General features: G+C 41.5%; 1 protein-coding gene across 1 annotated transcript; it reads right to left on the bottom strand.

Moving 5' to 3' along the window:
• Positions 1-15,519: 15,519 nt before the first annotated feature.
• hmcn2 (hemicentin 2) lies at positions 15,520-240,216 on the bottom strand. Its single transcript, XM_028808536.2, is given in 84 exon segments — positions 15,520-16,512; positions 18,936-19,062; positions 19,646-19,765; positions 21,832-22,146; positions 23,166-23,294; positions 24,647-24,724; positions 24,727-24,771; positions 32,621-32,740; positions 32,845-32,950; positions 32,952-32,980; positions 36,179-36,298; positions 36,445-36,504; positions 36,715-36,955; positions 42,785-42,906; positions 49,576-49,713; positions 49,937-50,089; positions 53,357-53,527; positions 54,006-54,087; positions 55,543-55,733; positions 55,846-55,980; positions 60,318-60,531; positions 65,763-65,953; positions 72,886-73,155; positions 74,645-74,779; positions 76,113-76,247; positions 76,376-76,483; positions 87,140-87,304; positions 88,899-89,020; positions 91,397-91,553; positions 91,757-91,884; positions 94,737-94,881; positions 100,354-100,495; positions 100,787-100,923; positions 105,052-105,133; positions 105,491-105,663; positions 106,440-106,718; positions 106,818-106,915; positions 114,968-115,151; positions 115,395-115,519; positions 115,825-115,984; positions 122,434-122,574; positions 125,934-126,065; positions 132,684-132,765; positions 133,026-133,219; positions 135,256-135,369; positions 137,163-137,324; positions 138,567-138,663; positions 139,289-139,476; positions 139,834-139,947; positions 145,676-145,891; positions 146,435-146,585; positions 147,819-147,964; positions 148,938-149,216; positions 149,313-149,470; positions 149,891-150,017; positions 153,899-154,046; positions 154,583-154,713; positions 156,571-156,762; positions 157,924-158,007; positions 160,034-160,300; positions 160,446-160,573; positions 163,975-164,134; positions 168,131-168,290; positions 170,444-170,556; positions 173,486-173,630; positions 177,628-177,755; positions 177,835-177,930; positions 178,195-178,377; positions 180,151-180,309; positions 182,293-182,406; positions 183,872-183,999; positions 186,552-186,693; positions 188,552-188,645; positions 188,647-188,825; positions 188,930-189,051; positions 192,203-192,347; positions 192,441-192,704; positions 196,893-197,013; positions 199,331-199,437; positions 199,541-199,712; positions 217,460-217,582; positions 221,291-221,449; positions 224,523-224,593; positions 239,825-240,216. Coding segments are annotated over 84 exon segments (12,609 nt in total). The 5' UTR covers positions 240,093-240,216; the 3' UTR covers positions 15,520-16,139.
• Between the last annotated feature and the right edge of the window lie 8,451 nt (positions 240,217-248,667).

Here is a 248,667-nt window from a genome sequence, read left to right as displayed (position 1 = left end):
ACTGATAAACGATAAAGTTGTCGATGTTTTAAGAGCCTCAAGCTGTTTCCCGTCCCACGGCTCCCCCTTCTGTCTGCAGGTTGTGAAGTAATCAGATACATCGGGCCTTCCCTTCCCAGGCTGTAAACCAATTTAGTCGGCGGGGCAGCAGATGTCACTGAGCCTTGATTACTGCTACACTTCAGGAGAACAAGATGGTTTGATGTTCAAACTGCCTGGGCAAGCGTCCTGTACTTCATCTTGTTTGGCTCAAGCAAAATATAATGGAAATACAGACAGAGAATTGCAGATTCTGCACACCGGGACAGCCACCTTAGTCTTTGTCAATGGGTGGGCTTCTCCGGCAGCGTCTTAAAGGGGTAGGAAATTCTTTGTGAGTTGTGGTGATTGTCCTTCGGAGACCCCTGATATTGTATATGGTGTAGCACGAGGGTCTCTTTTCCATCAGCAATGCTTCCCTTCGGTCAGATTATCTCAAAGCACAAGGTGAGCCACCGCAGCCACGCAGATGACACACAGCTTTATGTATCGACAACGCCTGATGACCCTGATGCTCGCTTGGCACCATCTGGACAAGTAGAAACTTTCTCGGACTAAATAAAGAAAAACCAGGAATCTTATAAATATGGAAATAGTGAGGATGTTAGAAATAACGTTGATCCCATTGTTTTGTCTCAGTATAGCTCTCTATTACTCGACCTTCCCCTTTTCTATTCTTTATCGTGTAGCCTTTGTCAGAAGGCCTCAAATCTCAGTACCTTTCACACCTGCGCCCAAACCGTTTGCCAGCTTGGCAGTCTGGCTGAGAGAGTCCTTTGCCAAACTGGTTTGAGGCACTTCACCCGACCTGTCATAAAATTACAAAGACTGTCCTAAAGTGGGGGGGGGACGGGGGGACTTTATCACACAAATAAACACGCAAAAATATTTATTAGCTAATATGTACCCCTTAGGGGTGTAAAAGTCAACGCAGAGGTAAAGCGTTAAGGGCAAAATCCAAATCATGTTCTGTGGTATCATCAACTGTTGGATTCTGCTCTGTACAGTTAGGTCCAAAAATATTTGGACAGAGACAACTTTTTTCTCATTTTGGTTCTGTACATTACCACAATGAATTTTAAATGAAACAACTCAGATGCAGTTGAAGTGCAGACTTTCAGCTTTAATTCAGTGGGGTGAACAAAACGATTGCATAAAAATGTGAGGCAACTAAAGCATTTTTTGAACACAATCCCTTCATTTCAGGGGCTCAAAAGTAATTGGACAAATGACTCTTTGGCTATTTCATGGGCAGGTGTGTTCAAGTCCGTCGTTATGTCATTATCAATTAAGCAGATAAAAGGCCTGGAGTTGATCTGAGGTGTGGTGCTTGCATGTGGAAGATTTTGCTGTGAACAGACAACATGCGGTCAAAGGAGCTCTCCATGCAGGTGAAAGAAGCCATCCTTAAGCTGCGAAAACAGAAAAAACCCATCCGAGAAATTACTATAATATTACGAGTGGCAAAATCTACAGTTTGGTACATCCTGAGAAAGAAAGCAAGCATTGGTGAACTCAGCAACGCAAAAAGACCTGGACGGCCACGGAAGACAACAGTGGTGGATGATCGCAGAATCATTTCCATGGTGAAGAGAAACCCCTTCACAACAGCCCACCAAGTGAACAACACTCTCCAGGGCGGTAGGCGTATCGATATCCAAGTCTACCAGAAAGAGAAGACTGCATGAAAGTAAATACAGAGGGTGCACTGCAAGGTGAAAGCCACTCATAAGCCTCAAGAATAGAAAGGCTAGATTGGACTTTGCTAAAGAACATCTAAAAAAGCCAGCACAGTTCTGGAAGAACATTCTTTGGACAGATGAAACCAAGATCAACCTCTACCAGAATGATGGCAAGAAAAAAGTATGGAGAAGGCGTGGAACAGCTCATTATCCAAAGCATAGCACATCATCTGTAAAACACGGTGGAGGGAGGCAGTGTGATGACTTGGGCGTGCATGGCTGCCAGTGGCACTGGGACACTAGTGTTTATTGATGATGTGACACAGGACAGAAGCAGCCGAATGAATTCTGAGGTGTTCAGAGACATACTGCCTGCTCAAATCCTGCTAAATGACATCAAATTGATTCATGATACAGATGGACAATGACCCAAAACATACAGCCAAAGCAACCCAGGAGTTTATTAAAGCAAAGAAGAGGAAAATTCTTGAATGGCCAAGTCAGTCACCTGATCTTAACCCAACTGAGTGTGCATTTCACTTGTTGAAGACTAAACTTCAGACAGAAAGGCCCACAAACAAACAGCAACTGAAAGGCCTGGCAGAGCATTAAAAAGGAGGAAACCCAACATCTGGTGATGTCCAGGAGTTCAAGACTTCAGGCTGTCATTGCCAGCAAAGGGTTTTCAACCAAGTATTAGAAATGAACATTTGATTTCCAGTTTTTTAATTTGTCCAATTACTTTTGAGCCCCTGAAATGAAGGGATTGTGTTCTTAAAATGCTTTAGTTGCCTCACATTTTTATGCAATCGTTTTGTTCACCCCACTGAATTAAAGCTGAAAGTCTGCACTTCAACTACATTGGAGTTGTTTCATTTAAAATTCATTGTGGTAACGTACAGAACCAAAATTAGAAAAAAGTTGTCTCTGTCCAAATATTTATGGACCTAACTGAATATATACTGTATATATAAATACATCTCTCTATTATAAAAGAAAATCTTGAGATGAGATGAGACTTTTGCCAAGAGAGTTTTTCAAGTCCCGCACTCCTCTCCACCATTTCTGGTTATCGTCTCATGCCTGCGGCCCTCTCACCTCTCATTTCGTGTGAATGCTTTTGTCAGACACAGTTCCCGCGCTCTCAACTTTTATAAATTTTTATGTTTTTCCTCACTTTAAGTTCCCAAAGAAAGAAGACTTATTATGTCCCAGGGAAGAATTTCATCTCGAAGGGTTATCATCAGAAGAAATGAGCAATCCTAGCACCAAGAAACGATGATTGGGACAAATAATGCTGTAGTATATTTAAGTATATATGACAATTGCTCACTCGGACAATTTGTTTTGGGGGCCCCCAAGAAGGCGGGGGCCCTAAGCTATAGCTTGTGTAGCTTATACGTAAATCCTGCACTGAGGACGTGTCGTGATGTTACTGCGTCATTTATGTCTGAGTGATGGGCTGTGCAATGGGAGAAGATTAGTTGTATTCAAAATTGGTCAAACAATTCAAACATGTAAAATGTTAACAGGCGACAAGAAAGGTAATGTAGTCCATCATCAGGGGATAACATGAGACACCAAAGGAGATCCTGATTTGCCTTTTGTATTAAAACGTTTACAGTTTCCCGTTAGAACAGATTTTGCAAAGACAATTAACAAATCACAGGGACAAACATTATAAAAAGTCGTTTTATTTATTAGAGAGAAAGAAACGAAATTCACTCACAGGGCAGTTATATGTTGAGTTGTCACGATGTAACTCCAAACACGGAATCAAAATTCAATGCGATATTGACGAAAAGTTAATTCCAAATGTTGCTTTTACTGAAGTTTTACAGTAAAAGTGTAAGTTTAAAATGTATTTGCGTGTTAATTTCAAAGCCAAACAGAACGAAAACGTATAACGCAACACGTCTTCAATTTATTACGTTTTAATATTTTTTACTATGGTTAATTACTCGCTGTAATGTAAAATAGTTAGTTCTATTATGCCTATGTAACAATTCCTATGAAAATAACAATCTGTTTAAATTGTACATCCGCATCCCCACACACGAGCGGCAGAACCGTGAAGTGGTTAAGGCGTAGCGCCCACCCAGGGGTTGGCGAGTGAAGCGAGCAGCGGGCAGAGCCCCCTAGTTGCTCAAAAAAATTGAAGGAGCACTTAAATCACACATTGGATGAATGAAATATTCAAGTGGAAAATCTTTAGTGAGTAATTCTGTTTAATTTATTGAGAACAAAATGACTTAACGACAGTCAATGGACACCCAGTGGACACTGAGGGCTGACTGAACATCTCACCGAAAATCAAAGTCAAAAACCGAAATCCCCGGCTAATCCAACTTGTGTGACTCAATGTGCCTCTGTAGTGTGTATGGCCCCCACGTGCCGGTATGTGCCCCCAATAATGTGAGGTCCTGCTCCTGATGAGACAGTGGATGGTGTCATGAAGGATCTCCTGCCAGAGCTGATCAGGGCGTCAGTGAGCTCCTGGACGGTCTGTGGAGGTACTTGGCGGTGTCAGACGCACAGACACACAACGTTCCAGAGGTTCTCAGTTGGGTTCAGAACTGGGGAGTGAGTGGGCCAGTCAATGGCATCAATGCCTTCATCATCCAGGCACTGCCACACACTTGGGCCACATGAGGCTGGGCACGGTCCTGTACCAGGAGGAACCCCAGGGCCCACTGCACCCGCGTAAGGCCTGACAATGGCTTGGAGGATTTCATCAGCAGTCAGGGTACTATAGGCTAGCATGTGGGGACCATCACTGACCCACCGCCATACCGATCACACTGGATGCTGTCACATTCTGCATAACGTTCACCACGGCGTCTCCAGACTCTTTCATGTGTGTCACATGTGCTCAGTGTGAACCTGCTCTCATCTGTGAAGAGAACGGGGTGCCAATGGCGGAGCTGCCAATTGTGGTATTCTATGCCAATCAAGCTGCACGGTGATAGGCTGTGAGCACAGGTGCCACTAGTGGATGTCAGGCCCTCATGCCACCCTCATGGAGTCTGTCTGTGACAGTTTGGTCAGAGACCTGCACACCAGTAGCCAGTAAGAGGTCATTTTGTGAGGCTCTGGCTGTGGTCCTCCTCCTCCACAAAGGAGCAGATGCCAGTCCTGCTGCTGCGCTGTTGCCCTTCTACAGCCCTGTCCAGCTCTCCTGGTATCTCCTCCATGCTCTTGACGCTGTAATGGGAGACGCAGCAGACCTTCATATGATATGTATGGATGTGCCATCCTGGAGGAGCTGGACTACTTGTGCCACCTGAATGGGCTGCAGGTACCACCTCATGATACCAGTAGTGATGAGGACACAAGCAAAACACAAAACGAGAGAAGAATCAGTCAGGAAGGATCAGGAGAGAGCAACTGTCTGTGGCCACCATTCTCTGTTATGGGGGTGTCTTGCTGTTGCTTCTCCAGTGCGCCTGTTGTCACTCTCATTGGCACCAAAGCAGATGACGTTGATTCACAGTTGCTTCTGCTTCCTAACTGGACAGATTGACATCCCAGAAACTTCACTGACTTGGTGTTAGACTGGGATGATTACGTGTCCCCTTCACTTTTTTTCAACAGTAAATAATATAAACTGCTCAAAAAAATGAAAGGACCCCTTTTTAATGAGAGTTTAGCATCAAGTCAATGAAACTTATGGGCTGTTGATCTGGTCGGTTAAGTAGCAGAGGGGCTTGTTCATCAGTTTCAGCTGCTTTGGTGCACTAGAGGGGCAACAATGAGACGACCCCCAAAACAGGAATGAATGGTTTAACAGCTGGAGGCCACTGACATTTTTCCCTCCTCGTCTGTTTTGTAACTCGTTTTGCATTTGGCTACGGTCAGTGTCACTAATGGTAGCATAAGGCCATACCTGGACCCTACAGAGTTTGGTTGCACAGGTAGTCCAACTTCTCCAGGATGGTACATCAATATGTGCCATTGCCAGAAGGTTTGCTGCGTCTCCCAGCACAGTCTCAAGGGCATGGAGGAGATTCCAGGAGACAGGCAGTAACTCTTGGAGAGCTGGACAGGGCCCCTCGTAGAAGGTCCTTAACCCATCAACAGGACCCACCGGTATCTGCTCCTTTGGCCAAGGAGGAACAGGACTAGCACTGCCAGAGCCTACAAAATGACCTCTAGCAGGCAGGCCACTGGTGTGAATGTCTCTGATCAAACAATCAGAAACTTCAGACTTCATGAGGGTGGCCTGAGGGCCCGACGTCCTCTACTGGGCACCATGGAGCTCGATTGGCATTTGCCACAGACTACCAGAATTGGCAGATCCACCACTGGTGCCCTGTGCTTTTCACAGATGAGAGCAGGTTCACCCTGAGCACATGTGACAAACATGAAAGGGTCTGGAGAAGCCTTGGAGAACGTTGTGCTGCCTGTAACATCTGTTCAGCATGACCAGTTTGGTGGTGGGTCAGTGTTGGTCTGGGGAGGCATATCCATGGAGGGACGTACAGACCTCTACAGGCTAGACAACGGCACCTTAACTGCCATTAGGTATCGGGATGAAATCTTTATAATAGTAATTCTTATATATATTCTTATAATAGAGGATGCCATCATCTACATGCTACACCGATCCCTCTCCCACTTGGACAGAGGCAGTGGTGCAGTAAGAGTTATGTTTCTGGACTTCTCTAGCACCTTCAACACCATCCATCCTCTGCTCCTTAGGGACAAGCTGGCAGAGATGGGAGTAGATTCATACCTGGTGGCATGGATCGTAGACTATCTTACAAACAGACCTCAATATGTGCGTCTCGGGAACTGCACGTCTGACATTGGGGTCAGCAACACAGGAGCGCCGCAGGGGACTGTACTTTCTCCGGTCCTCCTCAGCCTATATACATCGGACTTCCAATACAACTCGGAGTCCTGCCACGTGCAAACGTTCAATGATGACACTGCTATCGTGGGCTGCATCAGGAGTGGGCAGGAGGAGGAGTATAGGAACCTAATCAAGGACTTTGTTAAATGGTGCGACTCAAACCACCTACACCTGAACACCAGCAAAACCAAAGAGTTGGTGGTGGATTTTAGGAGGCCCAGGCCCCTCCTGGACCCTGTGATCATCAGAGGTGACTGTGTGCAGAGGGTGCAGACCTATAAATACCTGGGAGTGCAGCTGGACGATAAACTGGACTGGACTGCCAATACTGATGCTCTGTGCAAGAGAGGACAGAGCCAACTATACTTCCTTAGAAGACTGGCGTCCTTCAACATCTGCAATAAGATGCTGCAGACGATCTATCAGACGGTTGTGGTGAGCGCCCTCTTCTACGTGGTGGTGTGCTGGGGAGGCAGCATAAACAAGAAGGACGCCTCACGCTTGAACAAACTGGTGAGGAAGGCAGGCTCTATTGTAGGCACGGAGCTGAACAGTTTGACATCTGTGGCAGAGCGACGGGCGCTGAGCAGGCTCCTGTCAATCATGGAGAATCCACTGCATCCACTAAACAGGATCATCTCCAGACAGAGGAGCAGCTTCAGCGACAGACTGCTGTCACTGTCCTGCTCCACTGACAGACTGAGGAGATCGTTCCTCCACCTAACTATGTGACTCTTCAATTCTACCTGGGGGGGTAAACATTAACATTATTCAAAGTTATTGACCGTTATTCCTGCATTGTTTATCACTCTTTAATTTAATATTGTTTCTTTATTAATATGCTGCTGCTGGAGTATGTGAATTTCCCCTTGGGATTAATAAAGTATCTATCTATCTATCTATCTATCTATCTATCTATCTATCTATCTATCTATCTATCTATCTATCTATCTATCTATCTTTGCATTTATATAGCACTTTCCTCACAAAATCCTTGGACCCATTGTCAGACCCTATTCTGGTGCAGGGGGTCCTGGGCTCCTCCGGCCTCATGTGGTGAGAGTATGCAGGGAGTTCCTGGAGGATGAAGGGATTGACACCATTGACTGGCCCCCACGCTCACTCGCCTGACAATCAGTCCAATAGAACACCTCTAGGTGGGACATTATGTGTCAGTCCATCTGATGCCTCAGACTGTCCAGGAGCTCAGTGATGCCCTGGTCCAGATCTGGGAGGAGATCCCCCAGGACATCTCAGAAAGACCATGACCCCCCCCCCCCACGACATTGTCAGGCATGCATACAAGCACATGGTGGGGGGGTCATACAAACTACTGAGTATGATTTGGAGTTGCTGCAATGAAATTTCGGCCCAATGGACTCGCCTGCCTGCCGCTGTATCATTCTTACCCTTTGATTTTCGGGGTGTCTTTGAATTCAGCCCTCTGTTGGTTGGTCATTTTCATTTCCATCCTTTCGTTCCTAACAAATTACCAGTCCATATCAGTAGAGATAGCTGACAGGATTTGTTTTCCCATTGAGATCTGAGTGTTCCTTTCATTTTTTGCCCCACTGTATATAGAGATATACATTATATTCCCACTGCTGACTCATCCTAAGTGAGTCCCTTCATCTGTCACTTTGTCCACTGTCCTCTTATGCTTTGCAAATTCCTTTGCATTAAAGGCCTGAACTACATGAAGTAAATCATCAGGTCCAGTAAACCCACTAAGTATACTGGGCCACTGGCCCACCGGTCAGTTTCTCCTTAAGGATGTGTGACCTCAGCCTGGCCTGCCGTATAACCGGACGCTGCTGAGAGTCACCGAGGACTGCAGAAGGCTGAGTGATGCCAGCTGTTCATCTTGGCCGCTCAGTTTATTTCATTCGCTAGAGAGGTGTGACCTCTGCGTTGACCGCTCCTTCACGGGACACAGCTGTGGGATGACTCGAATGACTCCAGTCGGGTACTTTCTGTTTCTGGTGTTTCTGTCTACATATTGAATTGGGCTCTTAGCCCCTGACATCTGCCGCCCCCTCAGTGCTTTTCTCCATTATATTTCGATATGTGCACTTTTGGCACATTTATGCTGAGGCTGGCCGAGGACTCTGTGCTTGGTAGTCAGCATGTTGTTCATGGGCCTCATGTTTCTGGCAAGTGTTGCCTGCTGTGTGGTCACAGCGATGGAAAGACTTCTAAAAAGAGCCTGGGGCACCATCTGCATGGCAGCTGCGAGGAATCAAATGGGCAGAGGTCAGGTCCCTGAGAGCACAGCTGTTGACCTCTAGGATACGGCCTGAGAACTCAGCGGTATGGAGTGACAGTCCTGGGTGTGGACCCACTTACGATGGCGCTGTGGTGTCTCAAAGCTCCAGGTTCAAATCCTGGCCTGGTCACGGTGTGTGTTGAGCTAACACCTTCTCTCTGTACTGTGTGTGGTTATTCCCAAACACCAAAGACGTTCAGGGTATGTTGACTGGTGACATTGTGTGCATCCTGCCCAGGGAAGGTTTCTGCCCTGCTGCCAGGTGGTGGTCCAACACCACGTGACTCCAGACCAGCTTTACTTACTCAATGCAATCTCTAACATCCAAGTGAAAGATATCACAGCTGCAGTTCAGAAGAATTTAAAAACAATACAAAACAAGAAATACTGAGAAGACTAAAGGATCACCCCCCCACCCCCCCCCTCCTAAACTCGGTCCGGTGTCAGTGCCCACCATCTCCATTGCAGACCCTGGTTAATGGCTTCCTTCCACCTGTGATCAGTTGTAATCAGTGTGATTAGTGAAGCTCTTCCTGGTCCATTCATCCCCTTGCTTGGTGGTGCAACTGACAGCACACAACTGACTCTGGGTAGACAGCCACTTTCAAAAGATCTCAGGGATGGAGTTGTGGACAGACATAAGGCAGGAGATGATGACAAAAACATCTCAAAGGCTTTATCAATCCCAATGAGCTCAGTAAAGTCCATCATAAAGAAGTGTTTGGTACAACTGGGACCCTCCCTGGATCCTCCAAACTGGATGGAAGAGCGAGGAGGAAACTGGTAAGAGAGGCCAATGGCCACTTTGAAGGAGTTGCAGGATTTGATGGCACAGAGTGGTCATTGTGTGCAGGTGACAAGCGCTCTACAATGGTGGGTTGTTCGGGAGGGTCGCACTTCTCAAGAAAGGCCACACTAAGGCTCGTTTGAGCTTCACCAGAATGCACCTTGAAGATTCTGATGCCAAGTGGAAAAAGGTCTTATGGTCAGATGAGACCAAAATCCAACTATTTGGCCTCAATACCAAACAGTCCACCAGTGCAGCTCACCATCCACAACACACCATAGTTACAGTAAAGCATGAAGGGGTCCAGCATCCTGTTGTGGGGGGCCTGGGGCTCTCATTAAGGTGGAAGGAATACTGGAGGGGGCAAAATCCTGTCAAAGTCTTGAGGAAAACCTGCTACCCTCTGCCAGAAGGTTGAAGATGGGCAGAATGTTCACCTTTCAACGCAAAATTGACCACACAGTGGCTGAAGGAGAAAAAAGTGAATGTCCTGGTGTGGCCAGTCAGAGCCCAGAACTAAATCACACTGAAAATCTGTGGAAAGATCTGAAGATAGCAGACCACCAACGCTCACCATCCAATGTGACCGAACTTGAACAGTTAAACTGTAAACAAGAGTGGGGGGCAAATATCACACAATCAAGGTGGGCAAAGCTGATAGAGAAGAATCACCACAGACTCAAGGCTGTCATTAAAGCAAAAGATGGGCCATGAAAATGACTTCAACACTGGGGGGCTGATCCTTTATTAATCTCAGTACGTCTTGTTTTTGATTTGTTATCATTTTGCTGAACTGTAGCTGTGATGTCTTTCACTTGGATGTTATCGGCTGCATTGAGTAAGTAAAGCAGGGAAGAAATATTAGTTTGTGTTTTCATTTAAGGCTGTAAAGCAAAAAAAATAGGAATATTTCGAAGGGGGGGGTTCATTTCTATACCCACTGTACATATCTTCCTAGTGTCATCTGGCTAGGACCGCAGCACTGCATCGTTCCCCATCACTTTGTGTTTGTTTTTGTTCTTCCATCAAAGAGACGGCATAAGGAATTACATTGAGGTGCCATGATAAAGGGGCAGGACGAAGGTCAGGTCTGCTAAAGGTCCAGGAGAGAAACTGATGGCTCGGCTGGGGTGTCCTCTTTGGATTTACTTGTTTTCTTTTTTGTGATTTGTTCTGCTTTACAACACAATAAAGTGTACAGTAAGTAAAGGAAATGCTGGGATGCTTTCTGAATCCACGGCCTGCTTAACCTCAATGCTATGACTCCATTGGTCTTTAATACCTTAACACATTTATTTAGCATTTATTTCATGTTCTTTGTGGTTTTTGAAGGGTTTAGAAAATGCAGAATTCATATTCATGGTTTACTTTGAGCAAAAGTCAATTGTTAAAAATTTTAAAAACATTTAATTTCTTATCACAGCACCATCATAAATGATGCATCCGGCGCCGCCGTGAGTGGCAGCCTTTTCAGCAGCTCCGTGTATGACTGTATATGTATGTGTACTTTTCTACTTTTATTTTTCTATTTTTATTTATTGATCACTCCTACCACTTTATTTTATGTGGATTCCTTCCCTGGACACACTTACTTTTACAACGTGGGCATGGATTTTAACACGCCGAGACTCGCCTATTCAAGTATTCAACTTCGGGCGCTGAGAACAAATGCCAGTGCCGGTGTGGTTCCAAATTTACCTGACGAGGTAAGAAGGCGGTATCGTGGCAGCAGAGCCGGCACGAAGCTAAAAAAGAAGCGGCTTGCGAGAAAGTGGCGTTTCAAGACTTCGGTGCCTTCTGTTATTCTGGGGAATGTGAACTCAATCTCAAATAAGATCGACGAACTGGCTGCGCTGGTGAAAAATGTCAGGACCTACAGAGAATGCAGTTTGTTGTGTTTCTGCGAAACGTGGCTAAATAACACCATCCCAGATGCCAACGTGGAGCTACCCGGGTTTAGCACAGTTAGAGCGGACAGAGATGCAAGTACCTGTGGGAAGCACAAAGGAGGAGGACTCGCTCTCTATGTTAATACACGGTGGTGTCACTCTGGACATGTTAACATCAAAATCTCCACTTGCTGCAGGGACATCGAACTGTTGGCCGTAAGTCTGCGTCCCTACTATTTGCCCAGAGAGTTTGGACATGTCATTGTTGTTATTGTATACATTCCTCCTCGGGCAGACGTGGAGTCAGCGAGTGACATCATCCATTCTGCTGTTGCTAAGTTACAAACGCAGCACCCTGAGGCGCTTGTGCTAATCGCTGGAGACTTTAACCATGTGACGCTGGACAAAACATTGCCTGCATTCTCCCAGTATGTGGACTGTAACACCCGGGGAAATAAGACTATTGATTTACTGTATGCAAACGTTAAAGACACATACAGCACCACCCCGCTGCCTGCGCTTGGGAAAGCAGATCATAACCTGGTTCTGCTTCAGCCTCACTATAAACCAAAAGTGAGAGTCCTACCTGTAACCACACGATCATTCAGGAAGTGGACCCCGGAGGCTGAGAATACTCTGAGAGAACTTTTTGGAACTACAGACTGGGATATCCTGCAGGGATCTCATAATGAGAACATTGAGGAAGTTGTTGACTGCACTACTGATTACATCAACTTCTGTATGGACATTGTAGTTCCAGTAAGAACAGTACGCTGCTATGCTAACAACAAGCCATGGATTACAAGTGACATCAAGGGCCTTTTGAATCAGAAGAAAAGGGCTTTTAAAGACGGTGATCAGCATGAGCTCAAGCGCGTGCAGAAGGAACTCCGAGTCCAACTCAGGGCGGCGAAGGAGCAGTACAGGAGAAAGCTGGAGCAGAAGTTGCAGAATAACAGCATGAAGGAAGTGTGGGATGGGATGAAGATCATCACTGGCTGCAGCTCGAAGCGGGGTACCACCATTGAGAGAGACGTGAAGAGAGCAAACCAAATGAACAACTTTTTTAACAGGTTTGACCACCCTAACCCACTCTCACCTCGGAGTACTGCACCCTCCACACATCCTTCTGCTGATACCAGCATAGGAAAAACATCCCCACCCATAATAACAACAGCGCAAGTGAGCAGAGAGCTGAGGAGACTTCGTGCCAGCAAAGCAGCGGGTCCAGATGGAGTATCGCCACGACTGCTGAAGGCCTGTGCATCGGAGCTGGGGGGTCCTCTACAGCGCATCTTCAACCTGAGCCTGGAACAGGGGAGAGTCCCGAGGCTTTGGAAAACATCTTGTATCACCCCAGTCCCAAAGGTATCATGTCCTAGTGAGCTGAATGACTTTCAGCCTGTTGCTCTGACATCACATGTGATGAAGACCATGGAGAGGCTGCTGCTTCACCACCTTAGGCCACAGGTTCAACACGCCCTTGACCCTCTGCAGTTTGCATATCAGGAGAAGGTGGGAGCGGAAGACGCCATCATCTATATGCTACACCGATCCCTCTCTCACTTGGACAAAGGCAGTGGTGCTGTAAGAATTATGTTTCTAGACTTCTCTAGCGCCTTCAACACAATCCAACCTCTGCTCCTTAGGGACAAGCTGACAGAGATGGGATTAGGTTCATACCTAGTGGCATGGATCGTGGACTATCTTAAAGACAGACCTCAGTATGTGCGTCTTGGGAACTGCACATCTGACATTGTGGTCAGCAACACAGGAGCGCCACAAGGGACTGTACTTTCTCCGGTCCTGTTCAGCCTATATACATCGGACTTCCAATACAACTCGGAGTCCTGCCATGTGCAAAAGTTCGCTGATGACACTGCTATCGTGGGCTGTATCAGGAATGGGCTGGAGGAGGAGTATAGGGACCTAATCAATGACTTTGTTAAATGGTCCGACTCAAACCACCTACACCTGAACACCAGCAAAACCAAGGAGCTGGTGGTGGATTTTAGGAGGCCCAGACCCCTCATAGACCCAGTGATCATCAAAGGTGACTGTGTGCAGATGGTGCAGACCTATAAATATCTGGGAGTGCAGCTGGATGATAAATTAGACTGGACTGCCAATACTGATGCGCTGTGCAAGAAAGGACAGAGCCGGTTATACTACCTTAGAAGGCTGGCGTCCTTCAACATCTGCAATAAGATGCTGCAGATGTTCTATCAAACAGTTGTGGCGAGCGCCCTCTTCTACGTGGTGGTGTGCTGGGGAGGCAGCATTAAGAGGAAAGACGCCTCACGCCTGGACAAACTGGTGAGGAAGGCAGGCTCTATTGTTGGCATGGAGCTGGACAGTTTAACATCTGTGGCAGAGCGAAGGGCGCTCAGCAGGCTCCTATCAATTATGGAGAATCTACTGCATCCACTTAATAGTATCATCTCCAGACAGAAGAGCAGCTTCAGTGACAGCAGCTCCACAGACAGATTGAGGAGATCGTTCCTCCCCCAAACTATGTGACTCTTTAATTCCACCAGGGGGGGTAAACGTTAATATTTAACATTATACATAGTTATTGTCTGTTTTTTTCACCTGTATTATTATCATTCTTTAATTTAATATTATTTATTGTATCAGTATGCTGCTGCTGAAGAATGTGAATTTCCCATTGGGATTAATAAAGCATCCATCTATCTATCTATCTATCTATCTATCTATCTATCTATCTATCTATCTATCTATCTATCTATCTATCTATCTATCTATCTAGGCCTGTGCATGGTCTCTAGCTGTGTTGCTATGCAGAACAACTGGTGGCCGCCATTTTGTTTCAGCCAGGGTGCTTTCCCCGACTATAGCCATTTCTGCGTGTTATTATTTTTCTGATGTTTATTTTTGTATTTTTTAGTACTATTATCCATCCATCCATCCATTTTTCAACATGTTGAATCTGAACACAGGGTCACGGGGGTCTGCTGGAGCCAATCCCAGCCAACACAGGGCACAAGGCAGGAACCAATCCCGAACAGGGTGCCAACCCACCGGAGGACACACACACACACACTAGGGCCAATTTAGAATCACCAATCCACCTAACCTGCATGTCTTTGGACTGTGGGAGAAAACCCACGCAGACACGGGGAGAACATGCAAACTCCACACAGGGAGGACCCGGAAAGCGAACCTGGGTCTCTTAACTGCGAGGCAGCAGCGCTAGCACTGCGCCACCGTGCCGCCTAGTACTATTATGTTTATTTATTATTATGTTTTTTCTTTTGTACTTTGTGTGTGGAACCCCAAATAGGCGGGGCCTCCATGATGTCAACACTGAAGGACCGCCCACAACTTTTACATGTGACCTGGGCAGCAGTGCATTGATCGGAGTTCTGAAATGCATTTTTGTAAGCACCGATTTTTCTGTTCTTGATTGTTTTTCGTCTCTGTCTTGTGGGTTCTGTTTCTTGGATTGTGATTTGGGACTTGTCAGTTTTGGGTTGCCTTTTTAGGTAAAACCATCCATCCATCCATCCATTTTCCAACTCGCTGAATCCAAACACGGGGTCACGGGGGTCTGCTGGAGCCAATCCCAGCCAACACAGGGCACAAGGCAGGAACCAATCCCAGGCAGGGTGCCAACCCACAGCAGGACACACACAAACACACCCACACACGAAGCACACACTAGGGCCAATTTAGAATCGCCAATGCGCCTAACCTGCACGTCTTCGGACTGTGGGAGGAAACCCACGCAGACACGGGGAGAACATGCAAACTCCATGCAGGGAGGACCCGGGAAGCGAACCCAGGTGTCCTAACTGCAAAGCAGCAGCACTATCACTGCGCCACCGTGCCGCCCTAGGCAAAACCTTTTTTCCTCAATTTGCATTTTTCTACCATTTTTGTTTATTACCTCAGTTTAGGTTGGTTCAAGCCGAAGCTTTAAAATCCATAAAGCAGGTTTTGAGAGTTGAAATACAAAGGGGAAATTTAATGGTCGTCGTACAAAAAAAATGGGAGCTCGGACGGTTCAGAGTGGTGGCATCTTGGATAACTTGCAGAATCAGATAATAGAAATAAAAATCAAAATGACAATGAGGGCAGAGTTAGATTACATTATATTAAGGTATTAATCAATATTCACTGATGTAAAAAACAAAAGAAACCTGATAGAAAAAGACACAAAAGGAATTCTATACATATAATTAACCGTGAGTTTAAAAAATAACTTTACAAATAATTCCACATTCCTTACGTGCTCAGTAATCAAAAACATAAAAATACAAACTTTGTGTAAAAAAAAAAAACAAAAGTTTAATTTAAATCCTGAAATGCAGACGGCCATGTGAGGTGCCACTCGCCCCTCTGTCGGCTCTAACAGCCCTCGCTTTACCATCTGTGCTTACAAAATGGGGCAGAAGTTTATTATGTGGGTGGCACCATGCCAGCTGTAGTCTGCTCCATTGTGGAGGTCACCAATGCCACACAGGGTGGCACTAAACCCTGAGCCACGCTGGCCACCCTGAGGTCATGCATACTTTGTTTTAGTGGAACTGAGTGTCAGTTAATGATGTGGGACAGCACTAGGCACTGATCTGGGTGGCAGTGGGCACCCATCCCCTGTTTAGTAAGGGTAATGAGAAATCGCAATGTATATGACAAAAACACTCTGGTATTTGACCTGGCCACCATCACTGTGTGTCGTAGCCTGGACCCGGAGCTGAGCCAGGCCAGCGGTCTGAAGAAGGCGTAGAGTGTAGATGATTCCTCGGCCGGCCTCGTCTCGGATTCCAAACAATGCTCCTCCAACCCCGTGACCATCCTGCTCCAAGATCTGAAACGTTGTGCGCTCCTGCAGCAGCCCCGCTTCAGAAAAAGCAGAAAGCCGGATGACGTTGTGATTGGCCGGAACACCAAGGGGCAAGGTCAGCAGCTTGTACTGAAGGGTCGTCGGCCCATCTTTGGCACAGTCCAGGGTGCAAGGTCTGAAGCAGGTCCTGTCAGAAAAGCAGAGCGTTACACTGGCACTCCTGAAGGGTGGTCAGCATGCAGCTATTAAAAGGAGTGTGTCTTGGCTGATGTAACAATAGAACAAAGCCAAGGCAGGTACTAAGTCACTTAATGGTAACTAGAGTTGTAGGCCACTTAATGCCATGCTTGGTTCTAAGATACGTACCAGTTTACTGCCAAGCCAAATTCTTGGCCATGTAATTCCAGGCTGGCACTTTAGCCAAGTAATGCCTTCCCATTTTATAAATTCCTTATTGCCATAACTCTAGCTCAGTTACATATGGCCAAAGCGGGCACTAAATCACTTAATATGATATAAGCTATCTAATGTGTCCCCTACGCCACTAAATGCCATCCCCGCTTCAAAGTTGCTTGCTGCCATCTTGCTATTAAGCTAAGTTCTAAGCCATCTACTGTCACTCAGGAGCCTTCATTTCATAATGCCATCTCATGTTCTGGGTTTGCTTCCCGGGTCCTCCCTGAATGGAGTTTGCATGTTCTCCCCGTGTCTACGTAGGTTTCCTCCGGGTGCTCCGGTTTCCTCCCGCAGTCCAAAGACATGCAGGTTAGGTGCATTGGTGATTCTAAATTGTCCCTAGTGTGTGCTTGGTGTGGGTGTGTGTGCGTGCTCTGCGGTGGGCTGGCACCCTGCCTGGGGTTTGTTTCCTGCCTTGTGCCCTGTGTTGGCTGGGATTGGCTCCAGCAGACCCCCGTGACCCTGTAGTTAGGATATAGCGGATTGGATAATGGATGGATGGATGGATCTCATGTTCTAAGTTCCTTATTTCTACAATTTGGATTCCAAGTGTTGTCGTAATTCTAAAATGCTTAATGTCACCCAGAGTTCTAGAACACTGAATGCCATCTCCTGTTCTAATCAATTACGGGCAACATCTAGCCAGGTCAAGGTCTAATCCATTTAGTGGCAGCCGGGAATCTAAACCACATAATGACATCCATTGTTGTAAGTTCATTATTCCTACAGTATACTAGGGGGCTTCGCCCCCTGCTCGCTTCGCTCGCCAACCTCCATGTTTGGTTTTCCGGATACAAATTTTTAAGATTTTTTTTTCTTTGAATTGTTGCTATTTCATTAGTTTTACTTTTATTTCAGAACTTATGTAAAAACAATATTTGGAATATTTGGAGTCCCAATACGCTGAATCTTTTTCTTTCGTTTTGAACCCGTGCCTGCTTTGCTTCCGCAGGTTCAGATGCGCGTTGTAGGCGCCTATGTTCAATGTATTTGTCCATGCTGGCGCATTTTTGTAGCTCTGTTAGACGAGTTGTTTGGTTTTGGAGCTGAGACAGTTTTGCTTCCACGGTTTCAGACGTGCGTTGTAGGCGCCTACGTTTAATTTCTTTATCCATGCGGGCTCGTGTTTGCAGCTCCGTTAGTCGAACTGGATCGTTTTGGAGCCGTGACCGTGACTCCATTAGTTATCCGTTGTTCACCGTTAGTATATGGATAATTGCACTTACTGTTATACTGTTAATACTGAGTGTTTTCTGTGGTTGTACTGTTAATGATGCATCACTGTAATGTGATTTACATATGCTATATGGTTTGGACATGTGAGGATGCCGTACGTTTAATATGGAGAGTTCGTTGTAGGTGCCTGCGTTCATTGATTCTATCCAGGCGGGCTCATGGTTTACCATTCTCAGTTACCTTCACGCGCCTTCCGTACTATCTTTGTGGACCTGTGGGGCCTCCGTAGGTGTGTTAGAAGCGCGTGGACCACGCTGTGTAGTGTGGCCGTTTAGTTCAGAAGCGCGTTGTAGGCGCATGCGCCTTTCATACTTTCACGTGCCTTCCGTACTATCTTTGTGTACCTGTGGGGCCTCCGTAGCCTCTTCCGTTTGACTCTGGGGTGCAGCGCAGAATCCGCTTTTTTATGTGGCTGTGTCGTTAGTCGTTAGCGATGGGCGCGTTGTTGCTTCATTTCTCATTCACGTTAGGTTGAGCTCTTTCGTTTTTGGGCCGTGACTCCTTCGTTTTCGCGCTTGCAGTTTATGAGATGCGCGCTTTCGGCGCCTGCGCACTATGTCTCATGGTCCCATCGCCGTGTATCTGTGTCCATGCCTTCCGGTTTACCATTCTCGGTTAGTAATATGGATGGCCCTAAGTTACTTATTGCTTTATGCTGCTTAGTACTTACTGCCAACCTAGAGACTTCTCTTTTTAGATGTTATCCTGTACATTTGATTACAGTACATATTACAGTTTAGACAGCTGCAAAGTGCAAAGGGAGTGGCATCTAAGAAGCCCTCCATTATTAGAGCCCAGGATATTCAGCAAGTCATCTTGGATTGACACTTTTAACTGCTCACACTACATGGGCATGAGAATGAGGGCTGCCTGGCAGGAGGTGTGTTAGAACTAATGACTGCTATAATAGTTCCTCACCCAGGACTGGAGCCCTTCTGGTAGGTGGCAGGACATGGAGTGTCTAGACATTGGTAGCTCCCTCGTGTGTTGAAGCACATCTGATTGGGACCGCACCTTACATTCTGCTCCAGACATTCATCAATATCTGTCAAAAAAGTGAAAAAGCTGTTTCAACAACAATTCTGTACTAAGAAAATAAAAGAAGGCACCATAAGACACGTCAAGTGACTAAACGTCAAGCATTTATAGTAGGTGAAGGTTGAGAACTCCTCCAAAACAAAGCATGCATTTATTTTTCACTCAGGATATCTGCACCCAACTTCAGGAAAAATGGACAGGAGACAATAGTCATAAGGCCCAAAACTCACAGTCTGTCAGATTTTATCATTTTCATCTACTCTTTAAATTTAGATTCATAATAATGAAAAATAGCCCAAGGATAAACATTGGATTCACCTTTAGTGACCACTGCAGTTTGTCCCCTACCTATGGACAGATCCTGACCTTCTGAGCTCACAAATGACACACAGAGGATTTGTTTGGGGTCATAATGTGATTCAGTTGGGACATACGGTAACTGTGTTATCTCAGGACTCAGTGTAGTTAGTGCCTTTCTATATTGAACATCCTTCAAAAGCCCTTTACAAGCGCCACGCGCCAGAATTTACACATTTCTAAAATCACAGCTAGAAGGTGTAGTTGACTGACAATAAACCAACTCTGCTTACCTTTGCAATTCCTGCCGTTGGGGAGAAGTTGGTATCCTGGTGGGCATAGGCACTGGTAACTGCCCTGTGTATTCCTGCACTCATGTTGGCAAGGTTTCCTTTGTAGGCACTCGTCCACATCTATAAAATAAACAACCAGGACTTCAAGAGTTCATCCCAACCAGTAGATTTTACACAATTAAAACAGCGAGATTTTTCTTTGATGAAATGGATCAGGAGATGAAATGTAGTGAAAAACTCAAGCTGATGTTATTAAAAAAACTCTAATCAACCTGTTGTCAAGTTTAAAAACGATAATCCAAAATAAAAGCAAGTCTCTTAACCAGGAGTAGAATTTAACAAGAATCACACAAACATTTAACCTACTCTCAGACTTTCATTTTAGCCATTCATTTATTTATGTAATTATTGAGCTTCTATGACAAGACAGATTCATCCTAAAGTTCACAGACGACACCGCAGTGATTGGACGCATCACTGGAGGGGATGACGTGGCCTACAAGAGGGAGGTGGACAGTCTGGCGTCATGGTGTGAGGACAACAAACTCACCCTCAACACAGGCAAGACGAAGGAGATCATAGTGGACATGAGGAAGGAGAGGAGACCTCATTGGCAACTGTTCATCCGAGGGCTTGAAGTGGAGAGGGTGAGCAGCATTAAATACCTGGGCGTCTACATCAGTGAGGACCTCACTTGGACACTTAACACCACACAGCTGGTCAAGAGGGCCCAACAGTGGCTGTACTTTCTGAGGAGGTTGAGGAAGTTTGGTATGTCGACTAAGATCCTCGGCAACTTTTACGGCTGCATTGTTGAGAGCATCTTGACCAGCTGCATCACCGTGTGGCACGACAACACTACTGCTATGGACCGCAAACGCCTGAAGAAAGTGGTAAAGACTGCTGAGAAGATCACCAAGACCCCACTGTCCTCTCTGCAGAGAGGCTACAACTGCAGAGTCCAAAGGAGAACTGTCTTGATCCTCAGGGACCCCACCCACCTCCCAACATAAACTATTCACACTGCTACCCTCAGGCAGGAGGTACAGAGTATGAAATGCAGGACGTCCAGGCTAAAGAACTCTCTTTCCCAAGGCCATTAGACTCCTAAAAAACTGACTGGAGTTTATAACCGTGGGCCACCTCATTCTATTGACCTCACACAACTGTATTTGACTTGTCCATCACTTCTATTCTGGTTTTATACTTTATGCTGCCTCTACTTATTATCTATCTGCTACTTATTATTTATGTTTATCTTTATACGTTAGTTTTGTCATTTGGTGTGGACAACAAAGAAAGAATTTAATTGTACAGGGACAATAAACTTTAAACTTGAACTTAACCCAGGGGACAAATCAAGTTCATTTGTTCTATCTCTCTATCTGTTATATAGTGCCTTTCATATCTATCTAACTATCTATCGATCTATTATATAGTGCCTTTCACATCTATCCATCCATCCATTATCCAACCTGCTATATCCAAACACAGGGTCATGAGGGTCTGCTGGAGCCAATCCCAGCCAACACAGGGCACAAGGCAGGAACAAATCCCCGGGCAGGGCCCCCGCCCACCGCAGGGTACACATACATGGAACAATCTATTACTGTATATAGCACCATTCACATCCATCTATGTATCTATCATATAGTGCCTTTCATATCTATCTATCTATCTATCTATCTATCTATCTATCTATCTATCTATCTATCTATCTACTGACATTTACCAATGATTGATGGTTGTTAATGTAATGAGTCATGTTAGTTGAGTTACGTTCTTTCAGGGGTAGTGAATCTTTTTGAAATGATGCTGCATATTACTCTACAGCCAAGCTTTTAAACTGAACCTAGAATTTTTGGTGATTTTGATAGACTTAAATTTAAAAAGAATTAATGACAGGTTTAAGACTTTCTGGTTTTGATTTCCTGACTTTGAATCTTAATTGGTGTTTTGAACTTTGACACATTCATTTTTGTTATTGCTTTCACTCTTAGCTTTTTAGTTTTGTTCTGTGGTTATTTTTCCACCATTTAAATATTTGGACTTTCCATTTTTCAATCCTGGAGGAAATTTGGTTTCAAGCCATCAGCAGTCTTTTCCCACACCTGGTCCACTTCCTTAAGCAGATACTGTAGTCATAAGACAAAAATGGAAAGGCATGTTTGGTGCGTCCCACTTACCCACACAGACTCCACCTCTCTCTGTGTACCCCGATGGACATGTCCTCCTTCTGCCTTCTAGCAAATCCTGACCGTTTGGCTGAAACAACAAACTGGTGAACAAGGGGCCTCCATGAGAAGATACCAGCTGGGGTCGCAGCCTGGTCAGCACCCCCGTACTGCTGTTTGAGCCTGCTGGCACCCTCTCCAGTCCGACACACGAGCGTCCATCTCCCAGCAGGGCAGTGCCTGGTGGACAGAGACATCTGTAGCTGCCAGGAATGTTATGGCACTGGTGGGCGCATGGCTTTGGTAGCTGCTGGCACTCATCAATATCTGAAAGAAAGAAAAACGTTGATATTGTCTGATATTCCGGAAGTGGCAGGTGCCAAGTCTGCACCCAAAGGAAGTTCTACGAAGTCCCGAAGGTGTGCCCTGCCAGATGGATTTAGACAACATCCACATTAGTACATTTATGTTCAAAAACTCATACATTAGTCTCGTTTTCCTCTAATGTCCACAATATCCCAGGGTGTTTAACTTCCAGGAATGGAGGCTGTTGGAAACATTCTACAGAACCGCATACATCGGAGAACACCAGGTTGGCATTGCAATGAGGAAGAGTAAAAAAAAAACGCTGATTTTTGAAAATGTGAATTGTAATTGCACCTGATTTTCTCATTCTTGTTATGTAGCCCTTCCCTCTTTGGATTCTGCTTATTGCAACATCTCATTCCCTGCTTGGTCACCCTTCACAGACGTAAACCATAATACAACACAGCGGACATAAAGGAGTTGCTTTCCATGGTTGTGTTGATGACTAGTATGCATCTAAATGGTGTTTTCTACATTTTGATTGTAGCATACATGCCTGACATGTAAATAATTAACTGGTTACTACAGTTTTGTGATGAATTCCATGGCTGTCGGCATTACCATCCCTTCAAGGATTTTTCCAAGGATGCGTGGATGCCCAGTGTTGACGAACATCTACCTCATATGGGTTTTGAATCATTTAATGTGGGCTGAGTTACTTTCGTAAAAGGACAAGGAAACGCTAGAGGGGATGAAGGTTGTTTTTGTTTTAAAACACCATTTTTAAATGAACACATAGTAGTGTGGATGTAACCTCAGAAGAAGTGAATGGATCAGTGGACAAAGTGCAGATAACCAAAGTGAGAGTAGCAGAAATACGATTAGAATACTGCCATCTAGTGCCCAATAGTGCAATCACATGCACTGTAACACTGCACTCATTAGTGTGGGCCCCGTTGACCAACCCCTAGTGGCTTCAACACCAAGGACCACTGCTTCCATCAGTGCCCGTCATAAAAGTGAGTCCAATAGGATCTTACCAAGGCATGGTCGCCCTGCGCCCTGTGATCTGTACCCTCGTGGGCAGGTGCAGCGGTATCCTCCAATGCTATTCTCACAGACCTGATTGTAGCGGCAGTGATGGCTGCCATCCTTGCATTCATCGATATCTGGAACACAAAACACAGGGAAGAATTCCTTAGATATATATGCTGATGACAAGTACTCACACATGGGATTTGGTTTGGTTGGTGATCTTTCCAGTTTATTTTAGCATATCGACCCATCACAACAGACACAGACCTGAGGGTTGACCCGTCTACCTTATGTCTATAACATCTGATAATAAGAGACTCTGAGGAATGTAAAGTGGGGTATACTGTGTGGGAGATGGCTGGCAGTTCAACCTGGCCGGGACACCCCTGGAATAGAAGGATGGGGGAAGGCGGCTACTTGTCGACACTGCCTCCCCCAAAAAGCTGGATGGCCGCTTCCCTGGAGCGTAGCGGTGCCCGGACTTGGAGTTTGGATTCTCAGCCCTGTTGGGTGCCGTGGGTGCCGCCAGGGTGAGCTGTCGAAGGACCTGGGGAGTCCTGCTTTCCCTATAGCCCGGATGTACTAGTGGATCAGGAAGACGGAAGCCCCGAAGTACTTCTGGGCTGATTAAAAGAACTTGAATTCTCCAACTGATCCGAAAGTGCTGGCAAGTCACGTGGGAGTTAGAACAGAAGCAGTTCCGGGTCAGGACCTATATAAAGGACTGCTGAAAACCCAGCAGGTGAGCCAGAGTCGGGTGGAGGTGGATGAAGCTTTCTGGGAGGTGTGGAGGAGAAAGAGAATTGTATTGTGTTGATCATTGAATTGTATATTGGTGGCTGTGGTGCTTCTGTTAATAAGAGGAAAAGCAATTAAACGTTTCTTGTTGCTTTTACTTTGTGTCCTAAGTGTCTGTCTGTTGGGGTTAAAGGGGCAACAGCAACCCCTAGCATCTTATAACTGTATTAAATATTCCCGTACTCAGCTAGTATCACCATGATTACTGTCGCTTAAGGAGCTCTGTTACACATTATCGGAGAACAAGCTCGCCTGAAGATGCCAAGGGTGAAGATCTGGAGCAAAGATAAAAATAAGGTGGAAAGGACTCAGAACTGGCTTGCCTCCACAAATGTGGACTGTTAACACACACAAACACATGGAGAAAAAACCTGCATTAGTGTGTCTCTGCACACGTATACGTGCAAGTTAGTATGTAAGTCGCCCCACTGCAATTGAACAACACAACATAATAACAGAAGACAGAGAGGGACGAATTAACTATCAAAAAGAACTACAAGAAGATAATTAATACATAATAATTAGCAGAAAATAAAATACAAAAAAAAAAGAAACACAAAAAACCAAAATTCCTGGATGAGAGCCACAGCATTAGGAATCATCATTAGGAAAACAGAATCCAGAGACATGTGTGGCCTTCAGTAACAAATTAGAATATTTGGCTGCGTCAGCAGATGTGGAGACTTACCTACGCAGGCTCCATTTTCAGCTGGTGTCATGCCAGCCGTGCAGCTGTCTAGGCACTGGTAGCCACCCTCTGTGTTCTGCAGCGCTTGTGAGCTGGGCAATTGTTCATCGTGCACTCATCGATATCTGAAATGGGGAAAAGATTAAAAAAATATATATATATCAGGACTCATCATCTCAAAATAATTCTTCAAAGCTGATACTGTCCCGTTTAAGCATGGACCCCTGGATAACAAAAAAATCAAATACACTTTTAACAATACAGCGTGTGGAAACCTGGTTGTTTCATGCAATTAGTCGGCACACAAACGTTTGTTTTAACTACCGTATGTACTTGCGTATAAGTCAGGTCTCGAAACCTGAAAAATTGATCATAAAATCAGACCCCGACTTATACGCTCGTTCAAAAACGCGACACTTGATTTTTTTTTTTTTTACATCTTCTTGCCTCCTCCAATCTCTCACCAGTTTCTCAGACGCATCGAATTTTGTTGCAGCAGCGCAGTTACCAATTTCTTTTGCCACTTCAAGGACTTTTAATCTAAAACCAGCTTTATATTTGCTTCTGATCGAATGCTCCATCGTAGATAAGGGATGCTCTTATGATAAAGTGTATCAGGGTGTGAGATACAAAAATACACAAATCAGTGCAAATGTCGCTTCGGAATAGTCGACTATTACTGTGTGGGCACGTAGGCACAATGCATAGAAATAAAAAGGCTGTGTGCTCCGTGGTCGCTCTCTCAGGATATCATAATCTCTTGGAGTGAGTTTTCTGTATTCAGTTTATACAACCGACATTATAAAATACCAGAAATTATATGGTAGAATCAACTTATCCACGGGAGAGCTTAAATGCGAGTATATACGGTAGTGGGAGGGTGGTCCCTCTTTGTGGTTTCCATGTGTAAACATTTGATTGTTTCAACAAGGTTGGGCGCATGGAGTCTTAATCGTTACACCGAGTATGGGCCCCTTGCCCAACAAGGGCCACTGGGCACCCACCCAGAATGTCCCGATAGTAGATCTGCCCTGGTCCCATTGATTTTTACCTTCCTGGAGACACATCACATGACTATACAGTCACCCAGCCAACCACTTCATTCATTTGTCAAAAGGGAAGGCTGAGGACTATTCCAGAAGAACTGGATGCAAAACCAGAACCAGTAATGGAAAGTCTGTGCATAACTCATACCAGTAGGGGAGCAAAAACGGAGAAGTAGGAGACAATAACAATGCAGCCGAGGGGAGACTGTGTGAGGTTTAGATTTTCTGTCCCCCTTTCTTACTTCTTTTCACTTCCATTTACGATAAGTCTTAAAGGAAAATGGTATCCTGCTATCCTCTCTAAGCTCTTTTCATCCAATCCTTTGTGTTTAGTGTCTCCAGATTTAAAGCCAGTAGTGGTCCTGACTGCAACTACACATAAGATGTCTGATACTCTGGTAAGAAATCTTTTTCTTTTGATTTTTTCGATATATCGTTTTTAAAGATATATAACCTGTAACTAATGAACTGGACCATCTAGGAAAGGGGTATCCAACTCGGATCTTGAGAGCTGCAGGTTTTCATTCTGGCCACTTTCTCTATTAATCATTAATTACTAATGATAATGGCATACACTCCATTGCTTTGATTAATAATAGTAATAATAATAATAATAATAATTTTTATTTATGTAGCGCCTTTCATACACTCAAGGACACTTTACAATTCAATAAACATACTAACAAGACAGTAGAAATTACATACAAGAAAATGAATAATACTCATTGAAGAGATGTGTTTTTAACAGGAGTTTGGAAATGAATAATAGATTTTTCATCACGAAGGCTGAGAGGAAGAGCATTCCAAATTTTAGGGGCTATTACACTGAAAGCCTCTGCCACCCATAGTTCCTAACCTGTATTTATGTACAGTGAGTGAGTGAGCGTCCGATGATCTTAATGCACGGGCAGGAGTGTAAGGAAGCAGCAGCTCAGACAGATAATGAGGGGCTAAACCATGAAGGGCTTTAAATGTGAGAAGAATAAGTTTATATTTGATTCTTGAAGAAACTGGTAACCAATGCAAATCACAGAGGACAGGAGTGATGTGAGCAGATTTTTTTAGTGTGTATAGTAAACGAGCAGCAGAATTCTGAACATACTGTAATCTATTGATATATTTAGTCGGGAGGCCATAAAACAATGCATTGCAATAGTCCAGACGGGTGGTGATGAAAGCGTGAATGAGTGTTTCAGTATTCTTCACACTGAGGAAAGAATGCAGATGAGCAAAGTTATGAAGATGAAGAAAAGCTGTCTGTACGATTGAGCGAATGTGTAGTTGGAAAGTAAGGAGCTGATCAAAGATGACACCCAAATTATGGACTGATGCTGAGGGTTCAACCAGGATCCCATCAACGTCAATTTTTAGCCCACGAAGGCTAGAGAGGACAGATTTGGTACCAACTAATAAGATTTCTGTTTTTATCAGGATTGAGTTGTACAAAATTATCTGTCATCCAATGATTGATTTTAATTGGCTTTCATTTTAACTGTTTCTTTTCATCTTTAAGGAGTAGCTAATTGACTCCAAGCTAACTTAAATTTCATTTGCACCAGTGTCCTTCATACAATATCTATTTCAATAAAATACTCGAAGTATATAATGAAGGTCTGAGAAGTACTCAGGTTAAGACCAAAGCAACAGAAAGGGTGGTACAGGCAAACCTTGGAGCGGTTCACATGAGTATGAATGTGATCCAACATGGGGACCGATCAAACTACAAAAAACACCGTGCAGTTATTGGTGAAATTATATAATGCTAAGTGGTTGTTGTTGGAAGTGAATTTCATTCACAGCACAGTCGAGGGTTAACATGGAAAGTTAAAAACAATTAGAAGGCAAAAATAAATACGTACAAATATGACACAAATTGCATAAAACAACTTGCACGGATTACCAGTCAATCAGAGCAAGTCTAGAACGTGATACATGCCCCTCACGCGCGCAATCAAAGGAAAAAAAATAGATGAAAATTCACTTGTGATCAGGTCAATCAAACACATACAGAGGAGGGCAGAAACGAAGAGCAGTGGCCTATGGGACCGACAATCAAAACCCTCTAATCTTACACCACAAAAGTGATGCATGAAAGTGGAGGCGTCCACTCAATGAAATCACTTTTTAGGTTCAATGTGGATACAGAGGCACAGTAACTTTGACACATGTAGTAAATGTTAATCAAACAATTATAAAATGAACACTATTAACACATAATTATAAGAGCTACAACATTTGACAGGTGAGACCTAACTTGAGGTTACGTGTATATAGCTGGCACTGGAGAGTTAATCCAAAAATGCAGGCTGCAAGAATTATTATAAGACCAAGAAAATATGAACACATAACTCCAGTTCTTAAATCCTTACACTGGCTCCTGGTTAAGTTTAGGGGCAGATTTCAAAATCCTCCTTTTAACATATAAAGCATTAAATGTCCGAGGTCTGGCTTACTTGTCTGAACTTATCATGACTTACAAACCTGAGCACGCATTAAGATCACAAGATGCCGGTCTGCTTATGATTCCAAGGATTAATAAAATAACAGTGGGGAGGTCAAGCTTTTAGTTACAGGACACCTAAACTGTGGAGTGGTCTGGGCCTGCTACTGTAAGAGATGCCCCTTCGGTCTCAGCTTTTAAATCCCGCTGAAGTCTCACTACAGTACTTCAGTTTAGCACACCCTGACTAAAGCTGCTGATTAACTGTACAGACTGCATCTCTGTTGTTAGTCATTAGCACTAACACATAAGTGACATGATAGTTACAACTGGATACTACCGCTCACCTATTCTGTTTCTCTCTCGGTACTCAAATATGGCACTTGGTGCCATGGCCCACCTGTCAAGTTATTTTGCATGCCTAAGGTAAAGTCATCCTGATGGAGGATCGCAGGAATCGTGCGAAAGGGGGGTCCTTTCGTTGGATTGGCTGGTCCAGCGCTGTTTTCAGCCGTGGAATGGCCAAATTGGGGGAAGCAGCTTGATGGATGAGATCTTATTATGTGATATCATCTATTGTTAAATTCTGCTCTGTACTTCTAAAATTTTTATTTTTATACTGTATTGAAGATTTGTTCTGTTCTGTGTATTGTATTGTATTGTATTGACCCCCTTCTTTTGACACCCACTGCACGCCAAACCTACCTGAAAAGGGGTCTCTCTTTGAACTGCCTTTCCCGAGGTTTCTTCCATTTTTCCCTACAAGTTTTTTTTTGGAGTTTTGTCTTCTTAGAGAGTCAAAGCTGGGGGGCTGTCAAGACGCAGGGCCTGTTAAAGCCCATTGCGACACTTCTTGTGTGATTTTGGGGCTATACAAAATAAATTGTATTGTATTGTATTGTATTGTACTGGAGAGAAAATACGCAACATCACACAGTTAAAAGAAACTCACCATTTGCTATGCCTACCGTCATAAAGTGAAGCACTGCAGCATATGCCCTCGGCAGAGATTGCCTTCCTTCTTTTGTACACTCAGCTATTTGAAAAAATATTCTTTTTATATTACCATGCATAATTAGAGATAAACTGGGTTGAAGTATAAGAGTGAAGATAAAAGACAGTCCCAGTCCAGTGAAACAGCCTGCCGTTAGACAGTCCCAGTCAGTTGAAGGTTGAATACAGACTGTAGTAGAGTGTTCTTGTAAGGGGTCTGTTTTTCTAACTCTGGCCCTATATAGCTTTACATTTTATAGAGAGGGGATCATGACATCTGAGAAAGTATCAAGGAATTCTTGAGAAGAATGTCAGGCTGTCAGTTCAACAATCCAAAGCTTTCAAGTAAGTCCATTAAACAATGTCTTATGAGGAGGAAGTTCCACGTCCTGGAATGACCAAACCGATGCCCTAACAGTCAAGGGCCTTGCTCAAGGGCCCAACAGAGCAGAGTCTCTTTTGGCATCTTTTATAGGATTCGAACCGGCAACCTTCCGATTGCTAGTGCAGATCCCCAACCTCATAGCCACCACTTCATGCAAGACATCTTTCAAACCACACAGAGCTGGTAGTGTTGTGTAAAGAGGAACAGGGAACATCCTTCCAGCAAGATGTCAGAGACTGATAATTTGTCATAAGAAGTGATGTGTTGTAAATATTGCTGCTAAAAGAAGGGCCTCAACCTGTTGACTGAAAAGGGTTCATTTAATTTTTGTACACAAGAGTATCTGAAGATTATTAATCTAATAAAGTTTGATCTTTTTAGGGTTTGGGGAGTCTTTATTTGGTATATTCATTTTATACAGGTTCATAAAATATTTCTAGAATATCTAAAACTTAGGGGGCTCCGCCCCCTGCTCGCTTCGCTCGCCAACCCCTGGTGTTGGGAATGACAAAGAGCATGATGTATGAATGAGATATAGAATAGTGTGACGGTGTAGATGATGCAAATAGAAAGCAAACAATAAAGTGTGTGGGACAGTGTAAAGGTTTATTGGAAAATTTCTTTGTACACGCCGTTTAAGTGTAAAAGGTAATTCCAGCTCAGAACTTGTAAGGTCAATGAAGATGGTTATTGTTGTGATCAGAGTCAAGTTTGTCAGAGCTTAGAAAGAGTTGTGTCTCTCCAGGAAGTAATGGAATGACTTGGGTATTTATGTTTTCCACATTAATATTTTTTGGACATAATATAGTGCGTTGTGTTAAAAGGGGCATCTGGTCTAATGAGATTGCTGTTCCAAATCTCTCTGTAACTAAGTCGTCGCAGATAAAGGCTTGAGGAATTGTAATAATATGTGGCTGAAGTCCATCTGTATTGGTGAGTGTACCATCTCTCAGTTGTAATAAGCAATTGTTACGATCTGGTTCTGGACATCGTATCTTTTTTACTAACTGAATCTTTTGAAAGCAATGCCAATTGTCTGCGTATTTTAAGGTGCACTGAACAATAGCTGAGTGCATGGCATGTGGAAGAATAGCTAATCACTCTTTAAAATCTCCTCCTCATAAAAGTACCTTTCCTCCAAATCGAATATTATTATTCATAAACGTTTGTAGAAGTTTATGAATGGTGTTGAGTAAGTGACTTCATGCCATTGTACATTCATCAATAAACAACATTTTTTGAAGACGGATGTCATGTGCAGTGCCACCGTTAATGTTCATAGTGGATACCGATTTTTAGGATCTAATGCAGTTGATAAAGATTTCACTTTCAGGTACATCGTCAGTTAGAATATTCTGTAGATATTCAGTATATGAATGTAAAGAAGGCAGTCTAATTTGACCCTTTTGACAACAATGTCTAAATGTATTACTTGTATTGCCAGTTGTTTCTTCAGGGAAGTGAACTGAATGACAATGATTGCAAATGTCATTCATTAATCCGAATGAATTTTCCCGGTGTATGTTTTGCTTGTGCCGTTTGAGAGGCGCGTTGTTGCATGTGTAGTATTTGGGACGTGTTGTTTTGGAGCTGTAATCGATTTGCCTGTGCTGTGTGAGAAGACTGTTGTAGCCTTCCTTGCCGTTAACGTATGTCTGAGACGGGAGGTGTTTCGTTTTGAATCCGTGCCTGTTGCGATGCAGCACTTTGATTGATAGTTTGCGTCATGTGGATCTAGGATGTAGATTTGTGCATATTTGCGTTGTTGATTTGTTTCAGGGTGCACTGTTCCAATGCGATGCAGTATTTGTGCACATATGGGAAAGCAGTATGGGCCATTGCCTTTTGGTGGCCTGATATTTACTAAAAGCAAATGAACTATTGTAGGATCTAACGCAGTTCATAAAGTTTTTACTTTTAGGTACATCGTTAGTTAGAAGCTTTAGTTGAGCTTTGCGTTTTTGGAGTCGAGACATTTTTTCTTTTAGAAATATGGATAAGTAATAAGGAGTATTGCACTCACTGTTAATATGGAGCCTTTTCTGCGGTTGAACGGTTAATAGTGCCTTATTGTAATGAGATCCACCTATGCTGCATAGCCGTCTATTTTGTTGTTTCTTTCGTGTTCGTGTGTTTGTTCCTGTTATCCTTTCCTTTTCGTTTTGTACCCGTGACCGTGTATTCATGACTTGTTTCTTTCTCAGCATCCGAAATATGGATAAGTAATAAGGAGGATCGCAGTCACTGTTAATATGTTTCCTTTTCTGCAGTTGAACGGTTAATAGTGCTTTATTGTAAGGAGATCCACCAATGCTGACACCTATGCTGTCTAGTGTGAAGGTGCTGACGTTCACTTTAGAATATGTGGCTTTGGGTGTGACTTCTTATGGATGTGTGTGTGGGGGGGGGGGGGTTGAGGATTGTTGTCGCGCGAGCGTCTTCTTTCTTTTGTGTTCCTGTGTCTTGTTGAATCCCCCTCTTTGTGTGTGTCCCGTCCCTCGCTTGTAGGGTCTGTGGGGTGTTTTTGTGTTCTTTTTTTTGTGTTCCATGGGCTTGTTGAATCCCCCTCTTGGTGTGTGTCCCGTCCGGTGCCTGTAGGGGGGGGGGGGGTGCCTTGCTGTTGTGCGCGAGCCTCTTTTTTTTTTTTTTGGGGTTAGTTTTGTGTGCAATGTGTTTCGTGCTTTTCCTGCGTTTGACTTTGCGCCTCATTTCTCCTTTTTGTATGTGCTCACTCCTTTTTTCTGTGGTCTTGTCCGCCACACTCGCGGCCCCCTCATCCGCCTTTGTCGCCCTCTTTTGTCCGCCTTTCTCCGACTCTCGCGGACTCTTTTTGCGCCTGCGCCTCTCGCAGCCCCTCATCCGCCTCTCTCGCCCTCTTTTGTCCGCCTTTCTTGGCTCCTCAGCCGACTCTCGCGGACTCTTTTTGCGCCTGCGCAGTACGTCTTTTTGCAGCTACGGCCCATGGCCGGATGTGCCTGCGTCCATCATCCGGTTTAGCATTCTCGGTTAGTAATATGGATAACGACCACCTTGAAGGGCTCACAAACTAGAGAAGGTGGTTTTCCTCCATCACCTTGTGCAATTCTTGAAGTTCTCAAGATATTCCTTACCTATGCAGCGTTTGCCAACCAGCTGATACCCAGCATTGCACGCACAGCGAAACGAGCCCAGAGTGTTCAGACATCGCTGGTGGCAGGGAGAAATGGACGACTCCTCACATTCATTGATATCTGAAGTACAGAGAGAGCAACACCAGGTAAGGTGAAGCAGTGTGAGCCTATGGTAACAAAATATCAAATCATAGGAAGGCATGCAGAGAGATCCTTGTACCCACCTTCACAGCTGCTTCCCTGGCTACTGGGTTTGAATCCGGGTCCGCACTGTGCGAGGCAGCGATAGGCCCCTGGGGTGTTGATACACTGCTGGTTGTAGTGGCACACCATGCGAGCCCTGGGAGCACTCATCAATATCTAGAAAGTAAAAGGCAGACTGAACTGTGAGAACCACTCAAAACAATAAGAAAATGGAAATCCAGGATTTTATCTGTCAGTAGAACCATATTTGAGCAAAGAACAGTGGTTAATACATGGGACTGTGGATCCATTATTAGCAGTGACTTAGAGGAGTCATCGGAGAGCGCCACTGTGCTGACAACAGGCGTTTCCCTCAGACTGTGGGTTGCACCAATAAGAAGGAGACACGCATATAATGAGATATATCGCTATATTGCGCTTCGACTTTCGCTGCTTCACTCAATCGCGGATTTTATATGTAAGCATATTTAAATATATATCACGGATTTTTTGCTGGTTCGCGGATTTCTGCGGACAATGGGTCTTTTAATTTCTGGTACATGCTTCCTCAGTTGGTTTGCCCAGTTGATTTCATACAAGGGACGCTATTGGCAGATGGCTGAGAAGCTACCCAACCAGAGCACGTATTACCTATTAAATAAAACTCCTCAAATATATTGTGAGCACGGGGGCTGTTCGCACCCCTAGAAGATACGGCCGCTCCTCAAAAAACACTGAAAGATTACCTTCACATTGCTCTCTTCCTTGCTGGGCTTAAATGTGGCTGCTTTGTCAAGCGATATGCTTCCTGCATGGTGCTTCGCATACTTAAATCTCGAACGGCACGTATTGATTTTTAATTGTTTGTTTTTCTCAGTCTCTCTCTCTCACTCTCTCTGACATTCTCTGCTCCTGACGGAGGGGGTGTGAGCAGGGGGGCTGTTCGCACCACTAGACGATACGGACGCTCCTCTAAAAAAATGCTGAAAGACTACCTTTACATTGCTCCCTTCCTAGCAGCTGCGTTGTCCGGCGGTGCTTCGCATACTTAAAAGCCCAAACAGCCCTATTGATTTCTGATTGTTTGCCTTTATCTCTCTCTCTGACATTTTCTGCTCCTGATGCGCACTCCTTTGAAGAGGAAGATATATTTGCATTCTTTTAATTGTGAGACGGAACTGTCATCTCTGTCTTGTTATGGAGCAACTTTTGAAAAAGAGACAAATGTTTGTTTGCAGTGTTTGAATAACGTTCCTGTCTCTCTACAACCTCCTGTGTTTCTGTGCAAATCTGTGACCCAAGCATGACAATATAAAAATAACCATATAAACATACGGTTTCTACTTCGCGGATTTTCTTATTTCGCAGGTGGCTCTGGAACGCAACCCCCGCGATGGAGGAGGGATTACTGTACACCAAGTGGCCAGTTTTTAATTCTACCATCTAGTAAATTGTTTGGCTTTCAGACAGCAAGAATTCATCTGGCTATAAATTCTGCCTGATGCTAAATGTGTTGTTCACAAACATTGTACAATGCAGAAGTGAATGATTGCATTACACAGATTTCTACAAACTGGACACCTGTACAGTTTTGCTGTCAACAACCCTCACTACCTCATCCTGTAAAACCTTGACAGGGTTGAGATCAATGATTGGGCAGGCCACTGAAGCAATGAAATCGAAACTAAAAATCAATGTCAGTTAAAGTGGAAGATCAGCTTTTGGAAATATGGACTAACCAGTAACGGTGAATCCACTTGACTTGAGCATTCCTAGTTTTCCTCCTCTTTCTCTGTTTGTTTACCATTCCTTTGCTCAGAGGTTGATGGGCTTGCTGCTTCCTGATCAGCTCTTCTTTTCTCCACCCTAGCTGCCCGCTTCTTCTCTTCTTTCGTCGGCATCTTTCCGTGTTAAAACTGATTAAGTTGGTGTTTGTGTTGCAATTACTTAGTACGTTTTCCTTCATTTTTCTCTGAAGCTGACACTTACGTCTTCAATCTGCCTCAAGAATGATTTAAGATATGAAGAGGTAGGGGAAGTGAGGCGAAGGTGGTAGGGATGAGAACAGCGCCGTATGCATGTGCTGCACGGCCGCCCTGCTGGCCGCTGCCGAGAGTTGATTCTACAACTACTACTACTAATACTACTATTACTATTATTACTAAGGTGTAGTGGTGCCAAAGTGATTACCACTGCCTCCTTATGGATGCAGCATCTTGGATAAGAATCCCACACCCATTGCTCTCTGTATGAAATTTCAGCGTTCTCCCATAACCCCAAAGACATGAAGGTTAACTGGTATCTCTAAACTAGCTCTATATGGGCAAATGCAGGTGCATGCCTGACTGTGTTCAGCAATGGAGTGGCTGGGTCCTGGGTGAGGTTATTTGATGACTCTGTCCTGCAAGTGCCCATCATGGCCATCTTCTGGGCTCAGAATAGGTAAGCAATAACACCTAAGTGGGGGAGCTCATCTTCACTCACCGTTTAGAGGGACGTCACCTGGAGGACAATTGACTTCAGTTTCATTTCCTCCATCAAGTCTCTGCCTTATTCAGGAGGCTACGGTAAAGGCCAAGTGTGTGATAAATCGAGGACCTGCATCTCTAGATATCAGAGCTCTGTGAAGAGCCTTTAAAACCTTTGCCACTTTTACTATCTTATTCTGGCTTATGCCAGTATTTTTGCACCCTTGTGCGTCTCTTCATTTAAACCTCTGTCCACTTACTGTATTAAACAGGACTACCTGGTTGATGCCCCAAACTCTTTGGGCTGACTCTTCTCATTTATTTTACAACTTTAAATTTGCCTTGGTGTGACTATGGGTGTTTGTGATGGGCCTTGCAATGAACTGGCCCCTCATCCAGCATGTTTCCTGTGTTGTGCTCTTTGCTGACAGGATGGGCCTCAGCACAGATGTGATCCGGAAATGAATTATTTAGATTTGGGAATGTCCGAATATATGCATTATTATTACTGTTCTCCTAGGGAGGCACGGTAAGGAGGCCTGGGTTCGCTTCTCGGGTCCTCCCTGCGTGGAGTTTGCATGTTCTCCTCGTGTCTGCGTGGGTTTCCTCCCACAGTCCAAAGACATGCGGGTTAGGTGCATTGGCAATCCTAAATTGTCCCTAGTGTGTGCTTGGTGTGTGGGTGTGTGTGTGCCCTGTGGTGGGCTGGCATCCTTCCCAGGGTTTGTTTGCTGCCTTGCGCCCTGTGTTGGCTGGGATTGGCTCCAGCAGACCCCCGTGACCCTGTAGTTAAGATATAGCGGGTTGGATAATGGATGGATTACTGTTCTTCTTGTTTCCTTTAGTATCCATGTTAAAAGGGACATGCTGGCACAGAAGTACTCTGGACAAAAACAACCTTCCCCACCTTCACAATTCCGACCATCGGCTGCGATAAGAAAGCCACTGGGACAGGAGCAGGAAAAGCCACCCATGAAATTGTGGCAGGAGTGTGAACAGGATGACAGGGCGGCACATTCATTTTCATCTGAGCAAGGAGAAGGAGAGAGGGAGAGAGAGAGAGAGAGTGTCATGAGTGCCGAAGAGTACCTGAGGAGTACAGAAGCCAATTATCATCATGAACTTGACCCAGTGGCACATACTCAGTTCTGAACTGGGGAGCAATTTTATTACCTGAACAGTAGGAGGCAGAGTCGAGGACAAAACCATCTGGGCACTGGTCTCCACGGCCATCTGTGGAGACAAAGCACATTAATGTGAACGTTCTAATAGTCAGGTCACTCACATTTAAACCGGGAGAATAGCGATCTGAAGATGTTCCTCACCAGCATACTTCAGACCTGTAAATGTTCACTTTACACCACAAGGCCAGCCTTTACTCATGTAGCACCTGGAATAACCACTAGGAGGATACCCATTTGGGTTTCTAATACTTAAACTGACCTGGAACATGAAGTGAGGTGCTAAACTGAAAATGCACTTCCTGGCTCTGACGGTGATAGCTTGCAGAAATGCTGCGGACTCTCAAAATCTGCAGCAGAGGACCCCGAAGTCCTGCATTTTCCTCAAAGATGATGGAGTGATTGCAGCGCAGGGATAAGAAGCTGCGGTCCAGCAGGAGGCGCTGTGTGGACCAGGCATACAGCTGACCACTTCCAGTCTGGGTGTACGATTCGCTGAATTCCTAGAGGACACACACAAAAAAAAAATTAAAAGTCGAGATCAGGTAACTAAGCAGGGATTTGTTCTGGTTGGTGTGTCAGGAACTTGGGGCAGATGTGATTATCATTCACCCCCCAGTTTTTTCAAGGCGGTGGGGTGGAGCCCAAGGTGGTACTATTTTGGCTTGCCCCCCATTAAACACATTTTTATCCCATTCTATTTGTCAAAATGTCTTTATTTAGCTGTAATATTGACCTCCTTGCACACAACCATATTCCACGAAGCAAGCTTAGAGAGAAAGCCTCTCTTAAATCGGCAAACTGGGTATATTTCAGCATGGTTGGTAACCGAAGCAACTACTGTAAGTGTCACCTCTTAGGCCACTCCATAACAGACTAAAGTTGAAGCTTGGCGTAGTGTTGTAAAGTTATGATGAGATTTCATAAAACTCACAATCAATGGGAAACTCAGCCTTTGATAAAGTGTTTTAGCATATCTAATGTTATAGCATTATTAGTTACACTGTTGTTAAAATTGATTTGATATGGTAATTGGAAAATGGTGAAACATTAAAATCTATACTGTCTATTGAAAAATGACAAGAATTAAAAGTACGTCACATTTAAATTATTATGCTATTGTTGGAGGTATTTCTAGAAGGAGCAAAACATTTCTTTCACCATTTAAAAAATGTACAAAGTCGAAAAAACTACCGTATATATTTGGGTATAAGTCGGGTCTTAAAACCTGAAAAAATCGATCATAAAATCAGACCCTGACTTATATGTCCGTTTATAAATGCGACATTTACATTTTTTTTTACATCTTCTTGCCTCCTCCAATCTCGCGTCAGTTTCTCAGACACATCGAATTTTGTTGCAGCAGCCCAGTTACCAATTTCTTTCACTACTTCAACGACTTTTAATTTAAAACCAGCGTCAGATTTTCTTCTGATCGAGCACTCCATCGTAGATAAGGGATGCTATTACGATAAACTTAGATCAGGGGTGTCAAATTCCAGTCCTGGAGGGCCGCAGTGGCTGCAGGTTTTCATTGTAACCATCTTCTTAATTAGTGACCAATTTTTGCTGCTAATTACTTCTTTTAATTAACTTGACTCAGCCCCTTTAGTTTTTTTCCTTAATTACCAGCCAAACAATAATGAAACAAAACAAGCCGCCACATCACACAATATCTGAAAATAAAGAAAGGTGATGGTCTCAGTAAGGTTAATATCTCAAAACACTTTGACGATGTTCTTATAAAAAACAGAAAATCAACAGTTTTGGAAATGTCTGCTGTTGCAGAATGAGAGCAGCAACAAGCCGTGGAATTAAATAATGGGTTTAATTAACAGCAACCAAGCATCGGCTTCTCATTAAAGAAACTTGTTGGAGTTTGAAGCCCCAGTTTAAGCTGGTCATGTGTTGGCTCGTTTCACATCTCATTTCTGTTTGGCTGTCATTTAATGAGGAAACGAATCAATTCAGAGAATTGAATCCTTCTAACATGGCTGTTAAAATAAAAGGGGAAAAAAGTGAATTAGCAGTGAAAACTGGTCACTGATTAGGAAAAGGGTTAGAATGAAAACCTGCAGCCACTGCGGCCCTCCAGGCCTGGAGTTTGACACCTGTGCCTTAGATTAATTATTATCCTTAGATCTTCAAATGAGTGTCTGCTTATTATTCCAAGAGCTAAACTTAAAAGAAGTGGTGAGGCGGCCTTCTGCTGTTATGCACCTAAAATCTGGAATAGCCTGCCAATAGGAATTCGCCAGGCTAATACAGTGGAGCACTTTAAAACACTGCTAAAAACACATTACTTTAACATGGCTTTCTCATAACTTCAGTTTAGTTTAATCCTGATACTCTGTATATGCATTTAATTATCAATATCATTCCTGATGGCTCTGTAATTCGTACTAACCCCTACTTTCTCTGCTGTTCTTTTTCCAGTTTTCTGTGGTGGCGATCTGCACCACCACCACCTGATCAAAGCACCATGACGTCCCTACATTGATGGATTAAAGGCCAGAAGTCCACATGACCGTCATCATCAAGTTCTTCCATGTGAACCCTGAATACAACAAGGACTGATTGAGGTCATTTATTTTCGGTGGAATGCCTAGAGGGGGCTGGCTGGGTGGTCTCGTGGCCTTGGAACCCCTGCAGATTTTATTTCTTTTTTTCTCCAGCCGCCTGGATTTTTTTTGTTTTTTCTGGCCTCCCTGGTTATTGGACCTTCCTTTTTCTCTATGTTAATTAGTGTTCCATAATTTTAATTATTTATTTTGTCATTTTTCACTTTCTTCATCATGCAAAACACTTTGAGCGACATTATTTGTATGAAAATGTGCTATAGAAATAAATGTTGTTGTTGTTGTTGATAAAGGTGTATGAGGGTGTGAGATACAAAAAACACAAAACAGTGCAAATGTCGCTTCAGAATAGTTTGGGTATCACCGTGTGGTCACGTAGGCACACTACATAGAGATAAAAAGGCTGTGTGCTCCGTGGTGACTCTCTCAGGTGGGTGTTAGCATATCATAATCTCTTGGACCAATAGTGTGAGTTTTCCGCATTCATCTTATACGACCAGCATTATAAAATACCAGAAATTATACGGTAAAATCAAGTCCCGACGTATCCTCTGGAGAACTTATCCGCGAATACATACGGTATGTGAAATGTGTAAGTCTAAGGCAGGGGTGGGCAAATTCATTCCTGGAGGGCCGCAGTGGCTGCAGGTTTTTGTTCCAACCCAATTGCTTAATAAGAAGCCCTTATTGCTCTAGAAACACTTCTGATTCATTTTAGTTGTCTCCCTCGTTAAGATTATGAACCCTTATTACTTATTTAAGTCTTAAACAGCTGCATTCTTGGTTTTTAATTGCTCCTTATTAGCAATAAGATGCAAATGACAAAAGAAACCAGCAGTTATCCATTTTGCTTGTTACCCTTTACACCTGTGTGTATTTATCATGCACTATTTGGTTTAATTAAATACTTGGAAGGAAAGAGAAGAGAAAAAAGTGAAGGATTGAGAATTACCCATCCATTTTACACTTCAAAGTATTTGGATGATATCCTTAGAATGGAAAAAAAAATCTAGGATATGAGAATGACTTGACATAGCAGAGTTAAAGCACAAACAAGCCATGAAATGTAATTATTGGCAAGGATTGTTTTCTAATTAAGCAACTGGGTTGGAACAAAAACCCGCAGCCACTGCGGCCCTCCAGGAATGAATTTGCCCACCCCTGGTCTAAGGTATTGGTTAGCTATGCATGCATTAATAGGAGATAAGAACCATATTAAATGAAACGTACAATGCAGAACTGTTACCATAATGCCTGTATGGTTTCTTATACTGTTTCTAAGCTAAACAAGCATGCAGTGTTGTTGGCTTCCATTTATGATGTCAGAAGCGTGAGCTAAAGCAGCTGGTTTTGGAAACATGATTTCAGCTTTACAAACTTTGGAAAATGACAAAGAGCTTTATAAGATCAGTAAGGAAGCTGATTAGAGAGAAACAACTGAAGAGGACAAGAAAACAGGAGGGGAAAGGTCACACTGAAAATGCTTTGTGTCACTCTAACAAGACAAGAGCCTCCTGGACAGACATGTTGCTGATCTTCATCTGCTTATAGAACTACAGGACAATCCAGGCAGTATGGTGAAATGCTGCACTCTATTTGATTTTGTTTATGACACCAGCTACTTGAAACATGCTTAAAGATTACAATTAACTAAAGCCTACGTTCCTGACTCGTAAGAGGCAGTGAATATTTTTTGCATAAAAATGACCAAGAAATACACATAGTCAGAAATCAAGCCGAGGTCAATACCAAGAGTCAAGCTGATCATTCTGACAAAGCCTAAACACTAATTATAAATTGAAAACCAGAAACTAGAGCAAAAATTTTGATAACAGGGAAGTTTCAATCAAAAGGTAGGATGAAAGAAAGTCACAAAGGCAATTATTTATCCGCAAATTCCGATATGCTTGGATTGACCTTTATACCGTTGACAATATGACATGAGGAATTCTGGGTTACGTTATGAAAGACACAGCTGAATGCAACTGTTTCGAAATGGCAATGCCCATATAAAAATAAAGATGGCATAGCAGCAAAACAATAAAACAGTCAACTTTGAAAAACAGCATTATATACAAAGACTAATGAGAAAATCACATTAAAAAGAATCTGTGCATTTGAGAAGGGGTTTATGTTTTAAGGACGGGTGTCTCCAAATGCTTTTCCACAATAAAGCAGCCATTCATCCATTTCACTCTTTTTTTTTCCAACAAGAGGCAAAATGAAATTATATACTGTACTGGGGGGGTCATGCCCCCTGGTGCCTTAGTTGTTTAACCCCGAGTTGCGGCCAGAATATTAGTAAAATCTATAAATGTACAAAAGAAAAATGATCAAAATCACGAAATTCTATAAATATGTAAAAGAAAAATTAATTATTATTTAACGGAGTAAAAATCATTTAATGAGAATAAAATATTTACTCTCTTACCAATTGGAGTATTCCAGAGGTACACTATGCTCGATGAGTATTTAAAAGAGACTAAAAAAACGATCCATTCATTTTAACTGACAAAGACCACGACTTTCTTGATATTTTAGTTTATAATTTAAAAACGGAATAAGAATCTGAAAATCTAACAACATCACATTAAAGTTCGATAAATTCTGAAAAGAATGATACCAAACGTATATATGTAGGTTTTAAAATAAGCCCGGATTAAAGCGTGACAAAAAAAAGTCACATAAAATCATTGCACTTTTAGGGTAGCGCTGCTGCCTCGCAGACAGGAGACCTGGGTTCGCTTCCCGGGTCCTCCCTGCGTGGAGTCTGCGTGTTCTCCCCATGTCTGCGTGGGTTTCCTCCGGGTGCTCCGGTTTCCTCCCACAGTCCAAAGACATGCAGGTTAGGTGCATTGGTGATTTTAAATTGCCCCTAGTGCGTGCTTGGTGTGTGTGTGTGTGTGTGTGCCCTGCGGTGGGCGGGCTCCCTGCCCAGGGTTTGTTTCCTGCCTTGTGCCCTGTGTTGGCTGGATTGTCTCCAGCAGACCCCCGTGGATAGTTAGGATATAGCAGGTTGGATAATGGATGGATGGATGGATGGATATGGTAAATAGGTTATGAAAGGTGTGTTCCATGAAGTTGAAATCACTAATTATAGAAAGTACCAGCTTGTAAATCAGTAAACCTCTAACACTAATTGGTACCGAGATGTTCAAAGCAATTTAATGTACAGGAAAAAATGCTACACATCAAGATCTTTTAGGATCACCCTGATCTGCTGCTTCTCTTGAACGTCTCATTGAAGTAAGAGTTCAGATACTACGTGCAGCTTTTAAACCGCCAATAAATAACGATCATTCAATTGCACACCTCAATAATTCATTGCATTCAACCTCTTATTTATTCCTATAGTACAGTATATACTGTATTGTTCACTTTTCACTAGCAAGATATTAAAAATACAAAACATTTCGTAATTGAGATCTACTAGTAGAATAGAAACAATAAGTACAAAAATTGGCAAGTATGGTCTGGTACTCATAAAGCTGATTTTCATACAGTGGTTTCTTGTAAGATTTAAATACTTAAGAAGTCAGTTTGCCTTCAACAACCCTGTAGGATCATCCATGATGTGACCAGTCCTTGAAAACCTGATGGATAAGGGAGCTCAGATTGTATGTTGGGTTTATTTATATACCAGCAACAAATACTACTACAGGACAGCACAGACTCTTGGCACTTTTTTCCAAGAAATCTGAAAGAGTAGCAGTATGTATGAATAGAGTAGAGCCATTATGGCAACAGACTAACCTGCAGGGCCAAACTGGCATCATTCAAAGTTTCTGAAACAAACCCATTCAGAACTACATCCACCAGAAGTACTCCGTCTGAATCCAGGCCTCGAGCCACATGCGTCAACTTGAGGATCTCCCCTGTTCAGAAACAATTGCAAAAAAAAAAACAAAAATCAGAGCAGGGCACTTAAGCAACTCCTGTAGGATTATGAATGGTCAGTAGGAGGTGATGTTTAAGTCAAATGCTGTGACAAAAGGAGCCAGCAGTCCGGTAGAGGGATAACAACAGGTCAACAAGCAGGATGATATGGTGGTGTAGTGGTTAGTGTTCCTTGCCTTATAAGGGTGTGGCTACATATCCAGATGCCCACCTCAAGATGACATCCTAGTAAAGCCATTGCTTCCTTACAGTTCTGGAGTCCTGGATTCAAATCCTGGCCCAGTTGCTGCCTCTGTGTAGTTTGCTTGGACTATTCAGGCTTACTTGGATTTACTCCTGGGAGATTTGTAACTCTAACTGGCCAGGTGTAGGAGTGCATGATGGGACCCCTCAGTCGAGTGGTACCTTGTCCAAGTTTGGTTTCAGCTCTGGGCTGCTGGATCTGAAAGTGAATGAGTGACTGATCTTCTGGTGCAGTGTACTACTATTGTGTTGCAGCCAGGGTTTATTTGCTGGTTAGTATGTGTTTTCTTTTTTTATTTACATTTTTTGAAGCATTTTTCATGCTTTTATGTATTTTTTAATAGCATTGTTATTTTTTTACAGTTAAAAATGTATGTAACATGTATTCAAGTGTATTTACATTCCGTGTGTTTTATGGGAGGAACCCCAGGAGGTTGGGCAGCACGGTGGCACAGTGGGTAGCGCTGCTGCCTCACAGTAAGGAGACCTGGGTTCGCTTCCCGTGTCCTCCCTGTGTGGAGTTGGCATGTTCTCCCCGTGTCTGCGTGGGTTTCCTCCCACAGTCCAAAGACATGCAGGTTAGGTGCACTGGTGGTCCTAAATTGTCTTTAGTGTGTGCTTGGTGTGTGGGTGTCCTGCGGTGAGCTGGCGCCTGCCCGGGATTTGTTCCTGCCTTGCACCCAGTGTTGGCTGGGATTGGCTCCAGCAGACCCCCGTGATCCTGTGTTAGGATATAGCGGGTTGGAAAATGACTGACTGACCCCAGGAGGTCTGACATCACTTTATATTGAGGTGAGAGGGATGGTCTCTGCAGTGGTTTATTAGCTTTTTGGAGAGAGCACATTGTAAGTACTGATTTTCTGGTTCTGGATTCTTTTCTTACTGGTGTTTGGATTTTGGTACTGGATTGTATTTTTTGACTTGACTTAAATGAATTAATTAAAAAATCCTTTTTGTGCTTCTTTACATTTATTTTAATAAATTCTCAAACCATGAACACCCTCATCAGACTGGCAGAAGTGCTTCTTACCCTTAATGCTTTCTCTTTTGATAACAACTTTTTCACCAGGTCAATGGAGTTACAATGGGTAACAGAATGGGACCTAGCTATGGCAACACCTTTGTCAGCTGGGTTGAAGAGTATATCTTTCCTTCCTACATAGGTTTTGCACTGGATGTGTACAAAAAAAATATATTGATGATTGCGCTGCTGCCTCGCAGTTGGGAGACCTGGGGACCCGGGTTCGCTTCCCGGGCCCACCCTGCGTGGAGTTTGCATGTTCTCCCCGTGTCTGCGTGGGCTTCCTCCCACAGTCCAAAGACATGCTGGTTAGGTGGATTGGCGATTCTAAATTGGCCCTAGTGTGTGCTTGGTGTGTGGGTGTGTTTGTGTGTGTCCTGCGGTGGGTTGGCACCCTGCCCGGGATTGTTTCCTGCCTTGTGCCCTGTGTTGGCTGGGATTGGCTCCAGCAGACCCCCGTGACCCTGTGTTCGGATTCAGCGGGTTGGAAAATGGATGGATGGATTGTGTTGGTGCCATCTCCTGGTCCAGCTATAGAAATTCATTAATCGTTTAAGTAGATTCTATCCATCTCTCAGGTTTACAGCAACCACAGCTCCATCATTTCTAGATATCAGTCTTTCCATCAGCTTTCCATGACTTCAAACGTCTGTCTATCACAAGAACATTTCACTCATAGTTCAGCTCCTTCCATCCCTGGCATACTAAAATCTCTCTACCCCTTTCACAGTTCCCTAGCTGACTCTGCAGTGGTGAGGTTGACATCTGTAATAAAGCACTCAGTATGAGGGTTTTCTTCATTGACAGAGGATACCCTTCTCATATTGTGTTTAGGGCCGTCAATTAAGCCAGGATTAGACCTTGTAACATCCACTCTAAGAAGAACCACAATAATGAAAGTCATCCTGCTGGTCCTTCCTTTCCAAACTAACATTGTCTTTCTCCCACCAGTCATTAAATGAGCCTTCCCCACTTTCCAGATTGATCCTTCCACAAGAGCTTTTTTATAACCCTCCCTTTATCTCTTTCCATCAACCACCTAACCTACAAAAGTGCTTTGTCCGAATTTCACTTCACAGAGGAGAGTCACATTCCTCATCAGGCACTTTGAACTGTAACTGGAGCTGTTGTGTCATTTGCAAATATGTCACTAAGAATACCATTGTGTCTGGTCCCTATGGTAAATGAAATATCAAACAATGTACCTTTTGCCAGCCTGAAAACCTGACTTACTGCATTTCTTGTAGGAAGTGTCCAATCATCTACAAAGGTGAAGCAGGGGGTCAGTTAACATACCGTTTCAGAGAACACATTTGAAATGTTTAGGTCAAAGGTCTATTGTAGAACACTCCACATACAGTAACTTGAACACAGCCTGACTGATCTTCGTTTGTATTCCTTCACAGGGCTTCAAAGGTACTTTCAAAGATAAGCAGAAGTAGCTCAGCTCATTCTCAGCCTGGGATCATATATTTCTCCAGGTCTTAATGACCGACTAACATTTTAATCTGTCCCTTCTCTAATGGCAGCTTCATTTCACCTACTCTGACCTTTTTTCCCTTCATCAGCATCTGTTCTCCTTCCCCTTCTATATACTCTGTGTTGCCTGTTTTTCCCTTTTCAGTTGCATACCTGATGAAGCCAAACTGTCTCTTCTTTTTAGTATGGAAATAACCTTTAACATTTGTTTTCCTTTGCAGGTGCAAACTGACGCACTAATTCCATAAATAAATTCTTGCCTTCATAAGGATTGCTTTTTGTACTTGTCTTATCAAGTCAGAGGATTTACACTTCCTCTCCATTGAATATCATTTTTGTATCTTTTTAAGGACATTTAAAATATTTTGAACTTTTAAAACCTGTTCAACATTTTGAGCTTGTGCAGTCGAAGAATGTTAATGGTGGCTGGGGGTTGACTGCCTTGGTTGAGGCCTATCTTTGGCAGGCTAGTAAAAGTCCTGGCTTGGTTTGTGGATTCTCTCTTGCACACCTTTTTTGTCATGTTTGTGACACCCATCTATAATAAGTACATTATGAAAAGTATGAAAAGCACACATATACAATCAAGATAAAAAAGGCAATTAATAAGATAACCTAGTGAAACCCACTTAATGTAATCACTTTAGAACACTGGAGACCACAGCCTAGCCCCACAGCATCAGAACCTACCCTGAACTGCATAGGAATCAAATGAAGCAAAATATTACACATGGCAGAAAGAAACAAGTTAGTTAATGTAGGCATGGCGTAACGTTCAGGTGATTTCAGTGACTAACTTAACTTAATTGATATGAAAGTTGGACTATTTCACATTTTTTATTGACTTCATCCAACAGTCAGTTATTACATTTTTGTTTATTAAACTAGGGGGCTCTGCCCCCTGTTCGCTTCGCTTGCCAACCCCCAGGTTTGGTTAACCGAATATATAATTTAAAGAGATTGTTATTTTCATGGGAATTGTTACAAATTCATTATTTTCATTTTTACTTTAAATCTTCAGTAAAAACAATATTTGGAATTACCTTTTCTTCAAGATCGCATTGAATTTTGATTCCATGTTTGGAGTTACATCGTGACAACGCAACGTATTACTGCCCATGAGTGAATATCGTTTCTTTCTCTCTAATAAATAAACTGACTTTTCTGAATGTTTGTCCCTGTGATTTGTTAATTGTCATAGCAAAAGCTACTCGAACAAGAAATTGTAAACGTTTTAATACAAAAGGCATATCAAGATCTCCTTTGGTGTATAATGTTATTCGCGGAATATGTACTTCATTACTTTTCTTGTTGCCTGTTAAAATGAAGTTCTACTTTGTCTTTTATTTTTGACCCCGTTTGGACCTGCGAGGTTTTCAATTCCACTTGGTCCAGGCTGATTATTACTTTCCTTATTTTCAGAATTTGCAGATTATTGTTTTTCTTAAAATTGCTCTTAAAACCTAAAATCTGGAACAGCTTGCCATTAGGAATTCGCCAGGCTAATACAGTGGATCACTTTAAAACACATTACTTTAACATGGCTTTCTCATAGCTTCATCTTAGTTAAATCCTGATGCTCTGTACATTCAATTAATTATCATTATTATTCATGGTGGCTCCAAAATCCGTACTAACCCCTACTTTCTATTCTGTTCTTTTTCCGGTTTTCTGTGGTGGCGACCTGTGCCACCACCACCTAATCAAAGCACCGTGATGTCCTTACATTGATGGATTAAAGGCCAGAAGTCCACATGACCATCATCATCAAATTCTTCCATGTGAACCCTGAATACAATGAGGACTGATTGAGGTCATTCATGTTAGGTAGAATACCTAGATGGGGCTGGGTGGTCTCGTGGCCTGGAAACCCTGCAGATTTTATTTTTTTTCTCCAGCTGTCTGGAGTTTTTTTTGTTTTTTCTGTCCTCCCTGGCAATTGGACCTTACTTTTATTCTATGTTAATCAGTGTTCCCTAATTTTAATTATGTATTTTGTCTTTTTTCTCTTTCTTCATCATGTAAAGCACTTTGAGCTACATTGTTTGTATGAAAATGTGCTATAGAAATAAATGTTGTTGTTCTTTTTTGCATTCTTTTCTGGGTGTCTTTTTGACGCGCTGCTCTTTCTTCTTCGCTTAGTAGTTGACGTGTCATCTTGAACGTATAAAATTATTGTCCTGATAAAATTTATAAGAGCTGAGAGCGCAAGGCAAAAGTGTTCACAACGACTGAGGTTAGATGAACGTGGTCTTGTTTGAAAATGGTTGTAAGTAGAGTGTGACTTGAAAGAATCTCATGTTAAAAGTCTACATCTCGTGGGACTTCATTCCAAAAAGTCTCTTCAAAAAGTTACATCTCATCCCAAGATTTTTTTATTATAATAGAGAGATAGCTTTGTTACAGTGATTCATATTCAAAAGTAATAATGATGTGTTAGCAGACTACATTAAATATATTCTTTATAACTGCACTTTATAGTGGAGTTAAATATGGTGCATAAATAGGCTTTGTGGTGGCTCAATATCTTTTATAGACAGCAGACTGTAATTCAAGTGACGTGAAATGGCATCGATTGATATGTGTTACTGGTGGAGGGTGTGGGACTAATTGTTTCTCAATTTTCTTAAACATTATATTTTTGAAATTATTCCCAATAGTATATTATCCAGTAATTAACAATTGAAAGACATCTATTTGTGAATTTCCCCTTGGGATTAATAAAGTATCTATCTATCTATCTATCTATCTATCTATCTATCTATCTATCTATCTATCTATCTATCTATCTATCTATCTATCTATCTATCTATCTATCTATCTATCTATCTATCTATCTATCTATCTATCTATCTATTAATACAGAATGACCAATACTAGTATAAAATCAGTATCAATATTACCCTATGAAAGGAGAAAGGCAACTGAATTAATTCCCTGTCTAGTTATTAATATTAGTTAAAACACAGTAATTGATTAAAATTATATAAAAAGTAAGAGCTTGAAAAGAAACTGATATATTGTATAATGGCAAGACACATGGTACACGATGGGCAAGAAGATCAAGGGCTGGCCACAATTGTTCGTGTGTATCATGAGGAGGGCTGGGTGCAAGACATGAAGAGCTTAGGACACTGGAGCCTCCCACCTCCCGATGCCACTGCCATTGCTAAACCCGTCCTGTGTTTTTATTATTTAGGGCAGCTGTGCCTTTCCCATGTTATTAATTAATTCAAAAGCCATTTAGCTGCAGGTTGATATCAGTTCTTTACAATAATAATCTGCAGATAATGTTTTTTTCAATCAATTCAGTCTTTTATGTACTTAAGTAATTGCTTTCCCTTTTTTATCACCAGGGAAGTGACTTTTTTGTGCTCTATTAGTTAACTTATCTAAAGCAGCATGAAAATGAATGGTGCTGCTGTGTGAGCTATTTGCATGTGCGCGCTTCTTGGCATTTGACTCACTTGCATCAGGCATCCAAGCAGATGTCAGCAGAGTAAAACAGGAAAATATACAAAATATGCAAATTCAGTCAACTGCTCTCAAGGTCAAACTGCAACAGTAAACTCATTTCTAGTTGAAGGTACACAGAATGTTTTTCCATTTTAAGATGGGCAAGTTTGCCAATTTGCCAATGCTTTTCAATAAGAAATTTAAAAATTTTAAAACTTCACACAATGCTGTCTGTTCAAGATATCTGAACCAGAGCTGAACTAAAATCTCAAGAAATTTATCTGAAGAACTGTGCCACATCTCTACAGAACTGGTCAACAGGGGGCTGAGTTGTTTCATGTGGACAGACAGGCATTGGCTTTTGCAATAGGCGCTTCGCGTATTATATACAAATGCACCTAAAAAAGCAAAACATTAAAAACTGATACAAAGACATGTGCCCACCCACCTGTGCCAAACTCCACCTGAGATTCCTGTCGAAAGAAGCCTTTGGTGAGTGAGAAGCCATTCCTAACATCGCCAGCCTGGAATACTGTAGTCCAGTAGACCGGAGCAAGGACAGTCAGCAAAACCTGCATTAGGGGTCCTGAAAAAGAAAGTGCAAAAGATGAGGAGAAGGCCAGATGGATCACTGTAAAAGGGGTGAAGGTGTGGGGGAGAGGTAGATCTAGCCCTCAGAATGGGCGAATCGCCCAGAGAGTGGCACTCTCAAATTCAAAAATGGCTGAAATTGCATTTCAAAATGGAGGTCTCTGTCTGATTAGATCAGCATCTGCTGAGAGTACAGCTGCTGTGGGCAACATGCTCACCTACAGAGGGTGGGATGTTATTTATGGAGGCCCGCACAGTGCTGATGCCAGCTTCTGGATCCTCTGAGATGTTAGCACTAAGAAATGCCACGCCAAATTCCCTCTCATTGATCATCCCAATCATACTGACGCGAGCTCTTGTAGGGAGAGAGCCTGAAAGGAAAAAAGGAGTCATGCATTACAAACACTAAATTACAAGGTAGTAATTTAACATTTTAAAGTGAAACAAGAACAAGAAGTTAAAGGTTGTTAATAATTGATAACAAAAGGATTTCCCACAAATTTTTATTAAAAACGGTCAAAAGTCTGTGATCTGGAAAAGTTAAAATTCTAAGAGCAAAACACTATTCAAAATCAACAATAACTAAGAAAAGTCACTAAATACTAGACAGGACTGAAGGGCAACTGAAAAACACCCCTGCAAAAAGCAATTAGTGGTGCAGCAAAAAGGCTGTAGCAATAGGTGTCTTAAATAGCCCTCAGGTAACTGCAGCCCTAACCACCACAGCACCTGAGGACTGTACATTTATAAGAGGTTCCATCTTCCTAAAATCAAATACCGTGATTACATTAAGATAGAAAACAAGAGATGATTATCTAAACTAAAACAACAAGCTACCGTTAACAAAAATCAACTAGGTTAGCCACAACTAAGAAAAAATGTTTTGCCTGAAGAGAAACAGCAAATTGAAGGATGGTAATCAGAAAATGATAGCCAAAAGCAAAACTTAGGTCAAAATAGCAAAACTAGAAAAATAAAATGAAATCAAAATACCAAATACCAGCCATTAAGTAAAAGTCATTGTCAAATATTCATTTGTAAAAAATCGGCACCACTTTATAAAGATGAAAGATTTATTTTAGCTCGGAATCCAAAATCATGAAGTAGTGTACTGCCATCTTAACCTTCTTAGTATTAGACCCGAACATCCCTCAGGCTGTATAAACAGTGCCAGAAGTGTTACTCTCAAGTATAATTCTTTTATAATAATTCGTTGCATTTATATAGCGCTTTTCTCACTACTCAAAGCGCTCAGCAATTGCAGGCTAAGGGCCTCGCTCAGGGGCCCAACAGAGCAGAGTCCCTATTGGCATTTACGGGATTCGAACCGGCAACCTTCCGATTACCAGTGCAGATCCCCTAGCCTCAGAGCCACCACTCCGCCTAACAAGTATCACTCGGGCAAAGGTATAGATGCATCTCGCATAAGACCTGAGGTTTGATCAGGCTATAAAAGTGCCAAGAGTGTTAGTGCTGAGCATTACTCAGGCAACAGTCTAGGCAAGTCTTACGAGGTGAGACACACAAAAAACTGATTGGTAAAAAAAAAAAAAATGTATTTTTGAATTCCAGCATTCTAAACATTGCCACCTTCTCTATACTCCCCCTCCTGATCTCTACACCGCTCCATATGTATCTTCCATTGATTGAAACAGTGCTGGAAGTCTTCTTGCTTGAGGCATTTCAACAGGCTTGCCGTTTCTGTCTTCAATTCATCCACTGAAGAAAAATGTGTTCCCTTCAGGTCACTTTTAATTTTCGGGAACAAGTAAAAATCACAGGGAGCTAAATCGGCGAATAGGAAGGATGATTGAGGACAGGAATGTTTTTGTCAGTCAGAAACTGCTTTATGGAAAAAGCATTGTGCGCGGGAGCGTTGTCTTGTCTTGCTGTTCGCTTTTTCCACCTGACATGATCGCGGCAACTCGTGTTGCCATTGTTATGCAAATACTGACTGGGCTATTCACAGGGTATACCTAGCTGGTCGGCGGTTTGAGAGGGTGTGTAGGAGGGGATATAGTGCTATAATTCATGTCCAGCCGACCTCCAGACGGTTTTCCAGGAAAGCCCCAAGTCCAGTCCGGTTATTTTTGTGTCTCACCTCATATGTAAGCTTCAGGCTCAAGCGTTACCTGGGTAATAGTGTAGACACGTCTTCTTCTAGCCTCATAGTGGCTTATTTTTGTGTCTCACCTCATATGTAAGCTTCAGGCTCAAGCGTTACCTGGGTAATAGTGTAGACACGTCTTCTTCTAGCCTCATAATGGCATCTCATAAGAAACTCCTCAAATCAGCAGTGATGATGAAGTGAATCTGTCTTCAGACAGTGAAACTGAAACCGTCAGTGAAACCGACAGTGACACTTGTGTCACTTGCACATGTGCAGTGTGCTGTAATTATTATTATTATTCATCATCATCATCTTCATATCATCTTATACTTTCTACACTTCTGACTTTATACTTTTAGTGTTTTGAACGTTTTACAGTAGAAAGATGTGATTTAATAAAAATGTAGATTTTCAAGCCAAAAAACGCAACACTTTTTAAATGTTCTTTGGAGAAAAAATGTAATGCTAAGGAGGTTAAGAACCCTAGAAAAAGATGACATTTTGGGTGTCATGCTTCAGAAACAGGAACACATTACTCTCACCAAACTGGTCGGCAGCTTCTAAAATAGCACCAACGATAGCCAGCGATAAATAAAATGATGGTGAAAATGAAAATAACAATAAACTGCATTAGAAAAGAAGAATAATGAAAACTACAACACCGAAGACCAAAAATAATTATAAAAATTAAGGAATAATTATCTAAGGAGAAGGAAATAAATAAAATGATTTATAACAAAACTGTTAATTTTACAGTGATCCAAATCTAGCATGTCGACTTCTGGGTGCCACCCGTGTATATAGCTCTGGTATGACAACATCAGTCGCTGACATCATACGACTAGCAGGGGGCATGGCAACTGTAAATAATAAGATTGTATCCATTGTTGTGATTGCCTGAGTATTTTCTGCAATATTTTTGTCTTGATTTTACTACTATGACATTTCAATCATTATTGGTGTCACTAACTTGTTGTATGATGAACATGATGCTGCCATTTTGTTTATGGTTGGTGATCTCATGACCTGAGGGTGTCCATGTGTTGGAGTGCATTATCACCTCCTGCCTATAAAAGATGGTGGCACAATACTGTGCAGATCCATGTCCCAGTACTGCTAGCGACTATACTACCATGCCACCTTGTACTCATTAATCACTAGGTAATTTCATAAATAAGAGCAAAACACATCTGGATTTAACATACCGACTGGTCTTCTAAGGGGCAGCACAGTGGTTATCACTGCTGCCTTACGGAGTTCAGATTCCAGATTGGTTGCTAACGGTAAGGTTCTACTCTGACTTTCCACAGTCACAGGATACTCTAAATTTGCCCTGTTTGAGTGTGTGTGTTCGAGTCATTAGGCCCTTTAATGGACTGGCATTTCATCTAGGGTTACACCCAAAGCAGTCACAATAAGCTGCAACTCCTGCAACCCTAAACTGGACTAAGGAGGTTAGAGAATCTATTTTAAATGATTAGGATGAGAAGATGCATTTGAAAAAACACAGATCCTGTTGAGATCTCACCTGGGCACATTTTGCTCTGACACGTCCGTGTCTCTGTGTCCTTCCCTTCACATGGCCGGCCACCATTGGTTGGAACAGGATTATTGCACAAGCGTGTTCTCTCCTGCACACCCTGTCCACAGGAGGCACTGCATGGGCCCCAGGCTGTCCAGTCAGAGTAGCCACCTGGGACTGCAAGAAGAATGAAGTGATTAAAAAATGCTAAACTAATTCCTTTCCACGTGTTGTATCCATGGCCTGCCTATCTTCACGTGGATTTCACTGCACAATTCAAAGAAATGCTGGCTGGCTGACTCTTGCATTTAAATCGTGCAGTGGAAGTATATGTGGGGTTATGACTGAGTGGCGCAACCTACAGGGCAGATTACTGCTTTGCACCACTGCTGCAACGAAACGCCCCAACTTACAGCTACCTTGAACTGTACAAGTGAGTTAGAAAATGGATGCATGGCAGGAAAAACTACTTATACAGTGTAATAAACTGATGACAACAAATAACCAGAAACATTCGTACATCAATTTACTTCAGTTTTGCATCTTAAATTCTCCTACTTTTTTTTGTGGAGTTACTTATTCAAAGGGCAAATCTACTTGGCGGCCAAATCCTGTCTGAGGCATTAGATGACCAACTAAACCAACTGCCACTTACTCTGAACCTTCAGGATGACTGTCCTCTCTGCCACACCACCCTCATTCTCTGCCACACATTTGTACTCTCCGTCATCTCCACTCTGTGAAGAGAAGGGATTAAAGATATGTAAAGGTAGGTAGGACACCACAGATTGGCTAGACGTGAAAGGCACTATATGATAGATAGACTGACCCTACTTATAGTGAAGGTGACATTCTACATCAGTGATTCAATTTAAATGAAAGGGTAAGGCATCACTCAAAAATGGCTATGTCTCCTTTCATGAAATTTTGTACTTACATTGTTGTGCATGCAATTTAAAATACAGGCTTCACAGAGTTTCAAAAATGTTATAGGGGAGTCATAAAGAGAGGGCCAACTCCACCTAAATCACACATTATCCCAAAACAGCTGAGTGGATGTTCATGAAATTCTGCATGTACAGTACTGTATATTACAGCTAACTCAGCTGAACATAGAGAGATTATATGGGATTTAAAAAATGCTATCATCCATAAAAGCCTAGTACTGTATTGTGAACAACACAAAAACCAGCAGTTTTTCCCAGCTTACATGTTATATCAATGATTCACGTATCCAAAAGGTGCAAGTACAATACGACAGGTGCTGTGGTTAGAACTGCCGACTTATAATGCGGAGGTCGTGAGTTCAAAACCAGCTCCCTGGCAAATTTACCATTTTGAGTAGTGAGCTGCCCTTATTGTTAATATTATACAATAAAAACATACATTTGATTTGTGTCTTGTAACGGCCGCTGTAAATTTATAGTACTTGTAAAAATTAGCATTTTTTTTTCATTTTTACTCTCTCCTGTGGATAAGTCAGGACTTGATTTTACAGTATGACTTCCGGTATTTTATAATGTCGGTCGTATAAGTCGAATGTGGAAAACTCACACTATTGGTCCAAGGGATTACGATATGCTAACGCCCACCTGAGAGAGTCACCACGGGGCACACGGCCTTTTTTTTCTATATGGGTGTGGCAGTGAGCTATATGAGCATGTGCTCCTCACCTCTCTCTTTCTATTGTGCCTACGTGACCACACGGTAATACCCGAACTATTTCAAAGTGATGTTTGCACTACTTTGTGTTTTTTGTGTCTCACACCCTCATACACCTTTATCATAAGAGCATCCCTTATCTACGATGGAGCGTTCAATCAGAAGAAAATATGAAGCTGGTTTTAAATTAAACGTCATTGAAGTGTCGAAACAAATTGGTAACTGTGCTGCTGCAATAAAATTTGATGTGTCTGAGAAACTGATACGAGATTGGAGGAGGCAAGAAGATGTAAAAAAAAAAATCAAGTGTCGCAATTTTGAACGGGCGTATAAGTCAGGGTTTGATTTTATGATCGATTTTTCATTGTTTCAAGACCCGACTCATACATGAATATATGTGGTAGATATGAAAATAGACATATGAGTTTCGCAAAGAACCAACATGGTGTAAAGATGAAAAGCGGTCACTTTCTTCTACTCCAATGTCCACAGTGTTGTCCCCCTCCCTGCTATCCCCTTTGATATCTTACCCCAGTATTATAGATGGTCAGTGATCCATTCTGCAGCTGCCACAGCCTATGGGACATAGACAGCAGATGCCCATCCTTGTGCCAGCGTATTTGTGGAGTTGGATCTCCTCGGACTGCACAATGCAACATTAATGTTCGTCCCTGTGGCTCTGTCTGCAGCACATGAGAGGTCCCTACTATAACTGGAGGCTCTGGGGAGGAACAGTTAAACAGCATTACTGTCATCATGTTGACATTCAAGAATTATTTATTACATTCTAGGCACATGTAGTTTAGGTAGACGTAGAGTTTGGAGCTGCCTACCCCTAATGCGTACAAAGGAGATGGCCTTAATGACTCCGGCGACATTCTCTGCCTTACAGATGTAGGTGCCAGCATCTTCCTTGGAGGCGTTTTCAATAGCCAGGGAGCTATGGCCTCCTTGGTGGGAATCAACGGCTGCAAAAACAAGGAACAGAACAAATCTGAAGAGTGCCACACACAACACGCTGAATAATCTGAGCAATTTATGGTGGAATGGGGCACAGTTGTTTGTGCAGCTGTCTGACACCTTCAGGAATCTGGGTTCAACTGCTGGCCAGATGATAATCTGTATGCAATGTATGTTCTGTCTGGATGCAAATGTTTTTTTCTCTGTATACTCCAGTTTCCAGCCACATCTCAAAAGACATGAAAATTAAATCAGACTGAGTCCCAAAATGAATAATCAAGTCATCATTTCCATCTGCTGGCATCTATTAATCCTTCTTCTCAAGCCATGAAGTACTGACACCCCTTTGACATTTGTGTGACAGTCCATAATAGTCAGAAACCAAACACAAATCTTTCAAATGTCAAAATAATTAGGACAGCTGACAACATATTCACATCTCACTGCCTAAATAACTAAAGAGGACGGTGTTTGTAAAGACCCCAGGGTCCATAGGAGTCAAGCCTCACTAAATATTTTGATAAGGGAGTTGACTTGTGAAAAATTGAAAATGTGTCAATGGTAACATGAGGATTCTTGCGGATTCTGTATTATTTTAATATGGGAACTGTGGTGTTTGGAACTGAGATGAAAAGTAGGTAGTCAGTCAGGAAGAGCAAACCAAATCTTCATTTTGTTAGATCGCAAAGTTCATTATCATTACATCACACTCTGAGAACCCTTAATCCAAGTCAAGGTCATGGGGGGCTTTAGACTGTAATGGTGACATAAAAACATCATGGATAAGGCATCAGTCCTTCACATGGGACCCTCACACCAACAATTTAAATCATCAAATTAACCTAACACAACCACATCTCTGGGAAGGAAAAGCCCGTTCAGACATTTCCGTCATTTCAGTGACTCAGATGGGACTAAAGTTACAGAGGTCCACTGGTAATAAATACTTTAATCAGTGCTTGAACTGGAAAAATTGATCTGGTATTCTTTGGTGTAAGTACTGAGTAATGGATTGTTAGAATGGATTATCCCATCGGCGGTCCGAAGACACAATGACATGCACAATTTATTTTGAAGTGCATTTCCCCCTGGACATGTGAATGGACATCTGTTGTTATAAATAAGGATTGCTAATTTGGTCTGATAGTACACACTGGTACGCATATATTAACTAAATGCCAGTATGGAGTACCAGTATGTACTGACCCACTTCAACCACAGACTTTACCCCCAGCTCCTGGTGTAAAACTAGTGCTGTCCAAATAAGGCTAAATGGTGGCCCACAATGGACTGCCATTCAGTCCAGAATTAGTTCATGCTTTAGATGCTGTATATTCAGATATGGAAAGAAAAATGACTGAGTGAATGAAAGTATATATACATGATGAAATTAATTATTTGTATATATCATACATCCATCCATTTCTTAAAACTAAATGTCTAGTGGAGGGTTGCAAGGACCACTTGATCAGGATATGAACCCAGAACCTTTGAACGTTCCCACCATGCCACTGCCAATATAATTTTTGTTCCTAATACATGTAAACACAATAGAGCATAATACATCATAATACAGAAAACCACAGCAATATAGCAAAAGATAATATAACACATCACCATGCAACATAACACAATATGATTACACACAACTCAACACAACACAATAGCATATCAGAACTCAACATAACACAATACAACACAATAGATCAAAACACATCAGATTACAGTACAGCACAGTATAGTATAAGTACATCACAATGCAACACAGCAAAACACAATACATCACAGCATAGGACAACTCAACATAATAAAAAACAACAACATATCAATGCAACATAAAACATCACAATGAAACAAAGAACAATGCATTGCAACACAACACTGCGCAGCCCATCACAACACAATACAGCACAGCATGACAACAAAACTTGAAACATCCAACATAACAAAACAGCATAACATAACCAACATAACATGACAAATGTAACATAGTAGTTTCCAACCTGATCAGTCCAATTCAGAGTTGAGTGGGGGCTCAGATCCTATGCCAAGTTTAGGAACCAGCTGGGGACAGGGCACCATTAGGTCAGCTTTTTTGGGATAGTTAACTCAGCTTTATTGACAGATCAACTTAACCTCAGCAACCTACTGATTGATTCCTGGGATACCCTGTGTGTGTTTAGGAAGCTGTTATCTAACCATACAAGGGGGCTCCGCCCCCTGCTCGCTTCGCTCGCCTACCCCCGGCGTTGGGTATCCTGAAATACATTAGTCGAGCACGTTCGTTTTGGAGCCGTGCCCGCTTTGCCCGCGGCATTTCAGACGCTGTAGGCGCCTGTGCTCATTGATTTTATCCAGGTGGGCTCGTGTTTGTATATCCGTCAGTCGAGCTTGTTCGTTTTGAACCCGTGCCTGCTGTGCTTCCGCAGTTTCAGACGTGCGTTGTAGGCGCCTGCGTTCATTGATCTTATCCAGGTGGGCTCGTGTTTGTATCGTTGAGCTGTATTGTGTTTGAATTTGGTGTAAAGCGTTCAGCGGTTTGTACAATCCCAAGCAGGACATTATTCCTAACTTCACTCTGCAGTAGTGCCACTCACAATATGGCGGTGATGCCTGCGCCTTCACTCCGTACCATCTTTGTGGACCTGTGAGGCCTCCATAGCCTCTTCCGTTTGAATCTGGGCTGCAGCGCAGAATCCTCTTTTTTGTGTGGCTGTGTCGGTAGTCTTTAGCTATGGGCGCGTTGTTGCTTCATTTCTCATTCACGTCAGTTGGGCTCTTTTGTTTTTGGGCCGTGACTCCTTCGTACGCGGTGGATACGACTTCGCTTGCGGTTTATGAGATGTGCGCTGTACGCGCCTGCGCAGTACGTCTCATGGTCCCATCGCCGTGTACCTGCATCCATGCCATCTGGTTTACCATTCTCGGTTAGTAATATAGATTTAAAGTGAAGTTTTCTAATGGTCCTCATTTCTTTAGCACACACCTTTCAGCACAATTCCATTTTAACTTCCTTCCATAATGCCACCTTTAAAGAGAGCTCACCTGTCCAGCCCTCGTCGAAGACATTGTTAAATTAACATTGATTCTTCTCACTGCGCTGGTAAGGCAGACCCCAAATTTGACCAGTAGACTTTTGGCACACAAGGATTTACCACAGAATGTGGAAGAAAACAATAAGAAAAATACCCTTTCTGAACAGCAAAAACAAAGTCCAGTTGATATAACTGCTTTCAATAGTACAGTAATCAATATTCTAATAAGGAGATTCAGCACAATTCCATTCATAGTTCTCGAGTGGAAGCACTGGCAGTGCTGAACAATCAATCCTGCAACTTACTGTCTCAAGATACTTTATAGAAAAAAAATCCATCAAAATTTTACGTTATGAGTTATACAGACGAAATGAGATGTCAATGACACTGGGAGCAAATGGCAGCTATCACTTTTGGAATAGTCATGTGACTTTACAGAGTAGCTTAACATGATAAGTAACCCCAAAGAACATTATGAAAATAACTATTACTTGCCTCTGTCTTTACATTGAGAGATCACACTGAGGGCGGTGTGGTGGCTGCTCTGGTGAATTTAGATACCACCTTTCCAGAGTAAAGTGCATCACCTGCATTATTATCATTCTTTAATTTAATATTATTTATTGTATCAGTATGCTGCTGCTGAAGAATGTGAATTTCCCATTGGGATTAATAAAGTATCTATCTATCTATCTATTAAAGTGGTTAACCTCACATTGCCAAATTCCAAGGTTTGAATTCAAGCCCAGTCATTATCTATATGAAGCTTGCATATTCCTCCTGTGTCTGTGTCAATTTTCCTATGAATACTTTAATTTGCCTATGATATCCCAAAGATGCCTATTTTAGTAACATGTAACCTTTATATTCCCTAAAGATGCAAATTTTACTAACTTGTAACCTTTATATTATGCTCAATAGGACTGAGTGTAGGTATGTGTGTCAATGAGACTGTACCTAGTTCATCCTAGTGGAGTGCCAGTGCATTGCCCAGGTTATCGCTAGTGTGCCTAGCTATTTGTTCCCAAGTTGTGTCCACCTTTGCTTATGACCCCAAAATAAATCAAATATTGGATAAATGGATGGACCTTTCATGCTGAACGGTAAGTCAAAACACTTTATGATCAAATGACTTTTATATACTGTATATCTATCTTAGAGCCCTTTCAGGTGACAGCTGGTGCATTGTAGCCCAATGCTTTATCACCATGGGGGACATACTGTCTGCCAGACCCCTCTACATTTAGGGCTAAGAGTAAGCATTATTCACTACCAAAACCTCAGCTTCAAGGTTCTGTACTGGGTTGTACCTGGAATGGGCTTGTTATTGACTGTCCAGCTGACAGTTGGAGATGGTGTCCCCCCTGCCAGACATGACAGTGTGAGGCGTTGACCCATGTTCAGCGTGACATCTCCAGGCAGTTCGATGAATGTGGGACGGACGTGAACTGAGAGACGAATGTCCCGTCGCGCTGTTCCTGCCACATTTTCTGCCACACAGGTGTAGAGGCCAGCATCGCCTGCCTGAAGCAACAAAGAAAATAAAAGAAACACCATTAGATAGCAACATAGGGTCATCTAAATCAGGGTTCTGAAGATGACAGACTAGGGTTCTGTCTTCCTGTGTGGACTGGCCAGTGTGTCCATTATCTTCATTGAGCGCAAGCAACTCTGCCCAGGTCACGTGAAGGTCTGGCATCACTTCAAATACTGAAGAGCAGAGCCAGCAAGAATGGTGTAACTGTGTGTGGGTGTAATGGTGTAAGGGTGCATTACACATATCAGCAGATGAGTTAAATGCTAGCCACACTTAGACAGCTGTGTTTGCACTCAAGGGAAGCAAAACTCTTACACCATGTAATCTGATCTGAAGACACTTTCATACCAAACTTTTAAACACTCACCATTGCAAAGAAAACTTCTATTTTAACAATGTAGATCAATGTCCAAAATGGTAGGTAAGGACAATTACAAAATAATTATCTAAAGTCAGGTGCTGCATTGAAAAAGTTAAGGGTATTGTAGGGAAAAATACTATGGCATGCTCCCTTGGGGTGCACTCCATTAGTTTGGTTAATGATGATGCTGAGTTCCATTTACCATGAAAGTTGGATGTCAGAGATGGGAAGGACAACACCCGTGTTGACCATCTTCCAGTAAAACAATCAGAAAACCAATATGGTCACCTCCAGGACTTTCTCTTTTGGAAATACAGGCAACTACTGAACAAGTTGAAAAGAACTTACGCAGTATTTTGTGCATCCAAACACTGAAGCAGCATGTCCACAGATAGAAGCTGAACAGTACTGTGTGTATGACTGATTTAGTGAGACACAGACAGACAGACAGAAGTGTTAATAAACAGTATAATACTGCAGCTTTCACTAACTGTTGATACACGGTGCACCCATCCTTCATTTTGAGGTTGGGGTTGGTGAGGCTCTCCTGACTTTCCGAGTAGGAATTTCGACTTGTGAAGTGGAGGGTGGGGGTTCTTGTTGAAACTTTCTAATTGGAATTCTGAAATTCCAACATCCCAGTTCAAATTGTGGATGTAAAATTAGACACATAGTCTTTTAGGATAAAATGTTTTGATATGCCTTCCATATTAAAATATAGCATTCATCTTAAAGAAATTGCATAAAGGGTTAACAAATGTCAGAAACCAGTTCAGGCACATCAGGAAACCAGATAAAGGTCAAGTGAACAACAAAGACGAAGATTTAATGCACAAAATGTACTGAGAGATGATTAATAAATAAGCAGATGTCCTGTAAACAACAAGAACAAACAGTTGTTACATACAGAAAGCTCAAGGGTGGTGGCTCAACCCAAAGGGTATAAGAAGAACCAGAATATAATAAAAGAGATGTCTCTTGTGGTGGATTGCCGGCTTCCTATTCCGACCCTCACCCCCAGGCTGCCAGGAGGAGCTCTCCCAACAGCATGGACGTGCCCCAAGTTCCAGCAGGGCCTCATGGACTATGTAGTTTTTATACACAGCCCTGCTGGATACCTTGGGGACCACTAGGAGTCGCTGTCGGGAAGCCCGTGGACTCATATGTGCCCTATAACCTGGAAGTACGTTCTGGTCACGTGAGCAGGAGAGATGCCGTGCTTCCAGGTTGTAGATAAGGACTGTTTACCCTGACCCGGAAGGAATAAGGACTTGTGGACTGTTGGGCAGGAAAACCTCCGGGTCAGGGTGTATAAAAGGATTCTGGGAAAGCCCAGACACTGAGCTGAGCTGGGAGGTAGGGTGGCTAAGTGTCTGGGAAAAGGAGGAGAGAGTATTGTGATTAGTGATTGAGTATATGAGTAGTGTGGAGTGGAGGGTGCTTGAAGAATAAGAAGAAGGGTATAAGGGTAAAAGAAGAAAATAAAGAAGTCTTGTACTTTCACCTGGTGTTTGGAGTGGTACCTGAGGGTTCAAGAGGTGGATCGATACCTCTACTGCTACACTCTCTATTATATAAAAAAATCTTGGGTCGAGATGTGACCTTCTCGGAAAGACACTTTGACATCCCGCAAGAACTACCAATTTAAAACAAGATCACGGACATCTAACCTCTGAGTTGTTGGAATGCTTTTGGCAGATACACTTTGTGTGCTCTTAGCTCTTAAAAATTTTATACATTCTAGATGACACATCATTGACTAAGCGAAGAAGAAAGAGCAGCATGTCGCAAAGAGTCCCAAAAGTGTTGGAGAGAAAAGAAGAAAAAAAAGAATGCAAAAAAGAACAATAATAATTCTGAAAATAAGGAAAGTAATAATCAACCTGGACCAAGTGGAATTGAAAACCTCGTAGGTCCAATCGGGGTGAGAAGTAAAAGACTTCATAAAGAGGTTCAAAAATGTTGGCACGACTTGCAGAGCAAGTTAAAGAATATGAAAGTAGTAAAATTTGAAAGTATCAAAAAAAAAAGAAAGTAAAGATTGCATTAGCAAAAACAAACGAAATTATTACTCGCTGAAATAACGGAACAGCAAAAGAAGATTGAATATATGGACATATGTGATATGTCAGAAGTATGTAGGTATTGTAAGGCTTTAAACTTTAACACAGGACTTGTAGATCGTCTAATTCATTTTGCCATCAGGGAATAGTAGTGTTGCCTCCCAATGAAAAGGTGTATCGGCGAGAATTAAAAGATTTGTTGTTTGTTGAAAGTGAAATCCACAAACACTACAGGCAAAATGTCCGCGTCTACAATAATCTTTTCGCGTTCACATCATTCAATGCTCAGAACATAGATTTACACGATTCAGGACCATACGCTGTGAGAATCTGTGGTCCCACAACAATTAAAGCTACAAGTTTAGTTTCAAAGAAACCACAATTCGGTCAGGTGTATATTTATGATCATGGAGAAGCGATGCAACCGAAAGAGTATGTAACAATTCCCATGAAAATAACAATCTCTTTAAATTGTATATCTGGTTAACCAAACCCGGGGGTTGGTGAGCAAAGTAAGTAGGGGGCAGAGCCCCCTAGTTTATTTTATAGAAGTAATTTGGGTGTAAACCAACAAAGTAAAATATATGCATTCACTGACGCTGTATTTAAATTCAATAGTTTATAAAATGAACCTCTGTTTCAATGATCATTCTGACCAGGCTGTAACAGACTGCTGTGATGGATGCTCCCTCTGAGCCATTTGCTGAAGACTAATAAAAGACGCAATGAACATTCTGTGCGATTACTGTCTCAAAAACGTTTACCAGACTTTTCCTAGCAGAAGATTCTTTCTTTAATTAATTTGTTTGATTTGTACCATAAAAAAATACATGCTGCATGAGTCCAGGGCTAATTTCAACATAGTCAAACTATTTAAGATGACAGCATGCAGCAATCTGAGTTTTTGCATTCTAATAAAAATGTTCCCAAATACCTTCAGTAATGGTTATTGTTAGATTTGACTTTTGATTTCTTTCTAATATTTTTGGCTCTCACAGGGCACCCAAAGTGAGTGTCAATGAAAGTATGTATACACACTGTATAAAGGAATTTACAGGACTCTTAAAAGAAATGTAACTAACAAATGGACAGAGGATAATTACAATAAAAGCATTTACTCTTGTCTTTATATATAATACGCTACAGTGGCAGTCTGTTTGTTTGTCCAGGATTTTAAATCACCTGTAGCTCGCAAACCGTTTGACCTATTGACCTGAAATTTGGTACAAATATACTACGTGACGTCTTTGGGGTGATGATTAACCTCCATGGTTATTCCTCTTTTTATTTTTATTTTATTTTATTGTGGAATCAACTCTTGGCAGCAGCCATGGGTACGGGCGCCGCTCTCATCCCTACCACCTTTGCCTTCATTTCCCCTACTTCTTCATATCTTAAATCATTCTTGAGGCAGATTGAAGTTTTAAATGCCAGCTTAAGTGAAAAATGAAAGAAAACGAACTAAGTAATCGCAACACAAACTCTGACTTAATCAGTTTTAATGCGAAAAGATGCCAACGGGAGAAGAGAAGAAGCAGGCCGCTAGGGTGGAGAAAAGAAGAGCTGCTCAGGAGGCAGCAAGCGCATCAACCTCTGAGCAAACGAATGGTAAACGTACAGAGAAAGAGGAGGAAAACTAGGAATGCTCAAGTCAAGTGGATTCACTCCACGTTATCATGCAGTGTGCCATTACTGGTGTACTAATAATTTTTGACCCAAAAACATTTATACATTCTTTTTGCATCGTACCAGTAATTTAACTGTAATGCATGTTTTGTTATCCAAGAAATTTATTGTGCTTTAGTCTAAAACTTTCAGTCAGTTTACAACTTAATGGGAAAAAAAATTGACACTTTAAGATACTGTACAGACACCTGCAAGATCGAATGTTTTGTGCTGAGCCATCGATTACTAGGTCAACTAGCCAATCACGTGTGTAATGTCACATGTCTTGAAATCTCACGTGTAATTTTAACATACAGTACATATGGCTCATCTGAAGGACTAAAAGAGGAACGACATAGAAAGTGATGTCAGAGACTGAGACACATCAGAAAGAGAGACTGACCATTTCATGTGGATCAAATAGAATAATTCAAGCATCACGCCAATGGCTGAATCAAAAATCCATCCAGGACAGACATTTTCTATCTGCACCTTAATTGGAAGAACAAGTGCAGTACAAGTAAGACATTGTTGTTTATTAAGTGGCATATAACCTAAAGTGGTTTGAGCTCTCATGTGCCTTGGTGACACCCATATGTTTGTTAGTGCCGGAGACAGTGAGTCCCTACGTAGAGTACTGAGGAGTGATAGACATTGGATGCATCTCTCATATGTACTTATGTGGAATCCTATGTGGAGTACAGTACTACAGAGTGACTGGCAGTTCATTATTCATTATTCATGCGTAGCTGTGTGAATAGGATCTTTGTGTGGGTGACTGCACATCTGTGTGTGTTAATCCTAAAGTGGGAGGTTAGACCAGCCTAGTATTGAATATGATGAGTCTCACTCATTTTTTGATAATACGGTTTAAAATAGATGATTTCAGAAATCCTCTAGTTCTTTTTTCGAATTTTAAAAACATACAGTGTATTCTGTTTGACATATCTCAACAAAAATTAAACTTTCCTGGCAAATTTCCTAGAAAAATAAGTGAATCAAATTTCAATGAAATTGGGCCACCGGGAGCCGAGTTGCTTCATGCGGACAGACAGACACAGGACTACGGTAGGTGCTTTTGCATGTTGCCTATACTGGTAAAAGGCGGCACCACATCATCATATCTCACCTCAGCATGCTCCACCACCAGCTGGCCGGATCGTAGCCTTGTGAACTTGCCTGGCAGATCGCGCACCACTGAGCCACCTTTTTCCCAAGAGATCCTCATTTCTGGAAAACCCTGAGCGGCACATGGTAAGAGGGCTTGATAGCCTTCAATAACAGACAGCTCAGTTCGGTCAGTCACTATAAGAGGAGGAACTGCAACAAAACATAATAAAAGGGTGAGTAGTCGTATAAATGAATCACTAAGACCAGCGAAAGAACTGACAGTAATGGAAATGCTTATGAATGATCAGAGGACACCTGAGAAACGAAGAGGGGTGGAATAAGACGCAAAAGAAGGCAAAATGGGTACACTGATATGGGTACACTGGGTCACATAATGTATTAAAGTGGTAAACCTTCTCTTTATATTCCACATTTTAAATGATCTTAAAGGCAAAATATGTCATGGGAATAAAAGATGAAAACATGAATAAACGTAGAATGGACCACAGGGTGAAAAAACAATTGTAAACTAAAAGAATCACAATAAATGAATGAGGGAGAAAATGAAAACATTAAGTGAACAATCACAGGTACTTCACAGGTATAAGCTTAGCAACCAGACTATGAGAACCAAAAAAAGGAAATTTCAAAATAAATAAGTGACTAAGCAAGCAAAGACAGCTAAATTGACAACAAAAACGTGTTCGTCAATGTTCAAACCATCTAGTTCATAGTTGTGTAGAAGAGGGACTTATCCCAGCAACACTTTGAGCAAGGCAGGACCTGGGCAGGGTGGGTGCCAGTCTATTTTAGGGCACACTTGTACAATTACACACACCACAACAACAACAACATTTATTTATATAGTACATTTTCATACAAATGATGTAGCTCGAAGTGCTTTACATAATGAAGAAAGAGAAAAAAGACAAAATAAATAAGAAAATGAATAAGACAATAGAATAAGGGAACACAAATTAATATAGAGTAAAAGTAAGGTCCGATGGCCAAGGAGGACAGAAAAAACAAAAAAACTCCAGACTGCTGGAGAAAAAAAATAAAATCTGTAGGGGTTCCGAGGACACGAGACCACCCAGCCCCCTCTAGGCATTTTACTTAACATAAATGACCTCAATCAGTCCTTCTAGTATTCAGGGTTCACATGGAAAAACTTGATGATGACAGTCATGTGGACTTCTGACCTTTAATTCATCAATGTAGGGACATCAAACTAAGCGACTCTTCAATTCCACCCAGGGGGGTAAACGTTAACATTATTCAAAGTTATTGTCTGTTTTTACCTGCATTTTTATTACTCTTTAATTTAATATTGTTTTTTGTATCAGTATGCTGCTGCTGGAGTATGTGAATTTCCCCTTGGGATTAATAAAGTATCTATCTATCTATCTATCTACATCAAGGTGCTTTGATCAGGAACACCACTCATATTCACATTTACAACCTAATGTAACATTCTCCAGTCTTCTTAATCCAATTCAATGGTACAAAGGGACCAGAATCTATCCTAGCATCATTAAGTGCTAGGCAGAAACCAACCCTGGATGAGACACCTGTCCATTGTAGGGAACACACACACACATGCACACAGCATCTTAATAGGCCAATCCGATTACCTAACACATGCAAGTGTTTAGGATGTGAGAGGAATATAGGAGCACATAAAGGAAAATCCCCATGGATATGGAGAGAAGAAGCAAACTCACACAGGCGCCGCCTGAGCTGGGATGCCATGCTTACTGACTTGAGAGGGTATCACCGAATGTAGCATATGTTTTAGTATTTTTATTTCTAGAACTTTAAAAAATGTGTGTGATGGTTTTAGGGCTGATTTCATGAGTTTATATTTGTATACAGTACATACAGTCATATGAAAAAGTTTGGGAACCCCTCTTAATTCTTTGGATTTTTGTTTATCATTGGCTGAGCTTTCAAAATAGCAACTTCCTTTTAATATATGACATGCCTTATGGAAACATCAGTATTTCAGCAGTGACATTAAGTTTATTGGATTAACAGAAAATATGCAACATGCATCACAACAAAATTAGACAGGTGCATAAATTTGGGCACCCAAACAGAGATATGACATCAATACTTAGTTGAGCCTCCTTTTCAAATCTAACAGCCTCTAGACGCTGTCCTCCTATAGCCTTTGATGAGTGTCTGGATTCTGGATGGCGGTATTGTTGACCATTCTTCCATACAAAATCTCTCCAGTTCAGTTCAATTTGATGGCTGCTGAGCATGGACAGCCTGCTTCAAATCATCCCATAGATTTTCGATGATATTCAAGTCAGGGGACTGTGACGGCCATTCCAGAACATTCTACTTCTCCCTCTGCATGAACATCTTTGTAGATTTCAAACTCTTTTTGGGTCATTGTCTTGTTGGAATATCCAACCCTGAGTAACTTCAACTTTGTGACTGATGCTTGAACATTATCCTGAAGAATTTGTTGCTATTGGGTTGAATTCATCCGACCCTCAACTTCAACAAGGGCCCCAATCCCTGAACTAGCCACACAGCCCCACAGCATGATGGAACCTCCACCAATTTTGACAGTAAGTAGCAGGTGTTTTCTTTGGAATGCGCTGTTGTTCTTCCGCCATGCAAAGCACTTTTTGTTATGACCAAATAACTCAATTTTTGTCTCATCAGTAATCAGTATTGAGCAGTGACATGCATTCAAATCGGCAAAATTACAAGGGGACCCACATTTTTGCACAGCCAGTTTTTCACATTTGATTTAATTTCATACAACTAAATACTGCTGCATTAAAAATCTTTGTTCGGAAAACACCCCAGTACTCAGATGTTCTTAGGAAATGAAAGACATACCACTGTTATCTTTTTTGTTGAAAGTCGAGTAAATTATTATGCAGGCTCAGAGGGGTTCCCAAACTTTTTCATATGACTGTATATGTGAGGGGTGCTGGCATTGCTAGGCAATGTATTTGATAAATGGCATAATAATCTCTTATTACTGTACTAAAATAGCACTAAAATGATGATAACCGTAAACATTGCTATTTCCTATAGAAATCCTGTAAAAGAAGAATTTGGTCATTTTTTTTAAGTCAAAGTGATTTCTTCACACTCTTGGTATATATTAATTAGCCACATAAAATGGTTCCCTAAAGTGAAGCGTTTTGTAATGAATTTAAAAAATACCTTGTCTGGTTTTGCAGCTTACAATGGGGCTTAAGGGTATACAGCTCCATAGATGAATAAAAAAGGCTTAAAACTTAAGGAACACTTCCATTTTGAAGCAGCAAAGGTTACGATTTAAGAAAACACCCCTTCTGAGGCATTCCTGTGATAACAAAAAGAAACTGGAAATCATTCTTTTTCTTACTGATTCTTGGTCCTCTTTTCTCGAGGTAAGGATACCTTTTCATGCTTATTGCTCTGCTTGCAATGGCCTTTATGGGCGGAGTTATGACAGCTCAATGCCGATAACCTCCTCACCCAGCCCATCATAGTCTGTGTTGTTATTTTACAAAGCCTGCAGAGCAAGATGCACCTCAAGTGGCACAGTAGTGAAAAGAGCACATACGAGTTTTTCTGTACTTTGTACAAATAACAATAAATCTGAACTGATTACCCTACATTTTATTTTTTAATAAAAGCCTTAGATTTAAAAAAACAAGCAAACTTTTCCATGGTATGTTTTGTGTACAGCCAAAAAAAAAATCAGAAAATGAAAAAGGCAGAGCGTGAAATAGAGCAGACTGAAGCGCCACAAATCAATGATCAAATTTTGTAATGCATGAGTTATTCTTTCTGAGGATATGTTCATAAAAGAACTGAGCACAATATTTTTGAGTGAATACATTCACTGACACTGACACCAATCCATCTGTAAAGGCAAAAGGAGGACATACATTCTCCATGTAGAGCCTGGCGCTGTGAGGCAGGAACAACAGCTCTGCGCCACCACTGTGCATATATTAAAAAAACTGTAACTGAACTTATTAAACATCAAACTGATTAAACTTAGGGGGATTGGCATTGTAAATTGGCCTTAGTTGTGTGTGTGTGTGTGTTTGGCATCATGCTTAGGCAGTGTTCCCGTCATGTGCCCAATAATCTCTGGCATAAGCTCCAACTGCTCTGCGAACCTGCCTTGAATAAGCAGTTTAGGAAGATGAATGAATTGATGAATGGATGCCTATAACATTTGTTTAGTTCTGTAATTCTTGTCACTTGATTTCTTACTCACTAAAGCACACGCATGTATTATAATTCCAGAGGCAGTAGGCAGGATTTTTGCAAAATAAAGATATAAGCTTCCATATAGTGAAAAAGAATAAGGGACAGTAAGCTTATTTTTTTCAGTTATTACTGTCTAGTTTTCTACAGAACAGAGACAGCAATTCACATCTGAGCATCAATATTCCATAACACCAATAACAGCACTCAGTGGTTGTGACTTTCGAAGGTGAATCTACAGTCTCCTTTTAAAATGGCTGAATCTCAAAACATAGGTCTGCTTTTTGTTTTTTTACCTTCTGAAGACGTCATGGATACACTTTTTTGAAGTATGTGTGTGATTATTACACATGAATCAACACTTAATAACATTTTTAGCTTGAAAAAAAAAAGTATTCTGTAAATGTTAAGTTTTTTGTTCGTAATAGGACCTCGGAATCCATAAGTTCCATTATAAAATGCAGGAACAGGCTTAGTTTTATTAAAAATTTTTTAAATATACTTCATTTTAGAATTCCTGGGGCAAATGAATATATACTGTACCATGATCTATCTTACTAAACCACAGTTAATATATGCACGGCGGACGCACCGAGGCGCATGCGCACTGTGGCCTTGGCGCCCACCCCAGAGTCCAGAGTAAAACGCAGCGGCGTCCCAAAACGCAGCGGTGCCAGCCCCAGATTCAAACACAGCGACCAAAACGCGGCGGCTTCCCAGAGTCAGTAGGTGGCACCCAAATAACACAACGTAATGCGCCGTGGCAGAATCACGTCTCCACAAAACGAAACCGCTTTAGTACAGATATGCTTATGTAATTAAATGACATTTCCCCAGACGCACCCACCCTCCATGATATGTCATTCATCCAGACAGAACAGAAACTGATTGCCATTCTTGGATTTCCGATTTGCTAGCGAATCGCGGGCTTACTTGTTGTGAAATAAAACACACTTATCCTTTAAAACAATATGCCTGATTTCAACAACAAGCCATGACTGAGCATTGATTAGAAAGAAATTTGTAATTATTTAAATGAGTACAGGCTCACTGAACCCTCCATGTTCTATACCACTTATACCAGGGGTGGGCAAAGTCAGTCCTGGAGGGCCGCAGTGGCTGCAGGTTTTTTTGCTCCAACCCAGTTGCTTAATTAGAAAACAATCCTTGCCAATAATTCAAATTCATGGCTTGTTTGTGCTTTAACTCTGCCATGTCAGGCCATTCTCATATCCTAGATTTTTTTTTCCTTTCTAAGGATATCCAAATGATTTGAAGTCTACCATGTATGAGTAATACTCAGTCTTTTACTTTTTTCTCTTCACTTTCCTTCCAAGTATGTAAACCAAATAGTGCACGATAAATACACACAGGTGTAAATGGTAACAAGCTAAATGGACAACTACTGGTTTCTTTTGTCATTTTGCATCTTATTACTAATAAGGAGCCATTAAAAACTAAGAAAACAGCAGTTTAAGACTACTATAAGCAATAAGGGCTCAAAATCTTAATGAGCGAGACATCTAAAATGAAGCAGAAGTGTTAATTGAGCAATAAGGGCTTCTTATTAAGCAACTGGGTTGGAACAAAAACCTGCAGCCACTGCGGCCCTCCAGGAACGACTTTGCCCACCCCTGACTTATACAGTGTGAAGTTTCAGGGAGCTGGTGCCTATCATGGAATCACTTGACACAAAGCAGGAATCAAACCACGATGGTGTGCCACCCTATACATGGGCACACTCATTTACAACACTCACACTCCCATTCTAGTTGCCAGTTAGCCTAACATGCTGTTGTGATGTGAGATTTTACATATAACTTGATAAATATTTTGTATGTCTTTATTTGTAATTTAGGCAAAACAATGTAATTTAGTGTTTAACCCCAAACCCCCCCCCCAGAAATGGGTCTGCTTGAATTTTACGACCGGATTTGGGGGATGTGTTTTAAACCTGTTTGCCAAGTGTTTCTTTGCTAAAGTCATTTCTACCCCCGCAAATGGGCTAAGGTGTACTTTAACATATGGTTTGGGGGCAGGTGTTAAGATGTTGTAGTCCCCCATTGGTCTGAGGTATGGCTGTTTGGAATTGGCTTGTGTCAGACGCTTTTAAGTATCATGATGTCCTATTGGCTGTAGGAGTTGGACAAAAAATCTATAAATGTACGTGTTTAACCTCACAATCTCTCTCTTGCTAACCTGTGATGATGTAGAAGTATCTCTCTGTTACTAACCAACATATGATGAAGAAGTATCTCTCTTGCTAACCTGTGATGATGAAGAGAACACAATGAAGAGCACAGCTCAGCAGCCATTTTGAACAGACATGTGGCTGAAAGCTGAGCACCAATGATGCCTTAACTAGAGACATTTAAGTAACTACAAGTCTGTGTGCCGCCTGAACTACATATCACCATTTAATCAGGTTGTATGGTTGCCAATATTCAAATATACTTTGCATTTTGTTATTATTTAAGAATATTATCAATAATACATTATTTTATGTGTAACTTAACTCCTGCTTGTCTTTTTACTACATCTAATTGCCTGAGGTTATAGATATAGAAGGGAAGGTGGGGATAAGTTATATACTATAATACCTTATAAACAATGATAAGTCTGTGAGATTAGGCATTCTGACAAAAGCTACATATTAATAATACAATAGGGGAAAGTAGAGCAATATATTACTCTATCAAGACAAAACACATGCAAACTACAGCAATTTAATAATTATGGGTAATAATTATCTGAGATTTCAAACATTTAGCCTTACAAAATAGTTTCTAGTTTTTTAATATAACATGTTTTACAAAGCAAATCATTAGGCACAATATATTAAGCTGCTTTATAAGGAAAATATATTAGTAACATATCTGAGTGTAAGTGAAGCTTTGCTTTCCACTCACCATGGATGACAAGTCTGATATCAAGGCTGGACATCCCTGCTGCGTTTACTGCTGAGCAGGTATAACGGCCAGCATCTCCCCTCTGTGTCTGTTGGATCCAAATAGTTCCATTGGGCAGCATCTTGAGCCTCCCACCATCTCGGATTGGACGTCCTTCTTTGAGCCAGCTGATTTCTATTTTAGGCTGACCTTCGACCTCACAGACCAAGCTGACTGATTGGTTGAGGACTGCAGTTCTTTCCTGGTTGGGAGCTCTCAGGACTGGTGGCACTGTGAAGGCCATGAGATAAGACATGAAAGAATTATAATAGAAAGAAAAACAGCAAAAACATAATTTTTACACAATACATTACCCCTCATCGAGGACTAGTCAGTGGAGGCCAATAAACCCAAACCAAGAACCAATAACCAGCAGAGAAAGTTAATAATAGAGTGCAGCTATTGCTAGACATTTTAGAATCTCTAAAAAGTTAAACTATGTCATTCACCAGCAACCAAATTCAAATGTTTTAGGCTACACATAAAAAGGTAAAGCTACCAATGGGCACTTGGACTTTGCAATAGCTTGACAGCAGTTTGTAGGGCCTGATTTATCAGCTAGACCAAACACTGGGCCTTCTTAAAGATGATGGTGCTATCTAGTGATTAGGACACTTATGTAGGGGAAGATGAAGATTCAGGAGGGAACTGCTTGCTTCATCACAGTTACAAAACTGTTAATGGATTTCTGAGCAGGTTAAGGAACACCAGCGTCAAAGACAAGGTCGCTCAAGCTTACAAGAGCTTTGAGTATCCAAAGGTCAAAGATCGACCTTTATTCATGTATATGGCATCTTTGTGTTCTTTACAACATCCAAATGTACATTACAAGTACGGATATACAATACAGCTGACATTCTTAAACCCTCTTAATTGAATTCAGGGTCATGGGGGGCTGTAGCCTACCCCTGCAGTACAAGGTTCAGGACAATGTTCCTGGATGAGGTTCCATTCCCATCGCAGGGACCACTCACACCCCTACCCATACTGGACGAACTAGATATATATAAATGCCTAACATGTATGTCTTTGGGAATATGGGAGGAAAAGGCAAAGCAGACAAAGGGAGAAAATACAAATTCCCTCCTGGATTTCAAACCCAGGCTGGCATCTGCAAAGCAGCTGCACTAACTGCTGCACCACCCAACAACTGTTGAAGGGACATTTTACTCAGTTAGAACCAGGAGGTGACATGGCTTGCTCAAGGTCACTCAGTGAGTCAGAGGGGCAGATTGAACCAGCAACTCTGAGGTTTCTCAGCTTTGTAGACCTGTCATCTTGCCTGAAGCCTTATACCCTGGAGAGGTACACAGCAATCAGCTGGCCATCACCTGGATGTGGGCTGAATCAGATGGACCACAACTTTATCTGCACAGGGTAGTATGGATGTTCTGAAAATTCATCTAAGGCAGAGATGTCAAACTCAGTTTTAGTGACAGCTACAAATAACAGTTTATATACCCAATGCAGGGCAGAAAATATCAACAAACAGCTAGTGCTGCTTTTAAGTTATTAGCAGGAAACACCGGTGCCTCTCCACTCATTACAATTGTATGTTATGCCTTATTTCGCTCTTGAACCTCTCTTCTCTCTTTATCGGCGTTTCTGTTCTTGGACAATATATAAGAGGTTAGGAAAACTGCAAGTAGCCATAGAACTGAAATCAGCACAGAATGGAAAAAAAAAATAACAATTGATGTCTAGTGGACACAGTGCTCACCTTGCACAGTAAGTCGCGTCTCACCCAGTGTTTTGCCCGCTTCGTTCTGGGCTATACACAGGTAAGTGCCAGCATCATCTGAAGTAACACGAGAGATCCTGAGGGCTCCATTTGGCAGCACTGCCAATCTGGGACCTAGGAGAACCGTCCAAGGGATTAGCATGTAAAAGGGAGAAGAAGAAGGAAGAACAGAGAGAAGAGCAGACATAATAGAAATGAAGAAGTCGTCTATGATGATGCGGGTTCACTCCATGCTCCCATCTGACTTCTGGGAGCTCTTGAACCCTACACCGTCAGTAATGTCACTGATGAGCTAGACAGTGAGGCACAACAAAGCAAGGGGATGGTGCAAAAGTGCCAAGTGCTTTTATTTAAAATCAACAAACAAAACAGTGTTCAAATAAATAAGTGCAGTGTCTCTCAATTCTTTAAATAATCAATCCAATAAAAACAAGGTGAAATCGTGGAGGTTAAAAACACAATAGAAAAAAATCCTTTAAAAAACAATGAAGTTAAAACAATGGCTGGAAGCAGTCTCTTTAAAAAACACAAAGCATGATTCCTTCTTTTACTGGCAACTCCCTCGCTTCTCCCATCCTGGCTATGCCCCAGGGGAGTCACCCTACATGCAGCTGACCTTCTTCACTCAACTGGTCTGGTGGCCTCCCGATCCCTGGCTTCATTCAGCCCCTTCCAGACCATGACTTGGCTTTCCCCAGCGGCTAGGACGCTCACGCTGGGGATTCTACTCCAAAAATCCGACTCCAGGTGCCTTCGATGCGGCGAGCCAACCTTCTCCCAACAAGTGCTCAGCAGGAGCGACCACTACCATCGGCACTTGGGTGCCGGCCAAACACCCCACTTGGGCTCGCCTCTCTCAGTTGCCTGCACACATCTGTGAGTCTGCACGCGCTCGCTTGTTCGCTCTTCCTCTCTCTCACACACATCGGCTCCTTCACTTTCAGCGGGCTTCTTCCTTAACCTCCATTTCTTTCTTTTTCTTTTCTTTTTTTTTCTTCTCCTAGCCGCCTCTCGCTTCTACTTATTATGGGGACGTGGATCAGATGTGGCAATTAGCAGCTCCCGGCACCAATTATGGATGCGGATGACTCCTCACCTGTGCACTTAAGTCAGGACCATCTGCATCACGCTTCACCCGGAAACCACTCAGCCACACATACCACGCCTCACTAAGCCGTGCGGCGATTATTTAAAAAGTAGCCTTTTGGACGTGAGCTGTGGACCCGCTACACCACATCGCCAAAAAGGAATAAAAGGAGCGGCGAGAGATGGTGCCCATAGAGGAAGTAAACAAAATGTGAAATGGAAATCAGAAAAATAAGCATAATTGAAAAAGGTGAAACGATGAAAACAGGACACAAGTAAAGAATAAAAAAATAAAGGGAAGAGACAAAGCTGAACTGGAGATGGCCAGAGAGTAGCATAGAACTCAGCACCCCATTCTCACCTGATCCAATAGGAATGCCATCTTTCTGCCAGCTAATGGTTGGTCGGGGGAAACCAATAGTTTCACATGGGAGAATGACAACGTGGTTCAAGACTGCCTCAATAGACTCAGCCATTGATCTCAGCGTGGGCGGCTCTGAAAAGAATGTAGCAGAAGTCACATGGAGAAAGACTCGGGCAGATCAACAGCCATGCTGCCCACAAGTCCAATTATATAGCGCTTTTTAATTTTAGGGTAGGCGACTAAGGGGCCACTCAGCCTACCCAAAACACTGAGAGTGATGTGCTTGAAGGCCACTCCTGCAGGATTTCGGGCTGAACAGGTGTATCGGCCCGCATGACTTGGAAGTGCTGCTGTGATCTCGAGAGCTCCTGAAAAGAAAGCAAAAGACAAAAAGGTAAGAGATGTCAGTGTCAGGCCAGAAATCACTCAGGAAAATAAAGAAAGGTGGCAATATAACCTGCAAAACATCCAGGAATAAACAACAAAAAAATCTTGGAAGGAGAGAGACACTTTCACGTCCTGTGAGACGAGATGTGGCACGGCAGCAGCAGCAAGCCAGCAGCTGATCGAGCAAAGAGGAGGTAAAAACAAAACTGTATTTGTTTCCCATTGTATCACCGTTTAAGAGGGGGTTACGGAGGAGCAATCGCATCTCCTTGCGGTGCATTCAGTCCCCCTCTTCACAACGCTAGAGGCAGAGACCCGAAGTGGCTGTTGCGTAGCGCAGGCCTTGGGTTTGTAGTGAGCAAAGTGAGCAGGGGGCAAAGCCCCCTAGTTAATTACAAGAAAAGTGGCAAAATAACAAAAGATCTGAGCCCCTCTGGGCCCACCTAATACAGGTGCTATAATTTGTAGTCTGTGGGGTGGCCAGACCTCTACCAACATGAGACAATAATATGACCATTTACTGACTCTGTGTCTGCAAGTGTTCAAGTGGCTGGGTCTGTTTTATGGTAAATTATTGAGATTTATTGTTTTTATTAAAAATTCCTTTTGTGAACTACTTACTGGTTCATATGTTTGAAACGGCACAGTTCTAATGTAAGCCATGTGGTTTACTGGTTTAACTGTCGAATTTATTTTCACTCTTATTGATTATTACCTCCTTATTAAAATATTGATATCTTTATACTTCCTGCACACAGGACAGATGATCAGTCTCCTGCCTTTAAACAGAAATGTGGTATTGTTTTTCCTGGCTTCTTACCAGGCGCTTCCCCCAATTCTAATCTACAGTATGTCTCTCACAAACTCTTCTGTTGCAGTGTGATGTCTTCCTTACCAACCTGCATTTTATAAATATAAAATAGACAAACAGGGTCTCAGTAAAGACCTCCATTGCCACGAGGGTGTGTGTGGCATAAATGTCATCAGAACTTATAGCTCATGGACTGCAAGCCTTCATAGTTTTGAGATGCGTGGTCCTGTGTGCAACTGTGCGTATTGAATGTGCATGGGCTATACACAGAAAACATGGACTCATTCAAGGTACAGTTGTGTGAAGTGATTCGTCGCTACCCGCACCTATACAATCCAACATTAAAAGAAAACACAGAGATAGCCAAATGTGCACAAATATATGGTAAGGAATTGTCCAGACTCTGGGATAAGATCAACGTTTGTGTGGGCAGAAATGCAAATATTTACAAGATTAATACGTAAAGGCAAATATTTTAATTTCTGCCCGTACAAATGTTCATGATCATCAAATATTTGCAAGATTAATATGCTGTCACACACGTGCGCATGGGAAACAGCTAAAGGGCCTACAAAATAGTAATTATATGCCAGACCAGGGGGCGGCGGAGTGTGCTAACTGTCTCTCTCAGTCTCTTGCAGACCATTCTCAGGAAATCCTACTTGGTTCCGGCGCCAACAATGACGTCACTCCCGGTCAAGAAAACATCACTTCCAGTTCCGGCACCGCCAATGATGTCACTACCAGACAGGAAGATGTCACTTCCGGTCATGAAGACATCACTTCCAGTTCCGGTGCCAATGACGTAATTTCCCGTTTTAGTAGTTAAACCGCCATCTTGTCTCCATACAATACAATACAGTTTATTTTTGTATAGCTCAAAATCACACAGGAAGTGCCGCAATGGACTTTAACAGGCCCTGCCTCTTGACAGCCCCCCAGCCTTGACTCACTAAGAAGACAAGGAAAACCTCCCAAAAAAAAAACCTTGTAGGTAAAAATGACATCAGTTCTGTTCTGGACTCTGTTCTATGCACATCATGCTACTTCAATTCAAACTTTTGCAGCCAGGAAAGACAATATACGGGTGGCTTCCCCAAATCTTTATGATGTCTTTGACTCTTTCTTATCACATTTTAAAGGTAAAGATAAAACTTTGTGGGGGTTCTGCAGCCGTGCAGTGATGCTCAATGAATGCTTGTACTATAAACAGACCAGGGCGAGCATTCTGTAAAATGGCCTCAAGATGTGCCCTCATACTTGGTGATGAGCAAAATAGTTTTGTTTCACCTACGCTGCACAAATACAATGCAAAAAAAAAAAAATCAGTATGTGATTTCACAATTGCAAAAGTCACTAAAAAGACTTTTATGGGTTTTTAAAAGTTTTTTCTCTGCATGGAAAAGAAGGAGTATTGCTTTCTAAAGCCCCACTCACATTTAAGAGTTAAGCTGCATCTTTCTTGCAGCCAGTATAGTCTGCAGCACACTGGTACAGTCAAGTTCATGGCTCTTGTTCACATACCCACACAGGAGCTCAGTGTGTTTGAAAATGCTGCGTGCTTTCTGCACAATGACAGACCAGAACACACCTTTGTGCAGATTGCTTCATTTTCTCTACAGGAACATACACTGCATGGAAATCTCTCCCTTGCTGTTATCTAGCAATTGCACTTTCCTGTTTCTTGATTCCTGTATGTGAAACTGAGAACATCCACGCTCCAAGCACTTTTGAGCTTCAAATGTTGTTTCTGTCTTCCACAAAGCCAAGATTGTCATCATAATAGGCAAAAGGCAAAACAACCACAACACACGTTTCAGCAAAATTTCTACACCAGACAGGAAATGAGTCTGGTGATTTTTTTCCCCCCTTAGAGATATTTGCCCATAACTCGTTTCATGCTTGTAAAGAGTTATGACTCACCAGTAATTTGAAGATGACTGAGATCATGGGCCTCGTGGGATCATGGGTATGTGGCAGATGTGCTTGCTTACCAGGGTTCAACAGACTCCAGCATCCTGGCCCGAGACCCAGAGCTCAAAAAGTGTATTGAGAAAGCTGCTACTGCTGTGGCTAAGCTGTCCAAGTATATGTAATAAAACAGCAAGCCCACCAATATCTCTGTTCAGGGCCTGTGTGATAAGCATCCTCCTCTATAGCAGTGAGACCTGGTCCACCTACTGCATGTACACCAAGAGCACCACCTTAACACCTTCCACTTCCATTTCTGTGCCAGATCCTCTGCATCTTTTGGAAGGATCATGTACCAAATAAGTATGTCCTGGAGGAGGTCACCATGCCAAGCATGTTTGTCCTCCTCATAACCGAGACAGTTATGTTGGCTTGATCATGTTTATTGCATGCAAGACAATCCCACCCATACCCTGTATAGAGACCTTGTTGTGGGTAAGACGCCCGGTGCTGCACTACAAAGATGTCTGAAATTGTGACTTGAAATCTGCTGGCATCAGCGTGGATACATGAGAAAAAATGGAGACTGATCAATGTGCCTGGCGACTTGCTATTTGGACAGACATCATCACCGCAGCAGAAGAGAAAAAACTCGAGAGTGGGCAAAAAGAGGAAATAAAGAATGGTGGCCACCCAATCACAGCCATTACAATTTGTATGGAGTAGCTGTACCTAGGACTGTCACTTGAAGATTTCCTTGTAAAGCCATAGCTGATGCTGCTCTAAAACTAGCTGAGACCTCAACTGGGTACATCCATTGTCTTATCTAGACATATGGAACCAAGAAAAAAAGATATTTAGTTAAACAGTAAACGACGGGCAGATGCAATTGGAAATAGCTCTTGAAAATGCTTCCAGATGGGAAATTAACATCTTTCTTTATGTGTAAGTGGCACAGATGTTCTTGCAAAGCTAACTCACTGTGATTTAAGTTTGAGCAAATCATTTATCTCATCTCGTTGTCTAAAACCACTTTTCTGGTGTGGGTCGGGCCAACAGATCAAGGAGGCCAGCCTAGACTTCCCTGTCCCCAACTTCAGATTTCTTCTTGCAGAATTCCTAGGTGTTCCCAAGCTTGCTGCGAGAAACAGTCCCTACAAGCTTGCCCTGGGTCTGCAGCAAGGTCCCTGCCCAGTAGGAATGCCCGGAGCAGCACTAGAGGGAGCCGACCGGGTGGCATCCTTTCAACATTCCAAAGGCATCTCAACTGGTTCCTCTTGATCCAGAAGAGCAGCAGCTCTACTCTGAGGCTCTCCTGAATCGCACAGCTTCTCACTCTTATCACAAAGCGTCACCCCAGCAAACCTGAGAAGAAACCTCATTTCTTCCACTTGTACTCGCGTTCTCTTTCTTTTGGTCATTACTCACAGCTTATGACCATAAGTGAGGACAGGAATGTAGATTGACTGATAAACCAAGAGGTTTGTCTTTAGACTTTAGGGTCTTTTAAGATTTTAGGGACTTTCAAAACTCGACTTGATGTTTTTTTGGAAGAAATGAGTGGATAGGACTGGTGAGCTTTGTTGGGCTGAATGGCCTGTTCTCGTCTAGATTGTTCTAGACTCAGCTCACACTTCACCACTACGGACCGGTGCAGTGCATGCAGAACAATCTGCTTGTCAATCTCACTTTCACTATTTCTGTCACTCATGAACAAGATCTTGAGACACTTGAACTCCTTCACTAAAGACAGTTGTCCCCACTCAGTCTTTTCCAAGAGAGAACAATGACCTCAGATGTTGAGGTGCTGATCCTCATCCCACGGTGATTCACATTTGGCAGCACATCACCCAAGGGCATGCCGGGGGTCACAGTCCAATGAGGGAAAGAGGATAATGTCATCTGGACAGAGCAAAGATGATACCCCTGTCCTCCCCAACTAGACACCCTCACATCCTTGGCTGAACCTTGACATCCTGTCCATGAAAAACACAAATGAGATACAGCCTTGATGTAGCCAGAAACACGTAGTGAACGAATTCGACACAGCAGCAAGAATAAGCAAATCATTCAGCAAATCATTTCATAATAAACAATGAATTCCATAGTCTATCATGAGATCCATGAATGCTTTTGTTATATCTTGGGCAGACTCAATAATGTGCTCTGGATTCCGGAACACATGAAAAAAGGCATCAAGACCCAGCTTCACAACATCATCCTCAAAACAATTCTGGCATATTTGTTTATTGTCAACCCTGCTGTCCCGGCAGATAATGCAAGCTATTGTTTTTGGATCTTTCTTTGTTGAGCGTCCATTTCCATTCACTTTCTGGGTGAAATGTGATTACAATGAAATGCATTGTATCCTTAAAAAGTTCCCCATGTACCACGACTTATTTAAAACATGCCGGCAGTGGCTTTTATCTGTCACAAATTATGCTTTTTCCCCATACCACACATGGATTGTAGTCGGTCACCTGATATTATTACTAAGAGGTGATTGTTCATAATTTGTTTTCTCTTTAGAATCTGAGATCTTGCAGCATGAATTCAGCACTGAACCCTCACTTGATTAGGATGAATGACATGTCACAACTAAACATCAGCTCTTTTGAATAGTTCACTGTCCTGAACAAATCTGTATACTGTATTGGAAATTTTCCGTGTAACAAAGACTTCATGTGCCAGTATATTTACCATGAAAATGATAAGATTATACCTGTGTAATATTCATCAACTGTGGTATTTATATTGTAAGGCTTGGGTCACACAGTTGCACAGATTCATTCAGGGTTTTCAAGAAACATGAACTTTATTTGTATACAGCATAATAAAGCAGAGGATGTCTGGGGAGAAGAGAGACAAGACAAAAAGACAAAAGGACAGCTGCTGTACAGGCTTTTAAATGTTCGAAGCGCCATGCGAGAAGCAGATCACGCGGCACAGCAGCAGCAGCCAGCAGCTAATCAAGCAAAGAGGAGGTAAAAATAAAACTCTACTGGGGGTCCTCGGGTTACGAAGTTTCAAGTTTACACTCCCATAAAACTTTAAAAAATTGAGATGTGAGTGTCGTACTTACAGACTACGTGGGCGAACTAGTTTGGTTGTGCATGGCACAAGTGTTCTGCTTGTGTTGCTTTGTTTGCTGACATTGTGGCCCTTATCATGGCTCCTAAACGAAAGTCAGAGTCTTCAGATGGTAGTGCTTCGAAGAAGAGGAAACCCATCACGATGGAAGTGAAATTAGACAATGTATAGAGATTAGAAGGAATAAAGGTAAGGAATTTTTTTTACATTCATTTCTTGTCATTTTTTCTGTTACTACAGTACAGTGTACAGAACAGTATATTTATGTCCTTTTCCTTATTCTGTGGCTTAGTTGTGTTTTTATGTTCTAGATTATGACTTTGCAAATGTGTTAGGATGGGTAAGTGACTTACACCAAAATTCGGGTTACATCACTGTTGTAGGAACGGAACTGTGTTGTAACCCGAGGACCCCCTGTATTTGTTTTCCGATTGTGTCACCATTTAAGAGGAGGTCTTCTAGGGGTGCGTTCAGTCCCCCTCTTCACAATATATAAGAAGTTCCTACTTAATGATAAGATTTTGTTGTCAGACTTTTAATCCATCCACATTTTGTGTGGTGGACGGCTGGGGCCCTTGCTCAGTATGCAAGTATGGCCAGAGCATTACCTCTCCCGGAATGTCAGATGTCAGCCCCCCTGGGTTGCAGCGGTGCCTCGGACCCCCGTAGAGCTTCATGGGAGTTGGAGTTTGGTACAGCCCTGTGGGGATTCACGGGCGCCGCCAGGGGGTGCTGCAATTACTTCTGAGCCCTGGACAGCAGTTCTTCCTCCACGCCCAGAAGTGCTGCAAGAAATACATCATCAGACACCTGGAGCACTTCCAGGTGCCCTATATAAGGGGCCAACAGACACTACTCCGGGAGCGAGAGTCAGAAGGAGGAGGACAAAGTTTGCTGCGGAGGAGTGGAGGAGAAATAGAGAAAAGGACTGAGAGAGATAAAAGTAAAGAAGAAAGAGATGTGAGAGAAATGGAAAGGAAAAGTGTGTGTTTGGGCTGTTGGACACTGTAGATAAATACAATCACATGTGTTTTTGGTATTTGCGCCTCTAGTCTCTGTCTGTGTCGAGGTTGGCCTTTACATCTGGTACCTTGACTCAACTCCGTTGGGCCCCTGAGCAAGGCCCTTAACCTGCAGTTGCTCCGTCCTGCGTGTGACGTTAATCTGCATCCAGCCCTGCAAGCAGGTCCTCCAACCTACAGGGCAAACTCGGGGGTTGGTGGCAGGACTGGCACTCCAGTTACTGTAAAAAACCTCACACTGTTCAGTGTGGTGCTGAGGTGTTGCCCGTTGCACGGCTGCAGTCAGATCTCAATCTGGGTGGTTTGCTGTGTGGTGGGTGCGGCAACACGCTGTAAACTGCACACGCTCCCAACCTCTCTCTGTCTTTACAAAACATAGGCTGTTCGATTAGCAATGCCATTCTCTTGCTTTCAGTTGGGGTAAAAAGTGTGGGGCTTACAGTTATGTTAGGCAAATTATCCTAGCCTTTATGAACTAAAGCTCTCCCTTATCACAAAACGAATTGAGCTGCTCATACGTCATCCTATCAAAGACAGAGTTGATATTCGTGTTTATCCAAAAGCACAGCACAATTCGTCACAAGTGGCAGATCCAGGAAATGACGAGCACATAGGGCCCGCACCGGGGTTGGCAAGCAAAACGACCAGAGGGCTGAGCCCCCTAGTATCTAAGAAAACAAGGTGCACCAGGAGATTGAAAGCACTAAAGGGACTGGTAAAATCATAGTCAAAAGCAGTCTGGGATCTCAGAACCAAAATGCTAACTTGATTTTTTTGCTCATTAACTATCCTAATTCTTCAAGGAGTTTCTTTTGACCTCTTTTTCTGAAACTGATCCGATACTAGGTAATAAGTTGCTGTGTGTTGCCATCTCATGTAGTTGGAGCATGATGATCGCCAAGTCACATGACTGGCAACTCCCCAAGCAACAATAAAGAAGATGACTATAGCCATCAAAAACAAACAATTCTCAAAATGGTATTATGGCCAGAACAATAAAACTTAAAAAACAAATGTTAAAAATAGACTGATATCCTCATAAAAAGAAAATATACGAAATTTTGATGGATGATTTATTACACTTTATACTTTTTTGAACTTATGGTTTAGAATTTGTATTGAGCTTTGAGTACTCTTTTGTCTCGCCCTTCATATCCAGATGTTTTAACTGCCCCTTTAAGGGAACACCAGCCTTTTTATACCAGAGGTATAATAATCTTGGTTTCTGGATTTTTCCATCCATCCATCCATCCATTATCCACCGCTTATCTGAGGTCAGGTCGCGGGGGCAGCAGCCTAAGCAGGGAAGCCCAGACCTCCCTCTCCCCAGCCACCTCCTTCAGCTCCTCTGGGAGGACCCCGAGGCGCTCCAGGGCCAGCCGGGAGATATAATCCCTCCAGCGTGTCCTGGGTCTGCCCCGTGGTCTTCTCCCAGTGGGGCATGCCTGGAACACTCCCCCAGGGAGGCATCCAGGGGGCATCCTAACCAGATGCCCGAACCACCTCAACTGACTCCTCTCAATGCAGAGGAGCAGCGACTCTACTCTGAGTCTCTCCCGAAAAACTGAACTCCTCACCCTCTCTCTAAGGGAAAGTCCAGCCACCCTGCGGAGAAAACTCATTTCGGCCACTTGTATCCGCGATCTTGCTCTTTCGGTCACTACCCAAAGTTCGTGGCCATAGGTGAGGGTAAGAACGTAGACCTACTGGTAAATCAACAGCCTCGCCTTTTGGCTCAGCTCTCGCTTCACCACAATGGACTGTTGCAGAGCCCGCATTACTGTGGATGCCGCACCGATCCATCTGTCAACCTCCCGCTCCATTCTTCCCTCACTCGTGAACAAGACCCCGAGATACTTGAACTCCACCACTTGAAGCAGTACTGTGCTCCCAACCCGTAAAGAGCATTCCACCCTTTTCCGGCTGAAACCCATGGCCTTGGATTTAGAGGTGCTGACTCTCATCCCCACTGCTTCGCACTCGGCTGCGAAAGGGCTCCAGTGAGAGCTGGAGGTCACTGTCCGATGAAGCCAACAGAACCACGTCATCCGCAAATAGCAGAGACGAGATTCTGAGGTCACCGAACAAGACCCCCTCTCCTCCTTGGCTGCACCTAGAAATTCTGTCCATATAACTTATGAACAGAATCGGTGACAAAGGGCAGCCCTGGCGGAGTCCAACCTCAACAGGAAACGAATCCGACTTATTACCGGCAATGCGGACCAAGCTCCTGCTCCTCCTGTACAGGGACTGGATGGCTCGTAACAACGAGCCTTGTACCCCGTACTCTTGGAGCACACCCCACAGGATGCTTCGAGGGATACGGTCGAATGCCTTCTCCAAATCCACAAAACACATGTGGACTGGTTGGGCAAAACGCCCATGCCCCCTCCAGGATCCTGGCCAGGGTGTAGAGCTGGTCCAATGTTCCACGGCCGGGACGGAATCCGTATTGTTAAACTTGAATCCGAGATTTGACCATTGACCGAACTCTCTTCTCCAGCACCCCTGAATAGACCTTACCAGGGAGGCTGAGGAGTGTGATCCCATGGATTCTGGATTTTTGGATTTTTGTATTGGGTATTTGTATTTAGACTTTGGTTATCTTTTTGTCACACAAAAGCTCATGAACCACTGGACCTTGAACCTTGATCTTGGTCTTAATCAAGAGCATATGAGGTGATATGCACAATATGACCCAAGAATGCCTTGCTGGTGCCTGCAGCTACCAAGGCCACGTAATTCATCTTTAAGTCAATCTCTTAGCAAGCAGCGGTACAGCTATGTGCCCTGGTTGAAAGGAAAATAACAGAGGCACAGGCACATGATGGTGCTGGCTGGAAAATAACTGCAGCAAGCGTTGCTGACAGTGGCGCATTTTGCACAGGTCAACTGATATTATTCATTGCAAACACTATGACAGAAAGTCATAAACCACCAATGAATTGGAGGAGGGAGCTTCCTCCGCTACACCTGGGGTGGGCAATGTCGGTCCTGGAGAGCCTCAGTGGCTACAGGTTTTCATTGCAACCCAATTGCTCAATTAGAAACCAATCATTGCCAATCTCAGTCCTTATTTAATTTCATGGCATGTTAGTCTGCAATGCAAGGTTCTTATATCGTAGATTTTTTTCCTGTCCAAGGATATCAGGAACCTTAACAAGCGAGACCACTAAAATGTCACTTAAGCAAAAAGTGCTTCATCAGCAATAATTAACTTCTCATTAAGAGACTGGGTTGGAACAAAAACCTTCAGTCACTACGGCTCTCCAGGACCGACATTGCCCATCCCTGAGCTACACCATAGGGCTTTAGGTCTTCCACACAATGAGTGGTACTGCATGGTGTGATCACATAGCATGGCTGTCAGGAAAAGAACCACAGCAACATCTGATGGCAGTGAAGCACATTGCACAGGCCAACAAAAGTAGTGGCAGCCTAATCAGAATGTCATGGAGTGATGTGTTTTATGAGAAGTGCAAAAAAAACACAAATTATGAGGACCAGAGGTCAGAGTGTTCCCTATTTTATCATATTTTCAAGTGCTGTCTTCCTGACTTTTGATTCGGTAGTTATTATTTCTTTTTTTCCTTTCGTCTAGACCTTTTGCGTTTTTAATTCCTGTACTCTTTGCTTTTTGTATTTGACTTCTTCTTTTCTTTTGTTCTTTTTTATTTTGTTCAATAAATGAACATTAATCATTATTACTGAGTTTTGATAATGAATAGCTTTCAGCCAAATGCACAATCACATTCCAGTGGAGCCCAGACCTGATTGCCATTTCCTTTCACCCTTATGCTCACCTGTTGGCAGGACTCTGTAATCGGCTCCTCTGCTTCCCAGCTGGCCTCCTCCCATTGTCCAGGTAACCACAGGCTCTGGCTGACCTGTAGCATAGCAAGGAAGGACAACAGCTGCCATCTTGGTCACAGTGATATCAGGTGAGTCATCTACGATGGTTGGAGGCACTGTTGAGTAGAACCAAAGAGAACAAAACTGATGTACACTTTTAATACAAGTATCTGAGTAAATACATAGTGAGGACAATTGCTGCCCTTTAAAAAACCCACCCATTCATTTCTAATCTATTTATCTAGTTCTGGGTCATACAGCTGGTACCTATTCCAGCAGGACTGGTAAGCAAGGCAGGAAACAACTCTGTACAGGGTACGAGTCCATTTTAGGACTGTTATGGTGTACAAAATCTACAAATTATTATTACATTTTGCTCAATCCCAACAATGAATTCAGATGTAGGAGGCATAAAAAGGCATATCCTCTTTCCTTACACCTCACTTTTATAACAGTTGTTCAGAGCATAGTGCTAAATTGGTGTTATAGCCTGGGAGAGGAAGATTGAGCCATGTCTCAGGCTATTGATTACTTTATGGATGGACATCTGGGACAACAATTTGGTTTACAGCCTGGGAAAGGAGGACATGAGGCAATATCAAAACACTTTATTATCTGGGAAAAGATAGATTAAAGAGTTTGAGCAAAATTCGTCCAACATATTGACAGCCAGCCAATCAGGTGCACGGAACATTCTTGTGTTGTGAAACCACGGCATGAAACTTTATAATAAATATGTCTCATTTGAAAGCAACGAATAAGAAGAGAAACAGCAACGATGGGAGAGCGACGTCAGAGAAGACAACGAAGACACATTAGTTAACAGCATTTTCATGAACGTCAATTGCTAAAGCAAATGCCCCCCTGGGACATTCATCCTTGTCATCTCTACTTTTTTTCGTAAGCTTTTTTTAAAGACTATATATATTCAGACTTTCCTATCAGTACCTATTTTCTATTATTTTTTGTTTCACTAGTATTATTATTATTATTGCAATAAATACCATGCTGCTTTTAACTTTCTATGCGTTTTCTTAATGTCTAGAGTGATTTAAATAATAAGTTAGATTTCTTTTAGCACCTAGTGCAGCTGGAGATTTGCCATACGCTCCGTGCTGCGAGGTTTATTAGGCTGAGAGTTTGAGCAGGGAACGGTACGTAAAGAAGGTATTCTTGGCTGATAAATGGCCTATAGTCAAGAGTGCTGAGTCTTTGTATGTTTAAATGTATTCTTGGAGACCAAAAGTAATATTTAGGTCTGAGATATCACTAAAACATCGTATGTTGTTCATGCTGATAATAAGTAAGTCTCTTGAAGTGCTGAGTGACAGGCCGTGTTATTCCTAAGGCACTTGTGTGGTTTAAAGTGCCAGAGGTTAACCAGCTGTGTGTGTGTCATTCATTGGGCACTGTTGTGGTTGAGTCTGTGTGTATGCGTATAGCTATGTCTGTGTGTGTTCATCTTAAAGTGCAACAGTAGACCAACCCGATAACAAACTTGATGAGTACACTTACCCTTGAGGGAAAACAGGTAAAGGGCAAGTAGAGGGAAATACTACAATAATACAAGGACACACTTAGAAACATGAGCAATGTAACTGGCAAAATGTTGTCTCTTTGGTTAAGGCTGCTGCCCCAAAGCACCAGGAACCAGGGTCCAAATGTCTTTTTCTCCCGTCTAAAATAAAAGCTTGCTGCACTCTGACTCACCCTGCACCGAAACATCAATGGTCCTGTGCTCCTCTCCAGCCTCATTGGTGGCCATGCATTCAAACACCCCTTCATCTTCAATGGTGGGAGAGGTTATTATCAAAGAACCAGAAGCAAGCAATCTGCAAAAAATACACCACATTTGAATGAGATGTCAGTCAGTCAGTCAGTCAGTCAGACATTGTCCAACCCGCTATATCCTAACACAGGGTCACGGGGTGAATGAGATGTACAAATAATAAAACAACAATGTGGATGATAAGGAAGTGAGTAAGATTAGCCAGGAATTCATTAAAACAGCAAAGCCACTGTTCATACTGCAGCTCAGTTCTCTTCATATGACACAAAACATTTTAGAGAAGTGTAAACATCAAAATATTAATTGGAAAAAATCTTTTCAGATCATATTCAGACCACTTTGGTATGTGATGCTGATACAAACATATGCGACTTGTGTTTGACCACTTGAATCAGAAGTGTCTGGAAATTTACTCTAATCAGCTGGACATCATAAAGGTCATTTATTTGCGTCAGCCTCATGTAGTCCACACCTGCAGAGCTCATGGACAAACAAACACGCTGTTCACCTAGCAATGCCAACGAGGTTGGACAGTTTGTGGCAGCCAATACAGACCAATTGCTATGTGTTTACTGGAGGAAATGGCGTTCCTCAAGCAGGTATTTTTTCTGAGGGATACTTGAAGACAAGAATTGATGTAAGCAAACAAACAATCCCCTTGACATTTTGAAATCGTCCAACTATGGATTTGTTATACAACCCTCCACATCTCACTCCCACTAGTTCTGGACTTTTCTCATGTCCACAGGTTTCTACCTACTGATACAGAAGTGATAACTGCACTCAGTGTAAAGTAGCACACAGCAGGAACACTGTTTGGTACTCATGGTGGTCTATTAGGTCACTTCTGTCTGATGAATTTGTGTCAACCAGCGTAAAGATGCAGGCTAGATATCTTTACACGCTCATGACTTTGATCACATGAAAAATTAGCTTGAACAACTGAAGAAAAAGGAGAATAAGAGCAAAAATCATAACTGAGTCACCTTTAGCTATAGTCGGAGTGTAGCCAAAATGTATTGCATGTGTTAAGATTTTGTTAGAATTAAAAAATCTAAAAATTGCAGTCCAGTGACTGCTCACACTGCACAATAAAGTTGGTGCTCAAACTCTACAAGCTGTGATGGATGGCCGGCAGCTCAACCCGGCCGGGATGGCCGTGGAATAAAAGGATGGGGGAAGGCAGAGACTTGCCGATACTGCTTCCCCCAAGACGCTAGATGACAGCTTCCATGGAGTGCAGTGGCACCCTGGATTCCCGCAGGGCATGATGGGACATGGAGTTCGAATACACAGCCCTGCTAGGTGCCGTGGATGCCACCAGGAGGAGCTGTCAAAAGACAAAGGGATTTCGGTTGCCAATATAGCCCGGAAGTGCTCCTAAGTCATGGGGGGCGGAAGGATAGAAGTACTTCCAGGCTGAAGAAAAATGCGATCCTCCATCTGACCTGGAAGTGCTGACAAGTCACATGGACAGAAGAGGATAAGCACTTCCGGGCCATGGACTATATAAAAGGACTAGTGGAGACCCAGCAAGCGAGCTGGAGTTGGGAGGAGAGGAGGAGAATCATTGTGTTTAGTATTGTGTAATTATTATAGTTATGACTTGTTTATGGTGGTGGAGGTGCTTTGGGGCACTTTAAAAATACTTCTGGGTGCTTTTAAACCTGTGTCTGCATCTGTCTGTTGGGATTCACGGGGCAACAGCTCCCTCAAGCGTCCATTTATTGACAAAGCACATTCAGTCCAGCTTAACATACCATGATGTGACGAAAGTTCTTCCAGTCGTATGACATCCCAATTGTAACCTGTAATCGATCACTGCAACCCCACTCATACTGCATGGGAAACAATGACTGGGCCTGAAATTTGGGCTGCCTAAAAAAATGAGTTGGCAACTGAAAATTGTGTCAAAAAGCATACAGTATATGGCCAGCATAAAAGAAGGTAGCAACGAAAAAATTAAACAAAAGGCAGAGGAGTCGTCAAATAACAGGCAATGCGTGAAATACCAGAAGCGGTCAGAGGATCATTTGGAAAAGCGCAAAACATAACTGAACAATTAAGGTTAAAAAATATTAACAAAAGGTCCTAATACTAATGGCAACTCAGAAGTGCTTTTTGTCTTTCACTAATACTAAGTAGAAACGGTAGAGAAATTTAGCAACAAGAACTAATACCCAGATAGCAAAAACTTTGCACAGGATCTTTTATAAGCAGGTTAAGGTAACACAATATGTCACGTGAATGGAATTGTAAAAGAAAATGGAGGTGACCAATCAAAAAACAGAGCACAAAAGGGCACTGTCACAATAATGATAAAATCATGGAAAAAGTCCTAAAACAAAATATGAGTGTACAAAAAAGTTCAGAATAGAGAATTAAACCCTCCAGAAGAAAGATTACAACAGCATGTTACCTGTACTTATTCTGATAAGGGCTAAAATCAAGAGGAATTCCATTTTTCTTCCAGGTCACCTGTGGCCGAGGCATGCCAGTGGCCTCGCAGCTCAGAGGAGACCGCAGGTTAGCAGTTAGGGTGACATTAACAGGCCCGGACAAGATGGATGGGCTAACTGGAAAGAAACAAAAAGATTTTTTAAAAACACCTTCTTGAGGCAGCAGTGTGGAGGCTGATTGGTAGAGGGGTCTATGACTTAAGAAGCTGGAAGTTGCTTCTTGTAAAGAGACTGGTTATAGTGGCAGTCTGACGTCATGAAGAAATGCTGGACCTGCATTGTCCAAACTGGGTGGGTTGAAGTGATCATTTTATAAGTACCATAAACACGAAGATCAACCCCATTATGGGCTGAGCCTGCTGCGTTCGAAGCGGTGCAGTAATATCGGCCCACGTCTAACAGCTGTACTTCCTTGATCCTCAGGGAGCCATCTGACAGGAGTTCGAATCTGGATGGGCAAAAGACAAAAAGATTTGTGCAATAACTCAATCTCCCTTTTAAGCTGTTCTTCACTTCTAGGACTACCAGGAGACATCTGAGCTTTATTATACAATTAATATCTGTTTAGCTGAATTCAGGGTCATGTTTGGGGGGGTGTGAAGCCTATTTCAACAGCACCAGGTGCAAGGCATGAAATAAGCCTGGACTGAACACCAGCACCAACTCACACACATATACACTGACACTGGGCAGTTGAGAATCTCCAAGTAATCTAACATACACACCTTTGGGGTTGTGCACAGAAAACAGGACCACCAGGAAAAAAAATTAAAAACCCACATGGGCATGGGGACGGTGTGCAACCCACACAGATAATGAGAAGATATGGGATTTGAACTCATCATCTCCTTACAGTTACTGAGTATAACAAAAGGATCAGAACTGTACATACTATCATGGAACTGTGATATACGAACAGCACAACAAGCAAATTATTTTTTTTACCCGATATATAAAACGTAAATCAGTTTAAAACTTTACCAGAGAGTTCTAGGCATTGATTATGATGTTTAATAATGTGAGAATATGGTGTTGTATGGCATCAAATGCTGTGCTCAAGTCTGAGTGAACAAGAACAGATCAGTCAGTCAGCCAGTCAGTCATTGTCCAACCCGCTATATCCTAACTACAGGGTCATGGGAGTCTGCTGGAGACAATCCCAGCCAGCACAGGGCGCAAGGCAGGAACAAATCCCTGGGCAGGGCACCAGCCCACCACAGGGCACACACACAGCACACACTAGGGACAATTTAGGATCGCCAATGCACCTAACCTGCATGTCTTTGGACTGTGGGAGGAAACCCACACAGACACGGGGAGAACATGCAAACTCCACGCAGGGAGGACCCGGGAAGCGAACCCAGGTCTCCTTACTGCGAGGCAGCAGCACTACCACAAGAACAGATATACAGTATTGTTTGTGTTGGCATTAACAAATCATTAACCACTTTAACTCTTTGAGGGATGAATATTTTTTCCAAAAAACTCAGTTTTCTGAAAAGCACCCAATGCACTGGTTTCACACATAAATCAACTTAAAACGTCTGTTGCTACATGCTGTGGCTGCTGTTGGTGCCTGTTCGGCATCTTTGGCAGCAGTGGCTGCTCGATGGCCAGCAGGAATGCACGGCAGGCTGGCTACCTCTCTGTCTTCACACAGCAGGTGGGTGACAGTGACAGTCACAATGTGACACAATGTGGTTTGTATCTCTTGTCATCATAAGTGGTGGTCCTCCTAGGCGAATGCTGCTGTAGGCATATCGGCTACACGAACGTGTTCAGCACCACAATTAGGCTGATACTGGTACCTCACTTTCGTTTTCCATCTCCAGATCACTTGCATCAAACTCAGAGTCTGATTCAGCGATATGGGATATAATACGTAAAATGTCCATGGAGTATTTTGCTTTGCACATTTGCTTTAGTCTTGCCAGATGTTGCTGCCATTTTAGAGGTTGTTTGCTCTTCACTACTCATGCACGATGTCAAATCAATAAAGATACAGAACTTTCCTTCAAGCAAAGAAGAGTAGAACTAAAACATAAGTGTGAGTTTTGTCGCAGTTTACAGCTGATTGCCATTCTCTACCCCTAAATTTTGACAAAAGTCAACATCAGCCCTGAAAGAGTTAAGCAGCACAGTTTCTGGACTGTGATTGGTCTAAAATCTGACTAAAACTTATCCTTTTATTTATTTAGTTATTTACATCTTGCCTGAAGAAGGGGCCTGAGTTGCCTCGAAAGCTTGCATATTGTAATCTTTTTAGTTAGCCAATAAAAGGTGTCATTTTGCTTGGCTTTTCTCTCCTTTTATTCAAGTAATTATTTAACTGTGGAAAGACTTAAACATAACTTAATCAATCATTTCACTTAAAAGCCGTAGGGTAAAGTTTACAATCGTTAAAGTTAATTTTTCATAAGCAGTGGTTTAACGGTTTAAAGAATTTGGAAAAAATACCAGTTTCTTATGAGCAGTTCACTGTTTAACTATTTCTAGTATGCTGTCAATCAGTACCCCAGAAACTCCTTTGTGACTGAGTCAAGGAGAAAAGCAGACGGTTTTTAAAAGAGCGATTATTCTGTGAAGTTCAGGTGAACTTATTTTAGTAAAGGAATCTTAATCACTGTAATGAGCATTCTGACATTTAACGGGGTTTGCTTTTGATGTCTCTCTATCATATCAAACTTACTGTACATATCAAACTGTTTATTTTGTTTCTTTAAGGAATGGTGCAAAAGCTGCACTTTTTTGTCTTGAAGTTTTCAGGAGCCATTCTGATGACGGAGCACAGTTTAATAACTGAAAATATTTCCTGTATTTTCATTTATAAATTTAGAAATAGTAGGGTTGTCCTTCTAGTCAGACGGCTGTGCTGTATTTGTGACTTTTAGGTATTTCATAATGGACTGTTAATTTAGTTTCCCCTCATTTTTGCTCAGCCTACTAACAGTCTCTTTTCACTTTACAGAGTGCTTGCCTTTTCCATAGTGGCATATTTACTCACAGTTTTTTCAGGGGCTACTATGTCAACTGCTGCCCTCAGCGTAGCTTTAAAATTGTATACGTTACTGTTTATATTATTTGCTGTATTAGGATAAGGACTAAATTCAGAGTGTCTGTTCAGAATAATTAGCAAAAGCAGGAGCAGCTGCAGCCTAAAAACAAGGCGCTGCTCTTTAGTTCTAGTCACAGATATTCCTACCTCACTTCATTTTCATTTTGTCCTCAAGTGTTAAAACAGACAAGTGATCCTCAGTCTGGTCAATGATAATGTTAATGTTCTTGGTCTTCTGTACTCACCTTGTACCCTCTAGTGAGATGAGGCCACCATCTTTTCTCCAGGTGATGGTGGGAGCAGGCAGTCCCTCTGCCACACAGGGTAACAAGGCTGGCTGACTGACCACAGCTGTGACCAGAGAAGTGCCCGCCTTAATCACTGGGGTGACTGCAGTGTAAAGAAACAGTGTGAGAAGAAACAGCTGAATGGAAGCATTTTATTATTATTATTATTATTTTTTTTTTTCTCAGTGGGCATTGCAAGCATTTTCAGTTGTAGGCCTTACCGTATCACTTGAGAGTTTTGGCTGGAATGAGCTGGCAGACACTGGCACAGTATAACCATATAAAAAGACTCTTTAGTAGTACACAGGTGTGGAAGAAAATTATGAACACAGACACCCACCACTGGAATGCCCCGATTTAAGCAATAAAACACAGGCAGGAGAAAGCGTCAATCATTATTCTTAATCTAAATCTCACAAGAGGTAACAAGTGCATTACATGTTAGCCACATGTTACAAAGAAAAAAGTGTCCTCTGCGCTCTATTTATACAATTCATTGATTTGGTCACTACTCAAAAAAGGAACTCATTACATAATCAGAAAACGTTTAACATGATTGGTCACACATAGTTGCTAATGGGACATGGCAGATGTTGATACCTTAGATGACCACAATTTGATTGATAGTCCCGTTTGCTTAGAATGTACGTCACATTTCAAATGTATTATTTTTATTCTTATTTTAGGAGATATGTGAGTTTCTCCCCGTACATCTTGTTTTCCAAAAAGTAAAGAACAATGGCCTAATTTTTTATGATTCTGCTGGGTACAAAAGCAGGAAACTTAGTACTTATATGTGATAGATGGCCGGGGATCCTGCCCGGATGGGATGCCCTTTTCAAGAGAAGACCGAGGGAATGGGCGTACTACCAGGAGTACCTCCCCTGGGACACGAGAGGGCAGCCCTCTTGGTTTACATCGGGGCCACTGAATTGGAGCTCAGAAGCTCAACCCGGTGGGGGTCTGTGGCCACCACCAGGGGGCTTCCGGACAGCTCCAGTCTGGGCACTTCCGCCACACTTTACCAAAAATAGAATGGGATGTGGGAGGTGTGGGTAGTATTAGTCGTACATACACATATGTAAAATGTAGACCTGCTTACTTTTCCAAGACAACTTTGTGAAGGAAGATGATTAAAATGTAAGCTTATGCTAGAAAGTAGAAACTGTTCTGTACTATAAAATGAAACAATTTCAATTTGTAACAAATTAAAGCGATACTACTAGGATACTACTACTACACAATCGACCCGTTTTACACAAGTTCTCATAAAGTGGTGACGCTCACAAATCCTCACGGTAGTGACACTAATGCACAGTACGCCATACTAAGGAGGAGGTTAGGAGCACTCGCTGATACAGCGCATTGCCGCACCCACCACACGACAAACCAACTCAGGATCCCAGATTAGGACCTGAGTGCAGCCATGCAACGGGTGGCACCTCAGTACCACACTAGTTCAGATGGAGTAGAACCAGAGTGAGGTTTTTTATGGTGGCTGGAGTGCCAATTCTGCCACCAAACTCCAGGTTTTTCCCTGCAGGTTGGAGGGCCTATATGCAGGGCTGGATGCAGATTAATGTCATACCCGGGACAGAGCAATTGCGGGTTAAAGACCTTGCTCAAGGGCCCAACAGAGCAGAGACCCTTTTGGCATTTACGGGATTCGAACCGGCAACCTCACGATTGCCAGTGCAGATCCCTAGCCTTAGAGCCACCACTCCACCCATACTAAGGTACACAAGAAAACAGATTACAGTAAACCCTCCTCTATCGCGGGGGTTGCGTTCCAGACCCCCCCGCGAAAGGTGAAAATCCGCGAAGTAGAAACCATATGTTTATATGGTTATTTTTATATTGTCATGCTTGGGTCACAGATTTGCGCAGAAACACAGGAGGTTGTAGAGAGACAGGAACGTTATTCAAACACTGCAAACAAACATTTGTCTCTTTTTCAAAAGTTTAAACTGTGCTCCATAACAAGACAGAGATGACAGTTCCGTCTCACAATTAAAAGAATGCAAACATATCTTCCTCTTCAAAGGAGTGCGCGTTAGGAGCAGATAATGTCAGAGAGATAGACAGAATAAAGCAAACAATCAGAAATCAATAGGGCTGTTTGGCTTTTAAGTATGTGAAGCACCGCCGGACAACGCAGCTGCTAGGAAGGGAGCAATGTTAAGGTAGCCTTTCAGCATTTTATTAGAGGAGCGTCCGTATCGTTTAGTGGTGCGAACAGCCCCCCTGCTCACAAGCCCTCCGTCAGGAGCACAGAATGTCAGAGAGAGAGAGAGACAGAGAAAAACAAACAATTAAAAATCAATACGTGCCGTTCGAGCTTTTAAGTATGCGAAGCACCATGCAGGAAGCATATCGCTTGACAAAACAGCCACATTTAAGCCCAGCAAGGAAGAGAGCAATGTGAAGGTAATCTTTCAGTGTTTTTTGAGGAGTGGCCGTATCTTCTAGGGGTGCGAACAGCCTCTGTGCTCACAATATAATACATGCTCTGACTGGGTAGCTTCTCAGCCATCTACCAATAGAGTTCCTTGTATGAAATCAACTGGGCAAACCAACTGAGGAAGCATGTACCAGAAATTAAAAGACCCATTGTCCGCAGAAATCCGCGAACCAGCAAAAAATCCGCGATATATATTTAAATATGCTTACATATAAAACCCGCGATAGAGTGAAGCAGCGAAAGTCGAAGCGCGATATAGCGAGGGATTACTGTACTGTTAAAGTTTACAAAAATAGAACTGACTGACAAGTCACAAATCATATTACTTATAATATCACTTCTTCTTCTTCTTCTTCTTTTGGCTGCTCTCATTCTGGGGTTGCCACTGCAGGTACCTTAAAATACTTGTTTGCGTGCCTTTGGTTGCACAAAAGCCTCAACAATGTCTGACACACTCGTTTTCGATTGAGAGTACAGCCAAGCCACTAAGTTTGTCTTGCTAGGTGGTGACGCTGAGGTCGTTTCTGATGAGTTTTATCTTGGAGAACGATCGTTCATACGCAGCAACTGTCACTGGAGTAGTCAGCAGTAACATGTAAGCCATGCAGACGTCACTGGAAATAGACGACAACGCGCAGTGATCTATCAGCAACAGTTCAGCCTACTTCGAAAACAGTCAACTTGGTTGACAGGATCGATTTAAAACATGCACGAAATGACAACAATTGAGTGGACAACGCTGGTGAAATGTCGGTGCTATAGCGTTCAATGAGAAGATCGGTAGCAGCATACAATTTGTCCATTGAGGTCAGAGTTGATGGTAACAAAACATTGAACGTTGAAACCACTGCATTGAGACTGTGAAACTGCTGTTTTAGTTATTAAAAAAAAATAACAAATCTATATGGCCCCAAGTGGGCCCCCCCAAGCTCGTAGGCCCTTGTGCTTTGCACAACCTACACAAACCATTGCTACGCCGGTGTCTGTACCCCCCACTGTGGCATGGGGGTGGCAAGAGCACTGCTTGAAATTCCAAGCTGCCAGAGTTAAACCAGACATAAAATCTACTAATGTACAGGAAGCCATACTAAGGTACACAATAAAACAGATTACTGTACAGATATGTAAGGCAAAGAAAAAGGTCTATTTGTAAACAGAATCCATAGTTGCCACAAATGTTTACTGTACTGCTGGTCAACCATGGACCATTAGGTCCCAAAAAAAAACATACAGTAAAAGGAGCACAGAGCTAAGGGTAGCAGAGGGTCAGAAGCATGTTGACAGCCCTCTATGGTCTTTTAATCTGAGCATATCTGAGCCATCCAAAGAGTCAATATACTGTAAAGAAGTCAACTGAACGGACTGTCAAGAACCAAACATGGATGGCTGGCCCTTCAAAAACATGTCTCATGGCAGTCTAAAGTAGAGTCACTTAGAGGACATCCTCTTAAAGCAGGGGTGGCAAACCCCAGTCCTGGAGGGCTGCAGGTTTTCATTCTAACCCTTTTCATAATCAGTGACCAGTTTTCACTGCTAATTAACTTATTTTTCTCTTCATTTTAGTAGCCCTGTTTTTAAGGATTCAGTGCTGTGAATTAATTATTTTCTTCATTAAATGACAGCCAAATAGAAATCAAATGTGAAACAAGTCAACAATTAACCAGTTAAATTGGGGCTTCAAACTCCAACTAATTTCACTCCAACCAGTTTCTAAATGAGAAGCTGATTCTTGCTGTTAATTAAAGTCGTATTTAATTCAATGGCTTGTTGCTGCTCTCATTCTGACACAGCAGACATTTCCATAACTGTTCATTTTCTGTTTTTTCTAAGAATACTAATCCCGACATGTTTTGGGGATCTGAGAGATCAACCTTACTGAGACCTTCACTTTCTTTATTTTCAGATATTGTGTGATGGGCACAGGTGGGCTGGTCATGTGGCACCTTATTTTGTGTCTCATTATTGTTTGGCAGCTAAGTAAAGAAAAAGAAACAACTAAGGGGTCTGAATCAAGTTAATTAAAATGAAGGCAAAAGAAGTTAATTAGCAGCAAAAACTAATGAAGAAGATGGTTAGAATGAAAACCAGCAGCCACTGCGGCACTCCAGGACTGGAGTTTGCCCCCCCTGTCCTAAGGCAACCCCAGGTCCCCAGTGAGGACAGTCACACAGGAGTAATCTAACACCTAGAAAAGATGGGAATGGCCTCTGCCAGAGTCCAGAGTTGGCAGGTGAGTTGGAATGAAAACAAGCTCACAGTGAGGTGGTGTTGCCAGAGATTTGGAAATGCAGACTGGGATCTGTGACTGAGGATTTGGATGCATTTTGTGATGGCTAAATGAACGAGCCGCCTCATGGTATAGAGAGGTTAAAATCCCACAAAATCAGGAGAAGAAAGTGGCATCCATCACCGAAGTGCACAGCCAAATCGGCCAGGCAACAATGGCATTCACCTCGCTCAAGTGGTGTCTATGGAGGAAGCCCAACATCTCCCTCAAGACTAAAATCCACACTTTTGGACCCTGCTCAAAGAAAACCTGAACAAGCCTAAGGCCTTCCAAACTCAAAGCGGCAGATCCTGGGTGTCTCCTTCCGTGGCCGTCTTCGAAGTGTAATGATACAGAGAACCTGCAATCACCAACCAATGGTTGAAGGGATAATACAATTGAAAAGGTCGAGATGGTTCGGCCACGTCTGCGGAATGAACACCTGCTGGATAACATACAAGCTACTTTGGCGGAAATGTCCTGAGGATTGGAAAGTTCAGAGATGGCGCCTACAAAGATGTGGTCCAAACAAATTGAGAAGAACCTAAGAAACCAGAAACTCAGCCTCAATGATGCCAAAGCCATAGCCATGGACTGAATAGCATGGGAAGGCATTATACGTATAATTCGAAATCCAGCGGCACCCACGGCAATGTAAGGGCTCTGGAGGAAATCCCGTCCTATCACCCAGCTAAGGATCAGAGAAAGAGAGTGAGAGAGAGAATGATGCAGGCAAGACCTTGGCTTACTATTGTTTATTTGCTTGTATTTACTCCCAATGTGCATCCCCCATTGTGGTCTAGATGATCTTGAGGAATGACCCCCTTCTGAGATGCAGGGACACTTACTGTAAACCACAACATGAAAGATCAGACTGCTGCTCCCAGCGATATTGGTGACCACACAGCTATATTCGCCACTGTCTGAGGGGCTGACCTCTTGAATGTCCAGGTACTGGCCTCCTGCCAGGGTCTGAATGCGACTGTCCATCTGTATAGTCAAAGAGAGGGAGAAAACAAGCATGGCGTGACATCACAGGGAGCCACTTGCCTGATGAAACATTTTATCATGTCTCCCTAAGGATGGAACATAAAATAAATGACCAGTTAAAGCCAGATCCTCTGTCTTTCAACATGGAGGTACTCAAGCACTGGTCAGCTTACTCCAGGCTCATTGTATTCAGGAACCCCCTGACAACTGTCCAGCACTTCAATGTAAAAAAAAAAAAAGAGGAGCTCTCCATATGGACCATTATCAGCTGGCTCTCCTGGACACACTTACCAAAATTCGATTGTTGTCCTTATACCATTCAATGGATGGAGGAAGTTCACCATCAGACCGGCATTCTAGAGTAAGTTGTCTGTTGGCCACAACGGTCACAGGCTTCGAATCAGCAGATCCCAGGATATTTGGGGGAACTGAAGATGAAAACAGATACATTTTTCAGTCCCTGGAGTGTGTGTGTGAGCGTGTGTGAATGTGTGGATAGACAAAGATTTAAAAAGTCTACAAAAAACAAAATACAGTATAGGCTTCAGTTGGCAGCATTAGTGATAGTGAAGGAGGTACAATGGCAGGCCTGAAGAGAGTGATCTAAAGAGTAGGAGGCATTCAGCAAAGAGAAGCCCGATGATAAGCCCACCATAAGGAGTCAAGCCGACGGGTATAGTGCAAACACTTTGGAATACAAACTTACAAATCACAAAGATAAGGTGCATAAGAAGGCCTATGATTGCACTTCTGTTTTATTAATATCATCAAATGTTTTTAATAATCCGCCTTGACAAGTTTAAACTTAAGCATTAGTTGTATCCTGAGCTCAGTTCACTTTGCCTTCAATGCCACTAGTGTCTTCATTAATGTAACTCACATACTTTTAAGTCCACAGACTTCTTTGCTATATACTGAGAGCACTTAAACTTTTTCCTTTCCTTTATTTTTATGTCATCTGGCTTTCTGGGAAATCCTTGTCTTATTCTCATTATACAATATACTTAATAGATGTCCATTTTTGATTACAGATAGTCAGTGAGGCAAAGGCCAAATCACATAACGTGACTTTTCCAGCTATCTTCACTCATAGCCTTCATTTACATAATCATAGTGAGTTGCAGGCAGTTGGGGACACGCTATTGTTAAGCCGGTCACCTAATGGGACACGTCCCAGTTGACTAGTCCATAACTCACCCCAACCAAACCAAACAGGTCTGATTTTGTCTTTACTCCTAACGGCGGCACCCTGTGCATGAGAGCTGACAACCAATGAAGCTCATTGAAAAGTGCAATGAATGTCATACTGGGAAGAAGAATAAGAAATGAGTGTATTTAGGATCATTAAAAAAAAAGAAGATAAAAGTTTGTCAGTCTTAATTACCACAACAGAATGAAAAAAAAGGGCTGAAATTGCAGCTGAACTCGCCATACCTGTTACCCCTTCATACAGCACCAGCTTTGTCAGGCAGCACGCTACTGGTAGCACGTAGTCAGTACGTGAGACCTGGCTAGCGATTTTCAGTTATTTAAACTGACACGGTCTGTTGGCGAGATCAGCAACTGCGGTCAATAATTTTGACATTCCCAATGACTAAACTCTGTGTAATGGGACATCAGCTTAAGATAGGATTTTATATGCTTTTTGTATATGTTACTATTAATTTTCTGTTTGTTACTGTTTGAATTATTTTTTGTAGCACAGAAACATAATTTGTACTAAGATTGGTACATTTAACTATGATCTGTGGAAAAATGTGCAAGCTTCTTATTTTACATGCATTTACATTTAAATGTATTGTGCATAGTAACTATTTCAATATTGATTTGTCTTTTATGTAATGTGTTATGCTCAAAATGCATTGGATGGAAAAAGAAAACAAACAATTGCCATGTTTACTTGCTGTGGTAAAAACACCTTTTTGGAAGGAATGTTTCTTGTATGCAGACTTTTTGATTAGCCCACTGGACTGTCACTACAATAAGTACACACAGTATAAAGGCTTTGCCTTATGGTAATCTGTTATTTGGAATATACAGTAATTTTGTCTTTTTTCTTTTCTTTTGGTATATCTACTGGTGTAGCTTTACAAGATATAGATAGATAGATAGATAGATAGATAGATAGATAGATAGATAGATAGATAGATAGATAGATAGATAGATAGATAGATAGATAGATAGATAGATAGATAGATAGATAGATAGATAGATAGATAGATAGATAGATAGATAGATAGATAGATAGATAGATAGATAGATAGATAGATAGATAGATAGAAGCACTATATCTGCACTGGATTTGGCTAAAGATCATGAGCAGTCCCAGTCAGGCATCACACAGACGTACTGCCGTTGGTATAAAGGAGCCCCAGTACTTTTTCCTGACACAATTCTCCTGACTAACTTGTTGGCTGCAGGTCCTTAGTAATCTTATATTATCAAAGATGTTGTACATCCTCTTTAGAATACATTTATTACTGCTTAGAAAGTGCATATATTACACTTTTCTAACTACTTACATTTGATTGTTTTCATAATTTTTGATTTCATTCTTTCTTTGTGGCAAATCATAGTTGTGACTAGATAAGTTTTTGGTTGAGTTATTATTTAATAATAATAATAATAATAATAATAATAATAGCGGCCTGTCGCTCTGATGTCACATGTGATGAAGACCATGGAGCGGCTGCTGCCTCACCACCTGAGGCCACAGGTCCGCCACGCCCTTGACCCTCTGCAGTTTGCATACCAGGAGAAGGTGGGAGCGGAGGATGCCATCATCTACATGCTACACCGATCCCTCTCCCACTTGGACAGAGGCAGTGGTGCTGTAAGAATTATGTTTCTGGACTTCTCTAGCGCCTTCAACACCATCCAACCTCTGCTCCTTAAGGACAAGTTAACCGAGATGGGAGTAGATTCATATCTGGTGGCATGGATCGTGGACTATCTTACAGACAGTCCTCAGTATGTGTGTCTCGGGAACTGCACGTCTGACATTGTGGTCAGCAACACAGGAGCGCCGCAGGGGACTGTACTTTCTCTGGCCCTGTTCAGCCTATATACATCGGACTTCCAATACAACTCTGAGTCCTGCCACATGCAAAAGTTCGCTGACAACATTGCTATCGTGGACTGCATCAGGAGTGGGCAGGAGGAGGAGTATAGGAACCTCATCAAGGATTTTGTTAAATGGTGCGACTCAAACCACCTACACCTGAACACCAGCAAAACCAAGGAGCTGGTGGTGGATTTTAGGAGGACCAGGCCCCTCATGGACCCCGTGATCATCAGAGGTGACTGTGTGCAGAGGGTGCAGACCTATAAATACCAGGGAGTGCAGCTGGATGATAAACTGGACTGGACTGCCAATACTGATGCTCTGTGTAAGAGAGGACAGAGCCGGCTATACTTCCTTAGAAGACTGGCATCCTTCAACATCTGCAATAAGATGCTGCAGATGTTCTATCAGATGGTTGTGGCGAGCGCCCTCTTCTACGCGGTGGTGTGCTGGGGAGGCAGCATTAAGAAGAAGGACGCCTCACGCCTGGACAAACTGGTGAGGAAAGCAGGCTCTATTGTAGGCATGGAGCAGGACAGTTTGACATCCGTGGCAGAGCGACGGGCGCTGAGCAGGCTCCTGTCAATCATGGAGAATCCACTGCATCCACTAAACAGGATCATCTCCAGACAGAGGAGCAGCTTCAGCGACAGACTGCTCTCACTGTCCTGCTCCACTGACAGACTGAGAAGATCGTTCCTCCCCCACACTATGCGACTCTTCAATTCCACCCGGGGAGGGTAAATGTTAACATTATTCAAAGTTATTGTCTGTTTTTACCTGCATTTTTATTACTCTTTAATTTAATATTTTTTTTTGTATCAGTATGCTGCTGCTGGATGGAGTATGTGAATTTCCCCTTGGGATTAATAAAGTATCTATCTATCTATCTATCTATCTATCTATCTATCTATCTATCTATCTATCTATCTATCTAATATAATGACTGTTCTACATCCTTTCCATATAGTGAACAGTAATGGCAGAAAACGTAAGATGCCAAAACCTCTAACACTGTAAACAAATTGTAAAACTCCTAAAACGGTTTGACTTCAGGCAGGAAGTCATGGTAGCCCAGCTAGCCAAAGGGTCCTGTGTTTACTGAATTTAGTTGGGGTCAGGAATCAGGCACAGTGCTTGGGCTGCTCTAGTGTTATCTCGGTAATGTCGAACAGTTTGCATATTAGTGTGTGAAAAGGCCAGAATTTGTATACACACAGTAATGGTAACCCCACCATCCCTTTGTGTTTTTGTGGGAGAAGGCTGGCTTGTCATAGTCCCGACTTTTCAATGAGACACCCACCACCACTGTTTAGTCACTTAATTGTCTTGTGACCATGTTTTGTCGACCCCCCATGGCAGTTGGGAGAGGGGGACATTGCTGCTTACAACTGAAAAATCTGCATAGCAAACACTACAAGTATGGAATGTTGAGGCCTTTGCCCACTTCTGGGGTGGACTCCTTCATCCACTACAATAACTTTATGCTTACCTTGGACATGGACCCAGTGGTTTTTCCCATCTTCTCCTGCAGCACTGCTAGCCAGGCAGGTGTAGAGGCCAGCATCCTTTACCTAAAAAGACATATCTAGCAATTAAAAAAGCCCAGTAACCCAGTAGCATCAGATGTAAGGCAGGCACCTGCACTGGACAAGTCACTAGTTCACTGTTAAGCCCACACTCGCTCACAGTCACAGAGCTAATTTGGAAAGACAAACTAAATTAACACACACATATTTGGGCAACTTGCAGGAAAACAGCAGTAGCTACAGCAATAATCACACAGACACAGGGAGAATGGCCAACGTCTTAATGGACAGAGTGCTAAGCACTGCACTACACTGTATAAGAAAAGAAAAAGGAAGCAATAGCTGAGAGGCATCACCGTGGCACCAATGTGTTACCAAATGACATCAAGGACAAGGACTCACCTGCACCTGTTCAATCCTCAGCAGCCCTCCCTCTCTGTCCAAAGGGCGACCATCCTTCAACCAGGTAATCCTAGGAGGGGGAATCCCAAAAGCAGTGCATTCGAGCTCCAGTGCATTGTTTACTGCCAAGGACACCCTCTCTGGAGAGCCATCAGCAGATATCTTGGGAGGCTCTGTGGACGGAACAAGAGTCCATTAAGAAAGTCAAACTCGGCAGCATCAGATATAAAGAACAAACCCTGGATTGGACGTCAGTGCATTGCAGGGCACATTCTCACACACACACACACACACACACAAACACATGCATATTGACACTGGGTCAGTGTAGAGTGGGCTAATTTACTCAACTTGCCTTTCTCTGAGATTTAGGGGTAAACCTGAGTATCTGTAGAAAACTGATAAGAACGCAGGGAAGGCGTGCAAACTCCACAGACAGAGTAATCCCTAGATTGCTAATTCATAGCACTAACCACAATGGAAGTATAGTGCTTATCAATTAATAACATGAGCCTGCATGTCCAGAGGTGTTGCGCACTATTGACAACCACTTTTTTAACCAATATTCATAAATATGTACTAATTTCTGATATGAATATTCAAACCTTAATAGCTGCATCATTTGGCAGACCAAGTGGACATGGGGTAAGCAGATCGGCTTTTCCTCTATCAGCTATGTGACAGCTGTTCAGTACTGACGAGGGATTCTGGTAAGTATGGTAAACTCTTCCCTGTGGTGCTGTTGGAGTACCATGATGTCCTTGTCACAGTGTCCCTGCTTCATTACCATAAAATAATAATAATAATTCTTTACATTTATACAGCACTTTTCTCACTACTCAAAGCGCTCTCCACACAGGGAGGACCTGGGAAGCAAACCCACAATCTCCTTACTGCAAAGCAGCAGCACTACCACTGCACCACCTGTGAGGAACACAGAAGAGCTCACCCAGCACTGTCAGATTGAAATGCTTGGTGCTGCGTCCGGCCTGGTTGGAAGCCACACAGGTGTACTGGCCCGAGTCTGCTGTAGTAACGTCAGGGAGGTGCAGGCGAGTCTCCAGTCCATCTGAAAGCAAATTACTGTGTAGTGATAGGGATTGACCATCCTTAAACCAGGACAGACGGGGAAGAGGAAACCCTCGGGCTTCACAAGTGAAGGTTACTGCTGAGCCGCGGATCACCGTTACTTGTTCAGAGGGCTCTGTCCTGTCAACACCTGGGGGCTCTGTGGGCAAGAGAAAAAAAGTCACTTAATTTAGACTGTAATATCATGAAAACAACCATTAGATACACCCGGTGGTCAAACTGAACAACTCACACATACCCTGGACCTGCAGGCTGTAACTGCGCTCCGCTGTTCCAGCAGCACTTGTTGCCACACAGGTGTAAATCCCAGAATCGGTGACTTGTGCTTGAGAGATTCTGCAAATGTAATAGGGAAAGGGAGATAGTATAGGACAGGAAGACAGAAAGAGTGCCAAACATCGCTTGAAGTTGATTAACTTGTGGTGCAGTGGTAGTGCTGCTGGTTTGTAGTAAGGAGATCATGGGTTCATACTGTATCTCAGGTCCTCCCTACATGGAGTGCTTTGAGTAGTGAGAAAATATACATATATACTGCTCAAAAAAATGAAAGGAACACTTTGAAATCACATCATCTCAATGGGAAAACAAATCCTGCTGGCTATCTCTACTGATATGGACTGGGTAATGTTTTAGGAATGAATGGATGGCACATCATTTGATGGAAATGAAAATGATCAACCTACAGAGGGCTGAATTCAAAGACACACAGAAAATCAAAGGGAAACAATGACGCGGCAGGCAGGCGAGTCCATTTGGCTGAAGTTTCATTGCAGCAACTCCAAATCATACTCAGTAGTTTGTATGGCCCCCCATGTACTTGTATGCATGCCTGACAACGTCGGGGGGGGCATGCTCTTAATGAGACGACAGATGGTGTCCTGGGGGATCTCCTCCCAGATCTGGACCAGGGCATCACTGAGCTCCTGGACAGTCTGAGGTGCAACTTGGTGGCGTCGGATGGACCGAAACATAATGTCCTAGAGGTGTTCTATTGGATTGATTGTCAGGCGAGGGAGCATGGGGGGCAGTCAATGGTATCAATTCCTTCATCCTCCAGGAACTGCCTGCATACTCTTGCCACATGAGGCCGGGCGTTATCATACACCAGGAGGCACCCAGGACCCACTGCACCAGCATAGGGTCTGACAATGGGTCCAAGGATTTCATCCCGATACCTAATGGCAGTCAAAGTGCCGTTGTCTAGCCTGTAGAGGTCTGTGCCTCTCTCCATGGATAGGCCTCACCAGACCAACACTGACCCACCACCAAACTGGTCATGCTGAACGATGTTACAGGCAGCATAACGTTCTCCACGGCTTCTCCAGACCCTTTCACGTCTGTCACATGTGTTCAGGGTGAACCTGCTCTCATCTGTGAAAAGCACAGGGCGCCTGCCAGTAGTGGAACTGCCAATTCTGGTATTCTGTGGCAAATGCCAATCGAGCTCCATGGTGCCAGGCAGTGAGCACAGAGCCTACTAGAGGACGTCTGTTTCTGATTGTTTTGGGGGTCGTCTGATTGTTACCCCTCTAGTGCACCTCTAGTGCACCCAGAGGTTTCATTGACTTGATGCCATACTCTGATTAAAAAGTGTTCCTTTCATTTTTTGAACTATATATATATATATATATATATATATATCCTCTTTAATAAAACCTGTGTGTGTCCATGTGTCCGTGTCTTCTGGTGAAGTGCGTATGCGCGGGGCACAGTGCGATGCTTCAAAGGCTGCCTGATGCGTCATATAAGACAGAGAGGGCAGGACCTATAAAATATCGCGCGGCCGTTCCAATCGGATTTTGGTAAATGAGGTAAGACCTAAAACATAACACACGAAAAATCCAATCGGGTACTGAGACGTGGAGACCAGCTTCCCCAAAGAGGTGGGATTAGTGTTTGTTGTTGTGCAAAGTGTTCACTCTGAGGATGTCAGATTTGCGATTAAGATGCTTGGCCCGGTAAAGTGTAAAGTGTCAGTCGTTGAAGGGGTTGTCCTAAATATACGAATTTTCATGATATTACAATAGGATGACTTTTAAAAGTAGATTTATTTTCGCACACTTAAAATCCGTTGCTGGGGAGACGCCACACATACAATAATCAGCTGTAAGCCAGCACAGATTAAAATACTTGCTGGGGAACTGCACAATACTTGCTGGAGAGACATTACTGCGAGAGAAAATTAAAAGGCACACAATACAGTGACGCATATTACAGCCACATACAAGCCAGGATTACTGTAACAGAAAACAGACGGTCCCTTGCCATTTAATATAGACTGTTCCTACTAATGTTTATGCACTACTGTTCTAGCGCCCGTTATTGTAACGGGCTTAATGTCTGGTGTGTGTATATTATATATATATATATATACAGTGGTGTGAAAAACTATTTGCCCCCTTCCTGATTTCTTATTCTTTTGCATGTTTGTCACACAAAATGTTTCTGATCATCAAACACATTTAACCATTAGTCAAATATAACACAAGTAAACACAAAATGCAGTTTTTAATTGATGGTTTTTATTATTTAGGGAGAAAAAAAATCCAAACCTACATGGCCCTGTGTGAAAAAGTAATTGCCCCCTTGTTAAAAAATAACCTAACTGTGGTGTATCACACCTGAGTTCAATTTCCGTAGCCACCCCCAGGCCTGATTACTGCCACACCTGTTTCAATCAAGAAATCACTTAAATAGGAGCTGCCTGACACAGAGAAGTAGATCAAAAGCACCTCAAAAGCTAGACATCATGCCAAGATCCAAAGAAATTCAGGAACAAATGAGAACAGAAGTAATTGAGATCTATCAGTCTGGTAAAGGTTATAAAGCCATTTCTAAAGCTTTGGGACTCCAGCGAACCACAGTGAGAGCCATTATCCACAAATGGCAAAAATATGGAACAGTGGTGAACCTTCCCAGGAGTGGCCGGCCGACCAAAATTACCCCAAGAGCGCAGAGACGACTCATCCGAGAGGTCACAAAAGACCCCAGGACAACGTCTAAAGAACTGCAGGCCTCACTTGCCTCAATTAAGGTCAGTGTTCACGACTCCACCATAAGAAAGAGACTGGACAAAAACAGCCTGCATGGCAGATTTCCAAGACGCAAACCACTGTTAAGCAAAAAGAACATTAGGGCTCGTCTCAATTTTGCTAAGAAACATCTCAATGATTGCCAAGACTTTTGGGAAAATACCTTGTGGACTGATGAGTCAAAAGTTGAACTTATTGGAAGGCAAATGTCCCGTTACATCTGGCGTAAAAGGAACACAGCATTTCAGAAAAAGAACATCATACCAACAGTAAAATATGGTGGTGGTAGTGTGATGGTCTGGGGTTGTTTTGCTGCTTCTGGACCTGGAAGGCTTGCTGTGATAGATGGAACCATGAATTCTACTGTCTACCAAAAAATCCTGAAGGAGAATGTCCGGCCATCTGTTCGTCAACTCAAGCTGAAGCGATCTTGGGTGCTGCAACAGGACAATGACCCAGAACACACCAGCAAATCCACCTCTGAATGGCTGAAGAAAAACAAAATGAAGACTTTGGAGTGGCCTAGTCAAAGTCCTGACCTGAATCCAATTGAGATGCTATGGCATGACCTTAAAAAGGCGGTTCATGCTAGAAAACCCTCAAATAAAGCTGAATTACAACAATTTTGCAAAGATGAGTGGGCCAAAATTCCTCCAGAGCGCTGTAAAAGACTCATTGCAAGTTATCGCAAACGCTTGATTGCAGTTATTGCTGCTAAGGATGGCCCAACCAGTTATTAGGTTCAGGGGGCAAATACTTTTTCACACAGGGCCATGTAGGTTTGGATTTTTTTTTCTCCCTAAATAATAAAAACCACCATTTACAAACTGCATTTTGTGTTTACTTGTGTTATATTTGACTAATGGTTAAATGTGTTTGATGATCAGAAACATTTTGTGTGACAAACATGCAAAAGAATAAGAAATCAGGAAGGGGGCAAATAGTTTTTCACACCACTGTATATATATATATATATACACACACACACACACACACACACACATATATATATATATATATATATACTAGGGGGTCCTGCACCCTGCTCGCTTCGCACACCAACCCCCGGGCGGACTTCTACACACTAGCCCATTTGCATCTCTGCCGCTCACGTATGGCTGAGCTGATGTACAATTTAAACAGATTGTTATTTTCTTGGGAACTGTTATCTATGCATAATAAAACCATTTTACATTACAGCGAGTAATTAACCATAGTGAAAATAGTAAAATGTAATAAATTGAAATAAAATTGTTTCATGTTGCGTATACATAACTTTGTTTCTTGGTACAGAAAGAATTATCTGCAACTAAACATCAACAAAAGCAAAGAACTGGTGATTGATTTTCACTGCACCAAAGACCCTCTACGTCTGGTTCCTCTTCAGGGAGGGGATGTGGTGGTGGTCCACTCCTACAAGTACTTAGGGGTCCGCATCAGTGACAGGTTGGACTGGTCTCAGAATACAAAGGAACTACACAAGGAAGGGCAGACCAGACTTTTTTTTTTCTTAGGTAACTATGTCCCTTTAATGTGGGAAGTGACATACTTCACATCTTCTGAAGCTCTGTGATGTCCAGCGAGGTGTGCTAAGCTGGTAAAATCACTTCAAGAAAAGCCGTGCGAATGAACAAGTTAATTAAAAGGGCAGGCTCAGTTATGGGATGCACTCTGGACTCCCTGGAGGTAGTAGCAGAGGAGAAAATGAAGACAAAACCAAGTGCCATTGTGAATAATGCTGTGCATCCTCACTGTGACACACTAAGCATTTGCAGCCAATGAATAATTCAGCAGACGTGTGTCAAGAAACACTATGGGGGCTCCATTACACAAACAGCAATACCCCAGTATAGCGCCTCACTGGGACTGGGACTGACAAGTCAGAAGTTCTCTTTTTAATCTTTCTTTCTTTTTAGTTATTCTGGTGTGTGTTCAGACCATAGTGTGTGTGTAAATATTTATTTATCTACCTTTTCATCTATTAATTTATTTAAAGACATTATGTAAAAAGCTACATATCCCCATAAGGAAAAAATAAAGTTCTATCAAATCTTTTTGCTTATTACTTACTTCTACTTCATGATGTAGATCATTCAATTTTTAATTAACACGATAATCAAGCCTTTTTATTATTTTATTATTTCAGTCAACAATGCATTTATTAACGAATTTATTTATTTTATTTCGCCCAAAATAGTCCTTTATACTGGCACATCGTTTCGACTTCCAGCTTACTTTGGCAACAGTTGAATGGTTGGTTCCTGGCGTCTAATAAAGAACTTAACGACTTTGCGATTTTCACTCTCACACTGAGAACACTTGACAACACCACAAACAAAACTGTCCCACACTTTCTTACCAGACGGCGGCCGTGGTTTCTTCCAAATAACAGCCGGGCACTTTTCCTCTTTTCCCGCCTGCGGACTCGAGAATGTTCCTTCCGCCTTCTGACAGTCTGACACGCCGACCTGAAAAGCGCGCCCCTCGCAGTCTCGTGAGAGTTCGATTTTAAACAGGCGCTGTCGATAACTCGAGTGCCGATTAGCGCGTGTTCGCTTTAGATAGATAGATAGATAGATAGATAGATAGATAGATAGATAGATAGATAGATAGATAGATAGATAGATAATAAGCACCCGCGTTCACTTTCTGTCCGTGTGGTTAATTTCTCCACTTTTATTACCTCGGCTGTAGAACATGTTTTTAACGCGCACCAGCAAGGTAGGCTGCCGGCTGGAGGCGAGTTTTCACTTAAACTTTAAGGCGATCATTTAGTTATGGCGAGAGTCTTCCTTCTAATCGGGATTCATTTTTCTTTGGTACATCTTAACTGAGTATTAACTGTAGGTATCGTTTTCATATAACGCAGTATGTTTTGTGTGAACATTATTTTTTGACCAATACTTAAATAAAACATGCCCCTCCTTTTGGTCATGTAACATACGTGTTGGTTGTAGGTTGTAGATGGCTCTTTGATCACTTTGGCACATTGTGCACATGTTCATTTGGAGCTTGGTAGTCCTCGTCATATTACATTTATGTCAAGCTCTTGACTTGAAGACTAAATGCAACTCAGACTTTACATACAGTAAGTTTCAGTCATGGGGGTGTCAACAAAGTTCTGAAATGGGGGCTTATCCATTGTGTATGTCACAAGCACTGCAATCACCAACACGTGTTGCTCTGTATAAAACAGAGATTGTTTTTTTGAATTTTGATAGATATGGAAAGCACTTTATGGTAGCTAAAGAGATGTGAAAAGCACTGTATCATTATGAGATAGATGTGAAAGTCACTATATAATAGACAGATACATGTGAGCAGCACTATATGGTAAAGGTAGATATGAAAGGCATTATATGATATCCACCCATTCATCCATCCATCTTTCGAAACCCACATATTCAGTAGTGATGGGAAGTTCGGATCATTTTACCGACTCGGACCTTTGAGTCTCGTTCAGCAAAATGAACGAATCTTTTTTCGAGTCATTTCGTTCATTTTAGCAAAATATAATTAAAATGTTACCTGTTACCTCCCTAACACATCTACTGCTTACACAAATGTTGATCACACTACAAACAAGACAAAACTATAATGCTATAAGAAACAGAAAATATTAATTCATTGTTTACCTGGGTCTTTAGTCTATGATTCGCTACTACTGAGCCGGTAAGTGGTCACGTGACAAAAGAACGAACGACTCGAAAGACTCGAGGAATGAACTAATCAATTCTCTTTCCGGCTCAGACTGCTTAGGTTAAGCTTATGGGGCTGTCACGTGATGAACGAACGTCTCAAACCTGAAGACTCGAGAGATGAACTAATCAATTCTCTTTCCGGCTCAGACTGAGTTGGTTAAGCTTATGGGGCTGTCACGTGATGAACGAACGACTCGAAAAACCCGAAGACTCGAAAAAACTATAGAAAGTTTTTTTTTTTGTTCTTTATTTTGCCTTATACAATTTCTTGTATTAGGAATTTGGTAGTTTTCGCATACCCCTTGGGGTCAGAGCGCAGGGTCAGCCATTGTACAGCGCCCCTGGAGCAATTACAGGTTAAGGGCCTTGCTCAAGGGCCCAGCAGAGCAGTGGCCTTTTTGGCAGTGACAGGGATTCGAACAGGCAACCTTCGGGATACCAGCGCAGATTCTTAGCCTCAGAGTCACCAAGTTGCGCAAATGCACATGCGCGACTGAACAAATCACTCCCACGAGACGACTCGTTCTTCCCGAGTCACATTAAAGATTCGTTCAAAATGAACGAACGAATCGTTCAAGAATGACCCATCACTAATATTCAGAGCACAGTCACCAGGTTGATGGAGCCTGTCCTGGCAATCATTGGGCACAAGGCAGGAATCCCCAAACAAGGCACCAACCCATCACAGGGTGAACACACACACACACACACACGCTGGTCAGCAATGCTAGTTCACCTAACCTGCCTGTCTTTGGACTGTGGGAGGAAACATGAGCACCTGGAGGAATAAAAATATGTGAAATTCACTAACTAACAGGCAGATGACAGGTACAAAGAAAAGGCACCATATAACAGATAGATACAGTAGATGTGAAAGCTGTCATATAATGGAAAGAAATATGTGAAATTTCCAAAATAATAGGTACATCAGAGATTAAAATAAAATATAATATTTAATAGGTAGATGTAGATGTAAAATGTACTACATAATAGACAGATTGTTGTGAAATGCAGTATAAAATAGATATTTGCTAAATAACACATTGATCTTACATAGGAAATTGAAAGAAGTCTTCAACACATAGCTAGATAGATTGAAAAAACACTATATATTTTATACATAGCTAGCTAAAAGAAAAGAAGATAGAAAAGGCAATATATAATAAATCGGTAGAAATGGCACTATATATTAGATACATAGATTGAAAATACACTCTGTAAGAGAGAGATGGAAAAGGCACTATATCTTAGATAGATAGATAGATAGACAATGAAAGGCACTATATGATAGATAGATAGATAGATCATGAAAGGCACTATATAATAGATAGATAGATAGATAGATAGATAGATAGATAGATAGATAGATAGATAGATAGATAGATAGATAGATAGATAGATAGATAGATCATGAAAGGCACTATATATAATAGATAGATAGATAGATAGATAGATAGATAGATAGATAGATAGATAGATAGATAGATAGATAGATAGATAGATAGATAGATAGATAGATAGATAGATAGATAGATAGATAATGAAAGGCACTAAGTACTTGATAAATATTCCACGTACAGGTATCCCTTTGCTCAGACATCACCTCTGCTCATCAGACAATATAAAAAAAACAGTAACAATGTAGGGCTACAGACCTTAGCATCTTGCCAGAGGTGAGGACCCGGGTTCGAGGGGACAGCACCAGGGGCATTCCATTCTTTAACCAGCTGAGATGTGGTGGGGGGCTGCCTACAGCCTGGCACTCCAGAGTGATAACTCCACCCTGATTCACAGTCACATTAGATGGGGATGCTGACTTGTTGAGAATTAAGGGAGGTTCTACAATGACAAGAGATACAATGTAAGTTGTGTTCTTCTTCGGCAAGGAAAGCGTAGTTTTTAATCTTTATTTCCACACTTAACGTTTTATTCTCATGAAACAGTGTAGTGTAGGAACTAAAAAAAAATCTAAGGCATTTAAAGATAGATTTTTGATGGTTTTTCACATTTTTCCTATACCTTTCCGCAGGTAGAATGTTAGTACAAAAACAATGATTCTGAGGAAGACACAAAGACATTCACCCATTACAGTTACAGCGTGGACCTTGGTCTCCCGGCCAGCAGCATTTTCAGCCAGGCAGCTGTATGTCCCAGAGTCATGTGGTCGCAGCAAGTGAAAATGGAGTGAACTTCTGTCAGCTGACAGCCTAGATGGAGACAAAGATGCTTACAATTGTGGACAAGGGTTCAGCTATGGTACAAGTTTGTCAGGTAGGAAAGCCTAAGAGCGGGGAGTTTCTGCTGATTAAACAGGAATCATTGCACTTACACTCTCTACATATGTCAGTTGCTAATGGGTATCATTTAGAAAGTGGCAACAAACTGCTTGCAATACTGTATTTCTGGGAGCAGAGCATATTTGAACTAAATCAGCCTTTATTTTTTATGACGCTTTTCACTACAAAGTACCATAACAAGACACACTGCAAATTTAGAAACTTCTTCTACTCACGTCAGATGCTGAGTATCACTGAGGTCAAGTGGCTTCCCATCTTTCAACCAGGTGAGCTCCGGCTTGGGGATGCCAGATGCCACACACTCCAGGGTCAGTTGATTGCCTTTGGATAAGCTGACGTCTGATAACAGACCTGATCCAGTAATGCTGGGGGGAACTGCAATTAAGAAATAAAAGTAGAGAGGCATACCTGAATGTTTGCTCAGTTCTTGGGGCCCATGCTGCAGATGAGCTAAATTTGCAAATAACTGAAGTATAAGATAGAGAGGTAGGAAAATAGAGATGGATATTGTGCATCACTATCTAAATCTGAAGGGCACTCATATAGATAGACAGATAGTTAGATGTGAAAAGTACTATATAATAGATAGACGGGTAGATGTGAAAGGTACTATATAATAGATAGATAGATAGTAGTTTATTTGTCCCAGTTCCTGAAAGCACCTTCATAAGGTGAATTTTCATAATGTAAACACATAATTACAATTGCTTTGGATGGAATGTATGTAATAATAATAATAAGTTACATTTATTGAGCGCCTTTCACAAACCCAAGGTTGCATTACACCCATCCATCCATTATCCAACCCGTTGAATCCGAAAACAGGGTCACGAGGGTATGCTGGAGCCAATCCCAGCCAACACAGGGCACAAGGCAGGAACCAATCCCAGGCAGGGTGCCAACCCACCGCAGGACATACACAAACACACCACACTAGGGCCAATTTAGAATTGCCAATCCACCTAACCTGCATGTCTTTGGACTGTGGGAGGAAACCGGAGCGCCCGGAGGAAACCTACGCAGACACGGGGAGAACATGCAAACTCCATGCAAGGAGAACCCGGGAAGTGAACCCAGGTCCCCAGGTCTCCCAACTGTAATGTTGCTTTACATACAGAGTAAAAAAAAAAAATATACACAGATGATAAAAGTTCATAGAAGAGGAAAGTTTTCAGTTGAGATTTAAAAGTGCAGAAAGAGGAGCAATCTCGGAGAGACTGAGGAAGAGAGTTCCAGAGTTGAGGGGCTATAGCACTGAAGGAGTTGCCTCCCAGGGTAGAGAGTCTTGTGTGTGGGACAGTAAGGAGATGACCGCTCGAGGACCTGAGAGAGCGACAAGGAGTGTAAAGAGCTGAGAGAGGTAGAGGGGGGCAAAGGTTATGTAGGGCTTTGAAGGTGAGAAGCAGAATCTTGAATTTAATCCTTGATGGAACCAGTAACCAGTGAAGCTGGGAGAGAACAGGGGAGATGTGAGCAAAACGCTTTGTGTAGGTGAGGACTCTAGCTGCGGAGTTCTGAATATACTGTGGGTACGGAAAGTATTCAGACCCCCTTCAATTTTTCACTCTTTGTCATATTGCAGCCATTTGCTAAAATTTAAATTAATTTTTTCCCTCATTAATGTACACACAGCACCCCATATTGACAGACAAAAAAAAGAATTTTTGAAATTGTTGCAGATTTATTAAAAAAGAAAAAATGAAATATCACATGGTCCTAAGTATTCAGACCCTTTGCTCAGTATTTAGTAGAAGCACCCTTTTGAGCTAATACAGCCATGAGTCTTCTTGGGAAAGATGCAACAAGTTTTTGACACCTGGATTTGGGGATCCTCTGCCATTCCTCCTTGCAGATCCTCTCCAGTTCTGTCAGGTTGGATGGTAAACATTGGTGGACAGCCATTTTTAGGTCTCTCCAGAGATGCTCAATTGGGTTTAAGTCAGGGCTCTGGCTGGGCCATTCAAGAACAGTCACAGAGTTGTTGTGAAGCCACTCCTTCGTTATTTTAGCTGTGTGCTTAGGGTCATTGTCTTGTTGGAAGGTAAACCTTCGGCCCAGTCTGAGGTCCTTAGCACTCTGGAGAAGGTTTTTGTCCAGGATATCCCTGCACATACCTCAGTGCAAGACACATGACAGCCCGCTAAAAGACACCTGAAGGACTCTGAGATGGTGAGAAATAAGATTCTCTGGTCTGATGAGACCAAGATAGAACTTTTTGGCCTTAATTCTAAGCGGTATGTGTGGAGACAACCAGGCACTGCTCATCACTTGTCCAATACAGTCCCCACAGTGAAGCATGGCGGTGGCAGCATCATGCTGTGGGGGTGTTTTTCAGCTGCAGGGACAGGACGACTGGTTGCAATCGAGGGAAAGATGAATGCGGCCAAGTACAGGGATATCCTGGACAAAAACCTTCTCCAGAGTGCTAAGGACCTCAGACTGGGCCGAAGGTTTACCTTCCAACAAGACAATGACCCTAAGCACACAGCTAAAATAACGAAGGAGTGGCTTCACAACAACTCTGTGACTGTTCTTGAATGGCCCAGCCAGAGCCCTGACTTAAACCCAATTGAGCATCTCTGGAGAGAACTAAAAATGGCTGTCCACCAACGTTTACCCTCCAACCTGACAGAACTGGAGAGGATCTGCAAGGAGGAATGGCAGAGGATCCCCAAATCCAGGTGTCAAAAACTTGTTGCATCTTTCCCAAGAAGACTCATGGCTGTATTAGCTCAAAAGGGTGCTTCTACTAAATACTGAGCAAAGGGTCTGAATACTTAGGACCATGTGATATTTCATTTTTTCTTTTTTAATAAATCTGCAACAATTTCAAAAATTCTTTTTTTTGTCTGTCAATATGGGGTGCTGTGTGTACATTAATGAGGGAAAAAATTAATTTAAATGATTTTAGCAAATGGATGCAATATGACAAAGAGTGAAAAATTGAAGGGGATCTGAATACTTTCCGTACCCACTGTACTGTAGCTTCTGTATAGATTTTGCAGGGAGGCCAATGAAGAGGAAATTACAGTAATCAATATGAGACATTATGAAACAATGAACCAGAATTTGAGCATCATTAAAAGACAGAAATGGACAGAGGCGGGCAATGTTATGGAGATGATAGAATGAAATTTTGGAAAGAGACTTAATGTATAGCTCATAAGTTAAGTGATGAATTAAACAAAACACCAAGATTTCTGACAACAGGAGCAAGTTTGACAAGCGTACCATCAACTGAAACAGAGAAATTGGATGCCTTAGAAAGCTGGGATTTTGAACCTACCAGTAACACTTCAGTTTTATTGGCATTAAGTTTGAGAAAGTTATTTTCCATCCATAGCTTAAGATCAGTGATGTAGTCAGTGAGTGTGCCGGGAGGCGAGTCTGTAGGGGAGTCATGTGTACTAAGATATAACTGTATATCGTCTGCATAACAGTGGATGTTAAGGCCATGTCTGCGAATAATCTGACCCAAAGGAAGGATATAAAGTCGAAAACGTAATGGCCCATAGACTGAACCCTGAGGGATACCACGCGGCACAGGTGAGGTGAAAGATTTATATCGGCCGAGTGTGACAAACTGTTGCCTATTCAAGGGATATGATGTGAGCCATTGAAGAGCTAAGCCATAGATGTCTACAGCAGAGAGATGTGACAGAAGAATTTCATGATTAACAAATGGTCAAATGCTGCACTTAAATCAAGATGAAGGAGAATATTAAGTGAACCATAGTCTGTAGAACAGAGAAGATCATTAACTACATGGAGAAGAGCTGTCTCAGTGCTGTGCTGTGTATGAAAGCCAGACTGGAAAGGCTCATAGAGTGTATTAAAGCATTCCTTAGCCCCATATATCTGCTTAAATAATATCAAAATACATGAAAATGCACACAATTAGTTCAATAATAACACCAGTCATCAAAACCAACCCTATTAAAGCATTTTCTTTCTTTAATTACTGTTTAATAAGGCAGCATTTTATTGATATAGTCAATAAAAATGAAACACTTGGTTTGTGAACATTGTTGGAAAAAATTACTTTTGCCCTGCACAAAGTCAATGTCTTAAACAATATACCAAATTTATGCTTTGCTAGCATAAAATCTGTGGAGGGGTTATAAAGTGAGTTTTAAAGATTTCACCCTAAGTGTACGTCAACTTCTGACTTGAAAGCCACTGTGTAACAGTTAGACATGAAAAGGCACTAGTTGCTGAAGTGTGAACTATATACATCAAGATTTCTAGTTCAGCCACCATTAGTGACACAAGCTGACTCTGTTCCAAAATGGATATACGCTGGACTCCCCACATTAAATGCAGAAAGAAATGCTCTCGAGAGTGATGTGTACACTCCAAGATGGTATGACGAGCACTGGGACATATTTACCCCAAGATGGTAGTGCACAGTGCTCTTCTTAGCATTTTGTGTGAAGTGTGAACGCACAATGTGCATTTCATACAGTCAGCGTTTACAATCCAGAAGGGTATTTTTTAATCCTTGGTGTCCACTCCATCACCCTATATCAGGGGTGGGCAAAGTCATTACTGGAGGGCCGCAGTGGCTGCGGGTTTTTGTTCCTACCCAGTTGCTTAATTAGAAAACAATCCTTGCCAATAATTACATTTAATGGCTTGTTAGTGCTTTAACTCTGCTAAGTCAAGTCATTCTCATATCCTAGATTTTTTATCCATTCTAAGGATGTCATCCAAATACTTTGAAGTGTAAAATGGATGGGTACTTCTCAATCCTTCACTTTTTTCTCTTCTCTTTCCTTCCAAGTATTTAATTAAACCAAATAGTGCACAATAAATACACACAGGTGTAAAGGGTAACAAGCAAAATGGATAACTGCTGGTTTCTTTTGTCATTTGCATCTTATTGCTAATAAGGAGCAATTAAAAACAGAGAATGTAGCTGTTTAAGACTTAAATAAGCAATAAGGGTTCAAAATCTTAATGAGGGAGATAACTAAAATGAAGCAGAAGTGTTTCTAGAGCAATAAGTGCTTCTTATTAAGCAATTGGGTTGGAACAAAAACCTGCAGCCACTGCGGCCCTCCAGGAATGACTTTGCCCACCCCTGCCCTATATTGTGTCCTACCTTTATTTGGAACTCTTCATTTGACAAAGTGTATGCCATACAAGAGAAAGCTCTAGATGGCTCATCAAGATATTCAAGATGGGGTAGTTGGCATTGAATATTTTGTCAAACAGGTTTTGGTTTATTATTCTTTTATTTATGTATGCCCTTAAAGGCACAGTACTGCCAGGTCACCCTTTTATAATAAACTAGCAAAATACCCATGCTTCGCAGCGGCGAAGTACTGCTTTAAAATTTTTATTAAGAAGAAAAGTAAACCTTTTTAAACTGAGGGAAAATATACCAATAATTATTTGTTAAGGATCTCTTTGTATACCACGTTGTCAGTTCAGCCCTCCGGTTGTAATATGACCAAGCTGTGAGCTGAGCTTACTCTATAGTTGGCCATGTGAAAAGCAATCTTGCCTCAAATCAATGCCAACCTTTTGTAGGGTCTGTCCCTGAGACTTATTAATTGTCATTGCGAAGCAGAGCCTTACTGGAAATTGGAGGCATTTGAATTGAAATGGGTTTTATCGATAACTTCACATTCAGCTTTTAAGAGTTTAAACATTCATAAACATCAAAGTGTCCACTACTCAAATCGTCACCTGTGAATCTAAGATGTTTAAGAGGCATTGGCGGTTGTCCAAAGGTGTAAAATATTTGGCCATTTCCGTACACTTGAAAGCGACAACCGAACAATTCAGTGGCAGCCATCAACTCACATGCAGAACCATAGGTGAAGGGCTTAAGCATTTCACTCTTCTAGTGCTCCTGTGTAGTATAATTATCTCCTGTACCGTCATCAGTCCACACCTTGAACCTGTCCCAGTCATTCAATACATAAGACACAATGTTCCTCCGGATATCAAGAGTGCGCCTGATATGGCCGTGCAATATGTAACACAGAGAATGGAAAAGGCAGTCGCCATCTCCGGGCATGGAAACCACTCGGTAAGTGACAGTTCTTTGATCGATGGTGATCACCTCGATAGACATGTTAATGGGGGTACGGTTGGAACGATAAAGGAAATGGGTACCTGAACAATGTAAACTAAGTCTAAAATATATACACAATAACTATAATCGTAATAAACGAACAATAATACAGTGGAGAAGCCATGGATTAAATAAAAAAGGCTGCAGTTATCAGCAGGGAGATGTGAATACTGTGGCGAAGCAAGGAAGGGGATGAAGAGACCGGAGCGACGGACGGCCTTATATAGGCAGGCAGCCAACTACGGGGCTGCAGGCTATGGACGTATATATGTACGTACGTAGGATTCAGTTAGCGTTGGGAACCTGCGTACCAAATTTCTTGAAGATGGGCCCATAAGTAACAAAGACAGTTGGAAAGTTCAATATGGCGGCCGACAATGGCGTCATACCACCGAAATAAGTACATACTTCGGTTTCAGTTAGCGCAGGGAAGCCGCCTACCAAATTTCGTGAAGATGGGGCCATAAATAAGAAAGTTTAACATGGCAGACGTTGTCGACCGTTATGACCGTTACGCGTAGAATTTTGAAATCAAACCTGCTTAACTTTTGTAAGTAAGCTGTAAGGAATGAGCCTGCCAAATTTCAGCCTTCTACCTACACAGGAAGTTGGAGAATTAGTGATGAGTGAGTCAGTGAGGGCTTTGCCTTTTATTAGTATAGATAAAATAAAGAGAATTATGTTTGTTGTCACCAAAGTGCAGCTCAACTGCAGCAATCAGTCTCATCCTTTGTCTCACCTTGCACAGTAAGAGAGTAGAGTGTACGGGCCTCTCCCTCTGCATTTCTTGCCAGGCAGATATAGGTGCCAGCGTCTAAAAGACGCAGAGGGCCAATCTCCACTCTACTGCTACTGCTGCTGACACTTGAGGCTCTGGTCTCTGAGGATTGAAAAACATAGAGAAAGGGTTATTTGCCTGTCAGCCTTTCAATGCTGTCTTGTGTCAATGATTTAAGCTGCTGGTTGTAGTGTAATGGTGTTTTCTTAGCATATATTAAATCACTTTATTCTAACTGAGTGTCATTTGAATGCCAACACATACTTAAGCATTGCTGCTGACTGTGTGCTGTTCTTTATAGCAGGAATCTACTCTTTCTAAAATTGCTAATGTACCATAACGCAAACCTCACATCATCTCAATCTAGTTTCACATGCAGGACAGTGATTTCAGTTTACACTAATGATCCACACCATTCCCAGATATCAGACAATTAGGGTGCCTTCTAGTGAAGCAGAAGAGAAAGTTAGCTCCAAATTTTGTTAAGGAAACCACATGATATTTTTCAGTCACCCTACCAAAATCTTTATAGTGTCAGCACCTTAAAGAGTTCATACCTGAAAGAATTCATGCTGTCCTAGAGGCAAAAGGGATTTCTATTCTACTTCTATTTCTATTCTAGTGAAATTTGAAGTTAACTATTATTTTTCTGTAGGAAACTACTATTTTATCTTTATAAATGTGTTTCTACCTTAATACATTGACTGGCTTTGAGTTTTACTCAGATGTGCCTCATAGTGTTTACAGGCTTTAAAATTACTGCAAAGTGCAATACAGTAACTTATTGTAATGCAGCTGGTCAATCACTGAGGAATTGATCTTGTTAGTCTTCAGTAGGAAACTACTGTTTAAATTATGTAAAAGTGTTATACCTTAATATATTTACAGGGCTTTAAAATATACAGAGTTGTAACAAACTGCAATTACAGGCTGGAAATGCACCACACAGTGATGTAGTGCCATTATGGACAATGCCACACATCCTCTGTCTGACACACTAATACTGAAGGGCTTTCAGCCAATGACTTACTCAGCAGAAGTGTGTCAAGAAACAGGATGAGCTCCTTTATACCAACAGCAACACACCTTTTTAATGCTTCACTGTAACTGTGACTGACGAATATGAAGTTTTCCAATTTCTTTAATTTCCTTTCTTTTTTGTCTCTCTTGTGTATTCAGACTAGTGTGTGTAAATGTATTTAATTATTTAAAGAGCTTCTGTTAAAACCCAAAATTTCCCTGGGGACAAATAAAGTTCTATCTATCTATCTATCTATCTATCTATCTATCTATCTATCTATCTATCTATCTATCTACAAGAGGGCTCTGCCCCCTGCTCGCTTCGCTCGCCTACCCCCGGCGTTTTGAACCCGTGCCCGCCGGGCAGCCACGTGTGAGGATGACGCACGTTTAATACGGAGCGTTCACCCGTGTCACTCTGGGGCCCCCCACTGTTAATACGGAGCTCCGTCCGTACTATTATGCGGTGCATTGTGGACTACTGTGGACCCTGTAGTGTTTCCAGTTTCAGTTTGTATCTCGGTCAGTCGAGCTTTTCTTTTTGAAGCTTTTGAATTCCAGTCTTCATTATCTGTAACCTGCTGTCCATGTGTTTGGCCCCCTCGTTTAACCTGTTTATGACGTTTTACTTTGCTTTCTACTCTGTCTTTGATTTCTGATCTCGCTTTATTCTGCTTTTGTTTCAATGACACCTGGTCCGTCGTGAATATATTTTCCCTTTTTCGAGTAATAATTTTCATTTGTTTGCGATATTGTGATGTTTATCGTACTGTTAATAATGCATCACTGTAATGTGATTCACCTATGCTGTATACTTTGGACGTGTGAGGATGACGTATGTTTAATACGGAGCGTTCGCCCGTGTCACTCTGGGTCTCCCCACTGTTACTACGAAGCTCTTTCCGAACTATTATGCGGTGCATTGTGGAGCACTGCGGACTCTGTAGTGTTTCCCGTTTCACTTTGTATCTCGTTTAGTCGAGCTCTTTCTTTTTGGAGCAGTGCCTGCCTGGTCTCTGGCATTTCAGACGCACGTTGTAGGCGCCTGCGTTCATTAATTATATCCAGGCAGGCGCGTGTTTGTATCTCGGTCACTGGAGCTGTGTCGTGTTGAATCCGTGCCTGCTTTGCCTACGCAGTTTGAGACACGCGTTGTAGGCTTCCACGTTCATTAGATCTGTCCACGCGGGCTCGGTGTCGAAGCTGTGCTAGGTGTGTGGTGTGGACGTTTAAATGTCGTTGTTTCTGACTTTATATTATGTATCTCGGTGTGCATGTGTTTCGTGCCTAGGTTTTTTTGAAGCTGTTGCATTCCAGTTTTCATCATCTGTAACCCGCTCTCCATGTGTTCGTCCCCATTCTTTAATCCCTTTATAAAGTTTTACTTTGTTTCCTACTCTGTGTTTTATTTCTGACCGGGGAGGGGGGCTTTGTTCTGTAACCTGCTCTCCATGTGTTTGTCCCTGTTCTTTAACCTCTTTATGACGTTTTACTTTGTTTCCTACTCTGACGGTTCGTAGTCTCTCCCGTTCACTCTGGGGAGGGGGGGGGGTGCTTTGTGTGGCACTTGCGCACTATGTCTTTTGCGTCCACGGGCAGCTCCCTGCATCCATATCCGGTTTACCATTCTCGTTTAGTAATATGGATCGATCTATCTATCTATCTATCTATCTATCTATCTACAGATTTTATTTTTTTCTCCAGCCTTCTGGAGTTTTTTTTTGTTTTTTCTGTCCACCCTGGCCATCGGACCTTACTCCTTTTTATGTTAACTAAGGTTGTCTTATTTGAATTTCTTATTTGTCTTTTATTCTTCTTTTCTTCATTATGTAAAGCACTTTGAGCTACTTTTTGTATGAAAATGTGCTATATAAATAAATGTTGTTGTTGTTGTTGTTGTATCTATCTATCTATCTATCTATCTATCTATCTATCTATCTATCTATCTATCTATCTATCTATCTATCTGCATTTAAGTATATTTGATTATAACTCAAAGTCCTGTAATTGTATTAAGTTAGAAACACTTCTAAATAGTAGTTTCCTACTTGAACATAACTGTTTAGAGCAATTTCTTATTGAAAGACCTGCTATATCACTCTATGAAGCACAAACCCAAATGGGGCTAATTGGCTAAGTCACCAATTAACGTAGCAGACACATCTTTAGGTATGTCATAGGGAAATTGGAGTGAACAAAAAACCCCTATAGATACAGGGAAAATGTGCAAACGTCACATATATAAGGAACAGGTGCAGGATTTGAACTCTGATCGCAAACTCTATGAAGCATCTGCCCTAATTATTGTGCTCTTCTGTAAAAACATGAAGCATGTAAGCAATTGTACTCCAACCCTTAACTTGTGAAGCACCTCGGGTTTGGTGCGGGTATGAGAATGTTGTGTTCTCTTGAACGTACCTTGCTGCCGCACTTGCACTTACCTATTGACGTGCCATCCTTTAGCCAGCTGATGACTGGTGATGGTATGCCTGTAGCCTCACAGTGAAGGAGGACACTGGAGCCCAAAGTGCCTGTTATATTTTGCTGGAGAGGACCGCTAATAACAGGAGGAACTGTGGATGAGAAAATAGAAAGATAAACAGCATAGTCAGAGAGGGGTAGAAAGATGTCAAACCAAAACAATGATCTTTAAGAAAAGAGGTCAATTTAGGAAACAGTACTCCCTAGGCCAAGGTGGAACGATTTTCAATGGCACTCTGATTGAATTGAAATATAGTAAAATAATATATTTTAATTACACCGCACGCATTCTCGCCATCACCTATGTTTTGCGCATGCGACTTACATGTAAATGGAAACCATGTGTTCAGTGCAGGCCGTGGTTATGTTAAAACAAACCTCTTGTTATTATTAACTAATTTACTGCCCTAAAATGACTCATAAAAGACAAAAACTTGATGTTCACCCTTTTCAAGACTTATTATATTTTAATTACAGCGCATGCGTTCGCGCTCCGCGTCCCCACCTACGTTTTGAGCATGTGACTCAAATGTAAAGGGAAACCATGTGTTGAGTGCAGACTGTGGTTACGTTAAAACAAACCTCTTGTTATTATTAAGTAATTTACTACCCTAAAATGACTCATAAAAGACAAAAACTTGATGTGCACTCTTTTCAAGACTCTTGGACGAATGAATATGAATTTGTACAACAAAAGGTTCATGCTGTGTGTGCGTTATGCTGTCGTACGTCAAGTGTACAAAGACGTTATCAAACTAAACATCAGTCCACGTTTAAAGTTTCTGATGAAAATAGTGAAGCTATAAAAAGGGCTGTTTCTGGTTTTAAGAAACAAACTACTTATTTTATTATAACTTGAACCAAAAATAAAGCCACCGAATGTAGTTATACAATTGCTTCTCATTAATTGATTAATAGCTCTGATTAATAATAAAAAATGATTAATCATATTAGAATTCTTAATAATTTTTTCTTATTCAAATTATCCATCCATCCATTTTCCAACCCACTGAATCCTAACACAGGGTCACAGGGGTCTGTTGGAGCCAATGCCAGCCAACACAGGGTGCAAGGCAGGAACAAATACCGGGCAGGGCGCCAGCCCACCGCAGGACACACACACACACCCACCTAGCACACACTAGGGACAATTTAGGATCGCCAGTGCACCTAACCAGCATGTCTTTGGACTGTGGGAGGAAACCCACGCAGACACGGGGAGAACATGCAAATTCCACGCAGGGAGGACCCGGGAGGCGAACCCAGGCCTCCTTACTGCAAAGCACTTATTCAAACTATGTACTTTGAATTAAAAAAAAAAACTTGTAATTTATAATTTGTAATCCATCCATCCATTTTCCAACCCGCTGAATCCAAACACAGGGTCACTGGGGTCTGCTGGAGCCAATCCCAGCCAACACAGGGCACAAGGCAGGAACCAATCCCGGGCAAGGTGCCAACCCACCGCAGGACACACACAAACACACCCACACTCCAAGCACACACTAGGGCCAATTTAGAATCGCCAGTCCACCTAACCTGCATGTCTTTGGACTGTGGGAGGAAACAGGAGCGCCCGGAGGAAACCCACACAGACATGGGGAGAACATGCAAACTCCACGCAGGGAGGACCCGGGAGGCGAACCCAGGCCTCCTTACTGCAAAGCACTTATTCAAACTATGTACTTTGAATTAAAAAAAAAAAACTTGTAATTTATAATTTGTAATACAATGTTTAATAAATGTTTTGAAAATTAAAATTTCACAAAACATTCTTTTCACATATGATCCTATGTATTTTAAAATATTGAATGACCAATAATATAGGATCCAGTTATAATGGGCGATACTTTTGAAGCCCATTATAACCGGACTAATTTTGATACTATATATATCAAAATTGGTAGAATTTTGTCGGCATGCGGAATAACATTGTGACATAGGTTCGGCACAACACTGCTGAAAGGTTGCCGACCCCTGCGCTACACCAAGAGACCTCAATTATAGTCCTGATGCAGTGGCTGCAAATTTTTGTTCCAACCAGTTTCTTAATTAGAAGCCAGGCCTAGCAGCTAATGAAACTTGGTATTTCATTTTAAGGCATCTTAATGCTTTCATTCTTCCAAGGCAAATCTTTATCATGTTGTAGATTTGTTACTTTCTGAGAACATTATCCATATGTTTTGGGTGCTGCAACAGATGCGTACCTCTTGGTCTTTCCCTTCTCACTCATTTGTTTTAAAACATTAACACAAATCCATCATGATACATCAGGTTAAAAATGGAAACATGCCATGTGTAGAGCTGGTGGCCTTTGTCATTTGCACCTCATTATTAACTGATGACTAGTTAAGAAAACAGGCAATATTTAAAGCCTAAATGCAGTAGCTTAAAACTAAAATAAGAAATTAAAGGTTCTGAATCATAACAAGGGAGTTAACTAAAACTAAGCACAAAAACACAGTGCTTAAGCAGTAAATAAATGTGTTTTAATTAAGAAATCGGTTAAAGGGAAAGCCTGCAGTTACTACAGGAGCCCTTGCCTAGAGGATACGCTGATATACATATCTTGCTTACATTCATTGATTTTTTTCTGAAAACGACTAACCCCCTTGAGGTTTGCAGGGAGCCTAAGCCTACCCTGGCAAAGTCAAGCTCAAGGTAAGGTGCTACCCTGGGCACAGAAGTACATATGACTACACTCACATTTAAAGTTGCTGGTTTCCTAATGTAGAGATCCTTGGAATGCAGTAGAAACTGAAATAAATAGAAGAAACTCACACAGACATGGTGAGAACATTCACACTCCACACAGACTATTTTCAAACATGCAATTCTCAGCCAGGTCACAGGAGCTGTGGGGCAGCAGCGCTAACAACTGTGCCAGTGTGCTGCCCCTGTCATATAATTACTTAGATCTATGGATTGACCTTGCTTTTAGAGGTACTGTACAGGTGTATAATGTAGTAGTTAATAATTTATACATCTCTGTGATCTTCAAGTATAATTGTTATTCATTTACTTATTTTCCATTTGATACAATGTTTAACTTTCAATTAACTCTGCTCATTTTATTAAAACCTCTTTACAGTAAAACATGTAAGTGAATGAAACTCTGAAGGGGTTGGGACGTGTTTGAAAAAATGTATAGAATCCTAACAGACTGGATAAGGTTACATGTGTTTATCAAAATGTGCTAAATATTAGCAGGGTGGAGAAGAGAAACTAAATAATCTTACCAGTTGTGAAAAAACCTGTCTTTACTTGATCGGTTAACTCAGGGACAAAGAACTGTGAAAAAATGTAAACTAAAACTGAAATTCAGAGGCCACTTCTAGCTGAAGAGAGGGCAGCACTTTACTGTTCTTCATGGGCCTTCTCTCAGCTGTACTTTGTGATCGTCAGCATCAACACTAGATTTTTATTTTTCTTTATCTACCACACTTGGAAAGTAAGTGAACTACTAGCTTAAAGATCTGTTTTCCACGGTGAGTGGATATCCCCTGCTGGATTCACAATAGGATAGGGCTGGGCGATTTGGCCTAAAATCAAAATCTCGATTAATTGAACATTTTAACTCGATTACGATTAATGAACGATTATTTTATTTATTTATTTTGCCCTCATAGTTCACTGACAAGTTTTGTACAGTAAATATGCTCACATATTACAAGTGAGAGATTTTTGAATGAAGAGTGCATTACTTGATTTTAAAATAATTGAAGGAAACACACTATCTTCTATCTGTGATTATTTATTGAACATCAATGTTGAACAACTGAAATTAAAGCACACATTGCCTAAAACGAACAGTCACTTTGTTCTTATAAAAAAGTAAAAATAAATAACTTGCACTTTTGGAAACAAAATAAATTATTTTCAATATTTTTCTTATTAAAAGTAGAAAATAAACAGTATCTCTTCTAAATAAAATAACTCTTATATATCCTGTAAATAATATTTTAAACAGTGCATTTCTTGCATCTTCTGTAAACAAATATTTTAATGTTGTAATGAAAATGGAACTCTCTAAACACTGTTGCATGAGGTGATCTTAGCGATCTTGTCATGTCACTATATGAACATGAATTTACTCTAAGTTCTTACTAAGAAACACGAGCATGTTAACCTTTTCTGGTTTCAGGCAGGACCTGAGGCATGTAACAATGTTTCCGCCCAAACTGAAAACCCGCTCTGATGGGGAGCTAGTAGCTGGTATGCAGAGATACTTTTTTGCCACCTTACTTAGAGTGGGAAAGTGTACATGATGCTTCCTCCACCAGTCCAGTGGATTTGCCTCACTATCCAGCATGGGGGACACCAAATAGCTGCTCATCTCTGCTTCTAGCGATTGCTGAAGTGACAGAGTGGGTGTAGCTGAACTTGCTGAAGGTGTTGCCTCACTCCCTTTAAAAAAGCTTCCTAATGACCTCTTTTGCTTTTATGCTATTATATTTAATTAAGCTGACGTGTACTTACCAATTGCAAGGTGTAGGCGGTGTCCAATACACTGCTGCCGTAACCATCCATTAAGCACAGCAGCTTTGACAACATTAGCACCGCTGTCTGTTGTAATGGCTGAAAGTTTTTCATCCGCGGGGTCAACATTCAGAAAGCATATCTTTCAGACCTTGCACAATCATATCTGCCGTGTGATCGGCTGGAAAATATGCCGTCTCAAGGCATCTCTGGCGCAGCTTCCAATCATCGTCAATGTAGTGCAAAGTAAGGCTCAAGAATGGGTCCATCGTCCTACTTGACCAGAGATCAGATGTGGCTGCAAAGTGTTGAACATTTTTCCGTTCAGCAGCTACATTTTTACAACATGTCTTGTACATGTCTGGCAGCGCAGTTTTAGAAAAATGTGATCGCGATGGCACAGCACAGTGTATCTTCTGTCGAGAGTTTTAACGAGGGGTTTAAACCTGCTTCGCTCCACTGTAGCCAAAGGAGTCATATCCTTTGTGATGTAAGAACAAATAGCGTCAGTTATTTCTTTCCATCTTCTTGAACTCTTCTCATACTGTGTGGCATTTGTGAACGCTTGTGTTATCGACATCTGCTTTGCGGAGGCACTTGTTGCTGGGTGCTTGTCAGTCTCATTTTGTTTTTTTTGAGCCATGCACTGTTCATATTCAGTAATGTGATTGTGCTTCAAGTGTTGAAACAAATTGGTGGTGTTACCTTTGGGCGTCGAGACTGTTTTTCTACAGTGTCTACATCTGACTTCATTTTGTTTGATGTCATCCTTACTGAAGCCAAAATGTGTCCAAATGACGGAGACTGCGTTTTTCTTTGGTACAAGCTGCTCTTGTTGCTCAGGTGTGTCAGTGTTTAAGCTCTCCATGCTCGACATGTCGGCGGAATAACGTAACATAATGGAGCGGGGTCACGTGACTCCACACGCGGTAGTGTTTTTAAAGGGAAAGTAATCGAAATAATCGACCTGGAAAAATTTGATCGATTATAGGTTCTGAATGTCGATTTCGATTACTTTTCGATTAATTGCCCAGCCCTACAATAGGAGCACAGTGGGGGACAATGGGTGAACGTAAGAACCAACTCAGTATCATTTCTCTTTAATTTAGATGGTTGTATGTTGCTTATCTATTTGTGGATAATGTTTCTTCTCATGTTATATGCTTTGTTTTGCAACTTATGATACATTACTAGCTGTGCACATTTCTCGCTGTGTGCATTTTCTTCTCTGTGCATTTGTCACAGTACTCTTTTGTACAGTGCACTGTTATCATGTCACCTATGCAAAGAGCTAACATTCAAATTTGACACAAACAGTGACTAGAAACTGAATTCAAACCCATGTGTTCAGCAGTGGCAACCACTTTGCTATTCTGATGGACAATTATTTGAATAATTGTACTGAGTGGCCCTGCCTTTAGCAGTAAAGATTCAGCGGGAGAGGGAGTGCAGTGGGTGGCAGTGGGTAAAATGTGACCCTTCATGTAAAGGGCAACACTCTGGCTTAGGACACACCAACTCCAACTGGGCTAGATTAGAAATGCAGATCAACCTAACAGACTGTTAAAGGAAACAGGAACACCTGGAGAAATGAGAGATTAAATAAAAATGGAGTGCACTCCAGCTAAGAATCTAACAAGGATTCAAATACTGTGACCAGCAGTGCCTCACAGGTCAGATAAAACATTATGAATGCTTTGCTTTTTCAATTGCTTCTTCATTTTGTAAATAACATACTCTAAAGAGGATGCCTCGTAGTAAGGAGACCCGGGTTTGCTTCCCGGGTCCTCCCTGCGTGAAGTTTGCATGTTCTCCCCGTGTCTGCATGGCTTTCCTCCCACAGTCCAAAGACATGCTGGTTAGGTGCATTGGTGATTTTAAATTGTCCCTAGTGTGTGTGCCCTGCAGTGGGCTGGCGCCCTGCCCGGGATTTGTTCCAGCCTTGTGCCCTGTGCTGGCTAGGATTGGCTCCAGCAGACCCCCATGACCCTGTAGTTAGGATATAGCAGGTTGGAGAATGACTGAGTATCTAAAGAAACTCTTAGGACTCCAAATACAGCCCTGAATTTTTAGTTATAATGTTCGTTCAAGAAGGTGACCCTTTAAAAGCAGCCTCCTAAACTTACATTTCACTTTTGTCACTTCTAGAGTAACTTCTGAATCTTTGTGCCCAATAGAGCAGGAAAGTCACTTTAGCTATTTCAATATTTTGTAGTACTAACTCTCCTTACCTGTCACCATGAGCTGAAAGGTCCTCTCTGTTTGTCCAGCAATATTTGAAATTTTGCAAGTGTACATACCACTGTCTGAAACCTGCAAATGAGGGATAAACATTATCAGTAGTGGAAATTGCTGTGCTTTAATCAATGGCATCCCTTACAACGGTTGTTTCCTTACAGAGTTAATGACATTTTAAACACAATGGAAGCCATCAATTGCTGAGGTCAAACTCTTGCTTGGCTAATCAAAACATATTTAGACCTGCATCAGATCTCAGGTTCAATATGCATCTTAGAATGGGAATAAACCCAAATGGGCATCTGACAGGCATTTTCAGTTACAGCACACCGTACCTTCACTCTTTCAATTTCTAATCCATGCTGGTGAATCTGGAGGCCTGCTCCTGTGGAGAGTTGGACCCCATTCCGGTACCAGGTTACTTCAGGCTTAGGCTCCCCCTCAGCATCACAGTAAAAGCTAACCAAGGACCCAGCTCTCAAGGTCATGTCCTGATCAGTACCGGGCTGTTGCTTCAGAGTGGGTGGGTCTGGGAATGAGAGAGGATGAGATAAGGATTGATAAAGAGCTCAACACCGGCAGCAGATGTCCAAAGGGGCATGTCAGTCAGCAGTGGGGCTGTGTTTTTCTTCATTTAATAGGAACATGCCTCACACCATGTACAATTCAATTCAGTTCATTTTGTATAGCACTCTTTACTGGGTGCAAGCACAGACCTCTGTGAATAGTTCTCAGGCAAAATGCAAATACAAGCTTTAGAAATTACTGATTACATAATGAGTACACATAAAGACACAGATTTGTTTGTAAACACATAGGAAAACAAAGTAGTTTGAAACTGATTAGCATTAACAGAATCCAAAGATTTCTGTCCATTAATTAATTGTTGAACTGTGGCCGTTGATGGAAGAGAGGAAAACAAAAACTCCAGTCATCAGACCTCTGGGGGGCCCAGGGTCAGTTATAACAGAGAAAGTCAATGACAAGAGTGAAACGCAGTTCTGGAATCCTAGTCACCCACCCCACCCCAGGTCATTCTACAGGAGAGCCTGTACTGGATCAGAATATTTCCATCTGTTGACTCCAAGGCTCCCAGTATTTCAGATGTCTTTTCCATGGCCAGAAAAAACATCTTGGAAGTAAAGCAGTGGCACTAAGTTCCACCACAGGATACTGAGGAGAGAAACGGGAGGGCAGAACTGCAAATTACAAATGTAAAATGGCCTCTCTTTCCATGTCTGGCTAAAACAGCATGTGGTGTACTTGAAGTTCACCTATCCTGCCTGAAAACCTTCTCCTCTTCTTCACTTCACAACTGCTCATTTAGAAGAGTAGGGAATAGGTCAGGTTGCATTGTTACCACCAGGGTACAGAAGCCCAACTGACATAACCCTCTCAGACTGACCTAATACAACTCGGTGTTATGAATGTCAGACCCAGTCCTGCCAGGACCGAGAACAAGTACAAGGCGGCAGTCATTACCAAACATTATGTTTTATAACATTCTCAAATTTGCCTAACCACATTTGAAGTCACAGGAGATCAGAGTGACAATGACAATGTCAAAACTACACTGGATGCCATTTTCAGAATTGACTAATCCAGTTAAAGATTTTAGTGGATCTGAACCTGTCCCACCAGGAATGGGCACAGGAAAGGAACAAGCCCTGCAGGGGACAGTAGTTGTTTCTAAATGCCTAACATTCTAAAAATCATAGCAGAGTTTGGGAGGGGACCAGAACCTAAACCTGCTGGCACTGAGTGCAAAGTAGGATGCCAATCATTTCTGAATAATAATGAAACATTCTCAGACTGGTTTAATCCAGCTCAGGTTCACAAGAAGGCAGATCAAGCCAGATTCTAGCCTTGTAACATCAGGTGCAAATTAGGAATCAGAAGGGGACATCTTGGGGATGACATGTCAGTGCATCATAGGCCGAGCAAAGCATTTACACACACACACACACTGTGACATGGGGGAAGCTCAACATAAACCCAGGATGCTAGGTACTGTACACAAGGTGCCAGCCACTGTGCCACAACCTCTGTTGAAAGGCCTTGTATTAAAAGTAACGCTCATTTATAAGATGAACGAAGAGAGAGATCATTGTAACAGTTGCTGCTCAGTGTGAAATACTTCAGAGGATTTCCTCTGTCCAGTCTGCATCCAGATGACATGCAAGGTCCCAATGTTCATTCCTTGGGCCCTGCATTTTGCATCTGCAGTTTGACACTTCAGTGCTTTATTAGTATCGATCAGCTCCAGATTCTTAAGCTAACAAGTATCTTTTCAAGACCAACTTGTCACTGACCAGTGAGCAATTCAAGATTGATTCCACTCAGTCCCCAGTCACCTAAACCCTTTGATATCTCGTTTTTTCTAGAACGCCTGCTCTGCCTAGTTAATAAGCTGCATCTGACCCTAACATTTCTACATTCAGACATTCCAAATAGTAGTCAATGAAAGCCAGACATTCCATGTTTTCTAAGAGTAAATCATCTGAAAAAAGGAAAGTTGACATCTGTGTCATATAAAAGTTGCCCTAGTGGTAATGTGTCTCTTACAGTATACGCTCAGATGAATCTGCTTCTTGTCATGTCCAGCGGAATTCTCAGCAGAGCACATATATTCACCCGCATCAGAGAGTTTTGCACGAGGGATCTGAAGCACCCGTCCACCTGAGAAAAAGGCAATAATGACAGCTCAGAGTTACAAAAGAGAGGTAAGCTGTACTGGGGCAGGAAGGAAAAGGCAAAATGGCAGGGCAATAATAATGGGAACAATATAGAAAATAACTAATCTGAACTAATGACCACCATTTAAAGGTGAATACAGATGTTCTTCTATATTACATTTTTTTATATTATTTTATTTTTTAAATCTGAGAACAGGTGAGTTAAGTGAGTCACAGAAGATTACTGAAGTGGTTATATTTATTTTATATATCACCTGTGCCAGTAACTGAAAGGTTGCCAGTTCAAATCATATAAACGCCAGAAGTGACTCTACTCCATTGGGCCCTTGAGCAAAGCCCTTAACCTGCAATTGCTCCATCCTGGGCATGACGTTAACCTGCATCCAGCCCTGCAAGCAGGTCCTCCAATTTACAGGGAAAACCTGGGGGTTGGTGGCAAGATTGGCACTCCAGCCACCATCAAAAACCTCCCACTGTTCCAGTGTGGTGCTGAGGTGACACCCGTTGCACGGCTGCACTTGGGTCCCAATTTCGGTGGTTCATCGTGCGGTGGGTGCGGCAACGAGCTATAACCAGGGCATTCTCCCAACCTCTCTCTATCTTTCTAAATGAAAACCATAACAATGAACTCTAGTTGCACATACGCCACAGACTTTTATTTTGTGTAGCATCTTTCTGTAGTGAACACCATCCACCAGTGCACTGTACATACTCTACCATACTATATAACTTAATTCACTTTTTAAAAATTGGAACACAGGTAGGTTAAGTTGGTCAGTCAATGTCCCAATCACAAAGGTGACTGACGAACTTACCATATATAGTACCTTTCAATAATTAAAACCATTCCAGGGTGTTCTGTAATTTTAGGGCTAAAGGAATTGATTACACACATCTACAGTATTTAGTTTGAGCACAGAGGGGTTAGGTGACTCACTCGGTGTAACACCGGTAGTCAATTAAAGTGATAAGCTTTATTTTATATAGCACTACAGTATTCTGGTAGACACCATCTAAAAGTTTTATAAGCACAGAGCTTAATCACAAATGATTACATACTGTATGTTTATTTAATTGGAGTACAGCCAAGTTAAATGACTCAGTCAATGACAGGAGAGGATTAAAGTGGCATCTTTTATTGTATATTATATAGCACCTTTCTATAGTAAACACCATTGTAAACTGCTTTATTCAGTACATTGCTATATTCAGTTGTTTGCTTTTGTAAAACTGGAGCACAGGTGGATTATGTGGGTCACAGTCATAAGAGTGAATTATATAGTAGCTTCCTGTAATCAGAAACAAGGTTTTCTCTAAGTAGATGGCTTAAGTACTAATGAAAATATAAAGATGACACCCAGGGAGTTACAAGAGAGGACCTTTCAAACATTTTTAAGCCCAATTAATCCTAGGCAGGGTAAGGCCTGAGCCTTTATCAGCAGTATTGGGTTCAAGGCAGAAATTAGTCAGGAATAGAGTGCCAGTCCATCAAAGAGTCAATTTAGAGTAGGAATGAAGGCATCTTATGTTGTTTTCATCGCTCCAATGGAATTACAGTGTGAATACCATTGTAACTAGTGCCCCTGTGTCTTGGAAACATTTTAAGAGAAGTAAGCATTTGTGCCTTTCACTGATAGGTTTCCAAAGAAATAAATCTGAATAAATTACATGCTGATGGTGATAACTTCTAAAGGCCAAGACTATATGATCACACAACAGGGTGGCATAGCAGCTACAGTTTATGTATTGCAGTGTGCACAGCAGAGGAGCACCCACCTGGGAGAACAAGCAGGTCTGAACTAAATTCCAAGAGGTTACCATCTCGGTACCAAGTAATTTCTGGAGCAGGGTATGCCTGGACATCACATGTCAGTGAGGCCATGTGGTCCACAATCACACTGATCTTGTCATGTCTCTCACCCACAATCTTTGGAGGTGCTGAAAGAAAGAAACAGAACCATTAGTAAAGACAATACTGCATTTGAATTGGACGCCATAAAGGACAGAGGCGCTAACCATGACACAGAACTTCTCCTGGTTATGTGTGTGTGTGTGTGTGTGTGTGTGTGTGTGTGTGTATGGTATGTGCTTTAACCAGGTCACCTTGTGTGTTAGGTAAACTAGGGGGCTATGCTCGCCAACCCACTGGCCTGCACTATGCACCAGCCACTTTGTGTCTCTGCCGCTCGCGTATGTGGATTTCACTTTCACCAAACAACAAATCTTTTAATTCTTGCGGATACGCCTCCTCATTGGGAAGAAACACTACTTTTCTCTGATGGCAACACGAATTAGACAATCTACAAGTCTCCGACTTAAAGTTTAAATCTGAACAATATATTCAATCTCTTTTTGCTGTTCTGTTATTTCACCGTGTAATAATTTCCATTTGTTTGCGCTAATGTGATCTTTACTATCATTTTTTGAGACTTTCGATTTTTAGTACTTCCATTATCTCTAACCTGCTCTGCATGTGTATCGCGCCAACGTTTTGAATTCTTTACAACGTTCTACTTTGTCATTTACTCTTTGTCTTTTATTTCTGGCCCCAGGCCTGGTTAAATCTCTTGGCACAAAGTCTCGTCTCGTGAGACTTGAAAGTATCTCTCTGAGAAAGTCGCGTCTCGTCCCAGGCTAAAAAGTCACGTCTCGTCCCAGGATTTTTTTATAAAATGGAGAGAGATTAGCAGCTCTGAATTTACTATGTGTGGCTGTGTGTGTGAGTAGGCCCTGTGATGGAAAGTTTCTATGTATGCACAGTAATTTTAATATTTAATTAAAGCATGTTAGAAATTGGAATTGATAGGTGGATGTTCATATACAGCCATTTCCAGAACCCACATTTGTATTACAGAGTCATGGATTACATAGTGCATATAATACAGTATCTTTCATATGATTTGTATTTCATACATATTACCTATTAAATGTTATGTTTTATATACTCCATATATTAGTATATTACCTCTACTATGCATAATGCTGACAAAGGAGAAATTGACAGTTTCTTGTCAAGTCTTCTCCGTATAGTTCCTTGATCTCAATAAAATAGAAAGTTCCAGTAATCTTCAGAACCCTATCTTATTTCTAACCCTAACAATAACCCTTTCAAAGCCAACAGAAGAGCATGTGCCCATGAAGAAGTGTCATAAGAATAAAAGGGAAATCAGAGACACCCACCTTGGACGCTCACCCGGTAGAGCCTCTCTGCGGACCCTGCTTTGTTCTCTGCTACACAAGTATATCCAGCCATGTCACTGAGCTGCACCATGGACACCTGGAAAGTAATGGAAGAAGGAGGTGGTATGCTTAGTGGTATTTTGCCTTTGGTGCATTTTCTCTGGCTGATGGGAGTTTCAGAATGTGATCAGACCAACCGATGAGCAACAGATCAGCATTACATCAGACCAAGAAATGAATGCTCAGAAGCTCCAGAAATAACTTCCAATTCATTATTCTTCTCAATCTCAATGTCCTATAGCCTCACACTTACCTGATCTTTATTTTTTATTCCATCCATTCATTTTCTAACACTGCCTATTTCATTATTGGATCACAGAGAAGCAGAGCCTATCCCGGCTGCATCAGGTGCAAGGCCGGAAATACCCTGGACAGAACACATACAGTACATGCACACGTATGGGCCAGTTTATTGTCACAAAATATTCTAGCATGTGTATGAGATGTGGGAAGAAAGCCCTTGCAGACTTCAGAGAAATATACAAAATCCACACGACATCACTCGGACACAGGATTTGAACCCAGGGCACTGGATTCATGAGGAAGCCGTGCTAACCACTAGACCACCACACAACTGTGGATCGAGAGTGTTAGTCCCATTTTTAAACTTCAGAAATGAAAACCACTGCCTGCATTTCAGCATTTCTGATCTGTACACTCACCACTAACATCTTCCCTTTCTCAGAGATATGATGGCGCAAGCTGTTGTGGAGGGCACGTCCATCCTTCAGCCAGGATACTGATGGACTCGGATTCCCAGAGACCTCACACCTCAGCTCCAAGGTTCCATTGACCAGCACCTCCACCTCTTCCACAAGATGAAGTGTCTTCCCTTGAATGACAGGAGGCACTGCAGGCAAAAGAGAAAAGCAGGCAGGGTAGCAGCATGTGGTGTTTCAGGATGACCAAATATCAGAGCTGAAATTCCATCACACTACAATCCACCATCTAAACACAGACACTAATACTGATCTACCCTGGGAGAGGTGCTACACCATCATATGGCCACATTCACTAATGCTGAGTCAATGTAGAGTCACTTAACGTTCTGACAGTATGAATGTGGAAACCAGAATTCTTTTTTGGAAACCAACATGAAGAACAGGAGAATATGGAAGCTGCACAAAGAAGTTATTAACATCCATGGGAAGCAAGAAAGAGTGGGTATCCTTGTTTAACCTAGGCTTCCAAGGAACCTGGCACCTACCAAGAACCACCAGCTCGTAGTGCATCCGATCTGCTCCAGCCTCATTCACTGCCTGGCATGTGTACCTTCCAGCATCTTCCTCTCGCACTACTGGGATCTGGAGAACGCTGCCACCTGGCACAAGAGAAATGGTTTTAAGATTAAAAACAGTTAAAAAAGTTAAAAAGCCAGAAAATTACGAACAGAGTCATTAAATGGCATCCAGTGAATGTCTTCAGAGAGCCTTGCCAATGATGTAAGATATAGTGGACCAATGTTGTGTTGGATGAGCAGATTCTGCACTCAAAAAGAGTGACACGTGAACTTAACAGATTTTTTTCTGTTCTGTTGATTAATTGATTTTTCTTGTTCTGGTCATAGGGACACTTATCCAGGCAGAAGTTACCTGTTCAGACATTTTCCCTGTAGGATGGCGGCTTTTTTTTTTTCTAAGGTGGGATGAATGCCTGACAGTTGGATTCTGTTCTCAACGAGTGCTGAAATGATCTGCTGATAACACTATACATAAAATAAGATGGAGGGATTTAAGACCTTCACACACTCATATATGAATCTCAGATTGAGAAAAAAAAGACTGCTAGACTCCTCAAAGTATAGCCCCAACCAGAGAAGAGCTTCACCTCTGTTCTGCTAAGAGCCCTGTGACACTGAATTAACATGTTTGAGAATGTTAGGTAATACTTTTGGAAGTGAATGCCATCCTGTGCTGGGTTTGTTCCTGCCTTGTGCTGGATGCTGCTGTGATAGACTCTGGCACCCCACAATTTTGAATTGGACTAAGCAAATCAAAAAGTACTATTTGTTTAAAAATGACCACCATCTTCTCTAGGGTTGGTTCCTGCCATGTCCTCGAGGCTACATAAATAGGCTTCTGTACCATAAGACCCTGAATTGGATTTAGCAGCTTTAAGAATATTTTTTTCATCTGTGTTGTTATTTTGTGTTTCCTTTTATTGTACTCATGTTGAGGTGATGGCTGAGACTGAAGCCATCCAAAATTAAAATGTGAGTAATCGGCTAAATAGCTTCAGAATCATTTTGCTCTTTTTTGGTAATTCTTTTTTTTGTTGTAGTAAATCATCTAACTGAATATATAAAGTTTGTCTCTGGGGTGAAGGTATTCACAGAAGAAAATATTAGAGCAAATAGTAATGGAAAAATCGAAGAGTGACAGTGTGTGAGGTGGCATACATTATAGGGAAGGGTCATGGGTCTTTTGAAGCCATTCTTCCTGAACAGTTACACACAAGTGAGGTCTTTTGATATTGGGTGACTTCTGAAATACAACATTACTACATGCAGTGCGGTAGGAAGAATCTCGAGACAGTATGAGAAAGTGTGTGAAATTCATTGCAAGGACACTAAGGCATCACGAAACAAGAAAGGAACAAGGGCAGAGGAAAACAAACAAGAAAAGGACTAGGACTGTAAATATGTTATACTTGTACAGTAGGGTGATGGCATGATTGTGACAGTGGACCCAAATTCATCTTGAAAATAATTCTGCCAGTAATTGATATGTATTGATATGTATGCTCCTTAGGGACAAGCTGACAGAGATGGGATTAGATTCATACCTAGTGGCATGGATCGTGGACTATCTTAAAGACAGACCTCAGTATGTGCGTCTTGGGAACTGCACGTCTGACATTGTGGTCAGCAACACAGGAGCGCCACAAGGGACTGTACTTTCTCCGGTCCTGTTCAGCCTATATACATCGGACTTCCAATACAACTCGGAGTCCTGCCATGTGCAAAAGTTCGCTGATGACACTGCTATTGTGGGCTGTATCAGGAATGGGCTGGAGGAGGAGTATAGGAACCTAATCAAGGACTTTGTTAAATGGTGCGACTCAAACCACCTACAACTGAACACCAGCAAAACCAAGGAGCTCGTGGTGGATTTTAGGAGGCCCAGACCCCTCATAGACCCAGTGATCATCAAAGGTGACTGTGTGCAGATGGTGCAGACCTATAAATATCTGGGAGTGCAGCTGGATGATAAATTAGACTGGACTGCCAATACTGATGCACTGTGCAAGAAAGGACAGAGCCGGTTATACTTCCTTAGAAGGCTGGCGTCCTTCAACATCTGCAATAAGATGCTGCAGATGTTCTATCAGACAGTTGTGGCGAGCGCCCTCTTCTACGCAGTGGTGTGCTGGGGAGGCAACATTAAAAGGAAAGACGCCTCACACCTGGACAAACTGGTGAGGAAGGCAGGCTCTATTGTTGGCATGGAGCTGGACAGTTTAACATCTGTGGTAGAGCAAAGGGCGCTCAGCAGGCTTCTATCAATTATGGAGAATCCACTGCATCCACTGAACAGGATCATCTCCAGACAGAAGAGCAGCTTCAGCGACAGACTGCTGTCACTGTCCTGCTCCACTGACAGATTGAGGAGATCATTCCTCCCCCAAACTATGCGACTCTTTAATTCCACCTGGGGGGGTAAACATTAATATTTAACATTATACAAAGTTATTGTTTGTTTTTTCACCTGCATTATTATCATTCTTTAATATTATTTATTGTATCAGTATGCTGCTGCTGAAGAATGTGAATTTCCCATTGGGATTAATAAAGTATCTATCTATCTATCTATCTATCTATCTATCTATCTATCTATCTATCTATCTATCTATCTATCTATCTATCTATCTATCTATCTATCTATCTATCTATCTATCTATCTATCTATCTATCAGTGGTAGCACTGCTGCCTCGCAGTAAGGAGACCCGGGTTCGCTTCTCGGGTCCTCCCTGTGTGGCGTTTGCATGTTCTCCCCATATCTGTGTGGGTTTCCTCCAGGTACTCCAAAGATGTTGCAGGCTAGGTGCATTGGTGATCCTAAATTGTCCCTAGTGTATGCTTGGTGTGTGTGCCCTGTGGTGGGCTGGCACCCTGCCTGGGATTTGTTCCTACCTTGCTCCCTGAGTTGGCTGGGATTGGCTCCAGCAGACCCCCGTGACCCTGTGTTAGGATATGGCAGGTTGGAAAATGACTGACATTTTTGTAAGCCTTATTTCTTAATTGATCAAAGTAAGAATTCTATTTGTTGGCTTCATATAATATGGATTATCTTATAATAACATAAAGGCCGAAAACCTTATTCTGAGTGCACTTTAAATTTGAAAGGCATAATTTACCACAGCATGACATAACATATCATGGCGCCCTGCCCAGGGTTTGTTCCTGGCTGGGATTGGCTCCAGCAGACCCCCGTGACCCTGTAGTTAGGATATAGCAGGTTGGACAATGACTGACTGATATGTATGGATTAAAGTAACTGGAGTGAAGCAGAGACCAGACTGGAAAATCTTGTGTCTTAAGTAATGGATTTGAGAGGTATAAAAAGATACAAACGAACATTCTACAGGCACAATGTTATATTTTGTGAAGGGGCTCTTTGTGAAAAATACTTTATAAAGTAAAGATTAATCAGTCTGAAACAATATTTGAGACTGTGATTGGCCTATGTCAGTGTTTATAAACTGGTGTTTTTTATATGTTCTGTATTGGACACTCAAATAAGAAATTGGTATTGAACCCAGCACTAGCAGCCGGACACTGCCACTCACATACTGCATGCGTCACCTAATATAACACAACACTCCCAGACCTGCTTCATCCAGGAAACAGCCATCTCAGGGTTAACTCATGTATATACGCACATGAGGCCAATTTAGAGTCCCCAATCACAACAGAGGGGATGTTAAGAAAAAAATCCGAGGACCCAGAGAAAAACATACAGAGAGATGGGGAAGGTGCAAACTCTGCACAGGCAATGAGCAGTCGTACGATTTGAACCCAGGACATGAGGCAGCAGTGCTAATTATGGCTCCACTAGGCCACTTTAGTGTCATTAAATCCAATATGCATATCTCTGGGATGTGGGAGGCATAACCAGAGAAAACCCCCATTACAGATTAATGGATATGATAAATGCCCATTTAGTCGTCCGTGGCAGTGTGCGAGTTTTTAAATTAACACAGTGCACTCTGGGTCAACATGGACTTATGTGCACCTAGTGTTGATGAGGGAACTGGCAGAGAGCGCATTCACATGCAGAAGCACAGTTTGGCTTATTTCCTCATTATTGCTCTGGAGTTTGAAATTAAGGCAACCAAGCAGCATACAGGAGAGATCAGAAAAGAAGAACAGAAAGAAAGACTGGGAGGTTAAAGGAAAGAACAGGAATGGAAAAGAAAGGAAGAGAAGTGAGAGTCAGGATCATGGCTAGGCTGGTTCTGCTAGAGGGAGAATAAGGGAAGTTGGGAATGTTGCCAAAGGTGGAGACAGCAGATAGCACTGATGGGAAAGGGTTGTTCCTGCTGAGTGCCTGAGCGATCAACCTTTCTGAGAGATTGCTGTGGATGCCAATCAGGGCCGGATTTTCCTATAGGCTAACTAGGCTTCAGCCTAGGGCCTCAAGATCAAGAGGGGCCTACATTCAAATTGTTAGCAAAATTTTATTAACTCTCATGTAATTTACAAACTTAAAAATGGAAGGTGAAAGGGCCTCATAAGTGGAATAGCCTAGGGCCTCTTTTCATATAAATCCTGCCCTGATGCCAATGGACGGCTGTGGGAGAAAGGAACAAGGCTCTTGGGGGTTCCTGCAGATGCTGAGGGATGACGGCAAGAACTCGAGATAGTTTAAGGGTTGACTGCGTCAGCTGGAGGACATCTCATCTCGCTGAGGAGACCAAAAGTTTTAGAAGGAAGCACAGAGGCTTGTACTCATTTTTAAGGATGGATCCTGCCTGTGTATAAATTTATTTATTTATTTATTTTAACCTCCACTAGAACATTCTTTTTATTGAGATTATGTATTTATTCAATGAAGGACTGCACTACATTTTATTTATTGCTAGATGCTTTTTGTTTTATGAGTATAAGCACATTTGCACCATCCATTCCTGTATGAGTCCTCATTGCCCAGTCCATCCTCGATACATGAGTAGTGATGTTGTGGGTTCAAGAGAAGTACACCAGCTTTGGGCAGCCTGGGAATCACATTAGAACAGTGGTTCTCCATCTGTGGGATGGGCCCCCCTAGGGGGGCGCGAAGTAAAAAAAAAAGGGGGGCGCGAAGATGTGAAAAAAAGAAAACAAGAATCAAAAATATGAAAAATACATCTATTGAAACCAAAACAAATTAACTTAAACTACATTCTGATACTAGAAAAATAAATATAGAGTTACATAAATGTCGATAAAAGTTAAGTAGATATAATAAAATATGCATCTGTGATATATCCATCCATCCATCCATCCATCCATTTTCTAACCCGCTGAATCCAAACACAGGGTCACGGGGGTCTGCTGGAGCCAATCCCAGCCAACACAGGGCACAAGGCAGGGAACCAATCCTGGGCAGGGTGCCAACCCACCGCAGTCCATGATATATCATTAATTATAAAAGAACAAATTGATATTAGTGGGCTCCTTTCAAAAAAATGTTAGGGGGGAGCGATTACAACTGTTATGAAAACTCGGGTCGCAAATACTTAAAGGTTGAGAAACGCTGCATTAGAAAATAAACAAATGCCACACAGTCAGTAACTGGGCCAGGATTCAAACCCGGGCAGCAGATCTGTAAGGCAGCAGTGCTGTGTTATCTTTAAAAGGACTGCATGCTCAAATTTTTAAAAATCACCACCATTTTCTAACCTCGAGAGATATGTGTGAGTCTGATAGTTCAGCCTGGTAGCTTCCTTTAAACACATGCAATTAAATTTGTATGGTTTGGAATGGTGTTAGAATGGTGTCACCATTTTCAGACATTCAGCTTTTGCTCCCCGTAAATTCTAAAACGGGGCCTTTTGTTATAGTCACCTGGGAGAAGGACCACTCCGTCACTGTTGGACAGCTCCTTGCCATTGTGGTACCAGCTGATTTGGGGCAGAGGGATGGCATTGCTCTCACAGGACAATGAGACAGGGTGGCTGAGCACCACCTCCACAAGTTCTGTTTTCTCTTCTCCTGCCATCTCCCGCACATTTGTCTCCCAGGCAGCTGGGCCACCATTCACACGATGGAACACTGGTGGCACTGTAATACAGGAAACCGTCTTACTGCTAAATACTAAGCTAGAGAAAATGGCAATCAGGTTAAAGAAAACAAAGGAAAATGTCTCCAAAGAGATTTCACCACTTTAGAAAATGCCCATTCTGATATCAGTTTAAATGTGCATAACATTTCAAGAAGACCGGAGCACATTTTGCTTATAAATAGTGGTAATGACAGGCTTCATGTTAGATAATTATGACATTTTAAAAGCTGAACTCTTTGCAGGGAAGAAAATCGCTAATGACAATGAACAAATCTGTGTTTTTAAAAGCAAAGTCCTCACCAAGTATCCCTTAACGTTTGTCTCAATCTCTGGATTCTACAGCTCATGCCAAAAAAAATTTTCCCATTTGTATTGGCAGACAATGCGTTTCTGCCAACCATGCTACAGAGTGGGCATGCAGCTGTGAGGAAAAACAACACTTACTTTCTTACATGCAAAGATCTTTTTTTTTGATACTGTATAGAAGGTTCAAAAAAGCCATTTCAGTCTATCCTATAAGAAGGGTAGAGTATAGGGCTAACCTTGAACATAGACAACAAAGTCCTTCTTGTCTTCTCCAGCCTCATTTGATGCCACACAGGTGTACTGTCCTTCATCGGATAGTTGGGAGTTTTGAATTCTTAGTAGCTGGCCTCCATTTTCAATATGAGTCCGATTATCACTCTTCAGAATCTACAAACAAATAAGAAATATAAGAACAGAACAAAAATAATTCACAAAAGCCTACCTCTTAACTTTGATTGATTGACCCATTTGAGATGGTTTATCGAAGTTAACCATTTCAATTCAAACGCCTCCAATTTCCAGTAAGGCTTTGCTTCGCAATGACAATTAATAAGTCTCAGGGACAGACCCTACAAAAGGTTAGTATTGAATTGAAGCAAAATTGCTTTTCACATGGCCTACTATACATTGCATGCTCAAGAGTAAGCTCAGCGCACAGCTTGGTCATATTACAACCGGAGGGCCGAACTGACAACGTGGTATACAAAGAGATCCTTAACAAATAATTATTTGTATATTTTCCCTCAGTTTAACAGTGTTTACTTTTCTTCTTAATAACAATATGAAGGCAGTACTTCGCCGCTGCGAAGCGCGGGTATTTTGCTAGTCTTCTTATATAATATGCTACCGTGGCTGTTCGTTTGTTTGTCCAGGATTTGAAATCACCTGTCGCTCGCAAACTGTTTGAACGATTGGCCTGAAATTTGGTAAATTATATACTACGTGACGTCTACTATCCACTTTCGGGGTGGTGATTGACCTCCAAGGTTATTCCTCTTTTTATTTTTATTTTATTGTATTGTAGAATCAACTCTCTACCTCTCCATATCTTAAATCATTCTTGAGACAGATTGAAGATTTAAGTGCCAGCTTAAGTGAAAAATGAAGGAAAATGAAGTAATTGCAACACAAACACTGACTTAATCAGTTTTAACGCGAAAAGATGCCAACGAAAGAAGAGAAGCGGGCTGCTAGGGTGAAGAAAAGAAGAGCTGCTCAGGAAGCAGTTAGCGCATCAACCTCTGAGCAAACAAATGGTAAACGTACAGAGAAAGAGAATGAAAACTATGAATGCTCAAGTCAAGTGTAACGTGCAGTGCGCTGTTACTGGTAAATAACAAGAACATGGAAGAGGGAGACTGAAAACACAAGAAGATGTACTGAAATCAATTACGTTTATATGAAGAATTATTAGGTGTAGTTCAAGACTTGGGTGTGATTTGGCTGAAGTGGGATCAGGCAACTACCAGATACTTGTAATTGCAAACACACAGTGAGGTAGAGGGAAGCCAGACACAGAAAGAGCATCCAAAGATCAAGGATGTAAAAAAGGTGACAAGAGGACAGTGCTGTACTGTGGGACATGTTCTATCACATACTCTGTTTGACTTGTGCTCTTACCTGGCCATTCTTGAACCAGACCAAGTTGGGTTCAGGTTGGTTTTCAGTCATGCAGGTCAGAGACAGAGTGTGGTTGATTCGCACCTTGATTTCTCTGGAATCCGCACCAACTGTGGTGAGCCGATGCTTCTCAATCTTTGGGGGAACTATTAAAAAAAAGATACAAAATTAAAAAATGTAAACATGGAGTTTAATTCTGTGAATGTGTGAATGACCACTTTCAAGGCAGTCTCCCTTAAGACAAAATAAGTATGTTCTTGACAGAATTATTACTTTACATTTCTGGGGGTTAGAAACTTGATTCCTTGTTAGTAAGTTAATTTTCGCGTTTCAGTCTACTTCCATTAAGAAGTCAGTAAACACATCCTTCCATCCATTTCCTAAATCTTCTTATTCTAATGCAATGTCACCAGGGGCCAGACACTATTCAAAACACGATAGATGTGAGGCAGCAATCAACCCTGGATGGGATGTCAGGGTAGAATAATTTCCAGATCTAAACACATGAAAATCAGGCTAAGTGGCAAATATAAATTGTCCAGCTTCTGGCTATATCCTGTGATGAACTCATGAGGTTGGTTCTGATCATGTGCCCAATGCTGTCAGAAATTACTCTGGCACTGAAAAACGGTGTAAGCAAATGAAAGCCCACATAAATATAGTAAAAACATGCAGACTACACAGATTTTGAGCGTGTGTTCTCATCGATATGGTGAGGACCTAATAAAATGTATGAAATTGTGTGCCTTACCCATTTTGTAGTAGAAGTCGTGGCATGGTAACCAACATCAAGAGTCCAGTTTGTATTTTAAGGGATTCGGGGAGTCTGCCTTAACAGTTGCCCCAGGTAAAGTTCTCTTACAGTTTGTCATACAGTATGCATTATTTTTTATATCATGGAGGTTAGTTAGAGTTGTCTATCTCAAGAAAACCATTTGCCTAAAGTACTTTAGTAAATGTTACAAGTTAAGTTAAAACTACAGAGTTCGATGCCTTAGAGTTCAGTTATTCTGATAACTGGAAGATGGGGTGCCTGCAGTGATACCCTTCAGAACAATGCAATCAGTGGTTGACAGTCTGCCTTTAGAAATCAGGAAGCAAGAACCTCACCGAACTTACCAAGAACCTTCATCAAATAGCTCCTTTCAGCTTTTCCAGCCACACTGACTGCACGACAGGTATAGCGCCCTGCATCGTCCCCTCGCACTCCTCCGATATACAGTGTCCGGCCCCATTCACTGTAGCTCATTCGCTGTCCAGAAATGACAGGTCGGTCATCTTTTAGCCAGGTGATTCGAGGAGGTGGGACGCCTTCTGCATCACAGGAGAGACTTGCCGAGTGGCCCAGTAACACAGACAGCTCCGTCAGTGATGTAGAGTTGTGAATACTGGGAGGAGCTTTTTGAAAAGATTTGGAAATTTCACATTATTATTGTCATATGGCTTCATTAGAAAAGATGAACAGACAAAGAGATAGATATACATGAAATTTACAGTGAATTGTGAGTCTGAAGTCTCTGACTTGTCGTCCTGCTGAGTTGATGGCGACACATTGGTACCGGCCGTGGTCTTTCAGGTTGGCTGATTTTACTTTCATCACCTGGCCCTGTTCTAGAAAGACAACATGAGGGCTCCCTTGAGGAGGAATTGGCCTGAAGGGAAAAAAAAATCAGGATGCAGATATCAATAAAGTGTTAGTGATCAGTGCAATTGCCTTTTAGATTCGGCGTCTGAAGTACGATCCTGTGACGGGTCATTGTCTGTGTGGGCATGGGTTTTCCTCCCAGTTTTCTTCCTATGTCCTTAAAAGACATGCAGGTTAAGTTAAAAGGTGACATTAAGTTGGCCCTGTGTGCATAAGTGAGCTTGGGAATAAACTGGCATCCTTTACATAATTTCTTACTTCTTGCCCATGCTGCCAGGAAATGCTCTGACCCCATATGACCTTTGATAATGTATGAATGTCCTTGTGCAGATCTCAGGCAATTTTGGAGTTGTCAAGAACCACTGCTTCATAACATCTAAATATTCACACATCCTTTCAAAAGGATCAGCAGTCAGAGCACACTCACTCTCCATTCTTGGTCCACTCAATGAGAGGCACTGGATAGCCGGTGACACGACACTGGAATTCCACTTCATGTCCCACTGTAGCTGTGAAGTCCTGTGAATTTGATCCTCCTGAGATAATAGGTGGTTCTGCAGAAACAGAAACACAGAGTTCAGTCAAGCAGTTTGACTTCATGTTATACCTGACTGTCACCTTTCACAGTGCAGCACCGTCATATAGCCTGTTAAGACGTAACCTAAGTGACAAGATTATGAAACAAGATGGAGTCAGTGATGTGCAAAGGAGATGGTGGAAAATTGTTATCAGCAAGTAGGTGGGACATGGAATCCTGATATGGGCTCTTGGCTTACTAAAACTGTCGCTCATAATATTTATTTTATTTTATTTTTATTGTTCACTTTTTGTTGTTAATGCTTTCCTGCTGCCTTTAGTATTCTTTTGCATGTTGCCTCAATTGTCACAACAAGTGATTGAACAACTATCTGGTTCTGTACGGCAGGAGTGCACTGACATATCACCACAGTTCCACTTGATTTAAAATCTTCAGAACCCATCAGGCGGTGCTAACACTGCAGCACCTGACATTCAAGGCCTGTAGTATGAAAAATCATGTAGGACCAGATCATGGCAGAAGACTCTGAGGTGCAACATTTAAAAGTGGAGCGCAGGCTGGCGGGGAGGAGAGGACAGGAGGACAGTGTTTTTTTATTCTAAGTTGCAGCATCACATTCACTTGTAGACTGCCATATGTGCTGCATGTTGTATGTATGACCAGTAGGATTAAAACTTTTGTCTGGGGGATTCTGTTCTTCACAGGAGTGATCATCTTGGTGGCAGCATTGGCAAGTCACATCATGAAGCACTTTTCAAGCATTTAAGGATACAACAACAAACAGATCAACCTAAATGGTAGGATAGAATCATTTCTCTTTCATATTATCTTCACTTTGATTTTGATTTACAATTAGGTATGTGTATTTGTGGTTGTGTTCAGTGTTTCTGTTATTAATGTATTTTGTAAATATTGTGAATAGTTCTGTTATTTTGGATCCTATTTCCCTTCGCCTCTGTGGCATGTGTTACATTCAATTCTTGTTTACCTTATTTGGGAATTTCAGTTATTAGATTAGTGATTTGGAATATAAAGAATTTTTAGGGGCGGCACGGTGGTGCAGTGGTAGTGCTGCTGCCTCGCAGTAAGGAGACCAGGGTTCACTTTCCGGGTCCTCCTTGCATGGAGTTTGTATGTTCTCCCTGTGTTGGCGTAGGTTTCCTCCCACAGTCCAAAGGCTTGCAGGTTAGGTGCATTGGCAATCCTAAATTGTCCCTGGTGTGTGGGTGTGTGAGTGTGTGTGTGTGTGTGTGTGTGTGTGTGTGTGTGTGTGTGCACGCCCTGCGGTGGGCTGGCGCCCTGCCCGGGGTTTGTTTCCTGCCTTCCGTCCGGTGTTGGCTGGGATTGGCTCCAGTAGACCCCTGTGACCCTGTACTTAGGATATAGCAGGTTGGATAAGATAGATAGATAGATAGATAGATAGATAGATAGATAGATAGATAGATAGATAGATAGATAGATACTTTATTAATCCCAAGGGGAAATTTACAATAATAGATAATGGATGGATGGAAGAATTTTTCAGTTTACTTTGTGATATGGCTTCAGAATCATTTTTTTTTTTTTGGATTCTTTTAATGTAAGAATGGAGATAGGCCAGGTATGGTCTATAAACTAGGCAAATTACAGGCCTTAAAGATACTAATAGGGGTTGATGATTTCTGGCACAGCTGTAATATTAAGCTGTGGTGTTCATCTCAGTGGCGTAGCGTAGTGGGGGCAGCAGGGGTGGCCCGCCTCGGGCGGCACTTTTAGGGGGCAGCAAAATTTCACAATAAATAATAATAATATCTTGTGAAAATTTGAACCATACCTAAATAAGGGGGCGGCGGAATTTTCCTCCGCCCCGGGCGGCTGACACCCACACTACGCTACTGATTCATCTTGAACTGAATGAGGTAGAGACATTGTGGGAAAGCTATCCGTGTTATGATTTTGATTGATAGAACTGTAAGGAAGATGATGAGCTTGAAAAATGGCTAGATAATGTCTTAATTTGTTTGTTGGCTATTTACCTAATCAAAATCAATCAAAAACTGCTCAAAATAATTAAGTGGATAGGCCAACAAACAAAAATACATTAAAGACACAAAGGCCAAGTAATACAAAAACCAAGATACAAAATACTGAAATAAAGAAAAGACCAAGCAATAAAAATGACCAAAAATTAGCCAAACAATAGAAAAGCAAAGAATTCTAAAAGAACCCTTCACTAAACTAATCCCAAATTTCATAAAAATCTGAGAAAAGCTCCAATTTTGAAAACTGTTTATTATGTCCCTGAACATTGCCAAACTTTACACCATATGTTTATATTTGTGTTTGTTCATTTTAAGCCACACAGTAATGAAGCCATGCAGTGCCCCTATTTGGCAGCTTGGTTGCTATGGCACCATGGGTGGATGGAGGCATCTAACAATATAACAATCAGGACTAAGATGCGACTCTTCTGAGCACTTATCATCCCAGTCCTCCTCTATGGCTCAGAGACAGACCTCAATGGGATAGAAATATTCCTGATGTGATGCTTGCAGAAAATTCTTGGAATCTTGCTAAAAGACCACCTACGAAATGAAATGATAAGGAACAGATACTTCCAACTACCCCAGTATATGAGAGGAAATTTGGTAAAGAAGATTACCCTAGCTTGGTCACGTGTTCAGAATAGACAAAAACAGACTCCCTTACTGACTGCTACCCAAACACAACCCCCCCACAAACTGGAAGGTACAAAGAAATGCGCCTAAGAAAACTTGGGCACATCAAGTTGAGAAGGACCTCAAACGACATTTACTCAGCCTAATGGAGGTCAAGGCAACAGTACAAGATCAAACCAGCTGGAAGAAAATCATGTGGGATGCCCGAAACCCATTGGCACCTACAGTAGTCTGCCGGCTTTGAGGACAGCCTTGTCCAGATGCCCACTAAAGGATTGATGAATGAATACGTAAAGCATTTGATGTCATTTGAGCATGGTCACACAGTTTTGGTGGTCAAGACAATTTCCCCTCAGGGATTAATAAATTATATCAAATCAAAAATCATAATTAAGAGCAAATCAGAAGCTTAGAAATTGCCTACACTTTATAAAAAGCTTCTTGAGCAATTGAATTTAGGGAATATTTCTTTTACTTTGTTTTTGTAATTTCCAAACTTTTATCCATGCTTACTATTTCATCTGTAAAAGCCATTTGTCCTTAAGAAATATCTCTGCTATTCACTACAAAGAAGTGTTGCTATTATCTTTTCTCGATCCTGACATACGTGACTCTTTGAGTGGGTACAGGATTCAAAGTCAAAACGAACTACGTTAATATTGTAGCCAGAGGTTTTAAAAATGTCTTGTCCAAAGAAGAGGACAAACTCATAAATATTATAAGGACTGGTAGAGAACCTTTAGAGTTGTGCTATTAAACAGTCAAAAAAGTAATCTTGATGTCCGCTACCAGGAAACTTCTACTGTATGTGTGTCAAAACCAAAATGAAAATGAAAACATAAAGTTAAAATATGATACCAGAAGTCCTTACCAATAGCTAAAATTCTTTTCTCTAAGTTAACTATGTTGACAGGCTTGCCAGATTTGTTTTTATCTGAAAGCTTGGACACCATGTGCTTACGTGTCGCCATCCTAAATAAAGTGTGCAAGTCAGTGTCTCGTGTCAAATCAATATCCAAACTCGTGAATAGCCAAAGAGCATGGTTTCCATCAACAGTATGTCTATGACCATAAAAGACAAAACATCAGCACTCATGGCACTAACAAAATAATGATGAAAATTAGTAAGAATCATACAATGATAACAACAAAATGACTCCATAATTTGATAATATTCCCACTTTGCAGGGTGAATTCATAAAATAGCACTAAACCCACCTAAGGAGCATGCTCACCTTACCTTGTACCATTATGTAAAACGTTCGTTCAGCCTCTCCAACCTTGTTTTTGAAATGACAGGAAAATTGCCCAGAATCCTTCATCTGAACTCGGGGGATACGTAGAGTCTGACCTCCATTCTGGATCCAAATCCTGGTAGCTTCTGAAATCTGGTTAACCAACAATGATTCAAATAAAATCATACTGCTGTTAATGTAGTGGAGGCATCCTGTGGCCATCTCACAGGCGGCTTTCATATTTGTCCCCCTTTCATTTAATTTCTGATGCATTTTCCTGCATGCACAAGGCAAGAACTTGAACTTGACAAGACATTTCCACACAGAATTGGTGGAGTCTGGACTCTAGCAAGTAATACTTTCTGAAGGCAGTAAATAAATAATTTGCTGGAGACTATTTCTACAGTCTGAAAAAATGTTAGTGTTGATTGTGAACTGATATCATCCTTAGAAAACAACTTAATAGGTCTAAGGGCATTCTCAATGAATTTTTACTAAAAAATAAAGTTTATGCACTACAGGAGCTACAGTGGATCTAATTTTACTTGGTTTCTCTTGTCCCTGGAACTCCTGTAGGTCAGATCCATAGAGCTCTTTACTTTCTACATTGTCACCCATTTTTCCATGCAGCCTGAAGAGGGCAGCAGAACAACACATTTTATTTTTAAGAAAATCTGCAAAATCTTTACCGGAAGGCCATTCTTGAGCCATGTGACTGATGGAGCTGGGATGGCATAAGCATCACAGGTGAGTGTTAAAGGATGATTCAGGGTCACAGTTCGATTTTGAGGCTGGCCATCCTCCTGGATTTCAGGAGCAGCTGCAATGGAGGAAAAATAAGCTAATTTTAGCAAACTTCATGTTTAACAGAAAATAAACTCGGCAGTCTTCAGAGTGATTTAAGAGCAACAAATGACAGAACACTGAATGACAGCATTTACCGTTCCTTCTGGCACAGTGACACAAAATTAAAAGATGGCCAAGCATGCTTTTGTTTTAGAAGACATCCATTCAATTTAAAAAATGACTGCTTTTAAATGAAATGCGACTAACAGGAAACTATTAAAGGACATGACATGTAGTGCAGCTATGGCCCAAACCCCTTCACAGTGCCAGTCTAGGCCACAAACCCTCCTACCACACCACTGCCTTCACTACACTTTGACCAAATCACACCCTTTCCATGAACGTAACTCAAATTATATTCCTTCTCCTCCCCTTCTATATAAAGACACACCTGTGAGAACACAGTTCAAATAGCTGATCCTGCTCAAAACTGTTGATCATATTTTCTTGCAAAATTGACAGGGGCATTTAGAGATGTATTTAGGACTCGGTAAACAGTCTGAAGCAACAGTGTCTTGCTTTCAAGTGAGTAATGGAGTGGACCTTTGACAAGCTTCCTTTTATGTTAGGTTGTTCATTTGCTATTGTGTTATTTCATTGAAGATAGATAGATAGATAGATAGATAGATAGATAGATAGATAGATAGATAGATAGATAGATAGATAGATAGATAGATAGATAGATAGATAGATAGATAGATAGATAGATAGATAGATAGATAGATAGATAGATAGATAGATAGATAGATAGATAGATAGATACTTTATTAATCCCAAGGGGAAAGTCACATACTCCAGCAGCACCTTACTGATACAAAAAACAATATTAAATTAAAGATTGATAATAATGCAGGTAAAAACAGACAATAACTTTATATAATGTTAACGTTTACCCCCCCCCGGGTAGAACTGAAAAGTCGCATAGTTTGGGGGAGGAACGATCTCCTCAGTCTGTCAGTGGAGCAGGACAGTGACAGCAGTCTGTCGCTGAAGCTGCTCCTCTGTCTAGAGGTAAATGCCAAAAGGGACTCTGCTCTGTTGGGCCCTACAGCAAGGCCCTTAATCTGCAATTGCTGAGCGCTTTGAGTAGTGAGAAAAGCGCTATATAAATGCAAAAAATTATTAATTATTATTATTAGAGATGACACTGTTTAGTGGATGCAGTGGATTTTCCATAATTGATAGGAGCCTGCTGAGCGCCCGTCGCTCTGCCACAGATGTCAAACTGTCTAGCTCCATGCCAACAATAGAGCCTGTCTTCCTCACCAGTTTGTCCAGGCGTGAGGTGTCTTTCTTCTTAATGCTGCCTCCCCAGCACACCACCACGTAGAAGAGGGCGCTCACCACAACCGTCTGATAGAACATCTGCAGCATCTTATTGTAGATGTTGAAGGACGCCAGCTAAGGAAGTATAGTCTGCTCTGTCCTTTCTTACACAGAGCATCAGTATTGGCAGTCCAGTCTAATTTATCATCCAGCTGCACTCCCAGGTATTTATAGGTCTGAACTTGAAGTTTCAGTTTGTTCAATTATGCTAAAGTCTTAAATAAGGACTTTTACCTTCTAGTCAGCACTACCGTCATATATGCAGCCCTCATAACATAACACTGGCACAGCCTCTAGTTAACAGATAAGTAGCAAATATTATGAGCACAGGGGGCATACATCGAAAACAATCAATGAATTAATGGAGTAGTGTCCAAAGGAACTCTACACAGAGCAGCCTGTACTGGCAAACTGGAGAATTTGGGCAGCTCAAGCTTATGCAGAGGCTTAAAGGGCCCTGCAAAACATTAGCATGGACATCTCTGCCTTCTCTCATGCTACTTACCGTTGACCTGTAGTCGGTATCTCTTCTCAGATGAGCCTGCCTCATTTGTTGCAATGCACTTGTAGTCCCCACTCTGTGTTGTCTGGATCGAGCCAATCACCAAGGAGCCGTTCTGCAAGTAGGAGAATCCTGATTGGCTATCAGAGATTTCAAGGCCATTTTTAAACCAGTGGATCTCAGGGGTTGGTGAGCCTGTATAACAAAAGCAAAACATTCCGTGAGTCAGTGAGTTAAAAGAATGAACCTAATGCTGCAGATTTAGGAAAAAATCAGTGTTACTAGATAGCTGTAAGTGAGAGCACATTCATAAAAACATCTTACAATGGTTGTGGTCTGTAGCAGACATTTGTGAGCAATTTCTCAATTCAAAATAAAGCAAATGAAATCAATACATTTGTACCAGATAACAGAGTCATACTGCTGTCAGTTATAGTGATTTATTCAAGGTCACACAAGTAATGGTGGAACCAGAAACCTTGCCAGTTGGTACAGTGCCCGTCACAGCCAAGTCAATGCCAAATTGGCTTACATAATCATGCGACTGTTTGGGAACTCTGGTAGAAAAACTGGCAGTTAAAGCAACTTGCTCAGAATTACACAGGGACAAAGTGGTGAGGATTCAACAAGTGACTTTGTATTTTACAATCCAACACCTTATCCTCTAGGTCAGTCTGTCATGTTTCTGCACTAGAATCTTTTAAAATCTGCTTAAATTCTCAGGAAGATATTGCTGTTTTGTTACACGGTGTGGTGTTCTTGTTCTCTAAAATGTATGGATGTCTGGTGTAGTGACCATCTAGTCATTTGGTTGGCTCAGACATTGTTGGAATTTCACCAAAGGCTGTTGAGGACTCAATGAGTAGGTGGGTGGAATGTTAATTTGGTTATAGGGGACCATTTTCCTTTACTGAACTCTGGAATTTCTGGTCCAAAAGAGCCCATCAAAGGTTAACAGACACTCAGCATTACACATTTTACAGCCCCATTCCTGAAACTGTTAGCTAATTAGAAGGCACGTCTACTCACAAAGGAATGCAGCACTGGCGTCCTAGGCAATGGGCTGTATGAACTAAATGAACATGCTTTTCACGTAACACAGCTAAGACATGGCCACCATGAAGAAAGGTATTCATCAACCCTTCACATCCGTAACACTCAGTCACCACATTACATAAGTAAGTACGTTTTCATCTTTAAATTGCTGTGAGTGTTTAGCATTAGGCTGGCATTTATAAAGAGCTGGTTGCTACCAAGATAGACTCTACCTGCTCCCAATACTTTGCTAATGTTTGGATGTCTTACAAATGAAGCATCATAGAGTCAAAAAAAAAATAGAACATTGTCATTCAGTACCTCGTGCAGGACAAGGCAGTGTCACCATCCGATTAAGAACTTCTTCTACAAGCACATCCTCATGGCTGGCAAAGAATGGAGGCTCTGAAACAACAAAGAGTGTGCCAAGACATCAATGACACAGCAACCGGTTAACCTGCAATTACTGCTGCACATCTGCTCTGCTAATTTCTTATGTTTAATTACAGATGGAGATCGCCTGCAGCTCCACAGCCTCGCTCACTGGAAAGATTTGTGAGGAATTTTGATCCAAGAGATTCTGCCACTGCAGAAGGTCAGATAGCTCAGACTCGCACCCACTGGAAAAGTTAAATTCATATTTAGAAAGTCTTCGAACTTATGCTGGGCAGGATGTTTTCACTGACATGGATGAATAATAGTAGCAAGAGGAAAAATTTAGTTTGCATCCATTTTCATTTCTACTTGAACTAGCCATTGACAGAAGCAGCAATACTATTATTATTGTTATTATTATTATTATTAGTCATCACCATATTAATAATAGTCCTTGGCAGAAATCGTGCCTCAAGCATTGCTTGTTTGGAGTTTGCGTGTTCTCCCTGTCTAAGTGAGTTTTGGTCTGTGTGAGCGGGCGTGTGTGCCTTGCAGTGGCCTGGCAGTGTTGATTCCAGACTTGCACTCAGTGCTATCAGAAACCGTAATGGATGGATGGATGGATGGATGGATAATAATACAATTCAAGGGCTCCGACAACCCAGAAATGGATTTCTCAGGTATGAAAATATTATGTTTTGTCATAGTGCTACCTCTAAACACTTTTGGAATTACATAGTTCTATAAGATGAGTAATGAATTTTGCTTTCTGTTTGATTTTCAGGATTACAACAAATTAAAATAATATCAGTAATAATAATAATACGTATTAAAGCAGTTAACATGTGTGGAAATGACACAGTGACCTCTCTGACCACTTCTGGAACTGCACTGTACCATATGATGTATCATACATTTCACTTTGTCTTATTTGTGTAATATGACACTGTCCTCTGTACAAATATATATTTTATAAATCTAATTTCTTTCTACTCACATGCACAGAGCCAGATTTAGCACAGGGGCTCATCATTTAGAACTGCTAGGCAAAGCGTAAGACAAGACAGATAAGACAGCTGGGGAAACGTGAGAGTCGGACTGATGACCATTGTACAGTATACTATTTCTGTGTGTTAAACACAGCATGAAATGATATTGTCTTTGCCTTGTTTGGAATGGCATGATTCACCTAAGTGGGGGCCTGCACATGAAGAAAGAGTATAAAGCCTTAGAACATTGCCCGGCACACCTTTTGAAGTCGATGGACGGATGGGAGATAACGTCATCCGATCCTGAAAATCCTTCCAACGCAGCGGCAAAAATGGCAGACTGTACACATCGGGCCCCCACTCCCAAAGGCCCTGCCATTGGCTTCCTTCGTCTGTTATGCAGCGTAAGCTGTCATTAAAGAAAGCTAAGTTATTTCTCCTATGTGATTTCTTACTGCTGTATCACTAAGGGAGGGGTATTGCCTTTTAATATCATATCTATATAGATTCGGGTTATGTAACACGCCACAATTACAAAATAACTCATTCCAATAAGGGAGTTAATGCTATTTTTGGCTTTCAAGATTTCCACAGATTAAAGGCATCAAGTCCAAAGTTCTCCCTGCCTTCTATAAACCAAATCTTCCAGGATGGGCACTTGGTCCTTGTCACCTTGAACTGGATAGGTGCATTATAGAATAGATTGATACTTCTATTACTGCTACTGCTATGACTAGTAGTACTGCATATATACTAACACTTCTAATAATAATGCTTTACTGAACACAATTATATTCAAATTCAGGTTGGTCCAGCTACCCTTATTTTTCCTGAAACTCATACACAGAATACCTCATCTCTGATTCTTTTCTCTGTTTCTCAACTTAACACTTCCTCTCACCTCTGCTCAACAGGGGTCACTTCCAGGGTCAATATCAGAGTTTGTTCTGGGGTCAGAGGACATTTCTGTGACCACCAGGCACTTTAGCTTCCTTCATGGCCTTTAGGGAAGCATCTCATTTCCCCTAGCCTATTAGTGTCCTAAATATCATAAATAAGACCCTTACCCAAGACCTCCAGTGTAATTTCTGCCATGTCCTCTCCGCTGTGGCTGACTGCTACACAGCGATATTCTCCTGCATCAGAGGATTTCACACTCCTAATAAAAAGGGACCCTCCATACTGGTCAGTGGATGCTATGTTTTCCAGTGGGTATCCATTCCGAAACCATTTCAGCTCCGGTACAGGATCCCCATGAGCCAAACAGGGCAAAGTAACCAGTTGACCAACAAGAGCTTTGAGAAGACGTGGTCCAGGCAGAATTTTGGGTGGAACTTTAAAAAATAATAAAATAAACAGTGGTAGTTACTTTCACAGTTGTCATCAATCAAATATCTAGAGAAGATGACTCATTTTTAATACAGATTGACTATGGTTCTAGAGGAGTGGCAGCACAGAACAACAGGCCACTTTACTTACTCTGGACCTGCAGCCTGTACAATATCGTGGCATTCCCTGCAATGTTGACAGCAAAACATCTGTAAAGTCCATTGTCGGTCTGCTGAGACCCACTGATCTTCAGTGACCCTCCAGGCAGAACCACAGCCCTGTAAAGAGACAAAAAAGCACATCAGCCTGAATCACTTAATAATAATAATAATAATAATAATTCTTTGCATTTATATAGCGCTTTTCTCACTACTCAAAGCGCTCAGCAATTGTAGGTTAAGGGCCTTGACATGTAAGGGCTCATAAAGTTGACCGACAAGCCTCTCAACACCACACAAAATGGTCACGTCCACCTGAGGAGTGAGCAACAAACTTATGATCCACTGGGCAACTAGTGTTGGTGGTCATCATAGGCAGAATAAAAGCAAAAATTAGGCTTTGTGAAATGATGCTTTACCTCACCTGAGAAATGGATAAGTCAAGAAGTATTCCATGTGAGATAGATAGATAGAAAGATAAATGAAAGGCACTGTATAATAGATAGATAGATAGATATTCATTTTAGCATAGTTAGCAGGATCACAACATTACATACTGTAGATAGATAGTCAATTGAAAGGCACTATACAAGGCACTAAAGCATAGCGAGATATGAAAGGCACTATATGATAGATAGTGCAATGCAGTGAAATGTGCTATTAACAATATAATGTGTTAACATGACAGAGTTGTGATGCATCAAGGTGCAGATTCAAATGACTGCCGAAAAAAATGATGTCTGACACTTTCTTATCTCAGAAATATTCCGTCCGTCTGTTTCTTTAAAGCCTGTATTTGGATTAGGATGTTTTCCAAAAAAGTTGAAGTGGGAAAATGGAAGCAGGTAATGCAGAATGCTTTACCAGCTTGGGTGTCAGTAAATTTCCTGCACTGGCCCTTCACTCACACGAGTCAATTCCCTGTGGCCCTTGTTGAAAAACAGGTTTACATGCTGAATGGGAAAGCAGATGGTGGGAGAATAAAAAGCAAAATCAGCAGGAGGGTGAGCACAAGAACATAAGCATAAGCAGCACTCAGCTAAGTAACCAGACAACATGACAGCACCTATTCAGATAACAGATTACTGTATTTAACTTAGTCAATCAGTCCTTTTTTGGGAAAGCACCTTTCTCAGCGAGCAACATGACAAAGTGCTGCATAATCAATCATTCTTCATTTTACATAGCACCTTTCACAGTGAGCCCAATGTGCTATATAATCAATCTTTACTTTATGTAGCTTCTTATACAGAGAGGTTCATCACTAGATCCTTTATATTTAATTTTAATTAACATAACATTCTAAAACTGGGGACAGGGCCTAGTAAGCAAGCAAGGAAATTGTATTTATAACACATATTTAAAAACAACATTGTGTTAACCAAAGTGCTGTACATTTAAGAGATAAAAGGCAAGGGAATTGACATAAAAGTTAATAATCAGGAGTGGTCTCCCCTCGACTTTCTTGTATACTCAGATATGGGGATGGATATTTGAGGAGTAAACAGTAAGACAATGATTATATTTTTGTATTAAGTACATTAAAGAACCATCAACAACAAATCAAATCAAATTAATAATATATTGAGCAATTATTATAAAAGTAAAGATGAATAAATCAGACTCTGCAGCTGCATGTATAAAAATGTGCCCCTTCCGGTTAGCAGAAATAACTCAAAAGTTGATAGAAATCTACGTTTTGTACCTAATACTTGTATGCAAAATTTGGTTGACCAAATTGAAAGTGTACTCAATTTATCGTGTTTACACACACAAACGCAGACATAATTCCAAAAATGGTATATTCTGACTCAAGGTGGTCTAAAACGTCGAGATTCATCAAAATCTCGAAATCGAAGTTTTGGACGATTCCAATACTTTCCCTATACTTCGTTTATGAGAAAGTAAAAACCATATTATCATTAGCACAGACACATTACGGCAAAAGACAAACAAAAAAACCAAGTATATAAACCTTCATCGACACAGACTTAAAAGCTCATGAAAAAAGGTGAGTTTTGAGTCTACTTTTAATAACAGTTAATAGAAGAAGAAGCTTTAACATTGAGGGTAAGACTGTCCCTCAGTCTTAGGGCAGATACTGTGATCCCCTTTATGTTTTAACTGGGATCGAGGCACATGTAATAATAGCTGAGATGAAGATCTTAATGACGTGATGGTGGAATGGGGGCAAAGCAAGTCAACAATACTATAAGGTGGGGCCAAGCCATTTAAAGTTTTGAAAACAAATGAATCCTAAATTGAACTGAGAGCCACTGAAGGAAAGCTAAAGCTTGAGTGATGTGATTTCTTTCTTTCGTGCCAGTCAGTAATGTCGCAGCATCATTCTGTACCAGTTGCAGATGTAGCAAAGACGACTGACTGACACCCATATGCAAAGAATTAAATAATCTAAAGATATAAATGCCTGGAACACTTTCTCTAAATCATAAAATGATCATATCGGCCACACTTCAGAGATCATTCTATAGTGAAAAAAAATGATCTTGACAATCAAGTTTACTTGTTGTTCAAATTTCAGGTCTGGATCAAAAATCACTTCCCAGATTTATAACCTGTGGTTTCACTTATTATGAGCACTAGAGTACATTGCAATACTTTTAGGTGGACCAAACAAGATCATCTCAGATTTACTTTCATTCAGCCTTGTGAAAATAGTTTGCCAACCAGCCTTTAATCTCCACCAAACAGTCACCACAAGGTCTTCAAAAATTAGGCATTATTACGTTTCGCAGACTTCAAGCTGTATATAATCAGCATAAAAGTGAAAGGAAACATCAGCTTTCCTAATAATCTGATGTAAAGGTCTCATGTAAGTGGAAAAGAGAACAAACCCTAAAACTGAGTCCTGTGAGACTTCACATGAGACAACAGCAGGGACCAACCCTATGTGGGACACCAGTCTATCCAAGGAGGTACTCACATAGGGGCATCATACACACCATTTAGGATGGTGGTGGAAAACCAGTGAACCCAGATGAAAAACCACACAAACAATGGGACTAGACAACGTACAGATTATACACAGACAATGAGCAGGTGTGAGATCAGAATGCAGAATTCATTAGGCAGCAGCAATAACACCCTATCTTGTTATCCTTCCATCCACCCATTATCCAACCCGCTATATCCTGACTACAGGGTCACGGGGGTCTGCTTGAGCCAATCTGTCTTGTCATGCACTTTATTATATTATGTTCTTTTGTAATTTTCTTTGCTTGGTAAAGAGCTTTGTGATACTGCAAAAGGCAATAATTGATTGATTTGTTATTGTGTGTTTTAATTTGTTAGGTCATTTGTTAGCTCATATGATAGATTGGATTTTGAAGATACTTTTGATGGTCCTTACTATGCTAGGCACTATATAAAATAAAGATGTAAAGTGTTAACTAGTTTATCTTACAATAAAATGTCACTGGTTAAGACTGTAAAAAAACTGTAAGTTTGAGAGGCAGGCCAGTACTTATCATTATGCCCAAAAGCCCTGGAGCTGCTCTTACCGTGCTGCAATTGCTGGGAAGGGGTAGGAGTCTTTCTTCCAGGTCACAGTGGGTGTAGGGATTCCCTGGGCCTCACACGGAAGGATCACCTCCGACCCAATAACTGCTGTCACTGTGTGAGGTTCAGGCTGATCATTTGATCCCTTGACTGTGGGCTTGACTAGGGTACAAAAATTAGTGTGTTATGTTAAAGCATCATTGAATTAAACACTAGTCTTCTGTTTCTCTCGTTCTGCTAATCTTGCGTTTCTACACTTTAATAGTCTTCAAAAGATCAAAATCAATTTAAAATAGAAGCTATTACGTGAGGATGAGTAGAACCATTTATGCACCAAACTGAGGCCAATAAATTTTCTTTGTAAGAACCCATGGAACAAGTGTATCAGGCTTATCTCTTGGAGTCTCCGTTGGTTTCTCCTGGCAGTGTGCTGCATCCTCTGGATTCCAATTCTTCCTTCACTCTTCATCATAAAGCTCTTCATGCTTTTTTGACTGAATTTTGTTTTTATTAGGCCTCTAGTTTACTTTTTTCCAAACTTTCATGTGCATATATACCTGACTGATTTTCATTTCTGCTTTAATTTTAAAAATAGCATAATATGACATTATGAATGGTGACCTGGTAGTGCTTATAGAGAGTTGGTATGTTCTCCTCGTGCCTGCAGTGTTCTGTTTTCTTCAGTAATGTCTATGTGTGTGTCATTTTAACTAGTGGCTCTAAAACTTGCCTATGTGAGTGTGTGTGTGTTAGGGTGCCCTACAGTGGACTGGCACACCATCTAGGCTTTGTTTCTGTGTCACACCCAATAATGCCAGGATAGGCTGTGCTTTCCTGTACCCCTAAACTAGATACGAAGTTAGCAAAATGCATGGGGCACTCACTATATTCACTTTCATGTGTCTCCTTGATTCTGTATAAATAATCTTAGAATTCAGTCTGTTCATGAAGTACATCATATCCATGTGCACATGTATTTATCTGTATCACAGAAATGTGTGGATTGTAAGGAACTACAGTATTTAAACTGTAATAATAGTGGCAAAAACAAATGTGCCCACTAAAATCAAAATTTGTAAAGACATCTAAGTATTATGATTCTGGGTTTTGACCTTCTGTGATGCAGTTTTATTCATATTTGATTTATCTATTTTTTTAGTGGCGGCACGGTGGCGCAGTGGGTAGCGCTGCTGCTTCGCAGTTGGGAGACCTGGGGACCTGGGTTCGCCTCCCGGGTCCTCCCTGCGTGGAGTTTGCATGTTCTCCCCGTGTCTGCGTGGGTTTCCTCCGGGCGCTCCGGTTTCCTCCCACAGTCCAAAGACATGCAGGTTAGGTGGATTGGCGATTCTAAATTGGCCCTAGTGTGTGCTTGGTGTTTGTGTGTGTCCTGCGGTGGGTTGGCACCCTGCCCAGGATTGTTTCCTGCCTTGTGCCCTGTGTTGGCTGGGATTGGCTCCAGCAGCCCCCGTGACCCTGTGTTCGGATTCAGCGGGTTGGAAAATGGATGGATGGATGGATTTTTTTAGTTGTTTGTTATTTTAACAGCTCTGATGGTGATTGCACCCTATTGGAAATTTGTATGTTTATTTATTGTGGTTGCCACCATTTTCTGATTGTTTCTCACAGCCATGTGTATGTGTAAATGTCCCAATAGTGGACTGGGGATCCATTTAGTATTTGTTTCTGCCTCACACCTAGTGATGCCAGGATAGGCTCCAAACGCTGGATTAGATTAACACTAGAATTACCAAAGCCGACGAAAAAACTTGTAAACCCGGCCCACCTTAAATCCGTTCGCACCTCTCCATTCAGCGTCCTTTATCTTGTATATGTGTCGATAAGCCCAAGCAGCAAGCAGCCTACACCGCCAAAGAAATGGCAAAAACCTCTCCCAGCTCAAGCCTTATTTATCAGGGAGTGAGGTAGTACCTAGAGCTGTATAGGCTAAAAAATATATCGTTATTGGGAACACATGCATTTCATGTGTATTCCGTATCTACAAAGATCTACGTAAGTGTAGGATGACAGGAAATGCAAGAAATGTTGAACACATACCTAAAAGACAAACTTTTTCATGCTTTAGCACTAACGACAAAATGTATGACTTTATTGTATAATAGGAACAATACGAGCAGCTCACTACTCAAAATGTTTATTTTGGGACGCGGGGAGGCTCGAACCTTTTGAATAGGAGTCAGCAGCTCTTACCGCTGTACTACCAAAGAAGTCACGACAATAAACCACACTAACCCGATTTCTTTTTCTTTGGTTATAGTCTTGAATAAAAGTGTACTTGTTCTGTTATATTTGTACCTTTTGTGAAAGTGCTTATTTGATATTTGGACTTTAGTCTTCACACATTATACACTTCATATCAAAATGTTGTTGTTAGTACTAAAACATGAAAAAAGTTTGTCTTTTAGATATGTGTTCAACGTTTCTTGCATTTTCTGCCATCCTACACTTACATAGGTCTTTGTAGACATGGAGCACACATGAAATGCATGTGTTCCCAATAACAATATATTTTTTTACAGCTCTAGGTACTACCTCACTCCCTGATAAACAAGGCTTCAACTGGGAGAGGTGTTTGCTGTTTCTGCAGAGGTGGGAGGATGGGATAGTAGGCTGCTTGCTGCTTGGGCTTATCGACATATTCATAAGACAAAAGACGCTGAATGGAGAGGTGTGAACGGATTTAAGGTGGGCTTTGGTAATTTTAGTGTTAAGCAGGTTTGAAAAAGTTACATCATTTGCTTCATGATACTTAGCCTTTGGTTAGTAGTCTGAATTTCCATTACCACGTAGCACTAGCTCCACTAGTGAAAAAACAACAGGAGTCTGAGTTTATCCTTTAAGTAGCAAAGGGATTTGGGCACAGATAGCAAACAGTTACAGGTTTAAGTGTCTTCTGCTTCAAAATACATTCGTACCTGTACTTAATAAGTATCTCAGGATTTCTCGTAGGAATCACACTTAAAAGACTTAAGTAGAATGAGAAGAGTGGAACATGGGAACTCCAGGGGTAGGCGTTTACATTTGAGAATGAATGACGTCACGATTTTAAGGCTCCCTGAGCCGCAAAATGGCACTCATGAAGGTAGTTTGTAGTTTACATGATGATCATGATGGTGTTTTGTAATTTTCTGATACTAATGCTAAGGATTCACCACAATAATAATAATAATAATAATGATGATGATAACATTCAAAGAAAGAAGTGAAAGAAAGAAAACCTAATAGTTGCCACTTTGCAACAATATCAAGAATAATGCTGTGATGAGCACCAAGATTTAAAAACTGAGACACACACACACACGAAATGAGAGTAAATCCTGATAACATATTTAACAATGAATAATCCACAGCCATGCTTTCAGAAGAATCACCTATCTGCAGTAATGGCCATCGCCTCATAAAGTAACAGTTACTGAAACCAGCCAAGGCTAATCTGGCACCATTTCTGGAGTCGCCTTCACTCTTCCGGTGTTTCCGGTCATCTCCCAGAGTCATGTCACACTCCATCATCCTCTCTTATCTTCTGTGAGACTCTATTTATCTAATGCCTCCGACATCTTCAATCTGCCTTTATTGAACCTTTCCAGGTTTGTTAAGTGCAATGCGAATGTTCCACAGGTTCATGGAATGCAGGACTCAGAGTACCTGTGTGACATTTTGTTGTCAATCAACCATCCAGCCCCGCCTATCGTCAGGGTAATATGCTGGATACTACATTACAGTTTGAAATCATGCGCACCTTTGTGTTGATACCGTGATATTGCTTGTGAGCCACATGTGCGCGCTCATCCACACTTGGGGCAATGATCCTTATGTGTGTGTCGATTTGCATGCATGCAGCTTGCTTTAACATTACCTGGGCATGGAGTGGGGGGGAAATGCGTAATCTGCATATTACCTCATGTGCTGTATGAAGGCATTCAAAGTTTGGTAGGTAATTCAAGAAAGGGGTTGGTTGTGACATACCTAAATCATCACTTTGGCAAAGCTGCATATGCCCTGTGGCCAAAAAATGTAATGTTACCAACACAAGTGTCTCTGAGATTTTTTAAGCCAGTTAGGACCATTTTCTTACTCTCACACATTTGATAAATTGCAATTCAGGTATGTCCTCTCCTCAACAAGATAAAAGGTTCTCACCATTGACCTGAAGTTCCATCTCCCTACTAGCGTAACCCACCAAGTTGGTGGCATTGCACACAAAAACTCCTGCATCTTCAGGCTTCGGCTCTGGGATAACTAGCGACCCTCGACTGTCCATCAAGTATCGGGTGGTCTGCCTGGGGATAAGTTCTTTTCGCTGTGTGAGACAAAGTCATGGGATTATTCTGCTGATGTGAAGTCAGTAATTCATCTGCTCACTCAGCACATCTGCCTTAGCCTTCATTTTAAAATGACCACCTACGCCTTCTCTACTCTTCCACAAAACATATTTGTGTTTTATGTGTAATTTTTGATTTACTGCTCTGGGTATGCAAACACAGGCAACTTGGCTTCTTGTCTCAAGCTTGAATGTATTCATCTAGCAGACTTACTCTTTTTATCATTTTTACAGATTTTTCTCCGCAAGTCACTAAATTACTTAGTGTATTTACTTTACATTGACTCGTTCTTGATGCACACCGTAAAGAAACACACTGCATATACAAATTGAGTCAAAGACATTTGAGTGACATGCTAAATCAGTAGCTGATTCTGAGGCTGCACTGTAGACTGCGATTTGGCGAGCAATGGGTGACATGAGAAAAATGTGCAACAAAGCCAAGAGAAAGGGCAGTGAAGAGAAAATAGAATCTCTCTAAAGCCCAGTGTGTGTAAAAAGCAACCATATGGTGGCAGTACTTACTACACTTGCCCAGGGAACAGCAGAAGAAGATCCTTTAAGGACCGGGCAGAACTGAGGTCAAGACATTGTGTGAAGTGGCCTAAGGTATGGTATAGGCAATTAATGGGATTAATAGGGCTATCTAAATATGATGAAAAAGAATACTGACACACGCCATAACAAATAAGCAGTACTGAGTGTTGATAGCCAACAGAGTGGGCCATTTTAAATTTTCAAACTTGATGGATACACCATGAGACCTGGCGAGGAGTGAAAGGAGGGATGAAGACAGATCTATCAAAGCACAACTATTTTGTCAGTGAAACACTGGGAGGGTCCATTCTCTCCATGCTGAGCTGAGTTTAAGCAGGGTCTCTTCAGACATATAGAATGAGGGGGGCTTATTCAGACATCTGCTGATTATCACCTATTGCTGATGGGGGCAGGCAAGCCCAGTAAGGGATACCTTAGAGCAAAAACCTTGTTTGAAGTTCATAAATATAAAAGAACAGGTTCAGATATGGAGTGGGGTGAGGAGTCAAAACAAGGTGCACTCACCTAGGGCACTTTGAACTACATTGTTTGTATGAAAATGTGCTATATATTTAAATGTTGTTGTTGTAGAGGTGACTCTTCCTATGAAGTCAGTAGACAGATTGGAAGGGCATGAGGGGGTCATGAGGTTGCTGGAAAGGGGTGTGTGGCTCTCCCGATATCTATGCAAAAGGATGAAGGTCCAAGTCTTTAGAGTCCTGGTGCCTCCTGTCTTGCTATATGGTTGCGAGACATGGACACTATCCAGTGACCTGAGACAAAGACTGGACTCCTTTGGTACTGTGTCTCTCCGGAAAATCCTTGGGTACCGTTGGTTTGACTTTGTGTTGCTCATGGAGTCCCATATGAGGCACATTACCTGCATTGTGAGGGAGTGTCAGTTACGGCACTACGGCCATGTGGCGCATTTCCCAGAGGGTGATCCAGCTCATAAGATCCTCATTTTTAGGGACCCAAGTGGCTGGACCAGGCCAAAGGGTCGTCCACGTAACACCTGGCAGAGGCAGATAGAGGGTCATTTCCGGAGGGTGGGACCGGACCGCGTGTCTGCTTGGGGGGGTTGCCAACCGGGATCACGAGTTGTTTTATCGTGTAGTGGGTGCAGCAATGCACTGTACCAGTGCCTGCTCCCCAACTTGACTTGACTTGACTTGTTGTAGAGGGCTTAGAATCTTGTAGGGTCACCTGCTGACACCAGGCATACCTATGGAATGGAGAACAAATGTTCACCCATTGCCAGGGCTCATTGAGTTTTAAGTCAAGAGCTCAGTCACAGTGAAGAAGGGTAGTGTGAGCACATTGAAAAAGCAAGTGGATAAGCCGGCCCAGCCAGCCACCAGTGAGGGCTCATTTGGAATATCAGGCAAATTTTGCTGTTTGTGTATTACTCCCTGGGTTTATCGCTACCTTACATTTGTTTAATTAAAAAAAAAATAAGTAGTTTGCGTAATTGGGAGTGCTATCCAGTCACTTTAATTCTAGGGTGGAGAGATTTATGGCATAAATTAAAACAGAGATTATCCTCCATTAGTGTGAATTCTACATTTTTTTCTAATAAACAAAGAGAAAATCACCTTGAACCACAGCACTTCTGGCTCTGGTACTCCTTGGGTATCACACGACAATGTGACTGCCATGCCTTCATTGGTGACATAATGTGCAGGACCAGTACTGATGGATGGGGGAACTAGAAAATAAAGAAAAGAAAATTGGATTAAACAGAAGTTTTAAAAAATGTTAAAGTATTTTTTTTATATTTTCTACCAAACTAATGTAACTACTACAGTGGGTTAATATTAAGCAACATAGTGCCTTTGACAGGCTTTGCTAATGAAGCTTAATTTTGGGTTACATGCATGTGCACAGAGCCGATGTCCTCTCCCTGTGTCTTTAAGAGTTTTTCTTCATAGTTTAGTTAGTTAGTTAGTCAAAAGACAGGTGTATTAGGTTAACAGGTGACTGTAAATTGATCAGGAGCATTGTTGTGTCTGAGCTGTTTTAGCACAGTTTTTCCCTTAATAAAAATGTTCTATTCCGGCTATTTAATGTTATGGTTATTTTTGTAAAGTGATCACAAAACCAATTTGAGTTTACGTTTCATGGCTGTGGCCATATTGATTATCCCGATGGGTGTACATTGCTGGTCAAGAGACATTATTCCAAGAATGTGCTTAAGACAGTGTAGCACATACACCAAAGCTTTGGATTGTCTCCCTATTAGGTAAAAAAAAATCCTGGGATGAGACGTAACTTTTTCAGAGAGATACTTTCACGTCCCGCAAGACTTGACTTTGTGCCAAAACATTTAACCAGGCCTGGGGCCGGAAATAAAAGACAAAGAGTAGATGACAAAGTAGTACATCGTAAAAAATTCAAAAGCGTTGGTGCGATACACAAGCAGAGCAGGTTAGAGATAATGGAAGTATGAAAATTCGAAACTTTCAAAACAGTGATAGTAAAGATCGCGTTAGCGCTAACAAGTGGAAAATATTACTCAGTGAAATAACGGAACAGTGAAAAGAGATCGAATATATTGTTGGGATTTAAACTTTAACTGTAGATCGTCTAATTCGTGTTGCCATCAGGGAAAAGTAGTGTTTCTTCCCAATGAAGTGGCGTATCCGTGAGATTTGTTGTTTGGTGAAAGTGAAATTCACATACGCGAGTGGCAGAGACGTGAAGTGGCTAGTGCGTAGCGCAGGCCGGGGAGTTGGCGAGTGAAGCGAGCAGGGGTCGAAGCCCCCTAGTCATCAGTAAAACAAATAAAATTCTAAACATATTTAGGCAAAAGACATCAGATTAGTAGTAGGACCTCAGCTTTGTTGTATGACTTTGAATATCTGGGGTTTGTTTTCGATGTTGACAGTCTCTATGTTGGTGACTTCCCCATCCTTTAATCACACTAGCTAAATGACTTCTCCCTTTTGACTTTTCTGCCTTGGAATTTCTTCATTTCCCAAAGCTGTTTTCTACAGAAAATAGCCTCATGGCTTACCTGCTCCAATCTCAGGTATTAGAACCTTAGGTATTAGAAGGGCTATGTTTGTACTTCTGCGGTGGGTTGGCACCCTGCCTGGGATTGGTTCCTGCCTTGCGCCCTGTGTTGGCTGGGATTGGCTCCAGCAGACCCCTGTGACCCTGTGTTTCGGATTCAGCGGGTTGGAAAATGGATGGATGTTTGCACTTCTGTGGAGCCCTGCTGTGTTTCAGAATTCACATACTGGAGATAATCAAGTAAAGTAAAATTAAATCTGTTGTATGATCCCATTCATGTCACTGCCAAGAAGTGCACTGCAGTTTAAAAAATATGACATGCTGCGTATTTCTGTTGCGATTTTTTTTTTGGATATGCAAAGTCTATTGTATGCATGCCTGTTGTAATTTTCTTTTCATTTTTAGGATATGATCATTTTTATTATCACTGTTATTAGTATTTCATTAATTTGGTAATTTGAGTGATTTTTGTATAGTTGCAGCCAAATTGTTGTGGGTTGCTTGGGTCATCATGGCACGATGTCAGAGGCCATTTCTTATTTGAGACGGCAGCAATCTATGAGTAGTGTCCAAGTGTTTGGATAAACTCATAAACTCTGTGAAGCATTTAACTTAGTCCGAATATTTATAGAGAGTCAAGACTTTGCTTGTCGTTTAGACAATAAATTCTGGCTTCTGTTTGGACTTAGTTATATGGTTTATTTGGATTATTTATTTTCATTTTATTTTATGGTTATATGGTTTTATTTTTCACCTTCTGGCTTTTTGACCTTGGCACGTTTAGACTTTTTTTCCAGTCTTTCATCTCCTGATCCATTATCCCTTTTTAAATCATTGGCAGTACAATTGATGTACATTTTCCTGCTTGTAGATACAACCATAAATCATGCATTCTGAAGGAAAATCTGCATGATTATTAGCACAGAAAATGGGAGAAGCCTATTGCTTTTGAGAAAAATTGGTCCAGCAGAGTAACAGCATTCTTTCTAACGTGTCTCACCTTTTGGTACTGCACATTATCAATACTCATACAAGATGGATTGGTTTGTATACCTGGACAACTTCTAGATTCCTGTATGCCTTTTGGAACTTTATGAACAGCATTAAAGTTTGGCCAATGGCTAAACTTTTGGGACAGAAATGACCTATTTCTCTTTCAGTTCATGGTTATCTCTGCTCAGGAGTGATGTCCCCCACCATCACCTGACTTCCCAGATAACATCAGCAGTATTTCCTGACATAAAAGAGAGCTGAGCGATTGCTTACAGCAAAGTTACTGAATCAAATCAAATCAAATTTTACTTGTCACATATAAATTATACATACAGTTCAATTTTACGGAGGCTCTTCAGCCTATACAGGGAAAATGGTGTCTCAGCATTTCAGGTGAAAAAGTAGATATGTAAAAAATATCTAGAAATGGTCCTCCCACTGTCAACTGGTCCTTACACATCACTTGACTCAGTCACTTCTCCTTCACATCACGTCTCCAGTATGGCCACAACTTGACCACATTATTTTTTGTTCATCTACGAGATGTGGGAGTGTGTTGCCAGAAGAGAAAATTACTTTGAATGCATCATTGAAAGAGGAGATGTAAAAATATTCAATGTTGTCCTTACCATGGATATAAACAATTACAGATAAATCAGTGGAGCCAGCAAGATTGACAGCTGTGCAGACAAATACGCCAGCATCCTCCAGCACTGCCCTCTGGATATGAAGGCTTCCATCACTATGAGTGGAGATCCTTGAGTCCAAGGACACCTGGAAGCAGACAATGAGTAAGTCAAGTGGCACTTAATCCTCATGTCCCGCATAAAAGCCAAGGAGACCAAAATAGTAAATAAGAGAGAACACATACTCATGGTGTAACATTAAGATACATTCTGGGACTTGGTTAACTGTTGAGAGTTGGAATATTTAACATTTTTGTTTATTTACTTCATCACAGAGACAGAAATCACATTTTGGTTTATTAAGTACTAGGCTCATCCGCCTTTTAAGGCGACCGACTTTTATCCTCAATTTGTGTGCGCTCTATGTGTACATCAGGCATGTAAGTGTAGGGAATGAGAACATCAAAGTGCCCATTCATAACATCTCCCGAAAACCTAAGTTTTTGTATCCCCTCAAGTGCCTGTCCAAACTTGGAGTGTAGGACTCCATAATAATATACTTGAAACTCATAGGGGAACAACTCTCCCACTGCCATTAGCTCAGAAATGGTACCATAAGTTTGAGACTGTGACATTTCAGTGAGATACTGAAGCTCATTTGTATAAGAGATTCCTGATGGCATCATTGTAAATGGCTGAAACCTTGACCAATTACTTAAAACATGTCGTACAATGTCAGCCCGAATCTGTACCGCTAAAGACGGAGTTTCATGCACTAAATAAGCTATAGATGAGAATAAGCAAGCACCATCTCCTCTGATATTTACTACGCGGTGAGGCATTTGTACTCCATTAACATTAATCATTTCCAGAGACATAATTTTGTCTATTTTTCCAGCGCATCACGCACAAAAGCAAGGGAACGATGGGAGCACCAGAATTCTGCTCACATCGCATCGCTTCGTACCGCAAGTAGTAAGTTTGTGATAAGCGGATTACCGCTACACTTTGCACTCACGGGACGGAAGGACAATCCCGACTGCTTTTATATTTTTGTAGCAATAAATCATATTCAAGTGTAACAATGATAATAGAATATATACTTATGTATATTAGCAGAGTACATATAACAGCATTTTAATAATAATGTATTATGTATTGTAATAATAATAATAAAGTCAAAAAACTGAGCTGTGTTAGCCATTTGTTTTGTCACCAGGAGTGACTATCGCACATGCAAGAAAGGAAAATACAGCAGGGAAAATAAGTATTGAACGTGTCAACATTATTCTCAGTAAACGTATTTCTAATGGGGCTATTGACATGAAATTTTCACCAGATGTCAGTAACAACCCAAGCAATCCTCACATACAAAGAAATCAAAACAATACTTATTTTTCCACTGTATATAAAATGCACAAGTTGAAATAACTTCTCTTAAGGTAAATTTGAAACTGTAAATTCATCTATAACTGAAGTCACACAGAGTGTTTCTCAGTTTTGAGAGAGACAGCTTTTAAATTGGACAAAACTTTCAAATGACAGTTTTTAAAATTTCACAAATTTGTAAAGCATGCTCTTTTTGAGATACCTCCAAATTAAACATTCTTGACAATTTTCCTTGATAAGTAAGTGTAGAAAATTGAAGAAAATTATTCCACTAGGAGCTGACAAACAGGACTTTACAACTATTGTACTGTGGAGGCTTTTCACATTACATGCAAATGCTCCTAAAAAAGGTTCATTTTTTAAAACAAAACAGTGACACCAGAAAGGGGTAAAACACGGGAAGAATTTGAATCACCAAATAAAAAGGAATAAACAATAAACCTGCTGGATCACTGGGATTGACTTATAGGTCTTGGACCTTTGTCTAAGGAGTGTGGTGGTAATACCCATCACCATACCAGAACAAAACTCTATGGAGTAAGGTCACTGTCAAAAATAACTTGTAATAATCCATCCATCCCGCTATATCCTAACTACAGGGTCACGGGGGTCTGCTGGAGCCAATCCCAGCCAACACAGGGCACAAGGCAGGAAACAAACCCCAGGCAGGGTGCCACCCCACTGCAGGGCACACACACACATCCCCACACACCAAGCACACACTGGGGACCTGCATGTCTTTGGACTGTGGGAGGAAACCCACATGCAAACTCCACGCAGGGAGGACCCGGGAAGTGAACCCAGGTCTCCTAACTGCGAGGTAGCAGTGCTACCACTGCGCCACCATGCCGCCCCAACTTGTAATAATTTACATGTGAAATGTAAATTTGACTTAATTTATTACAAGTTATTTTTGACAGCGATCTCACTCCATAAAGCTTTCCCATACTTCTCCAAATGTTCCTGAACGCATCTGAGTCAAAGTCCCCACTTAGGCAGGAGTCACCAGGCTTAAGCTCCAGTAGGTAGCTCCTAGTACCTTAATAATGGCCTTAAAGGGCCAGAATACCTTGGCAATACCTTAACCATCTGCCTTTTGCAAGAGAACACAGTCCCGAATGATTATATTTAGCATTGTGTAGTCTCTGGCATCTTGGTAAGTGTTCAGCACCTAACTGATATCTAACTGATATAACTGTAAAGTGATGGGTAACAGCCATCCATTATAAGTGTATCCAGCAAACCAAGTGTTCGGACAATTTAGCAGATTTTTGAAAAACAGGAATGCTTGTGTTTTCGTTTTTTTATCAGGTTTGGGTCTTTAACCCTTTTTTATTGGTTTCTTGGACCATTTTAGTTTGTACCTCTGGGATGCCTAGAGTCACGTCTCTGAATGGTCTAATCTCTCCAAGGAATCAATGCTAAGCTGAGCTCTTTTGTTTGCTTTCACACAAAAGGGTTCCATTATTATCAAGTCCACAAACCCCAAGGACTCTGTTAGGTTCCCTCAGGTTCCCTGGTTGTTTCAGGGCTATGGTACATTCACTAACTTTGGAAAGAAGTGGACAATCCCCGTGGCATCTGGTTTTCACCACCCTCTTACAGTGGTCACAGCTGAGATGAGATCAGATGTTTATGAATACTCTTGCTCAATGGAATGGTGCTTTAATAAATCTTTTTTTTTATTGGAGTATGACACATTAGATACGAAATGGGGGCAAAGGACAGTAATGCCGGGGTTGGGATGTGCATTGTGTTGTTGCATAGAATGCTTATAACATTTATAATGTGATTTATTCTTTTTCTCTGTTAGTATAGATGACAATTTGATTTGTAAAGAAGCAAGAATTGTCTGATTATGTTTATGGTCAACATAGTGATCTCATGGTATGGTTTGCTGTTGGCTATTCTGCTGGTCTTTTCTGTGCCACTGTTACACTGTAAAGCACCTTCTGATGCTGCATTGTCTTAATGGTGCAATTTTAAATGAAGATTAATCATAAAAGGATGCGTGTGTAGTGAACTGGTCATTCTGGTACAGACTTATAATCCCTCAGACTGTTTCCTGAAGAGGTATTTGGTTGGCAGAGTTGTATAAAATAAAGACTGATTGATTGATGGATCTTCCTTATCTTGCTCAGATCAGCACCATCACCAAAGTGCATGTAGCCAGCAGTACACCACATTGCCACCCTGCACTTCAGCTTTTCTTCATTTGAAACTGGTGATGTGGGGCTGTGCTGAACGCGCTCCCACCTCTGTCAGCAAGTCTGGTCGATGTGCACCCAGGAATTGTGTTATGACTGACTGAGAAAGCTCCTCTGTGTGGTAATGTAGGTAGGGCTTTATATTCTTGGTAGCTCTTCAGTGGCTCATTTTGTGAATTCTGCAAAATGTAGTTTGATTCATGGAACTGTGTGAAAAAAAACACTTTTCGCTTCTTGTGGACACATCTTTTCGCAGTTGTATGTGATTCAACATTTATTTGCATGTAGTGATAATTTAAGAGTCTCAACCAAGCAATTCATTACATAAAAGCTTTACCGTCACCCTTTAGTGTAGGCGCCACAGCTGCTTAGATATTTGATACATAGAAATGACCTACGTGTGCAGTTTGGTGTAGAGGTAATTTCCCAGTAGGGAACACTATAAGTTAATGGACTGAGCAGCTGTCTTATTTCACATAGCAACTGTACCCAACACAGGGACACAAGAGAAAGGGCAATAGAGAAGGACATGACAATGCTTTCCTTTACCGGCTTTCCATTGTGGGTCCAGTGTCTAATGGGAGGAGGCTTCCCATCCACTAGCATGCAGGGCAGGGTGAAAGGGCTGCCAATCAGGACGCTCACCGCTGGGGCTCCCTCTGACAAAACAGGAGGCTCTTTGGGAAAAGAGGAACAGAATGATCAAAACCAATGAGGACTGTGAAAGTAACGTGCAAGGCTGTGGCAGTCACTCACCAAATCCTGTGACGGAGATTCGGACCTTGGTCTGGACTGACCCCAGGCTGTTTTTAGCTTCACAGATGTAAACACCTCCATCATCAAGCCAAACACCTACAGAAAACGCAATCAGTCAGTCAGCTGGTTTTGATATTTTAAACAGGCAGGCAGTATGGAGTAGTGACTAAAGCAGTGGACTTGACGTTCGGTGCCTGGTTCATCTTCTCAGTAAGTTGATAAATCTGCACGATATGAGCTCTGACATCGCACACAAAAATGTGACATGAAGTTACTGCTTTATTAAGTAAGGAAATGCCAAGTCAGATTATGGGACGGCTTGCCCCTCATGAGGCACAACAGGACCTCTTCTGTACTCACGCTCAATGTAGAGGCTGCCTTTCTCCAGCTGGACTGTGTCTGGTTTGGTGTACACTGGCTGTCCATCTTCCCTGCTCCAAACGACCTGTGGAGATGGGTAGCCTTGGGCAGTACAAGGCAGTGTCAAGTTTTGACCCACATCCACTGTGACATCAGTTGGTGTGTCCAGAAATTTAGGTTTGGCTGAAGGGAGACAAATCAACATATAATTTCCTAAAAGGATAGGTTTATTTTATTTTTAAAAAACATCACTGAGTGCACAACACTGGCCCACAGTCTCTGACACATATGGACAGTTACCATCAAATAAATCAAGTAAGGATTTACAAACAGACAGACCCCTAATTCAGTCTCCAAGATTGAAACGAGATCAGATGCCACATAATGCAATACAGAACCTTTCAATATTGAGATAAAATGGGCTCAGTGTTTGCACTGTGTAAGGCTGCAAGCCCTAAATGGCAACTGCGTGAACAGGTACTGTAATTGTTTACGTGAATATCTGAGCTGTGGCAACCACAACAAAAGTGAACACTTACTTGTACTTTCATCAAAAAGTGACAATTAATGGTGCTTGACTGAAAAACGGCAACCAAATATTAGAGTGCAAGAACTGCATCAAGACCTCACTCCTGTCTATGCTTTTTGTTTTCTTCCTGGTCCTTTAACTTAGATCTTAAATCTTGTTAAGATTTTGAAAGGTTCTCATTCCCAGTTTCTCTTTTGTACTTTTTATTTATTCTATTTTATTTTTTTGTTTTGTTTTTGTCAAAGCAGGTTGGATAGTGACTGACTCCGTTTTATCATTTTTGCTTGTATAATTCTTTTTCATTCGTTAATCATGCTTCTTTACTTGTTTGTGCTTGTTTATTTAATTGTTCCCTGTGTGTTAGTTATATCATTTGGTTTATTGATAGGTGGAGCTGTGAGACCCCTGACTAGGTAACAACTCTCAGGTACCGCAGTTACTTTAGCTGAAATACCTGAGGGCTATTGAAACGTCTCACAGACCCTTTGAAAATTCTGAATTTTGGCTCTGTTTTGGATATTAAGTTTTGAGATCACAGATTTAGATTTAGTTTTGTTAATTAAAGAGTAAATTATGTATTATGTATTTTGACTTTGTCAATTTAGTTTTTGGGTTTTGTTTTTCTTTTTTTTTTTGGATATTGAACTTTGATTTTTTTGGCTTTGTTTTGTTTTTCTTTCAAAATAGTTTCCTACCTGTTCCATTTGTTTTTGCATTTTAAATTTTGAAATTAGATATTTTGTATTTTTTTTTATTTTTGTATTATTAATTTGAATAATAAGTTAACTGCTATATCAAATTCTGATTGTTGCCAGGGTTTTTCTGATGGTTTAAGTTATACCCAAATCATATCACATCCTCACCAATTAGGACTCTGAGGTTGTTTGTTATTTTATTTACTTATTTATTTATCTGTTGTAAAAAGACAACTTCCTTTTGGGAAATGCAATCCACAATCTATCTATTATATAGATAGATAGATAGATATGTGAAAGGCACTATCTATCTATCTATCTATCTATCTATCTATCTATCTATCTATCTATCTATCTATCTATCTATCTATCTATCTATCTATCTATCTATCTATCTATCTATCTATCTATCTATCTATCTATCTATCTATCAAAAACGTCTTGCTGTTGTACCTGAATTCACATCCATTTGTTAGGTCCTTGCATTTTCCTCAAACAGCAGTACTAATCACTGAACCACCTACTTTCTCACAATCTTAACTACCCTTAGCTACCCCAAACCTTGCACATCTTTATAATCAAATCTATTTTTCATTGCAGAAGATGAGCAGCTGATTCATCATCAAATCAAATTTAGACCAAATGACATATTGATTAAAAGAATAGTTGCAGTTTTCAGATAGCTTCTCTCTGCTATGCATTGTTAAGACATACCATTTGAAAGCTACTTACTACCAACATTCAAGGCTACCACAGATGAGGATGTCCCAGCCTGGCTGCTTGCCACACAGCTGTAATCCCCTGCATCTACAGCCTGGACTGTCCTGATGTGCAAAATCCCAGGTTCATCACTCGTTCCTGCGAAGAGTTCACTGTCCAGCAGGTGATCACCTGCAATAGAGAAAGAGAGACAAGAGAACTTCCAGTGGGATGAGTTGAAGTGCTGTCTGATAGAGTGGAGTGTCCACTCCTGAAACACTGAACAATCCTGTACAATGGACTATTTCACATGAAGAATATTTCATTGTATATGACATAGCAGATAAATTGTGAAAAAAGCTGTAAAGATTGAATGCTTTCAAAACTAACAACATGAATATTTTTTTATTATTAATCTATAAAGTGCTGTAAACAAAACAAACATAAATCAACATTTGTTGTGACCACCCTTTGCCTTCTCTTAGCTCCACAGTCATGCAGTTTCTAAAAATACTTGCATGATCAGTTGTTCTAAGCCTCTTGGTGTGTTTGCCACAGCTGCATTGCAGTCTCGGTCCTAGACTGGCTCAGTGATGTAATCAGGGCTCTGTAAGCCATACCGTCAGTGCCAGGATTGCCTGTTCCTCTCATTATGATTTTGACTGTGTGTTTGGGATCATTTTCATGCTGCGTAATAAAGTTTGGAACAACCAAATGCCTTCCTGATGGCATTGTATGATGGATAAGAATCTGCCTGTACTCTTAGGCGGCCATTATCAGATCATCTACTCTGTTTATAGACATGAATCCATAGCACCTGCTGCTATTTTTCTATACCCTAATCCTTGTGTTTTCATGCATAGTTGATTCTTTTTGCTTTGTTTCCATCTTATTGGAATGGCTTTTTGGTCACAACACTTCCACAAAGACCACTTCTGATAAAGACTTCTCTGGAATATAGATGGATGTACCAGAGTCCAGGTGGTTTCTAATAGCTGATAGTGGTGCTGGACATCTGATTTCAAAGGGAAGTAAGGTTGATGTAGCTGTCATCTACTGTCTTCACTTTCCATGGTCAACCACTACATTTCCTGTCCTCAACCTCACTTGTTTTTTGTGCTTCAGCAGAAGAGCTTGGACAGCACATCTAGAAACATCTAGAAACACTTGTCTGCTTGGTGAGACCTTCTGTCTTATTTTCTATGGTCATTTTTGCCGTGTTAAATGTGATCCAGGTTAAACTGACACATTTACTGCAGACTCCCCAGTGCAGTTTTATTCCCACTACAAACCTGTTTCTGTCTCAGTTCCTCAGTTTGGTTCAACTTACACAATATGCCATTGATCATTAGCACTTTAATCAAGCACAGTGCTGTCTGCCCACAAAAATCTCATGTTTTTTTAACTTAAGTGGTCTGTTAGTATTTGAGTTTCTAACTTGAAAGACATTTAGATATCTGATTGTGTTACTTCAATTTTTGCAGACGGAGTGTTAGGAACCCTAAACTATACTACTTTCTACTAGCACACAAATACTGGAAACATAAAAAATGTAATAAAACTGCCTAATACATTTTCACAGTACTGTATAATATATGATAGATAGATAGATAAGAAAGGCACTATATGATAGATAGTGTGTATGATGTGGTCAAGCACCTGTGTTCTAAGGGGAGGGCAGAAGCCCCCTGTGAGCAGTAAATCTAATTTATTTAAATGGTGTTGTAGAAGCAGGTACTGCTCAGTTTATTCATCAGCAGCAAAGCTTTCCCATGGGGGTATAAATGCAGGCAAGAAGCTTGCATATTGCCGAAGCTCTCATACTTTAAAGTATAAATAGGGGCTCGTCATTCAGGAATGTTTGGGATCAAGTGATGGTGGAATGACTCAAGGACTTTCAAGAGATATTATATTGTTTGTAACTCCAGGATGCAGTTTTCAATGTTCTTCCCTGCCAGGTACCCACTGAGCTTAGAGTTAAAAGGTGAGATTTGGCAAAGGCTAACCTGTTAAGTAGAAGCTAAATTGTGGCCCATGTTTTTGACTACACAGAGTTTTCTGTGTGATTTCTGTGTGAGTTCCTGTAAAACATGTGGAATGACTATCTCCTAAAGGTTCATCACATATTATATCCCCATTTCTTATCTTTGTTTATCTTAAAGAATTATTAGTTACCTTTGTACCATCGGACCACTGGAGGTGGCACTCCTGTCGCAGAACATTCCAAGATGGCGTCTTCTCCCACTGCTACCAACACAGAGTGGCTTACCACAGTGACGCGTGGAGCCTCTGCTCAATGAAAATGAAATGTCAGACAAAACGTGTCAGTCTATTGTAAAGCAGACAAGTAAAGCGAGATAATGGGCACAAAGGGAGTATGAGCTGACTCCTCTTACGACTGAGATCTGCCACCTGTTACAATTTCTCTTTGACTAAATATTGAGACCTCCCCACTGTCCTCACCAATTCTCTTTGGTGTTTGCCATGACTGCATTCTTGAACCTAACAACTCCACGAGTTATTTCTTATCACTGCACCAAAAAAATCTCTGTACAGCTGTAACATCTAGAGCACACGTGCAAGACAGTGCCTGACAAATTAGTTAAAGACAGTCAGTTGCTGCTTTTATCTTTTTAAAGTGTAAGAGTCATAAGTCAACACCACAGGCAAGGATGAAAAATTATATTGAGGTCAGTGAGGGATTGAGAGGAAAACAAAAACAGTCCTTGAAAAAAAAACAATGAAAGCTGTGAAATAAAATTCTAAACCACGCTTTTTTGAACACCTTTCACTGTGCCTGTATAGTCAAGGAACACAAATAAAAAAATCTCATGGCTCCTCAGATGTAAAAGACACGGTCCTTATTATACTGCTCATCTGTGTTGTCCACCCAGTCCACTGTACTCTTAACTTATACAGCTGTCCTGCAGCAGCTCTGCTCACCACAAGACAGAGACTGACTGGTCTCCTCTCATTTGGAAACCTTATGCCACTGACCTAGCTGGTGTCGTCATGATCTACACCAGGGGTTCTCATTGTTGGTCCTGGGGACCCCCTGTGGCTGTGGGTTTTTGTACCAACCAGCTTCTGTTTTTAATTGGAATCCTGGGCTAATTAAGTGAACTGTTATTGCCCAGATTCTGTGTTTTGGGAACAAAAGAGAAATTAGAAAACTAAGTTTGGTATAATGAATGCAAAAATAAAATGTACTAAGCAGTTATATGGGAATAATGTATTTTTTTTCTTTTTAACAATATTTTCATCATGAAGTTCATCGTTTTTCCGGATGTTCTAATTGTTTAATTAATCCATTCTTTTCTAATTAGTGGGTCTAACGCTGAAGTAGTTGCAGCCTTTCATGATTCAGTGTCGTTTGCCTGGGTGTCTGCTCTTCTTATTTGTAATTGTCATTATTAAGACACAATGAAGGGAGCAAACAGCTCAGAGAAAGGGCAAAATATAATGAAAGCAACAAAAGTGAGTTAAGCATTTAAATCTATAGCAAAAATGGAAATATTTCTAAATGTCTCATAATAAACGTAAAAATAATGCCTCTGTACTTTCTTAATGTAGAATACGAGAAGAGAAAAAAAATACCAGCTAATTAATTGAGATCAGTGTTAGCAGTTGCCACTGATTATGAATCTAATTAAAGCAAAAACCTGAAGCCACAGTGCCCCCCCCCCAGGACCATCTTTGAGAACCTCTGATATACACCAGTGCCAATTGTTCTACCTGGACACCGTTTGCTCACCATTGTAGATCAGTGTAGCACGCTGCACATCCATGCCAATGTTGTTTATCCCCAGGCAACTGTAGACTCCGGCATCCTCTGGAGCAGCAGGTTTAATTGTCAGGGTACCGTGTTCAGAAACAGATATCCTGAAAGAAGTGACAGGGTTAGTCAGACCAATGTCGTCAGTCCACCTGCTTGTGGCCTACATGACAAACCAGTAACCTCATGGCCCTATTTGTCATAGCTCTAACTTCAGCTCTGTGACCCCTGATTACGATTTTGATTAATTTCTTACAAGGGGGCTCAAATTTCCACCTACTCAAAACACCAAATTGATTGAACTGCTTCTTCATTCTTTATAGCGTCAATCCAGGAGTGCCCAGCAGTGAGATTGGTGTAGAAGACTCATTTACAGCTATACAGTCATATGAAAAAGTTTAGGAACCCCTCTTAATTCTTTGGATTTTTGTTTCTCATTGGCTGACCTTTCAAAGTAGCAACTTCCTTTTAATAGATGCCATGCCTTATGGAAACCGTAGTATTTCAGCAGTGACATTAAGTTTATTGGATTAACAGAAAATATGCCATATGCATCATAACAAAATTAGACAGGTGCATAAATTTGGGCACCCAACAGAGATATGACATTAATACTTAGTTGAGCCTCCTTTTGCAAATCTAACAGCCTCTAGACGCTGTCCTCCTATAGCCTTTGATGAGTGTCTTGATTCTGGATGAAGGTATTTTTGACCATTCTTCCATACAAAATCTCTCCAGTTCAGTTCAATTTGATGGCTGCTGAGCATGGACAGCCTGCTTCAAATCATCCCATAGATTTTCGATGATATTCAAATCAGGGGACTGTGACGGCCATTCCAGAACATTGTACTTCTCCCTCTGCATGAACGCATTTGTAGATTTCAAACTGTGTTTTGGGTCATTGTCTTGTTGGAATATCCAACCCTGCGTAACCTCAACTTTGTGACTGATGCTTGAACATTATCCTGAAGAATTTGTTGATATTGGGTTGAATTCATCCGACCCTCGACTTTAACAAGGGCCCCAGTCTCAGAACTAGCCACACAGCCCCACAGCATGATGGAACCTCCACCAAATTTGACAGTAGGTAGCAGGTGTTTTTCTTGGAATGCGGTGTTCTTCTTCTGCCATGCAAAGCGCTTTTTGTTCGGACCAAATAACTCCATTTTTGTCTCATCAGTCCAAAGCACTTTGTTCCAAAATGAATCTGGCTTGTCTAAATGAGAATTTGCATACAACAAGCGACTCTGTTTGTGGCGTGAGTGCAGAAAGGGCTTCTTTCTCATCACCCTGCCATACAGATGTTCTTTGTGCAAATTGTGCTGAATTGTAGAACGATGTACAGATACACCATCTGCAGCAAGATGTTCTTGCAGGTCTTTGGAGGTTGTCTGTAACCATTCTCACAATCCTGCCCATATGCCGCTTCTGTATTTTTCTTGGCCTGCCAGACATGCTGAGTTTAACAGCAACTGTGCCTGTGGCCTTCCATTTCCTGATTCCATTCCTTACAGTTGAAACTGACAGTTTAAACCTCTGAGATAACTTTTTGTAGCCTTCCCCTAAACCAGGATATTTAACAATCTTTGTTTTCAGATCTTTTGAGAGTTGCTTTGAGGATCCCATGCTGTCACTCTTCAGAGGAGAATCAAAGGGAAGCACAACTTGCAGTTGACCACCTTAAATACCTTTATATCTCATGGTTGGACACACCTGTCTATGAAGTTCAAGGCGTAACGAGCTCATCCAACCAATTTGGTGTTGTAAGTAATCAGCATTGAGCAGTGACAGGCTTTCAAATCAGCAAAATTACAAGGAGACCCACATTTTTGCATAGCCAGTTTTTCACATTTGATTTAATTTCATACAACTAAATACTGCTTCACTAAAAATCTTTGTTTGGAAAACACCCCAGTACTCAGATGTTCCTAGGAAATGAAAGACATAGCACTGTTATCTTTTTTGTTGAAAGTACAGTACATTATTATGCAGCCAGAGAGGGGTTCCCAAACTTTTTCATATGACTGTACATGCGATCATTGTATGGGCATTAATAACTGGGACTGCATATCAAGTAATAAGATTAAATTTTGGTTAGTCATAGCACTAGTTGCTTCCTGACCCTCGACTAAGTCAACCTCACTTCAGAACCAGGCAGATGCTAACTTGCCTCTAATTTCCTTTGATCTGGTCTCAGGCCTACAAGGTTAGCACTCCTACCGAGGTTTCTGTTCATTTTTATTTATTCTTATGTAGTCCCCAACAGACTGGCTGAGGTTGAGGCTGCCAGAGGTGAGAGATGATTACCCATTCAGCAATGATTTTTTGTTCAAACTTTGTTCCATTATGTGGTCACAAGGCAGGAGTCATCCCTAGATGGGAAGCCAGTTTATTCTTGGTCAATCTCACACTCGCCGAGTTAGTCAGTGCATTTGACCTTCATAGGCATTCCTTTGGCATGACAGAGGAAGCCCAAGAGGACATGGAAAACCACCACAGCATTTGAACCTAAGTCTCTAAAGCCGACTGGTAGCCTTTTAAAAGACTGTGCCACCCATAATCAGTGCAAGAAAACTAATCTGATTGCTACAGAAACCGACAAACAGCATAATTGTCAGGCCCAAAATGAGCTGATTTCCACCAGCAGAGCTTTCCATACCTGGAACTTTCCAAAACAATGCTGTTACCAAATCTCCAGGAAAGTTGCGGTGAAGGGTACCCTGATGCCATGCAGGATATCTTAACTACAGCCCCTGGCAAGAAGGTCTGTGTTACTGGTAAGACAGTTACTCGAGGATGTTCTGATGGGCAACAGGAGAAAAAAAGAAGTTAAGAAATTAAGAATGAGAGTCTTAGAATTACTTTTAATATACAGTACACTACTGGTCAAAAGTTTCAGAGCAGTTTTTCTTCAAATGTAATCAGTTGAAATGCAGTGAATGACCTAAAATGGTGAAAAGGTAAGCAGTAAACTTGCAGAGGTTTAAATTTAAAGGTTAAATTAGTAAAAACTTTAAAAAGGAAATTTCAGAATATTACAAATGGGCCTTCTTCAGGGAACAACTAAGAGGTTACAACCTCCAGATGGTCGGCAGCAATTAAGGTAAATGAAGCCTTGCAAGTTGAAGGAAACAATCTGCACAGGTGTCCCAGCTTCTGACGATTACTTAAAAACCATCTGTGTGTCTTAAAGCAGAGTTGGAACAGACTGTTACTACACCCTCTGAAGTACAACTTGGAGAAAATTCCAGTGATAATGGCAAGAAAACGGCAATTAACAAATGAAATGAGATGGAGCATTATTACTATTAGAAGTGCAGGCCTTTCATTTAGAGAAATTGCAAAAAAAATCAAAGCGTCAGTGAGTCCAGTGGTGTCCTACACAATCCAAAGCCAATTGGAAACTCGAAGACACTCTGATAGGAGGAGACCTGACAGACCCAAAGTCACAAGCCAATCAGAAGATGAGTTTCTGAGGGTCTCCAGCTTACCTGATGGGCACCTCACAGCACAACAGCTTCAAGCACAGTTTAACAGTGCAGGTCGACAAAAGCAAATCTCAGTTTGTGCTGTGAAGAGGTAGCTTTGTGCTGCCGGTTTGACAGGCCGAGTGTCAGTAAGAAAGCCTTTCATTAAAGGACAAAACAGGGCCTTGAATTACTGGCTGTGGACTACTGTAGTCCTTATGGACCGATTTCAGTTCATCATGCAGAGTGTTTGTATGCTGTCAAGTTGATGATGGTGATGGTTTCTCAGTGTGTGACACCAACTGTCAAACATGGAGGAGGAAGTGTGATGGTCAGGGTTCTTTTGCTGGAGGCAGAGTTGGTGCCTGGCACAGAGTGACTGGCATTCTGAATCAAAGGGTTACCACAGCATTATGCAGCATTATGCTGTACCTTCTGGTCTGCATCTAGTAGCTCAGGGGTTCATCCTACAACAAGACAATGAACCAAAACATACATCCAGGCTATGTCAGAAGTAGATGTGCATTTCCATAACAACTGAGATGTTCTAAAACCTTTGACCAGTAGTGTTATGTAGTGCCTTTCACAGAGCCCATTCTTTTTATAGCATAACATAATATTCTTAAAACCACATAGTCCACTTTGGAACCAAGGGGGGGGGTGCAGAATCTACCCCTACAGTCTTGGGCACAAGGCCAGAAACAATCCTTATATAGGATGTATCCAGTATTGTCCATCTTTTTTGGACCTGGGAGGTTTGTAGGGGGTCAAAGCCTATCCTAGCATTATTGGGCACAACACAGAAACCCACCATGGACAGGGCATCTGTCCATCTTGTAGTGTATCATGCACCATGACACAGGGCCAGTATGAAACTGCCCATTATCCTAACCTGTATGTCTTTAGGGATGAGGGAGAAACATTGAAACACCTGTGGACACCCACCTGGACACAGGAAAAATGTACAGACTCCACATGGACAACAGCAAGGTGCCGGATTTGAACTCTGGATGCTAAGCCCATGTGACATGAATGCTAACCACTGTGTCAACCTCCAGTCAATTAGTCAATCTTCATTTTATATACAGTAGTTCCTTTCACAGAGTGCGTCATAACAAGGAATTTTACAAAAGCACACAATAAATGCAGTACAAAATAACACAACATGTGTAAGATAAAGAAATGGCTTCACCTGGCACATGCAACCAAACAGCTGCACGACTGCTACCCTTGGTGTTACTTGCCACACAGTCATACTGGCCAGCGTCCTCTTCTGTCACATGGTGGGATCACCAAGGATGAGTTCTGAAGGATCTTCACGCTGTCCTCGTTCCCAGAGATTTTATGTCCTGCTCTCTCCCAAGTTAGATTGTATCGCATGTTGCCTTCCACCCGGCAAGAAAGGACGGCAATCCCACCAGGAAACACTGTCACGTTGTGAGGTGGTAACACAAGTGGCCTTGGTTCTGGGTAAACCGAACAATTTAAAGAGAAAAGAGAGGAAGGCACTAACTGATTTTGCACTGTTCATGAAACAGACAGGTAATGGGGTGGCAAGAAAAGCTCTTACCAATAACAAATAGGTAGGCATTGGCTCGGCCCACTCCTGCATGGCTGCGGGCAATACATTCATAGACACCCTCATCCTTTCCAGATATGTTGCTAATTTCCCAACTGGTGTTGGAAGAAATTCTGCAAGTAAAAAAAGAAATCTTAAATGAATGCATTAGAAGGGGGCATAAAATTGATTTTACTTCGTAATGTCATCCTTTGCGATTGTATTTTGGACTTCCTAACCAACAGACCTCGGCATGTATGGATTAACAGCATCACATCCTTAATGCTGACTCTCTACACAGACACTCCACATCGTAGTGTACTGAGCCCCCTTCTCTAATTCTTATTCTCCTTTGACTGGGTGGACAGACACAACTCCAGCTCCATTGTTAAATTAGCTCATGACACCACCATCATAGGCCTGATCACTAATAATTACAAGATAGCTTACAGAGACGAGAGCTGCCTGCTGGCTCACTGGAGCAAAGGAAAACATTGACACCCTTAATATCAGCAAAACTAAGGAGCTGGTCATCGGCTTCAGAAAGCAGAATGGCACACTGACATTTACATCAGAGGGGATACTGGTGAAAGAGTGAGAAGCTTGACATTTCTTGAGGTAACCATCACTGAAGTTCTGCGGAGGCAACAACACATTCCAGCTCACCAGTGTGTCTTCTTAGACATTTGAGAACAATTGTCATTCCTCCATCTGTTTTTAAAAATTTCTTGCTACATCACATCCTGATACAACACCTGCTCAGCTACAGAGTGTAAAGCACTGTAGAGGGTTGTGAAGGTGGCACAGAAAATGCCCGGCACCCAGCTGCATTTTTGTTCATGACATACACAACACTCCCTGCCTTAGGAAGGCAAACAGTATAATTAAGACCTCAGCCATCTAGCCGAATCATTTTCATAACTCCTCCCTTCAGGGCCATTGGCACTCACACCAGTAGATTTAGGGAAAGCTTCTACCCGCAAGTCTCAATGCTTCTGAACAGTCAATCATAAAAGCAACTATTGCAACAAAAAATCAGTGAATGTGTATACAGGGTATGTATATAAATATAAAATACCTGCATAAACTCACATACTGTATAAATACAGTATATACTATATATATCGCTAGAGGGCAGCTCTCCTGGGTGGATGGATGGACTCCCACAGGGTATGCTAGGAGTTGGAGTTTGGCACAGCCATGTTGGGTTCCATGAGGGCCGCCAGGAGGAGCTGCAGGGCCCTTCACTGGGCTCTCACCACACCTGGGAGTGATTCCAGGTTCGATTAATGAGCCACATGGAACACTCCAAGGTCCATCATAAAAGGAGCTGCCTCACTCCATTCGGGGAGCCGGAGTTGGGAGGACGTGGATGAAGCTTGTCGGGAGAAGAATGAATCCACACAAACACACACATATACACAGACAAACACTCACTGGCCACTTTATTAGGTACACTTGTCCAACTACTTTTTAATGCAAATATCTAATCAGTCAATTACATGGCAGCAACTCAATGCATTTAGGCATGTAGCAGTCTGTTGACCTGCTGATGACCTGCTGAAATTCAGAATGGGGAAGAAAAGGGACTAAAGTGACTTTGAACGTGTCATGGTTGTTGGTGCCAGGTGGGCTGGTCTATTTTAGAAACTGCTGATCTACTGGGATTTTCACACACAACCATCTTTAGGGTTTACAGAGAGTGGTCTGAATACGGGAAAATATCAGTGAGTGGCAGTTCTCTGGGTGAAAATGCCTTGTTGATGCCAGAGGTCAGAGAATAATGGCCACACTAGTTCAAGCTGATATAAAGGCAGCAGTAACTCAAATAAGCACTCATTACAACGAGGTATGCAGAAGAGCATCTCTGACCACACAACACGTCAAACTTTGAATCAGATGGGCAGCTACAGCGGCAGGAGACCACACCGGGAGCCATTCCCGTCAGCTCAGAAAAGACAGCTGAGGCTACAATTTGCATGGGCTCACTAAAACTGGACAACAGAAGATTAGAAAAATGTTTCCTGGTCTGATGAGTCTCGATTTCTGCTGTGACATTCAGATGGTAGAGCCAGAATTTGGCATCAGCAACATGAAAGCATGGATCCATCCTGCCTTGTATCAACAGTTCAGGCTGGTAGTGATGGTGCGGGGGATATTTTCTTGGCACATTTTGGGCCCCTTAGTACTGATTGAGCATCGTTTAAATGCCACAGCCTACCTGAGTATTGTTGCTGACCATGTCCAACCCTTTATGACTGCAATGTACCCATCTTCTAATGGGTACTTATAAAAGGATAATGCGCCATGTCACAAAGCTCAAATCATCTCAAACTGGTGTCTTGAACGTGACAATGAGTTCACTGGACTCAAATGGCCTCCACGGTCACAAGATCTCAATTCAATAGAGCAGTGGTTCCCAAAGTGTGCACAGGAGCCGCGGCTTCCTCATAGGGCACCACAAAATATTACAAAATTTTCATAATTTTATTTCCATTTTCATTTCACTGTGATAAGACACGACATCTGGCGGATCTGATGCAAACCAGTAACTCACTTAATAATAACTGTTTGCGGAAGCCTCTAAAAATGGTTCTAGATGGCACTCTACAATAATTAAGTTTCTCGATTGTTTTAGTAGTTTCTGGAACTTACTCTGTATTTTGTGTTCACATATAAATAACTGTTGGTTTTGTGCGGTCTTAGTGTTGAAATCAACTGTATATTGTTGTGATTAAGTCAAGTGAAGTTTTTGAAGTATTTCTTTTCATATGTATTTTTAAAAAAATTTCTGTGCCTTGACAAAACCCGGATTTAGCAAGGTTGCCAAGAATTGAAAAAGTTTCGGAACCACTGCAATAGTACACTTTTGGGATGTGGTGTAATGGGAGATTCACATCATGGATATGCAGCCGACAAATCTGCAGCTACAGCATGATGCCCTCATGTCAATATGGACCATAATTCATAAGGAATGTTTCTAGCACCTTGTTGAATCTATGCCACAAAGAATTACAGCAGCTCTGAAGGTAACAGAAGGTCCAGCCCGGCACTAGCAAGGTGTACCTAAAAAAGTGGCCGGTGAGGTAGCAGCACACATCCTTTCTGTATGAAATCTGCTTGGTGATGGTGCTCACCATTACATTAGTGTTTAAAATATTCTATTACAAAGCATCCGGTAAGACAGTCAGAACATTGTATGAACATCATTATCTAAAATAAGCATGTGTTGATTATGACAGAAGGTACAAACCTAGACTGTTATTCATCATTAGGCAGACCTACCGAAAAGATCGCTCCTCTCCCAGCTGGGCTCCACTCTTCACGATTCTCACTCGGAATGGCACACTGCTCTCCACCTCACAGGTAACCACAACAGACTGCTCAAAATTTCCAGTGATTCTGCTGGGCATCCTCACAGTCGGAGGATCTGCAGCAAGACATCAATGAGATCCTACTAGATGAAAAAAAAAGGGCGACTGGCTTCCCAAAATCCCCACTTCCCTTTAGCTGAAAGAGGTACCTGCGACTATATTGGTGTATGAGACAGTGGACAATCTCTGAAAGGCATAGCCATCTTTGTCAAGGCCGGTGATTTTCAAGAAGAAACTCTCTCGAGGAGGTCGAAACTCGGGGACCGGCCACAGCCCACGAGCACCAGCATCAATGGGGAGTGGCACGGCAAGTGTCCAGAGTGAATGACCAGCAACAGATAAGAGCTCCATGTGCGTCAGATGACCAGGGAAAGTCAATCCTGTACATTTCAGCAAGACGTGAGTTGGGACCCCTGAAAACAGACAGTTATCATTGATGTGGACACAGTCTAAAGAAGCGGACCTCAAGACTGGGTGATTACAATGAAACGTACATGGGTTAAAAAAATATTTGACATCAATGTGTGGTGTTAATATCTGTAAAGATTAGCATGAGAAAACAGTACAGTAGATGACCATTTAGCAGGACCTACAGCACCAAAGCCTCCACAGGTAGAAGTGAGCTCCTTCCATTCAACAGGCTGGTGGAGGAACATGAAACAGTCATTTCAGCAATATCTATCCATCCATTCATTTTCTGAGCCTGCATTTTTCATTAAAGGTCAGCAAGGATTTGAGGCAAACACCAATGCATGGTTGCATTCATATGCAGTTTCCTAAAGAGGCCAACTTTTGATTTAATGTAAAATGAAAGTGGAGTTCTTGGAAAAAAAACACATAAACCACATGCCTATTCTATTCAGACTGTGACACTGCAGATCAAGAATCCAATCTAACTCTTGGGAGCTATGGGGCAGCAATCAGACCCACTACAGGACCATTTCCAACTGATTCATCAATAATGTGACTCAGTCAGCGAGGCCGGGCCAGGTTGTGCATTGTGTAAAAGAATGAGTGATTGTCTAGTGACCTGGGCTGAAGTTACTTTAATCTTTGAGAAGTTTACTTACTTCAGCAGCAACATTCATGTCTCTGGTGGCTCTTCCTATTAAGTCAATAGACAGATTGGGAGAGCATGGGAGGTTATGAGCTCGCTCGAAAGGGGTGTGTGGCGCTTCTGATATCTCTGTACATGGATGAAGGTCCAAGTCTTTAGAGTCCTGGTGCTTCCTGTCTTGCTATATGGTTGTGTGACATGGACACTATCCAGTGACCTGAGATGAAGACTGGACTCCTTCGGTACCGTGTCTCTTCAGAGAATCTTTTAGGTACTATTATTACTGCAGGTTTGAGTATCGAGTGGGTTTGGGACATGGAGTCCCCGAATGAGGCACATTACCTGCATTGTGAGGGAGCGTCAGTTATGGCACTACTGCCATGTAGTGCGATTCCCTGAGGGTAATCCGGCTCGCAGGACCGACCAAATGGCTGGAGCAGGCCAAAGGGGGTACCCACGTAACACCTGGCTGTGGCAGTTAGATGATCATTTCCGGGGTCTGGGACTGGACTGCATGTCTGCCTGGGAGGTTGCCAGCCAGGGTCCCGAGCTGTTTTGTCATGTGGTGGGTACAGCAATTCACTAACCTTTGTACTCTGATGCATTTGTGTGGCAGGTAGGCTGGAAGAGCTGCAGGAAACCCTGGATTGAACATACCTAGATATACTGGAGCTGCACTACTAAAGGTGATTCTTGTCATGGCTGCATTAGTGTCCTGTCCCTTCTTTGTTTTTTTTTTTTTTGTTCTTTTTTGCTTTCTGTTTCCCTTTACTTATCTTTGCTAAATATGTCCAATTTAGATCTGAACTTGGGAGGACGATAAAAGACCCAAGTTTACTGCACTTTTAGTTGCATTCTTCTTTGTTATAGATTCGTGGCTCTCATGTTTTTAGAGAAATTTATTTTTTTACTAATAGTAGTAATAATTAATTACATCTATATTGTGCTTTTCTTGCTACTCAAAGCACTTTACATAGACAACCACCACTAATATGTAGCTCCCACCTGAATGATGCGACAGCAGCCATTATTATGCCAGTACACTCACCACATGTTAGCTATTAGGTAGTGAAGAGGTGAGACAGAGAGAGAGCCAATTAGAGACAGTGAATGATTAAGGGGCCCAAACTGATGAGACCGTGATGGGCAATTTAGCCAGGACATCGGGAAGCACCCTACCCTTTTCGAAAAATGCCCAAAAATCTTTAATGACCTCAGAGAGTCAGGATCTCAGTTTAACATCTCATCTGAAAGACAACACCATTTTTACAGCACACAGTGTCCCTATCACTGTACTGGGGCATTGGGATCCACACACAGACCAGAGGGTAAGCACCCCCTGCTGGCTTCACCAACACCTCTCCAAGCTTTTCCTAGATGGTCTCCCATCCAAGGCCTAGCCGGGGCCTGAACATGCTTATCTTCAGGTGGAAGACCTCTTCTGAAGTACAGGTGGACGGTTTTGAACAGACGTGCTTATTATTTGAAACACATTTTATATTAAAGATTCTTTTGGGTTTGACCTTTGATTCTGTTGACAGGATTGCATCTTTTGGTCGTACATTTTATTTTACTTCAGCTTTATTTTTGCGTCTGTAGTTCTTGTCTCCTCTAGTAATTACATTATTGTTTATTCATTTTGTTGTTTAGTTTTCTCAGTTTTTGGTGGTTTGGTTTCTTTGTTCTTTTTTGACTCATTATTTAGGTTTTTGCTTTCATGTATTCAATTCAATTCAGTTTTTGTTTTTGTATAGTGTTCCTTATGGATTAACATTAAATTTGCAATTGAAATGTTTCATTAAATAACTAGGCGTATCTTGTTGAATTTAGAAGTGCTGTTTTCAGCTTTGGCCTTTGTGTTCCTGAACTATATTATAACAAAGTGTAAAGGTGTTGTATTGGTGCCAGAAGTAGAATGTAAGGACTCATAGTATGGCAACACAAGAGGATTTAAGGAGTAAAAAGTCAATCAGTTATTGGTTAACGGGCAAATGTTGGCTAATCTACTGTATGAAGAAGCCATCAACTGTTTTCCTGAGCTGTATCAATTGTCTTTTAGTGTTCTAAATGTGTACAGTTCTAATACAAACTATACAAGAAACCCGGGATCACAACTGGACATGTCCATTAGCTCAGTGTTGCCCTGAAGCTGAACTGATAAAAGTGACCTTTGTCGAAATGTCAAAGCAACTGATAATCTGTTACATTGATGTGGGAAGGAATGATAAAAAAGCTGCACAAGTTGATGCACAAATAGTCCAACTGAGTCATCTGTCAACTAACAGACAGCGTCTGGTCAATTTGTCCAACAACAAGGCCACTAACTGCATCCAGAGATACTAAAGTAGAGACGTAAAACGGGAACTGCAAGAGCTGCAGAGTCTACAGGTACATTAACGCAACGCTAACCCTGGAGTTGTACTGGAAACAGTGATGGTTGACCAGATCTGAAAGGAATTGTGAATATGTTACATTGTTATTAAGAGTGGGATGTAAGGAATGCCTATCAATTAACCGGCAGTGGTTGGTTTATGGGTGGCACGGTGGCATAGTGGGTTGTGCTGCTGCCTCGCAGTTAGGAGACCAGGGTTCGCTTCCCGGGTCCTCCCTGCGTGGAGTTTGCATGTTCTCCCCATGTCTTTGTGGGTTTCCTCCCACAGTCCAAAGACATGCAGGTTAGGTGCATTGGCGATCCTAAATTGTGTTTGGTGTGTGTTTGTGTGTGCCCTGTGGTGCGCCCTGCCTGGGGTTTGTTCCTGCCTTGTGCCCTGTGCTGGCTGGGATTGGCTCCAGCAGAACCTCGTGACCCTGTGTTAGGATATAGTGAGTTGGAGAATGAATGACTGACTGACTGGAGAACCACTGACTGCATCCTGAGCTGGAATATTTGTCATTTACCTTAGTATTTAAATCTACTAATGATCCAGCCCAAAGGAGGCATTACCTCAGTGCTGCTCCTAGAGGTTTAGCAATAAAAGTGACTAAAATGATGTTTGCCTGGCCCAGAGCATAAGTGTGACTGTATTCACATACTTTTAAAAAGTGGGATTGTAAGGAGTCATAAGAAGGCCACAGAAAGATAATGGAGACTACTCAGAACTGCATTTTCAAAGTCATCTGAGAAGACACTGACCACCTCCAAAGCTGGAGTAACACTGCCTTACATTAGAAAGCTAATTTACTTGTGCGATGGTGGAGATTTAGGAGGCAAATGAAACTTGAGATACAGCAACTCCTGGAGTTACACCAATAAAACGGACACCTCTCTCAAATCCAAGGTAACATGCTTTATAATCTCAAGCCGACATTATTTAATTCACAGCTTTCCGGGGGCTTTGGGGGGCAGAGCCTATGTCGACAGGACTGGGCATAAGCCAAGAAACAGCACTGGAGAAAGTGTCACACACACAGACACCCATTACTCACATAGGGTCACTTTAGAGTTGTAGCCATCGCACTAAATTTTAGTTAAAATAGATGACATGTGGATGGAATCTGGAACATCAGAAACAATGAAGTCATCTTTATGAGCATAACATATTACCTTGTATTGGTCGTTCCCTAGTCTGGCTGAAATCCTCCACGGGATGACTAGAAAAGCCTGCCCTGAAATCCAAGGCACTCACTCCAGTAATGCGCAAAGAGTGTCGGCCTGTGCAGCGAACCTAAAAGAAAGGAACAGAACTTTGTAGACAGGCACAAATAGACTGTGGTAAAGATTAACGTACCACGCCATAGCATACCATTCTCAAAACCTTGCTTATTCTAAATCGGGGCCTTTCAGCGAAGAGAAAACACCGTAGGCCCTGTTTCTTTCCATTTCACATCCTCATACACAGTGGCGCGCCTTGAACTCAGGGCATCTTAATCACTAAGCAACAATTTACTTAATTGATGTAAAGGGAACATTTTCCCCTCTGCCCAAGGGACTTCTAAATACAGGGTGTCACATTACCCAGTGACAGGCTCTCCCTCTGTCAGCCTCACTACCCCACCTTGCTACACTAGTGCCTTTCCAGAATGATCTTGGATGAAGTCACAAATCCCAGCATTGAGAAATCACACTGAAGTTCACATCCTCAAATGGAGAGGTTGGTTGCAAGCCCAGAAGCTCCACAATCAGTTAGTAAGCAGTAGCTAACCCAGTTAGCCCAGCTAAAGGGAAGCGGACCTCAGAGGCAATTGTGTTGGTCTCATATTACACATCAACACGCTCTCCCTCATTCTCTCTCAGCCTTTCAGCCCCCCACCCCAGTACAAGGTCATAGGGTGCAAGATAAGAAATAACCCTGGACAGGACACTACTCTGCCTCAGGGTCACAGGTTGTCATGTAAAGGTACATCACCAGAAAGTGGGTGATTAGCAGTTAATGAATTGTATTATACAAAATAGACTGTGTGATGGGTTGACTGTAAACAGGTAGTGTGGTGTAGTGGTTAAGGCTTTGGACTTCAGACCCTGAGGTTGTGGGTTCAAATCCCATTACTGACACTGTGTGACCCTGAGCAAGTTACTTGACCTGCCTGTGCTCCAGTTGGAAAACCAAAAGAAATGTAACCAATTGCATCATAAATGTTGTAAGTCGCCTTGAATAAAGGTGTCAGCCAAATGAGTAAATTTAAACTTACTTTGTAAGGTGACCCTGATGGTGCTCACTGTAGAAGGTGCTAAATAAATTAGAATGCTTAATGGTTAACTGCCTATTAACTTTAAGTGGCTGTTTATTTGTCAGCTATGCTGTATAAACAATCCATTTTGAAGGACTGGTTATAAACTTGGCAGTTTGATTCATAAGACACCTTATGGTATATGTGGTAAGGCCAGTAGTAAGACGTCATTAAGGATTATGAGGTTTATGTTTTTTGATTTCTCCAGTGCCTTCAGTACCCATCCATCAGTGTTAAGGGATAAATACAGAGATATGTAGGTGGATGAGTCAATGGAGCCCTGGATAATGGACTATTAGCAGATTGTGAGGGTCAGGGACCATCTCTAATATGGATGTGAGCAACACTGGAGCACCATGAAGGAACAGTCTGTACGCCTCAGATTATAAATATAACAGCAGGTCATGTCACTTTTAGAAATTCTCTGAGGATTCTGCACTAATGGGGGGATTAGACAAAGAAGAGGAGTTAGTTGAAGAACTTTGAGAATTGTCTCTAACTTAACATCAGCAAAATCAAGGAAGTGGTTATTGACTTTCACTGCACCAGAGAGCCTCTCTACCCAGTCACTGTTAGGAAATGGATGTGAAGGTAGTGCAGTGCTATAAGGACTTGGGGGTCCACATCAATGACAAGCTGGACTAGTCCAGGGAAAGTAGAGAAGATAGAGCAGAGCAGACTCTTTTTCCTTAGGAGTCTGCATTACTTTTATGTGGGTAGTGACACCCTTTACATGTTCTGCAACAGTGAGATTTTTTTACTCTGATGTCAGCTGAGCTGCTAACGTCAATTCAACAGAGGCCCACCGAATCAACAAGGTAGTTAAAAAGGCAGGCTCAGTTATGGGATGCATTCTAGACCCCTGGAGCTAGTAGAGGAGGAGAGAATTAAAACAAAACTGAATGCCATTATGAACAATGCTGCACATCCTCTCTGTGACACACTAACACTGAAGACTTTCAGCCAACAAATCATTCAGCAGCAGTGCGTTTAGAAACACGAGGGGGCTCCTTCATACATACAGCAGTATGCCTTTATAGTGTGTCTCTGGAACTGTGACTGCTCTTTTTATCTTTAGCTTAGTCAAAAGTTTTCTTTCTTTTTAATTTTCTTTCATTTTAGTATGTATTTATTTATTTAATGAGCTTTATATAAAAAACAAAAAAAAATTTACCTCTGGGGACAAATAAAGTGTTATCTGTCTATCTAAATAGCCATGTATGGGGCGCACCAAACTGAACTATACATTCATTGTCTATCACCTTCTAGCTTTCTCTCTTTAAACAGCCTCTGGGAGGTCTTTGATCACCGTACTTTTATTGTCCAGGTGCCTGGAAGAGGGTGTTTCACGCTGACCACACGGGCCGAGTTTGGGATATTCAGCAGTTCTGTCAGTCCGAGCTCTTGCCCAACACTTCTACCTATAGTATATGGAAAGAACAGAACTGCAGGTCAGTAAACAACAGAGTCCATGTCGGCAGCAGCTTTGGGCACTGCAGTGATCTTGCTTAGAGTCTGCTTTACCAGTAGAGTCGTAGAGTTCAATCTCAGGACCAGGGCCACTCAGAGAAATGGTGACTTCCTTCAGGCTGGGGTCAAAAGGAACGACCCATTCGTTTTCTTGGCCACTTTCATGGTTTGTGGAGACTAGGTGAACTTTAAGAGCCTGTACAGTCTCTTCTACCCATTTCAGCACCTGGAAAAAAAAGAAATAAAAGAAGTGTGACCCCCAGTCCTACACATCTGTAAGCTTTTTCAGGCAAAGTTTTATTTAGAAAGTGTTGACAGCAGGGTACCAGGTGGCCTGGTTATTAACTGTCTGGAAGCTGAATCAAAGCAGATGCCATCAAGGAAGCATTTGGCTCCTCACCGTCCAGAGAGCATTGGCTGGGGGGCAGTCTTAATGGTTTTAAACTTGAAATCCACAGATTATTAAAAAAGAAAAAAGTACTGGATTTATTATAGAAACCAGTAGCATCACTTGGTAGAATCAATGTTATTTATCACGAATCTTGAGGATAATTCACAGCACAAGCATAACAAAAGAATAGCAAAAGGAACTTTTAGTGAATTCTACCCAAAGGTGTAATCTTATGAAAGATGACATTTTTTTGACAAATGATATTCCAAATGCTTTTCAAGTACCTTCCCAAATACATTTTAGAAAGCTGACCACTTTTATTTCATACCACACCAGTAACAGTCAATACAATCCCACAACACCCTTACCTCATACATATTGTGCCTTTTAAAGTGGATGTCATTGCAGGATGCTTTAACATTGTTTTAAATGACATCTTTACCTATTGGGAGGGTACAGTGATTAGTTCTGCTGCAGCACAGGTCTGTGTCATGGGTATGAAGCTTCTGGGGCTGTTGGTACAGAGTGTGCACATTCTCCTCATGTTTGTGTGGATTTTGGTACTGTATGAGTACCCCAGTGAGTACCCCGGTTTACTACAGAGGTCTAAAACACATGTGTTTTAGATTCACCTTGAGTGTGTGTGTATCTGTGAGTACACCCAGTGCAGGATTAGTTACTACTGCTTTGTGTCCGGTGTTGCTGGGACTGGCTCTGTATCCCTGTGAACTCTGAACTGGATAAAACAGGTGTGAGAATATTAAGTTATGTATTTTCATAGTGAATATATTCAAAAACTGCTTTTACTCTATTTATATAGTGCCTTTCACAGTTAATGTCATTCCAGTGTACTTTAATATTGTTCCAAATGCCACATTTCATAGTGAATACACTCCTAAAGTACTATTACTTCATGTACTATATAGAATGCCTTGTAAAATGAATACCACAGTGATGTTACTGGCACCCTGTCCAGGGTTTTGGTCCTGCTTAGTGCCCCGTGCTAACTGGGATAGTCTCCAGTAGACAGCCATGACCCTGTTCAGGACGAAGCGGGTTGGAAAATGACTGACTGACTATTGCACAATGCAGGCACCATTTTATTGAATATATTCCCTGTCTATGGTAAATTTATTTTACAAAGTGATCTTCATAAGGAATAGTCTCCCAGAAAGCTTTACTTTTATTTTTTTGTATTATACTTCTCATAATAAAAGCAATTTTTTTCTCCCTATTCTCTTTTTTTTTGTCTTCTCCATTTATCTATATTCACTTATTAATTTATCTATTTGCTTATTTTTACTAGGTTTAAGTTTTATTCTGCTGGCCATGCTCTCTTTCTCAGGGGTGGGGGTTGATTTGTTTTCAATCCTATTCTTGTAAAATTGATGTATTTGTATGGAATGTTGTGTGATTTCAATAAAATCAATAAAAAAATAAAAATAAAATAAAATAAAAGCAATGCCAAGAATCTTCCTTAGTGAATGCAATGCTAAGCACATTTTAATGTAAACATTAATCCAAAGAAACTTAATTTCATTTCATAAAGTGTCTTTCATTGGAAATTAATATTATTAATATTGATATTGTACAGGGAATTAAATTCCAGCTGTAATATCATATTAAAGCCTTCCATAATTGAATGTAGTTTCATGCATAAGAATTTTACTGTGTATAGATGATTCATATTTTTGTAGGTCATTGCAAAATAAACAATATAAAAAGTGTATGTTAGTACAGCACCTATACCTATTGTCTCTCTATTATATAAAATAAATCCTGGGACGAGACATGACTTTCTCAGAGAGACACTTTCAAGTCCCGTGAGACAAGTCTTTGTCCCAAGAGATTTAACCAGGCCCGGGGCCAGAAATAAAAGACAAAGAGTAGAAGACAAAGTAGAATGTCGTAAAAAACTCAGAAACGTTGGTGCGATACACATGCAGAGCAGGTTAGAGATAATGGAAGTACGAAAATTCGAAAGTCTCAAAAAATGATAGTAAAGATCACATTAGCGCAAACAAACGGAAATTATTACTCGGTGAAATATCGGAACAGAGAAAAGAGATCAAATATATTGTTGGGATTTAAACTTTAAGTCAGAGACTTGTAGATCGTCTAATTTGTGTTGCCATCAGGGGAAAAAAAGTAGTGTTTCTTCCCAATGAAGAGGCGTATCCGCGAGAATTAAAAGATTTGTTGTTTGGTGAAAGTGAAATCGACATACGTGAGTGGCAGAGACGCAAAGTGCCTGGTGCGTAGTGCGGGCCGGGGGCATTGGCAAGTGAAGTGAGCAGGGGGCAAAGCTCCCTAGTATATAATATCATTCCAATGGGCTTTAATTATACGATTTAGCACAAGTGCTTCTAGGATGGGCTGTGGTCTCCTTAAGCTCTGAATTTGATTAAGTAGTAATTAATTTTGTAATTAATATGTTATTTTTCATAATGTTTACTAAACCAATATACTGCATTGAACGTCTTTCTGTTTGGACAACATTTTAAAGTTACTTAATTGTACTGTATATTGTACCTTTCCAAGTCCAGACGTGGTTTAGTATAATACTACTATACATATTGCTACTGTAAATATGGCTCACAGTAATGCACTTTGGGGCAGTGCTTCACTCTGACAATGGTTTATTATTGCAAGGTGCTGCATGAAGTAAAAGTGGGATGATTCCCTTCACAGAGCTGTCCAACGCGCATGGGAATATAATTCTGCCAAACCATAATAGTTTACATATCAATTTAGAAGGACAGGATTTAGGTCATTTTCGCAGACTCATCTGTAATCTGCTGGAGTGCGAGAGGTCGCGTTTGCTGACGCAGTTTAGGCTTATTTTTGGCCTCTTAAACACTGCAATCAAATCTTCAATTATGAACGGCCCAAAGAATCCCAGGTTTCAGCCAACTCTACTGCCCACACCATCACAATCTTCAAAAATTCATCACCCTTCAAATTTTTTCCCACCGCCACAGCTGCTTTGGAAATGGCCTGGAAAGCCTCCACCTGGATGATTGCCGCAGTTTAAGAGCCGCTGCACCCTCTGTCGAGGTTTCCCTTTGGTGCAGTAAAGTAAACTTGGTGGTTGACAGGTAACAGATCAGATTTAACCCCACAGGCCCACTCCTTTTAGATGACACCCTTTCCTTTTTCTTACTGTACACGACAGCTGGAAGGTCAGCCACACATCAGGCTGCCCTCAGAGAGCAGCGGGTCGAGGTTTTCAATTGACACCTCTGTCTCTTGGGCTGCACCAAGAAGAACCTGAAACTTGACCCAGCAGAAATGAGACAAAACATTCGCCTTGGCAGCTGCTGGTTAAGAAAAACAACTTGTGTCAAATTCCAGTTCAGCTCACCGTGTCCTCACTGTGTATTCAGTAATCACACAAAGAACTGTCCATTTTCTTAACCTTAGTAAATTGTGATGGCAAAGGAGAAAAAGAGGGGGCACAGCAAGGACAGAAAAGAAAGTTTAAACTAGAAGTGGTGACATAGGTTACTATGACGGAGGGTGTTAAGCTTGTGGTTTACATTGTATTGCCAGTCAGTGTTGCAGACTCCAAAAGTTGATTTAATCGCCACTGTAGTCACAAATGTATTTTTAACTGCTTTATTATCAACTATCCAAAGGATATATTTGAACAGGTGTCATGCTAACCCAATTAACTGTCACCACTACTGTGCAGTCTTTTATTTATTTTCTTGCATTTTATAATTAGTGGTTTGGTAACATAGTAGTTATACCTGCAAATTAAATAAGTTCAGATTCTTGACCAGAGTGTCGTCTATGTGGACTTAGCCTCCCCCTCCTTGTGGTTTAATGGGTTTCCTCCTTAAATCACATGTCATGCAGTGAACTTGATGCTTGCCTTCCAAGTACTCAATGGGCCAGCATCTATGTACTTCTATATGGAGACACTCATGAGGTCCGATGCTCCATCTCAACCAATCAGGTTTGTGGATGAATGGCGTGTGTTACTGACACTTCTGCGTGTCATAAAATCTCAGTCCAGATTCTTTTCATTTTGTAACTCCTAGCCGTAGGAGCGATGTGCCCAACTCAATCTGAAGTGCTGTCTCCCTCAATGTGTTCAAGAAGTGCTTGAAGGCCCCCTTGTTTTGTGAATTTCTGTCTAACTTGTATTAGCTGTTAGGTTTTGTAAACTAGGAGTTGTAAGTAGCATGTGTTTTGTTTTCTAAGCTCTTCACTTGTGGTGGTCAATTTTGTACCCTTGTCCTGTAGCACTTGTTCCCAAACAGTCCCCCAGACTGATGTTTATTTGATCATATTGACCTCTTTTGTAAGTCACTTTGGGTAAATAAATGTAAATGTACTCTAAACTGCCATAGAGTGAATGTCAGGCAGTCTTAACCCTATTACAGTTCAAGCACCATTATTAAAATATATGAAGGATGAAATAGTATGGGAGATAGTGTAACCTTTTCAGTTGACAAATTTCGGGTAATAGGCCTACAGTAAGCCTGAAAGTCTTGTCATGCTGTACAGGAGTGCCGTGTATTCTAGGAAAGCTGAAAGGCAAAACAGCATTTTGCTTTAGTTAGACTGGTAGCTTTTAATTTCCATGGGAATCAGCCTTGAGCTTGTATGGTAATGATGTTGTACCATTTTCTGTGTTTTGAGAAACTGTAAAAACGCCTGCTGTTCTGTGAGAGAGTGGTTGCCTTTAATTAGACTTTTTCAAAAAGAATTCCCTCATTTCAGTTGCTGATATGGGCAATTTCATAGAGCTTTTAGTTCAGTTCTGACATTTTTGAATAAACATTTGCAATAAGCCTTTCTCTAATTGACATGTAGTACTAGGGTGTTGTACTGTGTTAGCCATTATGAATGTAGTGAGATTTCAAGCAAACTGACACCTTTTATTGGCTAACTAAAAAGATTACAATATGCAACCTTTGAGGCAACTCAGGCCCCTTCTTCAGGCAAGATGTGATACAGAAACTGGAGTTCTCTGTGTTTACTAGGACAAGTAACGACATTGAAAAACCTTTAAGTGAGACATCTTAAATGTAAAAAATTAATAGACCTCTTCAGGCTAAGATTCTTTTAACAAGAGAAGAGACCAATGTATGGTCAATGTATGGTTATCTTATCCAAAGATCTTGACCATACATTGTTCTTCTCTCTTCTCACTTTTATGGGGCTTTCTCTCTGTTGCTGCTTAGCTGCTGGACACTTGTAAAGCAGCTTTGTCTTCAGTAAGAAATCATTTTCTTTTCATTTTTTAATTAAGTATGTACTGTGTAATCTGTAACTAAGGAACTGAGCCATCTGGGAACTGCCATCTAGTGTAGAACTGAATGAAGACTGCATGAACCCACCTGGATTATATGATTCTTTCTATTGCTTGTATTTGCTGCTATTGGTTTTAAAGAAAATAAATATCATTTCTAAGTGAATACTTAAATAAGTATTTTTGTGTGATCGTTACTAGCGAGCCAAGAAGTGAGATTTTCCTTTCCTCGTCTAGCAGTGATCCCTTAAGGGCACTTGAGTACATTCTTGTGAAGCACTATATTGGTGGTAAAACTGGGCTAAAGTAAATGTTTGGAAGTAAAGATAACCCCAGTGAGCCTGCAGCCTGCCATTAGAGACCCCTAAGAATACAGTAAATATGTGGGATACAGTAAGGACAGTGAAACAGGTGAGAGGTTGCAGTTAACAGTTGTAGAACTGGTTTTTACATTTCTTCCTTTCCCTCATTAAAACAACGGCCTAAGACGTTACTTGGTGCCTTTTGTGTTAGTTGAATCTATTAGCATGATAAAACATGACAACAATGTTTTTTGACAAAATTTTTTTTTTAAAAAACAACACCGTTTAGGGAAACTTCTCTTTGCAGCTTGAATATCATATATATTAATTCTAATATACAAATCAGATTACAAGCTTAAAAAAAAGTTACAGATACTGTAAATGGAGAATGTGCAGTTAGGATGGCATCATCAATGAAGTTCCACTAGGGCCTGTATCAGGAATGCCATTTTTTGAATATCTACAAACAATATAAATTCAAAATAGGGACCTCAGCATTATGAAATGTAAGGATGACGATGAGTATGTTATAAGGAGGTATTAAAAATTATTCACATAAACCTGGGCAACTTTTACACCCCTTACAAACATATGGCCATGCAGTTCAAAGCAGAAAATTATAAACCTAATTGACAATGGATCACACTGAGTTTCTCAAGGAGTAAAAAGAATACAAAGCTTTATGCTTTATGAAACAGGACAAACTTTAAAAATCAATAAACAAACAGGTATCGCTAGCTAAGCGGAGGCAAGGTACACTCCAAAACGAGGCCAGAGGTAGAGCGACTCGAACGGAGGCAGGTGTGTGAGTGAGGAGGGCCCTGCCTGGCTCCCCACTCCTGACGTCACGCACGCTTCCCCATCCCCTCGGCCTGCAGCCTCTTTCTTGGATTAATGTGAAAATATCACTTCTGCAAGCGAACTATGATACTTAATGTGATGAGTGAAGTCGCAAAATGAACCGGAATGTTCAAGCAAATTATAGAAAAAAAAATCTAAATCTGAATCAGTTAAGTAGTTCTCTTGTTCGTTAGCTAAGTGGATTTAAGATAGATAGATAGATAGATAGATAGATAGATAGATAGATAGATAGATAGATAGATAGATAGATAGATAGATAGATAGATAGATAGATAGATAGATAGATAGATAGATAGATAGATAGATAGATGTGAAAGGCACTATATAATAGGCAAGTGTTGCTTCAGTTTGTCCCCCCAAAAGCTGCTGCCCTGCCCAAATTTTTCTGACTCTGCACTAATATATAGGCATACATCCTAACATAACTAAGAAAATACTTCTATCAATTTAACATAACTGATCTAACTACCAAATGTACCAAATAACTTCTTCTTTGTCTTTCGGCTGCTCCCATTAGAGGTCGCCACAGTGGGTCATCTTGCTTCATATCCTTCAGTCCCCTCCATCTTCCACTGTCACACCACCTGCATGTCTTCTCTCACCAAATCCAAAAATCTTCTCTTAGGCCTTCCTCTGTTCCTCTTACCTGGCAGCTCTGTCCTTAACCACTTTCTCCCAATTTACCCAGCGTCTCCCCTCTGCACATGCAGTCTCACCTCTCTGACTTTGTTACTGCTGTTAATTGTGAATTCCATTCTGATGTGCTTTAACAAAATGCTTCCCAAGTGCTTCAGACTAAACACCGCTATTCTTAGTATAAACTATGAAAAACCACTTTACATTTTTTAAATAGTACATTTCATATTTTATATAGGACATTTCAAAGTAAATAAAACAAAAAGACTTTTTAGTAGAGTTCCTATCATATTCAATTCTGTAAAACGGCCAAAAATTTCACATCGATGCTGCAGGGATAGGCTTTGCACTCAACAATCCTAAATTTAATTTAAACAATTTTGAAAATGTTATATGGTGTAATGCTAAGTAACATGTATTATCCTCTTTAATAAAACCCCTGTGTGCGTCCAGTGTCCGTATGTGTGTGTCTTCTGGTGAAGCGCGCATGCGTGGGGCACGGAGCGATGCTTCAAAGCAGATGCTTCAAAGGCTGCCTGACGCGTCACACAAGACAGAGAGGGCGGGACTTATAAAATATCGCGCGGCAGATCCAATCGGATTTTGGTAAATGAGGTAAGACCTAAAACAGAAATCACAAAAAAATCCAATCAGATACTGAGACGCAGAGACCAGCTTCCCCATTGTTGTGCAAGTGTTCACTCTGAAGATGTCAGATAAGCGATTAAGAAGCTTGGCCCAGTAAAGTGTAAAGTGAAAGTAGATTTATTTTCGCACACATTACATCAGTTGCTTGGGAGAATCTGCTGATTGCCCACTGTTGTGACAGAAAATTAAATGCATATTATGGACAGCAAAGCCAGTATTACTGTCAGAGAAGATTACAGGCATTTTACGGAAAAAATTTAATGAGGTAAAAGGTCCCTTGCCATTTAATATAGACTGTTCCTACTAATGTTTATGGACTACTGTTCTAGCGCCCGTTATTGTAATGGGCTTAATGTCTGGTAAGTTAAAATATTAAGTAATGTGCCATAACATGATATGATATGTCATGCTGTGGTAAATTATGCCCTTTAAATTTAAAGTGCACTCAGAATAAGGTTTTCGGCCTTTATGACCATGGGCTGGATTAAACGCATTTGAGAATTTTATGTTATTATAAAATAATCCATATTACATGAAGCCAACAAATAGAATTCTTACTTTGATCAATTAAGAAATAAGAATGACAAAATTGTCATTTTCTAACCCGCTATATCCGAACACAGGGTCACGGGGGTCTGCTGGAGCCAATCCCAGCCAACACAGGGAGCAAGGCAGGAACAAATCCCACTGCAGGACACACACACGCACCAAGCACACACTAGGGACAATTTAGGATCGCCAATGCACCTAACCTGCATGTCTTTGGACTGTGGGAGGAAACCGGAGCACCGGAGGAAACCCACGCAGACACGGGGAGAACATGCAAACTTCACGCAGGGAGGACCCGGGAAGTGAACCCAGGTCTCCTAACTGCGAGGCAGCGGCGCTACCCACTACACCACCATGCCACCCAGACAAAAATGTCCAGCTGTGAAATTAAGACTTCTACTTCTTCTTCTTCTTTATCTGTGTAGTGCACGCCAATGTGCTGAAAAAAGAACAATGGCTAATAAAGTGGAATGGCTTTATAGGAAAAGAAACAGTTAAACATAAACGTAACAGAATGCATAAACACAGGCATATCCTTGCAGTAAAAAGACTACGCTGCATTCCAGTAAGGTCAACACATCTTAATTTAATTGATACTGAGAAGAAAAAACGTTATGGGGACCTAATCCAGATGTTAAGCATTTTTTAAAGGCATCAAAGAAAGTAAATCAGGATTCTTTCATTAAAAGTAGGCTAAGGATGCTGGAGGACAGAACTGGAAAGAGATTGGAAGAATGAAATTACAAAGCAGTTCTTAAAACAAAGGCGAATAAAAGCATAACCTGTAACTGAAACAATTACTTTGCCAATCTTTGAGAAGCAACTAAGAAGGATACAAGGAATGAGCAATAGCTAGTCAATAGCCCCCCTCTCATTTGTAAATTTGTAAGTTTTAATTTAAAGCAAAGAAGAATTTAAGGAGCCCTCCGGACCTATCCTGCCAGACTCTACTCCACTCACCGAGTGGCAACACCCAATGATTAACATCTCATTTTCCAGAAAGCTTTTCCAGATGGTTTACAGAGGCTGAGGGCAGCCGGGGGGGTAAGGGGAAAGTCATCGAAATTCTATTCGGGTTAAGATGCAAAATCGCAGACAGAGCTGTAACGATCAGTGTTCACAGGAGGAGCCCCACAATTAAGTGCAATTACCTCCAGATGGGGTGTAGTTATTTTAAAAAAAGACAGTCAAAACATCTGCCTTGTAGCAATAATTAGAAAAAATGATGAGGAAATCTCCAAAGTATTCTTCAGGCAACCTTTGTGCCATTAAATTAATAAAGATACTTGTTTATTTTGTTTTACGTCCGGTACTCATTAGACAGTACTTCATATCAGTCTTCTTCTGCCCCCTTAAAGCCTGCCATGGCCATGCAGATGCACAGCCTACACCAGTAACTGGATGTGTGCCCATTGTTCAGTCACTTCTGTTAGGGAATGTGCCCTTCAGCAGTTCCAGTTCAGATTCAAAGCATATCCATCAAAACAACAGGGAACTGACATAAGAGGAATGGAGATTAGTTAACCAATGGATAAAAGGACAGGGAGAATCCAAAAAAGGAGAAGAACCCAGGGGGCAAGTTTGTGCATTTGACATATGGACCAGCAATCCTGCTAAGAAATGTAAATGGATGGCAAAAGGCATTCCAGCAGAAAAAAGAGTCGCTATGAAGCATGTCACAGGGCACTTTATAATAAAATGCAATGCAGAGTAAGATACTGTAAGGCATCCAACAAAATAAATAAAGCCTGGTGTGAAATTACAGTGCAAAAGAGAGGGAACTCTGGGAAGGACCAGTAAAAGTACTGGAATCGAATCAAAGCATTAAACTCATGAACAATACAAAACAATACCATAAAATACTGAACAAGCAAATCAATGGACTCACAGCACACTAGTGTAAGAGGTGAAGAGCAAGACAAGTATGACTTCATAAAGGAAAGCACATCATATCACCCTTTGCTTTACAGTCAAAGTAAAAAGAATGTGAACCCTTTGGAATTATCTGGTTTACTGCATGAATTGGTCATAAAAAGTGATCTGATCTTCATCTAAGTCACAGGTACTGATATACACAATGAGCTTAAGCCAATGACACACAACAAAAATTCTACTCTTTCATGTCTTATTTTACAAACACATTCAGCGTTCACAGTGGTAGTGGAAAAAGTAAGTGAACCTTGGGATTTAATAACTGGTTGACCCTCCTTTGGCAGCAGTGACCTCAACCAGGCGCTTCCTGTAACTGCAGATCAGACCTGCACATCGTGGGGGGGTGGGGGGGGGGTGGGGGGGGGGGGGTGGGGGTGGGGGGGGGGGTGGGGGTGGGGGGGGGGGCTACTGGGAATTTGAGCCCATTCTTCCCTGCAGAACTGCATTAACTCTTCCATATTCTTTGGTTGTCTTCTGTGTACGGCTCTCTTCAAGCAATAGGATTGAGATCTGGGCTCTGACTGGGCCACTCCAAAAGGCAGAGTTTGTTCTTATGAAGCCATTGTGCTGTGGATTTGCTGCGATGTTTGGGGCGATTGTCCTGTTGCATCACCCAGCCTCTTCTGACCTTAAGTTGACAGACAGACACCCTAACATTATCCTGGATAATTTGTTCATAAATCTGTGAGTTCATTTTCCCCTCAATGATGGCAAGCTGTCCAGGCCCTGATGCAGCAAAGCAGGCCCAAATTATGATGTTCCCTCCACCATACTTTACTGTAGGGATGATGTTTTGATGTAGATATGCAGTGCCCTTTTTACTCAAAGTGAAGTTCTGCTTGTTCCTCCCAAATAGTTCAATTTTGGTTTCATCACTCCACAAAACATTTTCCCAGTACTGTTGTGGAGTGTCCATGTGCTCTTTCGCAAACATCAGCCGTTCAGCAATGTTCTTTTTTGATAGCAGTGGCTTCCTTCTTGGTGTCCTGCCATGGACTCCTTTCTTGTTCAATGTTTTGCGTATAGTTGACTCATGAACAGAGATGTTGGCCAGTTCTAATGACTTCTTCAAGTCCTTTGCTGTCACTCTAGGGTTCTTCTTTACCTCATTGCTGACTTTGTGTTGTGCTCTTGGGGTCATCTTGGCAGGGCACCCACTTCTAGGCAGAGTAGCCACAATACCAAATTGTCTCCATTTGTAGACAGCTTGCCTAACAGTAGACTAATGAATATCTCAAAACTTTGAGATGACTTTGTAACCTTTTCCAGCCTCATGTAGATTAATAATTCTCGATCGTAGCTCTTCAGACAACTCTTTTGATTCCCATCTGGATATGCTTCTTGTCAAAAGCTCAGACTCAAACTTTATAGTGTTTGTTATCAATCAAAGTCATTCTAGGCCACCCCTCTGAACTCGTTTCATTAAATGGATTCCAGGTGTGCTAAATTCTGACTGCAATGAGCTTTTTAAAAAGTCATTAGCTTAGGGTTCACTTACTTTTTCCAACCTTCAGTTTCACAGTTTGAATGATTTATTCAATATAGTCAAAAATTCTCTGAAAATCTGTGGATCTTTAGTTATAGGAGACTTTGTTTGTTCATTATTGTGACTGACATGAAGATACGACCATGTTTTATATGGGAATTAGACATAAATATAGAGAATTCCTAGAGGTTCACATACTTTTAACTTTGACTGTATATGTCCTTGTCTTTCATAGTGTGTGCTTAAAAGAGTAATTAGCATCACAAGGACAACAGAACATTTCACCACTGGGTAAATACTCTGACTTGCACCTTGACTCCTTTTAGCCACAGGTGACGAGCAGAGATGGAAGTCTGGACACACAGGGCCTGCGCTTTATTAGGAGATCTGTCAATCAGCTTCTGGCCTGTGGCACACTCTACAGTATGAGAGAATGTCAGCTTTCAGTTTATGTATTTTGCTGGCCAATGTAAAATTTAATTCTGTTATCATCCATAAGGACCAGAGTTATGGTCAGAGAGGCTGAGAAAATAACCAGAAAATGGAGAGATCTAAAGGAGGCAGACAGGGACATTGTCAGAAAACAGGCTGCGGTCAAAATACCAAAACAGCAAACACAATTAAAACAACATCATAGTCAAAACATGTGTTAGGTTAGGGTTAGGGTTAGGTTTGGTAGACTTTATTATCCCAAAAGGAAATTTGCAGCAGGAAAGTACAGAAAACATTGTTCCAGAGATCCAATAGATAAACAAAGACACAACAATTGACAACCAATCTTATTGCATAAACACAAACTCAAGATCAATACAAAGAAGAATAATGACTTTCATCAGTACATAAAACAAGAATACGGAATTTAACATTCAGCAGCATCATTCCAAGCAACAGCATTTAAAAAGCTCACAGCTCTAGGAATACAAGAGTTCTTAAACCTGCTGCTCTTTAGCTTTGGAAACCTAAATCTTCAGCCTGATGGCAAGAGCTGGAATTTAGAGAAAAGAGGAATGCATCTGTCTGACTGAACTGAGCTGGCTGTCTGTCTAACCGGTTTACAATACATTTCAGTGATAGAGGTCTGCTGTGAGCCAATCATTTTACTGCTAATTTTTATAATCTTAAGATGGTTTATATTCTTATTACTGAGGTTCCCAAACCAACAGATAGAAGTAAATGTAACAATGGATTCAATAAAGGACTTATAAAAAAGGGCCACTGATGGTTTTGTCCACTTTAAAACAGTTGAGCTTCCTAAGAAAGAGAAATCATGGCTGCCCCTTCTTTATAAACTTGCTCTGTGTTCAGATCAAAGTTTAGTTTGTTGCAGTGATTGTTCCGAGATATTTGTATTGCTCTACCATCTCCACGGTCTCTCCTGTAATTGAAGCTAAGATGGTGGATGGTAGGGAGCACCTGAAATCTACCACCATATCATTTGTCTTATAAATATTCAGTAGTAAATAGGAGCAATCACACCATTGAGCCATTTGTTAGTCATTTAGGTTATGTTTAATTGATAAATGTATTTTCTCAGTTATATTAATATGTTTGCTTTTATATATTGTGGCGGACGGCTGGGACCCATGCCCGGCCGGGATGCTCCTTTGTCACTGGATCCGGGGGAGCAGCCACGGGAGCCACGCTACATCCCTCGGAACCTTTGTTGGCAGCCCCCACTGGGTTGCGTCGGGGCCACTTTCGTTGAACACCAGAGCTCATCCTGGTTGGGTTCTGTGGCCTCCGCCAGGGGGAGCTGCATAGAGCTGCACAGCTTAATGAGCCCGTCTGGGCGGGAGCGCAGCCACACCAGGAAGTGCAGTCGGAAGTAGATCAATGAGCACCTGCAGCACTTCCGGGTGGGCTATAAGAGGAGCTTGCAGCCACTACTCAGGGCTCCAGAGTCGGGAGGAGGAGGAGGAGGATGATGACGACAACAACAACAACAAAGTGCCCTGGGAGGACTGAAGGAAAAGAAGAGTGGTTTGAAGACAGGTGAAGAAAAAATAAAATCTTTTTGTTTATTTTACCCGTGCCTCTGGTGTCAGTTGTGTCGTGTCTGGTCGGGCACATATATAGCGCCTTGTTACAATATTAATGCCTAACCTATGGGAGATTATATTATATTCCCCACAAGCTAAATTGAAATGGAATATTCAGATTATCAATTGTCCCTCTGACTACAGACAAGGCCCAGTTTATGATCTGCCTTGCAGTTGGTAAGACATGGAAGGAAAACAGTTTTCAGACATATCCTGTAACGTACCATATTGACCATACTGAATGTGACGTATGTATAGAATACACTGAATGTAATAAGTAAAGCATATGTAAGTTTGCCATAGAGAAATAACACAGCCTTTAAGTACAGAAAGTAACTGAAGTTCCACAAGAAAAAGCTGAGTTTGTAAAATAACCATTTTTTCCATTTTTGTCTTTTATCCTGTGTGTGTAAAAACCTTTTTCTCTATTTGCGTGTGAACTGTTTTGCTTTGAATTTTCACTAAATCTTTTTAAAACAAATTTTATAGGACTGAGTAATTTGTTTTGTTCCGCATTTGACTCATGCTGGATCCTACCTTGCCAACTCAGTTGCAACTCGATTTTGGGAAACTGAAAAAGATGCAACTGCATCATCATTAAGCAAGCATTCTTCAGACTGACTAGTAGTTGTTGCCCCTAACTATCACTAATGATTAGGGTTTTTCTTTTGTTATTTAGTCCAGCGTTCAAGCACCATAATAAATGCAGTGCACCATCACCTTACATATGCACTGAGTGATGACTTATTTTGTCATATGACCTCCATGTTACACGACAGACAGCAGACATGACCAACACAGACAACATGGCCACAGCCATGCAAAGCATCCAAAAAATAGAATAGAAAACAGTGCTGTGGAAAAGTCAATGAAGTAACAATAAAGTACATAAAAAATTCAAAAGGTCCAAAAATTAAATGATATTGTTTACACCACTGCCAAAACAAGGGTCCATTGCAAGTTGTATGGTACGTAGGAAACCACCAGGGGGCAGTGTCCCCACTGGAGTAGAATCTAACGCTCACAGGTGATTTATTAAGAATAATCTCTATTAAGAAATAATCCATTTTAAATGACTATGGCTTGCATTAGAATGCTGACGGGAAGAGAGCAGGAGCCTCAAAGTCCTTATTTTAAAGAAATATGGAAGCTGATTAGTGCATTGCTATTCTGACACTTTAATCATTCCTAATGTTACAAAGCTCCTTTCTTAATGAAAACCTTCTTGAATTATTCTATGTGAACGTTATGACATCCCGTTGCATTTTATATGACACTTTTTAGAGTGAAGGCTATCTCAAATTCTTCATATAAAAAGCACCATTCAGATAATTCAAATTTTACATGAAGTAACATCTTTCATAATGATCATCATCCAAAGGCGTTTACATGAATTTACAAAGCACCTTAATCGTGTTGTATTTCATGCAATGCCTTTGATATTGAATGCTGTTTCAAAGCTCTTTACACAAAGAGCAAATACAATAAATTATAACATGAAGTAGCAGTCCTGTGCAGAGAATGGAGCCCCACTCTGGTTTTAGCATCAGCAGACATAGTCAGGTGAACAACATAAACTAGTGTTTCATTTTGTTAGTTCTGTTATGTGTGTGCTTACTGGAGAGAAGACAAGCCACATTAATTGGACAAGTGTATTTCAATTATGTAGCTGTATACTGTGGGCTCCTTCATGCTGACAAATGGGGGAATAGCAGAATAATAGTCTGTAGAATGCAAAATTCAGCAGTTGGTGAAGAAGTGGCATATTACTGGTTCTCTGAGTAAAGCACCAAAACCAAGAAACCCTTCCATCAGTACCCACCAACATTATGGATCATATAGAAAGCCATCCCAATAAGTCGACCCAGCAATTGTCACAACAGAAAGGTTTGTGACAAATGTCAAGTCAGCATGTCTATTATGTGCTCATGTGCCACTCGGCACAATGGATGTCACAATAAAGCACTTTATGTGAAAACACCATAGAGGATAAATCACACTATATTCAAATTCTGTTACTGCCAAAAGGGATCCCACTATGTTGGGCCCCTTCAGAAAGGCCCTTAACCTGAAGATTGCCCCAAGTGGAACTGTACAGTAGTTGACCCTATGCTCTGACCTCCAAAACATCTTATGAAAAGACTGAAGTGTGTAAAACAGCTAAATCATCTACTTAGACATCTGTTATCCAATTGACATAATTTGTTTTAGGGTTTTGGGGCCAAAGCCTATTCAGGCAGCATCAGATCATAGGTAGGAATCATCCCTGAACGGGCAACTGGTGCATCGTAAGGGACAGTCATTCATCCACAAACAATCACTCACCGTATGGTCAGCAAGGCTAAGTTGCACATTTTCTTAACGTGGCAGGAAAACCAACATGTTGGAAAAAATAAAACAACACAGAACCCGCGAGAACATAGAAACTCTATATTGACAGAACTTGGGCCAAGATTTGAATCCTGGGTTATAATGCTGTGAGGCATCTAACTCATGCTTTCTTTATTTTCAGTAATGCCTTTAATATTGAATATCATCTCAAAGGGCTTTTCAGTTACACCACAAGACAATTAAATCAGGCTTAATTTTCTACAGTCACCTCCAGCCAGCTAACTTGTGTCTGTATGGGCTTTCCTCCTGGTACTTTGGTTCTCCTCCTATGCTCCAAAGATGTACATGCTGGGTTATTGGGCAATTTCTGGGTGTACGAGTGTAGGCTTTGTGATTGACTGGCAGCCTGTAAGGGATTAGTTCTCATCTTATGCCCAGTGCTGCAAATATAAGCCTTAGCATCCCATGACCTTAAAATGGAATAAAAATGTTTGGGAATATTATCTCAATTCCTAGTGGGCACATTCCAAAAGTGTTTTTGTTTTATGTACATAGGGTCTCCATAGTGATTACTACATTAGAGTACTGCAACATCATTCTGTATCACATCTTTCACACACAGAACTCATTAAGTGTATGTATATAGTGCCTTTCAGAGTGTTATGTTGATTCATTCTTTATTTTAGATATCACCTTTCATACTTAACACCATACCAATGCTTTTTATGAGAAGAACTAACGAAGGAAAAACTTACTTTATATTTCTCAACAAACTCTATTCCATACAGTTTTTTTTTACATTTTCTGTAAATTTCTCATTGAATGCTATATGGATGTGCTTAAATTGAAAAGCAAAAGAGAACAAAAGTTTATTTTAATTTACCAAAATCATGTACATTTCATGGGTGGGACAGCTCATGCAGGACCCCCAATGAGTAAATATTTGGAAATGAAACTTCAGCTTTAAGTGTTATAATCTATAACCGCTAGGAGGCCCCAGTTGGCCCAAATAAATTGTCACGATTAGACTAATTGTCAACTTTAAACTGACTTAATATAAGTAACTGGAGGTGTGTGCATAAATGTCCTTTGCAATGTGTGCCCCTGAATGTGCCCTCACTGGACTAGTGTCCTGTCCAGAGCTGGTTCTCACCTTAAACCTAATGCTGCTTTGAGAGTCATTAGCTTTCTATGACCCTGAACTGAATATATGAGTTAGATAATGGCTTGATGGATCCCAGGAGTGCGCGCTCATACTGCGGCAGAGAACCAAGCCTTACAGTCTCCATTATCGTTAGGCCTTTACTGTCACTTTCTACAAAATGCATTGACAAGAAGCCCATTGACTGATCATGTAACAACAGCAAAACGTTCACAAAATTGGAGAGTTATACTAAGAGAGGAAATGGACAAGGCCATCTGGCATAAAGCTGAATTCACTTGTGGTACTTACCACCACTGATGAGTGGCAAAGGCATGGCCAATTATGGGCACAGCTTTGTCAACATAATAAGAACCCTGCCTTCAAGTCTCACCTCGTTCACTTGCTGCTTATCCAGGTGGAAGATCTGTCCAGAGCTGGTGGCCGCAATCTCTTCATAAGCTCTGTACCCTGGCTGGCTGCGGTCACCACAGTCCCCAGTTAGAACAAATACAACCTGCCAAAGTAACAAAAGATCATTTAAGATAGTGAGGGTGTTGGAGTGAAAATGGAGCAATTCTCACTAGGAAAACAGAAGAAAAACATTTGAAATGGACTGGGGTTGGGGAAGAGATCAAAGAGGCAGTGCAGGACCCAATTTAGAGCAAAGCTCAAGAAGACACAGTGAGCTAAATCATAACTTCTCCAAAAGTCAGAGTGGAAAAGAAACACCAACCAGGGGGCACAGATTCCCATTCAAGTATATTGAAGAACAAGGGGAAAAATGGAATTCCTGGACGAACAGTTGGAGTTGTGAGGAAGTACCAGGAGCAGTGTACCCTCAGGGGCATAGTAAACTCCGGGAAGCCTAAATGAGAGTCTGGACCTTAAAAAGAAAGCTGGTGCCTCTGAATTCAATTAACCACAGTGTGGCCACTGGGCCTTGGAACTTTGTTAGGCAAAGGGCATGGGAGCCTGAGAAGGTTAGCTACTGTGTGAAAATAATGTACTGAATAACAGAGAGGATGACCTTGCCAAATCAATTTTTTAGGTTTTTCTTTGAATAGGTAACTGGAATAGTTGACAAAAACACAGCATATGAAATTTTACTTAGACTTTTAAAAAGTATTTGCTTCACATCACACCAAAGACTAATTCTGAAACTAGAAACAGTAGGCATCCAAGGAAACCTAAAAAAAACTGGATCTCAATTTTGTTAATTCGGAGGAGACAAAGAGCAAAGATAAAACGAGAATGCTGCATGTGGTGTGAGGTCATCAGTAGAGTCTCTCAGGGGTCTTTTCTTGGACCCTCACTACTTTTTCTGATTTATATTAATCACATTGATTCCGGTATAGTCAGTTAACTTGTGAAATTCACAGATGGCGCTGGCAGACACTAAGGAGGCAGCAAAAAGAATTCAAAAGATCTGGACATCCTCCAGAACTGGGCCAACACCTGGAAAGTGACGTTTAATGTAGAAAAGTGCAAAGTGATATGCGTGAATTACAAATATATGATGGGAGATTACTGTCCTAAAGAAAGCGACATCTGAAAAGGATTTAGGAGTTTCTGTTGACATAACATTTTCATTATCTTAGTATCATGCAGAAATAATTACAAAAGGCAAATAAAATGTTAGGTCATATTATAAAAACTGTTGGATATAAATCGGGGAATGTAAAGCTCAGACTAGTAAGAACACTTGTATTTCCTCATTAACAGACCACAAGCCTTGCACATGGGTAAGCACTTCTCTTCATCCATAATATTCAACACTGGGGTACCACAGGGCTGTGTGCTGAGCCCTCTCCTTTATCCCCTCTTCACAAATGGCTGTAAATCTACCTATGATGCTAACATCATAATAAAGTTTGCAGACGACACTACTGTGATAGGCCTGATCTCTAATAATGACAAAGCAGCCTGTAGAGAAGAGGTTGAGAGTCTGGAGAATTGGAGCCAGAACAACAGCCTTGCTCTCAATTCCAAGATAACAAAGGAACTGATTCTGGACTTCAGAAGACTGAACTGCAGTGGTCACCATCTCATCAGCATAAACAGTGAAAGGGTGGACAAAGGCCAGAGTTTCAGATTCTAGGGAGTCCATATCGGTCAGGACCTGTCATGGCTTCACTTTGTAAGGAGCCTGAAGAAAGCACAACTCCACCAACAGCTGCTGGTTAACTTCTACAGGTGCACCATAGAGTCTGTCATCACCTACTGCATTACAGCGTGGTACTCTGGCTGCCCCTCTGAGAACAGGAAGACCCCCCAAGCATATCATCAAGATGGCTCAGCGAATTACTGGTACTCAGCTACCGTCAGAGGAAGATATCTTCACTACCTGCTACAGAAGGAGAGTATAGAACATTTGTAGAGATCCAACCCACCCCAGCCATAGCATTTTCACTCCTCTGCCGTCTGGCAGGTGTTTCAGAGCCCTGCATACCAGCAGTACCAGGCTGAAGATCAGCTTTTACCCCATTCTATAACAGAAACCACCACTGATTGAACTGCAACAACCCCACACAGTCACACACTTATACGAGACCCACGTGGAGCCCATGACCATTGCATCGACATAATTTATTATTTATTTATTTATGCTTACTAGGGGACTTTGCCCCCTGCTTGCTTCGCTTGCCAACCCCCTGGCCAGCCCTACGTACTAGCCTCTTTGCGGTTCTACCACTCACATATAGGGATGTGGATGTACAATTTAAACAGATTTTAATTTTCATTTGAAGTGTTAAATTTGCATCCACACGATGTATAACTGCCGTGATTGCATTTTGTTCCTCTCTCTCTCTATTAAATAAAATTACCTTTTCGAATGTTTGGTTCTGAGATTTGTTAATTGTCTTTGCAAAAGCTTGTCTAACTGGAAACTGTTAATGTTTTAATACGAATGGCATATCAAGACCTTTATTGGATACATCCTTCTTTCAACAGTAATTCGGCCGGTGGAAGACCAGATGGTGTTAACGGTTGTAGATATTCTTTGTGATATTGTAAGTTGTTGTTTTCATCTTCCGCACGATCACCACCAACTGTTTCAGCATAGTCTATTGATACTCATTTAACCATTTTGCCGTGTTACCGATTGATATTTTTGGCATAAATTCGCTTGACTTCATCGGTTCTCTGTGCTAGGATTGCCTATGTACTCATTTTTTCTGTTGATACTCCTTGGTGATTAAGTTCTTCAATAAGATTTGGACATAGTAAGTCTTCTTTAATTAGGAACTTCAAGTGAGAAAAACGTTAAAAGTTACAAGAGCTGAGAGCGCAGGAACTGTGTCTGACAAAAGCATTCATAAGACTGAGAGGTGACAGTACCGTAGTCTTGTTTGAAAATGGTTGCTAGGCGTGACTTTTAAAAATATTATGGCAATATTCTTGTCTCATGGGACTTGAAAAAATCTTTTCCAAAAGTCTTGTCTCCTAAAACGTCTTGTTGCATCGAAAGATTATTTTCTATAACAGAGAGACTTTTACTCTGTGTATATTTGGTACTGTTGAAAGTAATGGTGCTTCTCCTAGTTTAATGTTTACTTTTAAATTTGTGCTTCTTGTAGTTTAATTTCTATTCTTATATACCTTTATCTAAGGTTTCTATATGCTTGCTCCAAGCGATATGTCATTGTATTGTACTGTGACAATAAAAGTATCTTACATCTTATATTATGTGGAGTATTGTGTGCAGTTCTGGTCACCACACTACAAGAAAGACAGAGCAGCACTTGAAGCTTTGCAAAGGAGAACAAGCAGGTACATCTCAGGACGTAAAGACATGTCCTACTGTGACAGTCTCAGCAGAGGAGACCACGTGGGGACCTCATCTAGATCTTCAAAAAAGTGAATCTTGTACAACAGAAGAAATTAAGGGAAAGTGCATTTAGGACTGAACCCAGAAAACACTTCTTTATGTAAAGACTTGTGGGAATCTTAAATAAACTACCAAGACGTGGGGTTGAAGCAGAAACCTTGACAACCTCTAAGAAGGATCTGGATGAGATATCAGGGACAACTTAAGTAACAGCTAAACAAACAAGCCTGATGGAGTGAATAGAGTACTCTCATTTGTCAAATTTAATGTGTTCTTATGTTCTTATAAGAGATGGAGGCATCTAAATAAACCTGTCCCTCTGTGTCATAGGTACTTGGTGAGGTCTGGCCTATTGTGGTTCTGTTCGAGTTCCACAACACTCCCCCTCCTCACCTGAGACTGCTTGAGCTGTACCAGCTGCAGGACATCTTTCTTCAGGCGGTAGTCTTTTGCTCTGGCATCAGTGAACACATAGATGAATGATTCTGGGAGAGAGACCTCCAGGGCTTTCTTAATGGCTCCAATGCTCATCTCAGGGCAGTCGCCACCTCCCTAAAAAGAAGAGAAAGGCTGCTTGTTCAGAATTTAAGTTGTTTCCAGCTGGCTTTGAAGTTTCATTTTGACAAACAAACACAAATCCAGTAGAAGCCCCCCTACCCTCCATGCCCCCACCCTCCACAACAGTTTGGCCTTGGAGGGTCCAGTGGCTCGTCTGCAGCAATCCCTAATGAGGATGACAGACAGAGGTCAGTGACCTGCTCAGAGACTCCTCTCTTATTGTCAGGCCAGCTCCCACCCCTCAGTTCCCATCAAGAGTGATGACTCACTCTCGAAAGCAGACAGACGGCACCTGGCACAAGACTCTTATGGCCTGAACACAGTCAGAATGGCAGAGGTGATGTCACTACTCCTCTCAGTGATCATTACTAAGGAATTTGATATGAGATGTTAAATATTCTAAAGGGAAGGTAAAGTGCATTTAAAATGAAATATTCCAGCATTGTCAGGCCCAGACTTGTGTGCGACTTTCAGAAATATCAAATTAGAATCAGAATCCCAAGTCAGAAAATTATTGTGCCACACTAGAAGAAGGCAGAATTTTTACGGAAAAGGACCAGAAGGTGAGACGTGATCAAAGTTTCTTACTGGAATACCAATTTTATGTTTTATCTAAAACAAAACAAAAAGCCAAAGGTCAGTACACCAAAGCCAGACTGAAGAAAAGGACTCGCTAACTCTCAGAACATTAGAACAATTTGAACGAGAAGAGGCTATTCAGCCCAACAAAGCTCGCCAGTCCTATCCACTTAATTCATCCAAAAATAACCTCAAGTCGAGTTTTAAAAGTCCTTAAAGTCCTACTGTTTACCACGCTACTTGATAGCTAAGTCCAAGTGTCTATGGTTCTTTGTGTAAACAAAAACTTCCTAACATTTGTGTAAAATTTACCCTTAACAAGTTGCCAACTTGTTTTATCCAGTTTCAGATGACCAGGCAGTACATCACACCAACCTTTAAACTGATGCAACTGACGTACCTGCAGATCCTGCAATGAAACTTTGGGGTTCATGGAGACTTCTTTTTGTATCAAATGGTCAGCTCATGGGTCGAATTATGCTGGGTCAGCCAGTGGTGGACAAATTAGTAATCATTTGAGATCATCACTACTTGTAGGTGATTTTATGGAAGAAGATGATCCGCTGTGGCAGCCCCTAACGGGAGCAGCCAAAGGAAGAAGAAGAAGCTACTTGTAGATGATTTTCCTTGTGGTGGAGTGATTGAGTTCAGATTATTTGGTGATCTTTTTAAATCCGTTGCCGGACTCTTAGGCATGAGAAGGCATTAGAGAGCTCTTGAATTTCCCCTTAGGATTAATAAAGTATCTATCTATCTATCTATCTATCTATCTATCTATCTATCTATCTATCTATCTATCTATCTATCTATCTATCTATCTATCTATCTATCTATCTATCTATCTATCTATCTATCTATCTATCCATCCATCCATCCATCCATCCATCCATCCATCCATCCATCTATCTTTCTATCTTTTGATGCTGGCATTGTGACGCCGCACACACACTTCAACAGCAAGCAGAACAGACCCTCAATATCTGTGGGTTAAATCAGACAGGGTCCAAATAGGAGGTTCTAATCATTGGCACCTCATCTGGAACACCTGATTCTGATTTAATTGACTTGAAGAGGTGGTAAATAGAGGGGTGCACTTACGTTTTCCATGTGAAAAAAACACATTTTTGTTCCTTTAGCTTATGAGAATAAATATACCATGTCAGTTGTATGTGCCATTTGTTCAAATGTATCACTTTAATCTGTACGCATTGTTCGGATGAAGATCTACTGTTTGCCTGTGTAAATATTTAGAAAATGTCAACAATATCCATGGGGTGTACTTACATTTTCACATGACTGTATTTTTAAAGGTCTTAAATACACTTCCAGTAATTTCTAAGTAAAAATATAGAACTCAGAATGTATCCAAACTCCAAAAGGAGGAAAAGAAACAGAAAAAGGTCAGAAAAATGTAAGAATAAATTATTATTAGTATTTGGATCCAATAAAGGGAGCAGACTCCCTAGAAATGAATTAGAATATGAATTATGAATTAGAAAGAATATGGTAGAAGAAAGTTACATATTTGAAGCTATTGAAAAATGCAAATATCTGAATTACTTTCACATGTCAGTGTCATTCTGACACATTTTTCTGAATGTAAAATAACTGAAAAATACAAAAATGCCAGCTAATTAAACAATGAGATCAATTGGACAATAAGACTGACCCAGTGATTTGTGTAGATGACTGAAATGTAACATGAAGCCACAGGGGTCCCCCAAGTCTGAACTGGAGAACCCCTGGTCTTGAGCATGGCTAGGGAGGAACAGGGGTCTACAGCATACCAGGCGGGGTATGGGGCTGCCTCATGGGTTAAACTTGTGGAATTAATTTTTTTCCTCTGTTTTATTTATCTTTGTATTGTAGCTTCCTCACTCACCCCAAAGATCCACACATTAGTAGAATTTTGGGCTCTAAATTGGCCACATCTTTGCCTTGCACCCGTATTAGCTTTAATTATTGCACTCAGCACCGATGGTACTGGTGTAGGCACAGACCCCTGCCACCTTCAGTTTCAATAAGCACGTTTGAAAATGTTATGTTATGGTTTTCAATTTTACAGTGTACTGGGATTGGACTGTGACTCCCAGAAGCCCCCGACAAAAGTTAAAGTGGGCTCCGGAACTTGGGTGTGGAAGTACAGCCACGCTTCAAACTACTCAGTCTTGGCAAGAAATAAGAAGAGCAGTCAGTGGGTCATACATGTGTGCTGTCCAGGGCAGTTCCCCACTGTGTCAGGTAGCCACTTAGCCCTTCTTCCCAAAGCCACTTGTATGACTGCCATATCGGCAAGATTTACCTCAGTATGTCAAGGGTGGGTGTGCCTCAGCACTAAGACACATTTAAAACGAATTAGAGAATCCCCGGCTTCCAGAGTGTGGATTCTTTGATCTGGAAGCAGCCAGGTGGCCCAGTGAATACGTTCTCTGCAGACACGCAGCCTTCACTTCCACATACATGAACATGATGTGCGCCCATCACTCACCTGCACAAACAGATCCTTTAGGTCTTTTTGAAACTGAATGGGGTCCATGGTCATCGAAATGGGCCCAATATCTGAAAGTAGCCAAAAGGAGAAAAGAAATGTAAAAAATACAACAGCAATGCATAGGCATGAGAAGTCATACAGAAAAAAAATCCATGTATTTTTGAACACTCGTTTTCTGTTACAATATCACAGGGGTACACAGTGAGCCAACCATAGATGGGATGCCTCTCCGTCATTGTGCTGTCCCTTGGGTTCAAATCCCTCAAAGTACTTTATCAGGATTACACTTAAGGCTTCATTACAGAGAGCATTTCTCAGATTGAGGCATGGTGGAACAGTGGTATGGGTTTGTACATTGTTGTGTCCTGCCACAGAGTGACACTCCACCCTATATTTGGGTTGCACCTTGCACCAAATGCTGCCTAAGAAAAGCACTGTCTTCCAAAAACTAGAAACAAGTGAGGAAATGGATGGGTAGGGTGATATATGAGGTGTCGCCTGGCCAAACCTTTCCACATCAGAGTGAAGTGACATTTAACAGAAAAGACCAGAAAGACAGCCCTCAAAAGGCTGTACCAGTAGGCAGTGGAAGAACTCAGACCACTTCACTTTCTGCACACTTTATTGTGTCGTAGATATAATTTAAATTGGACACATTTGTCATTTTTGCACATTTTTGTGCTGGAGGGTGGCTGAAGATGGAGACATCCACCAGTAAACCTCGTGTGAGGGAGCAAGGGACAGATAGGGCATCTGACAGTGCATTAGGCTACCAGCAGTAGTGACGATAAAATATCAGCTAAAATGCCATACAAAATCATCAAAGATAAAGATCTACCAATATCTTGTCACATAGTCCAAGCACCAAAGGAGAGTTCTTGACTTCAACATCAATTTCTAAACACTGAAAGCAGAAGTAAAAATGAACATTCATAAACTTCCAGATTTTCTTTAATGGGCAAAGTGCTAAACTTTATTGTTGATAAGTCATTGACATGATTCATGATAATGATGAGGACTATAGTGAGATATGCAAGTTCTCACACCTTTTAAACTGTGTAAAGAAAACACAAAGCCATCAAGTTTCAAGACTGAAGTGAAAAAGCTGAGGCTGCACGTGTGCACACCTGAGCCAAAGTATTTGGCAAGAATACTGCAGGGTCCAAGGGTCTGCTCAAGTAACAAGAAAGAGGCTAGCAGCGACAGGCATAAAGGAAATTTCACATCTCTCTATTATATAAAAAAATCTTGCGACAAGACTTTTTTTCCAAGAGATTGTTTTTAGTCCCGCGAGACGAGACTTTGGCCATGAGATTTTTTCAAGTCCCGCACTCCTCTCAACCATATTCACCCACACACACGGTCCTCTCATCTCCCATTCGTATGAATGCTTTTGACAGACACAGTTCCTGCACTCTCAGCGCTTATAAATTTGAATGTTTTCCTCACTTTAAGTTCTTCAATTAAAGAAGACTATCTTATTGAAGAATTTCATCCCGAAGGGTTATCAACAGAAAAAATGAGCGCACAGGCAATCCTAGAAACGATGAAGTCAAAAGAATCAACACCAAAAACGTCGATTGGTTACAGGCCAGATTGGTTAAATGCGTATCAATAGACTGTGCTGAGACAGTTGGTGGTGATGGTGCAGAAGATGAAAACATCAACTTACAATATCACGAAGAATAGCTACAACCGTTAACACCATCCGGTCTCCCACTGGCCGAATTACTGTTGAAAGAAGGATGTATCCAAGAAAGGTAATGTAGTACATCTTCAGGGGATAACATTAGACACTAAACGTATTAAAGCGTATTAAAATGTTTACAGTTTCCCATTAGAACAGATTTTGCAAAGACAATTAACAAATCTCAGAGCCAAACATTCGAAAAAGTCATTTTATTTATTAGAGAGAAAGAAACGATATTCACTCATGGGCAGTTATACGTTGCGTTGTCACGATGTAAGTCCAAAACGGAATCAAAATTTAAAGCGATACTGACAAAAAGTTAATAAAGTTACTGAAGTTTTACAGTAAAAGTGTAAGTTTAAAAAGTATTTGTGTTTTAATTTCAAATCCAAACAGAACCAAATTGTATAAAGCAATGAATAACTCTAACACAACATGAAACATAATTTACTTTCAAATTATTACGTTTTACTATTTTTTACTATGGTTAATTACTCGCTGTAATGTAAAATAGTTAGTTCTATTATGCATATGTAACAATTCCCATGAAATAACAATCTGTTTAAATTGTACATCTGTATCCCAATACGCGAGCGGCAGAACCGCAAAGTGGCTAGCACATAGTGCCAGCCCAGGGGTTGGCAAGCAAAGCGAGCAGGGGGCAAAGCCCCCTAGTACTCCATGAAGAAATACTTTTCTAGCTAAGAAACTGCAGTGAACGTACCCTGGAAAACTGGAAAAAAATGGACTATGACTAAGTTGATTTGCTATAAACAGTTTAGCGATATGTTAAAGTACCGAGGTGTGTTTACTGCTTCTTGTTTAATGTTTGCACAACAGCGTCATCTGCTGGGAGAATGGGAGTTAGTGCCCCACTTGCCCTTAATGCAAAAATGTTGCAGCTACAAGACAAATTAAGTCTTAACTTAATTTTGAAGTTGTTGCTTGAAACTGAGTTTTCAGCATTGCTCATGGCATCTAATGTTTCTTTACTTGTAATGTTGTATGCTTATGAGGACTCTACATGACTTTCAGGGAAGACTGTTGTAACTGACACTGATATAATAATAATAATAGCAATAACTCATTACATTTTTGTAGCACTTTTCTCACTACTCAAAGCACTCTCCATGGAGGGAGGACCCAGGATGTGAACCCACAATCTCCTTACTGCAATTCAGCAATGCTGCCACTAGGAGGCACACAGCCTGATGGGATGGTAGAGAATTCGGATTACCTAAGGGACCTTGACCATGAGACAAAAATGGGAGGGGTTCATGTTACAGGAGCTTAGACCAGAAGAGTTGAAAGTCAGAGAATGTGAAAAAGTTGGCTGTGGAGTTAGATATTAAAAGGGTGGAATTTGAAACTCAGCAAGATACCCGACTTCAGCTTGACATAGAGGCCATGGACATCATCATGATCTTTCCTAATGTCTTTGATGTTAGCAAATACATTTGCTTAATTTATCTTTTTAGAGAATATTATGTTGATAAATATTTTACAGTATTAAAAACTGCATTACACTGGCCAGAAGATGCCAGGACATAAATGCAGTTATGCAGTCGGGTTGAGGGTCAAATTTTATGTCTAAATTGTTTGCTCAAGCTTTACAGCAGATGGAAGTAAAGCATAAAATATCATCCAGAATCTCAAGAGGTTTTTTAAAAAAATCCATCAAACTTTGAAGTGCATGCTGCATTCTTACTATTTTTAAGTTTGAGAAAGGCTGGGGTGAGGATGGGTCCTTTACCGTATTATTTGCTGTCAGAGAAGTTGTTCAGGGCTCTCTTGGGTTTAGCTCTTCAGAACTTGCATTTGGCCATAGAGTAGTGAAGGAAGAGTAAAGAAACAGACGTCTGAAACTTTGTCAGATATTGAACATTTATTGGATTATGTTTGTGACTTATTATATATTCCATATTACAACATTCAGATTTCGATGTTCAGCCAACAACGGGGCATTAATGGGGATCTCCTAATTACCACGGGGTGTTCTGCACACAGGACTCTTAACAGAGCCATACAAGATTAGGGTGTGAGCAGCCCTTATTTAATACAATACATTTTTATAGCTCTCTTTACATAAAAATCATATGGAAACTGCAGCTGCACTTTGATACAGGCTCACTAGTTTAAAGTGTAAAGGCCAAACTTGGAAAATAAAATTTGCTTCCTGTCCTGCACCCTACTGATGTGGATTTCAGGCTCTGACTTGCTGTGTTTATTGGTTTATTTGATTTTACAGAAGTCTCTTTGGGCCAATTGCAACATACGAAAAGTTGCATACTAACAGGAGTTCATGCCATGGTTAGTGTGCAGCTGGGAATTAATCTTGAACTCCACCTTAAGCTCAGTTGCTATGAATTTAGAAACTCAGCTCATTCCGCTGCACAGTACTAAACCCGATCTCAGCTGAAACAAACGCAAAGCAACAGCCGCTGCCATCTACAATTGACGAAAGTAGCAGATTAGCTTAAAGGAATACTCCACCCGAAAATGATGTGCTTTAAATGTTACATTTATGACCAATGCTGGACCAACAGTAAACAATATCATCTCTCTATTATAATAAAAAAAATCTTGGGAAGAGAGACGAGACGTGACTTTCTCAGAGAGACACTTTCACTTCACACGAGACGAGACTCTGTTCTAAGAGATTTAACTAGGACTGCGGCCAGAAATAAAAGACAAAGAGTAGAAGACAAAGTAGAACGTCATAAAGAATTCCAAAACATTGGCGTGGTACACATGCAGAGCAGGTTAGAGATAATGGAAGTATGAAAATTCAAAAGTCGCAAAAAAATGATAGTAAAGATTGCATTAGTGCAAACAAACGAAAATTATCACTCAGTGAAATAACGGAACAGCGAAAAGAGGTCGAATATATTGTTTGGATATAAACTTTAAGTCAGAGACTTGTAGATCGTCTAATACGTGTTGCAATCAAGGAAAAGTAGTGTTTCTTCCCAACGAAGAGGCGTATACGCGACAATTAAAAGATTTGTTGTTTGGTGAAAGTGAAATCGACATATGCGAGCGGCAGAGACACAAAGTTGCTAGCACGTAGCGCAGGCAGGGGGGTTGTACTCGTGTCTCATAATCCATATATCAAGTCATCCTGATGTATGCTCGTAACATGCAAAATACATTTTTTTCTTAAATATTGTTACATAAATACCTCCATAAAATGAACGTACTCTACAAACAAAAAGGCCATTCACACATGAGTTGTGCTTTTGAATTGAAGGTAAGACTCTTGACCAATGAATGAGGAGGAGAGGTGGGCCTTTGAATCAAATCTAATTTATGTGAATCAACAAATGTGATTTTTTATTTTAATAATGAAGTTTAATGTCAATCGGTTTTAATAGAAATGAGATTCTTAGAAGGTTTTTGTTTTCCTACAGGTTTTTTAGAAATTTAGTTTTCAGTTCTGTTAAATTAAAAATTACAGTATTTTGACTGGTTATTAGTTTGTATCTTCTGTAATGATTTTGCAATACAGTAATCCCTCCTCCATCGCGGGGTTGCGTTCCAGAGCCACCCGCGAAATAAGAAAATCCGCGAAGTAGAAACCATATGTTTATATGGTTATTTTTATATTGTCATGCTTGGGTCACAGATTTGCGCAGAAACACAGGAGGTTGTAGAGAGACAGGAACGTTATTCAAACACTGCAAACAAACATTTGTCTCTTTTTCAAAAGTTTAAACTGTGCTCCATGACAAGACAGAGATGACAGTTCTGTCTCACAATTAAAAGAATGCAAACATATCTTCCTCTTCAAAGGAAACAGAGAGGAAAGCAAACAAATCAATAGGGCTGTTTGGCTTGTAAGTATGCGAAGCACCGTGGCACAAAGCTGTTGAAGGTGGCAGCTCACACCCCCTCCGTCAGGAGCAGGGAGAGAGAGAGAGAGAGAGAGAGACAGAGAAAAATCAATACGTGCCCTTTGAGCTTTTAAGTATGCGAAGCACCGTGCAGCATACTTAAAAGCTGCACACAGAAGGTAGCAACGTGAAGATAATCTTTCAGCATTTTTAGACGGGAACGTCCCTATCGTCTAGGTGTGCGAACAGTCCCCCTGCTCACACCCCCTACGTCAGGATCACAGATAGTCAGTGCAAGAGAGAGAGAAAGAAAAGTAAGTTGGGTAGCTTCTCAGCCATCTGCCAATAGTGTCCCTTGTATGAAATCAACTGGGCAAACCAACTTGAGGAAGCATGTACCAGAAATTAAAAGACCCATTGTCCTCAGAAATCCGCGAACCAGCAAAAAATCCGCGATAGAGTGAAGCCGCGAAAGGCGAAGCGCGATATAGCGAGGGATCACTGTAATTATGTGTTCATTTTTAAGTTCGTAGTAAACTCTTAAAGAAAGGAAATAAAAGCCGCAACAATCTGGTCATGTTCTGCTTCAAACTTGTAGCCATGGTTCTCGTTTATTTTGTTACTAATTCCTACCAAATATCTCATTAGTTGATATCTAACTTCATTTGGTATATTTATACATAAATACACTTGTTCAAATAAAAACTAGCATTAACTTGTCAGTTATATATAAACATAAAGCAAATAAAAATATAATTATATATCAATATGGTCTCCGCTTTAACTTACTAATCAGACTCATTGCAAATGAAGCCCCTGTAGCTTATTTGATAAGAGGCTCACATCCCACTAACCAGACATTTATAGACCGAGTCCCACCATTCCAAAGCAAACATAGTGTGCCATTTACTAAGAAGTCCTGAATTTCACAGTGATCCCCAAAATTCAGTCAGCTCCCTCCTTCAGTTCATACCCTACACCACTCTTCTGTATGGCCTGCTGCACAGGCTGTTCTCAAGTGATCCTGCAGAGGCACAGCGGGAAGGAGGAAATATTAACATTCGTTCAATCGGGCAGGCCTGCAGTTGCTTGATAAATGACAGGCACATTTCCTGTCTCTTACAATTGAGACAGAGAAATGTCCAACACAGACCGAGTTTATCCCAGGGGCTGTGGAAACAAAAACAGTGTAACATGGAGCAATCCCAAAGCTACAGTTCCCTAACCTTTGGCTTCAGGTCCATAGGGTCACTGGTTTACATGATAAGGGGGCTTTTGGACTTCCACAAAGGTCTCCTTCTCTCCCAACATACTAACATAGATAGATATGTAAATCACCATATAAATGAAAAGGGCTTCAGAAAATATATTGGTAGATAAGAAAGGAGCTATATGAAAGATAAATATGAAAAGCACAATGAAACTAAATAGATACATGTGAAAGGCACGATAGATAGATAGATAGATAGATAGATAGATAGATAGATAGATAGATAGATAGATAGATAGATAGATAGATAGATAGATAGATAGATAGATAGATAGATAGATAGATAGATAGATAAGCTATTAGGTGGTGATGGGGAGGGAGAAAGAGAGAGATAGCCTATTAGAGACAGGGGATGATTAGAGGGCCTGAGTGACTAGATTGTGGTGGGCAGTTTAGCCAGGACTTTAAGATACACCCTACTCTTTTCGAGAGATACCCAGGGATCTTGATTGACCACAGTAAAACAGGACCTCAATTTTACATCTCATCTGTAGGATGGCACCATTTTTACAGCACAGTGTTCCTGTCACTTTACTGAGTCATTGGGATCCACATTCAGACCACAGGGTAAGCGCCCCCTGTTGGCCTCACCGACACCTCTTCTGGCAGCAACCCAAGCTTTTCCTAGATGGCCTCCCATCCAAGTACTGGCCGGGGCCAAACAAGTTTAGCTTCAGGTGGATGAAGTGTTTGAAGTGCATGTGGTATGGTGACAAATGGCTCTGTCAGTTGCCCTTAATACAGTCCTAATTTGTTGAGGTATGCACTCATGAAGATATCAAAGTAAGATAAAAGATTGCTGCACCAGTGTTTTTTTGTAGACGTCTGTCCTCAACAGCTCATTCCACAGGTGCCAGATTGGAATATTCAAACACTGCCTTCTTTGTATGAATTGACACTGTTTCCCACTCCATTACAGCACCATCCCCAGCCTGCATTGCTGACCGTTTCGTACATTCAGGTCCTCCAATCAGTTTCAGATAGATAGATAGATAGATAGATAGATAGATAGATAGATAGATAGATAGATAGATAGATAGATAGATAGATAGATAGATACTTTATTAATCCCCAAGGGGAAATTCACATACTCCAGCAGTAGCATACTGATAAAAACAATATTAATTAAAGAGCAATAAAAATGCAGTGCAAGTTTAAAAAAAAAGCAAGGTGGAGAGTGCAAGGCGGGTATAACAGACAATAACTTTGTATAATGTTACTGTTTACCCCCCCTGGGTGGAACTGAAGAGTCGCATAGTGTGGGGCAGGAATGATCTCCTCAGTATGTCAGTGGAGCAGGACGGTGACAGCAGTCTGTCGCTGAAGCTGCTCCTCTGTCTGGAGATGATCCTGTTCAGTGGATGCAGTGGATTCTCCATGATTGACAGGAGTCTGCTCAGCGCCCGTCGCTCTGCCATGGATGTCAAGCTGTCCAGCTCCGTGCCTACAATAGAGCCTGCCTTCCTCACCAGTTTGTCCAGGCGTGAGGCGTCCCTCTTCTTTATGCTGCCTCCCCAGCACACCACCGTGTAGAAGTGGGCACTCTCCACAAATTGATGATTGTTTAGCGGGTGGGATGAAGTAACCAGAGTAAGTTTATTGTAGTAATTTAGAATCGAGTGTCTGTGTGTCTTTGCTCTTTTTTATACAGAGCAGCTGAACTCAAAGCTTTAACCTTCCTCGTGCTCACTTGAAACTGGACATACACACACGTGCTGATACCTGCCTGTCTGCACATATTATGAGTCAGTGAGGCGTCATCTAATTGACACAGAATGTGGACTGAAAAAAATGGATGCCTAGAGCAAGGAGATATTTGAAATATCAAAACATGTGTGAGATGATGTAAATGTGTATAAGTACTGATGTCACACAGTACTTGATGTGCTGGCAAAATCAACACATTGATAGCTTTCATGTCTTAATGAATGCCTTTTACTTAAACCCCACTTCTGTTCCTTAATTATCCAAAAATTAAATGCTAAAAGCTGCATATTTTTCCTTGGATTTTTGGAGGAACGTTTGCCATATTTACACCAACCTTTGATATACTGTACATTATTGAGACATTGAACCTTCTAGGTCCTCCACCATGATTGTCCTTTATTTTTATGATCAGGCATGCAGCACAACAGGCTAAATCACAGTGAGCAATGCACTGAGAAGAATATGAGGGGAAAACAAGACATCCTGGGGAGTTAAAGAAGACTCTCAAGTGTCTTTTTTGCGTTGTGGGAGGAAAAGCAACACATACAAAAGATGGCCACGCTGACTCCATATAGTCAGTGAGCAGGGTCTGGTTTGAACCATAAGTGACTAATGACAGTGTGAGATGGTGAGCCCTATGATAGACTGGCACCCCATCCTGTGCTGGCTCCTGCCTTGTGCCTGACCCTAACATGACAGGCTGTGACCTCCAGGGACCTTAAACTGGATTAAGAAGGTTTGAGAATGGTATCTTACAAGTTGTAAATATTTGTCTTACTGGTGTGGTGTAGTGGTTGAGACTTTGGACTTCAGCCCCTGTTGCTAGGGATCTGCACTGGCAATCAGAAAGTTGCCAGTTCGAATCCCGTAAAATGCTAAAAGGTACTCTGCTCTGTTGGGCCCTTGAGCAAGGCCCTTAACCTGCAATTGCTAAGTGCTTTGAGTAGTGAGAAAAGCGCTATATAAATGCAAAGAATTATTATTATAATTATTATTAAATCCCACTGCTGCTGCTGTGTGGCCATGAGAAAGTCAGTTCACCTGCCTGTGCTCCAATTGGGGAACAAAAACAAAAGAAATGTAACCAGTTATATCTCTCAAATGTTGTAAGTTGCTTTGGGTGAAGGGATCAGCCAAATAAAAAGATAAGTCAATGTGGAGACACTTGTGGGATTCCTGGCATCTATCTTCTCAACCGCTCAGGTCTGCTGATGAATGGTGTCTGGTGATGCCAACTCTGCATGTCATCAAATCTCAATCCAGACTCTTTTCACGTGTAACTGTTAGGTCAGGGGTGCCCAACTCTGGTCCTGGAGGGTCATCGTGGCTGCAGGTTTTCATTCTACCCATTTTCTTAATTAGTGACCTGTTTTTGCTGCTAATTAACTCCTTTCTCTTTCATGTTAGTTGTCTTTTTTAAGATTTGTTCCCCTAAATTTCTTCATTGTTCCTCTGAATTGCTTCATTTCTTTCCTTTAACGGCACCCAAACAGAAATGAAATGTGAAGTGAGTGAGCTAACAGAAGACCAACTAAGTCAGGGCCTCAAACTCAACCAGTTGCTTAATTAGGCTCTGAGTCTTGTCGTTAATTAAACTTGTTCTTTAGACCCATGGCTTGTTGGTGCTCTCATTGTGTAATAGCAGACATTTCTGACATTGCTGATTTTCTCTTTTCTAAGAGCACTGGTCAAATGTTTAGGGGACCTGAGAAGATCAACATTCCTGAGACCTCCATCTTTCTTTATTTTTAGATATTGTATGATGGACACAGTTTGCCTGTCATGTTTTGGCTCATTTTGTAGCTCATTATTGTTTGGCTTCTAATTAAGCATAAATAAACAATTAAGGGGTTTGAGTCTTCAAGAGCCAGGTCAGTTAACATGAATTCAAAAGAAGTTAATTAGCAGCAAAAACAGGTCACTAATTAAGAAAAGGGTTAGAATGAAAACCTGCAGCCACTGCGGCCCTCCAGGACCAAAGTTGGGGACCCCTGTCCTAGCTGGTGGAACTGGCTGCCCACCTTAATCCAAACTGCTGAGTCCATCAGTGTGTTTATGAAACATTTGAAGACTCCCTTGTACTGTGAGTTTCCACCTAACTGATAATCGCTTAATAAGTTCCCGTGACTAAGAAAGTGTAACTACAGTTAAAAATAGCAGTGCCACAGGGGAAACATTTTTGGTTCTTAAAACGATCATCCATATGAAGTTTCCAAAAAGAACCTTTTATTCATTTAGATTCATGACAGACTGCACAATTAGATTATAAAAGAGTTGTGAAATACCAATGGCGTCCTGATTATCAAAGGACTCTCACTGCCTACAATCACACGGGCTCAGTTCAGGTTCTGTTGTATACTGCTACTAGACATTAAAGATTTCTGTTTTGTCCACATATTAGGAATCTTTTTAAAGCCCAAAGAACCAAATTCTTGTGCAAAGAACTACTTCCAGAATGAAACGGTCCTTATCAAGCAATGAAACACACAATTTAGTAAAACACCACTAAGGACAGGTTACGTGGAAGAGTGTAGCTTTGGGTTTTGTTCTGTGCTTGTCCTGTAGCACTTGTTCCTAAACAGACCCACAAACTGATGCTTACTTGATTATGTTGACCCGTTTTGTAAGTCACTTTGGATAAACATGTCTGCTAATTGTCCATCCATCCATTTTCCAACCCGCTGAATCCAAACACAGGGTCACGGGGGTCTGCTGGAGCCAATCCCAGCCAACACAGGGCACAAGGCAGGAACCAATCCCGGGCAGGGTGCCAACCCACCGCAGGACACACACAAACACACCCACACACCAAGCACACACTAGGGCCAATTTAGAATCGCCAATCCACCAAACCTGCATGTCTTTGGACTGTGGGAGGAAACCAGAGCGCCCGGAGGAAACCCACGCAGACACGGGGAGAACATGCAAACTCCACGCAGGGAGGACCCGGGAAGCGAACCCGGGTCCCCAGGTCTCCCAACTGCGAAGCAGCAGCGCTACCCACTGAGCCAACGTGCCGCCCCGTCTGCTAATCAAGTAAATGTAAATGTGAAAGACATTAAAAAAAATGGAAAGGCTGATTAAGTGCACTGGCGTTTGCTATGACACACAGTGAACTTGAGTGGCTGATGACAGTAAAGTATCCAAAAATTATTTTTTCTCCTTGACTTTGCTGATCTGTTGCCATATACACTCTTACAAATGCTGGTTCTTTAAAGTCACCTTATGGTTCTTTACTGGGTTGCATGGCTCCTTTTGTAGCTCCATTGCCATTTCATTCTGAGACGGGTTCTTTGTATATGAATTTGGTTCTTTGTGCTTTGAAAAACTTCCTACTACCAAAAACCTGAAATCTTGAATATGTGGTAGGCTAAATGGCAGGACACTAACAGATTAAGAAAACCTGGACTGGACCTGTGTCACTGTGTGCAGCAAGAGTCCTTTAAAAATCAGGAACCATTGGGATTAATTAAGTATCTATCTATCTATCTATCTATCTATCTATCTATCTAACCCACTGGTACTTTACAAATGTTTATTTACAACATGGAGCCTGTTAGGGATCTAAATTAATAAAAAAAAAGTTCTTATTGGAACCTTCATGGGTCTTTTGGAAACCAAAAATTGTCCCCTTTGGAATTATTCTTGCACTTCGATTTTTAAGAGTGTAAATGGGATCTCCATAAAGTGGAATCACTTAACGGGAGCGAGTCAAAACGGTGTGCGACCGGGGCGCTTGTCTTACGTAAAACAGCACCGAACCCCACACGGGGAACCTGTTCAGCACGGAGCTCACTCGCGCCCACTGCAGTACAGTAATCCCAAACTCCCCGGTCAGGCGGTCCAGGAGTAAAACATGAAGATGACCACCGAAAAGGAATCCTCGTGCGACGACCAAGTGCTGTGAGGCAGACACTGACTGTGGGGAATTTGATTACATTTGCTTTTCTACAGGATTGTTAAATCGGTAACCAAACCTTAAGAGTAAAGGCGTCGAAAAAAAGAATGAATGAATTGAACAGTACTTCTACAATGACAGAATAAACAGAAATCCGGAGACACCGTTTTGACTTCATCAAGTTACGTGATGAATGTTACACAAAAGAACATTTAAGCACGTGTCTCTTTTAAACTTTTCAGCGAGTAAGTAGACGGGTAGTGTGTTGTTATGTCTAAGGGACTGACTGGCCTTTCAACCGCAGTATTGCCGATCAGCTCTCCACTGTGTGATCCTGGGCGAATCCGTAAACCTGCCGGTACAACAAATGTAGAAATGCAACCACAAAGACCAGTGAACAGTTAAAACGTATAGTGAACACGGGTGGCCCTTTGGATAGACGTGTCAGCCAAATTTCAGATAATAACGTTACCTATTACGTCACAGACCAGATGTCGCATAGAAGTACAAAGTTCATCCGCGTCAGGTTTAGGGCAACCGATGGATTTATTGGAGTCTAAAACGTACTTACTGACTTCCGAATGGCATTATGTGCAAATGGATCTCCAGCTCATGCCTGACTTAATTTTATGTTTGCAAATGTGTATAACACTCAGACCTTGTAAATAGATGTGTGATGTTTAAATGAGTTGTTTTAAATAGACATACGAATTCCACTTTGCTCTGTTTACTTTTAAATTGTATACTGCATTGTTCCGAGGTCTTTTGTAAAGCGTCTTAAGATAGTGCTAATAGTTCGAGCACAGGAAATCAAACAGATCCACTAGGTGTTAATGAGTCTGCATTAGCTTACAATATGCGCTGGAAAGCCGTGAAGAAAACCTAATTAGTGAAGACGCTCCTCTGCGAACGCCGCTCACACAAAAGCGCGCTGCTGCTCAAAGACACGCGAGGGTTTCGATGAGATTTGGATTTTTAAAAAGTTATATCACAAACCTTCGCAGTTATTACTATGCATTTTTTTCGTCAAAACAATAAATAAAAAATATACAGAATGACCGAACCAGTTTATAAATGTCTGAAGGTGACCGAAGTAGCTGGACGCCTCTTTAGCACAGAAGTTTAAACTCTTGTTCTTCCAATAGTTGCTATAGCCACTGCTGTACCTATTGACAGAGAGCAGCAGAACCAAAAGACCAAATGATTAAAATGTATTAAGACTGTATTAAAATGGGAATTCCAGTGACAGTCCAGTTAGATAAAAATAAAGGAAGAACACGTGGGCCAAGTTCTGACTGACCAAAAGGTGTTGGTGAGGCCAGCAGGGGGCGTTTACTCTGTGGAAGGTGTGTGGATCCTAATGCCACATTGTAGTGACGGGGACACTACCAGCGTCTGTTAGATGAGACGTAAAATGGAGATCCTGACTCTTAATAGTCATAAAAGATTCCTGGGCCTCTTTCGAAAAAGTACTGTGTTCCCTGATGACCTGGCTAAATTGTCCACCATGGCCTGGTCGTTCTAGCCCTGTAATCACCCTATGTACTTTATTGGCTGTCTCTCACCTCCTTTTACCAGCTAATGTGTGGTGATTGTAATGGCGCAATGGCTGTTGTCGCAGCACCCAGGCGCATGTTACATGTTATTGGTGAATGAAGTGGTCCTCTACCGTCACTGTAAGGCGCTTTGAATAGGTTAGAAAAATGCTATATAACGGCAATCAATTATTATTATTATTATTATTATACAATAAATAGTACACTTTTCTCATGACACAAGGTCAAGTTTGGTTCTGCCTCGAGCCTAGGGCGTACAGGAAAGATTTTGACTTTCCTCAAGTTTATACCTGAATTAAGTAGAACCCCTGAAAGATGCTTTCAGTCTTGGCTCTGGTACTCTGGTTAATTAGCAACATAAAATGGTTTGAGTAGTAATAGTGGATATGTGCTTGAACGTCCACTGCCATGAGCAGCCCCCCTGGACAGACCAACTTCATGTTGTACTCCCAGTTATTTGAATAGGTCTCGCCAAATCCCAAAAGTACATTAACCGGTTGGATCGATCGAGTATAGTGAACGGTCGCAATTACAATGGGAAAAAAAAAATCAACGTTATTCCCAGGCTGAAAAGAAGAGAAGTAAAATGCACCCAGTTTCGGCTGTAGTTTACATCAGTTGTGTTCGTCTGTAGCCTTCCGAAACGCTGCGTTTTTTGCAGTCTTTTCTTTCAGTGAGGGGATAGCCTTGACGTTTTTCCCCGTTCGATATCGAGTACCGAGTAGATTTTCCTCCCGTACCCCGAATGACGTATGCGTGTCACTTTAGTTGGCCATCCTAAGGTGACCCTGCGAGTGCAGGGTGTGTGCGTGAGTGGCGCCATGTCTCTGTCGTCGGTCCAAAGTCCCGAGATGAGTGCTGGCCACTGTATTATGCTTAGAAATAAGATGCACTTTTAAAGTGCTAAGAAAATGGGTTACCTCAAAGGTGCCACATAAAGTGCAATTGATGAAGGACGTTCTGACTGTCGTGCATTTGCTACCCAAAATTGGATTAAACAAACATGAGAATATTGTGTGTGTTTGTGTGTGTAAACAATGGCGCCAGTGTCTTTAGTACAAATAGACGTGAAAGCCTTCAACAAAAGACATTATATAACCGATCGATAGAAATAATACAAAGAGAGACTGCATACTATATAATTAGAGGAAACCTATTCAAATGAGATGAATCCATCATAGGTGATACCTCATGTATATTCACATATAGTTTCAGGTATGTACACAAAAAAGCCCGTTATTTATATGTATAAATGTGTACGTTATATACTTTGTGCGTGTATACAACACCTCTGTACATACATAAACATTGTGACTTTTTCGCGACCCCGAATGTTCTCACCGACCTGGGTCATGGAAGGGCACAAGGACGAAGTTCTGGATGGGTCTCCTTCTGCGACTCAGAGTTTTCTCAAGGATGCCAGAAGCTCCTTCCACCACCTGTTGGAGATCGTCGTACATGGAACCAGTCACGTCAAATACAAAAGCCAGGCTGGAGGCGCCTTCGGTCGAAGAGGGCTCGGGACCCAGATGGGGTAAAAAGTGGCCCGGAAAAAAACAGGATAGCAGCAAGAGCAGGGTAAAGGGAAGGTAAAGCAGTCTGCTGTAAGCCATGGTGGCTTGTTCGTTATGTCTTTTAAATCAATCGCATCAGAGTGGTGTTAAAAAAAAAAATCAATGCATAAATCGAAGAAGAAAAGTGCGGATTTATAATAGTGCACAAGTTTAAATGAATTAAAAGAAAAAAATGGCATTCAGGGGGGTTATAAAATGAAAAAAAAAAACAAACTCTATTTTTAAATGCAATTAATGATAAGAGGAAATTAAATCTAGGGGAAAATAAACGTAGTATGTTTTAGGAAGTTCCTTAAGCGTCGCGTACTCCTCGGCGATGTTAGTGGTCCTCTCTAATCCCAAAAGAGTCGGACTGCAGATTTTCAGAGCTTCTCCCATGTGCGCACCTCCGTGTCAGGCAGAGCGCGTTGATTTTCATCCGTATACCAAAAAACTTGTGAGGGAAAAAAAAAGCGGAGCCCGGCGCCGGAGATACGGAGTCACCGCAGCATTGTTCAAAGAGAACAGTAAGATTGTTGCCTTTCGAGAAATCCGGTGGTGTGCTGCGAGGGGCTTTCCTTTGGGGGAGGGGTATCGCTCTTCAAAGGCTTTGGGAGACCACCTTTCTTGTGTAACCCGAGCGCTTGTTCGCCCCGCCCACCCCATCTTCGGGTGCTCCCCACTGCTCTGGAGTCTGTGATGCGTGTCCAGATGCCAACGCCACAGCTGGAAAAGAAGCGTCTGCTTTCTTTTGTGTCAACGAGCGACCCCGAGAGCTGTAATGTCCATATCCTTAAGTGACATTTTTGTTGAGCACTGCCAGTGGAATTTCCTCACGGGTTTACTATTACTATTGCTAATATTTTTCACTCTTAGCCACTTCATCTGCCATATTAAATCCATCATAAAAAAAGCCACATGACAGGCCAATTTTCCTGAAAAGAAACACTTGTGGAGTTGGAGCTTTGACTGATGGATTTTATTAAAGCTGTTGTATCTGTGGGTGGCGCAGTGGGTAGCGCTGCTGCCTCGCAGTTGGGAGACCTGGGGACCTGGGTTCGCTTCCCGGGTCCTCCCTGCGTGGAGTTTGCATGTTCTCCCCGTGTCTGTGTGGGTTTCCTCCGGGCGCTCCGGTTTCCTCCCACAGTCCAAAGACATGCAGGTTAGGTGGATTGGCGATTCTAAATTGGCCCTGGTGTGTGGGTGTGTTTGTGTGTGTCCTGCGGTGGGTTGGCACCCTGCCCGGGCTTGGTTCCTGCCTTGTGCCCTGTGTTGGCTCCAGCAGACCCCCGTGACCCTGTGTTCGGATTCAGCGGGTTGGAAACTGGATGGGTGGATGTTGTATCTGTGACACTTTTCTTATTTCGGCTTTTTAATAATCATCTCACAGGAAAATTCTATCACTACCGTCTGAATGTACTCTCCTTTTATGAATCCTGACAAGACTGCTGCCACTGTGAAAGAAAAAGAACAAACAATGAAATGTTAAAATCGTTTGGCAGTGAGCCGCTGTGATTTTTTTTATTATTAATTTTTCATGTTTCACTTCAATGCAGGGCCTTCCATTTTAATTTAGCCAATTACAGATTTAAGTACAGGATCAGTCTATTGATCATCAAATCAATCATTTACCTACCCAATTTTCTGAACCCTGCGGTGGGTTGGCACCCTGCCCGGGATTGGTTCCCTGCCTTGTGCCCTGTGTTGGCTGGGATTGGCTCCAGCAGACCCCCGTGACCCTGTGTTCGGATTCAGCGGGTTGGAAAATGGATGGATGGATGGATGGATTTTCTGAACCAATGTTTTTCATAAACAACCATTTTTATTTAAATAGCACATTATGGTATAAAATGCATAGCAAAGTGTTTTGCAAGTGACTAGGATGTAGCAGTAGGGTGTTGTACCATGTTAGTCATTATGGATGCCATGAGAAATTGAGCAAAATGACCCCTTTTATTGGCTAACTAAAAAGATTACAAAATGCAAGCTTTTGAGGCAACTCAGGCCCCTTCTTCAGGCAAAATGTAATGTATAGTGACTATAATAAAAAAAAGAATGTCTTAATAAAAGGATAAGTGTCTGTGTGTCTGTCCTGTTTCAATGTCTTTTTCATTCCAGCAGATGGTGCATTAAGGTTATTTTTTTTGTTCTATTGTTATTGTCTGTTTTTACCTGCATTTTTATTACTCTTTAATTTAATATTGTTTTTTGTATCAGTATGTTGCTGCTGGAGTATGTGAATTTCCCCTTGGGATTAATAAAGTATCTATCTATCTATCTATCTATCTATCTATCTATCTATCTATCTATCTATCTATCTATCTATCTATCTATCTATCTATCTATCTATCTATCACAAACATTTGTATTAATGCATTTTAATACAGTACTACATATGTTTGTGATGCGTCATCTGTTGGAATGTCAGATTTAGCGAACTTTTATTACTACATGCATTCCAATAGATGGTGCACTGCAAATGTTAAAACAAAGGTCTATGTTGATTATTTAGATTTCAGCACGTTTTAGATGGGAAGAACAATTAGTATTAAATAAAAACATACAAATTGACGCAGCTCTAGAGATATTTTAGAAAAGTCAGAGTCCAATCTGATTACATAAGAAACTTTCATGCAGCTGGGGCCTTTTGTTCACAGTAGCAGAAACCAATCAAGAATGTAATGCCAGTCAATCAGATGGCACACTCATCGACAGTCAGAGTGAAAACAGAGCCATCAGAGAATTTAAAACACATGTCTTTGGGCAGCAAGAGAACTCCAGAGTAACTGGAGAATAAGCAGGAGATAAAGGAAAAACCCCAGACAGACAGTCAGTCTAACCTGCTTAATCCTGAGCAGGGTCGCGGTGGTCTGCTGGAGGCTATCCCAGCTAGTATAGGATGCAAGGCAGGAAAAAAAGCCTGGACAGGATAGATAGATAGATAGATAGATAGATAGATAGATAGATAGATAGATAGATAGATAGATAGATAGATAGATAGATAGATAGATAGATAGATAGATAGATACTTTATTAATCCCAATGGGAAATTCACATTCTTCAGCAGCAGCATACTGATACAATAAATAATATTAAATTAAAGAATGATAATAATGCAGGTGAAAAAACAGACAATAACTATGTATAATGTTAAATATTAACGTTTACCCCCCCGGGTGGAATTAAAGAGTTGCAGTCCATTGCAGGGCAAAAACACACACACAGAGAAAGGACCAGTGCCACCATTATGGTGAATCAGAACAGGGCCAGAACAGTCGGTTGGCGCACTGATAAGCGCACAAAATAACCCAGCAGCAGCACTGCCCACACCCCAGGGTCAATTTAAGATCACCAATTCACCCAACCTGTGTGCCTTTGGACTGTGGAAGGAAACACTTGACAGAAACCCACACAGACACAGCAAGAACACATAGGGAGGACCCGGGATGCAAACTCTGATCTCCTTACTGCGAGGCAGCAGCACTTCCACTGTGCCACCCTGATAGACAATGTGATGGGGTTAAAGTCGGAACCCTAGACCCCTCAGAGAATTAACTCTTAACCCAGAGGTTAATATCCATTCTGTCCCTCTGCAAACATTTCTTGACTTCTGTAATGAGGCAGTTTGCTAAATACGACTTGTGATATTTAATTTGTGCATTTTATTTTAGGATGATTTAGTTAATAATCTGTGTGTCCAGAGCCCATGGTGGAACGCTGACGTTATGTGGTCAATGTGTTCTGTAAGTGGAACAGCAGGAAGGTGCACATGAGCTCATAAGATCATAAGGGCCAATGATTCACACGTTTTTCATGACAGATAAAATAAAATGACAGACAATATGTTAACAAAGAGCATTGAATTGGGGAGTGCATGCAAACCAGACAAGAACTCTGGGAAGACAAAAGTAAAAGTAGATATTAAAGAGTGTTGTTATTTAATCTGTGTATCTGCTTGTAAGAAGATGAGAAGCAGGGCGTTGAGACTTTGTTGTTAACTTGTCTATCACAAGCACCTTAATGTCACCTCACTAAAGAGCAGCCAGAACATGGCAACTTACCAGCTGTCCAATCAATTGATGCAACATACAGCAGCGACGAAAGGTGTCCTACAAAGGAAAGGATTTGAAAAACATTTAGAGAGACATCACAGTTGCCAGAGAGGGAGTTTGACCCTGTCAGATTTGCCATCTCCCTTCCCTCCGCTGACAAGCATCACAACTGGCGTAAGAAGATGAGTGCAACAACTGAAGCAGTAGGCCCCTGATACAAAGCTGTCTGTATGACCCTGATTTGAACTGTTCAGTTGTATGATTTTCATATCTAACATTTATGTCTGGCTTTTCTGGGAAATTACAAAAAAAAATGTAATAATTGAAATGAAGTTTGTGTGTCAGCTCACTGAATCTGCCTTGTTGACTGCCATTATCTGCTGCGCTGTGCTCATTCAGGTGAGTCGTGCTGTATGCCTTGTAAGTAACACTGGTCAACAAGCATTTTGTTACTGGGATTCTTTCACCTGTACATTAACAAATTTCACTTGCTGACTCCAAATCTGAAAACCGTTTTCGTCCAGCAGCACGTCCCATTTTTTAGTTATGATGTTCCAGTAAAGGCCATGCGTTTCAGCATTTAAGAAATAAGTTTGGTCTCGAGAAAAGTGAATCCAAAATTAAGGAAGGTGTTTTTGTTGGCCCTGAAATCCGTGAACTGATGCTTGACAAGGAGTTCAAAAGGAAACTGAAGCCCACTGAATCAGCCCCCTCATTCGTGCAGGTTGTCCAGAATTTTCTTGACAGTCACAGAGCAGAGAATTATACTGAGCTTGTGGAGAATACTCTGAAAATGTATCAGCTTACAGGAGCCAGAATGTCACTGAAGACGCGTTTTTTTACATTCTCATCTCTACTTTTTTCCACCAAAACTAAGCGATGTCAGAGATGAGCACTGGGAAAGATTTCATCAAGATATAAAAGTGATGGAAAAGTGATATCGGGAAAAATTCACTCCGAGCATGATGGGTGACTACTGTTGGTTCATTGCAAAAAAGGACGGGTGTGCAGTACAAGCGCAAAAGTGAGTGCCTCAGGCAATTTTTAGCACACTGACCTCACTTTTATCCATCCATCCATCCATTTTCCAACCCGCTGAATCCGAACACAGGGTCACGGGGGTCTGCTGGAGCCAATCCCAGCCAACACAGGGCACAAGGCAGGAACCAATCCCAGGCAGGGTGCCAACCCACCGCAGGACACACACAAACACATCCACACACTAAGCACACACTAGGGCCAATTTAGAATCGGCAATCCACCTAACCTGCATGTCTTTGGACTGTGGGAGGAAACCGGAGCGCCCGGAGGAAACCCACGCAGACATGGGGAGAACATGCAAACTCCACGCATGGAGGACCCGGGAAGCGAGCCCAGGTCCCCAGGTCTCCCAACTGCGAGGCAGCAGTGCTACCCACTGCACCACCGTGCCGCCCCCTCACTTTTATATTGAGGTAAATTGACATAAACATGTTTTAAAGTGTCTCTGGTATCGTCTTCTGGTTTGTTTTCAGAATAAACACATCAAAACAATTTTGGTGGGACAGAGTTCAAACTCTAAATATTGTGCTGATATATTATTATATTGATATTCAAAAGTGTCAAAACGGCAGTGATGTGTATCTCAAAAATCTGGCGTGCTAGCTTAATTCCGATTTCACATATGAACTCAGTGTAAAAAACGTAATAGAGAGCTGGTCTGAAGTTCCCAGTAGCAAACAAAAAATATTTTTTTGTAGACCAGTATAATTTGTACGTCTCTGGGGCTCAGGTGATTCATGATATGGGTATCCTGGCAGCCTCTGTCAGATTATTTGTGCAGCCCTTTCAAAAGGGTGATGGAGCACCTGACGTTTCATTAGTGGCCATTTTCCTCTTTCCTGGTTTGGAATTATGAGGACTGTGGTGCTCTATTGGTAAAACGTAAAGAAAATCTTACACGAAAAAATCTGGATTGCTCACTGATGGCTCATGTGGGACACCTCTGCCTCTTCGGCACTTCTCAGATGTCTTTTGACTGCTCTGGCCTGGAGCTTCACCATTATTCTCCACAACACCCTTCCTTGACGGCCCATTCTTACAGTTGTTACCATTTAAATATACTGTATTAGTAGCATAAACATTTTTTTTACGACAACATTTATTTATGCAGAACATTTTCATACAAACAATGTAGCTCAAAGTGCTTTAGAAGATAACAAAGAGAAAGTTAGAAGAAAAGAAAGACAAGAATATTAATGAATAAGTAACAAATGATTAAACAAATAATTATTTATCTATATGATCTTATGCAGTTGCAGTCAGTCATTGTCCAACCCACTATATCCTAACACAGGGCGCAAGGCAGGAAACAAATCCCGGGCAGGGCGCCAACCCACCACAGGGCACACACACACACACAACCACAGACTAGGGACAATTTAGGATCACCAATGCACCTAACCTGCATATGTCTTTGGACTGTGGACCCACGCAGATATGGGGAGAACATGCAAACTCCACGCAGGGAGGACCCGGGACTGCGCTACCACTGCGCCACCCTATACAGTTGCAATCAGAAATATTCAAAAAGATTGTAAGGATTCACCAATGAAAGCTTTTTCAAAGAGCTAGTAGATTCTGCTTTGAATGACTTCTTTCTCAGTTGAGTTATACGTCAAATCAACAAAGAAAATGTATGATGTAGTATTCATGAGTAACAGGATATTTTATTAATATAGCTATGTCACAATTATTGATCCCCTATATAATGTTGCAGTTTTTAAAACTTTCTGCTAGTTTTTATGGCCTAAAATTGATCTATCTATCTATCTATCTATCTATCTATCTATCTATCTATCTATCTATCTATCTAAAACAAATAAGCCTTTGGGAATTCAATAATGATCCTTAATTGGCTTCCAGTGTGATGCATAAATAAAGCCCACCCGTGAAGGTCTTCAAGGTGAGTTGCTATCATGGCTAAGACAAAGGAGCTCTCCCTAAAGTCTGAGAGACAAAATTATTTCATTGCACCTGCAGGGCATCAGGTGGAAGATGATCTCCCAAAAATTAAACATTCCCGGAGGCACCATTGGGAGCGTTATAAGCTTATGGCACATCTGCAAACCTGCCTGGCCGACAGAGGAAGCCCAAAAAGTCATCAAGAGCCCTGAACAACTTAGTCAGGACAACTAAGGAAACCCCCTGTGTTACTGCAAAACACCTACAGGGTGACCTGATGAAGGCCAGGACAAGCGATTCCGTGGCCACTATAAGGCCAGCACCGAATAAACAAGGACTTTATGGCCGCACTCCACTCTTGACCACAAAGGACATCAAAGGTCGACTAGAATGTGCCAGGAGAAATTTGAGTAGGCCTGCAGAGTTTCGGGAAACAGTTCTGTGGACTGATGAAACTAAACTGGAACTGTTTGGACACATAGACCAGCAGCATGTCTGGCTTGAGAAAGGCCAGGCTTATGAGCAAAAGAATACCATCCCCACAGTCAAGCGATGAGGGGATTTTTTTTTCTGCTGCAGGGACTGGCAACCTTGACCGTGTAACTGACATCATGGATTCCCAGAAATACCTGGCCAATTTAAAGAGGAATTTCTTCTTTGAGAAAAAATTGAAATCTTAAAAATTGAATCTTGATGATCATTGGACTTTCCAGCAAGACAATAATCTCAAAGCACACTTCCAAGTTAGCCAAAGCTTGGATGAGAAATAGATCCTGGAATGTCCTGGGGTGGCCTTCTCAGTCCCCAGATTTAAATTGCATCGAAAATCTTTGGTGGGATTTAAAGAAGGGCGTTTCAGCAGGGAAGCCATCAAACATCAATGAGCTGGAGGCTTTTGCAAGTGAAGAATGGACAAAGATTTCAACAGAGAGGTGCAAGAAGCTTGTCAGTACTTACCAAAAACGGTAATTAGAAGCTATAAAGGCTAAAGGATGGTCAGCAAAGCACTGAGCCCTGGGGGTTGAGTAACTGCATACGCACATTTAGGAAATGAATTACATTTTTCACTTAAACTCCACCTTAAGTCGATTTATGTTCTCAAAATAACTTTAAAAATGTGTCAGTAAGTACTTGTTTTTGTTCAAATAGACTTTTTGTCAATATTTTCATTATTTCTTCAATGTCTTTTTCAGTGAGGGGGTTAAGTAAATCGTATTCTGTGATATCATCGACTGTTAAATTCTTGTACTTGTAATATTTCTATTGCACTATTATATTGTATTGAGGATCACTTGTGTTCTCATCTGTGTATTGTATTGTATTTATTTATTTTGACACCCACTGCACACCCAACCTACCTGGACAGGGGTCTCTCTGCCTTTCCCGAGGTTTCTTCCATTTTTATTCCATACAAAGGCTTTTTTTTTGGGAGTGTTTCCTTGTCTTCTTAGAGAGTCAAGGCTGGGGGGGGGGCTGTCAAAAGGCAGGGCCTGTTAAAGCCCATTGCGGCACTCCTTGTGTGATTTTGGGCTATACAAAAATAAACTGTATTGTAATATTTCTGATTGCAACTATAAAACAGAAATATAACTTAAGCCTTTACTTTATTATCACCATGTTCTGTTTTGACTTACTGGCTT

Source organism: Erpetoichthys calabaricus, chromosome 9 (genome assembly GCF_900747795.2).
Source record: "Erpetoichthys calabaricus chromosome 9, fErpCal1.3, whole genome shotgun sequence".
NCBI classification, from domain to species: domain Eukaryota; kingdom Metazoa; phylum Chordata; class Cladistia; order Polypteriformes; family Polypteridae; genus Erpetoichthys; species Erpetoichthys calabaricus.
This window is presented reverse-complemented; position numbering and strand designations above follow the sequence as displayed.